Raw genomic sequence first — 210,000 nt, forward strand, 5'->3', positions numbered from 1 at the left:
AAACAACTCTAAAATTTGCAGCATTTTCATTTTGGGGCAAAAGTGGCCCATATCTACGTCATACCATTCCTGAGATAGAGCCTCATTAAGGCTGAGTTGTGACTTTGTTCTAATTGGGGCAACCAGATAGAGATGAGATCATTAGATGAGTTTATCTATAGATAAATATCATTCTGCTTCAGATAAAAGGATCAGATGAAGTGACTACATGTGGGCTGGGATTAGGCATTAACTTATTAGCAGTTTCACTGTGTAAGAAAAATACAAATATTATCTACTGTATTTCCACTGTTTTACAGTACAGGTGTCCAACTGCTGTCCTACATACAGAGTCTTAGCAAGGCAGTTTGGTCATTTCCCTGCTTTAACACATAAGTATTCATAATAACACTCTACGGTGTATATAATAGTTTATAATCACACCCTCCAGTGTCACCCAAATGAGAATGAGGTTCCCTTTTGAGTCTGGTTCCTCTCAAGGTTTCTTCCTCTTCCATCTAAGGGAGCTTTTTCTCACCACAGAAAACCTCAGTGTCCTCGGTCACCTCAGACTTGCTCATTAGGGATAAATACAAAACACATTTAAATATAAGTCTAAAATGAATCTTGAACTTTTTATAATATTAATCTTTGTATAATATAAAATCTTTTTCTTATATACTGTGAAACTGCTTTAAGACCATTGGTGTTTTGAGTTGTCCATTAAATTGTGTATCTACTTTTGTACGAAGCACATGGTCTAGCACAATTAGATATTATCCCTGTCATTAGTCATTAACGGTCATATTATTCTATTACTCCTCAGAAGCAGTGATTTTATGGACAAGTTCAAGGGAGCCTTTAGTTTATGTGAACAGCCTGCAGAGCTGAGCTTGTACTAAAACTTACTGGAAGTGTAAATCATAACATCGCAGTATGCTAATGCTGATAGCGACAATGATTATGTAATACAGCTTAAAACTGATTTATTCAAAAATGCTTTTATTTTAAACTTCACTCAAAGGAGTTTTGCTGTATATCTGAATTGTATTCATTAAAGTCTGTAAATTAAATGTATTCACTTTGCCAGCTGAAAGAATTTCCTGCATCTCTATTGTTAAAGTCGGCTATCCAGTTGAAATCATCAACGTGAGAATATCATTAAACAACACATAGCCATCTTGTAAATCTGTGATTAAACTCTAGTTGGATCATCCAGGCTTATGTAAACCTGCAGGTACCCAGGGGTGTTCGTTGTGCACAAAAATGACCTGCAAGTGAGAGAATGAGAATGGATGTAGAGAGAGGTGATATGATAAATATTTCATGTGTTCATCTGTGTGCCCTCAGCCCAGTGTTGTAATATTGATGTGCTATGGGTCCTGAAGGCTGTGCTCTTAGCCCTAGTACATAACACACACACACACACACACACACACACACACACACACACACACACACACACACACACACACACAGAGTCACAGACACGAATACATTTGTGGCTGTACAGTTCAATGACCTTGATTCTGTCACAACCAAGGACAATACTAACATCAGCATTATTTCGAAAAAGCATATGAGGCTCAGAGAGGAACAAAACAAGAAGCGCTCTATGGCATGAAATTAAGTGTTTTAGAAAAAAACACAATGTACTTTTGAGTTCCTAGGAAAAACTAGTCCTAAACTGCTAATTTCTTATGAATGACAATGAATCTTTTTTTTTCAGCACCCTTCCTTAGCCACACTCTTCAACCACAAACCCCTTGCCATTACCAAAAGTGCCTAAACTACCAGATTTAGTCCGGAATCTCTTGCTATCTTCGGTCGGTTTTATTGGTGCACTTAACTTAGGGGTAAAATGCAATACACACAGCTGCTGTCAACATGCAGTCACTTTACAGGAAGAAGCAGAGAGTAAGGATTATATCCGATCTCATGCTTAAGCCTGTGTGATTTATTGCTGTTGTATGCAGTAATGTCGCCCATTACGGGAAAGTGCTTTAATACTACAGTGTTACAGTAAATCAGTTTACTAAGGAATAACAACCTCATCATCATCATCATCATCATCTTTATCATCTTTTTTATTCATCATCCTCTGAAATTGTTAGAATCCTAAGTGGAGCAGAACATTTTATGCTTCGACCTTTCAAGCAGCTTTTGGCATTAGGTTATTTCAGGGCAGTTGCATTAAACGTGGTCTACTTCTCTGTGTATGTCTCAAGGCATAGAGCAAGAGAGTGACAAACAGGATACAGAGAGAGAGAGAGAGAGAGAGAGAGAGAGAGAGAGAGAGAGAGAGACAGAGAGAGAGAGAGAGAGAGAGAGAGAGAGAGAGAGAGAGAGAGAGAGAGAGAGAGAGAGACAGGGCTCAGATATGGATTCAAGTGATGGATTCAAGTAGAGGCCACTTACCTGTTAAAAACATATGACATTATTATTATCCTTTAAATAAGAAGTAAGAGTGAGGGGAAGGATTTCTCTTTTTTTCTTCATTATTTGTTTTGTTTATTCCATATTTCACCACTTAAAGCTCAGCACAACACACCATCTTATGTAATATAGCATTATATACTATAATATACAATATAACATCAATAAAAAGAACGCCTGTACAAAAACTCGTCATATAACATTTTCGGATTAGATATTAATCCACCCCAAACCTCAAATAAACGTATTTAACGACATTTTATTTACTATCAGCTACTATGATGAGAATCAGGTTTGTGCTTTTTTTCTTACTTGTGTGAAAGTGTGCTAGTGTGCTATTCTTAGCTCAGCAATATTGACATGACATGAAGGTTTAATGCAGAGAAGAAAAAGAGGGGTCAGAAGTTCAAATCCCAGAGACGCCAAGTGCCACTCATGGGCCCTTAAGTAAGGCCCTTAACCCTCAATTGCTCAGCTGAAAAGTATAAACAAGATAAATGCAATATGCTCTGGATAAGGGTGTCTGCCAAAATGGCTTAAACAACCCCCAGAAGTTCTGCTTTTCTGAGCTAAAATGTAATTTCCTCTATACTTGTAGCACCGAACATTTTAATGTTTTTCAGTGGAACTATCATAAAGGCATTTTATTTCAGGATTAGCTGTCATTAGTAATTCTAGGCAGTATATTACACCTTAAATGTTCATCATCGCTTCTAATCCTGTCTCACCCAAAATGCACGAGCGTGTCATGCTCATCGTCACCGTTCAGATCTTCAGTAATATAGAGCTTCCAGGAAGGATATAGTAACTCATGTAATCACTCTTTACAAACATGCCATGCAGAAAAGCATCTAAGTATGCACACATTCTTAAACCTTGAGGTGGATGTGCTACAACCGTAGAAAACCAAATCAGGTTCCATTCCTGTCAGCCCAGAATAGGAACCTGAAGCTATAGTGGAAACAGACTCGCTCACAAACTGGACTGCTGAATATTAGGGGGAAAAAATCACCTAGGATTTTTCCAGTCTCCTCTGATCGCTCTCATCAGTTGGATTTTCCAAGATGTAGACCAAAACAAAAGACGTTTTGGTTTGTGTGTGTGTATGTGTGTGCATGTGTGTGTGTGTGTTGAAAGTCCCAGGAGATTAAAGAATTCTGAAATGATCAAATTGGACCATCTGGCACCAACAGTTATGTCATTGTTTACACACACACACACACACACACACACACACACAAACACACACATACATACATACTTAAAGACTAAAAATAAAACAGTTTATGCATAACGTGCAGTATTTGTTTTGTGTGGATATGACAGTGCAGTGTGTAAACAGAGCGGTTAACAGCAGTCACTTAAAGTGCAGAGTGCAGCAGTGGAGTGTAATTACACACCCTGTAACGATCCTAAATGTGGAGTGAGAATGCAAATGTTCTTTAGTGGTGTGAGTGGTTATTATTAAACAGCCGTGTCGCCTGGAGGATAAAACCGTCCCTGAGTCTGTTTGTGTGATCTCTGATGCTGGAGAAAAGAGACTGTGTCTCGGTAGGCCGGGGTCTTTTATGATCCTCGAAGCTCTTCGTATCGTACGACCCCCTGCAGATCTCTGTGCTCCAAAGCAGTGCATTTAAGGTCAAACGGGCTACAACATCAGAAAACCACATCAGGTTTCATTCCTGTCAGCTTTCCTAACAGTCCCAGGAAACATGGAAAAGAAGTTTAGTAAAAGACCAAGCAATGTTTTTACTAATCTAAAACTGTCATAGTGTTCACGTTAGCTTCAGAATCATGTCTGACATTTTATTCAGTCTTACATAAATCTGGGGATTATTCAGTCATTGGGGATTTTAAAGCTCATTTGCAAGCAGTGAAAATGACGAAGGAAGGTGCAGGTATAAGCATGTTGTGTTTAGAGCTGTTGTTGAAGAAAGCAGAATGGAAATAATGCTAAATATAAAGTGCTAGTTGTTTGAATTTAACTTAAATATCTTAAATATGATCTATATCTAGGTGTGCAGAGTGAATGCCGACTCTGAGGAACTGCAGACGGAAAAATTGTCTCCCATTTGTTATAATGGGAAAAAAAGAAATAAACTAATAGTACTAATCTGAGCTAGTACTTTAGAACAGACATGCAATTAGTGATGAGAAGAGAAAGTCGTGTGTGTGTGTGTGTGTGTGTGTGTGTGTGTGTGTGTGTGTGTGTGTGTGTGTGTGTGAGGAGGAAGTATAATGTGGAACAGGTGTCTATTGTCTGAACCACATGAAGGTTGACAGATGCTTAGAACAAACACCTGGGTTTTATCATCAGGGACCAGGAATCACCAATTAGCTGAACCGGAAAACACACACATACACACACACACACACACACACACACACACACACACACACACACACACACACACACACAGACACACTACAATTAGATGTTAAAAAACATCTATGTTTTTTAAGTGCTGTTTTTTTCCAGAATTATATCAGAAAAAATAAAATAAAATAAACTGAAAATTTCTTTTTGAAAAATTTCTGATTGAAAGTGATGATTGAATCAAATTTCTGATTGAAAGTGATGTGAATGAAGTGAATTTTTTAGTTCATCTTGCTCAAGGCCTGAAAAAATGTCCAAACTTTATCCTCACCTCTAACCATACTTTAATCAGTCCAACTTTTCAGCTTGACATTGTAAGTCTTACACACACACAAACACACATACACACATATATACACCCAGTCATAATGTGTAACAACTACCTGACCTGGAAAATCCAACACCCTTTTGTTTTCAGCACTACATGAGAGCTGGAAGAGGACATTTGCTCCAGAGAGGTTCACACACACTTCCCCCATGCCATGAGAGAGACACACAGACTCCCTGATGATGGTCGTGCTTGACGACAGCTCAGAGCTTTCTCCCAACAGACTTTAGTCCTTAACCTCCAGTCTCTGCCTGCACACTCATTACCATCATCATCATCGCACATGAGCCTGTGTGTGAAAGACAGAGACCTCAATCTGTAACCTGGTGCTTGGAATGAAAACTCATTACCATCATTGTTAGAGCAGAGAAGGACCTCAGCCTGCATTAGAGCTTTCTTCACAGCTTTACATTTACCTGCACTTTCATGCAATTTTTCATCCGGACAATAGTGTAGCAACAGCACGAAGCATACAATCCTGCAGATACGAATCAAGAGCTTCAGGTAATGTTCATGTCAAACATCAGAATGATGAACAACATCTCAGTGACTTGGACCATGGCGTGGTTGTCCAAGATGAGTTGTCCAAGAATGCCAGATGAGCTCTTCTGAATATTTTAGAAACATTGATCCTCTGGGATCTACACACAAACATTTGCTAGATTTTATACACAATGATGCATAAAACAAAAAATAGATAACACTCTACAGCCACAGGTAGAAAAAAGCATCTCAGCATGAACAGCACATTAGATCACATTGGGTTCGTCTGTAATAGGATAAGAACTGTGAGAACAGGTGGACAAAAAAGAGCGAACAAAGAAAGAAACAAAAGAAGGAACAGAAAGGAAGAAAAGAAACAAACAAAAGAAGGAAATAGAAAGGAGGGAAACAAACAAAAGAGGGTAACAGAAAGGAAGGAAAGAAACAAACAAATGAAGGAAACAGAAAGTTTCCTTTGAGTCTGGTTCCTCTCAAGGTTTCTTCCTTTACCAATCTAAGGGAGTTTTTCCTTGCCACTGCTGCCTGAGTCACCTCAGACTTGCTCATTGGGGATAAATACATATACATACATACATACATACATACATACACACTGTGAACTATATATATCTTGAATTTTTATTATATTAATTCTCTATATTACTCCTTATGTTTATCTTCTGTTCTATGTTTATGTTCTGTAAAGCTGCTTTGAGACAATGTCCATTGTAAAAAGCGCTATACAAATAAAATAAACTTGAAACTTGAAAGGAAGGAAGGAAACAAACAAAAGAGGGAAACAGAAAGGAAGGAAAGAAACAAACAAAAGAAGGAAGCAGAAAGGAAGGAAACAAAAACAAAAGAAGGAAATAGAAAGGACAAAAATACAAATAAAAGAAGGAAACAGAAAGGAAGGAAACAAACAAAAGAGGGAAACAGAAAGGAAGGAAAGAAACAAACAAATGAAGGAAACAGAAAGGAAGGAAACAAACAAAAGAGGAAAACAGAAAGGAAGGAAACAAAAGCAAAAGAAGGAGATAGAAAGGAAGGAAACAAAAGCAAAACAAAAGAAGGAAACAGAAAGGAAGGAAACAAACAAAAGAAAGAAACAGAAAGGAAGGAAAGAAACAAACAAAATAAGGAAACAGAAAGGAAGGTAAGAACCAAACAAAAGAAAGAAACAGAAAGGAAGGAAATGAAACAAAGCGACAAGAGAAATATAATTATAAAACTAGAATCAAATTATAGAATAGAACTAAAATGGTCTACAGTAAGTTGATTACAGTAATTTTTCTGCATGTACTCATTAAATAAAAGAAAGTAGAATTTCAAATGACTTCAAGATAAATCTGCAAATCTGCCTTATTTATGCAGTGTTCATCACACCACCTTTCATGACAAGTGACACACATTCACAAAAAACACCCCAAAATATCAGCTGCTGCTTTAGGAGGCACCATCAGTCCCAAATAACACTAATAGCTTCCTGTTGACTTGGTTGTGCTTCAACACCTTGGCTTGTTACGGCTCAGTCACATTTTATTCACTGTTATTGTTAGTAAAGTTTCTGCTTATAAAATATTTAGAATAAAAAACAGGGTTCCCACGCGTCCTGGAAAACCTGGAAATCCTGGAAAATTAATGACCAATGTTCCAGTCCTGGAAAACACATGGAAAATGAGAGAAAACATAAATTGTCCTGGAAAAAATCTTGTTGTCCTGGAAAATTATTATTTTTAAATGTTCTTGATCATTTAAAGAATGGTTTACAACTGGTCGAAACAATTAACGTTAGTAACAGAAAGCGCTTTGTTCAGGGACGCTGAGTTTTTGTTATGCTGTTTAATCTCGCTGGATGACGCTGTCTTGTGTTGGCAGTTTCAGGTGCTAGGAATGGTTTAAGTGCTTGAATGTTTTCAGCAAATGGTGACGGGTAAGCAGGTTATATTAACCTTGTTAATCTGAATATCATGTGCAAGGGGAATGCACAGCAAACTAAAGCATGCATGACGGCATCGGCCTGAGAAAGGAGAGGGTATTAATATGTGCCGTCTTTTTATTTTATAAATGTTGAAATTTCATTCAGGGGCACGTTGGCTTAGTGGTTAGCACGTTCGCCTCACACCTCCAGGGTTGGGGGTTTGATTCCCGCCTCCGCCTTGTGTGTGTGGAGTTTGCATGTTCTCCCCGTGCCTCGGGGGTTTCCTCCGGGTACTCCGGTTTCCTCCCCCGGTCCAAAGACATGCATGGTAGGTTGATTGGCATCTCTGGAAAATTGTCCGTAGTGGGTGAGTGCGTGAGTGAATGAGAGTGTGTGTGTGTGCCCTGCGATGGGTTGGCACTCCGTCCAGGGTGTATCCTGCCTTGATGCCCAATGACGCCTGAGATAGGCACAGGCTCCCCGTGACCCGAGGTAGTTCTGATAAGCGGTAGAAGATGAATGAATGAATGAATGAATGAATGAATGAATGAAATTTCATTCACATGACAAATTGTCTTTAAAAGTATAGTTAAGTAATAGCCATAAAGTGTACGTTGTTTTTAAGACTTCTGGAGAGAAGAACATATTACTTTAGGCCGTGAATCTGTGAGCCTTGTCTTTTTTTGCTAAATTTGAAAAGTCCTGGAAAATGATCTCTGAAAAAGAGTGGGAACCCTGAAAAAACTTAACTTTAAAAACTTTAAAAAAAATTAATTAACCTTGTTATTATTTTATAGCTGTAGGTAGGACTGTTTTTTTTTTTATCCTTCATTCAGTTCTCATTTTTGTTTGTTTTATTTTTGTTTTATCCAACATGAAATATTTTCTAACGATTTTTATTTTTATTTCCTCAAATATAAGCAAACAAGTTACCTAAATGAAAGCAGTACGACCCTAAACAGGCACATACTCAGCACTCCCCATCATTCATGTTAATGAATGTGGTCTATTAGAGCCTCATTACTTGCTCATGATAGAACTTCTACTCTTGTGACATTACTGTTGTGTCGTACTGTTTACGATCCTGATGCAAAGGAAAGAAAACAAAGGAAGGAAAGAATAATCCATGAAAGGAAGGAAGTATTAAAATAAACAAAGGAAGGAATGAAAGACGGAAACACACTAACAAAAAAGAAAGGAAGGAAGCAATGGAAGGAAGGAAGGAAGGAAGGAAGGAAGGAAGGAAGGAAGGAAGGAAGGAAGGAAACAATGGAAGGAAGGAAATGAAACAAACTAAACAAGTAAGGAAGGAATCAAACAAACAAAGCTAAGAAGCAAGGAAGGAAGGAAGGAAGGAAGGAAGGAAGGAAGGAAGGAAGGAAGGAGAAAGAAAGAAAACAAAATAGGAATGAATGAAAAAAGGAGAAAGGAAGGAAGGAAGGAAGGAAGGAGAAAGAAAGAAAACAAAATAGGAAGGAATGAAAAAAGGAAAAAGAAAAGGACGGAAAGAAGGAAGGAAGGAAGGAAGGAAGGAAGGAAGGAAGGAAGGAAGGAAGGAAGACAACAAAATAGGAAGGAATGAAGAAAGGAAAACAAACAAAGGAAGGAAGCAAGGAACGAAAGAAGGAATAAAGAAAAATAGGTGGAATTAATGAAGGAAATAAACAAAGGAAGGAAGGATACAAGCCAAAGAAGAAAGAAACAAATCAAACTAACAAAAAGAGGAAATAAACAAAATGAGGGGAAAAAAAGAAACCAAGGAGGAAAGGAAACAAATAAAAGGAATGAAAGAATGAAGAAACAAAACAAAATATGAAGGAAAGAATTAAACAAACAAATAAAGGAAGTAAACAAACAAACACCAAACAAAGCACAGAGATGTCCATGTATCTAAAACAGACTGAGGAGTAACAGGAAAGACCTGAGCAGGATCTCTATAAATCCACACGGTCTGATGCTGGGAGTCCTGCAGCCCTGCAGCTGCTGAAAAGTGGAGAAGATGAATGTGTTTTTAGCCCACAATCTGCTGTTATTAGGAGCTTTCTGAGGCACCACTAAATGCAAATCACACATAAAATCAACTGGCACATTGCAGACAATAGGGGACATAAAAACATGTTCCTGTAGGAAAGAACGCTTCTATTTACATAAAATGTCTGTTCGATTCAATTCAACCCTTAATTTAAGTCAGCAAACTCTGAGGGAGAACAGGCTTTTACAAAGCAGGCGAGGATAATAGAAATGGATAGAAAATAAAGACTCTCTCTCTCTCTCTCTCTCTCTCTCTCTCTCTCTCTCTCTCTCTCTCTCTCTCACTTTCAGTAAGCACTTTATCCTGGTCAGAGTTGCGGTAAATCCGGAGCCTGTCCTGGGAGCACTGGGTGTGAGGTGGGAATATACCCTGTATGGGAAGCCAGTCCATCACAACACAAGAATTCACACACAACATTAACACACTCATTCATATACAGTTTATGGCAATTTATTATAGCCAGTCTACTTAATGGTGTATTCATAATTGGTTACTGGCATGTGCTGGTGATGCCTTGGAATGAGGAATGAAGGGAAAGGGATGAAGGATTAAAATAAACAAAGGAAGGAAGGAAAGAAGGAAACAAAAATACAAAAGAAGGAATGAAGAAAGGAATAAAAAAAAACAAAAAGGAATGAATGAATGAATGAATGAATGAATGAATGAATGAATGAATGAAGCAACAAAACAAAATAAGGAAGGAAGGAAGGAAGGAAGGAAGGAATCTAAGACCAGAATGAAGGATTAAAGCAAACAAAAGACGTAAGGAAAAAAGAAGGAATAAAGGAGGGAAGCACACAAATGGAAAAGGAAGGATGGAGACAAAAGAAGAAATAAATGAAACAAAGGAATGAGGGACTAAATTAAGAAACAAAAAGGAAGGAAAGAAGAAATGAGGATACAAAACAAAATAGCAATGAAAGAAGGAAGGAAATAAACAGAAACAGGAAACAGAAAGGAAGGAAAGCAGCAAACAAAAGAAGGAAACAGAAAGGAAGGAAAAAACAAACAAAAGAAGGAAACAGGAAGGAAGGTAAGAACCAAACAAAATAAAGAAACAGAAACAGTGTATAAAATAAATTGCTAAAAAAAATTAAATGATAAACTGTAAGTATAAAACAATGATTAATTAAACAACAACAATCCCAACAATCCTTAAAAAGCCCAGAAAACTAGAGGAATAAAATTAGCAGTTATATACTAGATCTAAATAGTGATAAAAGACAATAAAACAGAAGCAAAAAAGCACAGAAATGATAATTACCCCTAAAATAAAAACACCAGGACAATCAGTAATAATAATCGCTACAACAAAGTGTTTTGAAAATGATCCTTTTATATCCACAGATAAAAGCGAGAAGGTTTTTGAGTGAAAGTTTGAAGCAGAAACGCAGACCTTTAAAACAATGATGCATTACTCAACTCTCATTTAATCAAATATGATTCTGTTATGAAAGCATTAGGTTTAATATGTTACAACAGCAGCGAGTGATGTATAAGTCCATCTGATTACGGAGCCCAGCACGTATTGATTAACGGTGCAGGACTGGCTGTGCTTGATCAAAGCTCCCAGTACAAACAGAGGTCCTGCCCTGAGCGACTCTTCATAAATCACTGCAGCATCACTTTTGTTCTGATTTATTTTGCATTGAACGGCCGTGCTGAAGATGCCTGCTGGGGGCACCGGGGTAACTGATGTTTTCACGGTGATGGTTTTGATCTTGTAATTGGAGGTCAAGGTTAAATAAGTATTGTCCTAGCAGCAGTGAAAAAACTGCTGTACGTCATACACAGGGATGCCAAATTAGATCATTGGGAATTGTGTGTGGAATTTTTTTTGTACCATTTTTAATCTTGCTAACTGTTTTTTTTTTTGAGCTTTCAATGTGTCGTTCAACGTGTCATCCGAGCTTAGAGAGATTCGACTTCTTCAGATCTTTAAATCTTCATTTTTGTGTGAAGACTTCTTGTACTTCTTGTACGTTTAACCGAGAAACGATTTAAGCATGATGTGAAGTAATGTTAGAGGAAAATATTCCCCAACACAATCCTTAAATTTGATTAGAGTTGAAAAGTTACTGTAGAAAATTTGCACTTTTTTAATCTTTTATGTTATGTAACAAGCCTTCTGATATTTGTCCTAATTCATTTTAAGAGAGGGACAAAAAATGGCTGGTAAGGGAACAACTGTTTATAGCTGATCTAATTCAAGAGCTAAATTATTTAGATCACGTTCCACAACATTAAATGCAACTATAACTGGATAAAAATGATGATGTGTCTTAATGGTCCATGACGGTTCCATTTCCTGGGATGATCATATAATTGTATATTAATAAATATGTTATTGATATTTAGGTTTATATATATATATATATATATATATATATATATATATATATATATATATATATATATATATATATATATATATATATATCTCATATTGGCATTGTATCTTATTTGAAATGTTTGGTTAATTTTTTTGTTGTAATTATCTCTATTATCTCTAGTTATGTAATCAGTTATAAGCCCTAATTCAAGATATAAGATTTCGTCACATACACAGTTATATACAGTATATAACTTACACTGAAGTGAAAATCTGTCGTACTCCTCCATAGACTTTGCATTTAAATAAAGAAAAATTAGAATATGTTTGAAACATGCAAAAAAAAAACTTTATATACAGTAAAAGCTTAAAACTGCTTTAAATGAGTGATGAACTGTGATATTCTAATAAATAGAGACATTCTTTCTTTCCTGTTCCTCTCTCTCTCTCTCTCTCTCTCTCTCTCTCTCTCTCTCTCTCTCTCTCTCTCTCTCTCTCTCTCTCTCTCTTTCTCTCTCTCTTTCTCTCTCTCTTTCTCTCACTTGTTTTTATAAAGCCTGATGTTACCCCAGCTTTGATTTAACAGGAAATGACTCCATGTCATACACTCCAAGCTCCCTGAGCTAATCTTAAATTGTGGTGTGTGTTCATGTTGCTCATGTTTTTTGCTCACTGTCAGACATTCTAGCATGCATTCATACTTCTACACAGGCACAAGCTTCAAGTGTGTTATGGGTTCGTTGTGGATTTTTTTTTTTTTAAGCTTTGAAGAGTCGAACAGGGGATTGAGGGTAGATGCATTAGCATGTTGCTTTTGGGACTACATGTGTTGCAAGATGGGGAAAAACTGACCCAAAATGAACTGCGAGTGTATGTATGTGTGTGTGTCAATATATATATATATATATATATATATATATATATATATATATATATATATATATACGTATATATATATATATATATATATATATATATATATATATATATATATATATATATATATATATATATATATATATATATATACGTATATATATATATATATATATATATATATATATATATATATATATATATATATACGTATATATATATATATATATATATATATATATATATATATATATATATATATATACGTATATATATATATATATATATATATATATATATATATATATATATATATATATACTGTATATACATATGGGACTTGGATAAATGCTGCCTACATTATAAGCAATAGAAAAAAATTAAATGCTGTTTACATAAACAAGGCTATTGTTTCTTGTGCATGAACGTCACTGTGTATATTGCACTCATTACAGTGTGTAAGCACTTTCACACTTTCTCTCAGACACACGCACATGCAATTACACAAAAAAAAACCCAGCAGACCTGTATCAATGTCTCGGGTGTGCCAGCCTGTGCGCCTGTGTGTTCCTGAATGACGTCCATGAGAGGTCTGGTGTGATCAGTGGGAAAAGATACAAACCACACAGGTGATGCCGTAGAAGAAGAAACCCCCAGCCTCGCTGTATTCAGAAAGAAATGTAGTCAGTTTGTTTTTATTTTAAGAAGAATACAGAAAAAGACTAAAAAGTATGGGGAAAGTTGTTTCGAATGTGCCCATGCAGGCGGAAAAAAGAAAGACTGCCAGAGGGTGTTTCAGATTGAGGTGACAGCGTCCAAGCCGAGGTAATTGTCTAGCGCTCCCACCGCGCTCATGTCACCTGTCCCACTGAGAGAGTGTGGAAAACACAAGCACTTCTCTGGCCAATGCGGGAAAAAAAAAAAAAAACGTAGTCGGTCACCATCATGACCCATATGGTGCATGCATCAGCAACCTTTCACTATATTCAGAAAAGTCACTATAGTTTAACTTGTAATGAGTATCAGTTTAATGTGCTTTACTGTAATCATGGCTAGTGAATGTTCACAAAAGTTTTGGAATCTTATGATAAATGATCCTGCATGTTCTCCTTGTGCTTCAGGGGTTTCCTCCAGGTTCTCAGTGCGCCTGAGTTTCCCCCAGTCCAAAGACACTGCATTGTAGATTGGCATCTCTAAATTGTTTATCGTGTGTGATGGGTTGATGAGTGTGTGATTGTGCTTTGTGATGGTACCCCGTCCTGGGTCTCCAGGGATAGACTCCAGGTTGACCCTGTAAAGGATAAGTGGTTCATGAATAAATTAATGAATGTTTTATCTAAGCCAGCAGAACTATGACTTTTTTTTAGGTTATCTGCTTAGATGTCTTGATCATCTTGACCACAACATTATCATGGTGCCTAGGACCTTTTTGTTGGTACAAAAGTGATCAAAAAAGAATATATAGTGATATTTACAGTAAAGCCATACAAGAACCAATTTTGGTCCATGATTCTTTAGACATTTTTTAGTGTTGAGAAAATAAACGATTTCAAGAGGTTTTTTTTGGTGACACCAAATTTTCTTTAGAAAACCACAAATAGTTCTTCTATAGCTCCCTGGAAATAATCATTTTTGGTTATACTTTATTCTTAAAAATTAATATTTCCCCTTAAAGGCTTCGTTGTTTTCTATCAGACATACTGTACTAGCTGTCGTTTAACTATGACTCACAGATAATCAATAATTTGTTAATTATAAAGGCCAGGTTTTATTAATCAGACCAGTTCAGGTTTAAATAAACTGACTTAAACCAACACTGGATTGGTTCTGGTCTACATCGTAATGTCTTCTTCTTCTTCTTCGTTTTCTTCTTCTTCTTTTTTTCATCAGAAAAGTGGGCTGGAGATTTTCACATATGGAAGATAATTAGTTATCAACAACACAGTTGCCAGAATCTGGTACTCTCCGCAGCCAAAACACACCATTTATCTTTCTGCAGCATATTTCTCTTTCAGACATGCTGCTGTATCCAGCTATTATGTTTCTAGACATCTTGGCACTTTTTCAAGAAAGGCATGGGTGAAATTTAGGTTAGTCAATCTTTGCAGAAAATTGCAGCACCTGCGGATCTAAGGTGCTCTAAGGAGCGCCTAGGTTTCTGTTTTCTTTTCTGTATTCTGTACGAGTTACCCCGTCAGACGGCATTAGAGTAAGTCTCGGATCATTGTCTACTGATTGTGTTGGGGCCTCTTCGTTCAGGTGTTCATTCCTGTTCAGTCGGCTGCAACGTGCTGCAATAACACACTTTGCATGGAAGTCTCTAAGCGAAGGATCACTTACTAGTGGACTTAAACACCAAACCTGTTTGCTGTACCTCAGCAGTCTAGCAATAATTAGACCCTGCTCAGGCTGTCGTGATTGAGTCGAGACTTTGACTGCTAGCAAAATAGGCTGAATCAGTTAGAATGGACCTGGAATGGACCTGTCCTAAAATGGACAATTTATGCTCCAATTGATGCAAATGGTTTCTAGTGGATTAAAGCTTGTTTTTGTTTCAAACTGATTGATTTGGACCTGGGGATTCATTTGTCTTTGTCATTTGTCACAAAGCAGACATTGCGGGACACGACATAGTGTCTCTGTGAGCATTTTCAACATGGTCAGGACTGCAGAAAAGATTCTTATGATTGTCCAGCATGCTCAACCAGCCATGCAGTGTCAGCAGAGATTTTACAACGGGTCCTCTAATGCATCATGAAAGGTTTTCAGAGTGCATGCTTTCTAGTACACATTGTATATAGACTAATGCAAATGTGAACTGCAAAATATATGTACGTATAGTCTATTACGATCGTGCTGATAAAGATTTCTAACACAACAGTCACGTTTTATGTATCTATAGCTTATATTTATAAGACCTGTAAATCTGCTGTGATGTTAAAAGGAAGTGTTTGCTGCAAAGTGCTTTCTGGTAAGAACCTGCAATGAACAGCATTAAACTGTATAATAATCCTCAGCGGTAGGAGGAAGGCAGGCTGAGTAAAACTGACATATAAAAACACATAGGCTTAAAACCTGCATACAGGATGAGATAGACATCATTGTTAACAATAGCGAAAATGAATTTTTAGTTGAGTTTACCTTATAGACATGATGATGAAATCACAGGGTTGTGCTTATTTGAGTCGCTTTCCTGTTCCAGCATGACGTTATGCTCATGCACACAGTGAGCTCCACGAGGACATGGATTGAGAAGGTTGGAGTGAAAGAACTCGAGTGTCCTGCACAGAGACCGGATTCTGATTCAACCCCACTGAACACCTTGTACAGTATATGCAATCGTATGACGTCATTGAATCACATTTATTCACCATTCTGCTCTTGTATCTTGTATCTTACGTGACTGGTTGATTGGTTATCTGACGAATCTGGATGACCAGGTGTACAATAAAGTGGTCAACGATTGTAGATGCGGTAGCTTAGTGGTTAATGTGTGTGACTATTGCTCGAAAGGTTGTGAGCTTGACTTCCAGGACCACCAAGCATCCAATGCTGGTCCTCACTGCTAACCCTCAATTGCTCAGTTGTATAAAATTAGATAAAAATCTAAGTTTCTCTGATAAGTTGCATGTGCCAAATACCATAAATGTAAATGTGTGTCATTTCTGCAAAAGTCAATTAGGTAACAGAATATCTTTTAAACAAAATACACTATATGGCCAAAAGTTTGTGGACACTTTACCATCACACCCACACCCACATATGGTCCGTCCCTAAAGTGTTGCTACAAAACTGGAAGCACACAATAGTGTAGAATGGCTCTGTAAAATCTTTTCACTGGAACTAAGAGGCTCAAGCACTGTTCCAGCATGGCAAAGCACCTGTGCACAAAGTGAGCTCCATTAAGACCTGTGCACAAAGTGAGCTCCATTAAGACCTGGTGTTTTAAGGTTGGAGTGGAAGAACTTCTGTACATCACAGAGCCCTCACTTTTTTTCTCCACTGAATACTTTTCAGATGAACTGGATCTCCAACTGCACCTTAAACCTCCTCACCATCATCATCATCATCATCATCATCATCATCATCATCATCAGTGCCTGATCTCACTAATGCTCTTGTGGCTGAATGAACACACATCCCCAGAGCCACAGTAAAGGAGGACTAATTCAAGAATGAGTTGTTCCTCAAGCACACATGAGCATAATAGGCAGATGTCCACTAACCTGTTGCCATGAAGTGTAGTTTGGGTGCTCTTACAGTGTCAAATTTGACAATACACTTCAGGAATCAGACAACCAACTTGTGTGTGTATGTATTATATGTAACAAATGCAAGCTAGTTGCTAGCTGTGTTCGATAAGGGACCACTCTGATAAATCACTGAGAATATGAGGATGCAAAATGAAGGGGTTCTGTAATGGCCTCACAAAGTGTGTGTGTGTGTGTGTGTGTGTGTGTGTGTGTGTGTGTGTCCATACGTCCATGTGTCAAATCTCTAATTATGGCTCACAGTTTTGAGTGACTGTTGGTTATTGCGTCAATGAATAATTTATGACTTCCTAAAAGGTTGGCCTATTTTTATCCATTTTTAATTTTCAACACTCCTGAAGAAAAATGCTTTTGATCTCAGCTGGTTAAATCAGGTAATTTCATGGAAATTTCATCTGCCGATTCGTATGTCCATATTATACAGATTCTAACTTCATAAAGAATAGTTTCCGAGCTGAAAAGAACGGTACGATCGTACCCAACAGTCACACATTCATCGTAGAGGCTGATGAAAGAGGCTCTGTGGGTGACTTTGCAAAGAAAGAAAGCTCTAAAAGAAGGTTTATTCTGCATCAGGTGATAGAATGGGGTGAAAACTGAAAAGACAAGCGCAGAATGCTTTTCTGAAACTCCGCTAATGCCGCCTCAATGTCTTGATGCTCAAGCCAAGATGTTGTTTTTTTAATTTTATTTTAAAGAATTCACAAGAGTCTTTCTATCTAGTCTGACAAACAAGTCTTTTTTTCAGGGTCTAAAGCCTAGAAGCAGCCCACCCTCTGTGAATTTGGGGTCTGTCCCTCCCTCCATTCCTCCTTCTAAGAAAGAAACAAAAAGACGCTTTAATGAAGAACAGAGAAAGGAGTCCCCGTTTAAAAAAAAAAAAAAAAAAAAAAGAAGTAAAAAAAAAACAACAATTCACTCTGAGCCACACTTGAAGGTGTGATTCCAGGAGTAATGTAAACACCACGAGGATGGAGGAGGAAAGTAAAACAGTGAAATAGCACACAGGTTTGCAAACCTCCATGACAGACTGTGCTTACTGTTGGGGTTTTGTTCTCAAGATCAAAAAGCAGGAGAGAGTGAAATATGAAATAAAGACAGAACAAGATGGCAAGAGGCAAATGCTTTCAAACAAGGCTGGGGGTTTGTGCAGCTCCCCAGGGTATCAAAGGCGGAGAAGAGCAGTTCGAGACAAGTTCACCCCCTGTGGAGTCTTTCCACACTGTACCTACCCCAGAAATGGAGCCATCAAAATGTGTGGTGGGAAGATGGGCGTGGTTGCTTGGGTACATCTTTGCATTGTGGCCCGACTGAGAGCTCCGTTTTTCAGTACCGCGCCCCTCTGTTACGGCTTATACGGCTGAGGCCGATTAAAGCTCTCAAACAGCCCATCGTCATGGCTGTGATGGTATAATCTGGTTGAAGTCTGGAATAGGAAAAGCTGCTGATGCAATAACATGGGTGGAAGATTTGAACGAAAGATTGTGTTGATTAGGATGAAACAAACCTTTTAGTAATAAAACATCACTCATAAGCTGCTGGCATTTACAAACAATATTGCAGTACATGTTTATTTTGAACCCTTTCTGTTAGGAACCATTGAAATTACCTTTTGGAAAAAAAAAAAAAAAAAGTCAGGCAAGATGGCTGCTGCACCTACTGCATCCTGTGTTGATTTGTTGAGTCAATTATTTAGATCCGAAAAACAGAATACTGAAATAATCTAGACCTGTGTCTCAGGTATCAAAGCATTTTTGAGACTATCCAAATTCCCATCGAATGTTAGTGTTGCAATGACAAAAAAAACAAAACCTGCAAACATACAAACCTAGATTTTCATTTGAGTCACGGCTCATCACGATAGCATCAGGCATTTTGGAAGAGAACCAAACAGCCCTTGGTACTCATCTCTAATATCTGGCAACTATATATCCCAGAACGCTTTTTTAAAATTTTATTTTATTTTATGAATTTTCAATTAAAAGTCAGATCTGATATTTCCTCTAGCTTATTATGTAGCTTTGTAGAAGCCAACATTCTGTTTTCCTATTTAAGCTTAGACAAAAATTTATAAAATTTAATGCGGCCTAGAGCTTTCGAGCCACATGCACCAAATTCGGATATGTTGTAGATCCTGGTCTGAAGTTTGTTGCTATGACTTTTCTAAGCGATCCGAGTACCAGTACTTACGGTACCGGGTCTCAAAATGGCCTTTTTTCCCATAGACTCCCATTATAAAATTTGATGGTTTATAACTCGGCAAGCTTTCAAACTAACTACACCAAACTCGGCCAGCTCCTTTAGGGTGATACTCTGAACAAACTTTTAAATTGGTGTACCGACTGGCCTTTCGGTTGTGCCGCAGCCCCGCCCCCAAAATATGCAAAATCAAAAAACCTTTTACAACATGGACATGTGACATATCAAAACACTCAGCCCAATGAGGGGAACTTCCTCACGTGTATTCTGATGACGTCACATGCTCGTCTCCACTTGCCTCCAAATGTTTTGGCACTCTATCTTTCTGTCCACTTGCCTCCAAAAGTAACACTGACCCTTATGTCCACTCGCCTCCAAAAAGCACCGGCCTTTGCGAATACTTGCCTCGTCAAAGCCAACATCAAAGTTTGTCGTGACGAACTTTACAAATCTAGTTTATTATTGCTTTTAATCCACTAAGTGTGCAGAAAGTATATATGTGGAGATGTAAATGATGCCACAGTCACTGTCGTGCTTTAACATAATTATTGATGTTAGTCTTTGACAATTCAATAATTCTAATTCCAAAATCAAGGCTGAATCCAATATGAGGGTATTTCCAATTTGCATATTGTGAATTTTCATAAATATTCATAGAAAGAGCAGAAAAGTTTCTGTGACATTTATAGCAGTTTCTAGCAAATGATGCTTCTGAGTCCACCGTAGCCTCTGATTCCTTTTCTTGGCTGAAAGGATGCTTTTCTGCTCACCATAGCGGTAAAGAGTTCTTATTTGAGTAACTGTAGCCTGTTTGTCAGCTCTAATCAGTTTGGACGTTTTCCTCCGAGCTCTCTGGTCAGCAAGATGTTTCCACCTACAGTGAAGGTTTTTCTTTGGTTTGTTTTTCCACACTATTCTCTAGAGATTTGTAGTGTGTAAAAAATTACAGGAGATCAGAAGGTTCTGAAATACTCAAACCAGCCAAACTTGCTCCAAGAGTCATGTCACGGTTGATGTCATAGATATCGCATTTTTCTTTTTTCTCATGTTTGATGTGAACATTAACTGAAGTTCTTGAACTGTATCTGCATGATCTTATGCATTGTGCTGCTGTTTTACTCATTAAAGTGCTTTTCCACACAACCCAATTTTTCTACGCTCGAAACACAGAGTATATATTCACAGTGTGATTAACGTTCAGTGAATCAGCACTGTGTTGAGAGATTAACAGACAAAATAAACTCAAATATGCATGCTCCTTTGTGCCAGCCTCATTTAAGGGATTCATAATTGTAATTTTTTTTTTTTGTTAAATATGTTCAACCACATAAACACAAAACTGCCTTCCAGAGGTAGAGATGTGACCTAAAACAAAAAGAGGAATGATTTCCTGTGTTAGGATGACAAAAGTTAAGAAAAGCATAAAAGACATGGAGAAGGAAAAGGAGTGGAAGATGGGAGTGTGGGATAAGGGAAGGGAAGGAGGGGGGCTTTCCCACAGAGACGTCATGTTTGTGCTGCTTTCTTCTCGCTCTATCTCATTCACTCAGTCACATGCTCACACTCATACGGCGTGCTGAACACACACACACACACGCACACACACACGCACATACTGCTGCTGGTGAACATTCAACCAGCATTCCTCTCTCTCTCTCTCTCTCTAACACATATTCACACTTTATCTCACACACACCCGATCACACAGCCTGACTCCGAGCCACACAAAGTGCCATTGCACGAAGAACAGAAATACATGTTAGAGCACAAAGAGGCAGGAAAGTGAGGGATGGAATACAGAAGGAAGACATAAATCTGAGCACGAGAGCTTGACTTTGCAAGCACGAAGAGGCTACAGCGGGGACATACCTCACGTCTGAGAAGGCTCAGGTACGCTCTTTCTCTCTCTCTCTCTGTCACGTCTCTCTGTCATCCATCCAACATGACAGCTCTTAACTCACATGCAGCTCATTTATAGTGTTGTCGGTACTTTCACCTTATCTCTTAATCTAAATTCTTAATTACTTTAATCTCTAAAGTGAGCCGAACGAGAAGTGGGCATGAGAATTGGTTAGTAGACGTTGTTACGATTCACTTTTTGAAGTGCTGCTTAACAGATGCAGCTTTTTTTGGATTATTTTTTTTTACCTTTATTTTTTAAAGCAGGTGTAAATAAAATTGTATTTTTTTCTGTAAATGAAGCCTTTATTGAGATGACCATTTGAAGTAGAGAAAGTAGAAGATATGTTTAAAGGAGATCCTTTTGAATTTAGATATTTAGATATTTCAGATTCAGGATCTTTGGGGTTTTTTATTCATTTTGAAAGTCATGACAAATTAACTAACACGTTCAGTATGAAAGTGATTATTGTACCTGTTAATACATGTATATAGAAATATATTTATCTAGATTTTAAGCTAAAAGCAGTGAAAAATATGGGGTGTGGGATATACATACTGTAAGTGTGTACAGACTTATAAAGTCTACATCATGTATGATGATGATAACTAATTTCAGTTGATAAAACAAGTCGTGTTGCTATATTTTTAAAACGATTAAAAATGATCGTTTCTATACTTTTATAGGGATGTTTGAAAAGCAATGGATTTTTTTTATGTTCCACGTATAACATTACTATTTATTCTGCTTCTATTTCTACACAATATCATCATTTCTTTCTTTTTAATGAAAGAATAACAAACGACGTGCAGTTTTAGGATCAAATGGAAAGAATCTGAATACTTTGGGTTTTTTATTCATTACTGACTAATTAATTTTTGAAAGTTTTTTTTTATTCTTTCCCACAACATTCTTACACAATGTGCCCGGTGACGAAGAGCGAAAAGTTTGCGTCCCTTGTATTATTTAGGGAAATGACAGAAAAACCTCATGAATTAATGTTGAGGGTTTGTCGTGGTGCAAGACAGGAATCCCAACCAACTCGAGCAAAAACAACAAATATAGTATTTTAAAAGCTTTTTAGATGTTAGTAATGATGGCAATGACTCACCTGATGATGTCTAAAGGAAGGTTTTAGATAAAGGGTTTATATATAAAACATTATTATTAGTAGTAGTAGTAGTAGTATTTTTCATTATTTCTTTGATTAGCTTTCATTGGGATTTGTGGGACGGTCAAAGAGGGGGTGTCTGATTTTGATGTTCTGTCCTAAAATAAGGGAAAAATATATATATATGAAAAAACTCTGAACAAGATTAAAAAAAAAATAAACCTGATTATCTGAGTCTCCAGAACTTTCAAGGAGAAACTGTATCATGCGATAGAGAAGTCAATGCCGTGTAAATATCATGTCGACTGTAAACATAAATGCTCTCAGATTACACAGAAAACTTGACAGATCAGAATCAAAAATGTTTCGCTAACCTGTAACGGATTAGCTGTGATGCATCTCCGACTCTAGACTTTGATTTTTTGTCGTGTAGCTGCTTTCTGCTCATCTATTGATAACAGATGAACATTTGAGCTGAATTACCAGAATCAGGTCAGTTTAGAAAGAGAGAGAGAGAGAGAGAGAGAGAGAGAGATAGAGAGAGAGAGAAAGAGGTCAATTTCTCACTCAGCCATGCTGTCAGGTTTCAGTTTTATCTCTGTTCCTCAGAGTACACGAGCGAACATGGAGACACTCAGACATTTTTATTTTTTTTATGGGTCATTGAATTCTTTCAGGGTCAATTCAGTGCTTTGGCGTGTTACAGGGTGTCGGGTTCTTGAAGGCTTTAATAAGAGGGAGATGTTAATAAACATTGTCATTATGAACAGGGAAGTGATGTAGGAGTACAACAAATTATATTTACTTAACCAGAGAGAGAGCACGAGAGCGAGAGAGAGAGTTTGTCTGAGTCAGAAGTAAATTGTTGGTTCAGAGAGCAATAGCAGGAAAGCTTCATTAACAACCAGCACACGCTGTTGGGATTAACTGAGTCACCCGACGCTCAGCCATCAGTCGGAGATAACTTTTTCTGAACAATTTAAACACTACCTACGTACAGGAAAAGACAAGGTCAAGCAACATGCTTATGCGCATCAATGTTTTTTAAATGATTTTACTGAATTTTAAAGTGCAATGAATCACAGACATTAAAGAAGTCCATTAATTTCACATGGAATATTTAATGAATTTGTATACTTTGGAGCCAGAGTCTCAGTACAGTATGTGATTTATTACAGTGGATTATTTCCTGGATCTAAAAACTAAACATTAGGTTCCTTTATAAGGTAATTAAACTGCTTTAAAGAAGCTTTTTTTTTTTTTACCGCCCTTTGTTTTCTTCAAGGATAATTGCAATGGTAATATTCAATAACCATAACAATTGCTACACCTTTCACCCTTTAATATATATTCACCCTATAAATATAATATTCACCCTTTAACACCTTTTAAACATGAACATATGCTTTATATGTTGATATTTTACAGGAAAAAATCAGCTCCTTTTCTAGGAAAAAAAGAAGCCTCAAATGAACAAATTACAGAGATGTATAGACTTAATGGCATTAGTGCGAATCGTTTCTTCGTAAGCTTACTCATATGCACTGAATTGAACGCTCAGGTGCGGATTCAAACAACCGACACGATAACGTCAACTGTGGTGAAATATTTGGCCGTTAAACCGAACCCAATACAGGAAGTGAACGCACCATGCTAGGTATTTTAGGTTGCAGTATTGTGTTATAGATGAAACCCTGCTAATCTGAGCCACGAGGCGCATAGTGAGCCAAAGCACAGAGCTGTAGAACCGCAGAAGTGCCTTTGTTGTGGATAATTAAGTTGATAAAAAAGGGAAAACTGAATGTGATGCATGATTAGATAATCATTTATTCGGCTGGCTCTGTGTTTTCCACGCTTGGGTGATTTTTTTGTGAGTTTCATGCACACTTAACAAGCACATTGTCTCCGATTTTGCCCTTTTGTCATCCTTTTTTTATTTACATACTCCAATCAGCCATAATATTAAAACCACTGACAGGTGACATGAATAATATATATTATTTCGTTAAAAGGGCCTCTGTGAAGGGGTGGGATATACTAGACAGCAAGTAAACAGTCAGTTCTCAGAGGAGCAACTTTGTCAAGGCCCAAATTATGCTATCTAGACAACTGAGTCAAATTATATCCAAAACAGCAGGTCTTGTAGGATTTTCCCAGTATGTGTTGGATAATACCTAACAAAAGTGGTCTAAGAAATGACAACCAGTGAAGCAGAGACAGGGTTGTGGACACCAAAGGATCATTGATGCACATGGATTATGACAGAGTTGTTGACTCAGACTCCAAATTCCCCAGATCTCAATGGGATTGAGCATCTGTTTGACCTACTGGACAAACAAGTCAGATCCCTGGAGGCTCCACCTCACAACTTACAGGACTTAAAGGATCTGCTCTGATGTTTTGGTGCCAGATACCACAGCACATCAGAGGTCTTGTGTTCGGTAATGTTGCTTTGAGACAATGTGTAAAGAAGCGCTACACAAATAAATTTGAGTTGAATTGAATTGAATTGTGGAGATGACGAGTCACAGCTGTTGTGGTGGCACGTGTCGGACCTACGCTATATCAGGCAGACGGTTTTAATGTTCTAGCTGAACGGTGTGAAATGAATAAACAAAGCGGATGAACATTTGACTCTGATTTAGACTCAAAACAGGCAAAAAGGTCCGAAAGGTTAATTCGATGTGAAATTCTTTTATTATTGAAAATCTAGAGGCACTCTTTTTAAAAAACAGCAGCACAACAGACTAATGTTGAAAACTGACAAGAAGTAATAAAAATATTTAGATTTGAAAATTAGTTTTTACATGTCGCATTATTTTTGTTCTGAGATAATGATGTAATTAGGGTGGGAAAGCATTCGAATTAATTATCAATTAACATTGAATGCATAATAACTCTGGGTTAATGCGTCTCCCAAATGTAATTAAGCTGATCTAAATGAGAAAAGCCTTCAATCCATCAACCTGTATTCAGTATTTGTGGAAATAAAACAGATCCTGAAATCCAGTTACATAAACAAATCAAAAACTTATTTTTTCCATTGTCTTTTTTACATGAACAAGGACATAAACACACACATACACACACACACACACACACACACACACACACACACACACACACACCTGAAGCTGCTGGGAAGCTGGAGAGCTCAGAAACCCCACTGACTGACAGATGGACTGACCTGGTGTTCCTCCATGTCTTTGACTAGACTCAGAACATGAACGTAGTATGAGTAGAATGATCCATGTGTTTCAGATCTCTTTCATTTGTCTAGCTTGTTTTTTTGTGCTAAATTACAACAGATGGAGCAGCACCATGGCACTGAGCATTGACTGAACCGGACCTTCTTTGTGACCTTGGTAAGCAACAAGAAGGCATCTTGTTGAGGTTTTTGCTTGTCGCAGTTGTGTGAGCACATTCCCTCATTAGCCGTACAATACCGAGCTCGAGGACCGAAGGGGGGTGGGGTAGGAGACGGAAAGCCATTTCAGAGCCATAAACTCTCAGTCGCAATCATGACCCCTGCTATGAGCTTAATGTCCCGACACAGCTCGTCTGATGGTGAAGTGAGAAGCTTCGGGGTGTTCGTAGCTGAGGGAGGCACGGCGGTCATTATGCACATCGTTGTGCTATTTCTGACAGACTTTGGCCTCTGAAAATGAACAAATAAAAAAAAAAAAAAAGATCTAAAGAAAACAAAAACAGGAAATTGTTTTAGGACCGTAGTGTGGGCTTGGATAAATCATGTATTTGTTTGGGAATACCAAGTGCGGGCATGCGAGTGTGGACGGGTGCCAAAGAGAGATAGATTTAAGTTGTTTTTTGGGTCATTAGAGCTGAAAGTGGCCAGTTGCACCCAAATATAGGAGCACAGTGAGAGGCAAACTAGCAAAATAGCACAGTACAGAGCTTCAGGACAGCTGGCTGGGGGAGTAAACCTCAGGCTTCAACACTGTACGATATGATTTTACTAAAATTAAGACAGTAAGTCGCTATTGACGGAATGATTTCTTTCTTTCTTTCTTTCTTTTTGGTAGATTGATATGTCATCACATTTGTACACATCCGTCGACTAATTGATTTATGATTGCTGATTTGATTCTTTTTCATCTTTTCTTGTAACATCAATGCAATAATGTAATAATCAATGCAAATTCATCCTACATCTGACCTGTTTGTTTTTTTAAACCCCGATCTGTGGGATGAACCCTGACAAGAATTTCTACACATTTCCCAGTGATGTGAAAAGATCAGACATCCCGTCCACTCAAAACTAATATATAATTGAGAGCTAAGAGTATTCATGGAAAATGTATAAAAGACTTGAATGAAAACTCTAAATCTTTGTAGTTGAGATGTTTTTAAAACTTCCTCCAACCCTGTATAAGGACTTAAAGTTACATTTTCTGCAATTTCTTCGAATCTTCCAAAAATCAGGAAGAAGAAAAAGAGAAACAAAAAAAAATTCTAATTAAAAATAAACATCTAAAAAGGGGAAGAGAAACAAAATCTTCTGCATGTGTACATCAACAAATAAAAAATTAAACTTTAACAGCGAAACAGAGACGGAGATTTTCCACAACCGTCCTTTGACTTACATAATAAGTGATTTTTCGTGTCTGCTGTTTTTCGTTCTTTTCTCACAACAGCGATTTACAGTATGTTAAAGTTCTCGTATAGATGTGGCCCTTACAGATAAAGTTCTAAAACATTGGTGTGTTACACAATGCTGAGCTGCGCAGCATGACCCGAGCTTATACAACACAATCTGACGACGCAGGATGACACGAACGAGCGCATCACAAAACAAAACAACACAACACATCGCAGCTCAGCTCAGCTCAGCTCAGCGTGACATAGCACAACACAGCAGGACTACACAAAACCATAGCAGCACATCACAAGAGCATAATGGCCTCCTGTTCTCCCTCCTGACTCCCACAGATCAGACTGCAGCAGTGCTACGACTACACAAACACTAACACAACTTCTGTTATGTTGTTGAAACAAAACACACTGACAAATTATACGGTTCCGTGTTACAGTTTGGGGTTTGGATCCATTTCGATTGTATTGTATGTGACCAAGACTGAAATGGATTGAGGTGGAGTGTGTAGAGCAATGTGCATACTTTTGTGTGTTTTTGTTTTTATACCATTCTGCATCATCATTGTATGGAGCGTTTGAATAAGTTTGAACTTATTTTCTTTGTCAGCGTTTAATACTTAAATCCCTAAGTTATTATTGTCGTGTGAACACCAGTGTTGTATAAAGTACTAGAAAGCAATACTTGAGTAAAAGTACAAGTATCATACTAGAAAAAGACTTTGGTAGAAGTGAAAGTTACCTTTTAGAATATTACTCAAGTAAAAGTCTTAAAGTATCTGATATTTACTGTACTTAAGTATCAAAAGTCATTTTCTGATATTTAATGTACTTAAGTATTTGAAGTAAAAGTAAAAAGTAAAATTTCAGTGATTTTCAGTAGACATAAGATCGGGGCGGTTCTAGGATTTCATCTTTATGGGGTTTTAGACCTCAGTGAGAATTTAAAACAAGAAGTGTTTTATATTATATATTATATGACTACATCGTAAGCCAAAAGTTATGGTATTATTAAATGGCAAAAGTGGACACCAAAATTTTATGCATGATGTAATGATGCCAGTCTTGAATCAAATCATTTCATGTATGTGTGCGTTTTCTACAAACAGTGTGTCCAATGAATGCAGTCATTAATAAAAACATATTCACAAGACAAAGACCAAATCAATAAATGTTATTTTTATTTAGTATTGAATAGATTGTTTGCATTAAAATTTTGTTTGTGCTACAACTCTGGTAATTTTCGCCGATTAACGTTATAGATAAACGCCTCCAGCTCTGACTGCGCGTGCACGCTGCGCGTACCTGTGCTTCTCCGTAGAGCGTGCGGAGCGTAATGCAATCTAGGAGCAGTGATTCGCCAAACCTCCCTTATTGCAGTCGCACACATTTCTTCTGATTTTATTTTGTAGTAACGAGTCACGAAGACGCTTAGTGGAAATATAACGGAGTAAAAGTATACATTTTATCTAGGAAATGTAGTGGAGTAAAAGTGAAAGTTGACATAAATTTAAATAGCGAAGTAAAGTACAGATACGTGAAATTTCTACTTAAGTACAGTAACGAAGTATTTGTACTCTGTTAAATTACAACACTGGTGAACAATACAAGAAACAATAAGCAATGTTATAAACAGTAAGTAAGGATCGAAACACTTGGAGGTATGTTGCTGTGGGAAGTTTCTGTTCCCAAAAGTTCATAATTTTCCTCACACTACATCTCAAAACGTTGTTTTTTTTTGCTGAGTTAGGACAGGAAAAAAAAACAACGTTTTGAGATGTAGTGTGAGGAAAATTATGAACTTTTGGGAACAGAAACTTCCCACAGCAACATACTGTACCTCCAAGTGTTTCGATCCTTACTTACTGTTTATAACATTGCTTATTGTTTCTTGTATTGTTCACCAGTGTTGTAATTTAACGGAGTACAAATACTTCGTTACTGTACTTAAGTAGAAATTTCACGTATCTGTACTTTACTTTTACTTTACTGTGCTATTTAAATTTATGTCAACTTTCACTTTTAATCCACTACATTTCCTAGATAAAATGTATACTTTTACTCCGCTATATTTCCATTTTTTTTTATATTTTCCATTTCTATTATGTCCGCTATAACATAATATATATTATGTGTTTTTGAAAGGTTTTCCATCTTCTGTTGTAGCAGCTAAACAATGTCTTTTCCTCACCAGACTCTTTTTTTCTCTCTACCTGAAAAAATATTTTGTGATGTTACTGGGAACTTCTCCAGAGAAAAGCATAACTATTTATTTAGTTATTTACTTATTTGTTTGTTTGTTTATTATCTTACATTATGTGCACTATCCAGATCCCTGTGAATTATTTTTCGTTACAGTAATGTATTTGAACAGGCTTGTAAATATAAACCTGTTATTTATCTTGTGATAGGAATTACTGTCAAAGCCTCAGTTATAGAAAATTATACTTTCGAAACAAATCAGATGACAACGAATCAATCCTGGTTGCAGGTAAAAGTGTAGAATTCAGACAGCTTTACTGACGTACAAAGATGACTGACTGCCTGCGGTCCTTCTATAGGAATGTAAATAAATTACACCCATAAAACTTGACAGGTTAAATGTTCTTGGAACCAAAAATTTCAAGTTCTTAGAAATGTAACGTTCAGGTTCATTTATTCATTCATCTTCTACCGCTTATCCGAACTACCTCGGGTCACGGGGAGCCTGTGCCTATCTCAGGCGTCATCGGGAATCAAGGCAGGATACACCCTGGATGGAGTGCCAACCCATCGCAGGGCACACACACACACACACTCTCATTCACTCATGCAATCACACACTACGGACACTTTCCCAGAGAGGCCAATCAACCTACCATGCATGTCTTTGGACCGGGGGAGGAAACCGGAGTACCCGAAGGAAACCCCCGAGGCATGGGTAGAACATGCAAACTCCACACACACAAGGTGGAGGCGGGAATCGAACCCCAACCCTGGAGGTGTGAGGCGAACGTGCTAACCACTAAGCCACCGTGCCCACCATTCAGGTTCAACTTTCTGAAAATGTGTAAAACTGTTAGCTGCCTGGAGTTTTTATACATTTGACAGCAGCAGTCTTCGGAGAAAATGGAAAAAGTTCTATGTGAAACACGTCAAGAAAGGATTTCATTTTATAAAAGGTTCCGAGAGGTACTGGTTTAGAAAGAACCCTGTTTAAGAGTAGAGGGAAACAAAGAAGAAAAGAATGAAAAGAACAAGAAATATAAATGATCTACATCAAAACTTTTTTTCGGAGAATGTGAATGTGTGTTTTTGATGTCTAGTGTGAGGAAGGAGAGTTAAGGACGTATCAATAGAAAAGGAGCTGGCATAGAAAACACAGAGACACAAAAAAGAAGTAAAAAAGTGGAACCAAACAAATTACATCAAGATGGCAAAGTTGCTGAGAGACTCACAGATGCAAGAGCGAAAACACACACACACACATACACACAATGCCTGGCATCTGCTCCCAGTTTGACAGCACTATTCATCCATCTTCTAGACAACTCTCTCCCTGCAACACTAATTGGCATTGCAAGACGAGACTGGGAAATGCTTCTTTGGCACCAGCCGTTTCTCACCCTCCAACTGTTCGCTTCATCAAACCAGTTTCAACGCTATCTGTTTATTTTCCGAGTTAGCCGTCAAAGCCCATCAGCGAGACGTGATCCGTAGCTAGCAGAAGTAGACACAAATCAGTCTATTGTGTTTGCTGTGATATCAGGATTATCGATTGAAGTCGTATCTTCTCCGTGACCTGAAGTTATTCTGCAATTTTGCATCCCGGGTTTTTTTCGCATCTGTCATCCATTTCGTTGCTCTGTATATCAAATTCAACATCCGTGTCTGAATTCATCAGGGCTAATCAAATCTTCCTAACGAACCCAGATACTAATCCATACTCATGAAACCAAAAAGGACATCCTGTCTTCTAAAAACATGGACATATTGTGATGTGCTTTCATGCGTGTGTTTAGAGCTGAACTGTCAGACTGTTCCATTATCGTCACCATGGGCTTCATTTGGCTGTAACAAGGCGCCAACTGTGGCATCAGCTGTGGAGCTGGTGTTCAGAAGAAGATCTACACGTGTCTTCTGTCTCATTCCCTGAGGAAAACCACCTCAGCTGAGCAACTTCTAATGAACACTCGTTAAAACAAGACACTCTGATCACCTTGTGGAATGATGAGAGAAACAGCGGAAATGTTTTTCCTTATTCTAACGGGTGTTTCTGAGACATGCTGCTCTTTATGGTGCAGCTGGCGCTGGTGCTTCTGCATTTTTATTGTGTAGTCAAAAAAATCTTTTTTTTACTTCCTTTTTTTGTTATTTCTGCCTTGTCTTTTATTTAGCGTGAGTGTTTGTTATTTCTGCCTTGTTTTTTGTCGTTTTTGTTCATTCTGCCTTGTTTTTTGTTTAGTGTGAGTGTTTGTTATTTCTGCCATTTTTGTTTAGTGTGAGTGTTTGTTATTTCTGCCATTTTTGTTTAGTGTGAGTGTTTGCGGGGGGCACGGTGGCTTAGTGGTTAGCACGTTCGCCTCACACCTCCAGGGTTGTGGGTTCGATTCCCACCTCCACTTTGTGTGTGTGGAGTTTGCATGTTCTCCCCGTGCCTCGGGGGTTTCCTCCGGGTACTCTGGTTTCCTCCCCGGTCCAAAGACATGCATGGTAGGTTGATTGGCATCTCTGGAAAATTGTCCGTAGTGTGTGATTGCGTGAGTGAATGAGTGTGTGAGTGTGCCCTGCGATGGGTTGGCACTCCGTCCAGGGTGTATCCTGCCTTGATGCCCGATGATGCCTGAGATAGGCACAGGCTCCCCGTGACCCGAGGTAGTTCGGATAAGCGGTAGAAAATGAGTGAGAGAGTGTTTGTTATTTCTGCCCTGTTTTTTGTTTAGTGTGAGTGGTTTTTTTTTTTTATTTCTGCCCTGTTTTTTGTTTAGTGTAAGTGTTTTTTTTTATTTCTGCCCTGGTTTTTGTTTAGTGTGAATGTTTTTGTTATTTCTGCCTTTTTTTGTTTAGTGTGAGTGTCATTTCTGCCTTGTTTTTTGTCATTTTTGTTAATTCTGCCTTGTTTTTTGTTTATTGTGAGTGTTTTTTTTTTCTGCAGATTTAGACTCTTGCATTGGAAATATGCAACTGACCCCTGACATACAGTATGCAGTCGTATCTTCACTCATATCACTTGCACTGGTGTAACAACAAGTCCTGATGTCACTTCTATCCTATCTGCCATATTTTCATATACAAACATGCAGCTATTCCCTAAAGGAAAGCATATAAGCAGTCATCCGTCACGCCACGCTGACCTTACAAAAGCTCGGGGCTCAGTGGCGTTTGCTCATGTTGACCAGTTCCATCTAACCTCCATCTGCCATTCTCACATCTTTACCCACCATCCCTACTGTGAGACAGATTATCAGTGGCACAGACCCTCACTCCAGTCCAGACCATATTGATGTTGCCATCACAGAGCCATGAAATCGACCCACTCATGTGCGCTGTGGATAGAGATTTTAGGAGTGGAGTCGTGCGCACGCATACACACACACACACACACACACACACACACACACACACACACACACTCACCAGATACATATACATTAACTGTGTAGTACTCAGCCTCTTAGTCACTATCTTATATTCACTTTCCTTATTCTTTATCTCTTGCTTACACACACTGTGTGTGTGTGTGTGAGAGAGAGAGAGAGAGAGAGAGAGAGAGAGAGAGAGAGAGAGAGAGAGAGAGAGAATACAAAACACATGCAACCTACAAGCCACAGTTTAAATCCTTCTCCCCTTCATAGCTGCAGTTTGACAGCTTTCAAGTCTTCAGGTGTCAGTTATACTTATACGGAGTGAAAGATGTGATGAGATCATGGATTATGATGTATGGAAGACTTCAAAAGACTATCCAGTTTACCAGGAACTGTTTTCAGTTCTGACATTATTCAATCTTATACAAAATTGATATGAAAGTAGGAAGCACACAGTTATCAAATATATTTTTATGCTATAGTTTAATGATTTCCTTTCACTGTAAATAAGTGTGGGGGGGCACGGTGGCTTAGTGGTTAGCACGTTCGCCTCACACCTCCAGGGTTGGGGGGTTTGATTCCCGCCTCCACCTTGTGTGTGTGGAGTTTGCATGTTCTCCCCGTGCCTCGGGGGTTTCCTCCGGGTACTCCGGTTTCCTCCCCCGGTCCAAAGACATGCATGGTAGGTTGATTGGCATCTCTGGAAAATTGTCCGTAGTGTGTGATTGCGTGAGTGAATGAGAGTGTGTGTGCCCTGCGATGGGTTGGCACTCCGTCCAGGGTGTATCCTGCCTTGGTGCCCGATGATGCCTGAGATAGGCACAGGCTCCCCGTGACCCGAGGTAGTTCGGATAAGCGGTAGAAGATGAGTGAGTGAGTGAGTGAGTGAGTGATTGAGTGTAAATAAGTGTCTCAGATCTGTTCTAGAATGACAATGTCCCTGTGCACAAAGCCTCTATGGCTGTGTTGTTCAGCTATCTACAAACCTTTGGTTATATAATGTTTAATAAATACAATGTAAAAACAATATAATGTTTTTAAAAAACACATTAATTACAACTGAAACAAATCGAGGATTTTTTTGGATCTTTTAAATTAAGTAAAAATACAGTCCTTATCATCCGACCATCCGAATTTCAGCAGTTATTATCCAGGAATAATAAAGTATAATGTATAAATATAATAAAACCACAAACTCCAAAAAAATACAGTTACACACACTAGCTCTGTATTATTTTTATTTATTTATTTCTTCATTTCCGAAACACTAAAAACATTCACAGTTCAAACAATAATAAGTCGATTCTATTATTTTCCTTCTATTTTCTTTTCATTGTTTATGCCACTCTCAGCCCAACTCTGATCCTGAATATTGTTCTGGTGCCATCTCTAATCTTTACATCCACTATTTAGCAATTTTGGTGATGGCAAAGTAACATCTGTGAAATCTACCACAGACTAAATGATCTAAATTTGATTTCTTTGTCTTCTTTGTCTTTATTTTGACCTGACACTAGGCACTAGACATTCGCACCCAGCTGTGTGTCTTTACGTAATGGGCCTTGGACCAGGACACACATTTTTAGAGCAATGTGTAATCATAAATTTGATACGAGAGAGAGAGAGAGAGAGAGAGAGAGAGAGAGAGCGAAAGAGAGAGAGAGAGAGAGAGAGAGAGAGAGAGAGAGAAATGATGAAGAAAAAACAGCAAGAAATTAGATCTACTTGAAATAAAAAAACCATCGCAATGTCATTTGTATGAAAGCAATTCTCATTTTGTCTTATACTGACAAACCTTTTTGATTTATCGCTACTTCTTTCGTTAAAAATAACACACGGTTAAATAAGTAAAGAATAACATACCGTTGATTACAAATATCATTTTAACTTCAGCCTTGTGAGTGAAAGATTAAAGCTGCAAAAAAAACTAAATAAATATATAAAAACCCTGGAACCCCTGGTGTGATGACAGAAAGGCGGAGTAGCATTTTATCTTTATGTCTCCTTCTTTGTCTACTACAGTACTGAATTATTTGTCTGTCACTTTCCAAATCTGTCACCGTCTCCTCGCCGACTCTCTCAACCGGATCAGCACGTACAGGAGTGTGAAAACTGAGCAGTTGATAACAGACGGACATGCGTGCAACATGCAGGAAGCTTCTGCCATACTCAACAACTCCATTAATTAGAGCATACCCCCAACACACAGGCTCTCTCTCTCATACACACACACACACACACACACACGCACACACACCATCCCTGGCACCAGATACCCAGCCTACCCAGTTACCCCTCCCCCGGCCTAAACACACAGACAACCCACCACAGCACACACACACACACACACACCCAAACACAGAGCCAAATTTCTTATTACTGATGCAAGAAACGTGCAAAAGGGGACGTTTGAGTGTTTGATGCGATTGACCCAGATCTTCAAGCATGAGTGAATGAATAAGGAAGAGAGATGGAGAGAAGAGAGACGGCGTCTGACAAAGTGGGACTGATAAAGGGAGTGGGAGACAGCAAAGGGAGGATAGTGAGGAGCTTCATAAAGAGAGTAATTTGAAACACAGCTGGATGTCTGTGTGCAAAAGGCCATGTAGATTCGGTGCGGGTCAGCGTCTCGAGCCTACACTGAGACAGGACTTTTATAGGCTCCAACAGAGAAGAGCGTCTTATCTACAGAGTACCCCCGCCTTTCTCTCTCTCTCTCTCTCTCTCTCTCTCTCTCTCACTCTTCCACTCTCACCTCTTCCACTTCCATTATCTCATTCTTTCTGTCCTCCTTCTGCCTTCCCTCCATCTCTAAGGTCCCACACATGCACTATAATCCTCTGTTTAGAGGAGAACTTGGACTTAAAATGTCTTGGAGGCTTACTGGAAACATCCAAGGCTCCACCAACGGCACCTTAACGGCTTGTGTGGGCATGTTTTTATAGATACAGCTGGGTGGATAGGATAGGATAGGATAGGATAGGATAGGATAGGATAGGATAGGATAGGATAGGATAGGATAGGAATATCTGAGACAGTTTGACCTTGTGGAGACATTCAGCTGATCTGCACACATACAAATTCTGTAGATTTTATTTTAGCTTAAAAAAAGGCCAAAGGTTACTTATTAAGTTATTACTGGTTACTACTGTTGGTTATTAAGGTTAAGTTTTATGTCAATGGAAGGTCTTTACAAGGATAGTAAGACAAACGTGTGTGTGTGTGTGTGTGTGTGTGTGTGTGTATGTACAGTATATACATTATGTTCATGGCCTCTAGGCAGATAAAGAAGCTTTATCATGTGAGCCACTTTGTATTTAATCCACAATTACATTCTATTACAACCCCTATCAGAGAGCAGCTGTGTTTGGCAACGACATTTCCAGATTCCTCAGCTTTTAATTCTCAGCCGTTTACAACAACCGCATAAAATTATTTATCCATTACAAAGTATATTTCCATTAGACCGCCATAGTCACAGTAGCATCGGAAGCCACAGTCCCATTTGTTTTGTAATATGCAGTTCAGTTTGCATCTCTGAGCCGGAAGAGGGGAATGAGAAAACATCTGCAAAGAGTAGTCTAGTGTAAGCTCTGCTTGTGTTTCAGAGCAACTCGACAATCATAAAAAAACAAAAAAAAAACAATAACATGAGCAATAGACTCTTATAACATCTAATCCAGAAGCCGAGGTAACTGCTTTCCTTTGGTTTAATGGATGTTGTCCATTACAAGAGGACAAATAAATAAATGTAGTAAAAATGTGTGTGTGTGTGTGTGTGTGTGTGTGTGTGTGTGTGTGTGTGTGTGTGTCCAAATAACATCCTGTTAAGGTTGCTAGACCCTGAAACCAGAACAGAGTCACTCTGAAGCAGAAAAGTCAGCAAAAGTCATTAAGGAGGGACTCTCTCTCTCTCTCTCTCTCTCTCTCACTCTCTCTCCATCTCTTTCTCTCTCTCTTTCGTTCACTCTCTCTCTCTCTCTCTCTCTCTCTCTCTCTCTCTCACACACACACAGAGAGAGTGCAGTCACTGAGCTTATTTTCTGGTGAGTAGTGGTATTTAGAGAAGAGGATTAAACTACTCAGTGTGACAAGGTAGAGTGTGTATCAGAGATACACTCTGTGTTCTCAATGGGGTAGAGTGTGTGTATGTGTAAGAACAGGTCTGCTGGTGTCTGATAAAGACACCCACATCGCTCATCACTCAGTGCTCAGCTTTTTCAAATCACCTACACATAATTCCTATAAACGGCATTAAAAAAAACTGGAAACAAAATTTATACAAATTTATTTAAGCTGGGATTCGGTTTAGCAAATCAATAAATTCACCATAAAATCTGCATACGCTGACAGCATCAGATTGATCTGCACTGCAGTTTTCAGGTCTTTATTTAGTATTAAGTGCATGCAATCAATGCATGTTGTCTGGTTGTAGGTCATGCAGTTGGTTTTATTTTATTTCATCTGAGATTTTACTGTGAACTGGGAAAATAGTGAGAAAAGGAGGAAGGTGTGATAGACTGAGACAGTGAGAAGACATCTCTCTACATGTACCTGCTTGTGACTGTAACATTCTGGAAGTGTGTGTGTGTGTGTGTGTCTGTGTTGGAGGTGTAACACAATGCCATTATCTGCATCTGTTCAGTGCTCCAAATAGTCTGTATCTGTATGTGTCCTGTGGGATCCCAGTCCAACTCCCAGTCTGTCCTAATGCCCGTGTACGCTTCATTTTATGGACAATTACATTATGCAATAATGAGCTGAATTTAGGAAGGCTAAAAAAGAATGCTACGTTCACACATCCGCAGATTTTATCGCTGCAGCTCTCCAGTTGCTGTACTATGAATTCACCAGTGCCATGGTAATAACTTTTATTACTGGGTGGAGCAAGTGGTATTCTAAATCAGAAAGTAGTTTTCTTGCTGCTAAAATGAAATATTGTGTAGGGATATTTGTTGTTTGTGTATAAACTTTACCAGTGTGTATGTGCATCAGGTTTAGGTGTGTAAGTGATGTTCTGTGGTTATTAAGTATTCTGAGTGTTAGGGAAACGACTTCTGTAGTAATAAGACAAGTGGGCTTAAAATAAATATTGTACTCACATAGAGACATCTGTAATGTTTCACAATTTGACAACTTGAAGCTTAAAGTGAGCAAAATGTGTTATCAGGAAACTCCAGGAAATAATCATTACACCATAAACACCAGGCCGCATATTTATAAAGACACTAAGAATGATTTAACTTAAACATTTCCAACTAGGAATCTTATCTTAAGAGTTATTCAGGACCAATCACAGAGCAGCTCTGAGCAAGGAAAATACAAACACATTTATCATCGAGAGGAGGCGGGGCTTAACCTGTTACTAGGTGACACGTTCTTTTGAAGACTGTGATTGGTTGTCTAATAAAAAAAATAATAGCTTTTAAAATTTGGTCTATTATAAACCTTCCGTCTCTATGTTAAGATAATTAAGGTTATATCGTCTAATTATTACGTTCGTGACCGATCATATTACAGATGTTGTAGCATCTGTGTGTTATAAATGTAATAAATGTAATATAAATGTAAATGTAAACATCTCAGACACAGAGCAAAAATGTCACAGAGATGTTAACGTATCTCTAAATGCCATAGCGGCAGAATATATGTCATTTTAGCTCTGTGTCAGAAATGTTATCTCTAATATGATTGGTCACTAAAATATTCCATAATCATTGTAATCTGTATCATCTTATTAACTCACTATCATTATTAAATATCGTTTCTTCTCCCTCTTCACCTTTCGGACATTTTCTCTTGTGATAAAGAAACTCTTAATCCTCTTAAAAGTCCTCTTCACTACTCCTTAGACTTTTTGACCTTAAGAGCTCTTTTAAGGGTTAAGATGCTTTATGAATAACTTTAATACTTACTAGGACCTTTTCTTTAATTTTAGGAATTGTCTTAGAATTACGTCACTAAGAGAAACACTAAGAATTTTCATGAATTGGGGCCCTGAGCTTGAAAATAAACAGTACTACGCTTTTAAGTGCATAGTGTGGAATAGTTTAAAGTATATCATTCAAAATCTGTCATTTATATCATACCGTTCCTACAGATTTCTTGTTCAAGGATGTGGACTAAAATTATCCCAAGGACTCCAACACTATCCTGAGATGGTCTAGCCTAAACAAACTCGCAAGAACGTCAATGAGACACTGATTATTTAAAACTCTTTCTGAACGAACATACTGGTGTTTCTGGAAGATTCCACCCTCTGGGCAGCATCAGAGTCACCGATGGTGTAAGATGGTAATTAAGTAAGACACAAACTTTCAAACTCATCACCAAATTGAAATGCTGAAACTGACTTGGAGTGGAGAGAGAAAAGAAAACTTCTCTGCCACGTTTCTTTTCAAGGGTCATTTACCAGAGAAGCTGAGCTCACTTCCATCTGTAACCCATCGTACTCATTCAGCATAATTAAGGCTTTAAATACAATTACAGAGTCAGCAGTGTGTAATGAAGTCTGGGTAATTGTGTGTCACACTGGAGATGTGATGTTTCTGTTATTTGGAGACAATCTCACAACCTGAGTGAAGGTAAGGGAAAGTTTTAGATGAAGAAATGGAGGAGAACAAAAGAGATAGAGGACAGAGAACAAAAGACGAGATCACAGCATACAGTCCATGTGCTCTGGTTAACAAATATATATAACAATCAGCTGTAACATTATTAACCTTCTAGATCCTTCTGGTGTCACTAGAAAGCTCTGAGCCATTGAGACATGGACTGTAAAAAAAACTGAAGGTCTGTTGTGGTATCTGGCACCAAGACGTTGCAGATCCTTGAAGTTCTGTACATTGTGAGGTTGTGTGTCCATGGTTCAAACTCGGCATGCGTTTAATTTTTCTCACCATTTAATCAACCGTATATTTATAATCACACCCTACAGTGTCACCCAAATGAGGATGAGGTTCCCTTTTGAGCCTGGTTCCTCTCAAGGTTTCTTCCTTTTCCATCTCAGGGAGTTTTTCCTCACCAGTCACCTCAGGCTTGTTCATTAGGGATAAATACAAACACATTTAAATATAAGTCTAATAATCTAATCTTGAACTTAGTATCATATGAAACATGTTGTATTATGTTTCTTATACCCCCTTGTGAATGTTTAAATCTAGGTCTTTAACACAAAGGCAAAAGCAAATACATTACACAAGACTATTTCCATTCTGTCTTCCCTGCTATATCTTTTATAATGACAGTTATGGCTTAGATTAACTTCCTGTTTTTCTGACCCACCGTTAAACAGATGACATCAGCATAGAGAAAATTTTGTTATATTGCAGATTAAATTATTTCAGACTTTCTTTTATTCATTTAATTAGTTTAATTTGTTTTTCAGGATGACATCAGCAGTTAAGGATTCTCAGAAAATGTTTTTATCTTCGAGGAACCTCAAGGACGTAAAGTACAGAAAGACAAGATGCCTGATGTGACATTATTATTATTATTATTATTATTATTATTATTATTATTATTATTATTATTATTATTATTATTTGGACAGGACAGTCTGTGAAAATGCCAGAGCTTTGAGAGTCATCACTTGTACTTACACACACCAAATGTTCATTGAGACACGCTACATACGCCTTATATCTTTAATGCAAACTGAGTGCTTTGGCTGTTATTATAATAAATGCAGCTTCCTGTAAGGCTTGTGGCCATGCACTAAGTTGTGCTTGATTATTGCACTAATATGTAGGCAACTAATTAAATATCATCATTATTTCAGCATTTTAGGTAGACTTTAGGTATACAGTGCATATGTGTGCAGTAACAGTAAAAGTTTAGAATTCAGACACTTTTGTTTTTATTTAAAATACCTCCAGTGCATATACAGTAGTATATTCACTTCTCACATACATATGTAATGTCATTCATCATTTTTACTCTTATAAATATGAACCAAAAAATATAAATTCATAAGCACGAAGAAAAGACATGAGTCAGGGATGGAGGTAGCAGAGATGAGGATGTTGAGGTTCTCTTTAGGAGTGACGAGGATGGACAGGATTAGGAATGAGCACATCAGGGACAGCTCAGGTTGGCTGTTTTGGGGACAAGGTCATAGAGCCTAGATTGAGATGGTTTGGACATGTACAGAGGAGGGAGATGGTTATATTGATAGAAGGATGTTGGAGATGGAGCTGGCAGGTAACAGGTCAAGAGAAAGGACAAAGAGGAGATTTATAGTTGTGATGAAAGAGGACATGAAGGTAATTGGTGCGAGAGTAGAGGATGCTGAGTAAAGCGTTAGGTGGAAACAGATGATTCGCTGTGGCTACCCCAGTGGGAAAAGATGAAAATCTAAGAAGAAGAAGCACAAAGAAAGATATGTTTTAATAAAGAAAAAAGGGGCAAAAAGAATGTTTATAAGGTTCTTAAAGTTCTCAGGGACCTTTAGCTTGCTCATTAGGCAAAAATTTTAATATATATACGTGTATATACATATATATGTATATATGTATATATATATATACGTATATATATACGTATATATATATATACGTATATATACATATATGTATATATATATATATATATATATATATATATATATATATATATATATATATATATATATATATATATAGTAACTAAATTTTAAACTTTAACAGTTTCCAAACGTGAAATGTTAAAAGCACCATACAAATAAATAGAATTGAATTGCATATTAATAAGCAACATTTGAATTTAAAAGAGTTACACAGGCATAGCAGGATGTTAAAACTCCCAGTCAGTAAAAGTGGTTCTGATAATAATATGCATGTGAAAAGTTCATAAACTAATCATTCTCGTGATAAACACACCATGCAGGCTTTCACAACATACTGTACTCTTAGACTAATGGCTTTTAAGAGACGCGAGGGAAGAGAGAAGCCAGTGTTTGCTCGAAAGGAGTTGCAGGACGACCTGAAAGCAGCAGGAACAACAGGTACATAGAGAACAATAAGTAATGTAGTGCACCACAGTCATCTTCAGTCCTGCGTCTCGTGCTATTAGACAATCAGAACTCTTTAAAATAAATAAATAAATAAATAAAAATACTTTGTTACTGTTTACTTGTCACAGTACATCATTATGTATTGCATTTCATTATGGGATTTAATAAACTATTTAGACATTTAGCACTAATCTTTGAATTTTGTAATAGGAAATGATATGAAATTACATGATATCATAAGAACAGAATTGATTTCTAGCGTAGAGTTTAAAGAAAACACAACAGTTCTACAACTTGACATTTAGAAACACAGCCTGACAAATGGTTCTTTAAATAAGTCGTTTGAACAAAAAAATAAATATGCAGTGGATTGAGTTTTATTTCCGTGTCAGGGTTTTGAACTCACACTACAGCACATTTCTCTCAGTACAGCACTACTAACTTCTGATTAAGCTCAGTACTTTAAATAATGAATCAGCATATTTCTGTGGAACCAGTTAATTACTACTAGACTTTATTTCCTGCTGTTGATGTCTACTTTTTATTTTCGTCTGCTGATTTATAACTTTTAGTAAGCTTAAGGCAATGAAATGTCTTGCTAAACCTAACTCGGTGTAGGACATTGTTTTTCTTCTCATATTTTTTTTTCTCTCAAGCCAAATGTATTTTGGAGCTTATGTAACTCAAGGTGAACTTTTTATGAATAGTAATGTATAACAGACATTGTTGGAAAACTGTAGGAAAAGAGGCAATTAATATAAACAAAGCAATTTTGTCAAAACTTTTGCTTCATCATCCACGCTTGTGGATCGATTTGCACGTCTCGCTTTAAAAGTGGTGCTCAAAAAGCAACGATTCGTTCTGCAATTACCCATCACTGCTGTCATTAAAAACTGTTATTAAACCAGCGAAGCCGATAAAGCTCTTTGGAAAAACTGCTCAGGAGTGCATATGGGCGTTAATATACCAAACTGAGACTATATATGGCAGACTAGAGTGTGATATTTCAGAGAAACAGCTGTCAAATTGTCATCCTTAGATCCACTTTGTCTCCAGGGGAAGAAGTGAGAGACATTACGGATGCTCTGTCCATAATAACGGAGTTGATGACGCTTGTAGCGCTAAATGATGATGGGGATAAAGCTTCATACACGGATGCTACATGATTAGCTGACAGAGTCGAGTGAAGGAGGCCAAGAGGCCTGCACACACGATCCCGGTGGAGCAATTAAGTCAGGAACAGTGGCACTTGTTTACACGGCCTTACTGCTCCAGACCAGAGAGCGAGCAAATTAATAACCACGACTCAACAGGGAGGCAAGCATACACCGAGAGTGACCCTGTTAGGCTTTCCGACGTGACCAGCCTAAACCTGTGTTCACAAAGTAACGCCAAATTCACTGAAAATTATACTGGCTAAACAACATGGAGATCTAATTCAGATTTCCCAAGAACCATCTGTCCTGCACACTTTAATTGGAAACAGGTCTGTGAAAGCAAGGATGACCAAGGACAGGAACGTGTGTCCAGACATATTTATATGTAAATCAAACATGGTTTTATTATTTGTAACATGTTGTTAGTGATGCAAGGTGTACAGCAGTGATATTAAGGCACATTTAGTAGACCTAGAGTAAGGATTTGCTCATTTGCCTTTAGGTGGTCCTGTCCTGCCATGGTTATTATAATTTAAAATGAAATTTAAAACTAAAAATACTTAGACTCACCATACAGATCTCCTGTCAAAAAATTAGAACATTTATAATAATAACATCAATGATAAATGTCCAATTAAATCCCTGTGTATGAGCTGTTAGTGTAACTATAGAACAGCGCATTAATATAAGCCTATTGTTTCCATAACTGCCGGAACTACTTTCCGTACAGTTCAGTATATAAAATTAAGGCACAACTTCTGACCAAACGACATGCACACGTCTGTGATTAACATGACAGCATGGTTACAGGAGCTCGCTGTAGTTCAGACACACAATACTTCACGGAAACGTATAGAATCCAGAGTTGCTTGAAAATGTTTATTATGAAAAGAAGTTCTATAGCTCTCGAATATCTGTTGTTTTGTAATTATCTACTATAAAAAAAATTAACTACCTAAAAGAACCTCTTTAACCATAAATAGTTTTTTTAACAGCGTGATTTCCTTTCTTTGAAATATTTCTTTTTCATTTTCTAAATGATTTTTAGTAAATATATTCAACTCAATATTTGTTAGTGTTCAAAAGCTCTATGCAAATAAAATCTAGCAGATCAGATTTGTTAGAACACTGAACCACAAAATAGCATCTGATTAAACTAATTATTCTGATTATTAAACCTTGAGACCTAAAATATTTTTTCGTGTTTTTTTTTTCCCCTCAGAAAACTGGAGTAAAGATCTGAAGCAGTGGCAGTCGACAGCTGTTGTGTATCAGCGTGTGTGTGCCCACCCACTGTGTGTGTGTCTTCTTTCCCACTGCTGTGTTTGTGTTTGTGTCTCCTTGCTACCCTTGACCTGACTGAAGTGTCACCATGTTTTGGACCCTTCTCCTGGCACTGATCCTATTGCTGGTGCTCCAGGCCCAGTTGTACGTGTGCCTACGAGAGCTAAGATCATCCACCACCCCCGTGATCTCTGTGAACCCGAATGAAACCAACAACAGCAGCACCTTACGACGCATACCTGGTGCCATCATCATCGGGGTGCGCAAGGGTGGCACCAGAGCCCTGCTGGAGATGCTCAACCTTCATCCAGATGTGGAGGTGGCCAAAGCTGAAGTGCACTACTTCAACGTGGATGAAAACTTCTACAAGGGTTTGGACTGGTATCGTGCACAGATGCCTCTTACCCTTGCTGGGCAGGTAACCGTGGAAAAGACTCCAGGTTATTTCACAGCACCAACAGTTCCAGCCAGAATGCGGTCCGTGAATCCTGCAGTGAAGCTTCTTCTGATCGTCCGTGACCCTGCTGAGAGGCTTGTGTCGGACTACACGCAGGTCCTTCACAACCGCATCCAACAGAACAAGCCATACCAGCCTCTGGAGGAGCTGCTCCTGCGCCGAGGACACATCAACCCCAACTACAAGGCCCTACAGAGAAGCCTTTACCACCAACACCTGGCCAGGTGGTTGGTGCTTTTCCCCAGAAAGCAGATCCACATTGTTGATGGAGAAGCCTTAATCAGGGATCCATTCCCAGAACTTCAGAAAGCAGAGAAGTTCCTGGAACTTCCAGCACGGATAATGCCAGACAACTTCTACTTCAACACCACTAAAGGGTTTTACTGCCTGCTTTCTGCAGGACATGACAAGTGCCTGGATGAATCAAAAGGAAGGCCACACGCACCCCTCAGCAACGAAGCCTTCCAAAAGCTCTGTCGATTCCTCAGGTTTCCTAATCAGATCTTTTTCAGAATGGCAGGCCAGACCTTTGACTGGTGCTGATAAAAGCTTTATATGAAATTTCAAAACTTGCCATGAAACATGCCATCCTGCCTGCTCAGAACTCTACACATTATTTGATATTTGACTGAGATTTGATTAACAACTTGGTTTATTTCAACCAGAGATTCTAACCAAACCTGGTTAATTCCAAACAAATCCATAAACTGAGATGAAGAAAAAAAATAAGAGCACAAATGTAGAGAAGTGGAAGACTGTACTCCTTGCACAAAGGTTCCTCCTGGTGTTGGTTATGCAGAAATGCAACAAACCTGATCTTCAAATTCAGGGCTCTGGATTAATGGACTCAGGCTGTAAATCAGGGTTTCTGAATCGTATCCACAGATCTGCTTGTTTTTTAATGAAACCTGCAGCTACGCTGGCACTTTGTGGATATGATTGTTGAGCCCTACTGTAGACTAACTGTATATTTAAAATGTTAATACATAAAAATGTAAATAAAAAAAAAGCACCTGCTGAGAGTACTCACATTTCCAACAAGACAGACATCATGTAGCTTATACTTTCTCTGTATTTTGTGTACTTTACAAATGTTTGTACAAGCGTATGACCGAGCGCCGTCATTGTTCTAATAAAGTTTTTCCATTACCATGTCCTTTACTTTTCAATTTGAAAAATTCATCTGTACTATAACGTTTTGTACTGCATTTTGAATAGAAGCTTCTATCTATTCTGCTCATAACAGTTGTAAAATGTTCTTGCTATAAATACTCATAGCAATATTGTTTCATATCGATCAGTTCCTCTTAAGAGCTAATCATTATCACCATGATTTGCTTTCTAAAGAGAAGAACGTTTGAGGGAAAATATCCAGTAATCAATCTGGTTTAATTTCATGGTTTAAATCAAGAACATTAAACATATGTCAAAAGGTGTGCTAAAGTGTTTGAAGAGGTTTCATCTCAGAGAATAATTAGCATCAGTCATATAGTGAATTATTGTGAAAATGATATGATTGATCATGTTAAATCAGCAGAAAATGACATTGTTTAGTACCATCTTTTAGTCCACTTCTTACACATTGTCAGTACTTATTTACTCATATTCAGTAACCACTCTGACATGTTTAGTCACCGTGGCTTTTGAGCTTATCCAAGCAACACTGTGAGGTGGTGAACCCAGCAGGGACACCAATCAATCAGTGCATGTTCTACACAATTGTAATTACCCAGCGCTTTAACAACAGGTATGTTCACAACTTATGAGCAAAAATCCCTGTGTAATTACAAACCACTACTGAACAACAGTAGCAAGAAAAGAAAAATTTGCTCATTAGCTATGTAAAGAACAATATAATCTCAAGAGCAGTTAGAATATATTTTACACCAATCCAACAGATCAAACTCATTTTCTCTTCAAAATCAACTGAAGTTCTTCTCTTGAAACAAAAGCAATCAAACCTCTATGCAAAAATATTCTACGAAAATCTCTTAACTATGAATCCAAATAATTCTTAGAAGGAATTATTAAAGCACAGATTAAAAACCCAGACCTTGAGTCTTGGCCACTGTCTTACTGTTAGGCAATAATGGGACATTCCCTTTATCTCCAAGATACTTTAAAACAATAAATAAAAACCATTGAAGTACAGCAATGGATCCACAAAACAGTTGCTGAAAAAAAGTGAGCGAGCGTGCTGCTTTTTGTAGGTTATCCAGCAGCATGTACTGTGCCTGGAATAAGTTTAAGAAGAGGGGGAAAAAATAAGAGACATTTCTTGTTTTGTAAAAAATGTGTTTTTATCAGTTCCATTTTTCAGTATAAAACACTTCCATAACTCTGGCCAATCAAACAAATTCACTTTCATAACAGGACAAAATCACAAATCCTGCATCTCTCTCTAAAATAGCTTTAAACACAGGGATCTGGTTGCAAACTAATTTTGTATGTGATAAACTAACAAATTACTCAGGGTTAGCTAATACAAGATGAGCATTAATTTAAAAAAATAAAAATTAAAAAAAAAAAAAAACACAACAGGAAAAGAACGGATGAATGAACGAATGCAAGTTTATCTGATCACAGTCCGAACACAAGTCCTTGAGTCCAGCCCACCATGATGATGGTATTTATGCCGTCTTCTGCTGGCCCTTTTTGCCAATCAGAGACTTGTGGATGTGAGGGATCACACCTGCAAAAACAAAACATGGTCAATCGATTCCAGACTGAATTCGGAAGCTAAAAGAAAATGTGTCCTTTGCTGTTCATAGCATGCCAATCACTAAGCACATTTACAACAACAGGGTCACCATGTAAGAGTAGAGAAAGTATCCCAACTCACCACCACCAGCGATGGTAGCCTTGATGAGGGAGTCCAACTCCTCATCACCACGAATGGCCAGTTGTAGATGGCGGGGAGTGATACGCTTCACCTTCAGATCTTTGGAAGCGTTTCCTGCCAACTCCAAAACCTGAGCAGACACACAAGCCCGTTCTGTAAGTCGCACACAATGCATCTACTTTATTGGAATTAATTCTGATATTTTTGCTAAAAAAAATAAGAAAAAGTGACTGCAGGGTATCTTTTAATCTGGCCCAATCTGGCAACCCTGTCATTAACCGCCACACCTTATATAGCAAAAATGTTCAGAAAGAGCATGAAGATATTTACTTGCTCACCTGGTGCAATAATAATGCTATAGAAGCTATTATTATTTTCATTCTAAATGTAAAAGCCTTTAGTGCACAAGACCTAGAAAGACACGCACATCATGAGAACGTGTGAGGTAGCAACTCCTTTTTTGTTTTGTTTTTTAAAAATCAATGGTCACTGAAAACTGCTAAATAGTATTATAATATAACAACAGAATTTAAAATGTACAGTGTTGAGAATGAGGAAATTATTGGCTGTTCTGTATGACAGGGCTCTATGAATGAGCCAAACCAGTTTTTGTTAAACCTGACACTGTCATCAAGTTGTAAAGGACTGATAACACAAGGTTCCACCAGACTGAAGTGTAACTGATGAGAAACTTCCTTTACCTCAGCTGTAAGATATTCAAGAATGGCAGCACTGTACACAGCTGCTGTAGCTCCCACTCGCCCATGACTGGTGGTACGGGTCTTCAGATGCCTGTGGATACGACCCACAGGAAACTACAAACAGTCAAAAAGAGGCAGTAATTAATATTGTGTAAAAAAATATATATAATTGAGTGAGTTTTTTATTATTTATAATAAAAATACATTTCACTAATCAAACTAGCATGGTCATAAGCCAAAACAAAAACATGTCTGCAATATGATCCAGCCCAAATGTGACCTTGACAAACCTGCCTTTCTAAACGAAGGAGACTAATATCTACATATGCACATTTCAAAAAAAATAAATAAATAAAATAATTATATATATAAAAAACCTAGAATGAGAAAGTTGTTTGGCATTTTAAAAAAACCTCAATTATTGTATTTATTGATCAGTCGTATTTTATTCTATCTACAGTATTATAAGATTATAATCTCTGGTTCTAAAACCAAATGTAATTTTCTTACAATTTAATTTACATTCTTCACGATGTGAAGTATGAAAACTAAAGGCCCACTTGACCCAGTATCTAAGCAGAAAAGAAATCCAGCATTTATTATACAGTTTAAATTTTGTCTAAACTAAAAACACAGATCAACACTGACGACTTAATGAATATTAGTATTGATTTTGGCACGTACTTGAAGTCCAGCCCTTTGGGAGCGAGACACCGCTTTCGCCTTGGCTTTTCCACTGTCCTTTCCTGCTTTGCCACCAGCCTGACATTTAATAAAATACATACAGTTAGTTTTAGCTACAAAGTGAGCAAAAAAATTTATACAGGCAAAATCATACAATCATGCATTAAACTGCACTTATACGAAAATAAAAAAGAAAGTTATAAAAGTACATCACACAAGTATGTACCTAAGACCTGACACTTTCACTCCACTGTCATTCTGCATACATGATATATACTTAAGTACTCGCTGAATCATTTTCGAAGTGCGGGATTGACTCCAAAGTTTTGAAGCTGCCTCTTAATTTGAAATGCCTGCAAACAGGGAAGCGACTGATTTTGGAATCGACTCCGATATGAACCGAAACCCCCCCATCACGACTATAATAACATTATACACACGATATATCGTGCTGTTTATGATATAAAACTTAAATAAACGGGTTTTCCACGTCTGCAGGATAAGGTTGACATTTATAAGCTAATTGCTGCAAATATCTTAAACACTGCCTAATGCAAGACACATAAGAAATAATGATGCAAGGCATAACTAAAGTAAACATTTACCGCGTTTAGCGATAGAAAAGTGATCAAGTTTGACCTAAACGCATCCTAAATGGTAATAAATGGTATTCCATTAACTAGCAAACAGTTCTACAAACAGTTTCCTGGACCTCAATGAATGAAGTAACCAGCTGGTAAAATAAACCTAGTTAAAAAACACACACGATTTAAAAACACCCACAAAAACCAAATGCACATCGTCTCAAACCTCATCTCGCTCGTCTGAATAAAAAAAATACTTTGTGCACATAAATAGGTTTCACAGCTATTTTAATTCTATGTTAGTTAACTAACCTAGCGAGATAAACCAGCAGTCACGAAAGGTAAACAATCCAAACCAGTAGCTTCCGAGATAAATGTTACTAATCTCAACCGAAAATGTCATCTTACAGTCAAACAGCTGCAATTTCAGATAACTCTAAATAGCCATCGACAAAAACAAATACAAACAAACAAAATCGCATCAATCTTTGAAAAGAAAGTCGGAAATTATATTAAAACAAACAACACGCGGTTTTCCGAATCTTTAGCGCGCGGAGACAACGATGAAGCTAAGCTAAGCTAAGCTAAGCTAAGCTAACGGGTTAGCAAAACCGCCGTTTACTCATTCAAATACTTAATAACGTAAAACACGCTACATTCAACATGGTGCAAAATAAATGATAGATGCAATAAAACCGAGCTAAATAAAATAAAAACGTACCATTGTAACGGTTGGTCGTTTGGGACACAGATCCGGGAGAACTAAGCTAAATCAATTTGGCCTCAAACAGTGAGGAACAATAAACCCCCGTTTAGAAAAGAAACACTTCAATGTAAACGAACAGACACTTTGCCCAATCACGTTCGCCGTTGTTGATTCGAATTTTAACAGCAAGCCAATGATATTGTAGTTTGCTAAACTATTTCCCCCATCCCCCACCGAGGAAGGTATTTTTGCACATAGAGTGAAAGGCGGGACTTTCTACAACTATGAATATGAAACGTACTCAAAACTTTTAACATATGTAAGTTATATAATAGATGATATTATTCTATTTTTACGTGGAGGATATGTATGACGGAGTTATAAATATTACATCGTGTAGTAGATTTAACTGTTTTCGAGTCCTAATAGTGTAAAATAATTATTCACAGAATTACTAGTGTTCAACTGTACAGTCTATATAACGCTGGTATTTTTTACAAGTGTTGTATTTCCAAATACTTAGCACTTTTTTTGTGAAAACGGTAAAAACCCAATTCGAGAGTAAACGCAATTGACAACAGAGTGAGGCGGGACTAAGAGTTTGATTGACGTCGCATATAGACCAATAATAAAGCTCAGTTTTGTAGCGGCTGGCTTAACGGACAGGATCCTATTCCAATCAGGTTATAGGGAATTCATACTCATTCTTGTTTTCCCACTCGTATTCCAACAAACCCCGCCTCATCCGTTAGAATTTTATGTATACCCAAATCGATTGGACTACTAAGGGAACTTCGCATTGTGGCGGCAAAACCATCATTTTACAACCGCGTTTAACCTGATCATAATTAATAATTTTATCGTTTAACCTAGTGTTTGTCTTTTTATTATTTTACCACTAAACCACAAGTCAATCTTAGGGTCGGGGGCGGATTTTGTCGGTAAACAGGTGGGAAAATGACTCCGAGGTAGAGTGCTAGAGCGCAGAGAAGCAGCTGCTGGTGATGGTGAAGATGGCGGATGGGGACAGTGGGAGTGAGCGCGGTGGAAGCAGCGGTGGTGGTGGAGGAGGCAGCGGTTTCCCCCATTTTCATCGGGATCAAGAAGAGACCCAGGAACTGGCTTCCAAACGCCTGGACATCCAGAACAAGCGTTTCTACTTGGACGTGAAGCAGAACTCGAAGGGCCGGTTCGTGAAGATCGCTGAGGTCGGCGCTGGGGGCTCCAAAAGTCGGCTAACGCTGTCCATGTCCGTGGCGGCGGAATTCCGCGACTACTTGGGCGACTTCATCGAGCACTACGCCCAGCTCGGGCCTAGCACCCCGGAGCAGATCGCACAGTCTTCGGGTGGTGAGGACGGCGGGCCAAGACGGGCCTTGAAGAGCGAGTTCTTGGTGAGGGAAAATCGGAAATACTACCTCGATCTAAAGGAGAACCAGCGCGGGAGGTTCCTGAGGATCCGGCAGACCGTCAACCGCGGCGCGGGGTTTGGCATCGGAGGGGGAGTGGCCCCTGGTGCGGCCATGCAATCCGGACAAACCATTGCCCTCCCGGCTCAGGGATTAATCGAGTTCCGCGACGCTTTAGCCAAGCTGATAGACGACTACGGCGGCGATGATGACGAGCTAGCCGGGCCTGGATGCGGCGCTGGCGGCTACAGTGAGTTGCCCGAGGGCACGTCCATCACCGTGGACTCAAAGCGCTTCTTCTTCGACGTTGGCGCCAATAAGTACGGCGTGTTTCTGCGGCTCAGCGAGGTGAAGCCCAGCTACCGGAACTCGATCACGGTGCCGTTTAAAGCTTGGAGCAAGTTCGGTGGAGCTTTCTGTCGCTACGCCGAGGAGATGAAAGAGATCCAGGAAAGGCAGAGAGATAAAATGTACGAGCGGAGAGCGGACGAAGAGTCCGAAGGAGACGACGTGGACGACGACTGATTTAATGTACCCCAGAACCGGGCTTTGGTGTCCATCCACTTAGAAAGGATGTGCATGATGAACTTTAATACTAAAACACGAATAAAGTTGTGTGACTGACAAATATGGAGTAAATAAAATGTTAACAATGAAAGCTAGCTAAGATAAACGACTTTTCTCAAGTTAGCTAGCTAGAGAAAAGTTAGCTAGTTAGCTAGCTAGAGAAAAGTTAGCCAGTTAGCTAGCTAGAGAAAAGTTAGCTAGCTAGAGAAAAGTTAGCTAGCTAGCTTCACTAGGCCTAGTTAGTGATAGCTCCTGTTTTAAATGGCATGTAAGGAAAGGCATAATTAAACCCACCAAAAAACCTGCTCTAATATGCTTATGAACACAACTTGAGCATACAGTGTTACTTATTGAGGTTATTTACAGTATATATTGCCATAATAGACAGAAGACCAGCAAATTCACCACAAGCTTATTCAGGAAGTTTGTTTCATGGATTTTCTCACCTTTATTTCAGGTCTCTGGTAATGGATTTGTTTACTTCTGGCTCCAGTTTCTGGGCTAAGATTTCATTTTAAATGTTCAAGCTGAAACTTGACATATTGCAGTATATACAGACACACTACTTGGACCATTCGACAAAAAAAAGGTGCTATGAAACATTTCACCACTCCCCTTTAAACATTACCTATATGTATTATTAATATAATTATTAGTAGTATTATTAGGAATATGTAAAATGTACATACTAAATTATTAAAAATTGTTCTGACGGAGATGGTCGAAGGTTGACAAAGCACACGGCCACTATTATCCTAAAGGATGCTGATTACTTTGACACTTTGCTCTTAAATTACAAGTTAGCACAAATACAGAGCGTCGTTATTTTATTTTATAAAGGATATTAAAATCTGTTTTGAGCCGGCGCATTAGATACCTCCGCAAGAAGCGATGGAGATTCAGTATCTGTCTGAATTTGACTTTCCTATTAGGAGTTAAAAGAAAAAAAAATGTGTAACTGGAAAATACATTAGATTCAACATAAACCTCACCTATTTTTAAACATGAAATACAGAAATATATGGAAATATATTTATATATAGGAATATAGAATTGATTCAATTATAACAGGCTTATTTAAACAAAATATTGGATGCAGTTATCCAGCGGGATATATCGTTTTTTTTTGTTTTTTCTTGTTTCATATGGTCCTCATCGACAAAGGCCACAAAAATATCGAAACAGTATTATAGATGCTTTGTAGCCTTTCTCTCAATAATGAATTCCTCCTCATGAGAAATGTTTCTTTCAACCTTTTGTATGATTTGTATCTGAATACAGTATGTATGACATCGATCATCTCCCAGAAAGAGCCAATTCTCATTGAACTCCATCTTGTTTCCATGAGATTTTTAAATTATATATATATCTGTTACAGTTTACAGACACTCTGTCCAATCTCCTTGTACCTGTTTTGATCACTGTATGCTGTATTATTGAACATTTCATTTTCTCTAGAGAAGAACAGGCAGAATTAAACAAAAACAAAAAAAAAAGAAATGTGACATTTGCCACACATAGCCTTGATGCATGAACTCCTTTTTCAGGTTTTGGTTTAAAACCCATGTCATATTCACCAACTGGGAGCAATAGCAATTTTCTACTACTTTTAAAATCAGTTTTGCTTTTATTGTACCATTTCCCATGAAAAAGGCAGCTGTTCAGTCGATGTCATTCTGCTGTAACACTCCACCGACTTCCTTTCGATGACAAATAAAAATTCTTTGCTGATGAAATGATACTTGTTTAAGCAATGTGTGTAGCTGCCAAAACAAGGGTGTTCACAGACGTAGCGAAGAAAAATCATCACTCTCTGTGTTTGATCATGGTCCTGACTGGTCATATCTAGGGCGTTTTTCTTCCTCATGTCTTGTGTTTCCATGATAAAGCACTTATGAGTGAGTAAGCGGGTCAATTCTGGTAGCATCCTGTATTATTAATCTATTCCTTCCTTTTGCATTAGCTAGTGAATCAACTAGCAAAACAAAGAAACACCCTGCCCTTTATAAACAATAAACATGCCATTTTTAGGCACTTACAGTATATAATAAGATAAAATAATACATTTATTAAATGGTTCTTTATTAGTTTGAATGTTTAAATGCGTGCGTTTTCATCAATCTGAATGAATTCGACCCCAAGGTAGATTTCTGAATTAACCATAAACACTGCAATCTGACTGAAATATTTGTTTACACATGTAATACATATATTAGAGCAAAATATCTACACAAATGTAATGCCTAAACATACACAATGTTTTTTTTATTCAGTTGAGAAAACTAATTTTTTCCTATTCAGATTATTTCAGATCTACAATCACAACAAAATTTCTTCTCTTCTTCTTCTAGATCGATTGAGGTGTTTACACTGACGTATTTCTATCCAATGACAGAGGGGTTATTTATTTGTATGTAAACGTACTGATAGATATAAGCTAGACATGCTCTCTCAATTTGTACATTAATTGTTCTTGATTAGTGTCTGCTTAACTAAAGTGTCCATTTATTATTCATCCGCATTGTTTGTGGGAGATGGAGAAGAAAGCGGAGAACCTGTACAAACCCCACAGAGACAGAGGAGATCATGAGCAAAATGTCACACAGAAAGTAACCAGAGTGCAGGATAACAAGCCAGGGGCAGCATTGCTACATGCTGTGCCTCTGTGCAGAAAGGAAAAAAACACTGTCATGAGATGTCATGGTCATCTGCTCACATCTAAGCCATAAACCAGAAGTATTCATAAGTTGCAGTGATAAAACTGTCCTAAAGTTTGGTCTGTTGGGGTAAAAAGCAGGTCATTCGTAAGAAAATGTCCTAATATCACATTGCATGAAGTAAGATAACATTGCAAAATGTACCAGAGTCAGCTGGTTGGCAATGTGAGCAAATCCAAATTGATTTAATACTTCTGAATAGTTTTATCTCAAGCCCAAGTGACCTACTGCCTGGGGTGATCAGAATTAATTCATTATACACCAGTCCTGGAGCTTTATACTGTATATTCTAGGACTAAAAGGAGAGATGCATGGAACTTTGCTTCCATTTCATTCAGCCATTTAGTTCATCTCATCCTTAACGGTTTCTCACAACCTGCTTGACAGCTTTATTCATTCAACCCATACATATATTTCTGTCTCATTGAGAATTATTCATCCTGAGCCTCAGCTTGTGTAAAAATCACATAGCTTGAGGTTTCCGTCCTTACAAGATCCAAAGGATTCTTCTAAGCTGAAACCTGGCTGTACTGGTAAAAGTAAGCCTCCAGGTGGTGTCATGATCCTTACAATATTCTCTGCAGAAATCTGTGCTACATTATGTCTCATAATGCATCCCAAAATGGTGTTATCCATAAAATGAACTAATATTTGTACTTTATCATAAATGATAACACAATTAAAATTAAGGACAATGTTTCCAAGATTTTAAAACGACTGAAATTTAATTGAAAGTGACAGACCAAATATTTAATTGAATGTAGGAGGAAACAGCAAATTTAATGCCTGAGTTGCTTTTATTGATTCCTCTTGTTATCTGTTCTATAAGTGCCTGTAACCTGAATTTCTTCATTGCTTTCTTATAAGCACTCTTCCTTGCTCTCAATCTCCCTTTGTTTTTATCTTACTGCCTACTGAATTCGTGCCTTGAATGTCAGAAATACTTTCCGGAGTGCGCAATCCTTCTCCTCTGTGGCACTCTGTGGTTGCTGAAAGAAGTCCATTTTGAGCCAACTAGATGATACAGGGATGTATGAACCTGTGAATATATGAAAATATGTATGAAGTGTTGTGTTGGTAGACAACAGTATTCCAATTGGTACTGATAGCAGTTTTATTTAATACAGTATGTAGCCAATGAACTCAACATGGAATCTACTGATTCAGAAGCCTTTATCAGTAAATAAATACTTTACATGTGTCACTGTGTTTGTTGAACATTTGGGCTGATTCCCAGGAACTTGTCTGGTACAAAACTACTCTAAACTTATACCTAAACTCAGACAGTCATTTTGGCACAGGATTTCTTATGTGGAAATGGCTGGAAAATAATCAGGACATTTTATGCACAATTAAGGCATCCAGGAAAGGTAACATTGCTTAATGCAGAAGAGATATTATCCTGCATTAAGCATGTACATGGTCATCATGTATCATGGTCACATGGTCATCATGTATCATTAGTTATTAATAATACATGGAACCGGTGGTTTCTGATTCAAGTTGTGGAATTGAATCACCCTTAAATGTAGATGCAGATTTCATTCATTCATTTAGTTCATCTCATCCTTAATTGTTTCTCACAACCTGCTTGACAGCTTTATTCATTCAACCACTACATATATTTCTGTCTCATTGAGAATTACTCATCCTGAGCCTCAGCTTGTGTAAAAACATTGAGAGATCAGTCATATTATTCATGAGATCATCAATATTTCCAGGCAGAAATCAGAAATTTGGGAGAAAGCAGAATGAAATGGACAACAAAATGAAATAAAACCTTTAATGGATTATCTATTGTTTAGAAGATATGTTTTACCATCAAGTTCAGTTTTTATATCAAATCTTTTTATATCACAGTATTTCAGTTGGCATGGATGGAATGTAACAAGAACAAAAGCATCCGATAGAAAGATTGGGATAATTTTTGGGATTTATAAGTTGTGTGTTAACTGGGATCTACTGTATAAGCTAATAAAAATATAGAACATTCTGATTCATTCATATAGAACCTTCTGATTTTTTTGAAAGAACCTTTGCTTCTTTCTACCAGGAGAAGATTGAGGAAATCTGCCGGACATTCACTTCAGCCCCGACTGCACTTACATCTCAGAGTATGGACTCCCCTACACCTTTGTTGTCACATTTCTCAACTGTAACAGCAGAAGAGATTCTAAAACTCATCCAGTCTTGCAATCCTACCACCTGCCCATTGGATCCACTCCCTTCCACTTTGCTCCAGACCATCTCGCAAGACCTTCTGCCCTTCATTACAACTATCACCAATAGATCCATAGCATCTGGTCAGGTACCAACTACCTTCAAGAGAGCAAGGGTTATTCCCATCCTGAAGAAACCTGCTCTGGATCCATCAGACATCAGTAACTACAGACCGGTATCACTTCTCTCGTTTCTTTCAAAAATTCTTGAACGCATTGTCTTTAATCAACTGTCTGTCTATCTCTCACAGAACAACCTCCAAGACCCCAACCAGTCTGGCTTTAAAGCAGCTCATTCCACAGAGACAGCCCTTTTAGATGTCTCTGAGAAACTACATGCTGCTAGATCAGCCAATCTCTCATCCGTCCTTATCCTCCTTGACCTTTCAGCAGCATTTGATACGGTCAACCATAAGACTCTCTTAGCCACCCTCAGGAGTCTTGGGATTTGCGGATCAGCTTGGGAATGGTTCGCTTCCTACCTGGAAGGACGCTCATATCAGGTAACATGGAGGGGAGTGACATCTGCTACCACGCAGACTCTCCACTGGCGTCCCACAAGGCTCAGTACTTGGTCCTCTTCTTTTCTCCCTGTATACTCACTCTCTTGGTGAAGTTATTTCCTCACATGGGTTCTCTTACCACTGCTATGCTGATGATACACAACTTATCTTCTCTTTCCCACCCGCAGATGCCACAGCTTCTGACCGGATCTCTGCATGTCTGGCAGAAATTTCATCATGGATGACTGCTCATCAGTTAAAGCTTAATCCTAGCAAAACTGAGCTGCTCTTCATCCCAGGTGATTCATCCCCAGGTCATGATCTTGCTATATCCTTGCACAACGATCTGATCTCCCCTTCAGCCACAGCTCGCAACCTTGGGGTAACCATGGACCATCAACTGTCCTTTTCCTCTTATGTTGCTAATGTGACTCGCTCATGTCGGTTTCTTCTCTACAACATTAGAAGGATTCGACCATTTCTGTCCACACAGGCTGCTCAGGAACTTGTTCAGTCTCTTGTCATTGCTAGACTGGATTACTGCAATGCACTGCTGGCAGGTCTACCTATGAACGCAATCCGTCCTCTGCAAATGATCCAAAATGCAGCTGCCCGGCTTGTTTTCAACCTGCCAAAGTTCTCTCATACCACCCCGCTGCTGCGATCCCTCCACTGGCTTCCGGTAGCTGCACGCATCAGATTCAAAACACTAATGCTGGCCTACAAAGCCAAAAATGGACCAGCTCCCTCTTACCTCAAAGCCCTCATCACTCCTCACACTGCACCCCGCACCCTCCGATCTACCAGCACTGCTCGACTGGTTCCACCATCTCTCAGGGTAAGAGGCAAGTATACTACAAGACTCTTCTCTGTACTGGCACCAAGGTGGTGGAACGAACTTCCCCTAGAGGTCCGGACAGCTGAGTCACTGGATATTTTCAAGCGGCGGTTGAAGACCTACTTATTCAGGAAACACTTCAACTAGCACTTCTTTCATTATCTTTTGCATTTAAAAAAACAAAAAAAACAAAAAAAAACCAAAACAAAAAAAACACACCTTTGACACTTTCATTGTAACTTTGAACAAATGTTTTAAACTCATGGTATCTTAAGTATGTAACTTAGTGAGCCAGCATTAATGTATTCAATGTTAGAGATTTAAGCACTTATGTACGTCGCTCTGGATAAGGGCGTCTGCCAAATGCTGTAAATGTAAATGTAAATGTAAGAACAGACACTTATTTCATGTCTAGCATTGTACAAAATATTTTAACCTGGCTTCAGTGAAGAAAAAGATGTGTGTAAATGTTTGTAAAATTCTGTATATAAAAGTCGTCTGAGTCACAAACCTTTGTCGGAATCAGATTGACCACAAATAAAGATAAAGAACCAGGTAATTAATAAGTAACTCATTATTATTCACCAGCATGCCACACTGCCTCTGCTTTACAATAATGTGTTACCTATTATCATTTCAAAAACCCTGTCAATACATCAAACATTAGGAAAAAAATTCACAGCAGCATTTGTAAACAGGAAAATTGTCTTTTTTAGGCGCTATATTATTACTAGGACCTCAAATCTCCTTATAACAATCAACCACAAAAATGGATTTAATACATACATACATACATACATACATACATACATACATACATACATACAATGGAAATAAAACGTCTACACACGACTTTTTTTTACAAATTTTGAATTTTAAAAAGTTAAACAAAAATCAATAACGATTTTATTTCAATTGCACATCTGTATTTTTCCCCTTAATTTAATGATGAACCTTTTGTGAAATTGTCCTTTTTAATGCTCCCTTACCTCAAATTGCTAAATACTGAATCCTGTATTTCTTTATTTTATTGATTATTTGTCTTTGTTTTTCCCTTTAATACAATAATACTTAAAGCAAACTAAATGAAAGCAGCATGAACTTAATGATAAGGTCTCTGGCCAAAAAAAAGAACTGTACTTAAGAGCCAGGGCTCTTTCTGTGATTGCACCAGTGCCTTAAGGTATTTCCTGTAACATTTAGCAGTCCTCACAGCTGGCTTTTCCAAATAAATCTGAAGAACATTTGTGTGAAACTAATATTTAGAGATTTTTTAAGAGTTTGTCCACGGATATTAGGAAATCTGCAATAATTTAAGTTTACGCTATCTGATTTACGCATTTAACCACAAGACAGAAATGATAAAACAGCTTAATCTTATTCAAAGCCACTTGTGGGAAAAGGCACAATCAAGCTAGATGACGTTTACCACATCTGTCTTCACAAACTTAGTTTTATTTAACTATATATTAACTGGAAAAAATGCCTTGTAAGCCTGTATTTATGTAATTAAACAAATTTTGTGATAATATATAATCTACATCTAAAAGACGGGTTACGAAACTCAAGTAATATCACCTACTGTTGGTGGCTATATACAGTATTTATATATAGTATTATATATCACCTATCCCATGCTGGAATAAAATAATGACGGAATAATGACGGAATAAAAATGAATGCTTCTTCACTCTTTTGTTGAGTGAATTTCCTCACATGGGTTCTCTTACCACTGCTATGCTGATGACACAACTTTTATTTCTTTCTCACCTTTAGATACCACAGCTTCTGTACAAATCTGGTGGACATATCATCATGGACAACAGCTCCTCAGTTTAAACTCATCCAAGCAAAACCAACCTGCTGATCATCCCAGGTGATTCATCCCCAATTCGGAATCTTGCAATATCCATGCACAATGATCTGATCTCCCCTTCGGTCACAACTCACTCCTGGGGTAAACATGGACAATCGACTGTCCTTTTCCTCTCATGTTGCTAATGTGAAACGCTCATGTCGGTTAATTCTCTACAACATCAGAAGGATTCTGCCATGTTTATGCACACAGGATGCTCAGGTACTTGTTCAATCTCTTGTAATTTCTAGACTGCACTGTCAGGTCTACTTATGAATGCAATTCGTCCTCTGCAAATGATCCAAAACGCAGCTGCAGGACTTGTTTTCAAACTGCCACACCAATTTGCTGCATGACCTGTTTTCAACAAAGTTCTCCCACACAAATCCACTGCTGCACTCCCTATACTGGCTTCCTGTGCGTATCAGTTTCAAAACACTTCAAAGCCAAAAATGTACCAGCTCCCACATACCTCAAAGCTCTTATTACCTCTCACACTCCTCGCTCCCACCACTCCTTGCTGATCTTCCCTCAGCACTGCTCGAGATTATATATACACACACACACTCACCGGCCACTTTATTAGGTACACCTTACTAGTACCGGTGTGGTCTTCTGCTGCTGTAGCCCATCTGCCTCAAGGTTCGACGTGTTGTGTGTTCAGAGATGCTCTTCTGCATACCTCGGTTGTAACGAGTGGTTATTTGAGTTACTGTTGCCTTTCTATCAGCTCGAACCAGTCTGGCCATTCTTCTCTGACCTCTGGCATCAACAAGGCATTTGCGCCCACAGAACTGCCCTCACTGGATATTTTCTCTTTTTCGGACCATTCTCTGTAGACCCTAGAGATGGTTGTGCGTGAAAATCCCAGTAGATCAGCAGTTTCTGAAATACTCAGACCAGCCCGTCTGGCACCAACAACCATGCCACGTTCAAAGTCACTTAAATCACCTTTCTTCCCCATTCTGACGCTCGGTTTGAACTGCAGCAGATCGTCTTGACCATGTCATTCATTCATTCATTCATCTTCTACCGCTTATCCGATCTACCTCGGGTCACGGGGAGCCTGTGCCTTTCTCAGGCGTCATTGGGCATCAAGGCAGGATACACCCTGGACAGAGTTGCCAACCCATCGCAGGCACACACACTCACATTCACTCACGCAATCACACACTAGGGACAATTTTTCCAGAGATGCCAATCAACCTACCATGCATGTCTTTGGAACCGGGGGAGGAAACCGGAGTACCCGGAGGAAACCCACGAGGCACGGGGAGAACATGCAAACTCCACACACACAAGGCGGAGGCGGGAATCGAACCCCGACCCTGGAGGAACCACTAAGCCACCGTGCCCCGTCTTGACCATGTCTACATGCCTAAATGCATTGAGTTGCTGCCATGTGATTGGCTGATTAGAAATTTGCGTTAACGAGCAGTTGGACAGGTGTACCTAATAAAGTGGCTGGTGAGTGTATGTGTGTGTGTGTGTATATATATATATATATATACATATATATATATATATACATACATATATATACATATATGTATGTATATATATATATATATATATATATATATATATATACATATATATATATACATATATGTATGTATATATATATATGTATATATATATATATATATATATATATATATATATATATATATATATATATATATATAAAACACATAGTTTTGTCATCTAATGGAAATCTTTCATGTTAAAGTATAAAATACAATTCTGTGCTTTGCTTAATCAGTGTCCACCAGGGTCGATTCTAGAATTTTCACTTTGGGGGGCTCGGCCCCCAGGGTAGGGTTGTATACTACTAACCTTATTGCAATCCACTATTCCATTGTATTCCCTGTATTACTCTAATGTATCATGATACACTAATGATTAATATATATAATTAAAATTATGTTTAATAATACAAAACAAAATAACTCCACATGATGTTTCTCTCTGTGCCATTTAGTGCTTTCAGACAATATAATGATGTGTGTCTTTAATCATTTCTGTGCATGGCTGCGTTTTCTAAAGTATGTTTTTATGGATTTTAATCGCTTCATTTTTGTTGGAAGAAAAAACAACTATCACACTGTGATAAGGGCTGAAGTTGAACGCAGCGAAGACGCATTGGATGAGAAACCGAACTGTGTATTGGTCCAGTAAACTGCAATTACAAGAACTGCACCGATGCAGATGTCATATCATAGCAATCCATCAATAAAAGCACACACACACACACCTTGTACTCTCTGATGTTCGCTCTGCTCGGCGTCCCTGCGGATTGAAAAACGCGCTGAATCCATGCAGACTCAATTCACGGGAGGAGCCGAAACATGACGCAGCTTGTCGCCGCTTCAAATGCGTTTTTAAAGGGGACTGAAGCGATCAAAAAAGAATTAATCAAATAATTTTTTAGGGGGGCTGGGCAGAAGTTTAGGGGCTAAAGCCCCCCTAAAAAGGGCCTAGTGACGCCCCTGGTGTCCACGTGTAGGTCTGATGGCTAGGTGTCCACGTACTTTGGCCTTGCAATGTCACTGAACTCATCCTCAGTTTTATGTTTTTACTGGCACAATAATACAGAAACAAAGCATAAAGTTTTGGACACAGTCTATAGATAATAAATCTGAGAAGTTCAGGCTTCCTTTAAATCTAACCATAAGAATTAGGTTCTCTGCCAAGTACAATTCTCTTTTGTAATGAGTCTAGGACAATAATGTATTACTTACATTTCTGTGTATACACACTTCTTTTAACAGTGTGGTGCAACATTTTTTTGTCTTTGCTTCCGGCAGAAAGGTGATGAAATGATATTGTTGATTATTATGAATAAATCCGTGAATAAGTCTGGGAGGAGGATCCTGTTGAGATCTGATGTCGGGCTGGTTTTTTTATTGGCCACTACGCAGACTGAGGGCTATAAATATAGACCCGTCGTCTCTCTCCTGCAGAATCAGAATCAACGTTCAGAACAGGTCAGTGTCTTTTTATTGCATTTCTTCAACATCAACATTAATTCTGTATGTAAACACAACAGCACGCAATAAGGCTGTTAATGGTTTGTTGAGTCAGAGAAAGCGCAGAAAATATTGTATATTGCTACGATGCATATGTGGTTTGGTAGTCTTTCTTATTTCTTTAAAATCAATAGTTAATTTTTTAAATAATAATAGAAAAAAGACAGAGAGAGAGAGAGAGAGAGAGAGAGTGTGTGTGTGAGAGAGAGAGCGAGAGAGAGAGAGAGAGTGTGTGTGTGTGTGTGTGTGTGTGAGAGAGAGAGAGTGTGTGTGTGTGTGAGAGAGAGAGAGCGAGAGAGAGTGTGTGTGTGTGTGTGTGTGTGAGAGAGAGTGTGTGTGTGTGAGAGAGAGAAAGAGAGAGAGAGAGAGAGAGAGAGAGAGAGAGCACAACACTAATACTTTATATGGTATTTTATTATGTACAGTAAATAATGAAGGCAGATATTGTTCCCGGGCGTCTGTTGACAATCAACGGCAAATACGCAGATTTCGAGCCAAAAACTGAAGATGAAGGCGACGGGAAAATTGTTATGAAATACTCACAGAGCACAAAATCAAACTGTAAGTAGAGCAAGATCCTATATTTTATTTATTCTGGGTGTCTGTAGGAATTTTGACACATTTATGATTTTTATATGTCATTAATATTTGGCAGGAGTTATAGACTATCTGATTTTTAATTGTCATTAATATTTGGCACGAGTTATTCTGATTTTTTATTTGACCCTGCACATCTCTCCATGCTTCAGTGTCCGTGTACATGAAAAGTAAAGGCAAAGAAACGTACTTGGGATTCTGCTTTGCGCAGAAGGAGAAAAGTTATGTTCTTGGAGTGGAGGGGGAAAAATTTTGCTTCAAGGTAATTTTTAATAAGAGCTTGTCCTGTCTTGTTTTAGTCCACATTTACAACCTAGAATGTCACTTGTAAGCTTGTGAACCCTTTAGAAATTCCTATGTTTCTGCATAAATATGCCAAAAACATCATCAGATATTAACACAAGTCCTAAAAGTAACCGTTGTTTTTTGCCATGATCCATTTCCGTCTACTTTGTTCGACTGGGTTGACTTTGTCTGCTTTTGGGACTTGTGTGAAATTCTGATGATGTTTTGGGTCATATTTCTGCTATATATTTATATATTTATACATATTTATGTTTCCTGTTATTTATTATTGTGTTTTATGCATGATGCTGAAACACATTCATTTTCCTTTCTGATAAAGCTTTTATTTTATTTTCCTTCGCTAATTTCTTTTGGTTCATGGTGATGGATAATGTTTGGTTTTAAATACCATTTTCCTTCCCACCTTTGCAGATTCAAGCAAAGCAACAGTCCGAAAATTTCAGCGACAAATTCCTGTTCAAATTGGATGCGGAAAAAGGGTCGTATGGAAGCCTAAAGTCAATGGGTGAATGTAGCCGATACCTGTCCGTGCATGACAAAGAAGTCACCCTTAGCTCCACACCAGTCAATCTTTTCAAAGTTTCTCTTGAACCCGAAAATATACAAAGCAGAATGCTCAGTATGCCGAACAGTGGCGTAAAGTTTTGGCACACACGGCACACAAGGATGCAGTGCAGAGGATTGTGTTGCATTGTGGAGCCAAAACAACAGGTCAGAAAACAGGGCAGAAAAAGAAAAGCATGTGTTAACCAGAGCTAAAAGTATTTTGTGATCCATATACCTTTTAAAAACACTTTCATAGTCGTTTTAAAAGGAGTTATAGAACATCCGGTGAGAAAGTGAACAGTTCGCCATCAGTACAGCATCTCTTAATGCAGAATTATGTTTGCTTTGGTGAGGAAAGGCCATGCTTACTAGGTTCACTGTGTTCAGCAGCCACAAGGATTTATACATCTCCATTCAGATCTGTGATGTAATCTTGGTGTAACATTTACTGCAAGATTGTATTCTGCATATGTAATGTACGTCTATTCACAGTACTACATATATAAATATATATATTATATATACAATTAGATTACATTATACTACCTATGGATATCTGTTTCTTGCTTGCTTTTTGAAATGAATATGATATTGCATGTTATGATCAGTTGTATTGGTTAGCATTTATATGAATATGAATGTATGTACCATGCATAGGTTAAGTATTTTTTTGTTTTTGTTTTTTTATAACAACAATAATAAAGCAGCTATTTAAATTTTATTCATTGTCTTTTTTTTATATCGGAATCACACAATATTCACAAAAGTGCAGATACTATAAACTTTTTTCTGTTGATTTTCTGTTGTTTGGGATTGATGCTTAATTGGAAAATGCACCTTGAAGACTTAAGCCACACTAAAATGTGTGCATTTCTGTAAGAGCCTGTAATCAATGAATGTTAAACTTTTTTTTATACATATTCTTTCGATCAATAATCTTAGCTCTAAAATTAAAATAAAACATTTTAGGCAAAAGAAACATGAACAGCAAAACAACCCCTGCACCCTTAAATCTGTCCCTGTGTTGACTTTTTAATTTTCAGAGAATATTTAAGATATATATTTAAGAAATATATTTAATACATCTGTAGTGCTTGCTTTCCATAATGTCCAACCTTAAGAATCAATTTCTGGCAAGATGTTCTTGTTCTTTTGACTGCTCCCTGGTCACCACAGAGGACTACATATTTCTGGTCCACATATTTGATCTGGCACAGGTTTTTGCACCAGATGTTCTTCTTGGTGCAACCGTATTATTTTATCTGGGCTTAGGGACCATCACTAAGTTTACTCTTCAGTAATTTCTGACATATTAAACATATATTAAAAATACCTGAACATTTAGATTCTTAATAAAATCATACATGATTCATTAAAGACTTTGACACTAGTGAAAGAAACTATTTACTCGCCTCACAAAATGGAAAGACAGGGAAACGTTTACAATTAAACTCACTGTACATACTATTTGAATCTATGTAACTTTTTATTATACAGTACACATCGATTGTCCTCTAAGTTGCTAAGGAACTTTAACACCTGCACAACTGAAAGCATCCAGACAGATTGAATCAGAACCACGCAGAATAGATGACTCTCCAGAGTCAGAGTTTTCCGGCCACACTGAGCTCACACTGACCTGCAGTATCTTACGCAATGGATCTTATGCAAACGACTTTTTTTGCACAGTAAATGTTAGATATATTGCACTATTTCCACTGCCACAGCTCTGTATTTACACACACCCACAACATTATATACATATTCAGATCCTTTACTCAGTATTTAGTTGAAGTACTTTTGTTTTTTGTTTTTTTTTTGTAAATCATGCCAAATCCGGTAAGGTTGGATGGGGACAGCCATTTTCAGGTCTCTCCAGAGGGGCAACTCTAGGACATTCACAAGCCACTCTTGTTTTATCTTGTCTTTGTGCCTAGGGTCATTGTCATGTTGGAAAATGAACCTTTGGTCCAGTTTGACAGCCTGAGCCCCGTAGAACAGGATTTTATTGAAGATTTCGATATATTTTTCGCTCCATTCAGCTGGAGGCCACTTGTACTATTGGGAATCTTCAGTGCAGCAGATTTTTTTTGTAGCCTTCCCCAGAATGTTTACCCAATTTCCCCATGGGGATTAAAGTATTCTGATTCTGTCTCTGTCTCAATAAATTGACCACAGGTGAACTCTAATCAAGGTGTAGAAACATCTCATCAACAATCAAGAGAAATGGAAGGTACCTGAGCTAGAAATTGTTGTTGCAAAGAGTCTCATTACTTTTGTAAATGTGATATTTCAGTTGGGGGCACGGTGGCTTAGTGGTTAGCACGTTCGCCTCACACTTCCAGGGTTGGGGTTCGATTCCCGCCTCCACCTTGTGTGTGTGGAGTTTGCATGTTCTCCCTGTGCCTCGGGGGTTTCCTCCGGGTACTCCGGTTTCCTCCCCCGGTCCAAAGACATGCATGGTAGGTTGATTGGCATCTCTGGAAAATTGTCCGTAGTGTGTGACTGCATGAGTGTGTGCGTGCCCTGCGATGGGTTGGCACTCCGTCCAGGGTGTATCCTGCCTTGATGCCCAATGATGCCTAACCCTAGGCACAGGCTCCCCATGACCCGAGGTAGTTCGGATAAGCAGTAGATGAATGAATGATATTTCAGTTTTCTTTTAAGTACATTCAAAATTTTAATACATTTAAAATTCTTTTTTCACTTTGACATTATGGTGCACTGGATGTAGATTAATAAACAAAAATAATTGATCATATTTTTAGAGTATAATGCTGCAACATAAATTATGTATTATTTGTGTATATATTATATATACTGTCCATGGTTATGGACTGACAAATAAAATCTGAATGTTGAATAAATGCACAGAAATACTTTAATGATGCTTGATTAGTAGTGGAGTCCTGTTCCACTACAGGATAGTACCTGTATTTTACTTAAAGCACAATATCGTCATATTGAATGTCATATCACTAAGAATTTCTTTGCTTGCTCTGTTACACCTCTGTGTGAGGGTTTAACAACTAATTATCGAGTCCCGCTGTCTGCTGTTAGTTCAAAACACACTGATACATAGTCACATAAGTGAACTGATGGTCACTTCTTAAAGTTTACATCACTTTGTTCCTCAGATAAATGTACCACAGCAGCTAAAAACCAAAGCCAGGCACCTTGGTCAGTGGCCAAAGCACTAATAAGACCTGCATGACAAAAATAGCTACAGCACGTTCTCCAGGAAAGTCTAGATCAAAACAGCCATTACTGGAAGATGCATTTCTGCTCAAAGGTCAGGTGTCAGGCGTATCTCAGGTGTCATCGGGCATCAAGGCAGGATACCCCCTGGACGGAAGTTAGAATTATCTATTATCGAAATTAAAAGATTCAAAGACGCCTTCAATATGAATGTAAGGAATTATTTCTCTATCGTCTGCCACCTGGACAGGAGTCAAAACTGTAAGGAATTATTTCCCTCTCATCTGACACTTGGACAGGATTTCTGAGCCCCTCTTCCTCTGCTCGGTTTCTAGTTCTCCGGCGAGTACTCGGGGTAGTCTCAATGAAACACGCCAGACAGTCTTTCAAAGAGAAGTCCCAAACTTTATTATGTCAAACCTGAATATATAGAGGAAGGACATAATGTGTGTGTAGAGCTTAATGCTAGTATCAGCAGAAGATACCTTGACCGTTATCATGAAGCAGTAAACCTCCCAGAGCAGTATCATGTTTTCCATAACTTCTTTCATACAAAGATGTGCTAGGGAGAGGGGGAAAGGAGGTTATGCTAAGGTCAAGGCATCTGTGTGTTTGTGTGTATGAGAGAGAGAGTATGTGTGTGTATGTGATTGTGTGTAAGAAAAGAACATTGTGCTTTGTACAGAAAGTCTGCTACATTATCAGAAAAGATGAAGTATTTCATACAATTATTCTCACAATGAAGCATCATTTAGTTCAATCTAAACTACGTCAACACTTTAGAGTCAATGTCAGTGGCATTTGTTTTGGTTTTAAACTGTCAGATTTAATCTTGTATATTTACAACATTCTTAAAATACCTAAATATAAATAATCTAGATCTTTAATTATGCATACGATCTTTAGTGGTACACTGAAGAAAAAAAATAAGCCACTCTTCGGTAGTAACATTACGGTAATCAGATACCTGAGATATCTATTTTTTTTTAAATAATGCTGGTTGAGACATTGGCTTGAAACACCCACAGAAGCAGCTCTGTATAGAGAATGCTGAAAAGGTTCATGTAGGCATCAGAACTGGGACTTGGAGCAATGGAAGAAGGCCTGCTCTGATAAATCATATTTTCTGTTACATCATGTTACTTATCTGTGGACAAGATGGAATCAGGATGCACTATGTGAGTGTGTCATGCTCAGGGCAATGTTCTGCTGGGAAACATTGGGTCCTGACCTTCATGTTAAATTATCCAAACTACTGCTAACTTTGTTACAGATCATTTACACCCCAGCAGCATTCCATCACGCATCTGCTACACTGCAAATGTGTTCAGGAACGGTTTATTTTATGCATTTGCTATGGATAATGGACATGCTGGAACATGACATCACGGTGTTTTCTCGGCTTCAGATCTCGATCTGATCAAGCATTCGTGAAGTGTGCTAAACAAACAAGTCTGATCCATGGAGGTTCCACCACACATCTTGCATCACTTGCTGCTAAAGTCTTGGTTACAGATACCACAAGCACACCTTCAGAAGCCTTCCTCAAATTTACTGATGAGGTCCACGCTTCAATAGCTCAAAGCAGTCATACACGTCCCTCTGTTAGTTTTGAAGATTACTGTAGCTAGGTGAACAAGTAAATATCATAAACTATAATAAAATATCACAGAGAAAATTGTTAAAGCCATCACAAACATTATAAACTGTTTTTTTGTTTTACAATGTATAATTTTCTATGTTTATTACCCATATTACATGTTTCCTGGGAAAAGGTGTTGCCGTAAGAAAAATAAAATCGTACCTAATTAAAGGAATTAAGAGTGCTCTTTGAATCTTTTTTTTTTTTAATGAAAATCTACTTTTATGATCATACAACCATAAATATTGGCAACTTATCCACCTACAGAACTACCGGCTCTGTTTGAGAGCCTCAAGCCTTTAGGAAGTGACAAGTTACTATGATTGCGTTAGGTTTTTCGTGCGTAGGTGTTATCTCTTGAAGGTGTAGGTGTCTTTTAAGATCAAGATAAATTATTTTATTATCCTTCACTGATAACTTGATAAGCATTTACATTTACACCATTTGGCAGAATGTATGATGAAATGGCAAGCTCAGCCAAATACAGTGTATACATACTGACATGTTCCTGTTAAATAAAAAAAGAAAAAAAAAAGAAAAAGACAAAAACTGTGTCAGTGAACAGAAACAGAGAATTTCATAAAATTGCATATAATTGTGTAAAAAAAAAAAAAAAGACCAATTTGGTTGCACCAATTAAAGCCCATATCATTATACAGACTCGGATGAAAGATTTAGAAATAGTTAGAACGTCTTCCGTATTATTCTGGTGCTCTACCAGCTGGAACATGTAACTATGAGTCATGTGTTGCATCATTTTGTCCCCAGACACATTAAAATATTTCACTTTCTCAACACAGTAAAATTCATGATGTGCTTAAAAAATCCCTTAGGTAATCATGGCGTCATTTTACGCTGGTTCTTCGTCACGGCTTCATGATGCATCGGTATTGTCGTAAACCAGTCGGATCTGTACATGCTCCTTCAGGGCATCGTTCTCTCGGTACACGTAAAGCGGAGAGTTTGGTGTTTCTGCTGTGCTTGTGATCTCACTCTCACCTTCACCCTCGGATAAGAGTTCACGAACCGAGGACACACAGGGGTCGTGCTCCTGCAGTACTGCTGGGTAACAGGAAGATGTTTTCTCGATGCGCACGGATCGGCGTACTGGAGTGATGAAGCGGATTTCGTGGCCATTAACATACCCTGGCTTCTGCCTCTGCTGGCTTCTTTTCCCACTAAACAAAAAAGAAAACATTTCATCACCTGTTATTTTCTGGTTATGTATACATGTTATACGCAAACATACAATTCCTTCTGAAAGTACTGAAACCAAGATATTTGTGTTCGAGACCAAATGATCGATATGAGACGACAGATCAGAATTTCAGCATTTATTTGCTGATATTTACATCTAGATGTGCATAATATTTTTTTCCTCCAACTCAACCATTGAACATGTGATTAAACATATTAGAACACTGGATTAACATGTGCTTCTTATTGCACACAGCTCTGAATGTCTAATCTTGGTTTGAACCCAAGGTTTTATCAAAGACTGCTCTTCTTGTTATAAACCAACATGAAGATCAGAGAGCTGTCTAAGGAAGAAAAGAAGGGAAGAAAAAAAATCTATCAAACCCAGAACACTTCACATTTTAGCATGTAAAATTATTCAATTCTGAAAGGTGCCGATTAATTCGGCTGTTTTTTTTAAATTACTATTAAGAAATTGGTAAGAATTAAATATTGTAATTGTATTTGTAAAATAAAACACTCCAGGCATGCTGTAATAATAAAACATTAACCCAAGCATTTTATTCCTTATTTATATAACAGGTTGTGGCTGAAACTGAACCAGAGCACAACAGCATCTCGTTTATCATCTTATCATCGTCTTATCTCCCGCATGTTTAAAAAAAAAAAAAGTTACTCCAATGTACACAAGAAAGAATGATGATATACCCAGGAGTGGCTGTGATCTTGTATTTTATTACAGATGAGTCTCTTTTCTCTCCACGGATCAGTGCGCCGACAGGTTTAGGGGTGCACGAGCTGAAACTGTGTTCTCCATCTTCATCACTGCCTACATCATTCTCTCTAGTTGAGGATGAACCTAAAAAAAAAGGTTGACAAGATGATTAACTTCTCTATATAGGGATATTTATTAAAAAAAAAAGAAAAGAAAAGAAAAATCACCTAGTTTAACACACTTGAATTTTACTTTATGGTATTTTATCTTGTATAATTTTTTATTTATTTTTGTTTTTAGAAAAAAATAAATAAAAAATCTAGAAAATTCCACTACTATTTTTTTTTTTTATTACCTTCTGCTTCTTTCTTCTTTAGGATCTCAAACACCACAGAGCGCAGTTCATCGACAGGCTGTAAAATAAAATAAACAATTAATATTATTTTTACGTTATTACATATTACATAGATATTATTACATTATTATTACACAAGTCACTTTTGTTCGGATCTGATGAGCAAAAAATGTAAAGTTATTGAATCAAATCCGGACCCTTAAAAAGAAACTCAATTTTGTATGATGCAAAATCACTGATCCAATATTCCTAGTGACTGAAATAAATACGTGAACTGATGATGCATTAATTCTTTTCTCACCCAGGAACAGATAAAAGTACCAGAGCTTCAAATGTGGGGAAGATTACCACTGACTACCAAAGTTCATATGTTTATGTTTAATTATTATAGTTTTATGTCAAAATGACTGGTTATTTGAATAAAATAAATTAAATCCAAAACCAATAAGAACTCATAAATTACCAGTCAGCTCTAGAATTTGCATCCTCTGTAAAAACAGGTAAGAAATTAGAAATCAAACATTACAGCAAAATAAATAAATAAATAAATAAATAAATAAATTAAAGGATTTTAATGAAAGAAAATGTGTTGGTTTTTGGTAGTTTCTGCAACCTGGCTTTTATGCTTATCTTAGATGTGGGTGAAAATAAATAGAATTAAACAATCTGTTGTAACAAAGTGAAGAAAGTTCAGTTGTAAACATTCCTTTGGTTTCCTGGGTGTCAACACCGGAAGGTAGATGAAAGTCCACGATAATAGGAGAAAGGAGTGTGTGTGTGTGGGAGGAACAATGTATGGCAATTATGTGCGTGTGTACTACCTAATAAAAAGCATGTGGGAAGTAAAAGACAACGCTTACCTCTCTGACTAAACGAACAGCCTCCTCAAATGTTGGCAGCACATCAAGATTGCCCTCATGCTCCATTAAGCGCACCTGACAAATCCAGTATTTAGCGAATTTCTGTGCCATAGGCACCCGTGACAGGACATCTCGCACCTGGTCTACAGGACACCCCTGTCGACGAGCAAATGAAACACTTGTGAATATTAATCTGTTTAATTAATTAGTGAGGAATAAAGTAAGACTGAAACGAGTGGTTAAGAAAATCTGATTGATAAAAACATTCCACAATCAATCCACCATCAATTAATCAGAATGTATTGTGAAGCCCCTGATGCTTCACAAGATGATGTCTCCTGATGTCACTTCGCTTAAACTAAACATTTCATGGAAAAGACAGAGCATGTTTAACAAAACCAGTGTTGGCATGCAAGAAATACGTCAATGTTGCAACCCTGTGGAATGTAGGAATGTTGTGCTTCTCTGGCCAGTAGTGTTAATTTCGTCAGACGAGACTAAATATGTTCGTCAACAACCTTTTTTTTTCGTGACTAAGACGAGACGATGACAAGACTGCACCACTGTCCAAAAACTCTGACTAAGACTAAATTAACATGCATTATTGTTGACGAAAAAAGACGAGACGAAAATGTTTTGTATAAAATAAAAACTAAGATAAAATCTCTCTTCATTTTCGTCTACAACTGTCTCTGCTTTTTCATCAGCTGTTACGCCTTTAAAATATTCACAACGAGTTCGTAGCTTCGCTGTTGCTCAAGTTACAGGTCCGCGAAGCGGATCCCGCTTATTATATTGCTACCTACCAAATAAATCAATAATTTGACTCAAAATGATGATTTAAAAAGGAGTTTATTCATTTAAAAACAATTGTATTGTTTCCACTAAAGAAAATAGTGCGCTCCGTCTCTACGGTTAGAATCCTGTGTGTCCATGGCAACGCTCTGTTTTTCATGGCAACGGTGTGTTATAGTTCGCAGCGGTCTGCTATCAAGAAATAAAATAGTGTGTGTGTAGAAAGAATTCGTCCACACGCCGCTCAAAATAAATAAATAAATAAACAAATAAAACTCCTGAGCGCAAGTCCACCCCTGGTCTAGGCTTTTTGTGTTAAATTATATTTCCTGTCGCTGCGCAGCCTCTTTTATTGTACATGACAGCTTATGTCCCGATGACCGGTCTTTGCATTACGATTAAAAGCAGTATCAATAAATTAAAAAATGTGATGTGCAGTCAAGTTCGAGTGTATGCACTGTTTAAACGAGTGTTCTCAACTTCTCACTGATACTTTTGTGATTCGTGGAGTTTTGACAAGTTTTATAGCCTTGATATTGTTTCTTATTCAAAAGTGGTGACAGAAAAAACTCAGCACCCTCAACCTGAAACCTCTTCCCACCCCTCTGTCACAATCACATCATAATCAAAATTAATAATTAGGCTTAAACGCAAATGTATATGTAAGGGAATCAAGTTTAACAATTACATGTAATATTGCTCCAAATATCATCAATAATGGTGTGTGCAATACATACATATATACACATATATATATATATACACACACATTATATTATATTATATATATATATATATATATATATATATATATATATATATATATATATATATATATAGATTTCTACACACACACACACACACACTATATATATATATATATATATATATATATATATATATATATATATATATATATATATATATATATATATAAATAAAATATACACACCTACAGTTTTGATCTTAGACTTTTCATTAAGTTATTTATTTCCACTATAACACTTGTGTTCCTGATATTATTGCATTTAATGAGGCCCCGTTATATTTATTCTTACAATAGATTCCAGATGTGGTCAAGCTACAATTCTTTGACTAAAACTAGACTAAAATTAAAAGACTTTTAGTCGACTAAAACTTGACTAAAATACCTCGAGTTTTCTTTTGACTAAAACTAGACTAACAAAAAAGATATGTGAATGACTAAATATGACTAAAACTAACAAGGACATTTGGCACAAGACTAAGACTAAATTAAAAATAGGTGACGAAATTAACACTACTGGCCAGATACAAGTTGAGTCACCGAAATCTCAATAAAGCTAGAGCAAATATGAGTACAAGTACAATACAAACACAAGAGCCTTACTCAAATATGGGCAGTGTATTATTGTTAAATCCCAAAAACGATTGTGTTCAGACCATCCTTAAAAATATATTTGCCGAACCCGTATGACGTTGAACGGTGACCGCGAACATTTTGGTTACTGCAGCCGCAGCCATCATTACCAAGCGCGAACCGTTGACTCCACCAGTGAATGAGTATGAGACGAAGCGAACGCACAGGCCATAGTGTGACATCCGTTAACCAATAGTGTAAACATAGATGACGTCACAGGTTTTTATTTAAAAGAAAGAACGTCGCCTATGTTTGTATGTAGGCCTAGGCAATTCATATATTTACAATACTTAATTAATATATTACAATTAATATTATTTTATTGCTTTTGTATTAGTTGTTTGATGAGTAAAAAAATTTACAGTCGGTCGGACTTAAAGCAAAAAATAAAAAAATTGAGTCGTTCCTAAACTGACAGGGTCGGTCAGGTTACGGCAAACAAGAATATTTTTAAGGATGGTCTCAGTGATGTAACCTCTGATCTGTCAGACTGTTTTGATCTGTTCACTGATAGCAGCTTTAATTTATGTTGAATCTCGATTAGGTTTTAAGAAGCATTCCATAAGCCTGAGTTGAAAATGATGGACAATATGAAACCCTGTCCTATTAAAGTTCTACTTTCTGTACAGTATTTGATAAGAGTCACAAATCACAGTTTTATATGAAGAAGAAATAACTCATTCATGTTTCTACACAAATAGCTCATTGACAGAGATGTTTTTAAATGATGTTTGTAACGCTCATTGTTTTCTTGGAAACATGATAAGACATGAAAATATGAGTGGTGTAAAGGAACTTAGACGGTACCCACCATTAAATTTAATCATTTTATATAAGGTTAATAACAGTGTGCTGTTCCTTAATAAGTAAAAACATCAATAGTGCTGAAAGACCTGCAGTATAAAGACCGTCATGTCAAGATTTACCTTCCTATGATGGCAGCATGTTCCACCATGTTTCATTACTCACTCAAAAAAATAGTAAAGTGCATGTTACACAAGAAGCTACTCATTCATCATCGCAAACATGAGATGGAGTTAGCACACGGACAGATTATTTACCAGTAGTAGAACCGTGATCATGTTACCTGCTGAAGAAGTTTGATGCAGTCGTTCAGAGACTGGTCAACAGCACAGACAAAGCCATGGACCTCGTCCTCTTGTTCTATTGTACTCCAGTATCCCTGAGGAGGCAGAGTGGTCATCTTCCTCTTCGCTGGCTGTACAGGCATCGGCGGACGTTTATATGTGATGCCTTTTGCCTCTCGCCACTCTTGAAGTTTACGCCTGTAGTTTGGAAATATATACGTTAGTTACTTCCACGTTATGTTAATCTGTTTCCATCTAACTATCCTCGACATCCTCTACTCTCGCACCATTTACCATCACATCTATAAATCTCCTCTTTGTCCTTTCTCTAGACCTCTTACCTGCAGCTCCATCTCCAACATCCTTCTACCAATATAACCATCTCCCTCCTCTGTACATGTCCAATCAATCTCAATCTAGTCTCTCTGACCTTGTCCCCAAAACAGCCAACCTGAGCCGTCCCTCGGATGTGCTCCTTCCTAATCCTGTCCATCCTCGTCACTCCTAAAGAGAACCTCAACATCCTCATCTCTGCTACCTCCATCTCTGCCTCATGTCTTTTCCTCACTGCTACAGTCTCTAACCCATACAGCAGAGCTGCTCTCACTACTGTCTTGTACACCTTTAATTTGATTCTTGCTGAAACTTGTCACACAACACTCCTGACACTTAATAACACAGATATATTACATTCAGTGCAAATAAATAAATAACATGAAAATCTGACTTTGGACCAGGACTGGGCAATATGTAATATAATACTGATATAGTGATAAATAATTCAGTGCTTTTCACAAAGGCTTTAAAAAATAACTTATAAAAAAAATAAAATAAAAATATATTTTTATAAGAAAATATATTTAATATAAGAGTATAAAAAAATAAAATAATGTCTAATGTTTTACTGTAGAAGGAAAATAAGTAAGGGACTGGAATAAAGACTTGTCTACACATCACTTGGGGAGACGTCGTTCTAATATTTCCCCCAAAATAATCCCGGGAAAACAAAATCTACACACACTGCAAGCTTAAGCAGGTGATCAGTTCAATACAAAATCAGCTCATGTTACTAAGCCCTGTGTGTTAATATTCACCTAGACAAACTTTGTTCCAACAGGATTTGAATTCCAATCTTTTCTTTCAAGTTAATCTGCTTTTACATTATTCATTTATTGGCTCAGAGAAACATAGGAGTGGCTCCATTTCCTGTGTTCAATACAAGGAAGAAAAGTCCCTTAATACCATTTAAAGGATATTGGTGAAATTTCATCAGCTGCATTCATTCGGGAGCTAAGGTTTATTTACTTGCGCCTATCCACAATCCCTTTCTTTGTTATTAGCTTGCATGCAACTACGTCGTTAAAGTATCACTCATTGTGATAAGCAATTTATCGTTTCTGTATTTCCTCTGTTCTGCAGAAGACAAATAAAGGCGTCTTTCTAGCCATCACTGCTATCACTGCTTTTGTTTTGTGAAAAGAAAAAAAAAAAACGCATTACTGCGACTCACAGTCTCTCTTCTTGAGCAGTGGTTGGTTTATTTCTACCGTCCAGGGGGACAGTCCTGACACCATTTGTTCCAGGATTGAACGTTGACTTGGGCGTCTTCGGCTGCACCTTTGACACACTTGTCCGGCTGGACGACTTGTTTGGGCGTGGAAGAGTCTGTGACACTGGGGCTTGAGCGGTGGGCTTGGAGGAGAGTTTAAATGTGGTACGCCGTTGTTGTGGAGCTGTTTTTTTAACACCAGCCACAGTCTCGCTGGTTGATTTTGGAGCGTTTTCAGTTTTAAAAGTCGACAAGAGAGAGGATCCTTGCCTGGCTGTGACTACAACACTTCTTTCTGTGTGAGAAAGCCCGGGTTTATTTCCTGCCTTCTTTAATAATCGTGTCTCTCGGACAATGGTTTGTGTCTTGCCTAATCTGTCTGGTTTTTCCACTGGACAGCTGGTCAGTGTTTCCTTCAGATCAGTGTGTGTTTTACTGTAATTGCTAGTTTCCTTAGCTGGCTTTAGCGTCACTGTGGCCTGTTTACTAATTGAAGATTTTGTGTTTGGAACAGTGTTGCGTCGATGCTCTTTCACTGTGGGACAACTGACCTGAGGTTTCTGCACTACCTTTTCAGGGCCAGTGACCAAACTCCTTTTCTGCAGGTCTGTCTTGACGACACTTGTACGCGTGTTCACCATAGACGTGTGAAGAGCTTTTGTTTGGCTCGGCACGGACACTTGACCCTTCTTAACAGTCTTGTCTTGCTTGTGGGCTGTGACATTTGTGTGTGGAGCTGGTTTTGTTTGCTGCTCTCTGACAGAAGGATTTCTGACTGCACAAGCTGCTTCTCTGCACTGTGTTGACAACTGCTGAGAAGCTGTTTGAGAAACAGTGGGTTTGAACGGGAGGCGTGGAAGAACGGCAGAAGGAGCTCGAGGAAGTGCTCTTAAATTTTTATTATTTTCAGCCAGAACATTCCATTTTGGTTTGTTGTTTTTGGCAACTGGAGCACTGAGAGCTGCGTTTTCTTTTCCTTTTATGAACTAGGAGCATAAAAAGGGGAACAAAATAACATTAAAATAATAATCAGTTTATGTAAAAACTTCTTAAAGGTTTCAACTCTAGAAAATCGTCTGAAAATAAACATATTCCACAGCTTCACACACACATACACACACACACACACACACACACACAAGAATCAGAATCTGTAATCACATTTCGCATAACTGCAATATTTTCAATGACAAATGGCAATAAAGTCAATTTTCTGAAACATTTTGCTTCACTTTGCTTCATCATTCAAAAATTTAGCAACAATGATTCATAAGTATTATGAGTGAACATCCTCAAATTTCTGTCTAACCAGAGTCATGAATAAATGTTTGTGTAAAAAAAAAAAAAAAAAAGAACCAATTCAAAACTATGGAGATTATCAGGGAAGTGGTGGCTCAAGTGGTTAAGGCTTTGTTTGGAGGAACAGAGTTCAAACCCCAGCACTGCAAAGATACCACTGTTGGGCCCTTGAGCATGGCCCTTAACCCTCCCTGCTCCAGCGATGCTGTATCGTGTGGACACTGTGCTGCTGTGACACCAACCTCCAAATTACGGATATGTGAAGAAAGATTTTCACTGTGCTTTGATGTATATGTGACAAAATACATCTATTCTATTCTACAATAAACCTAACAACGCAAATACTTGTAAGGGAGCAACCTAACTAACTTGTTTAAGGTTCCATGTGTTTTTTTACTGGAGAGAAACAAGCAATTACAATTACAAGCTCTATATAAACAGATTCACTCATAAATCAGTTCTATTCAACAGTTGGTATTCAACAGGTTGTAGCTACAGTCAATGAAATGATGGTGGAGATTTCGTCAGCTGATAGGCTGAACATTTAAACCAGCTGAAGCTTTGTATGTAACGTACAAAGGCAGGAATTTTCCAGATTTGACATGGAATCACCTTTAAAATTTACTGGATTCTGAATCACTTTATCATGATTTTTCAGGGAATCTACATCATCTACACTCGATTTAAACGCTCATTGCAAGGACACAAGTCGCAATGCAACAATCTGATAAATAAGATTATTACTGATAAATAAATTACTGATAAATAAGAACTAGTGTGTAAAAAAAAAACTGATTACCAAACTGCAGTGTAACTAATTTAATGGACAAGCGATTAGATTTACCAGCAACACTGATACTTTTAAAAGTTTAATTTAAACCTGCCAATTAAATGGTGTTGCAGGTATCATCAATTAGCTAATCACATAAAAACCTTACAAACCAAAATCATATGATACTGAGTAGATAATGAATCATATGATACTGAGTAGATAATGAATCATATGATACTGAGTAGATAATGAATAATATGATACTGAGAAGATACTGAATCATATGATACTGAATCATACGAGTACAAACGTTTGAGGATGACCGGGTCCTGCTATCTGCTGGAAAAATGTAGAAATCGATGCGCGTCATTATTAACAGAGATGGCCTCTTTTTCTGTTATGTTACAAGTACTGTAAATATTAGGCTGTACTGATGCGCATCTGACAGCGTTTGCTTTAAACGTGCATCTCGTCAGGACGTATTCAGGACTGTGTGAAAAAGTTTACAGTACAGACAATCTGATGAAGTAAAAGGTCTGTTACTGAGTAGCCAAATTCAGCACATATAGATCACTTGGAAGTGGAAACAATGATAAAATGTTTTGGCATCCTGTTTTTTTCTAGGATGTGTGAGAAGCCTGTTCCTCTATGACCGTGATGTATAAACTTACAGTATGAGATTTCTGCGCTGCTCCTGGAGTCTTTGTCTGAACAGCACTGGACTTTAGATAAGGCCTTAAAAGAAAAAGAAAAGAATAAATCAAGAAAAGAAATTCAGTGGTTTGTCAATGTACTTTGCAAACTTTCACAAATTGAGGATTAAAATCAAATAAACAGAACGACTTACTTTGGATTAGGTGGCTTTAACCTGCCTTTTGCCGCCAGGTATTCTGCAAGTTTTTGCTTGCGTATCTCTGTGAATTGACAAAACGGTTGATATTCGGGAATTTTTCATATCAGGATTACTCATCAAGTGCGTTGCTGATGACAAGTGAGTAAATAACGATGATAAATGATGAAATGATGATGAAAGATTACAGCATATTTTCGTCCATCATTTTAATTGATGACTAATAAGAGTTATAGATTTGGCTGGGTGAAACTGTACAACTTTAGGACATCGTCCTGATGTGTTTCATAGTTGGTTTACAGTAAAAAAGTTAATCATAGCTGACTCTTAACATTTGTGTCACTCCCAAATACAAATATGAGAAGTTTGGAGGCCGGTCATTTGCCATCAAGTTACCAAAGCTGTGGAACACACTTCGAGCACACTTACGATCCATCACTGTGCTGAGTGTTTTTAAATCGCAGTTGAAAACTCATTTATTCATACAAGCTTTTAACACGTAGACAATATTTCAACTGCTATTTTATGTTCATTGTGTTCTTGTTGATTTTATTTTTTATTGTTGTTTTACTGGAAAGCACCTTGTGCTCCTTTTGGCTGTTATAAGGTGCTCTATAAATAAAATTTGATTGATTGATTGATTGATTGATAGATACTGCATGAAACAACGATAATTTTCTCGTCATTCATTGTCTTTTCTTAACCTGTAGGAAAAAATGATCATATGAACAGCACAAAAATAAAGTTAAAACTGCAAATTGACCAGCTTTAAAGGCAGGGTCTCCGTTGTTTGAAAGCCAATGTTGACATTTGAAATCACCAAAACAAACACGCCCCTAACCCAAATGGGTCCCACCCCTGTATTGATAGCTCCGCCCACACATACATACGTAACCCAGGCAACTAATGGAAAGAAATGTGTCTATCATAGCTGAAGGGAAGAACAATACGATTGCAGATAAACAAACAAGCAAAAATGACACACAAGCATAATCATGTAAAGGACGGCATATATTAGTTCTGTGTAACAAAGCAAAACCAACGTTACTCACCTATCGAGAAGGAAAAAAGCAACCTCGGCATCTTAAGTAAAGTTGAGTCAATAACTCCTGAGCTAAATGCTGTTACTAGCAAAACGTGGTTGTAGCTGCCTCTCTACATTACTACGATAGAACAGAGGTGTTATTTGTGTAGTAACAGCGTTTAGCTCAGGAGTTACTGACTCGGGAAACTCCAATCTGTGAATATGTGCCAACTTCCTGCTCCTTCAGTTCTCTCCAGTGCTGGAAAGCTGATCCTATATTAACACGGGTCCTACTTCTTGCCTTATCATAAGCCTTTCTTCGCTTTCTTTCTTTGTTTTTATCCTCCATGTCAATGTTAAAACCGCTTTCTGCTAATGTCACACATGCGCACTGAACACTCTCTCCAATCTCACCGTGCACAAGACACGCCCCTTTCTGCTCATTGGCTACACGTTAGTCTTGTATTTGTTTTGTTTGTCGTTCCGACTCATTTTCTGAAGCATTTCTCAAACAACGGAGACCCTACCTTTAATGCAGCACACTACAGAAGAAGAAAAAACAATTAAAAAAAGTAAAAAAAATAAATAATAATAATTAAATTAAAATAAAAAAATACTTCCCCAGTCCATTGCTGATATTCTTAAAAGTTTTTTATTTTTTAATACTTATTTATGATGTCAGAATAACGGTTATGTGTTCTTCACTGTGAAGACAAAAGAATTACCTTTACAATTCTGTTTGTTGGACAATCGTTTCTTTAGTGTTTAATTTAAGTCAACACCACAAGCAGGCTCCCGATCTGTCATGCTCTGTGGTACAAGCACCGGTATAATCTCTAAACCTGTCAATCTATTCTATTCAATAATAGAAATCCATGTGCATCATTATTATTAGAGATTTTTCTTTTATGAAACCAGTACCTTAAATATTATCCTGTACTGATGTGCACCTGCTAGCGTCTCATTTTCATTTAAAATAAATAAATTATTAAATAAATAAATAACAATAATTAAAAAACGAAGGATTTGCTTTTCCAAATCCAATTACCATTCTTTTGGTACAGGATCTGATATCTGTGCCATCACTAACGATCATAACCAATATATTCATGCCAATTTCTTTCAGATTTTTTCCTTTATTTCTCTAATCAAACATCTAGATGATGACTTACACTCAAGAAACGTAACGTGTTCAATCTTATTCCTGTGTAAAAGGATATAATGAAGCACAATGTCACAAAATAGTGATCATTTTATGTTCATTGGTGAAAATGTTGTGTTATAAAAGCTTGTGGAGGATTTTTTTAAGCCTTAAAGGGTTCCTGGATGCAAAATGCTTGAAAAGTCCTGTATTATTCAACATAAAATACACTAATTAGGACACAAAAGCAAGCTGTAAACAAAGTAAACAGTGTTTATGTTGTTTTAATACATTACACACAGCTGGATTATGTTTTAATGCAGATATAATTCAGTAAAACAGCTGTTTTCTAGCTCCTTCTTCCGTCTACTATTTAACGTTAGTTAGTTAGTTTGTTAGTTAGTTAGCTGACCAGTTGACCAGTAATGGACCAGTATGTACTGTATACTGGGATGTCACGAGGCGGTCAAAACAAGCTAAAACAACCATAAAGTTTGTTACAAACAATTAATTCTGTATAAAATGTTTAAAATCGACCTGTTCGCGAAAGTTTTTCCGCGTCGTCATCCGTCAGTTCCATTTTATTTGATTAAATTCGTTAATTTTTGTATCTATCTATTGTTGACCAGCAGCTAATCTGCTGCACTCCAACCACCAAAACACCGACGGTTGAATCTTGCGGGGTTAACGCCCACTTCAACCCTATTGGCCAGTTCAAATATTTGAACGGTCGAGTATTTTTTAACCCACCTGTTTAGCGACCAAACCGCGACTACAAAACCGGCCCTCTAATTGGACGGTGCAGAATGCTGCGCGTGAGAATGAATCTACTAACCAATCACAGCGCAGTAAGCGCGACGCTCCTAGCCAATCCTAGAGAAGGAGAAGGAATTATCCAGAATGTGGGTATGAAAACAACGGCTCAACTTCTCCAAGACATAAAGACATCCAAGACCTATTTGATATTTCCTGAAAATAATTAAAAAAAAGAATCCTATTCTTAGCCATTTACACTTTATCTAAACAAAACACCTGAATTTATATAAACACCTTTAAAGAAAGATGCAGAAACTTTATTCTTTATACTGTTTCCAGATATGAGATGTGTGTATGATTTATAATCATTCATTAATGTTCACTAACCCTCTGAACATCCCTTTCTTGCCTTATTATGTAAAAATATGAGCAGATGTTCTTTAACAATCACTGGTAAGATTTTAATAAAAAATTGGATATATTTTGACTAAATTAGAATAATAAAGATTATACATTATTTATGTTTTGTATAATCATAAACTATGTATCTAGTTGCACAATGTACTTTATAATACACAGTATGCATGCTGGTCAGTGCTATTTTTTGTATTTCGTATATTTGTCCTGTAGTGTTTTGTATTGTTTGTTTGGACGGTCTTTTGTCTCGCACTGTTACACTAAGTTGCACACATTGCACGTTATGTGGCTAGGACTTAAGTCCTTAGCTCCGTGTCGTTTTATGCAGCACCATGGTCTTGGAGAGACGTTGTTTCTTTTCACTGAGTATTATGTACTGTGTGATTTCTACTAGCTAGATATGGTTGAAATGACAATAAATGCTTGACTTGATTAAAATTGTCCATCGTGTCTTAGAATGGATTGGCAGCCCATTCATGGTGTCTGCTGTTTTGTGTCCCATGCAATAGACTCCAGGTTCCACATGACTCTTTGTAGCATAAGTGGTGTGAAAGAGGGATGAATGGGTGAAGTATTTCACAATTTTTGAAAACTAATTTAATAAATCATCATACCTATGGCCATATATCGACCTTGAGAACAATTAAATAGACAAGAAACAACAACCCGGAAATCTAGCAGACTCTAGATTAAACACAGAAAATTTGCAGCATCTAGATTAAACCCACAAAACCCATGAAACAGTGAAAATGCTCTCTACTTTTTTTCAGATAAACAGAGATCACAGGTCATAAAGAAGATATCAGTTTTCTGGTATTTATTTGGCTAAGACTGTTGCCCTGCATACAGGCTGTTTAGGATGAATTTTTCCAGATTTGGTATAAAGCAAATAAAATCTTCACAGTGAAAACAAAACCAAAAAAAAAAAAAAAAAAGCTAGAGCAAGAAAAGCTAACATCAAAAAAATGATATCATTATTTCCAGGACTCTGAGTTAATTTTGTATAAATAAAAATATTTTTGGTTTGGATGCAACAACGGATTGTCTTTTAATTGGACCAGAAATGTGACACGATGTGATGCTTCAGTACCGAGACATGCTGTTGATCTGAATTATATCTTCAAGGCAAGAACGATAAAACACATTAAAAAAAAAATAAAAACAAACAAAGAAAAAAAAAATGACAAAATGACATTTTCACAAGAAAATATACGGCTTGAATTTATACGTCAAATAAATACAGTATATAAGGGTGTGTGTGTGTGTGTGTGTGTGTCTTTTGGGTTATCTTCAAGTTCAATTCTTAAAGCTTATTTATGCATTTTCCACCGACACTGGAAAGCGTTCCAATTTCTCTGATACAAAAAATATGGAGTCAACATTTAGACTCACTGTTTGTACAGTGATTCACTTTAAATATGAGCATATGGTCAAAAAAACATTAGAAAGTTCACTTACAGTAGGCAAATACGTGGACTCGATACTAGATGAAACTTCAACATGCTTAACTTTCTCTTTTCTTTTGGTCACTTGTTCTATAGTATACTGTATAATGAAAAACAGAGAATTGTTTAACATATAGATTTATAGATGTGGTGCTTAGTGTCTCCCTGAGATACATCTTGGATTTTGGTGCGATTAGGATTAAAGATTGAAGATTCTTTAAAACAGTTGAGCATGAACACACACACGTCTCTAAAAACGGAACTGCCTCAGCGTTTTCAACTTAATCTCCTCTGATCGCATTTGTAGCACAGCCAAGATTACTACAGTCAAGAATTTGGACTAATTTTTTGATACTATTTAAAAGAATAATTATCAGAAAAACTGTTGACTTGAAGTTTAAGGGTAGATATTAAACTACAATCCAATGATACAGATTTAGAGCTTAATTTACAACTCTGTCAACAAAAATGCGTTATATAGTTGTTCTTTAACATTCAGACAACTGCAAAATTCTTATCTGAGCTCCTCGCTCATACACTACACATGCAGTGGATAGAGATTAACCTGAAAAACGCTGGAATATTCCTGTAATCTATGGTCTTACTGGACCTTTTATTTCACATAGGTTTCAGCTTTCCTCACGAACTGCCTCGACTCTTCCATTGAAAACCAGAAAACTAAACATTGGCTTTCTAAACAAATATTCAATCTATAAAAAATTTCAGTCTTTAAAATGCCCAGATGCATTGTTTGCTCAAAAATTGACTCAGTCCATCATCCAGACTTAACTTCTCAGTGCAATCACACAGTTTTTTCGCCATCCAGCTCTTCCTCCATCCAATTGCCCTTCATTTTGGCAGCTTTAAATTTGTACAACTGAAGAATATCAGAATGTTAAATAGATTATATGGGTGTATGTGTCTGTAATTCAGATGTCTGCCAGTTTCATTGTTCAGGCTGGAAGCAGTGTGTGTGTATAAAGTAGTGTATTGGATGGTAGTCTCTAAGCATGCTGTTAGAAAGTTGTGCGTGAGCGTCAGATCTCGCTCTGTGTGCTGTGATTGGTCTGCCGAGTAGACAGGCAGTTCTGCTCGTTTAGGAGTGACGTGTGCTCGTCTGGTGGCGTGTCTGTCATGGGGAGTGTGAGCGTGTTGTCGGATGGAGACTGAGACACCGTGCTGTTGTTCTCCGCACGCATCTGTCCGCTGTCTGGAGACTGGGGAGAATTGTCCAACTGAGACGCCATCAGACCATTCTGGTACTGCGACCGAGTGATCTTAGAAAGAGAAAGAAAGAGTGAGAGAGAAAGAGTGTGTGTGAGAGAGAGAGAGAGAGAGAGAGAGAGAGGGCATGAATTTAGCATGAATTTGTATCAAATTGGGTATTAACTCAGCTGCTTTTAGCACTTTTGCATGCACTTAAGTAAAAAAAAAAATCAATTTAGATTAAATTGGGGTTTTAAATTAGGCTACATTTATAATTAAATTAGGGTATACTGTAATGAAAGAGTATTAAATTTGTTGCTGTAAGATTAACTTTTGCTTTTTCTGAACTTTTCCACTGTAAAAGAGTCAGGTTTTAATTCTCTGTGGCATCAGGGGAAAGGTCAAGGTGTTATTTTGTTGTCAACACTAGAATAAGACGTTCTCTGAGGGTCTCAGATGATCATTAAAGAACTGTATGCGAGTCTGTGAGGTGTCGAGGAAACAATCCTATTAGTCTAAGAAAGCTAAATGATTCGAAGCAAACAGTTTCAATCTAATTCAATTAAACATTTATCTACAAATAAATAAATAAATAAATAAACAAAATGCAACTGCAAAAATCTATCGCGTGAAATAAGTCTGCTGAAGTGAATCAAATGAAACGAATATGAATCAAATGAAATAAGACTGCTGAAATGAAAATCAGGTGAACTGAAACTGCAAAACGAATGAAACAACAGCTAAAATAAATCAAACGAATCAAGATTGCTGAAGGGAGTCAAACGAAAGAAAAGTGCAAACATGAATCAAATAATACAAACCAGTTAAAATGGAACAAAATGGCACATTCTCAGCAGATGACTATGCAACATCTTTCGCCAAGAAAAGCAATCAAGGCGTCTTTAAACCGCAAATACATTGCAGCACAGTGAAATCATTATTCAGATGATGATTATATAACTGATTCTGCTCACTTAAAAAAATGACGAAAGAAAAGTGCAAAAATAAATCAAATAATACAAACCGGTTAAAATGAACCAAAATGACACCTTCTCAGCAGATGACTATGCAACATCTTTCGCCAAGAAAAGCAATCAAGGCGTCTTTAAACCGCAAATACATTGCAGCACAGTGAAATAACTGATTCAGTATGTGAATTTAAAGTGGTATATGATACAGGAAATAAAGCTACAACAGATTTCACATGGAGCTCATCTGAATCACATGTGGAATTAATCTGTGTCTGAGAGAAAAAAAACAACTTTATTTTAAAATCTGATAGCCATGTTTTCACTGATATTTTCTGAGGAAATGTAAACTAGTCGTACGAAATGAAATCATTTTGCAGTTTTTTCCACACCCATGTCTAGATGAGATACATAGAAATATTTAAAGGATTACTCCAGTAAGTGATTCATATTCTAAAAAAAATGCTAAATCTATCTAAAACCTCATCCTTTTTATTTGATTTACACGCTGAAACTTGACTATTAATGAGATGTACGTAAACTCAAATTCATTAAAGAGCTGAACTACAAAATAAAACAATTAGTTTAACATTTAGGATGGCTAATAATTTTACAGGATTGTAGCAGTGGTCCACCGTAAAAATCGGCCTCTCAACAAATGTCGCTCTTCAGTTGCTACACACCCTCACAATCATGAACAAAGGTTTACAGTAATACCTCGAGATACGGGTTTAATTCGTTCCGTGACCTTGCTCGTGTCTCAAATTGCTCGTATCTCAAAGCAATTTTCCCCATTTAAATTAATTGAAATCCCATTAATCCGTTCCAGCTCGCAAAATTGTATAAAAACACACAGTAATAAAAGAGAATGTTAAAAAAAATAAACTGGTTTTAATTTACGGAAGATGCGCACGGAGGTTGAGGGAGGAGTAAACAGGTGGAGGAGTTAGGAGGAGTTACACTTTCACTTTCACTTCACTTACTCACTACTTTACACTCACTGTAAATGGAACTTAACTAAACTTCACTAAAATTAACGAACTTAACTGAAATTCTTTTAACTTAACTGAACTTAATTGCTACAATTTCTGTTTTCTTGACATAAATTTTGCTTAATTTTCTTCATCGCTTTTCTCTTCACTTGTTTTTGCCTTTTTTGTCACTCTTTCCTCACAAACATCTGCCGGTCGTTTTAATAAAAACCTGTCCGGTCGGCATATCAGATGCGGTGTAGTCGCACAAGTTCAAATTTTTTAACGGATCCAACGCTTAAAACGGATCCGAAAATTATGGTTCCGCAGATGGTCGGCACCTCACGCAGCGCCTTTGCAACTCTCCATAGGAAATGAATGACTTCCTGTTTATCGGCCGTTGTTTGTCGTGTGTAGCGGAAAGGCGGCTTTGACCGAGTGAGACGCGGGAAGCTGAGGCGGGGGAAACAGAGCACACGTGGTTGTTGGGGATCTTTGTTTCGGCAGGCAGCTGGCTTGGATGCTCGTATCTCAAAAATTTGCTCGTATCTCATGGCAAAAATTTGGTCGAATCACAGCTCGCATCTCAAAAAATTCGTATGTCAAAGCACTCGTATCTCGAGGTATCACTGTACTACTAAATTTCTACCTAGTGGTCAAAAATAGGAACTGCAACTACTCTACAAATTCACTAAATCAAAGTCTATTTAAGATTGACATGTCATTATTAACGTGTTCTGTGTAATAAATCTATGGACTTCTGCTGGCAAAAATACAGCTGAGGCCATGTCCACACTAATACGTTTTCGTTTGAAAACGTATATTTTTCTCTCCGTTTTGGCCTTTCGTCCACACTGAGACAGCGTTTTAAGTCAACGAAAACATAGCTGTTGGAAGACGCTCTCTAAAGCGGATAAATTTGAAAACGCCGTCTTCGCGTCTTAGTGTGGACTGTGAAGATGGAGGCTTTTGAATACTATGACGCATTTTAGTCATGTGATGCAGTCGAAAGTAAATAAACGCCTAGCGAAAATGACGCAGGTTGAAGCTTTACTCATGCGCAGTAGGGAGATGTAAGCGTTTTCATACATTTGAAAACGTTTGAAAATGATAATGTGGATGCGGAGCGTTTTTAGACGTAAACTCCGTTTTCAAATATATCCGGATTAGTGTGGACATGGCCTGATGATATTCTTAGTGACCTCTGTGACCTAGTGAGCCTGTATGGATGTATTCATTGATATAAACTTCAAAAGCATTTACATTTAGGGCATTTTTGTACATGCCCTTATCCAGACTGACTTAAAGGTGGGGTGCACGATGTTTGAAAAGTGTTTCAGAAAATAAACGTGTAGCCAATTAGCAGAAAGGGGCGTGTCCTGTCAATATGCGGTGGAGAGAGTGTTCGGTGCGCATGTCTGACATTAGCCTCTGCCGTTACCTCTGCCTCGGGTTCTAGGTGTTGAACGTCTTCTTCTGCGTGAAACGGAGCTAAAACTTTCACGGTATAACACACAGTACTACAAAAACACATTTGACCTGTATTACCATAGTATTACTCATTGAGTTCATTTATTGATAAAAATATCCCCTCGGCCTGCTGGGGCAGCTGTCAAAACAGGGGTGACACCCAGTTGGGTTAGAGGCGTATTCGTTTTGGTGATTTCAAATGTCAACATTGCCTTTCAAACATCGTGCACCCCACCTTATATTTTTAGCTCATTTCATACAACTGAGCAATTTAAAGTTAAGGGCCTCGCTCAGGGGCCCAGCAGAGGCACCTTGGTGGACCTGGAATTCGAACTCATAACCTTCTCAGCAGAAGTCCAATACCTTAACCACTAGGCGTAGCCAATTAGCAGAAAGGGGTGAGTCTATATTCAGGGATGATTTCTGTGAAGAATTCGATTCAAATCTCTATTCTCACCTTGACGATCTGTAGGTCAGTCAGCGCACGAACGTTGAAGTCGGGGACGTAATGTGCGGCTGGGGAGCTGTTCAGCTGCGTGTTGCTACCACTGATGGACTGCGACTCTGAGCGATCCGTGCAGTTAAGAGATGACGAACGGTTTAGTCCGCTGATGCGAGACGGCGAACGGAACTCTGAAACGCATACAAAATGAAATATTTTATATATAATGAAATTGACATCCTTATTCATTTGACACACACACACACACACAGTCCAGGCTTAGTAAGATACAAGTTTTGTTTACTCACTCATACAAAACATATGCTCACACCACTACATAACAAGTCAAGAGCCATTACAGAGCCGGAGCGAAAGAAAATTCAGAGTGAACACTTAAAGAGACACCTGACATCCTACAAGAGCTTAAATATTAGTTCAGGTTAATAAATGTAATAACATTTATGTAACAGTACATAGAAATAAATAAAAGGCAAAATTTTAAATTGATGGCATTATATACTAAAAAGTATATTTAGTGAGCAAAACAGGTTGTTCTTGGTATTTAGAAGAGCAATAAAAATTGTTTCTCATGCAGCTCATGCAGGTCAGTGCTTCCAACACAGCTGCATGCTGGGTAATAACAATTACAAGCCATTTTTAAGTGTGTGCCATTGCACTGACAAGGAAAAAAGAAGTGTAGGTTAAATGTTCCCCAAGGTTTCAGTACTTGTGCGTAAATGTTTGAAATAAATAAATTTTGGTGGTTTAATTCCCTTCGCTGGCCTGTGTGGGTGGTGTTTGCATGTTCTTGACGATCTTCAGGGAATTCCTCTTGATACTCTGGTTATCTCCCCCAGTCCAAAGGCACGCACTATAGGCTGAATGGCATCTCTAAACTGTCTGTAGTGTGTGTGTGTGGGTGTGAATGTGCCCTGCAATAGTCCAGCGTGTCCCCCAGCTTGTGCCACGCGGCCCTTGGGATAGGCTCCAGATATAGCGTGTATATAACTAGTGTTAATTTCGTCAGACGAGACGAGACGAGACATGTTCGTCAACAACCTTTTTTTTCGTGACTAAGACAAGATGATGACAAGACTGCACCACTGTCCAAAAACGCTGACTAAGACTAAATTAACATGCATTATTGTTGACGAAAAAAGACGAGATGAAAATGTTTTGTATAAAATAAAAACTAAGATAAAATCTCTCTTCATTTTCGTCTACAATTATCTCTGCTTTTTCATCAGCTGTTATGCCTTTAAAATAGTCAGAACGAGTTCGCGGCTTCGCCCTTTTTTTTGTGTGCGTAGAAAGAATTTGTCCACACGCCGCTCAAAAAAAATAAATCCTGAGCGCAAGTCCACCCCTGGTCTAGTCAGGCTTTTTGTGTTAAATTACATTTCCTGTCTCTTTTATTGTACATGACAGCTTATGTCCCGATGTGCAGTCAAGTTCGAGTGAAACATATGTGAAACACTTTTTTTACTGAAATGTTTATCAGTAATAATGTGTTATTTAAAAACAAGACTACAATTTTTTGACTAAAACTAGACTAAAATTAAAAGACTTTTATTCGAATAAAAGTTGACTAAGATACCTTGAGTTTTCTTTTGACTAAAACTAGACTAAAATGACGAGACTTTTAGTCGACTTAAAGTTGACTAACAAAAAAAGATATGTGAATGACTAAATATGACTAAAACTAACAAGGACATTTGGCACAAGACTAAGACTAAGACTAAATTAAAAATAGGTGACGAAATTACACTAACACTAAGCACAACCCTGTGTAGGATAAACGGTACAGAAAATGGATGGATGGATAAATTTCTCCTTCTTTGCATGTTTTTGTTGTTGAACGTCAATTGTCTGTAAATTACCAGGCGTGTGCACGTCTCAGCTGATTTTCATTTGCACCAAACAAGCTTGTCAGAGGACAAGCTTGTTTATTAATTTATTTACCGTTCTATTAATGCCATGTCAGCATCAACTGCTATTTTCAAGCACGGCAAGTTCATGGTAGGTAAAACAGGACACTCTTACAGTTGTGAAAAATCCTGGGGCCTTAAGAGAATATATTTATATTATTATATTATATTATTATTATATTATATATTATTAACCAGAAGTCAGAGGGTGAATAAAAGAGGCACTCTTTATTATAGTAACTCAGCAGACAGGAGAAGAAAGAGTGTAAACAGGGGACTCAGGGCCATAGAATAGAACTGTTCCAGACACGTAATGAGCTCATGGGTGATATGAAGTAGCTGGAAGCGGCGATAGCTCGCCATGACATCAACGGGCACCGGCCGGCACTGGTGAGGTAAGGAACTTATGGGGCGACTAGGATGAGCTGGCTGACCTCGAGGCGAAGGATCTGAGGAGAGATAAGGGGAGTTAGAGGAGATAGAGGAACGGGAGCTTGAGATAAGTGTAAACAAGCCCAGCCTGAGCAAGGACAGGCTGAGATCATAACATGAGATCATATAAAATTTCAAGCAGTTAGCAGATTAGGGGAGTCATCAAAGAACTCCATTGGTTTTTTTGTACACAAGTAACATTATAGCAGCAAGAGTTTAGCAATAGTGACAATATAAGATGACAAATAGATAAGAGCTTTCTTTTAACATAACTTTTGACATAAATCAGACTCATAGAGTGACTTATAATTATTAAAAATCATGTATAGAAGAAAATAGCAAAGGAGAAACTTACCCATTGTAGTTGAATGAAGGATTAATCTTCAGGACGTCTGGCATGGAAAAACTGAGAGGCAAATGTAACCTTGACCAGGGAGTGAAGCTCTTTTTTGAGCACACTTTTTAATAACAAAAATTGTTGTTTAGACATAATTGTTATGTTGAACGAAGAAGACCCAGGGTCACAGGCCTGGGCTCCCGGACCTGGGCCCCGGGGAACTAAGGGGTAGGAAAATCCATAAATGGGCATATGGGCAAAAGGTGAAGGAAAAACAAGGGGATTGTAAGGAACAGGACGTTACAAAAACATATGAGATGATTCCGGTAAATAAGGTGACATAATGATAAGGTGATATGAAAACGGGTCTGTGAGGAGGAGAACCGATAAGGAGGCGCTTGGAAGCGTATATACAGAGGAGAATTTTTGGGGCCAAATGTGTATGTGTAAAAAAAAAAAACCCGTTACTTTGCAGGACCGTCCTGAGGGCTTTTTTTGTTTTTGCATGCCGATGCTCTTCATGAAGATGCTCTTTTTGGGTTTTTGGGATTTCTTTTGTTACTTTCAAATTGGCAATTTCTCTTAGAGAATTGTTGGCTGATTGACCACAATAAAGAAGTTTGCTCATTCTCATCCAGGTCTGAGGAGCTTTCCCATTGTTTTAATTCGTATTAATGTTAGTGCTATCAGTAAATTAAGTTTAAGTAACAATTATATAGTATAAAAGTATTATAAAGTATATCAGTATAATTCACCCTGATATGTGCCGACTTGGAGACGGGCTCTAAGTTCCCACACAGTATTACAACAATACTGTAATAATAGAGAAATGTGGTAGTCTAGTGTTTAAGGTGTTGCCCTACTAATTGGATGGTGGGGAGTTCAAATCCGAGATCCACCAATCTAACAACCAATGGACCCCTGAACAAGGCCCTTAACCGTCAATAGCTCAGCAGTCAGAAAAATGTACGTCACATTAAAAGAAAGCTAAAAGATTTAGGCTTATGTTAAATGTCATAAATGAAATAATATATACAACATTCACAACAACAGCAGCAATATACTGTCTTTCATATTAATGTTCAATAAGAATTCTAAGATGAATGTGTTTTCTACATAAAAGCATTGTGTAGAGTTGTTAATGTGTGTATATGGTCTAATTGTGTCTGGAATAAAAAGAGAAAAATGAAGAAAGTGTCTCTCTCTGGCTAACTTGTTGCTAATGCTAGTCGCTATTGTCTGTTGTTGCTAATGCTAGTTGCTACTGTCTGTTGCTGCTGTGCTGCAATTATATATTATGAATGTGTAATGTTTTATGTAACGGTAAATGTATTTAAAGTAGCATGTCATGAGCTTTCTGTGCTGTGACACAGTAAAAAGAAGAAGACACACATTTGCTGAAGTGTCCACAATTGAATCATGATGCTATTACGGTGTACTAATTACCATTTTTAAAGAATATATTCATATACAATATCTAGCTCCCTCTACTGGCGGAATTCAGACTCAAACAAATGCTACGGATGTCTCCATCGTCTTATTTACTCTGCATTATTATATAGTGATGGGTAAAAAGATCAGGAAAAAGTTAGCTCCACTGTGATTGCTTTAATGTATTGATATGAGAGAGTGGGAGTTTATCGATTTCCATGAATACGACATTTGTAGAAGTTTATTACATATTGCTTTCCGCCCCATCTTTACTTATAACACAGTGAAGCTAAATTCTCGAATCTGATTAGTCAGAAAGTGTTGGTTTAATTTCTATAACAGAAGCTTTGACAATGATGGTGTAATATAAATAACAGGTTTGTTTTCATATAGTACCGTATCTGTAGTAATAACCAGTGTATGGCGAACAAGCTACATCCATGACTAATAACAAACAAATATATAAATTTAACAAAATAATTGGTTGGAACAGATTTACTTGGAACAGGTTTATTTGGAACTGGTTTATTTGGAACTGGTTTATTTGGAACTGGTTTAATTCTGCTATAATGTAAATGAGAAAAGGAACTAACTTGAAACTAAAAATATATAAAAGTCATTGTAGTACAGTCATGATATATTTTTATATAGATTTTGTCTGTTTATTTTGAATTGGCTGGACAAGATATGATAGAAGTACCAACAATGTTAGAAAGAAATTATTTTGGTCCTAATCATTATTAAATGCCAGTTTCTATGTGCTTCTAGTCATGTACGATCAGCCAAAAATGTCCGCATAGAGGGTGAACACCAACATTTTCCTAAAACCTTTTTTTTTCTTTTCTTTAGGTTGATAGTTTCCTAAGTCTGTAACCTAATGACCTTCTGTAACATCATGACAAAGTGTTAATGTGTTCATTGATAGAGACTTTTTTGTAATTTGCTCTGGATTCCAAATGTTGTAAACGTAAATGTGACATGGACATGAGCTGACATGGGAAGAAGTGATCAGTGCCTTAATCAACACAGAGTTAAACCACCAAAGGAAGGACATGAAGACGATGTACATGTATATGTGCACTTCACTGAACTTAAATTAGTTTTAAACACGCTTCATGCCGTTCAAGGATCATCTCCATCACCCTATTTAGTAATCGTAAGGATTAGGAGTTAAAAGGGACAAAAGAATGCATGGCTGCTACCACAGGCGTTAATAATCCCAGTGTGTGCTTCGAGAACTCACACACTTGAGGTTACCTGGAAAACGGGAGAAGATAGAACACCTCATTAGAGAAAGGTGTCGAGGACGAGAAACCTTTCCTGAGGGAGTGAGGAAAGGAGGAGCTGTAAGACACGATGGCGCTTTCAGAGAGAGAAAGTTTCCATGTGAAGATGGAAAACAAAATGTGAGAGAAGACAGTTACAAAGGGAAATACAAAAGAAATGGAAAAAAAAAAGAGACACTGAGTTTTCTTGGAAGTGAAGAAAAGGTCTGGAGTGTTAACTCAGACCACTAGGTGGCAGTCACACATTGTGGGTGATTCAGATTCATGTAGAGTGTGCGCTTCCCATGCTCTGATGATGATGGGTGGCCCTTTGAGTGGATTAAATATGGATTATGAGACAAAATGACTGTTTTAGGCTGAATTTGTTAATACTGTTTGTGAAAAAATCTTCTAATGTTCACTTAACTCCAGAGAAATGTCTTTTCAGTGGGAATCACTGAGCAGTATGTGAGGCACGTTGTCTGTAAGAGGGTTTGAAAGAGAAGTGTGTGTGTGCACGCATGTGTGTGTATCAGTCCCACTTACCTAATGTAGCATTAAGTGCCATGACACCATAGTAGGAGAAAGGCCCTGTCTCAAACTTCATATTCTCATTTCCAGCCTCCACCTCAACACGACCCTGGACACACAGACACGGACACACGCAAAGGTTTGTGTTGATAAATAACAAAACACATTAACAACCAAGACAACTGGAAATTAAGAATATTTTCTATACATATTACAACATGAACATTTTCTATACATATTACAATATGTATACAATAACATGCGCATGCTGCGTTCAGGTGCTCCTGGAATTAAAGTAAATACGAGTTTCCATTTCTGCTCAGCGTCATGTGATACTAACCCAAGGATTTGACTAATGTAGAAAAAGTCATATTGTTTCATGATAAATGAAGTCACGATAGAGTTTGTCAGCATATTGTAAGAATCGAGAGAATTTCTATATGCAAATCTTTCTATAGGTTTGAAATTAACATCTAAACTCAATACATCATGGTAAAAACATTACGTAGCTTGAATTAATTAGACATTTTCCCCCACATTTAAGCTCCTGAAATGGCTTTTTTTTCCCTACCAGAAAAGAAAAAAGGATCAAGATTTTGAGAAAAATTATACAGGTTTACAAAGTAGTGTCAAATCTACCCTTTAAACAAACAATGTTTATTCCTGCACTAAGTTCAGATGCCTGAAACACTGAGAAGCATCAGAATGGCGAATATCAGGCACACAGTCTGAATGTAAAAGGATTGTGTACTTTTTTTATTAGCTGTACATTTCTGAACAAAAACAAAATACAAGCCCTGCATACAAAATACAAGCCCATTATGACATGATAGAGATGTTATTTTAATTCTCAGTTTCCAGAAACTGCACTCCATCAGCACGTAGAAGAACAAATACAACATGTTTTTGGTTGTCGGTGTTTAGGAAATACACCAAATGATTACGTTTAAATCTCTAACTTTTGGTTGTGTAAATTTGTAGACTATAACAAAATATTAAGACTTAGCACTTAAGACTAAGACAAAGACTTAGCACTGAAGTGCATTAGACTGCAAATCATTTTCGATTAATACGTTGAGACTTTGAAGAGGAAAACAGGACAATCTGAGGAGCAAGTGAAGGCAGCATTAAGTGACGGCTAAAGATAGAGAGATTAGTGGATAGGCGAGAACGATGTACAAGGACAGAAACAGGCCTGTGGCAAAAACAGGTGTGTGTGTGTGTGTGCGTGTGTGTTTTAATTGATTCAGTGAGAAGAGAGCTTTAGCTGGGAATGTGAGAACTGCAACATTGTCATAGCGCAATTAATCCTTACCGTGACAAAACAATCTGCTCTCTCCCCAACACACACACACGCACACACACTCTCCCCCAGTCACACACACACACAGACTCTCTCTCACTCTCTCGCTCACTCACACACACACTATTTCTTACTCACACTCTCGCTCTTTCTTTAACACTTTCACACAACCCTTCACACACGCACACACACTATTTCTCTCACTCACACATTCTTGCACACTCACTCACACACCCACACACAGAGACAGAGACAACGTAATCGCTGGCCCACTGTTTGAGAGCAAAGGTATTCTGTACATTATAACCCTCCCCACCCATGGCCTGTTTATCAAACATAAATCATCCGTGTCATTACACTGACACGAGCAGGCAGATGGACTCCACCTTAAAGACGCCCTTATACGAGAGCTTGCAGAGTTCCTCCATCACACGTCCTCTGGCATGTGTCAGTTTTATACGTAACGTATTGAGCCCTCAGTTTTCTGTATGAGAATCATTTATCAGATTGATGAACCTGATCAGTGTCAGTAGGACATTTCTAGAATAAATCATCGGGAGCAACACACTGGTGAGCACAGAACAGAAGTTATTGTGAAAACTTTCCTTTCACTTTGACTCAGTTTTAATGTTAACACTAAAGGCCAAAGAGCATTCCTGTCAATAATAAGCACACAGAGCAATCCCAAGACCAAGACCAAGAACAAAAGTGACTCAATGTTTTCCAAGTCCTTGGTTCAAAGTTCTCTCTCCACAGACATATTAGGAACTTATTCAAATCCTCAGGTGGTACAGCGGTGCACTGGACAGTATCTCCACCTCACAACTTCAGGGTTTAATCCTGAGCTCAGGTTAGGTTCTGGTGTGGAGATGTGGGCTCGGGTTCTCCCCACGTCTGCTCGGGTTTCATCCAGGTTCTCTGTTCTCCTCTCACCTCACAAAAACATGCTGGATGATAGACTGGCTATGCTTAATTGCGCCAAGCTATGAATTAGCTTATGAAGTAGAGTGTGTATGATGAGCTGTGATGGACTGGCATCTCATTAAAATATCTATATTTCGGTTTCTAACCATGATAAATAAAGCAGTTAAGAAGAACAAATGAATTTAAAGCATCAGACCAATCCAGTCTCAAAGTCTTTATTCGATTCCCTTATTAACATTAAAATTCTAGAGCTCTCTAGTACTTTCAATTTTGCTGAAAGAGTTTTTAAATCCTTTTTAAACTTATATGAGCTTCATATTAAACAATGTGAAGTGAGACATGACAAAGACATTCAATACTGAACATAGACACAACCAAACAGGAGCAAACTCCATTTTTAGCCTCTGGGTAAAGATTTTTTACGGCGTTAGAAATAACTAATAGCTACAGCCTAATCTTAATAGAGTCAAATACTTCAAATCACTGATTAGGTGATTAGAAAGAATTCAAATGTATTTTTAAAATCTCATGCACACCTCACCAACGATCGAAGACTAAAAGCTAAATGCTAAAAGCTCTCAGCAAATCATCATGTATAGACTTTGACATTCTAACTGTATGAATAATACAGTGTGCGTGTGTGTGTGTGTGTGTGAGTGAGAGACACACAGGGACAATCTGAGAGAGAGAGTGTGTGTGTGTGTGTTTTGATTTTGTTCTTAGCCTTTATAGATGATATTATATATTAAGTATTATTAAGTATTAATGTGGCAATTATCCTATTAGGGCAAGACACAGAGTGTTAGAGAGTCTCTCACAGTCTCACTGAATGCCAGTAAAGGTCACTACAGCAGCTTATTAAAACTCCTAAGGAGCACCGCTGTGAAGTGCTGCTGCTAGGATCCTCAACCCTGGATTCATCCTAATCCAGATCCATCTTTTATCGCCGATTCAGCTTTTTCATTCCAACCTAAAAATATTTTTAAAAATAATAACTAACAGGAAAATAATTACGTGTCTTGGCGCAGGTGATAACAGTCCAGTCCGTTTGCTGCGCTTTATTTATGTTCGTACTCTGATTCAGCGTGTCAGAGGAAGAGGTCAGAGGAAGTATTAAAGCCTGCGCAGCCAAAAATAGACGCTACTTGGATCACTTTTCTAATGGTGGGGACAAGGATTGTTTCTGAAAAGGTGCTACACTTTGTCATAAGTTTAAACAGAAAACCAGGCAAGATGAGAGAGCTGTAGCTGGATGACTTGTGAAGAGAAACGAATGTGGCGTGTCGACAGTCACGCAGGTTCGACACGCTTTCAAAAACAAAAGCATTAATCTTTAATAAAGGTCACACTCTCTCAGCTCTCGGATGAGAAAACGACAAGCGAGGAGACTAATTGTGCTTCTCAAACTCCCTTGAGACAAAATAGAGTCAATTAGAAAAGGGATACAAAACAGGAATTATACTCATTAAAATAATAACTGCATATCGTCAATGGAAAACAACAAAACTAAGCTGTAAGCTGTATCACCCAACATGCCTATTACCTCTGCCTGTAATAACATACACGCTTACTCAGGACGGGAAATGATCAACAGAGAGGGAGTCAAGAGAAACGTTTGGACTGTTACGGTGTAAATATGTCACTTAAGCGCAAAGATCACTTCACACACCAAAGAGCAGCCAGGTCCCACACACACACACACAACGACACACACAGACACACACAGACACACACAGACACACACAGACACACACAGACACACACAGACACACATCTTTATTCATTTCTTAACTCTGGTTCAGATTTTAACTCATGCTGTAGTGGTGGGATTTCATTGCTTCTTTGTGGGCCTCAAGAGTTTGGAATGTTTACATGTAAACAACCCCCCACCCCCACCCCCCCACCAATGCAGAGTCTAAACGGATCGCTCCATCTGTGAGGCCTGTAATTTTCTGCCAAGAGCAGACCACTATGACCACTTATGGGGGATGGAGCTTGGGGGCTAATGAGTATTTATAGTATTGACACAACAAACCTGTGGATGAATGTGTGTGTGTGTTTGATACAAAAAGACACACAACCATATAAACAGACCTATAGAAAATCCATTAAGAAGCCACTTTTTAAACGTAGATAAGGAATTAATTACAAAAACACATTCCTACAAACTCCAGATTTTATTAATATGCAAACTGGATTACGTCCCAACTCTGGAAGCCCCACACAAATGTTCTAGATTTGCATACTCCAACCTGATTGGCTCTTATATTTTATGACAGACGAACACCTCCAATACAACTGGAATAATTCTACTGAGATTTCCAGCTTGTTTAAAAGTCATCTATGGTCTGCTCATTCAAATGAACTCCACAAAAATTTTTTTGGAGAGTTTTATGGATTGCGGTGTGCAGATTACCGGGTCCTAGCCTTACTCGTACCTCTGACTGCATAAGTGAGATCGTTTATAAAAGAGCCGTGCCTATAGGCAACGTCAGTATGGCTCGACAGCCGAGCCGTCTAACCTACAGCTGTTCTGTGCCTAGCGGGGTTTGTTTAATAGAGGAAATGCCCAACTGTCCTCTGCCCATGTAGTCTGGGACTCAGGAAGAGAGGGCAAACACTCCCTACAGATCACACAGACTCCTAATGGCTGCACCATCTGACTCTCCTTACTTATACACACAAATCATTCATTTTAACTGCGTTTAACCTTCACAGAATGGATGCCGCAATGTGCACAGTTCACCTCATTACAAATTCCACTTGCATACAACGTAGAGCTTAAATGAACTTATCCGACAAAATGGAGTCTGTACTATAGATTCCGAGATCATTCCTTGTATCTCACACTAAATAAAGCAGCAGAAAAATCATTCTAGGTCTCAATTATTGCAGCAAAGAAATTGTCCATCTGCTACCTCCATCTGCTGATGAAGAGGAATCTCAGTGTGTTTCCTTCTGACTGCTTAGCCAAAGTGAAACATTATCCCATCTCCCGGCTCTCTGAATCCTATTGCTTGCAGTCCCGTGCATAGTCTTAACAAGCACGGAAAGCTCTTCATGTCCAGGTGTGTGAGGTATTCTGACAGGTTGATTGTAAAACTCTGTAAATGAGGATCGAAAACATTACATTTATCTGGTTCCTATGTGATCAGAGCTTCCTGTACACTACGGCAGACCACAGATCAGCAATTTTAAGCATGTAAAGCTGGTCCAGCAAAATCAATGTGTTTCTAAAGCACTTAAAGATGATTGATCTTGGTTAGGATTGGGAACCGAGAACCGAGTTCTGTTTTTTAACAGGAACCGTAACCGTGCGGAATTTTTAAGTTTCGGTTCCAAACGCGGTTCCGATGCGATGACGGGCAAAGCTCTGGGAGCGGTCACTTTAAATAGCCATGTCTTACCTCATGAATATTAATTGTTTATACTGTTTACAGTCATGTGACCAAATTAACGCAGCTTACCACAGAAATCAGTCACTCGCGCTGCTGTGCTGAGGTACGCTTTGTGTTAAACATGTCTAAAGTGTGGATTCATTTCCAAAGCTACAACAATGAAGCAAATCTCCCCCCTCTGAGAGGGTTTTCTCCACAGCTGGAGATACAATAAGCCAGGAAAGGTCTCGTCTTCAGAAAGATTGCTAACTGTTTTGCTAAGTTGTAATTCTGGATGTAAATTTGATGTTGTTTGATGCTCTCTTGTCATTTCTAGACTGGATTACTGCAATGCACTGCTGGCAGGTCTACCTATGAACGCAATCCGTCCTCTGCAAATGATCCAAAATGCAGCTGCCCGGCTTGTTTTCAACCTGCCAAAGTTCTCTCATACCACCCCGCTGCTGCGATCCCTCCCCTGGCTTCCGGTAGCTGCACGCATCAGATTCAAAACACTAATGCTGGCCTACAAAGTCAAAAATGGACCAGCTCCGTCTTACCTCAAAGAACCTCATCACTCCTCGCACTGCACCCCGCACCCTCCGATCTACCAGCACCGCTCGACTGGTTCCACCATCTCTCAGGGTAAGAGGCAAGTATACTACAAGACTCTTCTCTGTTCTGGCACCAAGGTGGTGGAATGAACTTCCCCTAGAGGTCCGGACAGCGGAGTGACTGGCTATTTTCAAGCAGCGGTTGAAGACCTACTTATTCATGAAACACTTCAACTAGCACTTCTTTCCCTATCTTTCACATTTAAAAAAAAACAAAACAAAAAACAAAAACAAAAAAAAAAACACACCTTTGACACTTTTTCATTGTAACTTTGAACAAATGTTTTAAACTCATGGTATCTTAAGTATGTAATGTTAGAGATTTAGGCACTTATGTACGTCGCTCTGGATAAGGGCGTCTGCCAAATGCTGTAAATGTAAATGTAAATGTTGGATTTATTTAAATTTAAATTGATATGAATTGAAATGCTCTGTTTAAAATATTTAAAGAGTGATTAATAAACACAAATGGAATTGTTTAAGTATTGTGCATTATTTTTCACATTATTTTTATTATGGAATCGGAATCATAAACGGGAATCGTAAGGCTGAACTGGAACCGGAAAATTTCTTTTGATACCCAACCCTAATCTTGGTAGTTGGCTGTCGCCACTGTACAAATACAGTACAATTCACTTTCACTCACTCATTCATTTTCTACCACTTATCCATTGTGTTAAAACTTAACTGGAATTTATTACCTAATACTTTCTTAGCTAATCAATTGTTTTTAAACGAACTGATTGGAACCCTCTCATCTCACTCATTTTCTACCGCTTATCCGAACTACCTCGGGTCACAGGGAGCCTGTGCCTATCTCAGGCGTCATCGGGCATCAAGGCAGGTTACACCCTGGGCCGAGTGCCAACCCATCGCTGGGCACACACACACTCTCATTCACTCACGCAATCACACACTACGGACAATTTTCCAGAGATGCCAATCAACCTACCATGGATGTCTTTGGACCGGAGGAGGAAACCGGAGTACCCGGAGGAAACCCCCGAGGCACAGGGAGAACATGCAAACTCCACACACACAAGGCGGAGGCGGGAATCGAACCCCCAACCCTGGAGGTGTGAGGCAGGACGTGCTAACCACTAAGCCACCGTGCCCCCCAGTACAATTCAATTCAATTCAATACAATTATATTTAGAGGACCTTTAATTCTGGATAAAAATACCTTTTTTTTTTTTTTTTAACTACTAAGCAATTCCGAGGTGACGTTCACAAGGAAAAACTCCCTGAGGAAGAAACACCGAGAGGAAACGGACTCAAAAAGGAACTCATCCTCATCCAAGTGACACCAGACCAGTGATTATAAATCATTTCCCTTCTATAACTGTGTACTATTCTGTATAGTCAACAAGTGTAATTGTGTAACCAGGAAATTCTAAACTTGTAGATATGACCATCTCTTTTCATGATGATGGGATGTGGTAGCCTAGTGGTTAAGGTGCTGGACTACCAATCGGAAGGTTGTTAGTTCGATTCCTACGTCCACCAATCTGCCACTGTTGGGCCCCTGAGCAAGGCCCTTAACCCTCAATTGCTCAGTTGTATAAAAATGAGATAAAAATGTAAGATCGCTCTGGATAAGGGCATCTGCTAAATGCTGTAAATGTAAATGTTTTCAACATCAAACAAATCCACGTATGCGTAGTGAGATATAATTAAACCACAGAGCAGGAGCCGTAACTTTCTGACACGGAAGTAGAGACATCTCATTGTTCTGATTGGTTGGTTGCTGTTGGTCCACACAACTCTTATTTCTGCCCATCTATAACATCTGCTGTATTCAGTGTGAGGAGAATATTACCAAAAAAAGTTTCTCCTAAGCTCACCTTTAATACAATCCCTGTCAGAAACTCAAGAGTTCCCACTGAGGATTGAGTAAATTAGTCAGTAATGGTCAAAAAATACCTGCAGTATGAGGATAAAGTAATCAACAGCTTTGCCACGCTGGTAGAGGTAATGATGAGGCGATCGCTTGTCGTTCTCATTGAATTTGATCTCCTGAATGACGTCGGGGTGCCTTAAGATCCTCAAAAGGACCTTCTCAGAGATCTGAGACTGGTTGAATAAATTCGCTTCTGCAAAGACATGATGGAAAAGAGTGAAGACAAAGACAGAATGCTGAGGTAAATTTCAATTAAGTTTAGCTGAAGTGCATTAGAGCAGAACTCTTTTCAGTCCAGGCGTGTAGCTACACTTAAGTGTTTCGTTCGACTAAACAGCTGGGACTATATCTCATAACATTCCAGTCACTAGGACAGGAAACAAGCTTAAGAGCTTCTCCAGAGATAAACGTGTACACGTCAACCTTAATGTCATGCACATTCCTGCTTTACGTGACCTTTTTTTTTTTTTACCTGCTCCTCACTAAAACAGGAAGGTGACCTCACACTCCTAACCCCCATCCAGACCACAGACTCGTACCCACGCTGCCTCCCACATGCCTGCGCTCGTCCACTTTTCTCAGCACCATGACTCCATCTAATAAGGGGATTGTTACCACCAGCAACCCACTAACCATCTGAACCTCAGCAGGATGTCGGAGGATCTCATAAAGGATGACCACAAATACCACAGCCCTGCTGGGTTCAAGTGCCTCCTGGAAACTATTTTCCGAGTCGCTGTGGCCGTAATAACAAGTTCAGGGTGTTTATTTGTGCTCGAGGTCGAGTATTAGGTCTGTAATTTTAGCCTTTGCAAGAGTGACATTGCAAAAGCACGCAAATGAGTGAATAAATCATGGTGTTGCTGTAATTCGAGTCAAAATTAAACACCATGCTTCAACAGCCATGTTTGTCTGACAATTCATCAGTTACATCAAAGCAATATTATTGTCCACAATATTCCTTTCTATCTTCCTTACGATAATAATTTCCTTAGAAATAAGAAAAAAAGAAAATCTCTAACATGATTCAACCCTTTGCCATTTTTGTCCCTTTGTTTCCCTTTAATTATAAGATAAATGTTAAGTGGTTACCTGTGGCAAGGAATCGGTGGGCAGCCAATAATAGCTGAGGAGAGATTTTAACTTTGGACTCGCTCTCGTGCTTAAAGGCGGAGAAGTCACGCTTGTTTTTATTGGGCGCCACCTTTTTTCTGGTCCGATTGTCAGCTAGAATGACACACAAAGAAACACTTAAATGATTAAATTGTGTAAATAATGTAAATGATTACCACAAAACTCCCTCACATACAGTGAGTAAACATCATCAAGAAAATGCAATGGAGGACTTGTACGTTCATCGTGACTAAGCAGGTAAAGATGTGTCGCAAGCAATCATACAAGTAGAACAGGCTGCGTGTCATAACACTGTAATTGATTTCAATTTTCCTTTTATTATGGTTACTTACTGTAAAGGTCAGACTCATCCAGAATCTCCGATTTGATGATCTCTTCGATGACGTCCTCTAATGTCACCAATCCCAGCACCTCGTAGAACGGATCACCCTCGCCTTCATTGTTCACCTTCTGGACAATAGCCAAGTGAGACTTACCTAGTAGGAAGAAAAAAAAATACATGACGCAAATTAAGCAAATGTATTTACTCAGCCTTCTCAGACTGTAGTAAAAGTCCCAGGTGTGTACATTGGTTAAACTTAAGTGAGGGGATTTGTGATTTAGGCAGTTTTTTTTTTTGTGAAGAACTACAATCGCAATGAAAACCTTGACAAGCTTCTTCCTCTTCTTCCAAAAACAACCGCTTTGCCTCTGCTGAAACGACATGCCCTTGAAGGGCTGCTTTTTAAAATAAAAGTCACATGGCTAAGCTGCTCTGCTTCAAATGGAGACAATTTATGGAACAGGAAAAGTAAACCGAATCCTAAAACAGAGCCAGTCAGATTCATTGCAAAGAAATTGTGCAAGTCGCAGTTTATTCAATGCCATTCAGTCAATAAAAGAGTAATCCAGAATCTGAAACCATCTCCTGATCAACATTACAGTATGTGAACATGTTGCTTAGTTATCTAACGAACTAATGAACAGAAATTAGAGTGTTGATGTCTACTTCAAAGCCAAATATATAGATTTAGAAACAATACTGAGTTATAATATTAACCCTAATACGAGAAGACGGCAGATTTTCTGTGGATCGCAAATAAGAATTGCACAATACAGGTAAATATCACTAATGAGAAAATATTACTGTGGTAAAGAAATAAAAATGAGTCTGAAACATTAAATTGTGTTATAATAAAACAGCAAGAAGGGGTCACGATGCCTGGAAACGAGCTGTTCTCCAGAAGCTTCTAGCTCCACCTATAAACACCTAGAAACGTAACCTAATACAACACAGGTAGTCAGATTTAGTACGACGTTGTAGTGTAAATAACAAAATGATGGACTGTGTATTTGTTACTGTGTTGTGTTAAAAATTAACTGGAATTTATTACCTAATACTTTCTTAGCTAATCAATTGTTTTTAAACAAACTGATTGGAACCCTCTGATCTCACTCATCTTCTACCGCTTATCCGAACTACCTCGGGTCACAGGGAGCCTGTGCCTATCTCAGGTGTCATCAGGCATCAAGGCAGGATACACCCTGGACGGAGTGCCAACCCATCGCAGGGCACACACACACACACTCTCATTCACTCACACACTCACACACTACGGACAATTTTCCAGAGATGCCAATCAACCTACCATGCATGTCTTTGGACCGGGGGAGGAAACCGGAGTACCCGGAGGAAACCCCCGAGGCACGGGGAGAACATGCAAACTCCACACACACAAGGCGAAGGCGGGAATCGAACCCCCAACCCTGGAGGTGTGAGGCGAACGTGCTAACCACTAAGCCACCGTGCCCCCCCGATTGGAACCATGGTTGGTATATTTGTATTTAAGCACTTTTCGTTTTTCACTGGACATTTTATTTTAAATCTAAATTTGTAAAAAAAAAAAAATAAATAAAAAAATTCACCCATCACCAACCATTTGTTCTTCATCATGGCACCCAGGTTTAAATATAAGACACGTGTATAGAAAGTGGCCGTTAACCCAACGTGTTTGACGCAAAGATATTTATATCCGCCTTAATATTCGGTATTCTGCAATGCGGCCAGCTTAAAAACCATTAAGCCAGAGAGTAGAGGTAGAGGTAGAGAGAGAGAGAGAGAGAGAGAGAGAGAGAGAGAGAGCGAGAGCGAGAGAGAGCGCTGATGTTGCTGCAGTAGGCTACAATAGCATTAAAGGTATTAAAGCAGTGTGTGATCTGCTGGTATCAATTACCTACAAGCATCTCAAATTTCCTGTTTTCCTGTCTTTTCACAGATTCATTAAACCGTCTTATTAAAGTCATTCATCAAACCGCTTTAATAATCTCTAAGCACCTGACTAAAAGCAGCCCCCCAAAACCGAATATGCACAGATTTTGCTTATTAGGAACAAATGCGTCCTGGAGTAAAACACCGTCAACAAACTGTCAACTGTCAACAAACTCAGACCTCAGACACTCCAAACACAAATCGGACAGGAAGAGAGCTTATACAGGATCAGGCTTCAGCCACATCTGTGTTGACGGAGCTCACAAATACAGATTCTTCAGAAGACTGGACGAGGCTGGATTTGCCGGTTCGCTTTGTCATACGCATGTACTAGTGCTAAGGATTTGAGTATCCACGCAATTGTCTAAAGCGCTTATAAAGAAACAAAACAAACCAACCACTCTCACTCACTCATTTTCTACCGCTTATCCGAACTACCTCGGGTCACGGGGAGCCTGTGCCTATCTCAGGCGTCATCGGGCATCAAGGCAGGATAAACCCATACGGAGTGCCAACCCATCGCAGGGCACACACACACACTCTCATTCACTCACGCAATCACACACTACGGACGATTTTCCAGAGATGCCAATCAACCTACCATGCATGTCTTTGGACCGGGGGAGGAAACCGGAGTACCCGGAGGAAACCCCCGAGGCACGGGGAGAACATGCAAACTCCACACACACAAGGCGGAGGCGGGAATCGAACCCCGACCCTGGAGGTGTGAGGCGAACGTGCTAACCACTAAGCCACCGTGCCCCCCACAAACCAACCAACAATAAATAAATAAATATAATAATAATATTGATGATGGACTTTATTTGATGGTTAACAAGGATGGAAATGTCAGGACTCGTAGGAGATAATCAAACAAACCAACAATGTCCAGTGAAGGACAGTGGAATAAAATAATCCCACTGGCTACATCCATCGGTCGGATGGGCAAAGATTCAGATAAAGTATTTTTTTAAATTTCTGAAAGGAATTTAAGTGTTTTTTTTTTGTTTTGTTTATTTTTTATTTATTTTTTTTGGGGTCCGATTTTGCGGAAAACTACTCGAATTGGTGAAACTACAAGCACGTGTGTAACTACGCTATCTGAAAGCTGCACTCGTGTTCAACCCACATGAACATCAGGATGAAACCGAATGCATATTCAGAAACATAAAGCTCTCACCAGATCTGAATCCAGAGAAGAGAACAGAACAGAACAGAAAATATTTCTCTCTTTTCTAGTGAGTTTAGCAGAAAAGATAAAAAAGCATTGAGGTTGGTGTGTATCAGACCTGAGAGGAGAACTGGTCCAGGACCTCGAAGGCTATAGAAGAAAAACTACTTAATATTTCACCTTGCTGTGACTTTTGTTTGGTACAAAATGTAATCAATATATAAATCCTACAAATATTCCAATAGTCTCGAGTTCTTAGACATGAAGTGTAAGTAAGTAAAACTCAGGAAAGAAAGCTATTAATAATAAAAATAATAAAATAAGACATTTGCTCTTGCTGGGACTTTCGACCCTGATTTGATCGAATCCAAAATCTAAACAGTTCATATCGTCGCTGTCAGACGGAATCCTCGTATCTCCAAAACCGTTTTTTTCAGGAAATTAAAAAACGCCGTACCTTATCTGCAGTGCACAGGGTTTAGTCCGCGTTGCAGTGGATTGTCTTGCGCTAAATTCCTGTCCTCAGACGAGCACCAGAACTAGCGGGATCAAGATTTATTTTTCTTTGAGCCCAGTGTTTTGAAGACATTTACCTCAGAAGACGTGTTGATTCGTTGCGACTCTTCTTGAGGAGAAATATGCCGTGAAGCTCTCCCACGGAGTGAGGAAGAGGTGGACAGTTGAAGTGTCCAATGGAGTTATGAGATTTGCACTCAAGCTATTTTCAAGACTTTAGATTGGTTAATAACTTGTAAAAATAACAGACCCACGTGGGGACTGACCAATAGCATCGATATGTGAAAAAATATGAAATTGACCAAATTTGGACATACGAGGTTTCCGCCCGACAGCGACGATAGGCAGGTTAGTGATAATTCTATATAAATTCTACAAATCATCGACTACTAGTTCTTGTGATATTCCTGTAAAAATAGTCTGTACACACAATGCCTCCACCAGTTAAAAGAACCCACTTCCAGGTTAGACAACTACCATTTCGATCCAAATGTGGATCCATACCTCATCTCATCTGAAGCCGTGACCCTAGATAGCCGCTGTGATACACTTACTCAATCATTCATTCATTCATTCATTCATTCATCTTCTACCGCTTATCCGAACTACCTCGGGTCACGGGGAGCCTGTGCCTATCTCAGGCGTCATCAGGCCTCAAGGCAGGATACACCCTGGACGGAGTGCCAACCCATCACAGGGCACACACACACACACTCTCATTCACTCACACAATCACACACTACGGACAATTTTCCAGAGATGCCAATCAACCTACCATGCATGTCTTTGGACCGGGGGAGGAAACCGGAGTCACTTACTCAATCCTCTCTAACAAAATCCACTCCCTTTAATGTTAAGCAAAATGTTAATCTACATAAGAACTTAAACATTGTGATTCAGAAGACCGAACCTGGTATCATCTTTCACAACAATTGGCTCATGCTCACGTTACAAGCATGCAAGTCCGCGTTTACTGCGACGATCCGACATTCTGGATATTCTTGATTTCTTGGTCACTTTTATAAAAGTTAGAAATTTTGAAATAAAATTCCTTGTGTTGCTGTAGTCCATGTTTCCAACACAGGAACCTTTTCAGGAACTATAGTTGGGTCACCAGGTCTGCTGAGCTTTTCTAGTTCCTGTTGCAGAGAATTGAACGCTTGAAGATTGCTGTACCGAACATTGTTAGTGTCCTCATTAGAGAGTTAGGAAATAGTAGTTTTAGGAAGGTAGAAGTTAATTTCTTGATCGTTGCTGATTTTAAAATAGAAATAAATGCTTTGCAGGTTTTATGCAACTCAAACACCGTAATCTTGGCTCGTTGTTGTGGCAGAGCTTCTTCTTCATCCCTCTCTGTCAAGATTCTCCTAATCAGAAGGCTGGAAGTGGTGAAAGGTTCACTGGTTAGTTAAAGACTTTCAGTTTTCCAGGAAAAGTACATAAATATAAATATACTTCAGCATGACGGGCTGAGTTCAGAAGCATTAGCACCAAAGAACAGCAAGAAACGGAGCTGAAATCTTTGGTTTTTTTTTTATTCTGCAAGTCAATTGTTTCATAAAAGACCCAAAATTCATTCATTTATTACGTTCACACAGTCAGGTTATCAACAGATTATGGCAAGCATGCGTTAGCATTGCGTAGTCAAATACAGTTTATTAGCCTAATTAAATAAGTTGTGTGTGTGTGTGTGTTTGTGAAGCAGTGATTAGAGCCTCAACCTGCTTTTAACATTTAACTTGTTTTCAGAGCTCCATTAACATTTAAACCCAAACAGAATGAAATAAAAGCTTTGACACACACACACACACACACACACACACACACACACACACAAACTGCATTAAAGAACAGCCAAAGACTTTCAAAAATTAAGTTCTCAAGCACACAAACAGTGCATTTATAAAAATGTCTGCACTCTTTGTATACAACAAAACATCTCTGTGCGGCTTGTACAGGCAGATTAATAACCCTGAACAGCCCCAATTATGGCAGGTAGATCAGCGGCTGGTATAATAACAAAGAAAAAAAAACACCCTCTGAAGTTGCCCTTGAAAAGTGTTGGGAGTGTTTCCAGTTGCGAATACGGAGCATTCTGGCTGTGAGTTTTTTGCGTGACTGAAATGTTTCTCAATAGTGTTTGTGGTGAAGAGGGCTTACGCTTTAGTTGTAGCAATAGGCCTAATTAATGCCACGTTACAAAAGATAAAGTAACGTCATGACCAAACGGCTGAGCTCAAGCTGACACTGTATAGCTCATTCCAAAGCCATTAGTTTATCTACACACACTCTCTCTTTTGTAAATCGGATGAGTCAGCCGTTTAGGAGCAACTGATGCAAGGACGTGTCGGTGCTCACATGCACGCACGCACGCACACACACACACTACTCACTGACTCAGAATACCCTCTGGGGCAATGCTGACTTTTCTTTCTCCATCTTTCCCTGCAGCAGAACAGGAAAGCGTCCTGTCTGCTGGAGCACACACACATTCCCTGCAATACAGCATGAACACTTACACTACTAAAGAATGGTCACTTGGAAAGGAAAGCATGCTCTGTTACAGGAGGAATCTGCATGCTACAGGTATTTAAAGAGACCTATTTTACAGGAAAACGTGTGCATGAGGCAGAATATAAGCATGTGCATGAGGCAGAATATAAGCATGTGCATGAGGCAGAATGGAAGCGTGCGAATGAGGCATAATGGAAACGTGCGCATGAGGCCCGAATGGAAACGTGCGCATGAGGCAGAATGGAAACGTGCGCATGAGGCAGAATGGAAGCATGCGCATGAGGCAGAATGGAAACGTGCGCATGAGGCAGGATGGAAACGTGCGCATGAGGCAGGATGGAAACGTGCGCATGAGGCAGGATGGAAACGTGCGCATGAGGCAGGATGGAAACGTGCGCATGAGGCAGGATGGAAGCGTGCGCATGAGGCAGGATGGAAGCGTGCGCATGAGGCAGGATGGAAACGTGCGCATGAGGCAGGATGGAAACGTGCGCATGAGGCAGGATGGAAACGTGCGCATGAGGCAGAATGGAAACGTGCGCATGAGGCAGGATGGAAACGTGCGCATGAGGCAGGATGGAAACGTGCGCATGAGGCAGAATGGAAATGCATGCTCTAGGACAGGAGAAGTGTATATAAGCTCTTGTACACACTTCCACTGCCTCTGTGTTTAAAAGTCCACCGCACATAATAAACCTGAAAAAGGAGCCATCACCCTATAAAAAGCTGGATAACCCAATCATGCAGATCAGTGTGTGTGTGTGTGTGTGTGTGTGTGTGTGTGTGTGTGTGTGTGTGTGTGTGTGTGTGTATCAGAGAGTCCCTTCACAGATACATCACATAGCAGCCCAAGTATTACATGGCAGGATGTGAGGAATCACCCACATCCTCTTCAGTGCTCAGGCACGTATGCAGACAGCTGGCAATTTATCAGGATTAGCTACGTTATCTCACTGAAACAGATAAAACAAACAAAACATGCAGCAGCAAACCTGCAGAGCTTCGTTAAAAGAAAAAAGTCGAATGTTTAAAAAAATCTAATTAGCGGACGTTTAGTAAATTCCTTTATTTTTATTTTGGAAGCAATTTCTTAAAGGCACAACACACACTTCTGTATCTGTTTAAAGGATGTGTGTGGGGGGGAAATATTGACCGATTTTTTGATGAGTCACGATTATAAGCATGACGCACACCAGGGGTAAAAAAAATGTCTGGACCAAACATTTCTGATGAAAAATGAATGTTATGGAAATAAACTAAACCTAGTGATTTTAATACCGAATGAAAAATGGAGCATTTTGCAGGTTCCAAATCCTAATGCAGGATAGAAAAATGGGGGGGGGGGGGGAGAGAGAGAGAGAGAGAGAGAGAGAGAGAGAGAGAGAGAGAGAGAGAGAGAAGCAAAACATTCAACTCTAAACATAACGACTTGTTAATAAAAAGAAATTCACCAGTCGACTCTTATTACTTTCCAGTGATCTTAAAATTGCGAGTCATTTTAAAAGGTCACGTATTATAATTTAATATTGGAACACAGGGCCGAATTTCCAGCGTGAAAAAGCCTTCTGTAATTCAGATCTGGTAGATCTTGTCAATAAAAACAATGTTTGCACAAAATGTAATAAAGTTTGCTATACAGAACAGGAATAGAAATGCTGTGGTTTGAGGTCAGTCATGTCACTAGGTGTGCAGAGATTATAACGAATATAATCTCAGTTATGAGAGTCGTCACAGCTCCCCGGTTCGGTCCTGAGCTCCGGTTACTCTCCGTGTCGTGTTTCTACCCGTGTTCGTGTGAGTTTCCACCGGATTCTCCGGTGTCGTCCTACCGCCCCAAAGACACACCTGTGCAAATGAGTGTATGCACGGTGCCCTGTAACACACACCAGCATCTGGTCCCGTGTTCCCGGGAACATCTACTCACGATAACAAAATGATTGAACGCTTTCAACCTGATTTGATTTCAATAAGCAACAAATAAATAAACTCACTTGACAAAAAAAGTTGAAATACTACAATTTTAGAATGAAAAAGTAAAAAAAAAAAAAAAAAAAACCCACCATCAAATCAAATAATAGAAAAGAAATGAAGTCAATAATAGAAGAAAACAATAATAAAATAAAAAAGAAAAAAACTACAAATAAAGAAGACAAAAGGAACACTGAAAGAAAATAACCAGAAAAAAAGAGAAAGAAAGAAAATGTAGAAAGAAAACAAGAGAAAAATAAAAAATAAAAAAAGAACACGAATAAAAAAAGGAAAAAAAAATTACTATTCACCGATGCTAAAAAAAAAATGTGTTTTTATGTTTTTTTTTCCATGTTCACCACAAAGGATGGCACGACTGAAGCAATGGAAAAAAATTCCCCATATTTTAACCATATTTGTGCTTAAGTTAAAGGTCAGGGCTTTAAAGGTCAGGGCTCACTGATTGGTTGATCAGGGACCAATCACTAAAAAGGCATTATTCTATTATATTTTATGATAGCTTAGAATTTTATTTGTTTAAAAAAAATGGTCAATTCCATTGGATTTAGGGTCTAATGCAGTTCATAAATCACTGTTACCCCCAAACCACCCCTTTAAAAAAACAACAACAGTCACTGTATGACTGGGTAAAGACTTATCTAGGAAACAAGAGTTAAACATCATCATCCCTGATGTCTAAATGAGCGAATAACCATCACCTCACGCTGTAAAAACAGGGGCTTCAATCATCGTTAAACATCTCCCTCACCCTGGACATTATGTCTGTAATCTCTTCCCATCTATTTAGAGATAGACAGCTAAGATCCACCTTTTCACCCGTCATGACACTCTGACTAACATGACAGCGTGCAATAACAGCCTTCTTATGACCTCACGGCAATCTACAAAAGCAATTTGTGCAATACCGTGATTTGTGGATACGTGCAAGTTTTACACACACACACACACACAAACAATTCTTCATTTCTTGGAGATATCAATCCAGTCATTAAGCTATTTGTGTTTGTGTACGTCGGCTACTCCAACCCACATGTATGCATTTGACACAGTTCAAGGATTATTAGTACACCACAAATCACGCATGTGTCTCCTGACCGCATGCTGACAAACGATATACTGTGTGTGTGTGTGTGTGTGTGTTTGAGGATACGACACAAGATCTGATAGTGACAGGGTTAATTGAGGACAGGCAGAGTTCATGCCCAATATTCTCCGGCACTTTATTTGTTAGACAGCTGTCGATCATTCAGCTTTCTGCCATCTCTCTACTCGTCTTTCCTGTTACGCAATTTGGACAAGATAGAACTCTCTGCACAGTCAGCACAGGAAAGTGGAAAGGGGAAGAGCATGTGTGAGAAAACACTGCTTTCAGACAGACACTTAAATCCAGAGAGATAGAGAGAGAGAGTAAGAGAGTGCTAGAGAGACAGAGACAGAGAGAGAGAGCTAGAGAGACAGAGACAGAGAGAGAGAGCTAGAGAGACAGAGACAGAGAGAGAGAGCTAGAGAGACAGACAGAGAGAGAGAGAGAGAGAGAGAGAGAGACAGAGAGCAAGAGAGAGAGAGAGAGAGAGAGAGAGAGAGAGAGAGAGAGAGCGCTAGAGAGACAGAGAGAGAGAGCTAGAGAGAGAGAGAGAGAGAGAGAGAGAGAGAGAGATGGACAGAGAGCAAGAGAGAGAGAGAGAGAGAGAGAGAGAGAGAGAGAGAGAGCTAGAGAGACAGAGACAGAGAGAGAGAGCTAGAGAGACAGACAGAGAGAGAGAGAGAGAGAGAAAGAGAGAGAGAGAGAGACAGAGAGCAAGAGAGAGAGAGAGAGAGAGAGAGAGAGAGAGAGAGCGCTAGAGAGACAGAGAGAGAGAGCTAGAGAGACAGAGAGAGAGAGAGAGAGAGAGAGAGAGAGAGAGAGAGAGAGAGAGAGAGAGAGAGAGAGATGGACAGAGAGCAAGAGAGAGAGAGCAAGAGAGAGAGAGAGAGAGAGACAGACAGAGAGACAGACTGAGGGGAAGAGCATGTGTCAGAAAACACTGCTTTCAGACAGACACTTAAATCCACACACACACACACACACACACACACACACACAGAGAGAGAGAGACAGACAGAGAGCAAGAGAGAGAGAGCGAGAGAGAGAGACATACAGACTGATCCTATTACACTCTGAGAGGCTTATGGCATGACAGGCCTAAACATGGAGCAAAAGGAATCCACTTAGCAGAGTGGATCAACAAATGTCTGTATTGGATCAGTGCTGTTGGCCAACTGTGAGGCTCTTATGATAAAATTAAGATTCTGCTCTGATAAATGGACCCTGGGATGAGATGATGAAGGCTGATGAAGAGAAAGCTCAGAAAACTCAGGTTTTGTAAGCACAAGGTTTTCCCTGTCGATCATTAAGACGGACCTTTCTAGGCTGGCTCTTATTTTGTCACTAGATTTGCCCAGAGAATAAATGAACACGTGCTTTATTGCACTTGTTATGGCTGAGACGGTGCCTCACACATTCCTGGGTGTGGACAAAACAGCGTCAGACAAAACAGGGTGTCAAACGAGGACAAGATTCCTGTTGGAATTCCCGAGCCTGCGAGAAACGTGTACTGACCCATGATGTATCTAATATAGCATCAGATTTCTCCCTCATCACACAGAGATCTTAATCAACACAACAACCAACCACAAATGTAAGACGCTGCAAGTGACCCAGAAACTGCATCGTGATGCTCTGGGAACTCGTTCCATGGTGGAAGGTCACTTCATCACATGCTGCTTAAGACAAGATCAGTCCAATCCCTGTGAAAGGTGGTTAAAAATGGTGCCTGAAAGCTGCATCTTTAAACAAACAACAGCTTGTCGTTCGTCACATGACGGCTGCTATAAGTGTTTGGCAACAACGCTTGCGAATGAACAATTTCGCTTGTCACTGCACATTACTTGGTCGACGGCCAAGCAGGAAAAGGCGAGCTCTTACATAAGAGGAGTCGAACGAGAGACGAGTGAAAAGTGTCAATGCAGCAATTTCAGCCAAAATATGACATGCAGTGACATCTTAAACAAAACATGATGCCAGGACACAACGGTTGTAGTTACATCAACTTGTCATGAGATAATTCTTAAAAAAAAAACATTTACTATTACTGTCCTAACAGACAGTTTTCCTCAGGACAGTGTTTCGGTCTGAAAAGGCTTCCAGTCCGAGCAGAGTCAGAAGGACCTGACACGAGCGAGTGTACTGTCGCCTAGGAGCGTAACAACAAGAACATTCAGCTCGACCCCCACAAAGCCGAAGCTCCTGACGCTTTCTGCCTTTTGTTCGCTCTAATTCTGTCAGTATCGTGACTGTCTTTTTAGCCAAAATCTATTATATTACATTTATTTCATTGTCAATCACTAACATCCAAAGAGACTTAGAACTCAGGAACAGTCCAATACAAGCTTAAGAGCCGTTACAGAAGCTGACGACGACGGTGCTAGCAAAAAAAAAAAATCATTCAATTCAATTCACTTCATTGTTATTTAGATCTCAGGGCAGGTTAAGAGAAATCAGAAACCCAGGTCCAGACTTCAGGGAAAGACGCCTGCTTTAAATAATACCTTCAGCCTAAATTAAGCCCTAAACTGATTAAACCAATTAAACTTGTTTAGGTCAATGACTATCTTCATTCATTCATTCATTCATCTTCTACCGCTTATCCGAACTACCTCGGGTCACGGGGAGCCTGTGCCTATCTCAGGCGTCATCGGGCATCAAGGCAGGATACACCCTGGATGGAGTGCCAACCCATCGCAGGGCACACACACACACTCTCATTCACTCACGCACTCGGGACAATTTTCCAGAGATGCCAATCAACCTACCATGCATGTCTTTGGACTGGGGGAGGAAACCGGAGTACCCGGAGGAAACCCCAGAGGCACAGGGAGAACATGCAAACTCCACACACACAAGGTGGAGGCGGGAATCGAACCCCGACCCTGGAGGTGTGAGGCGAACGTGCTAACCACTAAGCCACCGTGCCCCCCTCAATGACTATCTTAAAAAAAAAAAAAAAAACACTATATTTAATCTACGACTATAAAACATATCCGAGTGAGTAAGTTCTCGCGGCGGCGAAAAATATAAACTGCAAAAATATCGAGTAACACGTACAGTATATACGCTCGCTGGACGCTTTAATAGGAACACCCGCTCGTTCGTCGTAGGTTCTCCACCTCATCCGATCTCGCAGCAGCGGTGCAACTCATAAAACCGTGCAGATACAATCAAACGCTTCAAGTTCATGTTCGGTTTGATCTCTGTGACTTTCACCGACGTGTGGACGAAGGCGACAGACGAGCCGGTTGGGGTTTTTCACAAACAGCTGAGATTTTCACACACACAACGGTCTCTAAGGTTTACACTAGAATGGTGTGAAAATAAACATTAAAGCATCCGGTGAGCAGAAGATCTGAGTTGCAGTTGATGAGCGAGATCACAACAGTCCAGTCAGACTGGCTTGAGCTGATGGAAAGATTAACTCAAATAACCAACCTTGGAAAACCAGCTCAGAAAGCAGAAAATGTCCAAAAAAAAAAAAACATAACAGTAACGTACAGTGGACCGTATCAGGTTCCACTTCTGTCACTGAACTGCAACAATCTGAGGCTACAGCTTGGAAACACCCAAACTGGACAACTGGAAACTGGACAAAAGACCAGGTGATGTTTTTTTTCCTGATATCCAGGTATCCATATAATACAGATGTCCCTAATAAAGTCAGTGAAGTGTACAGAGTGTGTTACGTACAGTACAAGGCCAAAAGTTACTCAATGTCAACTTGAGGCTTTAGATAAATGTAAGAGATGTCTTTCTATTCTGAGTCGGGCATCACCGTTGGAGGAAAAAAAAAAGAGTGAAAAAGTGGTTGTTTATAAAAATATATGACACACCGAGTTTGAGGGATGTTGTGGGACAGGGATTATAATTAGAGAGAGGTAATAATACTTAAATTAGAGAGGCAATAATACTTACAGTATCCAGTGAGTGGGACAGTAGGTTGTGTGTGTGTGTGTGTGTGTGTGTGTGTGTGTGTGTGTGTTAAAGAGAGGAATAAGAACTGCAAATCTGTTTCAACATTCGAAGGTTTCTAATTCATAGCAAGCTCTTGCAAAAAAAAAAAGAAAAACGTGGAAGTGTTTGAAAGCTCATTAATTGTTCACAAGAGTTTAGAGTAGTGTGCGGTCAGGGGAAAAGAGGAACATAACAGGTTACCTACCTGTGATCTGCCCCAAGTACACCCTTAAAAGCACAACTGGGTCAAAATTAAGCCGTGCAAATGTAACACGGACAACGCAAACACACCTTTTTTAAATTCCTCCAGCATGGAATCCAGTTTGGTGTCATGGAACACGAAGTGGACGGGATGGTTATAAAACTTAGTGATGGTCTTCAGAGTGGTGCAGTCATCTGGATCCACGAAGGCTAAGTCCTTCACGAACAGGATGTCTACGATATTAGTGCGCTCTTCCTCGTAGACAGGAATGCGTGTGTATCCACTCTCCATGATCTCAGACATGGTGTTGAAGTCCAACACGGCATCGCTGTCAATCATGAAACAGTCCGAAAGCGGCGTCATGACGTCCTCGACCGTTTTGGTCCTGAGCTCCAGCGCACCTTGGATCATATTCAGCTCCTCTTTGACCAGGTCGTTATACGGCTCGGTGACCCTCAACATCTCGACGAGCTTCTCTCGGTTGTACACGGTGCCGATCTCCTGACCTAAAATGCAGTCCAGGAGCTTGCTGACGGGATACGACAGCGGAAAGGTGACCAGCATGAAGAATTTGGTGACTAGGATGGTGTTCGCACCGACGGCCAAGCCGTGACGAGAACACAGCGCTTGAGGAACGATCTCACCAAAAATGACAATCCCTATAGTAGAAGCCACTACGGCACCGATACCTGATCCTATGAGATCGTCCAGAAGGATGGTGAGAGTCGTATTGACCAACACGTTCCCAAGCAGGAGCGAACACAACAGGTAGTTCCCTTCCCTTCTTATGGGCTCGATCTTCCTCGCGTATCTCTTCTCCTTGTCCGTGCCACAGTTCTGAACGATGCGCAGCTCCATGGGATCCAGTGCCATCAGCCCCAGGTTTAGACCACTGAACATACCAGACAGGACCAGAAGGAAGCAGATCAGGATCACCTGAAACCACAGAGGAAGGAAGGACTTCTTTTCTTCCACCACACGTATCCTGCCGTCGTTGTCTCCGAGCAGGTACCACCTGGAGTCCTGGTCGTTCCTGATGCACAGCGCGTAATCCCTCTGCGCTTCGCTCTTCCTCAGCAGCTTGATCTTAACGCTCAGGACCCCGGAGGTCCCCTGACTGTTGACGTTCACACCGACGTTCACAGCGATGTCTTTAGTGAAATCATCACAAGTCGCGTTAAACCCGTCGCTTTGGTCTCCGAGCTCTACGAACCTCACCTGCGTCCAGGTGTCGTTACTGATGTGTAACCCGTACAACCGGAGCAAGATGTTGCTCTCCTCCGTCACCTGGACGATGCCGTCGTCGGTGGTCGCCGCCGGTTTGTCGCTTCTCTCCAAGCGCATGCCGAGGATACGGCTCTCGCTTCCGGTCTCCGCCGCGCTCGCGCACACCCCAGGCCACAGCAACAGTATAAGATTCAGCGTGATCCCTTTTCCTCCGTACCGTCCTGTCGCCATGTTTGTTATGCGCTCTCTCTCTGGGAGATCGCCGCTGACGTCACCTACTCATTCGCGAGTCCTCATTAACATACCGCCAATCGGCGTTTGCGACGTAACGCGGTGGAACCGATCGAGCCCCTCCCTCCCTCCATCCCGTGTTTTTAAGGTGGACTAGATGGTCGCGCTGCTTTTTAAGGAAGACTGGAAGATTAGATTTCGTTCAGATTAGATTTCATTAAAACAGCCTGTTACTCGCTACATGTTTGTCTTTCTTAATACATCATAAATACACTGTATTTAATACATCGTGATCTATAAAAGGCCTGAATGTTTTATGTTTATAATAATATTGGCTCCCTCTTGTGTTTAACTCTGTATAATAAAAAAACCTTCGTGCAGTTGGAGGGAACGTCCGCCAGAGGGCACCAAATGCTCGTATGTCTTGGACTTGGCACTAAAATAAAATATTCCTTTTTACACTGAATGTTTTTGTCATATGTCATTTGTTTGTTTGTTTGTTTATTTTGATTATTTATTTATTTTGATTAATTATTTATTTATATTATTTTTTATTTATTATATAATGGTATTGTTGTTCTTATTATTCTTATTATTATTAATAAATGTTAATCATTCATTCATTCATTCACATACCGGACAATTTTCCAGAGATGCCAATCAACCTACCATGCATGTCTTTGGACCGGGGGAGGAAACCGGAGTACCCGGAGGAAACCCCCGAGGCACAGGGAGAACATGCAAACTCCACACACACAAGGCGGAGGCGGGAATCGAACCCCCAACACTGGAGGTGTGAGGTTAACGTGCTAACCACTAAGCCACTCTCCCTCTTTCTTCGATAGATCTTTTCTTCTTCTTCTTCTTCTTCTTCTAGTCCTCCTCCTCATCATCATCATCATCATCAATTACGAGCCCACATTTAGTCGTCCTTTTACAAATTCCTATCCGTACCTTCAGTCAGCTACTTCATATTGTGACTATAACATTTCTGTGTCAGAAAGTGAAACACAGAGACTCCCACTGCCATGACTGTCATAACTGTTTAATCAGACAATTACTCAAATACAATTAAGGCATTATATGAATAAACACACACACACACACATAACCACATATTCCAACTATTATTAGCAAAAACACTTTTAAAAATAATCATTTGCATTATTTAAATAACAATGAGGTCCAAACTCCTGAGGTCAAACAAAACATCACTACTAAAAATAATTTAGTCACCAATTAAAACAGCTGCATATAGAGAACAATGCAATAAATTAATTAGGAATATTAGGTTTGCTTGATGTTTAATAACAGCCGAGTGCAATAGTTGGTTTAAAAATAAAGAAAAATTAAATGCCCTTGTCTTTAAACAGTAAGGCAAAACTGGAACATATGTAATAGATAAATACATGCTAATTACAAACTATTGGAGAATATTTAAAACAGATTCAAAAATGGGATGTAGTCTTTTAATCTAACACCTTCGTTCATTTTTTTTACTATTCACATGCACTTTCATTATTTTTGTTCCCTGTAATAAATCTCTGAAACCTGACTGTGTAAATGCCTTGCTGTTATAATTAGCATATGCAAGATCAAATCTATATAATCTGTTTAGGCTCTTACAATAAAAATAAATGTCATGAAGGCTTAGACTTGTGTACGTCTTGTGCCATGTTATTTTGTTTATGTTTTGTGTTTTCACTTGTGTTTACCCCGATCCTTAGCCCAGTTCTACCTCTGTGTGTGTGTGTGTGAGAGAGAGTGAGTGTATGTGTGTGTTATTGTGTTTGTGTGTGAGTGGGGGAGTGTGTGTGTGTGTGTGTTTTGCGTATTGCGTTGTGTATTGTTTCTTACATGATGCTCTCTCTTTTTGCTTTCCTTGTTGTTTGCATTGTATTTTTGTTGCTCAGTTTTCCCCTAGTGTTTTCCTCTGTCTGTTGGTTCTGTGATTTTATTAATAAAACCTCTCTGTTTTTTGCTATCCCAGCATTTAAGTCTGGATTTTGCCCCTGCTGGTGGCACTCATTATCTGACAGTAAAGCTTTGATAAAGTGTTATTTAATTAGTTGTTGAATTATTATTATAAATGATTAATTATGAGTCTTTAAAGCAGTTAAGAATGTACGTGAGTTCAGCTGTACAGCGTTAATGAACTAATCATCTTCAGCTGTAAGTTGATGAATAATCTGACCAAAATGGCACTTCAAGAAAAATAAATCTAGTCAATGTCGACTAGAATAAAGCTTTAACTCTATTTTTAATCTGGTTAATAAAAGTGATTGATGCTACTTTTGAACATCCTGATTCCTTCGTTCCCTCTGATTTTTATCATAACTGAAGAAACTGGATAAACATCTAGCAACCATTAATACTTAAAATGCTTCTTTTTAAATCATTTTCGAACATCGCTGTTATCACAGTGTTATCGCCTCGCAGCTCCAGGGTCTTCACTCAGCCTTTTTCTCAGGTTCTTATCTGTTTCCTCAGAGGACCACCTTGTTTCTCCAGGTTCTCTAAGTTCTATCCACTTCCCAAAAACATGACAGTACCTAGACTAGTGACACGTATGAGTGTACATTGTACCCAAGAAAATGGCCATAGATAAGCACTTACTGAATATGAATGAATTTTCAAACTAGCATTTATGTGTTTTCCATTAGAGACGTTTAAAATGATGAAAATGACGTATATATCTCACACATTACTGTACAGTACTGTGCAAAAGCAACACAATGCTTTCAAATATAGTGAAATTCTAGAGTAAAAATTAGCACAGTTCACATAACCCCTTGCTTTAAATAAAAATCTGAAGTCAATTTTATTTGCTTAGTGCTTTAACAATGGATATTGTAGCTTTATAGAAACATTTTAATTAAGGATAAAATTATAAATTTTTTCCATCTTGCTTGCTATTTTTAATGACATACAGTAGAAGTAATATTTAGAAATGGGTTCGTATTGAGAAATAAAATAATCCATAAACATCCAAAATAAACATCCATGAAAAAGTCTGTAGTATTTGTTCTGTCTTTTGCACAGTACTGTAACATCAGTCATGTTAATGTTCATACAATCTGTATGTAATAATAATACTAAGTGCTTGTGATTCTATCAATATATTCCTTTAAGTCTTAAGTTATTTGTCTCTAAAGTGCCAAAGCAAGCATCTACTTCAAACCTCTTCCGCAGATCAACTGTAAATGCTGAAGGAATTTTAATACTTTGACTTTTGCAGCTATTCCACTTAAGAAGTAAATAAAGAAAGGTCGCATTTTTCTCTTCCCACAAACAGCATTTTCACAGAACAGTTTCAAAGCCTTTTTCTGGAAAATACTGTGTATAAGACCATTTCAAGTACTGGTTTGCGCTGCTGGCAGTCTCTAAACAGGCAGGACGCGAATCACACACTATTGACCTTTCTGCACATCCCGTCCCGGCGACCTGCTCGTCTCAGACTGTGCTTGGCTGTCGCTGCTGGGCAAGAGGACTTCCACAGAGAAGCTGACTTTTTTGGACTGGAAGATGCTGTAGGTGTTGTCAAATCGTAGAACGTCTAGAGAAAAATCATAACATTGCTAAATATAGGTTTAATTTTATGACATTAAGCCAGAGCATTAATTGTTTAATATTTAGACTGGTTTTGTAAATTGCTATACATTCAGGTTCTTCACTCATGCCAATCAACCTACCATGCATGTCTTTGGACCGGGGGAGGAAACCGGAGTACCCGGAGGAAACCCCAGAGGCACGGGGAGAACATGCAAACTCCACACACACAAGGCGGAGGCGGGAATCGAACCCCCAACCCTGGAGGTGTGAGGCGAACGTGCTAACCACTAAGCTACCATGCCCCCCTCAGGTTCTTCAATTCAATTCAATTCAAATTTATTTGTATAGCGCTTTTAACAATGGACATTGTCTCAAAGCAGCTTTACAGAACATAGGAAACATCATAAAAGAAATCTAATATTGTATGAAGATGAATATAATACAAACATTATTATAAGACTTATATTTAAACGTGTTTGTATTTATCCCTAGTGAGCAAGCCTGAGGTAAATGTGGTGACTGTGGTGAGGAAAAACTTTCTTAACTCTAGTTCTTCCTCGATTAACAATTTTATAATTATTTAAATTAATATTAATCCTATATATATTTTTAATCCTATATATATAATACAAATAGTATTACAGTATATTCATTTTTGTATAATATAAAATTTTTTTGTATTATGTTTCTTATGTAAATTTGAATTGAACTGAATAGGATTAATAACTAGAACGTACATTTACTGAAGAAAATGTGAATGCTTGCACGTGGCAAATCCCGGAGGCTAGTCGAGATGAGCATGTAACGTCATCTGGATACTCTTGAGGAAGTTTTCCTCATTGTGCTGAGTGTTTTGATATGTCACATGTCCATGTTGTGCTAATTTTTTTATTTTCACGTGACATCACGTGACGTCATCAAAATACACATGAGGAAGTTCCCCTCATTGTTCTGAGTGTTTTGATATGTCACATGTCCATGTTGCAAAAAGTTTTTTGATTTTGCATATTTTGGGGGCGGGGCTGCGGCACAACCGAAAGGCCAGTCGGTACACCAAATTAAGTTTGTTCAGAGTATCACCCTAAAGGAACTGGCCGAGTTTGGTGTAGATAGTTCGAAAGCTTGCCAAGTTATAAACCTCCAAAGTTTATAATGGGAGTCTATGGGAAAAAGGCCACTTTGAGACCCGGTACCGGAAGTACCGGTACTCGGATCGCTTATAAAAGTCATAGCACACCTCTCCTCAATGAGCCGGTCGATTTGACACGTAATTCATGGGTCTAGGACAAATGCGGGACAAGTTACGTGCCGAAGTTTTGTCCGGCACAATAGTAATAATGTTGCTTTGCAAGCACCATTAACTAGTGCTTTATACCAGACGTTTCATTTTCCATCAGTATAAACAAAAAAAATATTTTATTGCTGATATAAAATTAGTTATGACTCATCTTGGATGTCAGTGTGAGACGTGTGTTTTTCCCTCTGTTGATAACCTTACACTGAATTTTAGTGTTTGAAGATCATGGCTTCAGATATTAGGTGCTCATGAACATGAACTTGGAGCATCTCAGAGAGCAGAAATGAGTTTGATATCATTATTAACTTTGAAGATAGAATCATTTGTGTGGGAAAAAAAATTATTTTGTGTTTTTTTTGGAACTTTTCTATGAATATACTGTCTCTAGTAGGCTAGGAAAAGCAGAAATGCTCATGAAACACTACAAATTCTTAAAATTCTTAATTTTTTTCACAAAACATAACTACAAGTCTGACTATACTGTATAAGTTATAGACTATAAGACTATAAGTCTCTAAAAGATCTGTTTACAAATAGTAATACAAATAGTAACAAAAAAAGTATTTTTATCTGAGGAATTGTGTTAAAAAATTGGTATCATTGTTAGCATTGTTCTAAAGTACTAAATTTATTATAATAAAGTTATATTTATTAAAGAGCGAACTCTGAAACCAGGCTTCACCCGTACAGTAGTGTTCATTCCTTTCTATTAAATCAATACAATGTGTAATAAATTCGATTGTTCTGATATAATCAATGATCAAGTTCATTCATTTATCTTCTACCGCTTATCTGAACTACCTCGGGTCACAGGGATCTCAGGCGTCATCGGGCATCAAGGCAGGATACACCCTGGACAGAGTGCCAACCCATCACAGGGCACACACACACTCTCATTCACTCACACAATCACACACTACGGACAATTTTCCAGAGATGCCAATCAACCTACCATGCATGTCTTTGGACCGGGGGAGGAAACCGGAGTACCCGGAGGAAACCCCCGAGGCACGGGGAGAACATGCAAACTCCACACACACAAGGTGGAGGCGGGAATCGAACCCCAACCCTGGAGGTGTGAGGCGAACGTGCTAACCACTAAGCCACCGTGCCCCCCCAATGATCAAGTTAATTAATAAAAAGTGCATCACCTGCTTTGTAGCTGTTAATGAAGTTTCAATGGCAAAAAAAGACAAAACCCAACAATGACAAATTTCCAAACATAATCATTTACTGTGAGAAATAATCTATCTAAAATGGCGTGTTTTGTTACTACTGCAAATTTTCTTTTTCTGTTTCTAATTAAAGGCTTAAACTGTAGTACAACACAAATGTGAGAAGAGAAAGTTTGCAATTCAAAGCTTATATAAAATTGCACACTGAAATTATTGTGCACTTACACACTCCAGGCTCAGCGCAGGTGATAGTTCCGTCCTCGGGTACGAGGTGTGCGTTGTAGCGCTGACTACACATGACTTCCTGCATCTGTCCTGCCTTCATCCATTCACCCAGCTTCTTCTTCATGAAGACTCCAAAGCCTACATCGCCGCCTTCACAGGAGAACTGCCACCTGAAGACAGAGACAGAGCAGAGAGGGGCGTATCAAAAAAATTAACTATTTCATTCTCATTCATGAATGTTTCCAATCAGCCAATCATGGAGAAACAGGACAGGAGCTTCAGTAATTATTCACATCAAACATCAGCATGGAGGAAAAAAGGATCTCAGAGACTTGACAGTGGAGTTGGTGTCACATGGTTTGGACTAGTTTGAGTCTACAGATGATTTCCTGGGATATACACTCACGACAGTCTCTAGATTTTTCAAATAATAGTGAATGATGATGGTGAAGATGATGATGATGATGATGATGATGATGATGATGATGATGACGGAAATCAGAGGAAAACAACCAGTAAGTGTGTGTATTTTTATGCAAATTAGTGACATCACTAATGAAATTAGTAATTAAAAACTAACTGTTATAATTTTTTTATATTTAGTAGTTTTGATTAAAATTTAGGTTGAAAGGAATATTAATCTGATATAATTTTATATAAATTAATTTAGTGGACGTTTTCAGCCACTGTACATAAGGGTAGTGTTTGTGAGGTGTCCAAAAAAATAACATAAATAACATAATATAAAATAACATAAATAATTATTTTATTCTACTTTACACTGGTTCTCTCTATACTGTCATACTTCTAGATCATACAAAATGTTGCATGTTACCTAAGAACACAGCCTGGAGCCAGGATCTCATACTCGAGCTGATGGGAAGAGCCACGGCTGACAGACACACACTGGTCGTACTGCACTTGAATAAAATCCCGCGCGTAGTACGTCTCAGGTACCAGGCCACCCTGATTAATCTGTGCAAAAATAAAGTCATGGTTCATCTCAGGCAAGACATTCATTTAATAATAGGATGAAGTGAAGAATAAAAGAATGAAACTTACAAGAGATGACAGGACGGTTAGTGTTAAAAGTGGCTGTTGTGCTTAATATAATGTGACGTAATACATAGACATTCATAAAAAATATATTTTACAGGAAAGATAATGCCTTCTGTTTGTAAACTTACTCCAGTGCCTCAACTCTTGTACACAATATACTGATCCACTACTAAGGGAGATAGGGATCTGATTGACACGCACACCTTTACTATTCTTCTTTCGCTGTTGTCTTTAAATTAATGTGTTAAATATATTTAAATTTCAATAGGGTTCGACGGTTGGAAAATGATTTTGCATTTATTTTTGCATGCACGCACACACACACACACAAACACACACACAGGGCAATTTATGAACGTAAATAATAAGTGAATATGAATGTAAAAAATACTCCTATCTGCCTTTTGTGCTGTAAAAATAACAAAGCAATGATATTTATTACGATATTTATTATTAACTTAAATATAAAAGAAATATAAATATAAAAGAAAATAAACTAAATAGTGTTACACAAGAAATTCATTAGAAACTCCCCCAACCCTGCATGTCACCACATTTCTGTGGCCTGCATGTACACTGTGTATTATTTGCATACTTGTCGCCATGTCGTATGTCATGTCTAAAGTAGCTCAAATTTTCGGGCCAAAACGTCATCTCTGTTTTTTTTTTAAAACTGCTGCAATAAATTTTTCACACTCTGACCACACAAAGTTCATAAATGAAATCTCTAATAAATAATTTTTAATAAAACCTGTTTCAACGACTTTACACAACTTTAATAATTCTAACAGGTTTAAGAAAGTAGTATAGGTAAAGTGAATAATAAAAAGAAATTAGTTTAATCAGACAGCAGTGAACTCACATCATACTGTCTAAAGATGCCAAAAAAAAAATCATCATGGTTGAACACACAGTACACACTGGCTGGTCTGATGGACTGACAATAAAATCCTTCCATTTTTCAATTCTAAGAAAGGCAAACACACAAAATCCACAAAACCTATGCATACAGAATTTTGTCAATATAAACTTTCAACATCTACAAATCCCAGCTGTCTTCAGTCACAAAAACAAACCCTAGCTCGTTCTTTTTTTCACGAAGGAAATGTTGTGGTCTATGTAAAACCATACAATCCTGTATTATGTGGGACTCCAAAGGAAGAAAGCCATAACTCTGGAAAAAAAAAAAGAAGAAGAAGAAGAAGAAGAAGAGGAAGGAGAAGAGAAAAGAAGAAGGAAAAGAAAGAAGAACAAGAAAGAAAGAAGAAGAAGAAAGAAAGAAAGAAAGAAAGAACGAACGAACGAAAAAAGAAGAAGAAGAAGAAGAAGAAGAAGAAGAAGAAGAAGAAAGAAAGAAAGAAAGAAAGAAAGAAAGAAAGAAAGAAGAAGAAAGAAAGAAAGAAAGAAAGAAAGAAGAAGAAGAAGAAGAAGAAAATTGGTCCACATTTTAGAGATCACAGTCCCATGCAATTGTGTAACCCCCAAAAATAAAAATGAATCCAGTGGTGCTTCATGAGAGTGGATCCAGTGGTGCTCCAGTTCTGAAGAGGGCAGCATGCAGCTCTACCTGTGTATCTATGGGCAGACAACACGTCAGGACAAATCAGATAATAACCAGGCCATTAAAGGCATGATGGGATTCTTCCTAAGGGAATGCGGGATGGCTAAAAGCTGCACTAATTGCCTACAGCAGAAAAGAATCAGGAATGATATCTTTGGATTTCATACAGATGAAGTGCTTAGATTAACCTTTTAAATAATATTTCATATTAGCTGCATGTTGCTGAGTCAGCACCAAGCACAAGAGCCAACAGGGTAATTTAATTCACAAAAGCCATTAGGCAGGATTATATAAAAGCTTCATGTGTCTCATGTGATGGAGAGACCAGTGGGAGTTTGCCCTTTGCTTCATCTTTCACCACCTCCTGTATATACAAAGTGCTATGGTTTATGCCTGCTAATTGAACTCCACTGTATTGTCAGCTAGCTAGCATGGAGTAAAATGACAGGATTTCCAAGTTCATGTCATGTTTATTATCTTCACAGCTAACTAACACAAGCTAACCTTATAGAATTTCTGAGAGAATTTTGAATCATATTCCCAAGTGTTTAGCACGTCAACTTTAATAAGTGGCCGGCTAGCTAACAGACTTACTGGATTTCTGAGAGATTTAATTCCATAGCCATGAAATATATTTGCATTTTCTAACACCAGTTTGATAGCTATAATGACATAACATGGCAGTGTTTCTATGTATTTAAAAGAATGCACTCCACAGAAACGTTTGTAAGTTGTTTATATATTTTGCAGACAAGATTGTGGTACCAGCAAAAAAAAAAGCGGTGTCGATATCAAACACAATAACACATTAATATTTGTCACAGAGCGAAGGGGAGCGACAGGGACACCAAATATGCTCCGGTTTTCACTCTGTCTGATAAAACTGATAAACTGATAACTGACAAAATGCTGAATCAGTGTAATGCAAGCCACAATATGCAATAAAGTAATTTGGCCTCTGTTTAATGAAGATACAAAACCTTATGTAATAATTTACTTGCACTACAATGATTCCTATCTAGCAAATGGCAATGAAAGAAGATGATGTATGATAATGTTATTGCTATTCATGTCATGCCATTTCAGAGGGGTTTTTTTTTTCCACTTCTGGACGCTCTTTACAATGCTGCTCTCTGGCATGAGTTTCCAGGCCTACAGACTAATGCTGAAGCCAGTGATGATTATTTTATAGCAAAGGCTTGATCTTGCAAAATTGTCTTTCACTGAGTAAGCAAAAAAGATTGTATTACCATAATACGGGACAGTTTCTGGTCTTTTTTTCTTCTTAAACACAACCCAGTTAAGAATCAAAACAAATTCCCTTATACTGTGATTATCAGATATTTATATCAGTGTTTGAGCTGATATTCATCCCAAACACTGCATTGCGACAGGACCTGATTTGATTTATTGTCTGACTCAATCCACTGATCTGATTTTTACTATGAGTATTTGTGACATTGGATTAATATGACCCAGGTCATGAAAATTAGCACAGGGCACACTGGCAAATGTTACGCTTTAGTTGCCCACTAACATCACATTCTCAGCCCTGTTTTTATGAGTGTACACTATATGGCCAAAAGAAAACCTTAGCCTCACACTCAAATGTGGTACTTCCCACATAAGTTGAACACATAACGCCAGCACAAAGCCCTGACTCAACCCCTCTGAACACCTCACCTGATATCAGTGTATGATCTCACTAATACTCTTGTAGCTGAATAAGCACAAATTTGCAAATCAACATCTAGTGAAAAGCCTTCTGTGAAGAAAATCAGGAAATCTGGAACTGTATGTGCAAAAAGCATGTGTGTGTGTGTGTGTGTGTGTGTGTGTGTGTAATGGTCAGGTGTCCACAAGCATCTAGCCACATAGTGTACATTGTAAGATTGTACAAAATAAGAAGAAACAATTCAAATTTAGTTACTGTGATTCAGTGAGCTGATGTGTCACTATGCACGCAAATATGAAACTTGATAAATGTCTTACTATCACAGACAAGGGATTGGCTAATAAAATGTTTATGTGCTACAGTAAACACCCACAAACTCTAGTCATATATTACTTTACAGAAATATCACTGCTCGTCACTTCCCAAACTTAGTTTACAAAGGAAATGAGAGAAGTTGATTGAGTTTATATGGTTACGCTACGTGACTACCGGTACCAGTGGCTTGGTCAGTACTGGGTTTAACATTGATGTAGAAGAGGAAACTGCAAGTGAATTCTCTATGACACCTTCTGCATTTTGTATAGCAAGGATCAAACACACTTTAGCATGGAACAATGACAGTCTGATTATACTATGCACTAGCTTACTAGTAAGCATATGCCACCTAGGCTGAGCTGTACAGTGTGTGACATTTGACCTTTACTCACCCTGGTCCTGCAGCGTGGGTCACCATCAGGATCGGTCAGTTTTCCCCCATAGATGGCTGGGAGCTCCTCTGGGTCTATGTATTTCTTTAACACCTCCTGCCAATTTGCTGTAGAAATGCAAAAGGACAAAGTTTACATCACATTGAATTGACATTAAATATGCAGGGGTATTATGGGTACACATTTGAGTGATTCTTAGTCAAGGTGATGAACACAACAGGAAAGTGAAGATTTTCAGAGATAGATAATGAAAGTAAGATTATCTTACACCCCAGAACCAAGATCTTGCGGCGAGTGTCTTCACTCAGAAAGTGCTTTACCAGATTATACGCAACAGGAAACAGTTTTGGTGCTGAAAATACAAGCAAAAACAGGTTGTTCTGTTAAAGAAAACAATCAAGGCAAACTTGTGTGTCTATTACAACCATGAAGTTTTTTTTGCTTATACCCTACCATGCCAAAGTGTTTAATTATACTTATATTCAACCTCACGCTGTTACAGCCCAACAAGGTTAAGTATGATTAATGTTTTGGTGTTTGTGTTCAGGGGGGCACGGTGGCTTAGTGGTTAGCATGTTTGCCTCACACCTCCAGGGTTGGGGGTTCGATTCCCGCCTCCGCCTTGTGTGTGTGGAGTTTGCATGTTCTCCCCGTGCCTCGGGGGTTTCCTCCGGGTACTCCGGTTTCCTCCTCCGGTCCAAAGACATGCATGGTAGGTTGATTGGCATCTCTGGAAAATTGTCCGTAGTGGGTGATTGCGTGAGTGAATGAGAGTGTGTGTGTGTGCCCTGCGATGGGTTGGCACTCCGTCCAGGGTGTATCCTGCCTTGATGCCCGATGACGCCTGAGATAGGCACAGGCTCCCCGTGACCCGAGGTAGTTCGGATAAGCGGTAGAAAATGAATGAATGAATGTTTGTGTTCAGTCTGTATAGGTGAGTCCATTCCAGACTCCAGTCCAGGCCTTCCAACTCTACTTCAGTTGCCTACTCTCACTCTGTTGAAGCTCTTCTGATTCCTTTTGTGGTTGCATTCGCTTAGTGCTAAATTTCTCTTTTTAAATTATCCTTACTACAACCTTTATCTGTCCCTTCAGTTGTTTAGATGCTTAGATTTGTAAATAGTCATTCTTGTTATTTCTGTAAATATCCATATGTTCACTGTTAGTTCAAATACCATTATATATACCATCTTTGTATATATGTACGTAATTTTCCTATAACAATGGATTTCGTTTGTTGTTTTGGCCTCAGTCCATGCTAATATTGTTCCTGGATTTTCAAGCTTTGTACATCAACTCGTTAAATGTATATACTTGACATTACATCACATTTTAAGTCAACTTGTGTTAACTCATCATATACCCATTTCACTCCATTTAACATAACCCCTTGCTGTTACTCACTCTGCAGCCCAACCAAAGACTTCCTCATGACAACACTAACAGTTTTTATAGTATTTTCCCTTACAGTCATCACTACTGTCATTTCTGCTGTTCCAGAAAATATTCAATGTCTTTTGACCAATCAGATTTGTGAATTCAAAAGTGATATGCTATAAATGATTACCTGTACATGCTAACTTAATTTATGTATATACTACTGCACACCTTACCTTTTATTACTAATAATCTCTTCAATCCTTCAGGATAGTTGTCTTCAAACATTGTCAAAACCTACAAGAGAAAAAAAGTCTGCTGATTGCTCAAGAGACGACTGTTTTCTAAAAGCCTTCTAAAAAAAAAGCCATGTTGAACACGGGGTCAGGTCATATAAATATTTACACACTTTTAGAAGTGAACTGTGGGCGATGATAACGCATGTGAGCACATTGTACACAGAAAACAACATGTCATCCTACCTCTCCATACGTCTCTATAGCAGGCTTCCATAGATGCTTCAGGCCTAAACCTTCACAGTCATAGATCATAGTGATGGATTCCACATTTTTACCCAACTTATTTGAATAAAAAGAAAGAGAGAAAAAGAGTGAGGCACAGATGGAGGTGATGTGTCTTTTCCACCAAACTAATCACTGCATATAAACCCAGAAAGAAGCTCCAGGTTCCATCTAAGACTTAGCTGCTCTGCTTAGTCCATTTCCTGGCTAATTGCAAATTTACAAATTGCCCCTTTAACTTGCTCAGGCTACTAGGCATGATGTCATGCATGTGATACCCATCTTACCCTTTCGCTTTGTGAAGTGCATTCCTTCTGCAGCATCTCACAATCTCGTACTTTGGTCTTTATGAAGTCCTGCTTAGAGGCAGACAGAAGAAGACCTTTGGGATCCACCGGCCCGATAACGTCGTACCACACGGGGCTTCCCTCTCGGTCGTAGCCACACATTCCACCGGAGAAAAATTTCTCTAGTACCTAAAATCAAGCAGCTTCCATTACCTCCTTGATTTGATATAACAAGTTTTGAATGAAATTGTTGCTCTGATCAAATCAAAGTAATGTGCCTACAGTGTAGATCGTACCTCAGGAGGCTTCCAGTCAGTGGTGATGGTGTCAGCCTTCAACTGTTTCCGGAACTCCAAATGCTAAAAAAGTGAAAAATAATATCAAGGAACAATTTGGAGAAAAGTCAAATCTGTTTAAAATATCAGCCTCAAATGATTAGCCAACATGTCCAATGTATTTTTTTTTTTTTTGCTGTTGTTTTGTTGCCATTTTTGCTGTAACAAACAAGTAATACAAGACTTTCTGACCAAAAATATCTCTTGTAAACAGACTGAACATTTTATCATTTTGTGTTTAAGTGACCTCTAAATATCAAACCAAGGAAAAAGTACAAGAAAAGGGAGAAATTATTAAATGTTAAAAAAAAACAAAACATTTTTTAATTATAGAAATGACTTTATTTTATTAGGAAAAAATCTGAACTAAATTAGAAATGGTCAAAATCTTTATGACTCTAATTGGAGACTTTAAGCATACCAGATATTTATGTCCTACAGTTAACACTAGTGCTGTCTACTAGTGAGTCTTTTCTCTGCAGGTTTAATGTGTTTACCCTCCAAGTGCATCTGTCTTTAATAACACATTAGGATGTGAGTGTGGGATGTTAATAAGCGCATACACCAACACACTTGGCAAACGTTTCTTGCCAAACTTGCTACGTATTTACTGTAAACTGTTAACCATCTGCCTTCTGTCTTGCTAAAAAAGAACAATTACTACTTTTTTTTACTGGTATACCGAATAAAAATCGACCGTCTGACATTTTCAATCAGTATAAACAAATGAATTGTTTTAATGCTTTAAGTCTGATATAAAATGAGTCAGGATGCTGTTGGCTTTCAGTGTGTGATGTGTGTTTTTCCCTCTGTGGATAACCTTACACTGAATTTTATTGGTTGAGAGTAACAGCTTGAAATTTTAGATGATTATGAACAAGCACTTGGGGCGCCTCAGAGAGCAGAAATGAGTTTGATGTCATCATTTACTTTGAAGATAAAAAAAAACTGTGTGGAAAGAAATAACCATTTTGGGAAATACTTTATTAAAGCTATGAGTTTTCTTAAAGCTCCTACTTTTAAAGTGTCTACTTTCATATGAGTCATTATCCACCACTGTGATGTGTAACATGACAAAGGCATTCAATACTGAACATGAACACAACAAAACAGGCACAAATTCCATTCCATTGGTAATGTGTGTATGCTGTAACAACCAAACATCTTTTGTCTCATTGGCTATATTTGAGGAAAATAGTGTGAAATGATTATTTTGCTATACCTATTAAACCAAGTAGTGATCTATAAACAATCCCAGAACATAACATCCCTACTCTCTAATTTCCCAATAACTCTCAAGTTAACTGTTGAAACTGAGGTGCAGAGAAAAAAAAACATCTAACTCTCTTCAATCTCATGTAGAGCTTTATATTAAGATGTAATTTACACTTTCTCTGAACTGGTAGAAAGGTGCCTATGTATATTTTGTGAGATTTCTGAGACTACCTTATTTGGGCTAAACCAAATTCTGTGAATAGCATACAAAAGATCTTGTACAGTACTATCCATAATTGTTTACTGTTTAAAGAACGTCTGAGATATTTGAGGGTGATTGACCTTTGCAATAGCAGTTTAAGGATGGAGAAGAGACAGCTGGAGTTACACAATCCACAGTATATTTATCCCAAAGTCACAAGGAGCTGCTGAATTGTGACTGACTTAAACTGTGACTCATCAAATCGACTGCTCACGTCAAATCTGTTGCCATTTTATTTCTCAACACACCCTAATACTGAAATGATTCACAGACAATACACACCCCTAACAGGCCAGAATCAGATTCTAACCTGAACTTTAACTTCAAATCTGCATTTACTGCTATTTACCTTAATAATGTCTGATAAAAATCGTGTAAAGAATTATGCAAATTTCTGTCTCCAGGTTTAGACTTACTGTACAAGTCTCACACTTAATTACAGATTTATTTATTTATTTATTTATTTATTGTTGTTGTTGTTACTCTCACTCACTCTCACTCATCTTCTACCGCTTATCCGAACTACCTCGGGTCACGAGGAGCCTGTGCCTATCTCAGGCGTCATCGGGCATCAAGGCAGGATACACCCTGGACGGAGTGCCAACCCATCGCAGGGCACACACACTCTCATTCACTCACACAATCACACACTACGGACAATTTTCCAGAGATGCCAAGTAACCTACCATGCATGTCTTTGGACCGGGGAGGAAACCGGAGTACCCGGAGGAAACCCCCGAGGCACGGGGAGAACTCCACACACAAGGCGGAGGCGGGAATCAAACCCCGACGCTGGAGGTGTGAGGCAAACGTGCTAACCATTAAGCCACTGTGCCCCCTGTTGTTGTTACTGAATAATATATTTCATTACGAATAACCGAGCCAGATTCCGTGTCCGGGGATTGGGTCGCTGAGGCTCCCGCCTTCGACTGCCACCCAATCCAATTCCCGGATAAGCGGTAGAAGATGGATGGATGGATGGACGAATAACCGAATACTAACCTGAGACCTAAGAGATTTTTCTAAATTATGTGTTGTTTTTTAACCCAGACGTTTTTTTTCTCAAGTGATCGATTTCCGATCTTGAAACCTGTTCAAATTAAAATTTAGAAAACAATGTTACACCAAATTTTGGTAAAACTGTAAATAACAGTAGGCAAGACAGTCAAACTGGGTGTCTGACAGCAGCTTGATACACTTAATAGATTTTTAGTGAAAACGTTTTACTATTCAACATTACAACACATTACACGTTGCATATATTGCATAGATTGTTCATGGAAAAAAACTACTTGGATTGAAGATTGAATATTCACAATATTAATCCATTAGTGGTAGCAATCTCCTTATTTGCAGAAATCGTGCCTAGGCTAGGTTCAAAAACCTGCCCTAGTAATTATGACCAGAAAGCAGATGTTATTCTTAAAGCGATTATCCTTGTGTATACAAAAGAAACCTGACATGACAGAACATGACCCTAACATATCAAAATCCAGCAAAGTCTCAGTTTGGACAAACCGGTATACTGCTTTTGTCTCAGGAAAAAGTGTGTGCTTAGTCAAAAAAAGCAGTGGAGTAAATCGTGAGAAACACTAATACAGCATAAAGAGAGGCAATAACAACAGGTTTTATTTGGTGAGACTTGATTTGTAGATTATCTTTTAAGGCTCAAACCTACCAAAGGTAAAAAAACTTGTAAATACATTTCTTAAGACAATGAGAGACAAAGACAAGAAAATATTCACATAACATAATCAGGCTATCGTGTTTGACAGGGTGTAGAGATGGAGACTCCAGCAGAGATTGTAATGATCTTACCTGGTTAATCTCACGCTTCAGAACAGTCTACAACACCACTCCAAATAATCACCACTTTTACACTGCTATAAAAATATAAAGCATGATTTTAATGATCGGGCTGTACTAAATTTTTATGAGCTTTCCTTTGACGTATTAGATAAAGAGCACCAGTTTCAACCATTTTGATATATCTCAAATAGAGCAATGACATTAATGGAACTTTCACGCTGGCAGGTTTGTCTGAATCGGAGAACGGTTCACATTAAAAACTGGGATTGGGAATGTGAATGTGGTCAAGTGGACCAGGAAGTGCACAAATGTGGTACCAATTCCCAGACTACCTGTAGGAGATAGTGTGAGTTCAGTTGCACTGGAACTGTGCTGCAATTCCCATCAATGTGAGTCTGCATTTGTAACCTGTGTGTGTTTAAACCGATGATGATATCGCTCAATTCTCACAACATACGTGTCCCATGAGTGGCAGGGAAACGTTGTGAGACACAGAAGAGGGGAAACGCCTTACTGCACTTAATAGCATCTAAATAATTCACATGGTTCTCCATGCATGTTTGTGATGAACGCAAATGCACCAGCGTTCAATAGCAATGAAAGCGATAGCGATGAAAGCAAACATACCCAGTATGTACACCATCTATTAATACAGACAACAATTTATCACACTAGATTTATATTCAAACAGGGGACAAAGTGTCATACCTTACGTAGCATCGCTTCAGCTTTTTGTATGTTGAAATTTCTGGCTGAAAAACAGACAACAAAGGAATGGGAGTAAATGCTGTGAAATGATGAGTAGACAACAAATGTAAAACCCAAAGGACAGTGATGTTAAAATCTAAGATTAAAATGTAACATACAAATTGAACAAATTGTAGTAAATTTCAGAAATGATATTTCAGAAATATCATTAATGTTTAAAATAGAAATGAACCAATTGGATAATGAATATTAGTTTTAGGGTGAATACTGGCTTGAAACGCTGGATGAATTTTTTAATCGGATCTGTAGACGTGAGTTACGGTGTTATTATCAACACAACACAACATAACACAACACATATCCTGCTTACAGGCAACAGTAATACAGCAACAAAACCATACAGAGATGTTTTTTTTGTTTATTATAAATTGTATTTACTGGAAGGATGTCAGTAGTGAGTCAGTTTTAAATAACACATGGATGGAATAAAGTGATAAAAACTGCTTTTATAAATAATATTTCTAAATGTATATTTTAATAAACCGTAACAGGTTTGCTTTCTGGCTTTAAAGAGCTCTAATGGCTCCAGAATATAAATACAAGGGCACATATTTGCCTAATTTGTCTAATGTCCTCATTATCATTATAGCATGAAAAGTTTGCAAACCCCTTGATGGAAAACTGGTCACATACTTTACTAAACACATTAATTTTGCACATGAATAGAGATGAATGAGTAAGAGTGGTGGTCTTGTACAAAATAATCTTAGTCCGAATACAGCAGTTTCTCTCAGGCGGCTAATTAATTAACATCAAGACTGCCATCATGATGTAGGACACATCTTATTTAAATCACTTTGATCAGAAAAGTGTGCTGTAATAAATGTCATATTTGAAAGCTTTATACTGTCTCTGACAGACAGACAGACAGACAGACAGACAGACAGACAGACAGATAGATAGACGGACAGACAGATGGACAGAGAAACAGACAGACAGACGGACGGACAGACTGAGAAAGAGATAGACAGAAAAACAGACAGATAGATAGATAGATAGATGGATAGATGGATAGATGGATAGATAGATGGATAGATGGATAGATAGATAGATAGATAGATAGATAGATAGATAGATAGATAGATAGATAGATAGATAGACAGACAGGCTGACTGACTGACTGACTGACTGACTAACTGAATGACTGAATGAATGAATGAATGACTGACTGACTGACTGACTGACTGACTGACTGAATGACTGAATGAATGACTGACTGACTGACTGAATGACTGACTGACTGACTGACTGAATGAATGAATGAATGACTGACTGACTGACTGACTGACTGACTGAATGACTGAATGAATGACTGACTGACTGACTGAATGACTGACTGACTGAATGAATGAATGAATGACTGACTGACTGACTGACTGACTGACTGAATGACTGACTGACTGACTGAATGACTGACTGACTGACTGAATGACTGACTGACTGAAGGAATGACTGACTGACTGACTGACTGATTGATTGATTGATACTTTAAAGTACTTTATTAATCCCCAGTGGGAAATTGGTATATATTATTATAATAGATATACTGTATAAAGAGATGCAAATTATGTATGAATTGTCCTGCAGGTTGTAATGGAATGAGTGTGGCTATCTAGTTCACTAGAAAACTAAAAAATGCCTCTGCACATGAGGGATGCATTATTCAGTCTTACTGCAGTGGGCACAAATGACCTTGTGTAACGTTCACTGTTGTACCGGGGTGGGATCACTCTCCACTTATTTTATTCCTGTATATATGTCACTGGCCTATAAAATATAATAGTAAAAGTAACAGATGACCCTTGCACATTTAGAGCATTTGGCAGTCACCCTTTATGCAGAGCCACTTGCATTTATCTCATTTATAAAACTGATTTCTGTACAGTTTAGGGTTATGAGCCTGGTATAAGGATTCCAGCATGGACAGCATGGCAGTGATGGGATTTGAAACCATGACCTTCTGATCACTAACCTATTGTCTACACACAGCTACCACTTTCCTAATCATTAAAAACTTTAAAAGTCTTAAAAACAGAATTGATTCAGACAGTAGCCTAGCAGATCAATGTCGTTGTTTGACACTCGCATGCACCTGACTGTGTTCCGGTCACACACACACACTAAAGTGTTTAATACTCATAAAGGGGATTATACATTACAGCTGACAGCAGCGGATCTGACACCTGCCACATCTAAGACTCGTCACTCCTCAGCGCAAGAGTGTGAAAGTCCATTTTATGAGTGATGATGTGCTTTAAATGCAGGTCTTTTAGAATATCATTTACTGTATGAAAACAAATTAGCAGTGAATCAGAGAAGTAAACCTTAACTGTTGCAAATGCCAGACGCAACACTTGCTCTACAACATATAGCATATACGCCTGGAAGTCAGCACCATTCATATACACTGTTTTATTTTATCTTCCATTAAGTGCTGAGGCAGCCCTCCTAAAGCATCGCCAGTCATGTGTGAAGGTGGTAATAGCGAGAGCGGGGTGTTAATAAACATGATTTTGCCAAATCAATCAATTTAATAATTCAAATTTTGTCTATTTATTTTACCTTGTACAGCCTCCCATTTTATTTCCTTATTATTCCTTTCGCACTTTATCTTATTTTGCTTTTACTTACTTAATTTAAAATCTCTATGTTTTATACAGTCATAAAAAGCATTCTACTGCATGTCGTACTGGGCACGATCGTTTATGTGGCGAATATAATTTGAATTTGACAGAACTATGCAGGACAAACTTGCTTTTCAACCACCAGGAATATCTTAAAATTTCCATGCACCAATATTATCTTTAAAGAAGCAACTTGTGAATCAGTTCTGATCCATTAATCAGATATAATCACAGCAGTGAAGACACTCATCAATGATTTAGCAATGATTTTGTTATGGTGCTGAACATGGTTTATGCCTCCCATCATCGTTTCTGCAGGAAATTGCATGACTGTACTGCATGTGCAGAAAAGCAGAAGTGCAGGCAATGTCATGTGCTGTGTAGAGAATATTTAAAAAGCAAGAAGTAATAAAGAAGTCTAAGACATGCCAAGCCAGGCTGGAGTTAATCAATCCGATGTTGATTATTTTCCTTTTATTTATCTTATATATATATATTACAACCTTTTTAATTCATAAATTAATGCCAAGTCATACTTTTTTAATTTATAGTAATATAAATTCATATTTATAATATTTTGTGGATTGTACATATAGTTAACAACATATAGTTAATATAACAGCTATAAACAGTTATACTGAACTTGAGCTTGTTGTTACTGTCTTTTCCAATGGCTCCTAAGACTAGTTCTGAAGCTACAGCTTTATATCTGTTACAAAGCACTGACACTGGAGACTTCTGCTTATAATGCTACATAAACTGCTCCTTATTTAAATCTTCATTATATTAATAATTATATACTTTATTTACTGTAAAGTCTGTGTGAATGAGCTGTTACTATAGAAACAATTTAGTTTACACTCAACACCACAATCTGAGCTGCTGTTATAGATAATGAAATAATTAATACCTCCTGACCAATCAGATTCGAGCGTTTCAGCTCTTAAGTATAAGATATATTTAAGCACCCATAATATACAGAGAGCCCAAGAGAGAACGGGCGCAGTGACGATCCACACTTCAACCATTATAAGACAAATAATTTTAACATTTTTACACAAACATTATCTGATAAATGTAACAGCACACACCCAGTGTAAAAGGTTTATTGTGTATAATAACAATAAACGAGCAATGATAATGTTAACTTATCACTTGCTGATCCATTGCACTCTGCTAGTGCTGAACTATACCAGATAATCAGTGTCTTTCAGGGCCAGTGACTCTGAACACAGAGATTCTTTATCACAATGCTGAGTCATCAATAAACACAGCTCTAATAGTTGCTTTGACCCCACTTAAACAAGAACATATAATATTATATCATATTCTGAAGTATGTCTAGCTTTTCAGCCATGTTGGAAGCTTCTGACCCTGAAACTCCTGTCGTTTTCTGATCTTGCTACTGCGCAATTAATACTGTACTGACAGCCATACAGGATACTTGGTCAGTCATAGCAGACTGTACAGATATGCTGCAGAGCTCTAATCGGATTACAGCTGAGATAAATCTAGCTCATTGCACACGCTGTTGTGTCAGGACTGAACAATAGATCCCTTTCACTTGCTTCTAGCTTCAACTGTATGAGCGAATGTGTGAGAAAGAGGATCGATTTCTATTATGAAACCAAACCTTTGTTTTGTAATATCACTGTGGCAACAGGTTAGAAAAAGAATCTCTCATCCAATTGTGGCACTGTGTCATTTATCGACAGATTCGTGTTGTTCTTACCTCGAAGCCAGCGCAGTAAGAAGTGGTCACTCTGAGAAGGACACTGAGGCAGGACATCTTGGACCCTCTCCCGAAACTGTCCCAATTAAAAAGAGAAGCCAAAAAACAAGTAAATTGTTTGGAATTACAGTGTTTCCATACTGTCTATACAGCTGTCAGCTTAATTACACTCATTTGAATGTATTTATATATATATTTTAATTACTCTATATCCTTAGTGGTCCTTATAAATAATAATCATCATCATCATCATCATCAGAAGAAGAAGAAGAAGTTGGCAGATTTAATAATAATAATAATAATAATAATAATAATAATAATAATAATAATAATCAACCAGAATATTAAGTAAACAATCACTTTGCTGAAAACAAATAATCACACATTTACTCTCACCGCTGTCAAAATTTGGTTTTACATATAATTATTTGTATTATTAATATGATTTTTAAGAATTTGATACTCCTGGGTAATGACAAGCTAATAACAGTAACGAGAAATTAAGTTGCATCTTATCATATGTCGTTTAATATTTTAACATATATTTTGTCAGAATTTCAGTGTCAAATCTTTTACTTTTATAGACACAAATAAAAACCTCCTTGAAATGAATTTATATTCAACTCTAACTCACACGTGCCACTTTTATTCATCATATTCTGATGATATTTTTGTCATATTAAACACAAAACCCTTTTCTATATCAGTTTATTTCCTGAACTGGGATCTGCAATAGGTTTCTTCAGAGTCATTCAAGAGGAACAAACAAAAAAACCTTATAAAAGAGTGCAACGTTGCTGTCATTTTTTTTAATGGTCTTTAAAAGCGGTGTTCAATCTGGCAACCCGGATGGTATGCGATCTGTTGTGTAAGTTGCTAAAGACTACAAAGAAAAGTAGACATTATAACAATATACATTAAAACAGAGCGGATATATATTATGTGATAGATACATAACAGAGACATCGGATCCGGGTCACTTCCACATTTCTTTCTTACTGAAAATCATCTCTAATAACTGCGCGCAGTTGCTGATTTGGTGCTTTGGTGATATGAATTTGATGGCTGAATATTATTCTATCAATATCAATGCGACAAATGTCCAGCTGCTCTATGGTACAGAGATGAGAGCTCCACGTTTCCGGGTAAAAACACTGATGGAAGTCAGGAAGCAAGACTGAAATACTCACCAGAGCTAAAGCCTCGGCCTGTTTAGCGCTCAGATCTCCAATCCTGCCGCTCATCTCTCCAAAACGGGCCGAAATGAACGGGACTGCGAGATGGTGCCACGCATTAACACTCACGCGCACGCATATTAACACACACACACACACACACACACACACACACACACACACACACACACACACACACACACACACACACACACACACACACACGCGCGCGCACGCGCAGTGAAACGTTTCCTCTTCCCTCTCGTCAGCACCAGAGCTGAGAAGCGGCCGCGCGGTGTACCGTGAATTTATCACGATATTGGCTCGATATTCCATATTACAGCATGCCTAATAAAATACGTACACTAAAAAAAGAAATGGTACGTGTAAGCAGAGAGTATATTTAAGACACATATATTGCATAGAGTATACAAAAAGAATAAAAAATTACGTTGGCATGAAAACATAATTTAATCCATTTATTTATTTATTTATTTATTTAATCCAGGATCACGGTGAGCCGGGAATATACAGTATGCTACAGGACACAGGGCACAAGGCTGTTGACATCCTGAACAATGTGCCAACCGATCCCAGGGAACAATCGCACACACTTACACACTACAAAACAACTTAGTCCTACTAACCAGCATGTCTAGGAAACTGGAGTAACCAGGGTAAAGCACTGAAGCACTGAGATAATACCCACTCTGTAAGCACAGGGCAGAGGGAGGAATCAAAACACCTACCCCAGAGATGCAAGGCAATGCTGGCATGCTGACCATTAAACCGATCCCCAATATAATCAAGCTACGTGAACTGGGTCCAGTGTTTGAATAATAATATTGTACTTTCGATGTTACATTAACCAACAAACAATAGAAATATCTTTACTAAAGATATTTAACTGAACCCCAACATTTTGAGAGCATTACATAACAGTTGTGGTTCCTAAGAGTTCTGAATTTGACCTTTTTTATATTATATATATATATATATATATATATATATATATATATATATATATATATATATATATATATATATATATATATATTATATTTTTCATTACATATTTAAAAGATGAAAATTTCACAAAGTTTGTAACAAGAATGTAAAGACATGGAAAGTATTCTGGGTTAACATACTTCAGTAACTTTCTGAACCACTTCATCCGGATCCAGTAGCCTATACTGGGAACACTAGGGCAGCAGGTGGGAAAAGACATCGGGTGGCATTGCAGTTCATTACAGAAAAAGCAAACATCAGATACTAAATATGCCTTGTTTAATCAATGAGGTTCAGAATGATTAAAAGAAAAAATAAGTTTCAGTTTAATTTAGAAACAGGACAAGCACAAAAAAAAATAATCAATACAAATTTATTCCACAATAAACTCTGTACAAAACATGGTACAATAAATTAATAATAAACATGTAATCTTACAGAGAAATCAAGGTTAGTTAATACAGTACAGTTCATTAAAAATAGAAAATGACTTTTCTGAGAAATAGACTCATGACTCCAGTATGACTCTACACTGAACCTGTTGCTAAATAAATCTTGTGTTTCCCTCCAACTGACTTGAAGTGATCTCTCACGTGCACGCGCACACCCACGCACGCAAACGCAGGCGTGCACACATTTACATTTAGAGCATTTAGCAGACACCTTTTCACCCTTGTACATTTTTGTAATAATTTATACAACTGAGAAATTGAGGGTTAAGGGCCTTGCATAGGGGCCCAGCAGTGGCAGCTTGGTGGACCTTGGTGGACCTGGGATTCGAACTCATGAATCTTCTGATCAGTAGTCCAATCTTTAACCACTAGGCTACCACACACGCATACCCACTCCCTAGAGTAGGCTATTGCTCCACGCCTGTCTAATTTGTCTCCACGGTGTTCCTAATAGAGAGACGACGATAAAGAAGAAGACAAGGATGAGACCTTTAGCCAGAGCCTGTGAGTACGGCTCACCTGCCAGCAAAAACACACACACAATAACATTTATTAAAAACATAATAGTTATACTTTTTTATATTAAAACACCAAAAATGAAATAGAAAATGACAAATCTAGCAAAGTATGCCATGTGAACTCTCACCAGTGTAATAAGGTGTGAGAGGGAACGCAAGCTCAGGCCAGCACACGTCATTCCTCTCACAATCAAACTCTGTGAAGTTAATGTGAAACCTGTAATGGAGAAATAACAGAGGATTATTATCATAATGTGAGAGAACATACAAACTCCACACATACACTAACACAGATTAGAGGTGAGTCCAATGTGCTAACCACTAAGCTTCTATGACCCCTAACATGTAAATCATAATGAATGCGCAATAGTTAAAACTGAGGAACTAAGGCTCAAAAATTAATTTCAGATGTTATGCAAGAACGAAAATAACCACGGCACTGATTTTTTTTTTTAGAAGTGGAATTCTTTATTCTGCTTATATCATTATTATACAGTTATATGCGAAAGTTATTTATATATTTGTTAGAAAGAAATACAAACTCTGGAATCTGGGAACATTTGGAATTTAATAGCATCATTTTACAAAAAATGATTTATTAAAAAAATGTATTCAATAATATTTGTGTGATTATGTAAGACAATTTTGGAGAATTTAAAGGTGTCTGGATTAGTTTTGAAATTTTGGAAAAATTGAAAAAAAGAATTGAAAAAAAGGAAGTCTGACTCAGCAGGGTGTGCTGAAGTAATTACAATGATCAGGTTTCAAGCAAACAAAGACTAATACGGTAAGCGAGAAATACTCTGCAGCAGCTGCACCAAAAGGCTCAGACGGATAAAGGTAGAGAGGTAATCCAAAGCCAGTGAAGAGCAACCAGCTCCAGGGTAATCAGTTACATCTCAGAACCTACACATTCAGTCGGCAGATATCGAAATAGACCAATTCGCCTCACCAAATTACCCACAATCCCACATTTTGTCACTGTAAAAAAGTGATCAAATTAGTTACACTTCTATACCTTACTGGAGTGCTCCAATTTTTCTGTAATGGATGCAGTGAGTAATATTTTTAGCCTGTTTAAATGAAACTGAAGACGCTCCCTAAAAGATCGGGGAGTTCAGTGCATTCTTATACCCTATGAATGTTTTTGACTCACCTGGACTTGGGGGATTGGGTGCTACTGGCCGCTTCGGTAAAGGTCACAGACGAGGTCACAGGAAAAGTCTGTGTCAGCTCTGGGTTCATGCAGATGGTTCCCTGAGCGGCATCACACTGTAATCTCCACGTAGACGCTTTAAAGCTAACAGATAAAGAAATCAGATTGATTCTTAAACATATCAGTAAACAGATGATTAAAGTATTGACCTACTTTAATTCCACAGCCTGGATCATTTTTTGTGGTACCCCATTTATGGTTTCCATGACAACGCTTCTGATGTGAATGTGTAGGTGAGCTGGAACGCTGGAGCACACACCCCTGAGGTCCATCGTTGTCTGATTAAAGCTTTTTACTACAGCTTCAAGAAATTGAAAGATTTTATAGAAGACATTTCACATATCTTATTTTTAAGGAAAGAAAAAAAAATTTGTTATTAGAAAAAATATTTCATTGAATTAGTACTAAAACATGCAACAGGCAGTCTCTCCGCATTTTTGCAGTGCTTTTGTGATTGATTTGCTCAAGCTTTTTTTTATCTTGTGATGTAACTTGGAGACGATTTTGTGCTAATTAGTGTTGCAGAAAACTACTTAAATTGGCGAAATTACAAACACATGATTCGACTTTATAAAATCGGTAAAGCCACATTTTCCAGCATGTAAATACAAGCCACAAGCCAGATTTCAATATCTACTATTGGTAAATGTTTACTTACTGATTAATTCACATTTTAAGTAATGTACAGCTCGCAGTACGTACGTTTTTAAGCACAACTGATTAGAATTCTACATAGTTTGCAAAGCCAGTAGATCACCTTCTCATAGTAAATTGTACCAATCATCACATTGTTCAGTTACTCACTAGTGACACGGCTCCAGTTGGTCAGTGAAGAAAAATCTGGATTTCCTGTACTGGAAATCCACGTAGCAGGGACTAAAGCAGCCAAAGTAGAGAAGACGGTTTCTCTGAAATAAGAAAATAGGTCAAGCTACAAAGCAAAGCGTAGCAAAGGTAATAATTCAAGGGGGAAAAATGTTTCCAGTTTTTATCAAATGTATTCAAGGCATGTTTGGATCCTAGGTTTCTCTTCAGTTTTGCTGATGTTTTAAAAGTTGGGGACTAAGGATGAGTGGGTCTGTTATTCCAAGATGGTTGCCCCATAACGGTATAGTGTTCAACTACACACAGACACCTTGATCACATTCACAGAAAGTTACGCTGTCCAAAAACAAAATTTAACAAGGCCATGTGAAACGTCTATATTGGGTGAAACTGACCATAGTTACTCTTTAGTCTTATAGCTGATCAACTATATTTACGGCAGAGCTGTGCAGGATTCAGCTTCCCAGACTATTCTTTGAAGCACAGTATGAGGATTATAGTGCTCACCTGAGCTTGGTGCAGTTGCTGAGATTAAGCAAACTGATAGCCATCAGACACCCAGATGTTGAGTTTATTCCATAGAGAGCTGGTCTCTTGTCAGCAGCGGAGCACAGCCCATCTCTTACTGCATATAAGACAGAAGAGAATGGAGGACATATGAGTAGCATGGATGCCTGGAACAGGCAGATTACAAGTCTGGGATATTAACTTCATGTAACAAAAAAGAAAAGAATATATACTTCGTTTTTACTTGCGAAAAACAAAGATACATTTGAAGAGACCACCATCTGAAGCACAACACGAAAAGACATGACGTCTGGATGGTAGAACATTTTTTACTACAAAGATTTAGAGAATTATGCTACGATAAAAGTCTAGCGATAGCACGACATACAAAATACACAACCCTGTGGTTAAACACAGAGACAGAAATTTAAAGACAGCTCATAACTAAAACATTGACCAACAGTTTATTTCTTTTAGTGCATATTGTTTTATTGAACAGCCTTGTGTTGTTATAAAGAGTTGCAGATACTATAGATCTACTACAAGTCTTCTCACGAACGGTTTTATTTAACCATTGCAATGTTACCTCCTTGCCAGAGGCTGACCGGAGCTCTCACTAAAGTTCCGGTAGCATTATCTAAAACTCCACCGATCACCGGCCGTCCCACCTGATAACCTGAAACACAAATTAGAAGTAAGCAAGACCTATTTTTTACAAGTTCCTCCTAAAACATTTAAAGAGCTGAGACCTGGGTTGCCAGAGTTAGGCTGAGCTGTGATGTTTCCATTCACAAACACTGCAGAGTATCGGGTCGTCAGAGTAGCTGAGAAAGAGAAAAAAAAAGAGTGTTAATTACACAGTGCTAAGTAAGTTAAAAAAGTAAACAAGTGGCTGTATATAAGGTGTACAAGCTGGATCTTTAAATAATTGGGAGTCGTTATAATCTTAATATCACATAATACTGAGGTTAAAGAAAACATCTGTTGGCTGAGATAGTTTGCACAACCATTAGGACAAAATGAAAAGCACATCTATATTTAAATGATTATTAATATTTTTTTTAAATCACAAGTAAGAGAGATGGTCAAATAGTGTATGTAATGTTATTGACAGTGAGGGAAAATTAATCAGTTCCAATACACAGTATGTACAGTATATACTCTTATAAAACGTGACAAACATTCTCTTAGAACTCTAACAACTACCTCCAGCCTTATTTATATCCTCTGAGCAGCTTTTGAATCGGATTTGATGTGAAAATGAATCATTTTCAATCGATTTATGCTTTGGAATGTTGTCATGCCGCTGTGTGGAGTCTCATTTAGTGAAATTCATAAAATACAAATGAATGTAAAAGGAATCGTAAAACTGTAATGTTTTTAAATATTGCAAAGACCACGATATAATCTGAAATGGAAACCAAGATAATTATTAAAAAGGTATCCAAATACAGCATTAAGAAGAGTGGAGCTCTAATTTTAACATTGCTTCAGTACTCAAATATGAGAAAAAAAAACCCCACACACTCCTCTGCTTGCACTTAATAAAGCAGCCAACTTAACCATACCATATTTGCTGACTACCTTATTCAACCACACCTTGATAGAGATAATCGAATCATTTTTAAAATGTATTTACTGCAACAAAAGAATATTAGGAGAAGCGTTAACCTGAAGGTATCCTGTAGGACAGAACACAATTATTTTGTGACCCATATGGTTGCGACTGTGGTTAAAATGGAGTAAAATAAAAAACAGCCGTTCAGTAGAGGGAGTCAAAAATATATAGGAAACATAAATATAGCTCAACACGTACATAAAACTACACACTCACCTCCAGGACTGAGCTTGAAGTTTCCTCTGAGGCGGGTCACACTGATGGCTGTAATGCTGTTCCCCTTCCATTGAAATGTATAACTTAAAGACAGAACCACATTCATACATAGTGGCTCAGCTGCTAAAGAGAGACAGAGGAGAATTAGAGTTAATACAAATATGAGAGAAAAAAATACAAGAAAGGACAGAGTGGAGGAGTGAAAAAGAAGGGATGATTAAAATAACTGACCTGGATTAGCAGCATTTGATAAGAAAGGGCTGAAATCTGTGATCTCTTCGTTCATGACAGTCACTCTGACGAATCCTACACACATGAACACAATTAAAGCTTAATATATGCTTCACAATGAAGTTTTTGAGACTTCAGGATGATGTTAGGCCATTTTTTCCTTCAATTCCTACTAACTAAACAATTGTTTTTCTAGAAATGCCCACTATCTATTACCTCGGTTATTTGTGCTAATTAATAGAACAGATAACGTTAAAAATTATATCAAACAATGAGACTCTCACCTCCCTGCCCATCTTTCACAGCCAGGCCGAGCTCAGCTGGTGCAGCAGGGCAGGACTGAAGACTTTTCACACACACCGTCTCAAAGTTCTGCAGGAACGCTACTGGAGCCTTCTCCAGGCACTGCCCCAGCATGGACACCTACACATGTATCCTGAACATGAGGCTTACTAAATAATGCCAGACAGCATGTACAGATGAACATGATTCTGTTTAGATTACCTGTGGAATGGTGAAGTACTGGTTGTCTTCAGTGAAGATGGGCGCCCCCTGGCGGTAGATTGTAGGGGGTACGGGTGCTGCCATCGGCTGAGCCTGGAAAGATGGAGCAGGCTTCGGAGTGCTGGAGAAGAGTACAGATGCATGCAACCAGAAATAAATATTAAAAACTAATTACATTTACGGCATTTGGCAGACACCCTTATCCAGATCAATGTACAAAATGCTTTGAAGGCTCCATCAATGAATACATCAATACTGGGTCAATAGGTCACAGCCTAAAATCTCTGTTAGGAGAAAGTATAGCACTTTTTTAAAACAATACATAAAACAAACAGGGAAAAATAAGTGCTAGTTGTAGTGTTTCAGGAAGAGGTAGGTCATCGCCAGTCGTTTGAAGATAATAAGTGACTCAGCTGTTCGGACAATTATTCATTCATTCATTCATTCATATTCTTTTCTTCCGAACTTCTCGGGTCACGGGGATCCTGTGCCTATCTCAGGCATCATCGGGCATCAAGGCAGGATACACCCTGGACAGAGTGCCAGCCCATCGCAGGGCACACACACACTCTCATTCACTCACACACTACGGACAATTCTCCAGAGATGCCAATCAACCTACCATGCATGTCTTTGGACCGGGGGAGGAAACCGGAGTACCCGGAGGAAACCCCCGAGGCACAGGGAGAACATGCAAACTCCACACACACAAGGCGGAGGCGGGAATCGAACCCCCAACCCTAGAGGTGTGAGGCGAACGTGTTAACCACTAAGCCACCGTGCCCCCCTTGTTCGGACAATTAGAGGAAGTTTATTCCACCACCTCATTGCCAGAACAGAGAAATGTCTTGATGTATACCTACATCTTACGCTGAGAGATGGTGGGACCAGTCAAGCAGTGCTGGTAGCGCTAAGAAAGCCAGGTGCAGTGAGAAAAGCGATAAGAGCTTTGAGGTCAGAGGGAGCTGGTCCATTTTTTGGCTTTGTAGGCAATCATCAGTGTTTTGAATCTGATGCGTGCAGCTACCGGACGTCAGTGGAGCAGTCCAGCAGTGGGGTGGTGTGGGAAATCTTAGTCATGCAGCTGCATTTTGGATCATCAGGATTTTCAGAGGACGAATTCAGAGTACAGAGGTAGACCTGCCAGCAGGTTAAATACAAACAAAAGATCACCTACACAGTACTGCCATCATAGAAAAGCCCAAGGAATGGGTTGTTCTCCAAAGGAGAGGTGACGCAGAGAAAAGGGAACCAGTCAGGAGCATTGTTAGCCGACTGAGCGGAGCAGACGTAGTCAGGAACAGGAGAGATCATTCCTCCAAATGGTCCAGGGAGACACTGACCTGCAAAAAGCCACAACAGCTCTGGGGAACAGTCCTGCAGGAATTAAATAAAGATGGACATGGACACATTATGCTCACAGATGAAAGACTAATCAGTATATTTGTTATTGCTACTTAAAAAAAAAAAACAGTTTTTTTTAATCACAGTTCTAATAGAATAAATGACGGATTATTAAAAAGCAAACATGAGTTAAAATCAATAAAATGCAGTTTTTGAAACAAGCTTGAACACACTGCCATAAATACTAAATCTCTAACTTATACCTTATAGTTTTTAAAAGTGCATTCAAAAAATAAATTAAATATAACCATTTTTTGTATAAGCTGCATGACATTAAAAGTCCAGTTTATTACTTTGTAATGTACAGCAAAAATTAATTAACTCAAATTTAATAAGGAATGTAAAATGTTTACAAGCTAAGAGGTGACTGAAAGGTTCTCATCATTTACAAATGCACCACATTTAATATATCTTAAATATTATTTTAGAATGTTTCCATATTTCTAACCAATCAATACATGGACAACTCCAGTCCCAGAGAGTCAACGCTCGTGTATTATTGTGTTAAAATGATCATGTACCTAATTTCTGTTAAAAATGTATGTTGTGTTAATATTATGTACCTGGTCACAGCAGCATCGCACATCACACACTTTTGCCGTCAGGTCACATGGACATTGACCAAGAGGCTGGAACACTTGATTAGGAATCACGGTTTTATTCTCTACAATAATCAGAAGAGTAAGTACTCAGTATTTATTTCAGTAAAAATTCACACTGCATTTTGATCATGCAAAGCAGAAAAGAAAAGTTACTGACCGGACACAGGGCCAGCTGGCAGCAACTGAGCGTAGATCTGAGCCTGAACAATGAGAGAGGCCTGGGAAACGTTGCCGATACATGCAAACACAATGATGGTCTCTTTCACACACAGCGGCTGGAGACAGCAATCTGTGTCATTAGCGCTGGAACACAGCTGTAGACTCTTGTTCAGAGTCACATGCACTAGGAGGCTGCTCTGTTACAGGACAACACAAGACAATGGTTATTGGAGACACAGTGCTATTCAAGACTGAGATTAGTTTACAGTCTGTAAGGAAAAAAATTTGTATTGACTGTATTAATTGGGTATCTACATGTAGAAATGTACAAATAGGGATTACAGATTAATCCTGGTGCAACTCCAGAGTAACTGATATTTAAAATTTTCAACACTACGTGATTGTATCCAACAAGCCACTGGACCAGTCAGGTTCAAATTTTCAGTTTTTGACCATCTCAATAATTCAAACCAAGTCCATAAATGAGTATACCCTTACTTCAAAATCTTTATTCCATATTCCTCTAAGGATGTTTATTTTTAGGTCTCCTGCATGTCAAGATTTTTATGAATCATTCTATCAGTTCTTATTAGATTCTCTAAGCACTGTCTTTTTTAAATCACTTTCTCTTTTATTTTCTGCAAAAATTTGGCATTGCTTGGGCGGGACAGCACTCATATGACAACAATTAAATTGGGGAGAAAATGGCAGGAAAACTTAGGGGGATTTAAGCTTTTATGGTCACCATTAAATTTACATTTAAGCCATTACATTACATTTACATTTCCAGCACTAATCCAGAGCGACTTACATTATTTTTTTTATACAACTGAGCAATATGTGGCAGCTTAGTGGACCTAGGATCGAACTCACAACCTTCTGATTGGTAGCCCAACACCTTAACCACTAGGCGACCACATGCATCATTAAGTGATGATAAATGTAAATGTAGTGTTGCTGTAATATTTAGACCACATTGCATGGGTTTATTATGAACGTTAATGTAAGGGCTTTATTAGTACACCAATATTAACTGGTACATAAAAATGACAGAATTTTATCTTTCTTCTAATAAGGATGCACTTGCATGACCTGCTGATCTCTCTTGCACAATTAGCTATAAATAATTTCTTATTTAATTATGATGACAACAAAAAACTATTTGAAAAATAGTGAAAAATATTTCTAATTTTGTCCTAGGACATAAATAAATAAATAAAATCATTTGTTCTGTACAAAGAAGCAACTCATTTGGAAGTCAAATCCTAACCTAGTGTAGCTTCTAAATCATTTAAGGAGATTTGTAAACAAATACACACCTTTCCATTCGACTCTTCTGATACAGTCCATTGACTGAGATTGGACGGCACGCAGGAGGCCACAGGGAGGCGTCCTATCAGACAGAAAGAGCAATGTGTCTGGAGTTTCATTTATAGTTTATAATAAAGAGAAATGTGTGTATTATGAATCATACCGGTATCACTGGAGGGTGACACGCTTTTGATGGTCAGAGACACGTTAGTCACGTTTCCAACCAGAAAGGCAGAAGCTCTTGGACCAGATGCAACAAGGACTGAAGGTAGAAACACTGAAAATGACAAGAAAAGCAATATACTATATTACATGCGAGTTTGTTAGCAGCTTTCCTGAAGCTGTAACAGAAACAGCAAACTGTCCTGCAGGTGCTAATGTTTGCTAGCTTGATGTTAAATGTATAAACTGATTATGATTATTATAGTCTTTAGATTTCATGCTTGTGTAGTGCACTTAAATAGAGAGAGTAGGACCAATTGAAACACAACCCAAAGCTTTCACCGTTGCTAAGCAACGAGACACATTGTCACCACCTTCACTAATATAATTCACTAATCCGACCTTAAAAATAATAATAATAATAATTTATTATTATTAATACATGAAACATAGCTTACCAAGATCACATCTAGCATCATTTTTTAAAAGCAACGCAAACAGGATCAACGTCTGAGAGAGAAAATTAAAGTGTCCAGGACGTGTTTTTAGCATTGTTTACTTAGAAATTTATCTTCTTCATTGGAAATATTAACAGCAGTGAGACAAACAGCGTGCGTTCTTGCGTCAGCGCCACCTGATGTCCTGGAGGATGTGTGCGTTTAAACCTCTGCAGCTCTACTCACTTCATTATATTGTATATTAATTAAAATATAAATTAAGATATCATTCTATAATATACTAATAGTGTTTTCAAGAGCAGTTAATATAACCTAACACTTCTTTCAAAATAAACAGACATTTATGCAAACAATGAAACTTAAATAACGTTTATTTTGTGAATATCCAAGTAATTGTTTTGCATGAATTTATAATATACAAATATGTTAATTCAATGATAAAAAGATTTATTTATTTATTTATTATTTATATATAAATAAAACTTCAATTCGGTTCTTTGTTTGGTAAATGCAAGGACTTTCATGGTCACAAAAGCAGCATTACATAAAAATCGGTTAATCCCTTATGAGCAAGCAAAGCATGAAAAATATCCAATTTACTTATGCTTTTTACTTTATTTCATTTAGTTTGCAATAAGCTATTGTGAACGACAGAGAGGTGAGAAATGCCCTAATCTTGTTATTAATCATTTGATTGACCTTCACTTAAAGCAGCATCATAGGGTCATTATTTTTGGTGGGGAAAAAAAAAAAGAAGATTCCAAGTTGACACAGTTTAATAGAACTTCAAAGTATTTTTAAAAAGCTTATAGACAACAAACATGATGCAATATAAAAGATCCAGATGCATTATACAGTACAGTAGAGAAAAAAGTTCATTGTAAAGGATGCAGTCACAGGAAACGGTGTAGGACTACTAGGCAATTTAACTGTTTAGCTACCAGCATCTTCCAGCCCATGTGGGAATCTAGGCATTCATTCCTCGACAGAGGGACTCCTGCAATACCAAAAAAGAGAAGGTAAAGAAAAATCAGCTGAAAATCAGCTGAAAATAAGGTTGTTCTTTAGGGTATAAAGTTACACAAATGAAACCCAAGACGTAATTCAGTTCAACATTGATCCAAACAAGCTGACAAGTGAAGCTGATGATGTGCGTTATGGAAAGCTTTTGAAGCTTTAACTACCTAAATAAACACCCAATAAAAAATAAAAATGATTCATGACTATGATCTGGACAAGCTACAAACTTATATACTGATATCATTTCATATGAACGTGCATATACCTTGTATTTCTTCACTGGCCTGGCGTCCACCGTATCCATCAGCTCTCCAACCCATTGCGCATCAGGGGGAGCGCAAAGATCACGACCTTTTCGAGTTCGGAATCTGAAAGTACAAATAAAAAGCCTTTATAAAGTGCAGGAATATCTTTGTTAAAAAAAATACAAACACAAACACAGCACCTCCTTTATCGTTGTCACTATAACGTGTGCGTATTAAGCGCCTAGATGAGATGAAACACCGCTTTCTGAACTGAGCCATGTCCATGTCTTAACTGGCTGAACTACTTACTTATAGCCTGGTTGTGCCACAGCTGAACTGACTAAAGAATCATTGCGCAAACCTTTAAAGGTCGACATCACTTTGATACTCACACAACTGCACTGATGAGGCAGCCTTCGGCTTTGCGCTGTTCACGGTAACAGGCGATTATGCGTTTTGGGATGGGATGAGAGCTGACCTTCAAACAGCAGTCCAATGCTTGATCTCCAAGAGAAACTAAATGACACAAAGAAAGATGCAGAAATTAAGAAGCTTTGTCTGAATAAATTAAAATCAATGTTCAGGAGGCTGGATCTAGAATTTGATTACTCTTCCAAAGGTGCGACATTACAGTCCAAGTTTGCAATACAGTGAACACACACACACACACACACACACACACACACACACACACACACACACACACACATACACACGCATGAGTCATATACAGAATAATCTATAATAAAACTAACCATCCATGTTGATGCTGATGATGATAGCAGTGATCCATACACCCATACACAGACTGAGAAAGGCACATCGAGCCATTGTGTTCAGAGGATGAGAGACACACTTTCTGTCTGGCCACTGATATTAGATGCTACTGAGTCTCCTCCTTCTAGTCTGCCCTCTCTCTCGCCCACTCTTTGCATTTTATAGCAGCCTTTTTAACTTTCGTTTTACGCAGGTCCTGTTTCAATTAAATGTGGGGATTCCCACACACACACACACACACACACACACACACACACACACACACACACACACACACACACAATACTCCAGACCACAATATGCTTGAGAATCTTTTTGGTGGCACAAGGTGAATTACACAACATTAGACAGGTGCTTTTAACATTGATTGATATTTTGTTCATTTATTTAATCAGGTTGCCACAACGTAATGCAGTGAATAAAATCATGCAGCTACTGGTCAAGAGCTTCAGTTCATTTTCATGTCAAAAATTGGAATGGCCATATCACGGATGTTGCTGGAAGACGGTGCGAAAGCACAAAGCATCCAGTGAGCATCAGTTTCTGCAGAGATTGTCCAAGCAGACAGGAAGAGTAACTCAAATAAGCACTCTTTACAACTGTGAAGAACAGGAAAGGATCTCAGCATTTCCCTCAACATTTCACACAACTTTAAGGCAGATGTCCTACAACTTGTACCACCTTAAGCATATGTGGTATTATATGTGTCATAGAAACAATATATTATATAAAATATAAAGATGTGTATTAATTATCTGTAGTAGGAGCAAGACTACAACTACTACATTACACATTACATTTACAGCATTTGGCAGACGCCCTTATCCAGAGCGACGTACATAAGTGCTTAAATCTCTAACATTGAATACATTAATGCTGGCTCACTAAGTTACATACTTAAGATACCATGAGTTTAAAACATTTGTTCAAAGTTACAATGAAAAAGTGTCAAAGGTGTGTTTTTTTTTTTGTTTTTTTTTTTTAAAAATGCGAAAGATAAGGAAAGAAGTGCTAGTTGAAGTGTTTCCTGAATAAGTAGGTCTTCAACCGCCGCTTGAAAATATCCAGTGACTCAGCTGTCCGGACCTCTAGGGGAAGTTCGTTCCACCACCTTGGTGCCAGTACAGAGAAGAGTCTTGTAGTATACTTGCCTCTTACCCTGAGAGATGGTGGAACCAGTCGAGCAGTGCTGGTAGATCGGAGGGTGCGGGGTGCAGTGCGAGGAGTGATGAGGGCTTTGAGGTAAGAGGGAGCTGGTCCATTTTTGGCTTTGTAGGCCAGCATTAGTGTTTTGAATCTGATGCGTGCAGCTACCGGAAGCCAGTGGAGGGATCGCAGCAGCGGGGTGGTATGCGAGAACTTTGGCAGGTTGAAAACAAGCCGGGCAGCTGCATTTTGGATCATTTGCAGAGGACGGATTGCGTTCATAGGTAGACCTGCCAGCGGTGCATTGCAGTAATCCAGTCTAGAAATGACAAGAGACTGAACAAGTACCTGAGCAGCCTGTGTGGACAGAAATGGTCGAATCCTTCTAATGTTGTAGAGAAGAAACCGACATGAGCGAGTCACATTAGCAACATGAGAGGAAAAGGACAGTTGATTGTCCATGGTTACCCCAAGGTTGCGAGCTGTGGCTGAAGGGGAGATCAGATCGTTGTGTAAGGATATAGCAAGATCATGACCTGGGGATGAATCACCTGGGATGAAGAGCAGCTCAGTTTTGCTAGGATTAAGCTTTAACTGATGAGCAGTCATCCGTGATGAAATTTCTGCCAGACATGCAGAGATCTGGTCAGAAGCTGTGGCATCTTCGGGTGGGAAAGAGAAGATAAGTTGTGTATCATCAGCATAGCAGTGGTAAGAGAACCCATGTGAGGAAATAACTTCACCAAGAGAGTGAGTATACAGGGAGAAAAGAAGAGGACCAAGTACTGAGCCTTGTGGGACGCTACTCTAGAACAAAGTGAGTTAAGCAGATAGTATACAAAAGTCAGGAACCTACTTTACCAGACAATATATTCAAATGAAGAGAGTTAAAGCACACTGAAGAGTAGGCTGGTTCACCTTCAATTTAAATAGGTAAGCCCTACCCCCAATTCACACCTTAAGGTAGACTGAAACTACTCATGATTAATCAGCTGAGAGAACAACAAGGACCAACACTATAAAAATCAACAATGGTATAGAATATAACAATTCAAATTACACTACTACATTACAATACTAAGCTAACTGTGGAAGTTTTTTTTTGTTCACAGAATTAATTTTCTAAATGTGTGTCAGTTTCACATTTTCTCACACTCTCTGGTGGTCCAGTCTGGCTCCTTTACGATCACTCTGCTTTTCCCGAATTTGTCTGGAGCCACTCCAGTGAGAATGCTTTCATTTTCTTGATTGTATATATGGTCCTGATAGTGTACTTCATCTCAGTAAATTATCACCATCTTAGATTCAATGTTGTGATAAAGCCACCGTCAACATCAACATTTCTTTGTAATTTATTCTTATGTGACTTTTGGGAATTCCACAGATGAGGCAATGTGCATGTTTATTGTGCCGAGCATAAGGGCGTGTGAGTGCAATATAGCTGTTCAATAAAGGCTTGTTAAAAGTACAAAGCGAAAACATGACTAATGATAAATGCTTAATAATGCACATTACGTTTACTGGGTTTATATGAAAATGCTATAGAAGTAGGAGATATAACTTATATCACAACACTTAAATTTTTTTAAATCACTACAATAATATAGAGATTATATAATAATGAGGAAAACTGGAAATGGATTATTTTTCAATCATGGCATAACCTGAACTGTTTTATTCCACTAACCTGTTTTATTTCTTATATTGAATGACACCACACTTTTTATCATGTAGAAAGTTGTGCAAGATCCAAAAAAGTTCCATTGAATGTATTAATAATGGGGCTGCATTACAACAGCTAAAACCCTCATTACCTCATAAACTGCTATTCTCACTCTCACATGACATAATAATGGCAGAGAAATGCAACTTAACAAGTTACAGAGAAACCTGAAAGCCTTTTGTCCCATATCAGACTCTTTCCAAATATCAGTCCGTTATAAAAGCAATGTCATTCCTGTGATGTGTCAGTATTGTGTAAAAATACAATTTATGACAATATCAGTATTCTATTATTCACAATATTCTACATCAAGATAAAAATTGCAAAACAACACTGGTATTATTTAAAAAATGAGTTTTATTTGAATTCACCCACCCTAAAAAAAGCCATGCACATTTTGTAAGGGGAAAAAAATGACAATTCATCAGTAGCTTAAATGTGTACAAAAAAATAATGTACACTGTGTTGACACACATGCACACAGATTCACATTTTTATGTTTGTTCTTTTTTGTATGAGAAACATAACAAAAGAGAGTTAGTGCACTTTGACACATAAAGGTACAAAGGAGAAGTAGCTTATTAACATCACAGGAGCTGTCATAGAAAATCCAGGCGTGATGATCGGACAGGCCTGGACTTATTTGCTCTGTTTATCAGTGAGCGCCTAAACAAAGACAAAGATTATATCATTAAAAACAGAATGAAACTCCATACAGCTTTTTTAAGAATGATATTACTACTAAGCTGATTGTGTTACCGTTGCTCTTGGCGCTACGATTGTCCAGATATTCAACAAGCTTCAACACCCATTGATATCTCAGGTCATTAACAGGTGGAGAGCACAGCTTCCTGTTCTTCTTTGTGATGAACCTAAATGACCGAGAAGACAGAAGGGAAAGAAAGAGGAATATTTAAAATTTTAGTACAGCAGCTCATTATGCTAAGTTGTTTAAGGTTGGTGATGAATGAAAAACTGTGAAAACTTACACGGTAGCTGGAACGGGGCATCCGCTGTCTAGGGTTTGAATGATGTAGGAATCAACAATGCGGCGTGGAACTAAAGTGTCACTGGTGGTCAAGCAGCAATCAGCAGCAGTATTGGAGAATGCTAAAAAAAAAAAAAAAAAAAAAAAATAGAGAGAGACTCATTATGATAATGATGATAGCAATAGATAAAAAATAGACTATAGTATATAATTTAATATTAATAAATTAAAAAGTGGATTTCTTTGCACATTTTTGCTTCATATAAGTTTTGTGGCTGATTTACAGGAAATCTAGTCATTGGTAAGAAAATGGAAAGACCCCTTGAGAGGGGAAACATGAATAAAGACCTTGATAGCCCACATGCTTTACTGTACTCCAATGTCATGCTGGACACAAACACAATAGGCTTGCAGTTTTACAAGAGTTTAGTTCAGGCGGTCATTGACCCTGGGTCTACCTCACTGTGCTGAATGAATGACTGACATGCTTTTCGGTCTTCAGTAACAGAAACAGCTATAGATTTGCATGCATGTGCACATCCATGTGCACATGTGTGTGTCTTACCTTGTGCATTGTTCCATAGAAGTGCAGAGAAGACCAGAAGAGCAACAACTGCATTAGACATGCTTGCGTCTGTGTTATGTAGCTTGCTGAGTATCAGAAGGAAATGTGCGGTACCGAAGGTGTGTGTTCAGGTACCATTACAAGCTCATATTTATACACCTGCAAACAAAAGAGGTAAATTTCACTTTCGTTATCTCATAAACCCATCAATTCAGAAGGTACTGTCACTCTCCGCCCTCTTCAACTGTCTTTTCCAAATGTTTCCCGTCACATCTCCCCCTCCCCACCTTTTCGTTTATTCTTTTGACAATCCCACGCTCTCCAGAAAAGCTTTTTTTTATGTCCTGTGAAAAGAGGCATCATTTAGTAATGCTTTAAAATAAAGCCATGGTTTTGTTTCATTTCTGAAACAGGGGCAAAATAGGCTGTATTGTGCACTTTTCTCTAACCAAGGGTGTTCTTTGTGGATAGCTTGTGGATAAATAGTTGTAGTGGGTATGTCCACCATTGCATGAAAGACACTATTATTGCTGTGTGAACAAGGAAAGTTATGTACTCAGGAAAAAGGCAATACATTCCTAAGAAGTTTCTATTTCTTATTGCACAAGTTAGCACTTTTATTTTACTCTCTACATGACAGAGAAGCATGTTCTTCCTCTTCTTTAGCTTCCTCTGTATTTATTTTGCAACATTTATTCAAGATCTCAATTCAGTCTAAAGCGTAAGGTGCAGCACTGATTATCTCTGCCATTATCTTGATTTATGATCAGCCCCCACTTACCTGACTTCATGTCAGATCCTGGCAACAGGACAGGGGTGTGTGTTTCCAAGAAGATTGTGACACTGAGCCAAGAGCATGTTACAGTGCAGTAGCACCAGTGAAACTGTGAAATAAAATGACCATGAATGTCCTGCTGATTTTCTGGACAGTTTAGCATTCCACTAACTCTAGAGCACTAATTTTACATTGCTGTGACACATAATGATTTAAAGCATCGCTGTTTGACATGCAAGATCCACCAAATGTGGTAAAAGTATGACACAGTGTTTGAAAACTAGACTCATGTCCAAATAAAATAGATCACAGTTTGCACTATATGACTAAAAATGTCAAGAATTTTGTGTTCTGATGTTATTATATGTCTAACATTGCATATTGCATAATTGGCCATGCAATAACATGAGGGTGTGTAATTTCATTTTTGGATGACTAAATGATGATGTGGCTGGAAAGAGGGTCTTTGTGATGCTTTATATTTAACTGACCTAACATCAGAGATACTTTTGATTTGCAGTCCATCCAAAGTTGCCCTCGCTTTTCTTCCCACTTTAACACCATAGAAGACATAAAAAGCTTGTGTCCATCATCCACATGATCAGTTGGATTCCTCAATTTGATACTCATCGAGCGTTAAATTTGTTTTTACTTGTAAACATAAGTTTAGAGAACATAAGGGGATATGTTTAGCGTACAACATGGCAAAATGTAGCTGACTGAAAAGCCAAACTTGTACAGAACCTGTGAGTTTGCTTCTTGTTTATTTTGTTGCCCACACAATACACACAACCGGCTTCTTTGGGTTTTTCCAGCACCAGTCGGATTGGCTAGTCTAAATTGTGATAAGGTGTGAACAAATATGTACTGGATAGGTTCCAAATGCACATCAATGTATAAATGTATAAATGAATGAATGCATGAATGAATACAAATGAAATGCAAAGGAATGCAAGAAAAAGGTGAAATTGTTAAACAGTGAACCCTCATTTATTTTTAGCAAATATAAAAGCCATAAATCATAAATCAAATGAAGATATAAGACTTTATTAATAAACTATCCAACTTGTTATATGTATGTTGTGATTTTACACTTTTTACCACCACATACACACAATGATTATGTGTAGCTGTGTGTGCATGTGTGCATGTAGTATGTATTAAACAAAGAGCCAGTGTTTATTCTAAACTGCTTTTTTTTTTTTCTTCAATACACAGATTTTTTTAATTCTTCAATACACAGATGCTTATCTTGGCATATTTGTTCTAAGGTTACACCATTGTTTATTGTGGCCAACAGAAAGAGAAATAAGTGGGAACGGACAAGAGGTCCTGAAAGTATCACATCATATGTTAGAACTGCACAGATAAAGAAGCGAAACCAGTAAAATGAAAAAAAAAAAAATTCCCATCTCAAGTCACTGTCTCGATTCCAGGAGAGTACAGGTGGAACTTTGCATTACGAAAACAAGTAAACAATGAACAGGAGCAGCTTGCAAACTCTCTCTGGCTCAACAATTCATTCACAGTTTTTTTTCAGTTCTGTTACTCTACCAGGAATTGTTAAACTCAGACAGATGTAGAAGTGAAAGCGATCCGTGTCCTGAGCTAAATAGAGTAAGGCATGAGATAAATAGAGTAAGCAAAAGTCAAGTAATCAAAGGATCCACACAAAGAATAGGCCACCAAAGGTTTTATAAATGTGATATAGTAAGTGTACAATGGACAAAACATGAATACATGAATGGTTTATACAGCTTAAGTGAATTATAATGTGGCTGCCAGAAAGAAATCTGAGCTGTAATATTTACTGACCTTATCGTGAACCTCAACTCACTTGACACATCTTACAATATAATATTTTGCAGTGCAAAAAAAACTTACTTAAAAAGGAAAACATAAGCTGACTCATATTATTTACTTATTTATTTTCTTTACATAGTTCACTAGTGATCACACAGTAGTGCTGATGTGTGTTCAGAACACAGGTAATTTATCATATCCTAACCATTTATATCATGAGTGATCCATAATGACTTATGTAATGCGTAGTCTGTTAACAGTGAAGTGCCTGGAGGACAAATGGGAGGTCCTTTACAATCTTAGTTTACTGTAATTCTTACTGTAGGGACTTTCACTACAGAAAGCATCTTGTTCTGAGTCGTAAATCAGGAATGATGAGGGAGTTAGATGAGAAGCAGTAAGAGTTTTGGCACTGGTTCCTTAACAGTAAACAAATGTTCCAGGAAGTGTTACTGTGAAATCTGTGCAGCGTGTTTATTAAATGTTGCTCAATAAAACTGTCACTGCTACAAGTGATACTATGCAACATGGGTGTGAATGACATGTTATTATGGATTCGTTATATGAACAAAAATATATTATATTTTTATATATTATAATATAATAACATATATAATATATATATTATATATATAATAATTTAATATAATATATTAATTATATATATTGTGGCTTATGGCTATATACTGTGCATATATATACATATATACAGTACAGAACAGAACAGAACAGAATATGACAGAGCAATGTAGAATAATGTAATAGAATAGAATCAAATTGCAGTGAATTGAATTGAATAAAACAATAATAGAATAGAATAGAATAGAATAGAATAGAATAGAATAGAATAGAATAACTTTTAAATGTTTTTCTGTATTGTGGACACAGTGGGCTTTTTGGTGATTGATAACATTATAAATTGAACTAAGTACCAGATGGTTACTTAGTTTTGATGATTTAAAATTTAGAATTTTTATTTTATTTTTTTATTTATTTTTTTTTTCAGATATACTTTTAAAGATTTAGATCTTTTTTCTAGCTTAAACATGCAGCTGATTTGTAATCTGACTTTTGTTATCTGCTTGTTATCTGACTTTTGTTAACTGCACACAGCAGATTGTGAAACATTGGAATAGATATTTTCTCTTTCTATGTGCCACACATTTCCACCTGAAACATGGCACCTTTAGATGAGGAAAAGTATAGAAACAAATAGACTTAAAGTAATCGTATGTAAATAACACTTAATATTTACTTATTCCATTCAGTCTCCTCTTTAGTAAGTGACATGCTTGTTCCATCAGGTTAACGTCTGTTGTTTGACTTGCTCAGTCTAAAACCTTCCATTTTTCCCCAGATGATTTTTTTTGTTGGGTTGGCAGTGTGTTTTGGGTCATTATTATGCTGCATGATGGCATTTCTCCCAGTTAGATTGGATGCATTTCAATGTTCATTCAATTAACACTTACATTTATGGCATTTGGCAGACGTCCTTATCCAGAGCAACTCACGGAAGTGCTGTGTCTGTCTCATTGTATCATTGAATAGATAGATACTGGTTCTCTAAGTCACAGACTAAGAAAACCATCAGTCTAAAAACCATAGTTGGGCCTGTTATAAAACAGAACTTTGGCAGAAAGAATGTTTCTCTATACTTATGAATTCATTCTGCTTAGTCAGTCTGTTCCAGAACCATTCCTGTAAGCTCAAGCCATGACATGACCTCCACCTTTCTTCAATAATGAGCTCATATGTTTTAGATAATTAGCAGATCCTTTATTTCTGTACACGTTGACTTTTCCATCAAGTTAATCTGTATTTCTTTTAATATTACTGCTGATGATTGCTTAATGATGAGGAATTTGCAGCTTGTGGTATGTCCCTGATATTTCTGCTCCCGAAATCTTTGAACGACATATTGTGAGACCTTCACCCCTTCCCTGTGGAGGTTGTTGGTAATGTTTCTCTTCACAGCAATGTTAATGTCAATACTTCAAACAGACAGTTCTGCTGCTTTACTTTCAAATAAAACCATTTCATTTCAAGTGAAAAGCAATAGAATCCAGCAGCAAAAAAAAAATCTGGTAAAGCTATAGCAGGATGACTAAGTGGAATCTCGACTGTGTGACATCCATTCCTTAATTTGCAATGTAATATGATCTGTATCAGTTTCCTGTAACACAGACCCAAGAAACCAAACACATGCTTGCATACTTTCATGCTTTATCCTCAGTGTGGAGAGGTTCTCTGGAATAGGACACAAAATGGTTTAAATGATTCATCACCCAATAGAAATTATATATTCTAGCACACAATTTTATATGAATAATGCGACAGCTTTGAACAAACAACATTTAAACAAGAAGTGTATTACAAATTGGTACTTTTACCCTATTCAGAATTAGAAACTTTCTGGTAAGTTTACAGTGAATTTACCGTCTATTTCCACCAAGCTGCAAAACATGGTAGAATTACTGTTATTCTTTTCAGAGTTTCCCTAAGATTCTCTGAATCTCTGCATGTACAATTGCACCCTATGTTCGGGTATCATTACTATCAAGTACTATCATTAGTTTGTAATGTGCCTTTTATCTTGGAAGAACAAGCTTAATGTAATCTCTATGTTTCCCTACTGGCATTATACACACACATTAAATGACCCCTGTTGGCACTCATGAAATAAAACCTAAGGGAAATTTGGAAGGGAACAATTAATCAGCTCACCCACAGTATTGACTGTTACTGTCTACATGCCTGCTATTGTGATTGCTTTCAAATTACATCCCACACAAACATAAAATCTCAAAAGAGTTTGGGTGTGAGGCCTTTACGAGCAAAAACATGCTGTGCTGCTTTTGTAACTTGAGGTCTTTTATGAGCTTTTAATAGGAACATTCAACGATAGATGCTACACTAAAGGCAATATTATTTGCTTATACTGTATGTATCATTGTCAGCCTATATAAGGCACATTCTTGTATTTCAACCACTCAATGTTATCATTTCCATAGCCAAATTAATTCTTTATTAATTTAAGAGAGAAAAGCCTATGCACACAGATGTAATATATCAGAAGGTCATATTTATGTATAGCATTAAGTTCTGCTTTACAGCAGAGATTTTGCTAGTGTAAAATTGTAAAGATTCCCATATTAAGAAGTGTGTATGAGTCACTGTGGTATGTAGTACATTTCAGTGGTCTCACTAGTCAAGAACCCAATACCAATTTCCACCAACTACACTTCACCTTTGCCAGAACAACAAAAGACATACCAAAAGAGGCTGGTCTGTTCAGTCACATGGTTTATAGGAAAGCTGAAATTGTGTTTCATTTACTTGCATGTGTATCAAACCAGTAATCAGAAAACAGACTGGGAAACACACAAACAGACATACACACACACACACACACACACACACACACAAACACACATATCTATGATGCATGAAACACCTATTAAAAGTTTTATTCTGGTATGTACAAAAGTTTCCATGATGCGTATCATCTGCTGTGATTCTTTCAGTATCATTAAATAATGCAAATGTTAGGGGAATTCTGGTTTGATAAGAAACACAAGATAATATATATAATAAAAATGTTATGCATCTTAAAATGTTTAGCAGCTTTGCTTTTACCCATGTTGAATTAAGGGAGGAAAATGCTTCTAAATTTTAGCATCACAACTATTTCTGGAAATTGTTAGTATACCATACCATGACTAACTAGGTTATATGCTAATATAAATTAATAAATTAATGCAGTGATTATAACTTGGTGTTGGGCATTTTATTGTTGCCAACACAGACATGATTCAAGCTAAATATGCCACAGTAAAGCATTTTGCCAGTTAATGAGAGCTGGAGAGAGTTCAGCATTCAACACAATCATCCCTCAGCACCTGATTGCAAAGCTGAGCCTGCTGGGACTGAACACCTCCCTCTGCAACTGGATCCTGGACTTCCTGACTGGGAGACCTCAGTCAGTCCGGATAGGGAACAGCATCTCCAGCACCACCACACTGAGTACTGGAGCCCCTCAGGGCTGCATGCTCAGCCCACTGCTGTTCACCTTGCTAACTCCCGTCTGTGCAGCAATGCACAGATCGAACCATATCATCAAGTTTGCTAATGACACGATCGTGGTGGGTCTCATCACAAGAACGACAAGTCAGCATACAGAGAGGAGATGAAACAACTAACTGCCTGGTTTAGAGCCAACAACCTGTCTCTGAATGTTGATAAAACTAATGAGATGGGTGTTGACTTCAGGAGAGCACAGAGCGACCACTCTCCCCTGAACATCAACGAATCACCAGTAGAGATCATCAAGAGCACCAAATTTCTTGGTGTTCAACTAACGGTCACCTGGTCACTCAACACCAGCACCATCACCAAGAAATCCCAGCAGTGTCTCTACTTCTTACGAAGCCTGAGAAAACCACAATTTTCCCTCCCCCCTCCCCCCATTCTGACTATGTTTTACAGTGGGACCATTGAGAGCATTCTGAGCAGCTGCATTACTGTCTGGTTTGGGAACTGCACCATCTCGGATCACAAGACCTTGCAGCGGGTATTAAAGAAAGATGATGAATCATTGGAGTCTCTCTTCCCTCTGTCATAGACCTTTACACGACAAAGCCAACATTGTGGATGATCCCACACACCCCTCACACACACTATTCACCCTACATTCTGTCTTTGCACATGCACATGTCTTTCACATTTCAGTTGATTGCTGTTTTGCACAATACATTACAATACCTCATGTAACTGCTGCTATAATACTAATGTGTTCATTCCAGGATTTATGCACATGCAATATTGATGGAACATACAGTATTTACACTGGTTGGTGCTGCTTTTGTGTATTGTATTTTGTGTGTTGTCTTTTGTGAAATGTCTTGTATTTTTTTGCACTGTGTTTTGTCCTGCACAGTCTTACTGTCTTTTGTCTTGCACTGTTTGCAGCAGGTTGCACAGATGCACTTTATGTGGCTAGGACTAACTTACTAAGTCCTTAGCTCTATCTTTGTTCTATGTAGCACCATGGTCGTGGAGAAACTTTGTTTCATTTCACTGTGTACTGCAACAGCTAGATATGGTTGAAATGGTAATAAAAGCTTCTTGACTGGACTTGAATCTTTACTTGGATTCTGACACTAGAGTGACATCTTTTGGTCACACGAAGAAAACAGTTCAGATCAAATATTCTTCAGACACTAATGCTGGTGGAAAAGGTATTATGTGCCCTACATAGAATCACTGTAGATGTTGAAATAGTAGCCAATTGTCAGGTGAATCATGCAATAAAATCCTGAAAAGAAAAAGCTTTACTTATACTGTTATTTAATGCCAAATGAATTTGGCCAAAGAAAGGTTTAATGTTACTAGTGGTGAGTGGCAGCTTACAAAACTGGGGTTTAACCAATTTCCACATAGGGGTTAATAAAGTATTGTGATTCTGATTAAAGATACATTTGACTGTAGTGGGGAGCTGATTGTATGCTTTGTATCTTTGGCTAAATGAACAAGAGAATCGGACCACTGGTGTACTTTTCATGGACATAGCTATGGGGTGGCCATTATACTTATTACTATTATTTTTTTTAGATTCTTCTTATTATTGTGCTTTTACCGATATCTTGGCAAAACTTGGTCAATCTTGTCATGAAAGTTTGAATACTAATGGAATATACTGTATATGGAATAAGGCCCAGCAGAGGATGTACTTTCTACTCCAATTAAGGAAGTATGGTCTGCCACAGGAGCTGTTGCAGTTCTATACTGCAGCCATTGAATCTGTCCTGTGCACATCCATCACCATCTGGTTTGGAGCAGCAAAAAAACAGGACAGGAACAGACTGCAACACAGTTAAAACAGCAGAAAAAATAATTGGTGCTCCCTTGCCCACTCCGCAGGACTTGTACCATACAAGAACCAGAAACTGGGCAGAAAAATCTACCTAAAATCTACATGCCATTTATGCTGTGGCACCCGGGGAGCAGTTGGGAGGCTCGGTGCCTTGCTCAAAGGCACCTCAGTCGTGGCCAGCCCGAGACTCAAACCAACAACCTTAGGGGTAGGAGTCAGACTCTCTAACCATTAGGCCACAACTCGTGTGTGTGTGTGTGTGTGTGTGTGTGTGTGTGTGTGTGTGTGTGTGTGTGTGTGTGTGTGTGTGTGTGTGTGTGTGTGTGTGTGTGTGTGTGTGTGTGTGTGTGTGTGTGTGTGTGTGTGTGTGTGTGTGTGTGTGTGTGTGTGTGTGTGTGTGTGTGTGTGTACAATTCTGATTCTGATTCTAATTTTGATACAACATTTCTCGTAAGATACTTTCATACACCGTCAGTTTGTAGGTGTATGAAACAAGCAATCTTACTGCCAACACAGACGTGAACTAGTCCTTAGCCTCACTGAACACACTATTTTAAGGTTTTTTCCATTATTTACTTGTGTAACACTGGATTCATAAGTTTGTTATTAGCTATAATTAATTCTAAATAGAGATGTAGTTGTATATTATGTAAGCTAAGGCTGTTTTGTGTTGTTGGGAACAATAAACAGATAGCATTAGCTAAAATGTTAGTTGCTATGGAAGCGGTTTAGCATTTTGCCAACTCTATATTGTCTCCCCTATAAGATCCACCACACTGTAACAGTTTAATATTTCTATCACATGTCCATTGGAGAACAAACATAGGCATTTTAATTCTGTATTATATCACTAAAAAAACACGACTTATTTTTGATCACTTGTATTTCTAGGTTACTTTTAACACTTTTTTTTTAAACGAGTTTCTGCCGTGTCTTGTTGCCGCGGTGCATTCTGGAAGTAGTCGAAGGATTCAAGATGGCGGCGAGCAGGAGACTGCACAAGGTAGAAACATTTTATTTCTCTGTTTTTTTTGGTTTTTCTATCTCTTTCGCAGTCGGCCACCGAATGGGAAACGTTTATTAAATCGATTATTATTTGAACCGAGTAAGTAATCAGTTCGTTCACATTCGTTTGTGGTTAAGTTTCGTTTAAAGTTACTGACTGGCTCAGACGGTAGCTAGGTCCGGATCAGCCTACTACTGTACTAAATAGTATGGATAAAATAGTGCTCAAGCAGCGGTAGTGGAACGTTTTAACATACTATTTAGTATGATAGTATGCGGTTTGGGCTGTAGCCGGTGACTCTCGGTTAGCTTTCTTACAGAAGCTCGGTTTGTGTGTAAAAATAGACAGCACATACTCCTTGTTAACTACATAAGTGTGTTGTTGATCTGTTACAAGAAATAGTGAGAACTCTGAATGATAATGGCGTGTAATAATTTGTCTAAATAAAAGTTGTGCCCCGAATATGCCATGCTAGTTGTCTGTGAGCTATATCGTCAAGGAAAAAGCGGGTCATTATGTCTTGCTTAATCTAGCCTTAACGTCCAGTTCTCTAAAATGGTGCCTGTTTTATTCGACTAAAGATGTTGGGGATGTGACGACTAGCAGTCAAAATAAGCAGAAGTAGTAACGTTAAACTAGGAATAGGTGTTAACCTTAAACAGTAGTCTAGAATACTAGCTAAATAAATGAGTGCGTTGGTTGTGAAGTTAACAAAAATGAGAGACAGCCAGATTTTTAACATGAATGCTTTGTATATACAAAAGACTATCACGCTAGTTAGCAAAGGCCCTAAAGGAAAAAACGAAACTGTAAGTCGATTTCATTTCATGAGCATCCGAGAGCACAGATCAGTTTCCCTACGTCAGCTAGTCAGATGTCTGAATGTTGTCCAGCCTGTATATTTCCTGTACTTCTCAGCAGTGTGTGGGATGTTTCCTTAAGGGTTTACTTATAGATTAGATGGTCGTGAAGCACGAATGTGCTTTAAACTTGCTTTCAGTGATTTGAACAGTGAGTAGTGCAATAAAGTGTACTTGTAAGGAGGACACATCCTCAGATAATCTGATCTGATCAAATCAAATTTTATTTGTCACATGCATACATACAGAGTACGACATGCAGTGAAATGCTTTTTTACGTCTGTCCGGTATTCAAGCATAAAATGGAATGGGATTAAAAATAAAACCAAACATGGTGGCTGTCTCAGTTACATCTTTGTTAACAGACGGGGAAATTTCAAATCGTCGGATGTCCCACGTTGGAGCATAACTATTTATGGGCAGCTTGTGCAGTGTTAAAATGTGATTTATTGTAGTTACGGGATGATCCTGATCGTATGTATGACTTGTCGTTGTGCTACGACGAGTGGATCTAACAGAGATTCGTTATCAGTGTGTCATAAAAATATACAGTATTAAATTAAAAGAAAAAGAAACGGCCTCTCATTTGGTGTTCTTCTGTAGTTCATCCACCTTTTAGATACTTTTCAACTCACCTCTGATGGGTGGTTTATTTGATTTGCTGTAGGTTGCTGTTATTGAAATAATCAACACAAACTGTCTGGCACCAACAACTATGCCACAGTCACTGAGTTTCCCAGTGTTTTAGATTATGCATTGTGCTGGCAAGTGATTTGCTGATTGAATTGGATAAATGAGTGGGTATACATGTGTTCATGCTAAAGTTGCATATGCATAGTTTAAAAAAAAAAAAAAACTTTCAGACATGTATGGTTTGTGTGATATTATGAGTTCCCATTTACCTATGATGTCACTTCAAAGAAACAATAAAGACGTTTCCTTTTCCGAATACATTCATTATTGTTTTCCCCCTTTGTTTTTTTGACCTTGTTTTTTTTTTCCTTGTGCTGATTTACTTTAATATATGAGGCGTGAGAAAGGGAAGTAAGGAAAAGAAACACGAAATTGCAGCTGGAAAAAATGAAAAGCACCCATCACCACAAATAACACAATCTTCATCGATTGGCTTATTAAGGGCAAGCATGACCATTGATAAAATGCAGCAGCATGTCATGTTGAAACACCTGTGTATTTTGGTTTTGACAGGAGCTTGAAGAAATTCGCAAATCTGGAATGAAAAACTTCCGGAACATTCAAGTTGATGAATCGAATATATTGACATGGCAAGGCCTCATTGTTCCAGTAAGTCTACTTTTCTGCTCTGCTTTTACAAAATGCATTGGTTTAGTTTTGCTATATATTCAATAAATAAATAAATACATTTGTAAAAAATGTAAAAAAAAAAAATATATATATATTATATTATATATAAAAATATATATATATAATCATTGTCTACTGCTGTGTGCACGTTTACACTCATAAAAAGTGGTCATGAACTCTGGCATTTATCTTTCTAAAGTTTTACTTTCAGTTTGTGTGTTTCCTGAATGATGTATACAAATTGTATAATGGTGCAGATTTAACAAAAGTATAATTCACTGTTCTTTAGGATAACCCTCCATATGACAAAGGGGCATTCAGGATCGAGATCAGTTTCCCTGCAGAATACCCTTTCAAGCCCCCGAAGATCACTTTCAAGACAAAGATCTACCACCCCAACATTGATGAGAGAGGGCAGGTCTGTCTGCCTGTAATTAGCGCAGAGAACTGGAAACCAGCCACCAAAACTGACCAAGGTAAGTGAAACTTCACAACCCTTAGCATCAGGCCATAAATGTGGCAGTGACCCAGTCATGTATTGTATTGTGTTAGAGTGTAACTTTTTAAAATTTTTATTATTTTTTTTTTTTAGTAGGTATTACTGTTTCTTCCCTTTTTTTTTCTTTTTTTTTTAGTTCCGTGCACTACAAACGTTTGTCCAAAAAAAGTCATTTAAATGCTGTTCTTTTTTTCAGCTTCCCTAACAAAGCAGAATAAACTCATTAGTTTCAATTTAAAAGTGAGACCACACAAGTTTCTGTTTCCTGTTCATTTTAAGTAAAAATGAATAAAAAAGTTTATTTATTCAAGATTCTTACAGGCTCCTGGCCTGAACATTCATGTCTAGACACATGGTTAAAATGCAGTGTTCTTTGCATTGGGTGTGAGACCTTAAATCTCGTAGGTGATCATTTAAACGTAGTACGTACATGAGATAAATCTAAGCCGTACTACTGAAGCCTGTGAACTTTGAACTTTCAATTCTGTAACAGGATATAAAGCCTGTTTTTATGTGACACATGATTACAGCATGAAAAACAGAAGAACCAACTTAATAGCTTTATGGCCTTACTTTTTCAGGTGTTAATATTTAACCCTCTTTTAGCCAATTGCATAATTTCTTTTTTCAGCCCTGAGTGATGAGATGCTTGTGTTGTGAAACAGAACTTTCTCTCAAATTATCTTCTCTATTTGACCAAACATAGAACTCCTTCATTGATACAAGTCTCATTTAAACTGACCTCACGGGCCTGGTTATAGTAACACATTAGACACACTTGTGAGAAGTTATTGCTAATGAGAGTCATGAATGTTTTTTAATCAGGGCTTGGCGATAAGGTTAATATTGGGAAATAAGAAATGTTTTACTGAGAATTTCAAAGTCATTTATTTCTATGATGCTTTATGTGAATCATGATAGAGGTACAATGTGTTGCATTAAAAACTGTTCAATTGTACTTCATTTACCATGTGCAGATGGTTAATACTTTTTATAAATAGAAATTAAAGAAAAAATATTTCACTGAAAATGAGAAATACGGCTGGAAAAAGTTTATATTTTACAAGATGTAATTTTAAAGCAAAAACATCAACTGCTTTCAATGATAAAATGAAAAAATTGAAAAGAGATATTTACTGTAGAAAAGAATATTATATGATCAATTCACTATCGGTGTTTATAGTCTAGTTCATGTAATCTGTAGCTTCTAGTATTTCTTCTACTAATGGTTAATTAAGGAATTTAGAAATAAATCCTGAATAAATAAGGTGCCTTGACATTTTAAATAATTGATACCTTGTGATATGGCGTGCCAGCCTACATTTGTGTTTTTACTTGTGTTTAGCCATCTATCTATCTGTTTAATAATAATAAAGAACTTTATTTTCTATAGCGCCTTTAAAAGTAGAATCTCTAAGTGCTTCACAAGAAAAAGGAAACATACAATTATACAAATAATACGTTAAAATAAGTAAGATATAAAAACACACCAAATAAGAACATACTATCAAAAAATAAAAAAAAAAAACATCAATTTCAAGTAAAAGCCACCCTAAAGAAATAAGCTTTGAGGGAGGATTTAAAGACACTAAGGGATTCTGCTTGCTTAATCCAAACAGGCAAGGAATTCCAGAGTCTTGGAGCTACAGAAGAAAATGCCCTATCACCCATAGATTTTAAATGGGTATGTGGGACGATTAAAAGCCCAGTTTCCGAAGAGCGGAGAGCGCACACAGGTGTGTAGGGGGCTAAAAGCTCAGTAAGGTAGTGAGGAGCCAAACCATTCAAAGCTTTGTAGGTAAGCATAAGAACTTTAAAATCCACCTAAAATCTGACAGGGAGCCAATGTAAGGACTCTAAGACTGGAGTGATGTGATCCCTTGTCCTGGTTCCAGTCAGGATTCGGGCAGCTGAATTTTGAAACAGCTGTAATTTATTTAGGGTAGCGTTTGAGACCCCGACCAGCAAAGCATTACAATAATCAATACGAGAGAACACAAAGATATTAATCAACTTTTCAGCCACCGGGAGTTACAGCATAGGACGCAATTTGGCAATGTTTTTTAAAAGAAAGAATGATGTCTTTACAGTGTTCTGAACATGGGGAACAAATTTTAAATGTGCATCAAATATCACCCCTAAATTTTTTTCGAATGTTTATTCAAATGTTTGTTTTTCAGTAATTCAGTCACTCATCGCTCTGGTGAATGACCCACAGCCAGAACATCCCCTGAGGGCTGACTTAGCAGAAGAATACTCAAAGGACCGTAAAAAATTCTTTAAGAACGCAGAAGAGTTTACAAAGAAACATGGTGAAAAGCGGCCAGTGGACTAATGACACCTGACAAGTGTGTAGCCCCACTCCTCCCAAACATCAATCATGCTCTACCCACTTCTTCTTTCCTACCTTTCCTCTTTTTCTTCCTTCTTTTCTTTCTCAATACACACATCGTCCAGCTGGAGAATCCCATCCCATCGCAACACAGCTGCAACCTCCGTCGTAAAGTGGGTCTCCTTGGGGATCCATCACCAGACCCGTGCCTGGTGTAGGCGTAAAGCCTTTAGGAAAATTCTGGATTTGGTCTTTTTTTCTCCTTTCTTTTTCTTTTTCTTTTTAAAAAAAGTTTGTTATGGAAAAATGGTCAAGATATTGTTACAAGGTATCTCGGTATTGACTGATGTGTGATTCTCTCCTGAGTGAAATGATCATTGCTTTTTGCATCAATATGCACTTCTTTAATCAGGAGTAAGGTTTAACAGTTTATTCAAAACATAATTCTACAAAAAACATGTGAAATGTCATTTATCATTTCTGTAATAATTTTTGTTGTACCCATTTTACACATTTATATGCTATGATTTTCAAAAAAAATCCAAAACAACAGTTTGATGTTTAAACCAATGAAGGAGCTGACGGAGGTTAAACAGCTTAGATGTAGGAGTGTGCTGGTCATTTTTTCATCTGCTCTTCTTATTTTTATTGTGTTTTTTTGGGATGGCGTCCTATCTGTTCTTAACACACCGTAGCTTTGCAGATGCACTGAGTAGTCAAAATCAACGAAACCTAGACACTGATATTGTTAGCATTTTTCGCACATGAAGAAAGAAAGGAATACAATTGTTATGAATGAAAGTTTTATGGTGATGTCTAATTTTAAAGCCACCTTTATTTTAAATGTATCACAGAGAGCTCTTGTGCTCTTTTTTTTTTTCTTAATTTTTTTGGGTATAGGGTATAAATAAGAAAAACCGGAAATGGTGCCTCCAGACTGAGAGCGTTTATTTTTGTTTATTCAGAATAAAGATTAGTCGGCGCCTCCTTAGATTCGCATTGACATCATCCTGTTGTTCCTCATCTCTCCTTTCACATTTCTAGCCAAGATACTGAATATCAAACTTAGTAGTGAAAAGTAGATGTTGATGATAAGGTGTGCTTTGGCACTTTTTTTTTATTAGAGGCCTTTAAGAAAAACTATTGGTGATTGATGTATTTGGAAATATAGTCTCTTATCCCTTTAAGTCACTTATCCCACTTCATACAGTAAGTCGTATCAGCATTACGTTCATTATTTTACAGCCTCTATATATTTTGTGTGGAACTAGAATAAACTGGCACAGTCATGGGAATGACGTTATATACTCAAGTAGCGGCTGACTCTTGGTCACTCTGAGTGTTCTGACTCTCTGATTGGTCAATGGTTTCCTAATAAATATAGCTAACCTCAAATATTGATGCCTCAGATATATCGATTCATGCACCTTATATCTGAATAAATAATTCAGACATTTATAAACACATAGCATCAGTCATTTATTAAAGTACCATTAAGTGTATTGTGTTTTCCATGGAAACACAGTAGACGGCAGCATTAACAAAAAAACACTGGGATCTCAACCCAAACAGCTGATTAAAGCTTGATCCACATTAACAAATGTAAATCATACATTAGTGTTACTTTTTTCTCTTCACACTAAATGGCCATTTTCTCAACCACCACAGATCATTTGAGGATCATGACCTCGGTCAAAGGTCATCTGTTGGAGTTCTATTTGAAGTTTTTCATCTCCACATCATTCACCTTTTATTGTGTTTTATGGAAGATTAGAAATAAGGTTCAATGGATTAAATATGAACTACTGCGAAAGTAAGGCTTTAAAGAATTAAGCTGAAAGTAGTTTTTTTCTTCAGCTGATCTGTTTCCTTAAAGGTTCCTTGGACATTTAGGTTCTTCTGAAGAGGGTTATACATAGAACCTTTCTGAGATGCAACCTGTGGTAGGGTTTGACATCTACACCTAACACCTACTGTAATTGCCTTGTGCAGACTTTGCATGTTCTCCTTATGATTTATGGGTTTACTTGTTTTCCTCTGGGTACTTGTTTCCTTCCCTAGAACAAGGTCATGTCCTGTTAGTTGAATGGAATCCAATTGTCCATAGTGTGTGAATGAGTGAGTGAGTGTCCACTGGGTCCATCCTGTCCACTGGGTCCCCTGTCAGAGTTTTTATGTCTTTTCCTCGGACCATTCGTAGGATAAACGGTACAGAAAATGGATGGATGGATATTATAAGTTGCCATAACAAAATGCCATGGAGCAGAGCAGAAAAATGCTATATGAATGTAGGTGGAGGATCAGAGAGACAGTACACAACAATAAAATGAGATACCCATGAAAAAAATGGCGGAAAATGCAAAAGAATTCAACTGAAAAAGCTGTAGATGAGATAATGTTAAAGAAGTGTTATGAAAGAAAGCAGGCTACTCTTAGAGTTTATAGGTCACAACTCAATAGTGTAGTGTTGCACTGTGGGTAGTGTTTTGAGCTCCGGTTACTGTCTTGTCTCACTGTCCTTGGAGGTTTCCTCTACGTTATCTGGATATCTACCACCTCCAAAACAACCTGCCAGTATGTAGAATGAACTCTAAATTGCCCCCTAGATGTGAATGTGTGTATGAGTTCGTTATAGACTGGCATCCCATCAAGGGTTGATCCCCACAATATGCCCAATATTCCTCAAATTGGCTCCGCATCTGCTGTAACCACGATCAGAATAAAGTGGTTTCTAGTAGTGTGAAGAAATGTCAACATTTATGCCAGTGGATAAAACCACTCCCTGGTCTGTGTAATAACTCCTGCCACATTGTGTCTCCTCATCCTTCTTTACATGCAGAAACACATGGAGAATTTGTGAATGGTTTTTAAGATTAGTCTCTCAATTCATATTACTTCAAATATTTTTTCTATAACCCCCCCCCCCCCCCCCCCCCCACAATCTAGATTTTGCAAAAAAAAAAAAAAAAAAAAAGGACTTCAGAATGATCAATTGGAATAATATGGTTATGGTTTTAATTCAAGTAATGGCATAAAAATATCCTACACTTCTTACAATATATGTAATAAAAATATACACAATATATATTATTTTAAAAGATATAATCACCGTTACATGCTCAGTCAAAACTAAAACATCATATTGCAACCCTATTGCACAGTTCAGACATTTTAAAACGTCTGCTTTTGGTTAAAATAAAGTAAAATGTTTTCCAGTTAACTGTAAGATTTGAGAATGCAGCCCATGTTTTGTTGTGTTCTGCACTGGTTCTTCAAATAAGGCAAGCACCTAAAACACTAATAATGGGCATTGGAAGCATGAACCCAAATCTCAGTGTCACAGTGTAAAGTGTATGGTTTGATAGGTCAGTTGGTAAGATCTCAAATGTTCCAGTGATCCGAAAAACAATCTCGCAGCTGCTTAATTAATATATCCCAAGAGAACAGTATGAAAACCTTATTAGTGAAGTCAGGCATTGTCTTTTAGAAATCCCGTTGAGACTTGCAGCACCTGAGGACCCAGTTAAGCGGTTCTTAATATTCAGAAGTCGTTAAACGCACAGAGCAGGATTCCCTGCTTCTGATAGTAACTAAGCAGCACCGGGTCTTTGAGTGTGTTAAGCTCATGCAGACGATCAGACGACTGTGAGAAGTCATCTGGTCCTTCACCGCACCCGCCGTGCAGAGGAAAACTCGGGTATCCAGGGTGTACCATCAGCTCTGCTGTGATTGGTCGATATGACTCAGGCGCACAATGGCTGTCAGCCAGGGCACCTATAGATGTCCTTTCCTCTAGAGCAAATTTCAGGACTCTTTTGAGGTTGGAGAAGGACATGTTTTGACCCATCGTGCTGAGGCCCATGTAAATATCTGGCCATCTGTAGAAACACAAACTCATGATTAAAAAAAAAAAGAGTGTGTGTCAGAGAGTAGACAGTCTACACTAAAAGTTATCCAGCAAATTCTTTGCTTATATACATCTAGATATATTGACAAGATATATAAATGATCATGACTGAATAATATTAGGATTGGTTAGGATTTAGTTTAATAAATAAGAATCATTTAAAGTGCTTGTTTTGTTTCATTTTGGCACTAGTCAAAAGTCACATTCAGAACAGAGGAGACATTGTTGATGTGGGCAAAATAATCATAACAACCTGTCTGTTTTTCTTAAAACATTCTGTTTCTGTTTGTCATCACAAAGAAACCATGTTTTCATTTCACTAATCAGACCAAAGTGGGAAGAATAAAATGAGTGACAACTTGCTTATATTTTAAACTACTATTTAAAGCCCTATAATTAGTCTCTAGTATCTGCCTTCAGCTCCATTTACAATTCATGTGATTGACAACACTGCATGATGGAAAACTAGTCAAATATGTGGAATAATTTAGTCAACTAGCACAAACTATTCAGATTTCATTAATGGGTGAGTTTCAGGTCAACAGGTTTGTTCTTTTCTTAGTATAGCCAAAAAAAAAAAAAAACGTCCATGCTTGTGGTCACAAATCCACTACAGATGAATTAGAATAAGATTAGACTGAAAATCAGCAGGCTCCATCTCTAAATATCCTGCAGTATTTATAAAATATTTTTATAAATATTACTGCATTGTTATTCCATGTAGTTTTAAAATGTTTTCTCCCATTGCAGCCATTCTATATTTACACTAATCTGTGAATCTTTCCACCCCTACAGTTCATACTCCAATGACAAATCATTCATGTAACTGTATCTTCCCATAATGGCACAAAGCACTCATGCACAGTGCTGATACAGCAGTTTACATCATTACGAGTACTGTAGGTTTTTCGATTTTGATCCTTGATTAAATCTCATGCTTCCGTTCAGCCTCACACACCTGATACCATGGCGGTGGAAGACTTCCACAGACTGGAGTGCATCTTTCTCAACCTGCAAGTAGAATTCTTTGAGGTTTGGAGGTAGGAAATGACAGGAGTGCAGACCAGGTTCCACTGGGACCCGTGTGTAATGGATGCCAAAATTAGAAAGAACCCGAGCGAACACTTCTCGCACTTCTGCAAACAAACATGCCAACCTACTGAGTTACATTCAAAAATGTGTTTAAAGATATGGATATCCACAAGCTGTTGTTTTTACCTGGCAGCACATGCACATGCTGATGCCCATCCATGTGATATGGCAGGTGACCAGTGAGCTCACAAAAATGTTTAACCTGGGCCCTAAGCTCCACCTCCACCTGTCAATCAGAGAAAAGTAATCTGCCAAATTCTAGGAAGTTGAACAGCATTTATAAAGGTGGCCTAGACAACTGATTTGGCTGTTGAAACCCTGCAACCTCCCAGGACTTTAATATTATATTTACATAAGTAAATATGTATTCCCAAAAATATACTTCCTTTTTCCACTGTGCAAACCTTGACCTGGACCTCATAGCAAATCAGTTGAGCTACACATGAGGCAAAGGGAAATTTTCCTAAAACAAAGGCAAAAGCAAAGACAAATTTTCTAAGACCTTTTGTTTGCTATTCAGATCTTAGAACTGTATTTACCAAGTGCCTCATATTTGACCTTTCTAATATACACTGTTAAATGTTAAGCAACCTAAACTGATGTCAGTTTAGGTTGCCTAACATTTATCAACTGATGACTTCTTGAATCTGTCAGCAGGTGTTGATTCATTTTCTCGTAACAGCAGCTCTGTAAATAATTCTGACAGTTGAGCAATATGTATATATATATATAATATGTATGTCCGTGTTCTATATCAGTTACCAATCACCCTGTATAAAGAAGCAATAACACACAACTTGCTGTTACCATGAACCTAGATGAATGCCTGTCTCTGGATGTGGTAACCCTTTATACATACATCAGTCATGCTCATTTTTCCACTTCGCAGAACTTCACGAAAGCCCATCTTGCCATGAAAGAAGCCATCTTTATTAAGGAGTGTGGACCGCCTCAGCTCCTGACAGACTGGAGCACCTTCAGACAGGTTTGCATGGAGTCCTATGGGAATGCAATGTCTAAACACAGATAAAAAAAAATAAAAGGAGAAAAAATACTTCAGAAATACTTCAAAAATAAATCCAACTTCCAAGGATTTAAATTATATTAAAAACAAGCTGGTGACTTTTACGCCTTTGTATTAGCAATTATCTCACACTCAGTACAGCTCTCCAACTCAACTGCAAATGCTAAATACACAAATTAAAAGAACAGGTGTATTTGACTACTAGTCAGACTGTGACGGAGTTGTGCTTTTTCTGTAAGATGCGACCAACAATAAGTCACTGTCTACCATTGTAAAAGAACACAAAAACGTAACTTGGCAGATTGGTGCAAAATGTGTTTTATATGTGCAATGTGTTTTTTTTATATATATATATATAAAGAATGTTTTCCATTGATCATGACAGTGTCCAAAAAATCAATCACTTAACACAATCACACAACTGATCAGCAATTAAATGTAATAGAATCCAATAAATGTGTCTATCTACTATAATTCCACTAATTCAAATTGCCTTTATAATGGAACCATATAAAAAATACAGTGACATAATATTTGTTAATTATCTGTATTAATTGAGATGTTGGATCCAAGCTCCAGAAAACATAGCTCTGACCTAGGATGTGACCAAGAAGTCAATTAATCAGAAAGCCCCCCAAAAAACATTATGGTTTAATAGATATGCAAATTTATAGACTATATAATGTCACCCCATTGCACCTTTTAAGGAACCGACTCCTCTGAATCTCCGTACGATTTCCATAATGTAGCCTGTTTAAATGAATTATTAGGTGATGGTTACCTTTTGGCTAGTTGGGCCGCATGTTCTGCAGAAGCTCCATTCACCAGTAAAGATGCGTTGGAGATGCCACCCGTCAGGAAAGCCTCGGCGATGCCCCGGTTCCTCCTGGCGCAGTACCCAAAATCATCTCCAGTCACCACCAGCTTGACTCTGGGCTGAGGCATGTTCAATACCGGGCTCTGGCGGCACATATGTCAATTACTGTTTTCCAGTCATGACTTATAAACATCTGTAGGATGACTAGTTTCCTTAAATGCGGATACAAAGGTTAAATTAGCTTTCAAACACGTGGCTCCCTTCCTGTGAGTCACGATGAGGTGGAACCTCAGCATTAAACCCAGATGCGGATGTCTCTAGTAGTCGGTTAACTCGTCCAACCTCCTGAATTATTCATTCTATGCAGCTAGTGAAATGACAGCATGTTCGGGTTTGGATTACAGTAGGGTATCATCTTTCAGTGCACTAATCTTCCAGGAAACAGAACCAAAACTATATAATGGCACTGAACAACTAATGATTACGCCTAGTATATTGAACGCACCACTGTATGAATTGCCTACAAAGATTACTGCCTTGGGGCAATTTCTCTTGCCATCTATTCCCAGAACCATTCAGACGAGTTTTGCTCGACGCCAGTCCAGGGACTTATAATACACTTATAATTGTAATTATTAAATAGCTAAACAGATGTAATGTCTACTTACCCATTTTTTATTACAAGACCTGTGCCATTGATGCAGGTTCGTCTTGATAACTAGCTGCTCTGTTTACTCGAACTGAACAAGCCTCAATAAAATATTAGGGTTTGCTTCCAAATGTATCTCTATTTGCTCCATGACGTAGAGCATTACATAGTCTTTAGTACACGTTACATTATGCCCTATGTAGTGCACTAATATAGAGAGTATAGACCTATTTGTAATTTAGCCTTAGACTGAAATAAACTGCTTCCTTTTCCGGGGTTCGATTCCCTCTACTGGACATGTATAGCAATGATTATTGAGTTTTCACCTTTTTTCTTTTTTCTTTTCTTTTCTTTTTTTTTCTTTTCTTTTCTTTTCTTTTCTTTTCTTTTCTTTTCTTTTCTTTTCTTTTCTTTTCTTTTCTTTTCTGTTCTTTTCTTTTCTTTACATCTATTGATATATTTTCCATTCTCTCTATCATTTAGCCAGTCTACTCCAACTGAAGTTGCATTGAAATGTGCAAAATAAAGAATTTCTATATATGAAATATCATACAATATAGCACACTTTGAGGCTACTGTTGAAAGCGTACACTTAAGTCTGTTCGGCCATATAGTCCATTTTAGCATTTGTATTTAGCATAGTTATTTGGGTCTGTACTTTTGAGAGTCACAAACTGCTCGAACCAAATTCCTTGTATGTATCAGAGAGAGAGTGAGAGAGAGAGTGAGAGAGAGAGTGAGAGAGAGAGAGAGAGAGAGAGAGAGAGAGAGAGAGAGAGAGAGAGAGAGAGAGAGAGAGAGTGAGAGAGAGAGAGAGAGAGAGAGAGAGAGAGAGAGATGCTGTGTCCTTTCATTAGCTATGGTATTCAACAGTTTCTATTTATATTTTAAATAAATGTTCAAGCCTGATAGCAAACAGCATACATGCCTACTCAGTGGCTCAGCTACAATGCTATGTAGACATTGGGTTAGAGTTAGGCTGATATAACCAGTTTGGGTAGTATTTGTGGGCACACGTGTAAAAAAAATAAGAAAAAGTTTTTTTTCACCAGGAAACAAATTTGCCTAAGTGCTTTGTACTTGTACATGAAGTCTTTCCATCTTCTAAAAGCATCACCAGTGTTTTTGTTGACTGGTCCAACTTTAACCCTTTACTCTTTACAGCACCCTCACTTTCTTATCTGTACACTCTGGCAGGATATATCACATCAACTTCAACTTTTATACTAACACCACAACAAACTGCACCATCATCATCATCATCATCATCATCATCATCTCATAGTTTGATAACTCGAAAATGAGAAACTAGAGTTTCCTGTTCTTATCTTTGATTTCTTATTATTACGTTGAAATTATCTGGTGAACCATGGATCAGAAAGTGTTTTTGTTTGTTTGTTTGTTTGTTTGTTTGTTTTTTGTAATTTTATCCATTTATCCATTAAGTTTAAATATTTTGACAAATGTTTCAGTAAAATCCTAAAACCTAATGTTTAGAGAGCAGTTTTCCTTTAAATCGCAAAAGACTTTCACTAATGACACCTTTACAAATTTACACAGCGTTTTGTTTTAACGTAGCCGTGACTACGTATCGCGTCATTACATCCTTGACCAATCGCTGATTACCGGGTGTTCACATTACTTCCTGGTTTTCGGACTTGTCACGCTGTGATTGGTCAGCTGCAGCTCCAATGTTTTGAATGGACCTCTAGGTGTTATGTAGGTTTCCTACTACATCTGCGCAATGGATCCAGTAAAAGCTTTACGCGTCTATTTAGATGTCTTTTTATTGTTTTTCATCTTTGCAAAATGTCAGGGTCGCGACTCAGAGTCTGATTATGTAACGTGTGGATCTTTAGTAAAACTACTGAACACAAGACACAACGTTAGACTCCATTCGCATGATGTGAAATACGGCTCAGGTAAATAAAGCTACAGTAAATATAATGTTCTACAAATACACTTATAACAGAGATAAACAACAGGAACACATCATATACTTTTATAATATTTACTTCCTTGTTTATGTTAGAACTTTAGCTCGGCTTATTAGACATGAGGCTAATTCCTGCTAGCATTATTAGTCATGTGTTATGTTATGCTAATATGCTAATATGTTATGCTAATATGTTAATATGTTTATTTCTGAATAAACTGCGGTTTTTAATTCAGTCAGTTAAATGCTAGTGCTGATAAAATACGGCGAGATTTGGTGTATACGACACACAAAGCAAGCTTAGGAAGGATTTAAATAAACACATCTTGCTTTGCTTAGTACCTAAATTTTCACACTTCCGGTTTGTTCCATTTTCACTTCAGCTAATAAATCTTTTCTTACCCAAGTTTAGTACCAAGTCATTCTAGTCACACCATCATAGGGGTCATTTTATCATATCCTATCCACCTGCTCTACATTTACAGTATTTAGCAGACACCATTATATCCATTGAGACTTACATTATTTCATTTTTATACAACTGAGCGATTGAGGGTAATTTGCCGTGCAAAGGGGTCCAACAGTGGCAATTTGGTGGACCTGGGATTAAACTCACAACCTTCTGATTGGTAGCCCAACACCTTAACCACTAAGCTACCACATGCCCTATATATAATGGCATATGCATATGACTGTTATTTTCCATTATACCCCTAACAGGTAGTGGGCAGCAGTCGGTAACAGGTGTGGATACAGTAGACGATGCAAACAGTTACTGGCGTATCCGTGGTAAACCAAATGAAATATGCCAGCGTGGAGTGCCCATTAAATGTGGTCAGGCTATCCGTTTCACTCATATGAAGACAGGGCGCAATCTCCACAGCCACCATTTCAGCTCTCCTCTATCAAACAACCAGGTAATTTGTTTACTTGTTTTGAATTTGACTTCACCTTCTCACACATTCATTCAGCGTGTATCCTAAATCAAAGGTTTTAATTCCTTGCTATTTAGGTACTTTCATCTGATACCTACAAAAACAAATTTCTTCAAACGGCTATTAGAAAATTCAACATTTACACGCAATCAAACGTTTGTTTCTAATACATGATGTTATTTTGTCTGTTTTTTGGGGGGTTTCTTTGTAGGTGTTGTTTTTTTTTTTGTTAGCTTCTGTCTCAGTATTTCAAAAAAAGGAACACACACACCTGCAAACATGCTCAGTTCAATGTTTGAGAGATGTTTCCAAATTACTTGTAGGTGATAACTAGAAAAGGGCAAATCATTAGAAAATTCTTTAACCAAGAGTAGACTCCTATATTAGATATGGCATAAATATGCCATTGTACCCTGTGTAATGGACGTCTCCTATCTCAGGGAAGTCCAACAGATACTTGCCTTCATGTCATTAAAGTGCCATGTCTGGATATGAGGACAGCATGTTTTTCATATACATCTTTAGAGTACTGTAATAACATTATTGGGCTGTGTTTCTCTGCAAGTTGCCCTCATTTTGAATTAAATAGAAGCTCATAAAATTTTCCTTAAGGCTCCCAATTTTTCTTTTACTTCATTCTATTTTTCTTTTACTTCATTCTCCAAATTCTAATTTGCAAATTGGAAATTAACTTTTATTTTGTCCCACTCCTTCCCCAGAAAAAACTGTATTACACGTGTTGTATATGCATATTGGGATTTGATTTTGTCTCTTTTTCTTTTGTATTTTTAAGTTGGTTGTTTTTTTCAGTATTTTTTAATGACATGGATGTGACAATTATTTTAATCATTACAATTACATTTTTTCATTATGTCTAGGTTTACTAGTAGTATTTTATTATTTCCTTGGGTTTCTTTTGAATGATTGCAGTCATCCAGGTCAGATTTATGTTTTTTGTGTGTTTTTAAAAGTAGATTCCAATATTACCACCAGATACCAGATATACCATGGGTCTTTGTTCAGAGGCATAATATCATGTAAGCCAAAATAAGCCTAAAGTATTTTCAGAATATCTAGCTTTTAGTCATCCAGGTTGGATTATACTAATCCTGTAATTTTTTAATTGTAAAAAGTGCACTAATAAAATAACAGATCCACCTTATAACATCACTAAATTTAGAAAAATGTCTGCAGACTTTGTATGAATGTTTCCTAAGCTTCACAATAATAACTGCTTTTCGGTTGCAAAAAAATGTGTTTTTGAATGCAGGAGGTGAGTGCTTTTGGAGAGAACGGTGAAGGTGATGATTTAGACGTGTGGACGGTCCAGTGCAGCGGGACCTATTGGGAGCGTGAAGACACTGTCCGCTTCAAGCATCTTGGCACCAGCGTCTTCCTCAGTGTGACTGGAGAGCAGTATGGTCATCCAATCAGAGGTCAGCGTGAGGTCCACGGAATGCCCTCGGCCAGTCAAAACAACTATTGGAAAGTGATGGAGGGGGTTTTTATTCTTCCTGGTACTGAACCTTTAAATCATGATGAGCTCTGATGACTCAGAATGCACTGTACTCTCAGCCAATAAAGACTGTACCACTATTTGCAACTAGTGTTTCTTTATTTTCATTTGTCATACTGTCTGATCTGAGTTTAGTTTTAATTTCTGGTTTATTTTCTATTCTTTGTGTCTGTTTTGAAATTTAAAAAAAATGACCAGTAAAATGTATGGAATAAAAAATGATACTTTCAGTCAATTTCACAGTTAATAAGAAATTACATTTCTTTTATTACATACGTTTTTATTTTCTCATGTATATAGGTTAAATGTGCATTTTTGAGGTTTTACAGTGGTTGTATTTTATTTATCAGTAATGCTGCATAATCTGTTCATTGGCTGTTTGAAGGTTGGACTTAAACATATAACAATAAATTCATTTTTAATGATAAGCTGTTTAAACTGGTTACATTTGGTCAATCTCTAATAACTACTGTGTCTTTGTAGCTATAGCTTTATTTCAATAATATTAAAATGCCATTCATTTCCATATGTGGTTTATATTCTTGACAAATAAGACAACCTTTTTAATAGTATACAAGGAGTAATGGGGAAAGTAATTAAACAATGAAAATGAATAAACCCAAATGAATAAAAATATTAATTTAATATTGAACAAATATCTGGTTAAAATCCATCCTTCATTGTTTCTGTATTATCCCTGCCATTCTTTTTAGAATTATATTCTAGACTCATACAAAATGATAAATGTGCAATAAGTTATGATAAAATGATCAGTGTAAATGTTTAAATTGATATACAATATTTAAATACATATTCTTCTTCCTCCGCTTGTTCTTTTTTCTTGCTATTCAGTTATATATTTGTTATATATTACCTATCTGGACCTGCAATTAATATGTGTAAATCTTTAAAAAAATAATAATACAGTTAAATATTATAACATTTAAATAAGATGAGTTTCCCAAACACTGTTTATTAGTTATTTTACGATGCTTTTGGGATCATAACATCGAAATTATGAGTAATTGTTACATCTGGAAAACCGCAGATAGGTGACAAAATGGGGAACAATTATAAAGCGTGTTAGTAGCTTTAATAGCTTTGGTGGTGGTGATGGTGATGATGATGGTGATGTCTAACAGGTCGCTGCTTTAGTGATTCAGCTGTATTGAGGACTGATGTGTGTGATGGTCACAGTATGATTTACCTCATTAACATCCTCTACTGAACCTTTCAGTGAGTCCTTAAGTCTACTGGGTGTGGGCGTGACCATCATGTAAGAGACCACGCCCACCAGAGGATAAAGGCGATCAGAGCTATAGGAACTTTGTATTGATTTGCAGTGACGTTTCCATTAAAGACAAGTGAACTCAAAGCATCTCAGACATCTTGAAACATCTGGAGTAGGATGTTTAATATTTTTACATAATATAACGCCATAAAATCGATATCTGAGAGAAAGCAGCCAATGTGATTATATACTTTCTGCCAGTAGGTGGCGCACCAGCATTAAAAGAAGCGTTCAAAGTACAGCCGTTTCTGCAATAACGAAATCCTCCATGTTGTGATTCACTGTGACCCTTTTCATTTAGAGTATTAAGTTTAATAACTTAAGTGCCGAGTAAAAAAATATCTCGTCTTATACCTTATATAGAATTGTCCAGAAATATATCAAAAACATGATTGCATTATGACTTCTCTGTGAATTTGCCTATATAGACTTCCTAAACATTGGTTTACCATCATGGCGCCTGAAGTTCTTTCTAATTAGGAAAAAATAAATATTAAAACACTACAGTTTTATTCCAAATCGACTTATTTAAAAGAATAAAACGAATATCCCACTTAATTGTAAAAAACAGCAATGTCACCAGTATGCAAATGGCGTATTATTTTGCCATGCTAGCAAACACTGGGTCATAGTACAGTGTGGATATGAAAAATAGCAAGAGGTTTCTACCAAATATGGACATGGACTAACTCATATTCTTGCATTCTCTCTGAATATACATAGCAAATATTAATATTTAGCAGGAATTTTCTTGCATTATCCTTTGTTCTGGGTGTAAGGGACACCTTGCTAGTATCACATTTCTATTACACATTAACTGACATTTAAACTACATTTATTATGTCTTATATTTATTTTTGCGTTTTGTTTACTTAAGAGTTAAACTACAATTTCTAAAGCTACATGTCTATCCTACAATCCTACTTCTATTGAAGTACTTAGGACAGACAACATGCTAATTCACTTACATGCCCACAAATAGCCTTCTAATATATTAAAGCTAAACATTATAAACAGTAAGCAAAACTGGATCGAAAGGAACGTCTATCAAATGTGATTTGAATTTTATGTGAATGTAGTAAAATAAAATAATTTAGATGATACCAAATGTAGCCACTCCTTCATTTGTTTTTTGAATTTTGGCCCACAGATGAATAAGTATTACAGGATCCTAATAAATCTGTTCCACTAAGTGGTCTTGTGCAGAAATTAAATATTATCTGCTGTGACATCGGTCACTTCAGGCAAGTAAACAAAATCCAAGTTAACCTGTAAAGTAGAGTTCTTATCTCTGGATATTAAATTTCACAGTAGTTAAAGTTAACAGCATTTCTGAAGATGTTCATGTGTTTAACAGTAAGCTACACAGATGTAATACAAATTACAATAAATAAATGATTTCAGCTTTTATTTATATATTTCACCTTTACAGCATAAAACGTACAAAGAATAAACACAAAACACACATTCATACATGTTTAATTGCAGGTAAATTAGTGGCTGGGAGCTCTTTGTGCTGTCCAGAAAGAAAAGAGGCTGAGGAAAAGATAGATACTTATGGGTTTGTGTGTGTGTTTTAGTCTAGTGGACTGATGCCCTTTCATTATTGCACTGCTAGCTGCATCTCCCACAGTAGTGCAACAGAGAAAGAGTGTCAGGCAACAGACGACTAACAGTCAGTGGATACAAGAGATTTTCCAGAACTACACTCACATGCACATTATGTCTATCTATCTATCTATCTATCCAACTATCTATCTATCTATCTATCTATCTATCTACCTGTTATCATTAGATCTGCTCAACATGTAAAGCTACTTAACCAAGGTAGCATATTAATAAAATCAATAAAATCATACTTTAATTAATCCACATTGCAGGAACTGTTATTCCGTAAGTATTAATATGTGCTAATTCAAAGAAAAGGTCAGAATTAAGTTCAAAAACACCAAGATATGGCATATGAACCATATGAGCTTTCACGCTTCTCTGAAAGATAAACGTCAATCCTTAGTGTGTCTGGATATGTCTAAATAATACTTATATAATCAAATCATTGGACTGTCCTGATTAAATGGTGGGAAAACTTCAAATCAATGTACCAACATGCCTCCAGGGTCATTTGTTTTCAAAACACACTTTCTGTAATGTGTTCACTGTTTTTAAAAGCAAAAAAAAAATGTAACTGATCTTTGCATTTAATATAATTAAATGTTTTTTCTGTTTCAGCAATAATCTTTAGAGATCAATGATGCATAATCCTACTGTTCTATACAAACAAATCCCAACAGACCCCAATCTTTCTAGATTGATTTACAATAAGAGCCAGACCTAATTCCTGAATGTTGATGTCTAATAATTTGCAAAACAAGTGCAAAAAAAAAATACACCTGACCAAACCATAAAAATTGTAGTTCTGTTTGGATTAAAAGATGTACTATTAAATAAAATAGTTTAAATAAAGGCAAAAAAAACCTGAGCTTTCATTCATCAACTTTTCTCACTGTAATTAAATAATAATTTAATTCAGCAAGTTTGCATCTAATATATTGCTACATAGTTTTTTTTCCTCCACTTATCAAAAGAATCTCAAGACCACATTTCTAGAAATTCATATAATTCATAAATAAATGCAAAATAATTTGAAATGAACATAACAGCAAATATACAGCTTCACTGCATTGTCTGTTTTTATGTGTTTTGGTGGAAGTGTAAAACAATTACAATTGCAGATATGCCTTAAAGTCAAGACCCTATAAGCAATATTGCACTACTACAGTTACAGTTGAAAAAGCAGAGGCAATATTGATAGGGTCTCGCCTGCAAGGTGAAATTCATAGTGTAAATGCATTATAGCATTTTAAATTAAATATGGCTGAGCTTTTATCATTTTCAAATGTGAAAGTGACAGAAAATATGCCTTTTTCCTTTAAACCGGTTCTTGTAACCACAGCCCCTTTCCTGACGCCTACCATCAAACCTACTACAGCGCTGTCCATCCTGCTTTTGTTTTTAACCGCCTCCATACATAACCATACATTTATATCAAGACTGTTCTGTATGAACACATTAAACTTGTATTTGCATTTGTACTATACATTTCTACACCACTGCATCCTTAGAATGCATGTTTCTCATATGTTGTTTATTTGTGATATTTAAAATCAAATAAAAATTTCCTTTTCTATTTATGTTATATGTACAGCCTGAAAATCACTTGACAACAAACAAACAGTACATCATTTTTTTTCTTATTGCCTATCCATTGATAAAAGTATGACAAAACCTTTGCTGAAAGAGCCATAAAATACAATTAGACCATATGGCATCCACTCATTTCAATGTAACTTAAAATGCTGCAAAGCCTATATCTTTATGCCAGGATCCTAATCCACCTTGTTGACACAGAGCAGGCCAAATTAATAAACCTTATACATGTTTCACACTCTCGTTGGTAAACTCTTTAATTCTTCACATACCAGCTTTTGCCTGCGAGCAAATGACATGCTCCAACAGAATAGTTTTTGTGCCCCCCCCTCCTCTTGGGGGATTTTACGTCGAAGTGACATGCATGATCGTACATGTTCCGTGCCAAGTGTGGCTGAAAGAGCCTTTCTTTCATAGTGAAGACATATAATTCATGCGTGTGGAAATGGAGACAGGATCTGTGCACTCCTAAGTATGGATGACTACGGTACTCTATGTAAAATATCAATATGTCACTAATGCCATTTATATTATGGTCAATAATGCCAAGAATGGCGACAGCATCATGTAAAACTCTTAATGCGTAAATTGAGAGTATATCTAAACTGATAAATGAGCCCGTCAGAAAATAACACCAGTTGGGCCCTAATGTGCCACCATATTTAAAAGGGTGTTCTTGTTTATATGGAAAATATATTTTTTAAAAAATGCAATAGTCACAGGAAAAATGTTCATTTGCACTTACCACCAATGAAACCTATGCATTTGGCTTCCTGTTAAAGTCGAGCCTTGATCATGAAGAGCAGGAAAAGGTGTCGCAAAGGCCCCGTGTTTCCTATGCCAGAGTGGTGCGCATGCGCGTTGAACCACGCGGGAACATTTTTTCCCATGAATTTCCTTAATTCTAGGCGTTTACGGCTTCATGTGACGTCAGGTAAAAATGATCAGAAAACCCGCCTTATATCACCACCATTGTTAACAAGGTAAAATGACCGCAGTATTAATAAACACACAGGTTAAATGGTGCTTATGTGGTGCATACAGATATTAAAGAAAATAAGAGGTGCGTCTGTAGCTTACATATCCATTTAGGGAAAAAGACAGGAAGCCTAATTGATCATGTCATCATGGATGATATTCCACAATTAGGCTACACATCATTATCTAGCTTGACGAATGAAGCAAGTGATGTTTATTTATATTTTGGTTTAGATTTTTGGGATGTGCACGCGCTAATGTGCTGCCATGGGAGACCCCGAGACCACCGCGCGCGAGGAAGGAAACGGAGAGGTGGAGGAGGAGGAGTGGGTGGTGGGCGGATGGGGGTGGGCTGGAGTCTGCTGTTGCCAGGATACATAAAAGAGAACCAATAGAAATCCAAAATGTACCAGTCATAATCACAGATATACTGTATAAAATGTAAATTTTTCGTCATCAGCGAAATAGTGAAAAGTAGTCTAGGTTTTGACAGTGTTGTTTATTGGAAGTGTTCATATCACATGCTGTGGAGACACGAAAATCAAAGTTGAAATAACATTTTTTTTAAATGGGTAAACATGCACTTGATAGCTAAAAGCAGCCAACTTGCACATCCCCTATGCATGATGTTATGTGGGAAGTATGAAGTCTGTAATTTAAACCATCGTCGAGCACTTTAATTCTAACCAAAAAAATGTTACAATTGCAGCCTTCCACCTCTAACTCTGTAGTCTGCAAGACGCTTTACGCATGCAACATTCCGTTTAGCCAAACTTCTCACTCAGTCTGTTAAGTGATGAGATTAAAACAAAAGTTCAACTTGCCTAACCTTACAGACACCGACCAAGGAGTAAAAAATGTCACTCTGGGTGGGATGTTCCCTCCTTCCCTCCCTCTTTCCTTTCCTCTACTCACTGAACGAGACCTGCCCCCCTCCCGCATTCCTTACAAATAGTCCCATCCCCCCACCGACCTGCCTCAAATAGGAAATTCATCCCCCTCTTCCTCCTCCTCCTCCTCCGTCCACAGTCTCACTATATACCCTTGCAAAATGTATAGCTTTTGTTTAAGTCCTGTGTGTCCGCATAGCCTATTTACTAGAAGCACAGAATAATTGCAAACCATTATTCTTATAAAGCAATTTGATGTATTAGTGCATATTCCTGACAACTAACCTCTCTGTAGCTATGTCTTTAGACGAGGGGGAAAAAGCACAAAACACAAACACTCGTACATGTGCTATAATAGACCTAAATGGCTTTTATATCTAATTTTGATATTTATCATCCACACGGCTGTAGGAAAGCATGGTCTAACTTTATCCTGCCCGAGCTTTACTTTCTGGATTATTTCTAAATAAATGGCCTTTGTATTTAATCTAAAGCACAGTTTATGAGTGCTGCTTTATCTGTTTTATTTATTTACTTTTAACACCATAAAAGCGTGATTAAAAAAATCCCACTTGGATGAAATAAAATACTGATTCACCAAAGTTCTTCATATTCTGCGAAAAGGTAATAAAAAAAAATATGGCGTGCGTTTAATTAGAAAATATAATATTGCACGTGGTACGATAGAGCTGTTTTTTAAAACTGATTTAATTAGACTTTAGGGCATTGAAACTATTCAAGATGAAGAATAAATAGCCTAAAACCGACGAGACGTTTAATAGATCTACAATGCTTTATCTAATGAAGGGACTTAAGTAATATCTGAATGTTATTTAATCTTACATGTAATTTTAAGTGTTGCAAACGAAGACAACCTCTGAAGCTCTGTTGAACAGAATGTTCTTTCTCTGGGGGCGTGGTATCGAGGCCCTTTTTAACCACGAGGGGAAAGAGCATTGCTTCTATATGGATGGCCTATAGCACGCGCGCTCTCACATACGCATATACACACACGGTCAGGGACATGGGACTTTAGCCTAACTCTAGACCTCCCCAAAGTGCTTGTGGTGTCAGTGTGGGCAGTATGGCCTAAAAAGATAATGTGTCCAAGCTGTGTTGTATTACAGAGACACACGAATACACAATGTGCATGACAATTATGAATGAGGGTTTCATTAAAGTTTGCCAAAATGATGAAATGCACCAAAACAAACACACCAATACAAAAACAATCAAACAAAACACTCTTTGCAAAGTAAAATATTCCAAACGAACTGGAAAAATGGTAAACAACGCAAAATTACAGTAAGCTTTTGATTTACTGTGGCGTTCGGTAAAAATACGACATGTTGGTTTGGTTGTTTTATATTTGTTTATTTTTTTGTTGGTCTATTTTCAAAATAAGTGCAACAAAATTTTTTATGTGCTAGTTTCAGTTTCTTTAATAAACGTGACCAATAATTGTGTCCAGATCCTATTTATATCCCGTAATTTGTGGCCTGGGCCAATGGGAATGATCTTTGCCAAGTAATAGAACACAAAGCTTAACATGAGAATTTTATGATGACATTGCGACATCATACACTATACAGATAACAGCTACTAACAAATAAGACATTTTTCATAGGTCAGTTCATAAGTAGTTTTAATTCATTTCAATGTATTTAAGTCTAATTCATTTTAAGTCTTGGACACGATCAGACTTGGTATATAACAACGTGTTATAATTATATATAGACACAGATCACGTGCTGTTTAGAAAATCGTATCAAATAACCTATTGTGACGTACGTTACATTAGCTAGGAAATGATCAAAAGATGTATTGTGACGTAGGATCATTTACCGCGGTAATGATCAGAAAATCGTATTGTGACGTAGGCTAGTTTTTCGTTGTAAAGATGTCGTCCACCACTAGCTTGTGGGACACGTGAATAGACTTTTTACGCACTCCAGACCTGCAGTATACGTTTATAGCATTACGTTTTAGGGAAACATGGACTTTACGTTGGCTCCACATTGCCACTATAGTATATTTGTAGTACACTTAGCACGGTCTGGGTCATATTTATTACACTAGAGTTATACTATGAAGGGCTGGAGTCAGTGTAAAGACTACTGTTATGGCCCTCTCGTGTTACCAAAAAAAAAATCCCCTTAAGGGTCTGACTGAGTGTGTCCATATTAAACAGCACATGGCCCACTGCTGCCTTGGTGCTAAAGCAAATTCCCATGTCCGTATAACGCCATACGAGTTGGCGAAAGCCGAATGCAATGACAATACTATTGCACTGCTTGATTAGATGGTTCAGTAGTGCAACATCGTCAAAGCAAAAGACTTTAGCACTTTCTAATGATTAGTTCAGGCTACAACCAGTGTTTCACGAGGTTTAATTTAATTCGACCTAAAATAGCTGATTGCACATTTTTAAGATCTTTACGCATATCACATAATTGCATTTAAGTTACACTTATACACACACACACACACACACACACGTGTATAACGTGTACTAAAATTAAATCGTTGGTGCAATCAGAACATAAATATCGTGTGTTTGTAAATATATAAAACCTGTGTTAAAAGAATTATGATCATGAGTGTATTTAGAGGCAATATATCTCAATATAAACGAGGCCTACTTTATTTTATTTTAATAAAGACTGTCACTAAAATTGCGATGTATAGAAATCACTGTCTTGGATTGTGTAACCATATCTACTTCTAAGAATGAGATTAATTTCTAAGAAGGAGTTGGACACGTTTAACTGGAATGGGAAGGTTGGAGTGTTTGTCATCCAATGCCCTTTTAATATTGCACTGCTTATCTGATTCACAGTAGTACAACAGAAAAAGGGCCCTGGTTAACAATATGAGAGAAGCAAAGTAGAAACTGACAATCTCAGCTTACTGCATTTATAATTCATATGTAATTGTCAACATATCGTATTTGTTTTATATTAAATGGATAAATAAATCAGGATTCGTCGTAGAACAAGGACAGAAAAAAAAAAAACAACAACAGTGAGTGACTATTTCAAATATGTAAATAAACCACCAAGAACAATTTACATGCAGACTTTAAAATCATGGTTTAGGAAAATTTCGAAATTTTATAACGATCCAAAAATAAACAAATAAATAAAAATACCAAGAAAGAAGAAAGTAAGACAGGCTGAAATATTTGTCCTTTTCAAAAGGTTAGAATAATTTTTTGAAGACATACAAAATAACTTCAGAAAGTATTGAAATTACTTTTGCATTGCCACACAAACACTGCTTTCCAGAAGAAGAAAAACATGTTCAATGTCTTTTGTGAAATTAGTGTGAATATGGACATTTCACCAACACAGCGATTTGAAAGGGAAAAAAATTAACTCGATGCCTTCGAGTAGGAAACGAGGGAGAGGAGCAAAATGGGGCAAAGAGCACATTCCGCGATACAATACCTGAATTCTTCATTTAATATGTACTATTCTTATCCCTTTTGCCAAAGTGGCAATTTAAAACCCCCCTCCTGTCCTCCACTCCTCTCCTCCTGTTCGGGGGGTGAAGTGAGGGGGCGGGAGTTGCTGAACCGAGCCTGGCATTTTCACTCTCCACTACTGAGAGATTCTGACCACTTGCAAATCCAGTGCATGACATTAATGTCTCCCATGTCTGTTAGTCTTAGGATTTTAATTTAATGTAATTCGTATAATTTAGTATTACGATTGATGCATTTAATTTACATTACATAGGATAATACCAGTACATAAAAAAAAAAAACACACACACACTATAAATCTGAATCTCTATCTCTCTCTCTCTCTCTCACTCTCACACACACACACACACACACACACACACACACTCTATAACAATAGTACTATTACACATTTCATCAAGGGGCTTTATACTGGTTTTCCCCAGCAGACTATACTAATAATAATTAGCTTAATAATTGCTTCTGTATTTTGAAATAAACAAACAACTCAACTCGAAAAAACTTAATTTTGAAGAATTAATCAATGAACGGGATTTACTGTTAAAACTATCATATTCAAATAAATCATGCGTAATCGTGTGGAACTTGAGTGTGAAGTCCTTTCAGAAGTAACAAAAGTTCAGTTTATACTTAAATTCGTCTGGTGTTAATCTAAACTCCAACAGGCTGGCCTCAAATAGAGCCCGAAAAACACATTAGGACAATTAGATGTCTATATAAGTAATACGAATTTTATTATTATTATTATTATTATTATTATTATTATTATTATTAATAGTAGTAGTAGTATTAGTATTATTATTAAATTTACTATTAATACTGGCATGCTGTTTGCAGGTTAACCCATTGCCTACTTTAATGGACTAATTAGTCCCAACATTTCAGGTATATCCAGAAGTCTAATTTCTAATGTACCAATAGAGATCCAAGTGATGAAAGCTTGACCACATGGTAGATAAAATCTTCTTGTAAGAAGGAAACCAAGCAGAAAGCAGCAAATCGAGTGTAGTGTAATGCAACGCAGTGCCCTCCATGCTGTCTACAACTAGTGTGCTCTTCAAGATCTCCAACTACAGCCATGTTTAGGGGCTTCAAACTAGACTAGTCTAGACCAGCCACCCTGTTTGCAGTTTCACCCACCCAAAGCGACACGATATTGTCGATTTTGCCTTCAGCTCCCGCCATTTTCGAGAAATCACCCGGATGATGCTACTCACAAACAGAAAGAGGGACACCCCTCCCGAATTTCATGAATGGTACCTGGCCAAAAGGTGAGACAATCCTTGAAAGCAGAAGAAACGACAAAAAGAGAAAAAAGTTGGACCAAAGAGCAAGCCAAAAGGTGTCATCAATAATTTCCAACCAGCTCCTTCGCATTCATCCAGTTTAACCAACGCCATCTTGTCATCCTTGCGTATTCGTTCTTCGCATTGTCTTGGTAATGTAAATTGTAATTTATCCGTGGCCAGCCTGTCGGCCTCTCAGCTCCAAGACTCCATCTTTGACTAGTTGACATTCAGCTCTTGCTGAAGCGAATTCCTTAATTTGCATGCACGTTTCCGATTGGTCCGTTTCTGCGCTAGTCTTTGCCGCTCGATGAGCCATTGGTCGAATTCTGAGGCATTTAACTGTCCCATCATTGTCGTGATTGGTCGCTTTCCACGAAGCGTCATCATATAGTTTTAGTTTAACAATGAACGTTCACATTCCATTCTCCATTCACAAATTTCTCATTATATCTAAGGCGCAACATGAGAGTTTGTTTATTTAATTTTAGGATATTGTCACGCAAGTAGCTGTAAATAAATAGCTGTAAATAAGCATGATTAATAAATAATGTGTACATGTTTAAAGTTATTTAAATAATGTGTAAAGTTGAACAGTGTAAGATCTGGCATTCATATAAATTATTTTTTTATATTAATTATTAGATCATTAGAACACATTTCAAGTTTTAAAGAGGCTATCAGGTACTAAAGAAAACTGAGAGAAAACAAAAAACACCTCTGAAGCTATGCTATACATAATTTGGTTATTCTTCGATGAGTTCTGGGTTGTTTCTTCTTAAAAGTTCCTAATTTTAAATACGGATCGATACGGCTTCTTGTATTGAGCCCCTTTTCTAAGGGTGTTGTCTAAAGTTGCTTTTAAATACTTTGCCTCATGGCACTATTAGAATAAAGACTAGTCTCGGACTGCTCTCATATATAAACCAAGTGAGTTGTGTAGATCCTTTAAAATGACCCAGGAGTAAAAATTGTGGAAAGCAAAGTGGAAGGCAGTGACAGGTTTCCAGTCTGAATATCCAGATTGTGTTCTCACTTTATAGTCATAACTAAAAACCTGATCTCTGAAGGCTTATTCCGCAGAACGGCTTTAAGTACTACTAGCTCAAAGCTATTTTCTCAGCTCGGTGATTAAAAATAGACAGGACAGGAAACTGGCCAATCTGGCAAACTTGTCAGTCTTGGTGGCTGGGATTGATATGCTGCTTGGTTTGAGTAAAGGAGGGAAGCAGGGGGGTCCGGAGGCTCTTTGGTTGACGCCTGGAGGAGGGCAGCAGCCTGTAAAATCCGGCATTCCTGACCAATGGAGCCGAAATAATAGCATTGTCCGGCGGAAAAGGGCCCGCCTCTCGCCGCCTCGCTCTCCCCCGTTTACTGCGGCCTAATCGGTACCGAACGTTTGATCTAAAGCAGAGCGTGAATTCAGTAAGTGCTGCAGACACATGGAGAAGGGACAACTCTCAATCTGAAATGCTCTTACTCTCTCATACACACTGTCATTCTGTTCTCTGTCTTTCTAAAGAGCATTTCCGTACACATACATTTTTGCCCAACAAATAGCTATTGATATCCTCTCAGTGGACCGCAGAATATGTGCAGAATATGTGAAGAATTTGTGTGTTTGTGTGTGTGTGTGTGTGTGTGTGGGAGGGAGGGACTGCAGAGTGTAAATCACAAGCAGAGGTAGGAATGTATGTATGAATGTATGTATGTATGTATGTATGTGTGTGTATGTATGTGTGTATGTATGTATGTATGTATGTATGTATGTATGTATGTATGTATGTAGGCATCTATGTCTTTATGCAAGGAGAGGTGATATAAAAATATTCACTTAATTTGTAAAATGTTTTAAACATGGAACATGTTACGGTCAATAAAATCTAAACCTAATCTACATTAATAAAATCTAAACATAATCTACATTAATTTAAAGAAAAATAACACTCCACGCCACCACACTGTAACTTCTGGTTCGTGGCGCACGGGTTAATATTTAAGTCATTGTGGTTGCACAATGTACCGCACGGTTTGGAAATTCACGTGTTGTCTTTTGCATGCACACGTGATGCGAGTAAAACAAGCTGCATGCTTACATTTTACATATGTGTAGCGTATGCACACGTGTGTCAAATTAAACAAACAGCGGAGGTTGTTATTCTACGGGAGGCATTTGACTGGATTCGTTTTGTCCGTTTTGTCACTTTACACTGAGGTGTCACATGTTGGTACAAAGAACAAAGCGAATTACTTTTTTTTACTTTAGTTTTTAAGCTGTCACCCGTCAGTACGTATTCACTTACACGATAAAAAACGTGTACAAAGCAAGATTTTTCATGTCACCAGGTGTGTGTTTTTAATATTTATATTTCCTGGAAATATGCACATAGTATACCTGAAAAAAAAGATTTATGGAAATAATTAGAGAGCCATTAAAGGTACAATATATTGCATATTTCTGGGAAACTGTATATATATATAATGTGTGTGTGTGTGTGTGTGTGTGTGTGTGTGTGTAAAAGGCTGCCATTACAAGGTACGCTTCAGGATCCCATCGCAGCTACAGGCAATTTTGTTTAGTACCTTTATGTGTAAAGATGGATCAATCATCTACATATTAACTACAGATTTTAAAACAATCGTCTTTTAATCTAGCACTACACTTACAAGATACAACAAATGTAAATATATATACACATTACAAAATGTGGTACGTGATGCCAGTACGTTATTATATTGTCTACACGTACTCCCTCTCTCTCTCTCTCTCTCTCTCTCTCTCTCTCTCTCTCTCTCTCTCTCTCTCTCTCTCTCTCTCTCTCTCTCTCTCTCTCACACACACACACACACACACACACATTGTGTGTTTATTGTACATTGTACCTACAATGGCCATACATTCACCGGCCTATAACCAAGACACAGTGGAGGAAGAGAATCAGCACTTATTTCCTCCTCCCAAACCCTGCCCATTTCCACGCACGTGACTCACGCGCAGCTGCCAGCCACGCCCCCACCCGGTAGCACAACTCGTGTCTCATCTTGAAAAACTTGTACAGCTCTTTTTTTTCATTCACACGACTCCAGCTGGATGTGTTTTCCACCTCACACACACGGATCAAAAATTTCTCTGGGGTTTACGCGATTTGTGTCAAAACACATTTGGATAAATTATTTTAAAACATTTTGATTACGATTTGAAGTAGAAAGAAAAAGAAAAGAAAAACAGTTTCAATCATTTAATTATACTAATTTAATGACTACTTGAGCACGTTATTGTTTTTGTCCGTATTAAATTACCTGGGCAAATGTCTTGTAGTAGTGTTTGTCTAAAATTATGGTACAATAAAAAGCCTATATGTGTTGTTATAAAGTACTAGTTATTTCTTTCTATTAAATATTATATTTAATGCATGGTAAAATTCGTAATATTTCCCCAACTATTAGATTATGATAATAATAATAATAATAATAATAATAATAATAATAATAATAATTACCATTAAAGATCAGAAAATTGAAAATCGATGGTAAATATTTAGAAATATTTGTGTGCATATATTTATTTAATACAAATTATTAAATATGTTTGTTAAATTCTAACATAATTTATCATATGCTCAACAAAGACCTCTAACGATATTCTGCAGATTATGGATTATTTATTATTCTCATATTTACTTTAAAAAAAGATTATCTGTTTTGAAATAAGACGTGTTCGGTAATAATCTGTTCTTATGAGGACGGGATTAAATTGTTCCATTAATTTATTAGTGTATTAAAGTCTCACGAGTTTAAGAATGCATGACTATCTACAAATTTAAATGACCTTAAGGAAACACAAGCTTAATCCAGTAAGCGTTACACTAAGTACATTTAGTTTTACCAGTTTTGTTTAAGCAATGGTTAAAATGACGCCCTATATTTTTAAAATCACGCCCTAAAAAAATCACATAGTTAATCAAACAACTCAGCAGGAATATGTTTTTTGGTTCATGAGACCTTGTCTGTATAACAGTCCTAAAATAATCGTTACAGGTGAAAACATTGCCCTTGATGTCTGTATCATTTCGGTTCTTTGGGCTCCTTGACAGACACAGATCTAAACGTTAAACGTTTCGGGTTTTTTTCCTCTCATGACTCATGCACGGGTTTCCTTCCGCTCCCAGATGGTGCATGTAGCTTCCCTTTTACCCCCTCTCCCTCTTCTCTCTTTCTCGCTCTCTTTTCTCACTTCACACAAAAAGGGGGGGTTTTGACAGAGGGCCAGTTGCTATTGATGGGTATTGATGACTGAGATGGGAAGGAAATGCGGATTCGTTAAAAGGTGGGAGCCTTGAGGCAGTATGTGTGTTTGGTTCTCTCTCTCTCTCTCTCTCTCTCTCGCTATTTCTCTCTCTCTCTCTCTCTCTCTCTCTCTCTCTCTCTCTGTCTGTCTCTTTCTCTTTCTTTCTGTGTTTTCTATCTTTTACCTTGTGATGAATCCCATTCATACTTTACCCTCTGCCGTTTCTTTTATTCCCCACCCCATATCGAAGCCCCTCTTTCACCCCCACCCCCTTTGACTCTTCATGCAGGCGGCAGTCCCCTGTTTTTCCTACCCCTAACCCCCACCCCCAGGCCCTAACCCAGCCCCCTGCTGCAATCGCCCCTAATTGCATGCATGACATTCCAGCTGGGTGGGTGGCATGAAGCCTCCCACTGTAAAAGCCTTACTGCTAAAACAGTGGCTCACGATAGTGGGGAGATGCGCAGATTCACACTTAAAAACCGCAACTAGGCTATTGATACTGTCTATTTTACGCACACGTGCGCATCCACACACTTACGCACGCACAGTTACAGACATAAACATCAGATCTGTATACAAACAGAGAGTACAGAGACACACACAACATTATTAGGATTAAAAAATAAATATAGGGCTATTTTAAGTAGAAATTATGTTTGAAGAAACTTTACCACCAATGTTGTTCTTAAACATCTGGAGTAGTTTGCTTTAAAAATAAAATAGTTTTAATACATTTGATGAGTTTGACGACGAAAGAAATGAAATGACTGAGTTCTACGATCATATGAGAAATTATTTCATCGTTTATAATTATAAATCTCAATTACAGTTTTTATAAGTCACATGTTGCTATTGTTTCTCTAAAATAATCATAAGGAAGTTTAAGTCCTCCTTCGTTTTTTGTATTTTTTTTAACAAACCAAATTAATCATTCGTTTAACCATAATCAATTTTTTTTTAATATTATTTACACTATTTAATTACATACATTATTATCTAAAATATCTGGAACATGGGGAAAGGAAGGCGTGTGTAGACACAAAACAGAACACAGTTGATTTTCTTATAATGCAAGAGGTGTATAGTGGCAATAAATTATAAATTAGGAATTAGTTGCGCAATGTTTAATGTAATGTAATGTAATGTTTAATAATGAGCAAAAAGATCAGCCAGAGTGTGAAAGGGGGGAAAGAGCTTTATAAACAGCTCGGTTCTCCTCCTCAGAGCCTCACATAGCTGAGATTAGCATGGGACTTTAAGATGGCCTATTCATAATAGGTATAGCACATAAACATTTCCATAGGGGCCTTTCCTTCTCCTACCTCCCCCTACCAACCGCTTTGATTTTTCTCTCCCTCTCTCCACACACACACACACACACACACACACACACACACACACACACACACACACACACACACACACACACACCGGGCATACCTTGAATCTCTTTTAACCTCAGCACAGGAAATGCTTCCATGAATGGAAATGTAAATAATAGAAATTCGCCATCATTGCCAGATGTGGGTTGGGATGTCATCGACGTTTTTTTCACTTTCTCATTATCTCTCTCTCTCTCTCTCTCTCTCTCTCTCTCTCTCTCTCTCTCCCCCCCCCCCCTATAAACACACACACACACACACACACACGAAAGAGGAAACTACGGGACCTCCTGCTGACCTCTGACCCGGTGAGGTCAACATCTACAGAATTCCCAGATGTCAGAGTTCAGAGACGCCGTTCAGAGGCTCACGTTTCGTGCGGGTCTGTGTGGCGCCAGGCCGCTTGCCTCTACACCACACACACACACACACACACACACACACACACACACACACACACACACACACACACACACACACACACACACACACACACACACATACCTGCCACCCACTCCGTATCCAGAGTTCTCAGAAGTCACCTCTCACCATCATGTCAGTCAGTCCCATGAGTTGCCATTTCTAAATTTCGCCATTTTAGTTTTCGCCACTTGGAAATAGTCTATCACCTGTTTGGGTTTAGATATTTGTAAACCCACCAAATATGCAGCTCGTAACCTCACATTAAACATAAGCACGACTCAAAATAAAGACCATTTACAATCAGCCATTAGCCTTTCACAAAATTTTTTTACAAACTGTTGGATACTTTTCCAAGTCAAACATATAACTGTTATCTACATTCGGTGTATATAGTAGTCTTTAAGTTTCAATTACTGAACTTAAATTATTTATAAAGGTTTCCAGTTAGCATTTTCTTCCTCATGGTTTCACCCTAACAACAAAGAGCAGTAGTATACAAGTTTATTTTATTTCAGAGATTGTCCCCAAAATAAAAAGAACCACTGGAAATGGAAAATGTATACTTACTATTTAGTAATGTCACCAGACTGGACAAGCTCTGAATTTTCACTTGACAGAAAAATTTCAATGTATATTTACCTTACATGAACATCACATGTGAATCGTACATGGTTACACACGTGAGATAATGAGAATGAGATAATGGAATTTACAAATGTGATTTTTTTTAGATTCTTTACGTTTTGTTTCAAACGTTTTATTTAATATTCACGTACTATTTCAACGTGAGTCATTAGTTTCACGTGTAATTTCTCCCAACATTTCACTTATTTTCACATGTAATGTGGTTTTCTCACTTTAATATTTTTTTTAATCACATGTATTGTTCAAGGGATTTCATGTGCGTTTTCAGAGAGCAGTCTTCTGAAACCTTTTGATCACATAGTCATTAATCACATGTGGTATGGATGTTCTGTAAGAGTAAAGATGTTAGGCTATTATGAACAAATTTTATTTTTATTTTATTAGCCTACATAACAGAATAATCATGAATTTCTTTGGAAGTCCTTGGAGTACATTACGTCAAAGGCGTTATTTTCATTCACCTACGTTTCTTACATTTTTACACTGCATGGTTGATTGGTGTTACTGATATCAGGTATATATCTGGAATCACAGAAGCTGTTTGTAATGATAGAGGAACTAACCACACACTCTCTCTCTTTAGTCAACCAACCTCTTTTGACTAAAATTAGCCACCCCCACCCACCAGTCAGCATCATGCCTTTCACCCCCAACCCAGCACGCCATACCACACAGGGCCCCCAAACACACACACACACACACACACACACACACACACACACACACACACACACACACACACACACACACACACACAGAGCCCTAATCACGTCTGAATACGTTTTTCCAATGCCAGTGAAGCTGAAAATATCTTCATAAACAAGGTATGCATAAGACAAACAGGTTGAAAGACTGATGTTTTGTTTGTTGAAATTGTAATCTGTTCTTGAGATTTTTTTTTTTGGCAATAATTCGTTTCCATATCTACAAAATATTGTTAAATGAATTAAAAGTGAATAACTGATCATTGTTAATTGTAGACTTGGTTTTTGTTCTCCTAAAGTTACATTTGAAACACATTTAATCTTGCTTTTGCACTTGCTAATGAAACGCAAATGCTAATTAAAATAACATTTGTGCTGTTTGTAATTAAAAAATGTTCTTAGTTTAACCAATAGAATGCCATAGTTTCAAAGTGGGCGTGGCCGCGCTCGGCGTCAGACTTCCTGTCTCTCAGAGGGAAAAAAACCACACACACACACACATACACACACACACACACACACACATACACACACTACTCTAGTGTATTTATTCTACATTTTTGTTCATTATTCCACACTACACCGCGTTGTCATTTAATATTTCGTTCGTCTGAGATGTATTCATGTTTTCTGTGCTTATTTTAAGCCAGACGTTGCTTTCTAAATGTAATAAATAAATAAATAAAAATATTCCCGACGTTAATCTACAGGAATTGAGCTATAGGAATATTTCTCATGTGAGTTCATCCATGAGAAAACAATCCATAATTCCTGCCAGGATATTTAGCTCATTTGGATGAAACCAGAGTTAGAGAGATCTCGAGTTACAATCCTATACAAACCATTAGTCTGTATGTGCATCCATTTATTTAACCAGACAAACTAATTGCATATTAATTTAGTAATTACTTTGACATAAAACGGATACTGATGTTTAATGCATAGGGCTTGACAGGGTTTAACGAATTATTGCTTGTAAATGCTAATTAAAACATTTGTTTCTTGCAGACTAATAAAACCTGATATATGAGGAGAAAATCAGAAAGTTTGTTTTGCTAATTGTTTATTAAATTTCGAAATACTTTTACAAAATTGTACTAATGTCCCTGTAATAAGAATTGCTCATTTTAGCACTAATGAGTGTTCAAACCTTTTTTAAAATATTTGAAATTGTTTAAATACTGTGCTAATCGAATACTTTTTCATTTACAATCAGCTGTTTGTGCTTTTTCAGACAACTAATTATAGCATGCTATAATAATAATAATAATAATAATAATAATAATAATAATAATAATAATAATAATAAAATAAAAAAACAACAACCAAAAGATTGGTTTATATGAAAAGATTTAGATTATATGAGTATTTGATATTTGTCCTAGAGCATTGAAATGGTGGGATTAAACTTTAACTGCACAGCTTTGGAGTGTGGAAAGTAAAAAAAATTGTTTATGATACTTGACACCAGATTTCCTAAAATAGTTATAATGCATGCAGAGAACTGGATTTACATTTCATATGTTTTACAAATGACTGCATGTTTGATGTTTTTCTATGTTCTGGCTGCATGATCCTTATGCACCTTTGCAGAGACTTAATTTCATGCAAAGTATTAATTACGTATCAGATCACATTAGGCAGAATATTAAAAAACTAAAATGACAGTATGCTCTTGATAGCAAAACACTGTGATAGCAAAATTCTTGGATTTTGAGGGAAAAAAACACCTTCAGAAAATTTGAAAATACCTTATTTGTGACAAAAGATAAAGAGCTCTTATATTTTTCTATCCTATTTTTGTGTTCATGTAAGACCTGGTATGTTTTAACCAGTTTACTGGTGTTAAATTTGTTATATCTTGCCCAAGTTTTGAAAATGGATTGGAATGTTTTCTTCTGTAATCTTCAAACATCAGCTCTCTTAGGCAGTGAGGATGAGGATGACGAAGAGCCTCCCTGACAGCAAAATAGAATAAATGACGGCAGAGGCCTCAGTGATTGATTACTTTTGTTATTGATCATCTGTGTGATTGATTAGGTTTCACTGGGGGGATAGGAGGAGCTGTGTGCTCTGTGTGTGGCATGTGGATGTTGTGACAGAGCAGGTTGGACTCTGTGATATAAACAGCTTCAATTTGATGTATTTTGATATTTTGACAGTGAGTATTTTGCAGTGCCAAGCACACGAAAGATGGTCCCTTACCATGAGTGTCCTGCCTTTTCAACCATCTCTTCACACCATGTGTTTATATATCTGCATCACTTATGCATTTGTGTGTATGTGTGTGTGCGTGCATGCATGTGTATGTGTGTGTGTGTATGTGTGTTTGCGTGTGTGTGGTAATACCCAGGTTAAACTTCAGACGAATTCCAGGCCTTTGAGGTCTCAGTGTACATACCTCATGCATCAAAGGTCAAAGGCCAATAGCCTTCAGCGAAAGGCACAGCCATGACAAGAGCACCCTGTTCAAATAATCTGAAATTCCAGGTTCCCAGCTTGGAAAGATGAAGAGGAGGAAAGGGATAAAGCGGAGAGGCAATGCAAGGAATGGTGTGTGGTGAGGTGAGAGAGCTGAAGATGGAGGATAGATTTTTACTTCTTTCTTTTTATTAAAAAAAAAAACATGTCAGGAAGATGGAGCACATCATCAATCCTGTCTAAAAGAGAGAGACAGAGAGAGAGAGAGAGAGAGAGAGAGAGAGAGAGAGGTGGTCCCTTAATGTAATTTTGCAAATCAGTGCAAAAAAAAAGTAACAGGAAGAGAATCTTTTTGTCATTGAAATTCACTACAGTGTGTCCTTAAAGTATCTTCACACCTTAGATTTATTTTAGGTTAAAATTCTTTTTAATTCTTTTAACATTTTAAACTTGTCTTTTGAGTCTTTTGCTCTAGAGATGTTGAAAATGTAAGTGATAGGGGGGAGAATGAACTGATAAAGATTACTTTATCAGAAATTTCTTCATCACTTTCTCTCAAATCGTCGAAATATATATATGGATAGGAAAAAAAAACAAATACAAGTTATGCACTTGAGAAGTTTGGCATGCACTTTTACTGTGAAAAAAACTGGTGTAAAATTGGTGTTAGACTTCAGAAATATTGTCTCTCTCAGGCTGAAACTATGAAGGGTTTCATGTTGAATGAGGGTTTACATCCATACTCTATATTTTATTTGAAATACACTGCTTTTGTTTTAATGTTTACCAAAACTAATTTTGTCTTAAATGTTGTGTTAGATGTATTTGATGGTTTCTACATGACTGGATTCACAAACAATCATTTTTGTGTGTCTGTAAAGAAAATAACATATTATTGATATTATAATACACTACTTTTCAGAAGAAAAACATCGGTTTGTCAGGGATTACCTGCAAAAACTGAGGCAAGCGTTAGAAGGTATCTAGAAGGATGTAGCAGGTTCTTACTTTCCTTATAAATCTGCACAAATGTTCATGAGATTTCTAATACATTTGTGAATGCAGAACCTTTTCACACCATTTATTGACTCTTTATTTTGTCGCTTTTTTATATTCGATTGGTTTCACGTAGAATTTTTTTTTATTTCGTTATTTATTTTTATTTTTTACAGACGAAACAATACTCCTGCTCTTAAGCTGATCCCATCTTTCTCACCTTGCTTTTGAAATGCATACAAACATGAAATAAGTGTTATGTAATCAAACATTTAGAGACAATTATATTCAGAGGTCTTTCATTCCAGTACACTATTATTCTCCAATGTAGTTCACTCCAAGCAATATT

At 37.8% G+C, this 210,000-nt stretch overlaps 12 protein-coding genes across 15 annotated transcripts; 4 read left to right on the forward strand and 8 right to left on the reverse strand.

Moving 5' to 3' along the window:
• Positions 1 to 20,883: 20,883 nt before the first annotated feature.
• Positions 20,884 to 45,462, forward strand: hs3st1l2 (heparan sulfate (glucosamine) 3-O-sulfotransferase 1-like 2). 2 transcript variants are annotated; one of them, XM_060883966.1, is made up of 3 exons: positions 20,884 to 21,124; positions 25,554 to 25,610; positions 43,792 to 45,462. In XM_060883966.1, exon 3 carries the CDS (start codon positions 43,942 to 43,944, stop codon positions 44,851 to 44,853), a length of 912 nt encoding a protein of 303 aa, XP_060739949.1. In that variant the 5' UTR covers positions 20,884 to 21,124; positions 25,554 to 25,610; positions 43,792 to 43,941; the 3' UTR covers positions 44,854 to 45,462. The 2 variants fall into 2 exon arrangements, with proteins under 2 accessions (XP_060739949.1, XP_060739948.1); XM_060883965.1 differs by lacking the exon at positions 25,554 to 25,610.
• A 1,122-nt stretch (positions 45,463 to 46,584) lies between these two features.
• On the reverse strand, positions 46,585 to 49,985 carry LOC132855189 (histone H2A.V). Its single transcript, XM_060883968.1, has 5 exons — positions 49,843 to 49,985; positions 48,538 to 48,615; positions 47,854 to 47,967; positions 47,153 to 47,282; positions 46,585 to 47,002 (listed from the first exon to the last, which is right to left on the reverse strand). Exons 1-5 carry the CDS (start codon positions 49,843 to 49,845, stop codon positions 46,941 to 46,943), a joined length of 387 nt encoding a protein of 128 aa, XP_060739951.1. The 5' UTR covers positions 49,846 to 49,985; the 3' UTR covers positions 46,585 to 46,940.
• A 189-nt stretch (positions 49,986 to 50,174) lies between these two features.
• Positions 50,175 to 53,542, forward strand: purba (purine-rich element binding protein Ba). Its single transcript, XM_060883964.1, has one exon. The coding sequence runs from the start codon at positions 50,832 to 50,834 to the stop codon at positions 51,759 to 51,761; it is 930 nt and encodes a 309-aa protein (XP_060739947.1). The 5' UTR covers positions 50,175 to 50,831; the 3' UTR covers positions 51,762 to 53,542.
• Positions 53,543 to 67,998: 14,456 nt separating this feature from the next.
• On the reverse strand, positions 67,999 to 82,989 carry ckap2l (cytoskeleton associated protein 2-like). The gene is made up of 9 exons (XM_060883805.1): positions 82,838 to 82,989; positions 80,133 to 80,199; positions 79,957 to 80,020; positions 77,176 to 78,200; positions 75,665 to 75,863; positions 72,384 to 72,539; positions 71,524 to 71,581; positions 71,162 to 71,312; positions 67,999 to 70,434 (listed from the first exon to the last, which is right to left on the reverse strand). Exons 1-9 carry the CDS (start codon positions 82,878 to 82,880, stop codon positions 70,131 to 70,133), a joined length of 2,067 nt encoding a protein of 688 aa, XP_060739788.1. The 5' UTR covers positions 82,881 to 82,989; the 3' UTR covers positions 67,999 to 70,130.
• Positions 82,990 to 84,268: 1,279 nt separating this feature from the next.
• On the reverse strand, positions 84,269 to 120,336 carry LOC132854669 (metal transporter CNNM4). Its single transcript, XM_060883235.1, has 7 exons — positions 118,925 to 120,336; positions 105,484 to 105,627; positions 105,110 to 105,244; positions 104,041 to 104,210; positions 95,915 to 96,008; positions 89,991 to 90,166; positions 84,269 to 86,195 (listed from the first exon to the last, which is right to left on the reverse strand). Exons 1-7 carry the CDS (start codon positions 120,291 to 120,293, stop codon positions 85,956 to 85,958), a joined length of 2,328 nt encoding a protein of 775 aa, XP_060739218.1. The 5' UTR covers positions 120,294 to 120,336; the 3' UTR covers positions 84,269 to 85,955.
• Positions 120,337 to 121,322: 986 nt separating this feature from the next.
• sec14l8 (SEC14-like lipid binding 8) lies at positions 121,323 to 143,840 on the reverse strand. The gene is made up of 12 exons (XM_060882948.1): positions 143,665 to 143,840; positions 142,475 to 142,550; positions 138,059 to 138,102; positions 134,026 to 134,088; positions 133,730 to 133,918; positions 133,404 to 133,499; positions 133,158 to 133,218; positions 131,813 to 131,896; positions 131,545 to 131,651; positions 127,378 to 127,517; positions 126,543 to 126,712; positions 121,323 to 123,849 (listed from the first exon to the last, which is right to left on the reverse strand). Exons 1-12 carry the CDS (start codon positions 143,716 to 143,718, stop codon positions 123,704 to 123,706), a joined length of 1,230 nt encoding a protein of 409 aa, XP_060738931.1. The 5' UTR covers positions 143,719 to 143,840; the 3' UTR covers positions 121,323 to 123,703.
• Positions 143,841 to 145,013: 1,173 nt separating this feature from the next.
• tctn2 (tectonic family member 2) lies at positions 145,014 to 154,967 on the reverse strand. 2 transcript variants are annotated; one of them, XM_060883945.1, is made up of 18 exons: positions 154,841 to 154,967; positions 154,384 to 154,497; positions 154,229 to 154,302; positions 152,908 to 153,106; positions 152,712 to 152,812; positions 151,922 to 152,121; positions 150,745 to 150,865; positions 150,525 to 150,663; positions 150,241 to 150,315; positions 150,010 to 150,129; positions 148,925 to 148,999; positions 148,762 to 148,851; positions 148,176 to 148,293; positions 147,648 to 147,751; positions 146,997 to 147,144; positions 146,784 to 146,927; positions 145,756 to 145,844; positions 145,014 to 145,628 (listed from the first exon to the last, which is right to left on the reverse strand). In XM_060883945.1, exons 1-18 carry the CDS (start codon positions 154,932 to 154,934, stop codon positions 145,507 to 145,509), a joined length of 2,127 nt encoding a protein of 708 aa, XP_060739928.1. In that variant the 5' UTR covers positions 154,935 to 154,967; the 3' UTR covers positions 145,014 to 145,506. The 2 variants fall into 2 exon arrangements, with proteins under 2 accessions (XP_060739928.1, XP_060739927.1); XM_060883944.1 differs by having other exon boundaries at positions 150,010 to 150,132.
• Positions 154,968 to 155,435: 468 nt separating this feature from the next.
• On the reverse strand, positions 155,436 to 157,037 carry ccl19a.1 (chemokine (C-C motif) ligand 19a, tandem duplicate 1). The gene is made up of 4 exons (XM_060883242.1): positions 156,861 to 157,037; positions 156,498 to 156,621; positions 156,126 to 156,228; positions 155,436 to 155,837 (listed from the first exon to the last, which is right to left on the reverse strand). The coding sequence occupies exons 1-4, from the start codon at positions 156,934 to 156,936 to the stop codon at positions 155,808 to 155,810; spliced, it is 333 nt and encodes a 110-aa protein (XP_060739225.1). The 5' UTR covers positions 156,937 to 157,037; the 3' UTR covers positions 155,436 to 155,807.
• Positions 157,038 to 160,090: 3,053 nt separating this feature from the next.
• Positions 160,091 to 161,463, reverse strand: LOC132854724 (C-C motif chemokine 19-like). The gene is made up of 4 exons (XM_060883304.1): positions 161,305 to 161,463; positions 160,741 to 160,861; positions 160,511 to 160,623; positions 160,091 to 160,417 (listed from the first exon to the last, which is right to left on the reverse strand). The coding sequence occupies exons 1-4, from the start codon at positions 161,363 to 161,365 to the stop codon at positions 160,407 to 160,409; spliced, it is 306 nt and encodes a 101-aa protein (XP_060739287.1). The 5' UTR covers positions 161,366 to 161,463; the 3' UTR covers positions 160,091 to 160,406.
• A 9,202-nt stretch (positions 161,464 to 170,665) lies between these two features.
• ube2l3b (ubiquitin-conjugating enzyme E2L 3b) lies at positions 170,666 to 177,169 on the forward strand. The gene is made up of 4 exons (XM_060883218.1): positions 170,666 to 170,757; positions 172,827 to 172,922; positions 173,233 to 173,419; positions 175,623 to 177,169. Exons 1-4 carry the CDS (start codon positions 170,731 to 170,733, stop codon positions 175,775 to 175,777), a joined length of 465 nt encoding a protein of 154 aa, XP_060739201.1. The 5' UTR covers positions 170,666 to 170,730; the 3' UTR covers positions 175,778 to 177,169.
• A 1,597-nt stretch (positions 177,170 to 178,766) lies between these two features.
• ydjc (YdjC chitooligosaccharide deacetylase homolog) lies at positions 178,767 to 183,537 on the reverse strand. 2 transcript variants are annotated; one of them, XM_060883679.1, is made up of 6 exons: positions 183,283 to 183,537; positions 182,579 to 182,757; positions 181,633 to 181,789; positions 180,900 to 180,999; positions 180,640 to 180,817; positions 178,767 to 179,652 (listed from the first exon to the last, which is right to left on the reverse strand). In XM_060883679.1, the coding sequence occupies exons 2-6, from the start codon at positions 182,740 to 182,742 to the stop codon at positions 179,316 to 179,318; spliced, it is 936 nt and encodes a 311-aa protein (XP_060739662.1). In that variant the 5' UTR covers positions 182,743 to 182,757; positions 183,283 to 183,537; the 3' UTR covers positions 178,767 to 179,315. The 2 variants fall into 2 exon arrangements, with proteins under 2 accessions (XP_060739662.1, XP_060739661.1); XM_060883678.1 differs by lacking the exon at positions 183,283 to 183,537 and having other exon boundaries at positions 182,579 to 183,112.
• Positions 183,538 to 184,932: 1,395 nt separating this feature from the next.
• sdf2l1 (stromal cell-derived factor 2-like 1) lies at positions 184,933 to 187,737 on the forward strand. Its single transcript, XM_060884174.1, has 3 exons — positions 184,933 to 185,185; positions 185,920 to 186,116; positions 187,405 to 187,737. The coding sequence occupies exons 1-3, from the start codon at positions 185,008 to 185,010 to the stop codon at positions 187,681 to 187,683; spliced, it is 654 nt and encodes a 217-aa protein (XP_060740157.1). The 5' UTR covers positions 184,933 to 185,007; the 3' UTR covers positions 187,684 to 187,737.
• Positions 187,738 to 210,000: the final 22,263 nt, after the last annotated feature.

This window comes from Tachysurus vachellii, chromosome 12 (assembly GCF_030014155.1).
Source record: "Tachysurus vachellii isolate PV-2020 chromosome 12, HZAU_Pvac_v1, whole genome shotgun sequence".
NCBI lineage: Eukaryota > Metazoa > Chordata > Actinopteri > Siluriformes > Bagridae > Tachysurus > Tachysurus vachellii.

Bases quoted from the DNA above. Each gene is read 5' to 3' on its own strand.
- hs3st1l2 (XM_060883966.1), top strand. From the start codon at position 43,942: ATGTTTTGGACCCTTCTCCTGGCACTGATCCTATTGCTGGTGCTCCAG.
- LOC132855189 (XM_060883968.1), bottom strand. The intron at 47,968-48,537 runs GTACGTGCCAAA...GACTGTTTGTAG, and splicing joins CCCAAAGGGCTGGACTTCAA to TTTCCTGTGGGTCGTATCCA. The intron at 47,283-47,853 runs GTAAAGGAAGTT...GTGTCTGCTCAG, and splicing joins TTGAATATCTTACAGCTGAG to GTTTTGGAGTTGGCAGGAAA.
- purba (XM_060883964.1), top strand. From the start codon at position 50,832: ATGGTGAAGATGGCGGATGGGGACAGTGGGAGTGAGCGCGGTGGAAGC.
- ckap2l (XM_060883805.1), bottom strand. From the start codon at position 82,880: ATGGAACTGACGGATGACGACGCGGAAAAACTTTCGCGAACAG. The intron at 80,021-80,132 runs GTAAGTCGTTCT...TTTTCTTTTAAG, and splicing joins TTAAAGCCACCTAATCCAAA to GCCTTATCTAAAGTCCAGTG. The intron at 75,864-77,175 runs GTGAGTCGCAGT...TCCAAACTACAG, and splicing joins ACTGCTCAAGAAGAGAGACT to GCGTAAACTTCAAGAGTGGC.
- LOC132854669 (XM_060883235.1), bottom strand. From the start codon at position 120,293: ATGGCGACAGGACGGTACGGAGGAAAAGGGATCACGCTGAATCTTATA. The intron at 104,211-105,109 runs GTAACCACTTAA...ATGTCTTTGCAG, and splicing joins CCACCGATTCCTTGCCACAG to AAGCGAATTTATTCAACCAG. The intron at 96,009-104,040 runs GTATTTTTTGAC...CTGTGTGTCCAG, and splicing joins ACTTTATCCTCATACTGCAG to GGTCGTGTTGAGGTGGAGGC.
- sec14l8 (XM_060882948.1), bottom strand. From the start codon at position 143,718: ATGAGCGGCAGGATTGGAGATCTGAGCGCTAAACAGGCCGAGGCTTTA. The intron at 133,500-133,729 runs GTAAGATGGGTA...TATTCAAATAAG, and splicing joins GCACTTCACAAAGCGAAAGG to TTGGGTAAAAATGTGGAATC. The intron at 133,219-133,403 runs GTAGGATGACAT...TTTCTCTTGTAG, and splicing joins CTATAGAGACGTATGGAGAG to GTTTTGACAATGTTTGAAGA.
- tctn2 (XM_060883944.1), bottom strand. From the start codon at position 154,934: ATGCTAAAAACACGTCCTGGACACTTTAATTTTCTCTCTCAGACGTTG. The intron at 153,107-154,228 runs GTGTGTATTTGT...GTCCTGTAACAG, and splicing joins CAGAAGAGTCGAATGGAAAG to AGCAGCCTCCTAGTGCATGT. The intron at 152,813-152,907 runs GTCAGTAACTTT...TGATTATTGTAG, and splicing joins GCCAGCTGGCCCTGTGTCCG to AGAATAAAACCGTGATTCCT.
- ccl19a.1 (XM_060883242.1), bottom strand. From the start codon at position 156,936: ATGGCTCGATGTGCCTTTCTCAGTCTGTGTATGGGTGTATGGATCACT. The intron at 156,229-156,497 runs GTGAGTATCAAA...TTGTACTTTCAG, and splicing joins TGCCTCATCAGTGCAGTTGT to ATTCCGAACTCGAAAAGGTC. The intron at 155,838-156,125 runs GTATATGCACGT...TTGGTATTGCAG, and splicing joins GGCCAGTGAAGAAATACAAG to GAGTCCCTCTGTCGAGGAAT.
- LOC132854724 (XM_060883304.1), bottom strand. From the start codon at position 161,365: ATGTCTAATGCAGTTGTTGCTCTTCTGGTCTTCTCTGCACTTCTATGG. The intron at 160,862-161,304 runs GTAAGACACACA...TTTTTTTTTTAG, and splicing joins TCTATGGAACAATGCACAAG to CATTCTCCAATACTGCTGCT. The intron at 160,624-160,740 runs GTAAGTTTTCAC...TCGGTCATTTAG, and splicing joins TGCCCCGTTCCAGCTACCGT to GTTCATCACAAAGAAGAACA.
- ube2l3b (XM_060883218.1), top strand. From the start codon at position 170,731: ATGGCGGCGAGCAGGAGACTGCACAAG. The intron at 172,923-173,232 runs GTAAGTCTACTT...ACTGTTCTTTAG, and splicing joins GGCAAGGCCTCATTGTTCCA to GATAACCCTCCATATGACAA. The intron at 173,420-175,622 runs GTAAGTGAAACT...TTTGTTTTTCAG, and splicing joins AGCCACCAAAACTGACCAAG to TAATTCAGTCACTCATCGCT.
- ydjc (XM_060883678.1), bottom strand. From the start codon at position 182,769: ATGTGCCGCCAGAGCCCGGTATTGAACATGCCTCAGCCCAGAGTCAAG. The intron at 180,818-180,899 runs GTAAAAACAACA...GTTTGTTTGCAG, and splicing joins GCATGTGCATGTGCTGCCAG to AAGTGCGAGAAGTGTTCGCT. The intron at 179,653-180,639 runs GTGTGTGAGGCT...GTGTTTCTACAG, and splicing joins TTCCACCGCCATGGTATCAG to ATGGCCAGATATTTACATGG.
- sdf2l1 (XM_060884174.1), top strand. From the start codon at position 185,008: ATGGATCCAGTAAAAGCTTTACGCGTCTATTTAGATGTCTTTTTATTG. The intron at 185,186-185,919 runs GTAAATAAAGCT...TACCCCTAACAG, and splicing joins TGATGTGAAATACGGCTCAG to GTAGTGGGCAGCAGTCGGTA. The intron at 186,117-187,404 runs GTAATTTGTTTA...TTTTGAATGCAG, and splicing joins CTCCTCTATCAAACAACCAG to GAGGTGAGTGCTTTTGGAGA.